General features: G+C 40.5%; 2 protein-coding genes and 2 long non-coding RNA genes across 4 annotated transcripts in view; 2 read left to right on the top strand and 2 right to left on the bottom strand.

Moving 5' to 3' along the window:
* Nucleotides 1-72,805, top strand: part of LOC136838743 (uncharacterized) — a 95,903-nt gene extending 23,098 nt beyond the window's left edge. The window contains exons 2-4 of the long non-coding RNA XR_010853104.1: nucleotides 29,362-29,439; nucleotides 68,825-69,036; nucleotides 72,581-72,805. This is a non-coding gene — a long non-coding RNA (uncharacterized lncRNA). The remainder of the gene's footprint in view (nucleotides 1-29,361; nucleotides 29,440-68,824; nucleotides 69,037-72,580) is intronic.
* On the bottom strand, nucleotides 61,274-71,070 carry LOC136838724 (aldehyde dehydrogenase, dimeric NADP-preferring-like). Its single transcript, XM_067104159.1, has 9 exons — nucleotides 70,721-71,070; nucleotides 65,273-65,627; nucleotides 64,863-64,963; nucleotides 64,379-64,542; nucleotides 63,741-63,971; nucleotides 63,235-63,432; nucleotides 62,982-63,097; nucleotides 62,276-62,411; nucleotides 61,274-61,757 (listed from the first exon to the last, which is right to left on the bottom strand). Exons 1-9 carry the CDS (start codon nucleotides 70,739-70,741, stop codon nucleotides 61,706-61,708), a joined length of 1,374 nt encoding a protein of 457 aa, XP_066960260.1. The 5' UTR covers nucleotides 70,742-71,070; the 3' UTR covers nucleotides 61,274-61,705.
* Nucleotides 72,806-125,766: 52,961 nt separating the features above from the next.
* On the bottom strand, nucleotides 125,767-267,993 carry LOC136840486 (golgin subfamily A member 2-like). Its single transcript, XM_067107152.1, is given in 16 exon segments — nucleotides 125,767-132,061; nucleotides 147,039-147,144; nucleotides 147,308-147,435; nucleotides 147,572-147,733; nucleotides 150,728-150,888; nucleotides 175,170-175,276; nucleotides 175,535-175,791; nucleotides 176,585-176,588; nucleotides 197,308-197,499; nucleotides 232,916-233,057; nucleotides 238,928-239,093; nucleotides 239,728-239,932; nucleotides 260,414-260,532; nucleotides 261,358-262,357; nucleotides 262,812-262,889; nucleotides 267,903-267,993. Coding segments are annotated over 16 exon segments (3,186 nt in total). The 5' UTR covers nucleotides 267,951-267,993; the 3' UTR covers nucleotides 125,767-131,750.
* LOC136841641 (uncharacterized) lies at nucleotides 233,985-238,640 on the top strand. The gene is made up of 2 exons (XR_010854053.1): nucleotides 233,985-234,051; nucleotides 237,418-238,640. It is a non-coding gene; the product is annotated as an uncharacterized lncRNA (long non-coding RNA).
* Nucleotides 267,994-270,000: the final 2,007 nt, after the last annotated feature.

Raw genomic sequence — 270,000 nt, 5'->3', positions numbered from 1 at the left:
CTTCTGCGAATGACGAACCGCTCCTCAACCGTGGTCCTACAAGTGCTGTGTCTATTCAATTCTCTCTCTCTCTCTCTCTCTCTCTCTCTCTCTCTCTCTCTCTCTCTCTCTCTCTCTCTCTCTCTCTCTCTGACAGCTGATTAATAAAATATGAGTTCTGTCGTCATTTACAAGAATATTGCAGATACTGTGAAACTGCAGGTTGTCAATGAAGCACTATTGCCTTTTGAAACTAATTTTATTAAGTTGCAAGCTTCATCAGCTTCCTAGCCACTCCCTTACATGTTTGACCTTGCTGCTTATTATTTCTATCAAATTGTTAAGATATTTCATGCGAAGTACAAGTATATCTTGGTAATATATATACATACATACATATATCTATATGTATGTATATATATATATATATATATATATATATATATATATATATATATTTATATATAATATAATATATGTATGTATATATATGTGTATATATATATATATATATATATATATATATATATATATATATATATATAAATGTGTGTGTTTGTGTTCACCCTTCATACAATATTATGAATATTAAGTTCCGGAAAACCTCGTAGTATTCTCTATATTCATCAATATTAAAATCACGTAATTTATAACGGCTACAGTTGCTGCCTGTATTCGTTCTAAAATATTTTCATTATCTCGTTTCTTTAAACCTAATGTAAAGAAGAAGGGAAAATAATATGACTTAATCTAATGAAACAAATCAAGTAAATATTGCCAGTGTTTATACCACGTCACAGTTGCAAAAAAGCGTAGAAAATTTGTAAGTACATTAATATTCGTTAAAAGAGATCTTAGATAATTCCTTGCAATAATACCAATATTATTCAATACAAAGTATTCTTAGATTGTTCTTTGTAATATTGCCAGTGCTTTTCTATAGAAAGGGTTTTTAAATAATCCCTTTCAATGTTGCCAGAGTTATTCATTACAAATTGTTATTAGGTAATGCCTTGCAATTTTGCCAATGTTATTTCAAAGTGTTCTTAGAAAATCCCTTGCAATATTGTCAGTTTTATTTATTAGAAAGTGTCCTTAGATAATCCCTTGCAATATTGACGGTTTTATTCATTAGAAAGTGTTCTTAGATAATCCCTTGCAATATTGCCAATGTAAATTAGAAAGCGTTCTTAGATGATCCCTTGCAATATTGTCAGTATTATTCATTAGAAAGTGTTCTTAGATAATCCCTTGCAATATTGTCAATGTAAATTAGAAAGTGTTCTTAGATAATCCCTTGTAATATTGCCAGTGTTATTCATTAGAAAGTGTTCGATTATCCCTTGCAATATTGCCAGTCTTATTCATTACAAATTGTTCTTAGATAATCCCTTGCAATTTTGCCAGTGTTATTACAAAGTGTTTTATAGAATCCTTGCAATATTGATCAAGAGTGTAAATTATAAAGATGATAATGAGATAATCCTCAACTAGTGGCGTTTGCTTCAAAAACAAAAAGTTATTTTTGTTTATGTTGAGTTTACTAAACAAGGAACACAAATAACGTGAAAAAAATTGAGATGAATATAAACTAAATGGTTGGTTCCTCAGAACGTTACAATATTTTCAGAATTATTGATACAAAGTTCTTGAATCACTTGTAATTTTGCCAATGTTATTACAAGTTTCACTTAAATCCTTGGGAATTTGTAATATAACATTGAAAGTGTTCTTTGTAGATATTTTGAAGATCTCAGTTTTAGTAATAGAAAATGTTCTTAGACCATTTGCAATATTGGTACATGAAATTAAGGTTCTTAGACTCATACCTTGCAATATTGTCAATATTCATTAGTGCTGTTCTTGTTTGTCCCTTGAAAACTGCCATTAAACAGAAAGTGTTCTTAGATAATCTCTTGCAATATTGGAAGTTTTATTCATTAGAAGAATTGGGTAGATAAACCTGCAATCTTGGGTGGTGGAATTAGAAAGTTTTCCCCGATAATGCCCGGCTGCATTATGCCAGTGTTATTCATTAGAAAGTGTTCAATAATCCCCCTCTGCAACGTTGAGAGAGAAGTTATTCATTAGACATCAAGTTTTCATACCCTTTAATGTAATCCTACTTTCCTGTTATTCACGAGATTTATTTTAAAAACTAATTTTTCCGCCAATATTATTCATTAATGTTCTTAGACAGTTCTTATAGGAGAATATTTGCCCATCCTTTTCAGAAAACGGTCATGAATTTATTCTAAAAACCCTTCATATGACAATATTGGCAATATTTAAAGAAACGTATCTTTAAAAAAACTGAAAATAATATTGAAACCTACTGCAGGGCTATTGTCAATAACAATTTGTAACTAATAGCAGTGGCAGTATTGCAAGGGATTGTCAACACTTCTAATGAATAACACTCAAATTACTCTTGTAATGTTAATTTAAACAATCAGTTAAAATATTTTTACATTGACAAATGTGTCGTATATTTTTATGAAATAAAACTGATATTATTGGCCCAGTATTATCTAAAAACCCTTAATCAATACTTTTTATAATTATTTATTTTTCAAATTTTTTTAATTAGTGAATGCCATTCCAATTTGCCAATGTTATTACGAAGTGTTCTTAGAAAATCCCCGGAATATTGTCAAATTATTCATTAGAGACCGTGTTCTTGATAAGCCCTGAGTTATTGACAGTTTTATCTCGTTAGACAGTGTTTTAGATAATTAAAAGGAAAATATAAATTAAATAAATGCCTGATGGCCCTCGCACGTTGCCAGTGTTATTCATTAGAAAGTTCCTGATAATCAGCAAGGCAATATTGCCAGTGTTGTCATTACCAGTGTTCTTTGAGTAACCACCGTGAGCTGTTAATGTTGCAGAACACAAATTGTTATTAGAAGACCCTTGCAGTATTAAGGAACCTGTTCATTGACAACATGTTCTTAGATACTAAAAATATTGCCAATGCTATTCTTTAGAAAGGGTTTTTATACAGTCCCTTTCAATGTTGCCAGAGTTATTCATTACAAATTGTTGAAAATTTTTTAAATTTTGCATTTTTGCAAAATATGTTTTTGTATGTATAATTAACCCTTGTGCAAGAGGTAAACTAGGTTTACATGTGTCCCTTCGAGTAAATTTTCGGTTGTAGGCTATAGGTCTGTATTTTTTCGACTCTACTTCAAGTTCCTTCAGCTTTTTGACAGCTTGTGTGGGCTGTTTGTTTGTTTGTTTGTTTGTTTAGTATCATGTAGTAATTCGAATGATTTTATGGGTTATTTGCTCAGCTTTCAATTTTATCCAGTTTGTTAATTAGGAAATGGAATTACTCCCAGGTGGTGGTCTTTGACTAAAAAGTTGTCGAAAATCCCTTGGAGGATCAGCTGCTTATGGCCATAACTCTTATGAGCTTAAACACAGTTTCACGATTGATTTTGGGTAAGATTGGAGAAACACAGAAGCGGATTTTAGGTTTTGATCAGGTTGAGTCCGTCCCAAATTTCCCAAGAAATTAGATCTGCGTTGATGATACAGGATTCAGTTATTGCAAATATTGCTTATTTTTGTATAAAGAATTAGCTTTTTCTGTTTGTGTGGAAATGCTTCATTTTGATACTTAAAAAGGTATTGGGATTAACTCTCCTTCTTTCCACTAAAAGAGTATAACGTCACTGAAGATTCTTTTTCGTTAGAGCTGTCGAAACAGTCATCATCTAAAATTGAACCATGGTAACGGGGACGCTTTTTGCGACCGCTGCGTAGAGAAGGAGTTTTCAGATTTCTTTTTTCTGTTACCTTTATTCTTAATGTTACAAGCATATCCAAAAAGAAGAATTCGACAGTAAGAGCATTACTTGAGAATTCTTTCCAGCGTCCTTCGGCCACTATATATATATATATATATATATATATATATATATATATATATATATATATATATATATATATATATATATATATATATATATATATATATATATATATATATAATATATATATATATATATATATATATATATATATATATAATATATATATAATATATATATATATATATATATATATATATATATATATATATATATATATATATATATATATATATATATATATATATATATATATATATATATATATATATATATATATATATATATATATATTGTTACTGATATCTTGGCTATGTTTTATTGTATTGATTTTATGTAATCTTATACGGCCCTGCATGCCACATATATTATATAACCTGTCACTTGAAGCTACGAATATAACAAAGACAAATGCTATATAACCAAATACCATTATGTAATTAACTACAAAATATTCAATGAATAAAGACTTTATACAACGTCACTCGACGAGCACAGTACCTTTACTCGTTAAGATGTGGTGAAACAAAATCTTCAAACAATGGATTTGAGACAAAGTTAAAGAATTAAAATGACTTATTTACCTAAGTTTAAAGCATTTGAATGTAATAAATTGGATGAAGCTAAACAATATAATAATTTGCTTAATCTTAACGTTCCTCTGCATCTACCGCATGGTGGCTTCATAACAAGGAGAAATGGAATTTTACAGAAAAGGTTGTAAACGCATTTCAAGAATCGGACTTACCTTGGAGGTTGTTTGGCGCATCAATGGACACTGGAGTCTTGATATCAGCAGTCTTCCCAATTCACCAATTAATATAGACGAAGGAGCACAAGGGTAGGGGAACAAACAAACACCGCTCGGCATTTTCCACGGCGTATGATTCACATGATTCGCTCATCTCTCTCTGACCTCTCTCTTCCCATGAAGGTGACTGGCCGCATCTTTACACTCTCACTCAAAATTTCATCTGATAACATCGCCCTTATGCATCAGGTGAAGGAAAGATAAGTATGACCACTGTTACTAGAGATTATTGAGTGAAACCCTCCTGAGGTTAGTCCGTAATGCCACACCGGCATATTTTGCTTTGTAACTACACAGCCTATCCCCTGTTCTTAAAGACGCCCGCGTCAGTGTCTCTGCTGAGTGATCGTTATTTTTAATTGCCTGGCCTTACCTGATAAGAGACGTTCTCTGTCGAGGTCAGTCTGATTATTATTACTATTATTATAATGCATCGAGGGCGAACAGCAGTAATATTTATAAAAGCTCCCCTAAGAGGGCTTCACTTGACGTGAAGATCTGTCCTAAGCAAGCTGTCTGCCTCTATTAGGTTACTCTTCTTCCCTTGAGCAGATTAGTCCTGTGTAGCCTACCTGGCTACAGAACTACCTAACCCTAGATAGGATATTAGCCACAATCATTACTTTACCTAAGTCTTAATAAATAAATAGAAGGTGCTAAGTGGTTTATTATAAATGCACTCCAATAATCATGATATTTTAGACTGCAGACTAGTGGGTACATTCTATGGTGTTCCCTAGCCTAACCCATCCTAACCTGACCAGGCTGTTCAACATAAGAGTGAATATTCTAACTAAATTACAAAGGAGGTTTGTGTTTAATACAATTAATAATTACTGTTAATTCATGAGGGTTGCCTCATATGATAAATGGGGCCTCACTGAAAAGGTCTTAGGCCATGCGTGTCATGAGAATAGTGGCTCGTTTCACAACTAGTTAATTGATTATTGAAGTTAGTTATGGTACAACGTGATTACCGCGCTCGGTGGTAAGTGGAAGGAAACAGGCTATTAATTTGATGTACCGTACTTAAGGTGGTCTAAGGCTATGTACAGAGAAAAGAGAGATCACACTGGCTGCCTCCTCTGGGCGGGGCCAGGATGCTCTAAGATGATGAGACACTGTGAGGGGCACTAGTGCCCAGGATGAGCTTATGGCTCGGCAGCTGGGGCTCTCTTCGCCCTTCTTCTGCTCCTATTCGGGTTCTCAAGGCCTGGCTAGTATCAGGCCTGGGAGGTGAGAGAGGCACCGACTCTGGGGATAAGCCAGAGAAGGCTAGCGGGCGTGAAGTCGGGGCAACTTCTGCGCTTCTAGGAGGACTCCTACTCCGTACTGCGACAACTTGGAGGCGAAGGCGATCTCATTCTGCGATCGAGAGGCCAGTTCCTGACCTTCAGAACGGTGCCAACCTTTTGATCCTCCAGGGCTCATCCTCTGGTCAGATTTAGTAAAGAAGTCTCGGGTGCTGGAGGCTCTCCGGTTGCGATGGTCAAGGCATGGGAATCATGAATCTCCCGGAGGAGGATTCACCTCATGATTGGAGAAAGCCGGCATAGGGGCCTTCTTAATTGATAGCTCGTCCGTGAATTTGGCTGCGGCAGGGATTCCTGCCCAGCAGGAGATCGTAGCCTCCCGAAGTCTTGTTAAGGGGCATCCGCTGCGTTGCTTGCCAGGCAGCCCCTCCCAATTTGAGGGAAGCGGCCGGCAACTGGCTGCGCGTCCTGCAGCGGTACTGCTCCTCTGAATATCTCTTCGGGAGAGGGAGGACCTCTTTGGGCCAGCCCTTCGCGACTGGAGGGTTAGGCCTAGAATGGTTGGTTTGTGCCCCCTTCCGCTGACCACTGCGGTGGCGTAAGGTGGGGTTTGTCTTTATCGGGTTATACCGACAGGGCACTCTGTGGAGGAGAACGTGGCTGCAAAGTGGCGTTGTGTGGCTTCCCAGAAGATCCCGACCCAACAAAGTCCACTCCGGTAATTCACCCACTGCGCCAAGGCGGTGGGTAAGCGCCCCAAGGTGTGTGGCCTGGAGGCTGGACGTGGGAGCGGTAATGGTGTGGCCCCTCTATCGCTTCATTTCCCACCGGTTTTCGTCAACCATGGCACCGGCGGCTGGCACTTGGGCCCCTGGTTATCAGGCTAATGTCTGCTGCAGTGTCTACTGTGACCGGAAGAGTCCCGGGCAGCTAGTGCTCTGAAGAGGGCCACCGAGATGAACTGGGTTTCAATCTCTCGGGGTAAGGCTCCGGTGCGGACCGGCCGCAGAAAATGAGGTGCTAGTGGGTTGACAAATTTTTGTGGTGAGGACATGATGTGGACAGGCGGAGATCCAGCATTGTGGTGGCTGAGTAACACCACAGGATTTTGCATGGGCCTCTTGGATGGGCTCCGGTGGCCTGCAGTAACTGTTGGAGAGGGGCTGAGTGGATGAATCGGAGAGGAGTTCTGGCTGGTAGTGGTAGGCTACTTATTGGGCCTAGTTTATATCGACACTCAGCTTTCAGCGTGCCACCTTCTTACAGTGGGTGCGTGGGCTTTTCGGGCGATCCGTTCTTCAGGCGGTTGAGTTCGAGAAGGTAAGGCGGAGACGATTCGCTTCTGAGAGGTGCTGTGCGACTGATTAAGTTTCCCACCGTCAACCATGCGGCCGGGCTTCCATAAGTGTGGTGGGCTGCTTGTCATTGGGCCTTATACAGCAAGGGGCCGGGCTTACCACATTGGTAAGGTCTTCTAGCATGGTCGATTGAAGAGATCCTCAAGCGTTGTGCCAGGAGTCGAACCAAGCGGGTACCACACTGGGTCTTGTGACAAGCCCATTCGTCCAAGACCAACCCGACTTCCTTGGCAAGACATCAAGGACCCTTTGTCTCCATTTCTCTGGGGTTATTTTGTGGAGCCTTTGTAATGACTCTCGATCTTCGCCATGTTGCCTCTCTGGCTCTTCTCCAGTGAGCACGCTGCCTTAACTTTCCCTCCATATGCTTGGCTGAAGTATTAAGGCTCTCTCCATCTCCCGTGGTGCTGTAGTTATCGAAAGGCCTCGATCTCCTCCCAGCAATGCTTCTGGCTCGTCCTCAGTCCCTGGGGACTAGGGAGATTATGCTCCAAGTGGGCAGCGTTTGGTGCAGCAGGTGTAGGGCTGGAGGCTTGCTCTCTGGCCATAGCTTCGGCATTTCTCCATTTTCGCTCTTTCAGCTCAGCTCCTTCTCCTTGAGGCTAGCTCATGCTGTTGTCTCCCTTTTCTTCTCTGTCTTCTTCTAGCTGCCTCTGCTTTCAAAGCCCTCAGTTCTTCTTCATACTTCCTCTATTCAAGTCTTTCTTCCTTCTCCCCCTTGGCCAAGTCGTCCACTTGCTCCTTGACCCAGGTGGTAAGTTCCGGGTGTGAGACCTGCCGCCGTCCCCAGCCCCAGGAAGATTTTTATAATTCTCGGCTGCCATGGTTCTGGTGGGGAAGAGCGTCTCTAGAGTCGACTGGTGTACTTGGGCTTGTGGTGTCTCTTTCAGTGACGTGGCACCCTTTCAAAAAGGTGGCACTGTGGTTTAGTGTGCCGTGTACAGGTCACACTGGTGGCATTCAGTATCCCTAGGCACTGGTGCAGGTTAGGTTCCAGAAGGGCTTTCTCCTTTTCTCCTTCTGTGTTCCCTTTTGTTTGGTTTTATTTAATTTTTTCTATTTGCTTGATTGGTGGCACTATGGTGCCAATGTGTTCCTAGGAACCCTTTACGTGAGTCCAACTAGGCTATATGGGAGGAAAGGCACTCTACCCCAGCAGAGTGTAACAAATAAATGAGAGAGAAAGGGAAGGTAAAAGAGAGAGAGAGAGAAGTAAGCTATTCAGTTGATGACAGTGCTGCAAATTATTGGCACTGTGGAATAAAGTGAATTTGGTTGTTTTCTTTCTTTAAAGATCCTCGTGAATGGCTGGTCCCAGTACCCAGTGCTAACCGCTCTTCTTTCAGAGGGTGAAAACTACTGTTTGCCTCAGTATGGGTAGCAGGCCTCACTCGTGACCGACAATTTGTTACTGTAAAAAGCTTAACTTGCCCTCATCTACTTGTGGGACAGAGGTGTTGCTTTTATTTAGTTTAATTAAATTAATTGTCTCGGTGTCGGCCCTTCTTTCTTTGAAGAGAGTCCCATTACACTGATTCGATTGGGTTTACTTTGGAGAGATGAGAGAGAGAGAGAGAGAGAGAGAGAGAGAGAGAGAGAGAGTGAGTTTCAATCAGCTAATTTTCTTGCTGCATGAGACCAGTTTAAGAAAAGATTTTATAAGTGCACAATGGCATGGTTCCTAATAAATGCAGATACGTCGTCTGGGGCTTCCCTAAGGGATTGTTGTACAATCGTAACTTTCCCGGGGGCCAACTCAATGGCGCCACAGGAATTTATCATGAAATTCTAATTTTTTCTTTGTGATTTGCTTTACGTCGGGTATTTGTTTAGGAACCTGTGTTGTATATTATTCCTAACTAAGGCCTATCGTTCCCTGACTAAATTATATCTTGTTTTTTTTTTTTTTTCTCCTTACCGAAGCCTGTCTAGCTCAGATATTGCGAGGTATAACTACTACGCAGAAGAAAGTAGTCCCAAAAGTGGCTGAAGACAGAGCTTGGTCACCACAATGTGTGACAATAACAGGGTCTTAAGATGGTGGACAGGGGATGGTCAGCTGACCATTAACGACGCCGATCCTAAGATGCCAGACAAATCCCCGTTAGCCCAAAATCCAAAACAACCTGCCCCGATTTTGCCGCGCTTTTTTTTTTTTTTTTTTCTCAAATTGGTTACACAAAGCACTCGACTTCCTCTCACAACGAACTAAGCAAATGCCAGCATCCAGATTTATTCTAAATATACCAACACTGAAAGGATTTTACATTACAGATGGAAAACGAAAGTACTAGGCGTCTGTTGTTAACGTATTTTCCGCGCGGAAATCACCCGTTTAAGGAGTGGCTCCGAGTAAACAATGAAATGGATCTGTGTGGTTCGGATGGAACCAAATTTACTTTACTGAAAAATATATTTTATGGTAAAATTACTATTTCCGTTCGTTTGCTATTTCAATGACATGGTGTTTTGAATGATTCCTGCTATATGAAAACAATAACGATCAGAATTGCCGAACGCGATTACTACTTTGTGAGAATGAAATGGACTCCGCAAATTCGGTCTTTAGGACAAGTGGAATGCACCCACGATATCTGAACGCGGTAAAAATGCCCTTTCTTAAGACTTTATAAATTATGACTTGCTCTGCCTCCAATGAACACTTTTCCTACCTATGCTAATTGTCAATTATACCTGTTATTCTAACTATTCTTCTTATTTCTATTGTGCCTTGCTCCTTGTTTGGAAGAGTAAAGTGAAATTCAATATCTGACTTTTATCTTTGGAATTAATTGTAATTAATTTCCTTTTCTCCAGATTCTTTCTCTAAAATTTACTTTGATCCTGGCAAGGTCGCCAATGTTACGAGTGCGCCTTGGCTGATCAGTTTATTACTTGATTTACGTAATCTTTATACGGCCCTGCATGCCAAGGACACACGTAACCTGTCACTTGAAGCTACAAATTAACCTCAAAGACAGTCTTTATATTAACCAAAGGTCACCAGTTAAGGTTAATTAACCTTAACAAAGAATATTCAATGAATAAAGACTATAATAAACGTCGCCAACTTCGGAAGCAGGCAATCTCTACTCGTTAAGATGGTGGTGGTGAAACACAACGGCTCTTCCAAACAATGGATTTGAGACACAAAGCATGCATAAAGAATTAAAATTACTTGCTTACCCTAAGTCCTAGTTACTCTTTCTGGAATAAATGGGATGAAGCTAAACAATATAATAATTTGGCTTAATCTAGACTTCGTAAAAGCATCTACCAAGTGGTATTAAAGAAGGAAACAAGGAAAAATTGAAATACAGAAAAAGTTATTAGTCAGTCGACGAAGCTTGAACAAGAATCGGACTTTTGTGGACTTGAGTTGTTTTGCACATACAACGGACACTCAGGAAGTCTTGATACTATGCAGTCTTCCCAATTCACTAATTAATATAGACGAAGAAAAGGAGCACAAAGGGGGTAGGGACAAAGGACACCGCCGGCACAAACATGGGCGACTCTCTCTCGCTCACAGCCTCGTCTCTCTCTGACCTCTCTCTGGTTCCCGCACAGGTGACTGGCCGCATCTTTACACGATGCCCCAACAATCCGACCTTGACAAAGACATCATGAATGCATGTGGGTAAAGAGAAAAGACAGCAAGGCCACTGTTACTAGAGATTATTGGTGAAACCCTCTCTGAGTTTGGGTCCGTAATGCCACACCGGTATATTTTTTGTTTTGAACTACACAGCCTATCCCCTGCCTATTCGAGCTAAGACGCCGCCTGTTCTGCTATGATCGTTATTTTTTTAACTGCCTGGCCTACCTGTGGACAGAGACGTTCTCTGTCGAGGTCAATCTGATTAATATTACTACACATAAATACATCGAGGCGGAACAGCAGTAATATTTATAAATATATATATATATATATATATATATATATATATATATATATATATATATATATATATATATATATATATATATATATATATAGGTGTTCTATACATATATATATATATTGTGATGAAGTGTCCAGTGTCTGTTCTTCAAATCAAACCTGATATCTAAGTGCTTGTCCTGAGTCTAGTGCACCATTTTATATATGGAGACTTGGAGTGTCCAGTGTCTGTTCTTTAAATCAAACCTGGTATCTAAGTGCTTGATATTTGATTACCAAACTTACCATTTATTCAATAATTATAGTTACCTCACAAAAAGCCAGACACCTGAACCCTCATCACACATACAAGACGACTGATTTCTCTAAAGGCAACAGTGATCCCTTATAAACTTATCAATCATGAAAGAAAGCAGATTAAGTTAATTAAACAGGTGTGGTAAAATCTAAGGGCATCACTCCATGAACATTATAAAAGTTCAAGTATTTCTATTTATTTCATTCCTGGTTCGAGCTCACTTCAATTACTTGAAGGAAAAGATCTCACTTACTAATCTATCTCTAATTCAAATCAAAATTACTGTGGGTCAATGAATGAAAACTCTGATATAATATTTTAAATACAAAAATTTATTTCTAAATTCAAAGATTATACATGACATGAACAGTCTCAGAAATCTATTATTACTTGAAAAACAAACAGAATTGGATTAAATCTGAATTAATCATCAGTCAAAAATTAAATCAGAAATTAATTTTATTAATTAATCAAAATTTATTCAAGAAGAATTTAAATTGTTAAGTAACAAAAAATTTCAATTCCCAGGTGTTAAACAAAATAAGGCAAATAAATCAATCATATAAAAATGTGATATAAAAGACACAGAAATATACTCTGCAAAAGATTAAATATCAAAAATGTAAAGCAAAAAATTATGGCAATAGCAAACACATCATATATGTATAAAGAAAAATTCTTCAAAAGATAAAACATAAAACATATAACACGAAAAATATTAAAAAAAAAAAAAGTGATAAGGTATCTTTACATATAACCACTCTAAATATTTTTCTTAGTACTAGAAACCCAATAATTATATTACAATACCTTGGTACCAAATTGCTTCATGTTTTAATCAGGCGCAAGTTACACACACACTTAATAAAATACACTGTCTCAGATAACTCAGACACATTTACTAAGGAACTAAAACAGTTAAAGGATGTGAGTGACCATCGTCTATCTAAATATCAATTACGTTTAAAACAGGACATTAAATCCCTGAGAAATCCGAGAGAGAGAGAGGGAGAGCGCATCTCCTTCAGCAATGCTTTTGGTTCTTGAAATGTGGGCCCTTGTAAGGCATCTTAGATGCAGCAGGGCACACCCTATGGAGTGTGGACGGGTCCCAGACGATGTTTTATTTTGAAACTCTTTAAAATGATAATTAGAGACAAAGTGGAATTACAGTTAACACTAATATTTATGTTACATAGTTTCAGAACAAGAGAATCTCTAGTTATTATAATAAGAATGGAAAACATCGCTTCATATAACATTCTCAACGACATTAGGCAACTTTGTAATGGAATCTTCCACCCCACAGTGTTTTTGATTGCGGCCCATAACGCCTTTATACGCTAATGGAGTCATCCGAAGGTGATAGGAATGCATTACTCCAGCAGTTTTGGATACACTTTAACAACGACTGCCCTGTCCCTTCTCTCTCTACACACCACGCAAACGTCGTCCTCTCAAACTACACAGAGTGCAATAATTTTACCTATGCTAACTCTTTTACGGTATACGCATATCTGAATACAAAATCATACAGTTATACAACAATTCACACATACACAAGGGGAGATTACTGCATTATGAAAACCACAGCATAAGACCTCCCCAAGAAGATTGGTTATCCGAGGTTGAATCAGCGATTCACAACAGGATAAGTAATCAGCAACCACGTTGTTCTTACCTGAGATGTGCTGTACCTTATACTAGGGGGTTGCAAGCACAGAGACCACCGAGTGAGTTTCTGGTTGTGATTCTTGATCCAACAGAAACGTGAGCTGGATTGTGATCAGACAACACTAAAATCTCTTCATTCCTAGGTCTGTTCACATACACACTTCAAACTTTTTCAATGCTGTGATTAAGGCTAGAGTTTCTTTTTCTATTGTGGAATACACTTTCTGATGCTTTTTCAATTTCGAAGACATGAAACATACAGGATGCAAAAGTTCACTTTCATCTTCTTGAAGTAGTACAGCTCAATTCACAGTCAGAGGCATCAACTTGTATCACAAATTTCTATTGAAGTCTGGAGTCTGGTACTGGTCTTGAAGTTAAAAATGGCTTTTACCTTCTCAAAGGATTCTTTACATTCTGTAGTCCAAACAAACTTAGCTTTGGGACTAGTTGTCTGTTAAGGGGCTACTACAGCTGAGAAATTCGGGCAGAAATGTCGATAGAATCCTGCCATGCCCAAAAATCTCTGTAGCTGTTTTCTAGTAGTAGGTGGGGTAGCCCACGGATACCTCTACATTAGCATTTACTTCTGGAGCCAGAAGGCCTTTCCCAACTTCAAACCCAAGATACTGCACAGTTGCCTTCCTAACTCACTCTTCTCCAGGTTGACTGTTAGTCCTGCTTCCTTAGTTTCTTGAAAACTTCTCCCTCAGGATCTTCAGATGTTCTTCCCAGGTTGTAGAGTAAAATGACTATGTCATCCAGATATACACCTACTCCTTCTATGGACCCTAGCAGTTGATCCATCACTCGTTGAAACGTTGCAGTGCATTCATCAGACCAAATGGCAGAACAGTATACTGATAAAGTCCAAAAGGAGTAATAAAGCTGACAGCAACTTAGCATTCTCATCTAAGGGAATTTGATAGTATCCCTTCAACAAAGTCTATCTTGGAGACAAACCGGCTTGCCCAACATTATCAAGCAACTGAGTCTATAAGAGGCAAAGGATAATTGTCAGCCACACTGATGGAATTCAGCTTCGTATAATCAGCACACATCCTAAATGAGCCATCAGGTTTCTTCACTAACACATGGAGAACTGTAGTGACTTGAACTGGGTTCTGCTAACCATGTTGTAACAAATATTCAATTTCTTTCTTCAAACATCTCGATGATAAGGTGATAGGCGATAAGCTCTCTGCTTGAATGGTCTGTCATCTTCTTGAATCTTGATCTCATGCTTGATCCGAATCAGTACACCTAGTACATCTGCAAATAGTTGCAATGAAGCTTCTAATCACTTCAAGACAACTCACCACCTTGCTCAACACTCAGATTTTCAGTTTATCCTCCAAATTTTCCAAAATTGAAGAATTATTCATCTTGCTTTCAGCTCTGAATTCATATCCATCGTCATCTTCTGTAGTTGAAGTTGTCTGGGTTATTGACACAGTTTCCATTTGGTTTCTGAGAAGTAAGGTTTTAAGAGGTTTACATGTATCTTCCTTTTTCGTCTTCGTCTTTCTGGTGTTTAATTACATAAGTTCTATCACTTAACCTCTCAATTATCTTGTAGGACCTTGAAACTTGTTGGAAAGGGGAAATCTCTTGACAGGTAAAAACATAACACTTGTTGACCAACACTAAAATTTCTTAGCTTAGTCTTCTTATCATACCTCCTTTTCATTTCTCTGGACTCAGTTTCAGATTTTCTAAAGAGAATTTCTAATCTCTTCCAATCTTTTCCCTCAAGTTCTTTATATACTCTCCTTGGACTTCCCATTTGATTTTCTTCCCAATTTCTGCAAGAATTTTCAACGGTCCTCTCGCTTCTCTACCAAAAATCATCTCGTTAGGTGAACAACCCATGCTTTCTTGATAAGCATTTCTAATTTCAAATAACATCAATTGTACACCAACATCCCAGTCTCTGCTGAATCAGAACAATACTTAGTCAGCATACTTTTCAATGTCTGGTGAAACCTTTCCAAGGCTCCTTGAGTCTCTGGGTGATATACAGTGGACAACTGTTGTTTCCTCTAACAAGTTCATCGCATCCTGAAGCAGTTTAAATGGGAATTAGTTTCCTCTATCACTTTGTACTGTTCAATTATCCCAAACTTTGAGAAAAAACTCCACTAGTTTCTCAGCAACTATCTTGGCAGATATGTTTCTAACAGGGATTGCCTCAGGATATCTTGTCACAGGACACATCAATGTTAACAGATACTCATGACCCTTCTTCGTCTTCGGCAGTGGTCCAACCATATCTATAATCATCTTGCTAAAGGGTTCTCCTCTAACTTCTATAGGTTGTAGGGGGCTTTCTGAATGGTTTCATTTGGCTTTCAGCTATCTGGCAGGTATGACACTCCCGACAGAACTTGCTAACATCTTTGTGAAGTCCAGGCCAGAAAAAATATTTCATGGTCTTCCACAGTTTTCCTGATTCCCAAAATGTCCAGACTCATGAGCTACTGCTACTACTTGCTTCCTCAATGGACGGGGATCAAAATTTGATGATATTCGCCCCATTCAGCATCTCTGGTATATCTGCAGGTCTATGCTTTCTCATCAGCATACCTTCCTTCAGATAATAACAGGTAGGAGCTTGTTGCATCTCTTCTTGATCAACAACCTTGAAAACAACTCAGCTAATGATGTATCCTTTTTCTGCAGTTCCATTAGCTTCTCCCTGGTCACCTGACCAACTTCAAGGGTTGGGCTCTCAATATCTGCTAACTCAGCTACTGGAGTTTCACTGTTACCTTCAGGAACATCTTGACTACTCAGAGTCTCTTCAGGGACGACAGCTTCTTCTTGGGAAACCTCTTCTTGATCAGCACTAGGGAAGTATCATTTCTCTGGAACAACTCTTCTAAGCTCAATGATCCTTCTTGAGTGGGTAAATCAGTCTCTTCACTTGCAGGCATAGTCCTCTTCATACTCCTAGTAGTCACACAGCTAGGAAATAGGTGGGGGTTATTCTTCTCCAAATCTACTGTAGGACTAATCCTCAATGGTTTATCTGTCACTATAGGACAAGGAACAAAATGGCACACTACCAACTTCATTCCTAACAGAACATGTACACCTTCAACAGCCAGTGAGTCCTTTACAGCAAAGTCAACATCTGTCACTAATTCACATGACAGGTGTAAGCGTGCATATAGGAGTTACCTCTTCTCCTCCTATACCCTTCAAAATAACAGAATCTCCTGTAAGATTCTCCTCCAACTGGGGGTGAGCACCACGGACTACCACACTATGGTTGCTCCTGTATCACGTAACACCTTGACTGGTACCTGCACACTTCCTCCTGGAGTTGTCAGCGTACCCTCATAGATATATGGCTTTACAAGCCCAAACTGCTCAGCCACTCACTGCTTGAAGTTACATTTCCACTGGTTGCTAAACATTCAGCTTGTTTAGTCTCAGTCTTCACTGAGCTTGACTCCTCCCCACATTGTTCTTTGTAGTCTGTTTCACCTGGTCATTTCTTACTACTTGACCAACTGGTTTGGGCTGCCAATGTGTCTGATGACACTCCTGACTGAAGTGTCCTGCTCTTCCACACTGGTAGCAGACAACATTAGGCTTCTGTAATTGCCTTGCAACATTATTATATGAGGATTTTACATTAGCTTGCTGAGGGATATTACCGTGCATTGACTTGGTATTACCACTTGTTGGATTCCCATTAAATCTGCTCCTGAAATTTGGATGAGACCTAAAACCTGTGAGTTGATTCGGGTACTTGACATTATAGTTCCTTCTGCTGCTTATAATGTTGTAGTCCTCACTGAGTGTAGCAGCTTTGTCAAGTTTATTCACCTCTCTCTCTCTCAGATAGGCTCTTATGTGTTCAGGAATTCCCCTAAGATATTGTTCAAGAACAACTAATTCTTCAAGATCTTCAAATGTTTTAACTTTAGCAGCCTCCAACCATCGTTTTAAAAACATCTTCTCACTTTATACGCATAATCCAAGAAAGTTATCTGGTCATCCTTTCTCAAAGATCTGAATCTTTCATTATAATATTCAGTGGTCATCTGGTAAACTTGTAGCACATTGTGTTTAAGTACCTTGTACTCTTTACACTGGATCAGCTGATAAGGCTAAATAGGCACTTCTTCCTTTACCAATGAGAACACTCTGTAACAAGACTGACCATTTATCCTCTGGCCATCCCATTCCTGCAGCCACTTTTTCAAAGTGATCAAAAAACTCATCTGGAGCTTCTTCTGTAAACTTTGGAATTAACTTCTGCACTCTTACTACATCAAATACAGGGTCTGAATCACCTTGAGTAGGGTTAGATGGTGTTACAGGCAATTCAGCTGTAGCTTTCAACCTTTCCATCTCTCTCTTGTGTCTAGCTATTTCTCTTAATTCTTCAGCATCTTTCTCTTCTTCTCTTTCTTTTCTTTCTCATTTTTCTCTGTCTTGTCTTTCTCTTTCTGCCTGCATTTTTTCTCTTTCAGCCTGCATCTTCAGCTTAATCAAATTTCCTTCTGCTTCTAGACGTCTAAGCTCTGCTTCTGCATCACTTTTCTCTTTCTTTTGCCCATGTTTATCTATAAGTTCTGCCTCAGCTGCGTTCAACAATTCTTGAGCTTCTCCGAGCTCTTCATCTATTTTACCAGAGTCCATCAATGCTTGGATTGCAATGAATTTTATTTGTTGCCTTTACCATGTTGGCAGACACCTGACCACCATATGCGACAGCTATCTCACTCCACTGTGCTTTAGTCAGAGTGATTTCAGATAACTCTTGGATGGAGGGATTTGCTAAAAACTCTTGAACATCGAAGGGAGCCATCTCTCAGTTAATCAACTAACAATTCAATATGACAACAATTCAACACAATAAAATGCAAAAAAACAGTTATATGGTCACTCTCAAAAATGCAAAGAACAATTATATGGTCACTCTCCTCACAAAATAAAAGAAACTATATGGTCACTCTCCTAATAAAATATGTCCCTAACACCACCAGTATACACCAGAGTGATGTTTGTGATCTGTTTTCCCAGGGTCTTGGGCACCACTTAAATATGTGACGAAGTGTCCAGTGTCTGTTCTTCAAATCAAACCTGATATCTAAGTGCTTGTCCCGGAGTCTAGTGCACCATTTATATATGGTGACCCTGGAGTGTCCAGTGTCTGTTCTTTAAATCAGACCTGGTATCAAAGTGCTTGATATTTGATTACCAAACTTACCATTTATTCAACAATTATAGTTACCCCACAAAAGCCAGACACCTGAACCTCATCACACATACAAGACGACTGATTTCTAAAGGCAACAGTGATCCCTTATAAACTTATCAATCATGAAAGAAAGCAGATTAAGTTCGTTAAACAGGTGTGAGGTAAAATCTATAACGCCACTCCATGAACATTATAAAAGTTCAAGTATTTCTATTTATTTCATTTCCCTGGTTCGAGCTCACTTCAATTACTTGAAGGAAAACATCTCACTTTACCACTCTATCTCTAATTCAAATCAAAATTACTGGTGGGTCAATGAATGAAACTCTGATATATTTTAAATACAAAAATTTATTTCTAAATTCAAAGATTATACATGACATTAACAGTCTCAGGGAAATCTATTATTACTTGAAAACAAACAGAATTGGATTAAATCTGAATTAATCATCAGTCAAAATTAAATCAGAAATTAATTTTATTAATTAATCAAAAATTTATTCAAGAAGAATTTAAATTGTTAAGTAACAAAATTTCAATTCCCAGTTGTTAAACAAAATAAGGCAAATAAATCAATCATATAAAAATGTGGATATAAAAGACAGAAATATACTCTGCAAAAGATTAAATATCAAAAAATGTAAAGCAAAAATTATGGCAATAGCAAACACATCACATATATGTATAAAAGAAAAATTCTTCAAAAGATAAAACATAAAACATATAACACGAAAAAATATTAAAAAAAAGTGATAAGGTATCTTTACATATAACCACTCTAAATATTTTTCTTAGTGCACTAGAAACCCAATAATTATATTACAATACCTTGGTACCAAATTGCTTCGTGTTTTTAATCAGGCGCCGTTACACACACACTTAATAAAATACACTGTTCAGATAACTCAGACACATTTACTAAGGAACTAAACAGTTAAAGGATATGAGTGACCATCGTCTATCTAAATATCAATTACGTTAAAACAGGACATTCGTAAAATCCCGAGAGAGAGAGAGAGAGAGAGGGAGAGCGCATCTCCCTTCAGCAATGCTTTTTGGTCTCTGAATGTGGGCCCCTTGTAAGGCATCTTAGATGCAGCAGGGCACAGCCTATGGGTGCGGGGACAGGTCCCAGACGGTGTTTTTATTTTGAAACTCTTTAAAATGATAATTAGAGACAAAGTGGAATTACAGTTAACACTAATATTTATCATTACATAGTTTCAGAACAAGAGAATCTCTAGTTATTATAATAAGAATGGAAAACATCGCTTCATATAACATTCCTCAACGACATTAGGCAACTTTTGTAATGGAATCTTCCACCCCACAGTGTTTTTGATTGCGGCCCATAACGCCTTGTACGCTAATGGAGTCATCCGAGAAGGTGATAGGAATGCATTACTCCAGCAGTTTTGGATACACGAACAACGACTGCCCTGTCCCTTCTCTCTCTACACACCACGCAAACGTCGTCCTCTCAAACTACACAGAGTGCAATCATTTTACCTACGCTAACTCTTTTACGGTATACGTGTATCTGAATACAAAATCATACAGTTATACAACAATTCACACATACACACGGGGAGATTACTGCATTATGAAAACCACAGCATAAGAATATATATATATATATATATATATATATATATATATATATATATATATATATATATATATATATATATATATATATATGTATATATATATATATTTATTTATTTAGGTTTTTACTCTGACCTCCTTACTGTATTCCTGGCTCAGGGATCCGCTTCTAGGGTCTAGCTGATGGACAGGGGACTTACCATAACAGTTATAGGTTCTGACTGCAATAGCCAGGTCAGGTAGAAACTCGTAAAGAAAATAGTTGGGCCCAAGGCCTTACTTCAACAAGGAACTGTTGCAGATAAGTACTTGGGTTTACTTTAATTGGAATATATTTACATTAAAACACTTAAATCAGAAGAATGGGGAAGCAGGTAAAAAAAAGTTCTGCCGTGTGATCAAATTTTACAACAATTGTTCAGACACTGAAGATATATGGGTTAATCCTCTTGAAAGGGACACTGTAGATTTGCTTGCAGAGGCAAGGCCATGGCAAGGAGCACAAGACAAGCAGTTGTCTCCACAGCTGACAACACCGTCTGCAATTGAGAACGCAAGCGGTTACGTAGGGAAATATAGTGATTTCGGGTAAATCGAGTGTTGCACACACGGTGCCAAGATAACTTGATTCTCGGGTGAGATGCTTACATTAAATTTACACACTGTACTAACTTGGTTAGGCCTTGTGAGAAATCACACATAAGAAAAGAAAATAAAATTCAGTCAAAGATCGAAAGATACGTGACTGTTGAAAGAACCTCGAATCAGCACTTTACCTTAGACGGAGTGATGGAGGGCCTCGTCAAATTTCACCAGGAAATGGAGGGATGATTTTACAGGGACTGCACTGGTAAGCGACGGGGAGGGGCTGAGGGGCAGGCTGAAGGGTGGCCACGAGGGATAAGCTCAAGAAAGAGCAAGCAAGGGGCAAGTGTGTTGGGTCAGCTAACAAGAGGGTTTCTGAGGGCAAGGCTGCTGGCGGCCCCCTTTTTATGAGCTTGGCGGATTACTTTTCCTCTCCTCTCAGATGGCACTCTGAGTGCTGGCGTCTGCCCTTGAAGGTCAAGATGGCGGCCCAGTCACTTGTGTCATGAACTCCGTTTTCTGTGCCTTGTGTGGGCCATCCAATCCAGGTGACCTCTGGCAACCACATATTCGCTGATTGCTAAGGGGGACTCAACCTTTCTCCTGGGCCTCATCCCAAAACTGGTTCGTCTGTGAGGCAGGGTTTTTGTCTCCATTCGCCTTCACCTGAAAGGAGGTTTTTCAAAGCGTTCACCAGGTCTAAGAATGATTAAGAGATTTACCAAAGGGGAAGCATGGAGAGAATTAAGAAGGGGCTGGTTTTCTTGTGCTCTTCCTCAGTTAGTTATCAGCATGGACAGTACTATATTTTACATTATATGAACGCTTGGAGGTTGAGTTGGCTTACTAAGTGGTGTTCTTCATTACAACTCCACCACTAAGTTGACAATTACACCTTGAATTGGGTGGAAATGTCAACAACTAAGTTAACTCGACTGAACAAGCTAATATCTCTCTTTACTTTCCTTTTCTGGTAGTACTAATTCAAAAGAGTCATTAATTCTGCAAGTCAGTCAATTGCAAAATACATCTTACTGAATTTTAAGCTTTATGTTAACGCAGATATGTTGCGCTCCAAGTTAATTTCTTACATCTCTCATGTTATTACTTTAATCCAGCATTACAGTAAATTCAAAATTAAAGGTGTCTATGAACTAATATTTCACAAACCTAGGTAACAACTTGGAAGATAATGATGGAATTAGTATGGCATTAAATCCTAAGGTTAGTCAAGCACTTAATTAATAAGGTTACTTTGATGGTTCAAAGTCATGCTGTTAGGGTGCCTTGAGGAAGCATTATAACAAAGTATTCATGGGTTTATGTCAGGTGTTGCCACAATACTTGTACATGGCGGCACTGTGCCAGACATACTACTAACAACTAGGTGCCTTGTGGCATAAATCTAAGTACATAATATACAACTAAGAGCATAATTGTCGCACGGGTTTTGTGACTTGGGGACTCGGGATTTATATTACAAGGAAAATAAATGACAGATGCTAGAGTAAGTAATGACTTTTAAGGAAAAATTATGATCAGTATACCAGAATTATATTCCTTAGCCTATGAAAAATGGCTAGGTTCATTATTCAGCCCAAGGGGCATCAAAAGGTAGTCAGAGGGCGTAACTCCTCTGACAGGAGCATATGCCAATATCTATGGTAATGGCACTGTGCCACGTGTGGCAGTCATGCAGTAAAGGCCAAATGGCTCTGTTATATTCAATTTAAAATGTACCATTCCTTTGCAGGCATGCAAAAGGGAGTCAAAGGACTCCTAATACAAAGAGGGTCTGGTAATTTACACTCTGCCTTGGCAGAGTGGGAAGCAAAGTAAAAATGAGGAGCCATTATAAGGCTTTACAAAGGGATTCATGAATGGGCAAGGTTGCCAAGAAAATATTAAATTAAGAGATTGGAAAGAAAAAGAAAAACGATCAAAGCGATAAAAGGAAATATTACAAGAAGTTAAATCACAAAGTTATAAGAAGAATAAACAGGGGAAGAAACCTGGCACCCTCCTCTGGATAGAGGTGCCAAAGTTCTTCGTAAGATAAAGGTGAGGCACTGTGCCAGAATGCACTAGTGCGAGGAGAGCTCAGCAGCTCACTTAAGGCTGCCTGGAGTCTTCTATACCCGTGACCCTTCTTCCGTGGGCCTCTTTTAGCTCGATGGTTTGACTTGGTAGGGGGACTCGGTGATACCGAGTCCGAGGAAGACTTCGAAGTGCCACTTGTTCCGGCTTCTTTGACAGCTGAAGCAGGGGCATTCATTACCAGCTCTACTACTCGTCATCGCAGTTCCTTGAGTTCATTGATCAGTTGAGATATGGCAGGATCCTTACTCATACTTGTGCCTGCAGAGGACTGGGGAAGAGAGGAAGAGGTCGTGGTGGGCGTGATTGGCTCGCAGGTCACAATAACCAGCTCAGGCATGGGTTGCGAGGCCACACCATTGAGTGAGCTTCCGCTGTGGTCAGGGGAATCTGGAGGGGACCCGAGTATACAGTGGACTGGCTCTCGTACCAGCACCGGTAGTGGTGCCAAGCTGAAGGAAGAGAGGCAATCTGGACTGGGATCCCACGCAGGAAGACCTATAGAGTACTCTGGCACTGGGTCTAAGGCAGATCCAGACACAGGAATTAATTCGAGAATTTTGTCGACGCCCACGAGGGACAGAATATGGCACTGCCCAGGACACTCAAGTGGCACTGGCAAAGATTTGGAGTCAAGTTTGGGATCTCCAGAAGGGAGATTCAGGGTGCACCTTAGCACTGGCACTGGGGCAGGGCCTGGCACTGGAATGAAATTTGGAAGTGGCTCGACATTCGGAACGAATGGAGTGTGGCCTGCTCGGCACGCAAATGGCACTGGCAGTGGGTGCAAGGCAAAATTGGAACCTCTGGAAGGGAGATTTGTGGTGTGCCAGGGCATTTGGCAATAGGGCAGGGCCTGGCACAGGAATTGGATTTGTCAGGGGCTCGACGTTCGAGATGGTCAGAGCCTGGCACTGCACAGGGCATGCAAGCGGCACTGGCAGTGGGTTTAAGGCAAGTCTTTGAGGACTGTTGTTGCTTGATTGAGTTTTGGAGGGGTGAAGACCCCTGGATTTGTGTAACATAGTAGGGGGCCGGAAATCCTGTCCCAGGAGGATGTCATAGCCTTCAGGAACATATGTGGCTACTGCAAGTGTGCAGTTCTTGGATCTATGAGGCCTTGTGACCCTCAGTTGGATGGTGGGGAGAATCATCTTCATCTGATTGATACCCTCAGTTATAATAATTTGATGCCTGTCAATGGTGGCCCATAGGGGACCTTATCCTCCCTTATGAGGGAGACTTGCGCACCACTGTCATCGAATGCTGTGAACTGGCGTGCGCGGTACTACCTCGAGGAGGTGCCACAGATATGGGACCTTTGGCTGGAGGGCCTAAGGTTTTAGGATTTGTAACTGCCAAAGTAATGGTGGGTGATTTTGCTTTATTGGGGCATTTTGCCTATAGGGCAGCCAGAGCCAGACATGGCTTGGTTTGGCGTGGTCACATCTAGGTACTTAGAGGGAGTGTCTGGCTGATTCTCAGCCTTTGAGTGGCACTGTTTGGTGGAGTGCCCTAATCTTTTCCAATGGCTGCACACAGGTTTCTTGTGTGTCCGATCTTGGGCGGATGCTGACCGGAGGTAGGAGAGAAGGGCCAAATCTTATGCCCCCAGGAACTAGGTGTAGGATGGTGAGTGTCCCAGTGATCTGCCCAATGTCAGCACTCATCAAGCGTCGGAGGGTTCTTATCGCAGAGATAGGTGGCGAGGACCGGGGGGTGTAATGTAGGAAGTCCTCGAGCTGGGAACTTTCTATTATCTCCTCCGCAGAGGTGGTGCTGTGGTAATCCAGCCACCGCCTGATAGCTCAGAACTTATGGCATGCCCAGTCGGCCCATGTTTGACCAGCCTCCTTTGGCTGTCCCCTCCAACATTGTCTCCATATTTGGGGGCAAGCTCATAGGCCTTAATTATGGCCCTTTGGACCTCCCCAAGGCTTCCACAGTCCTCTAATGGAACGGAGCAGAAGGCAAGGCCCTTTCCCTCCAGGTGTTTTACAAAGAGCAAAGAGATTTTTGCAGGTAGGAGCTTGAAGTTCTTGAAGACCTCTACTACTTGGTCAAGCCAGGTCTTGGGCTTCGAGTCATTTCATTTTGGTACCGTGGAACTGGCGGCAGTGAGAGAGGACTGGGGAGACGTACTTGCAGGGCTACAGCCCCCTTGGGCGGTCATGGTGAGCTCATGGGCTCGATCCCATTCCTCTTTAGCTAATCTTTCCGCTCGGTCTTGTGCCTCCTTAGCTAGACTCTCTTGCCTGTCTCGCTCTTCCCTGGCTTCTCTTTCCTTTCTCTCTCTTTCCTCCTTGGCTTCTCTTTCCTGTCTCTCTCTTCCTTTGTCCTTTCTCTCTCTTTCCTCCTTGACTTCTCTTTCCTGTCTCTCTCTTTCTTGCCCTGCTGTGACCCAATCTACCAACTCTTGTTCCTTGAGCCCCAGTCATTTCCCAGCAGCAACAAGGGTTTTGATTTCGCTGGCAAAAGAAGCTATGTTGCTGAAGTGCCGTGGGAAGTTTTATTACAGGGAGAAGGGTATATTACCCTGAGGAATGGCATATCCCATAGGACTCAGGCTTTGGCTCGGAATGAACGTTCGTGGGTTGTTCAAAGAATGTGTCCTCAAGGAACATACCTAGGTTGCTCGAAGAACATGAGGGGGGTCCTCAAACGAATGTAATTCAGGTATTTGAAGGATGGGTTCTAAAAAGAACGTATCTAAGTTGTTCGGAGAATGTATGGGGTCCTTGAATGAATGTAATTCGATTGTTTGACTGCGTGTTGCCAAAAGAGGTAAGGACTCAATCTGTGACGTTGCAGATTGCGAGATCTTAGGCAATAAGGTCGCCAGTGTTGTAATTTTAAAGCTGGGGTCTTGCTAGATAAACGGGGTATACTAGGATGATACACAACTTATCTTAGTTACCACAAAAATCTGCCATCTGGCCTTGGGGACAGCTAAAATTACAAACAACAAAACACACCTGAAAGGCTGCTTCAAAAGCTGGGTGCCTAGACAAACTCTGGGGTTAACTTAATTCATTATATTTACAAAAGAAAACACATCAGGAGAATGGTAGCGTAATTCTGGGGTAATGAGGCGAGAGCAAATGACGGGGACTTTCCTGGAGGGAGTATATTGGGTTTCCCGCTTCAAAGCTTGTTAATAACGAAGCAGCGAGACCACTACACACAAAAAGTGACATGCAGATCCACAGCTGGGTATCCCTATCCTGCAATCGAAACGCTCACGATTACTTAACTGAAACTAGCACTGTAATGAGGGAATTGAGGAATTGCACTGAAGATGCTCAGACTGAACTGGATTCCAGTGACTCGAATATCATATGCTTACATTACACTTCTCGTAAATGCTTTGCAAATTAAACGGCACAAAATATAAAGCAATACAGGTCTCACTGTAAGTATATCACACTATGAAAAGAAAGGAACACAGTTAGAGGAGAATAGGGAACATGGCTGACAAAAAACCTTAAATCCTGGTACATTACCTTTCATTAGGAGCTGAAGTTCTCTTCTTATGAGGGCCAGCGAGGGGGAGGACAAGCAAATTAATTCATAAATAAAGTTACTTTGAATACTGCCAGCCACGTGTCGAAAATAGGCAGTTTGATAGAGCAAAGTACGGAGCTCTGGAGTCCATGGTGCCGCTGACAATTCTGAGAGCAAGCTCCTCTCCCCAAGACCCTTTATAGCTTCAGAAGTTACAGCTTTCTCTTTTCTAGATGGCGTTGTGATCATTCTGCCCACATGGAACTGCAGGCAGCATGGTTCCGATTTCAAAATGGTGGAACGCACGTGGTCAGCCCTCCAGCTGACCTGCCTTGGGCGACAATTAGCTCTGGTCGGGTCTGCACCTGGAATTAAGGGATTTCCAACAGCACTTTGGACAAAAAAGTGGTTAAAGGGGTTTTTCCCCCAAAAAGGCAGTGGTGAGAGGGTGTAGGGGCGAATCTTTTTTATAGTGAATCATACTAAATTTACCTTATTGAATTACTTAGTCCTTTTTACTTTGAATTATTGCCTGAAAGATGGCGTAGGAGGAATATTCTTAACAATATATATATATATATATATATATATATATATATATATATATATATATATATATATATATATATATATATATATATATATATATTTTACGTATTTCCCTGAGTTATTGGTATTTTACAGGCCAGCAACAGAACTTTATTTAATTTGCCTTGGAGTTCTAACTTGTGTAAAGGGAAATCATAATAAAAAATAAGAAAAAGGGGAGAATTTAGGAGCTGAAGGCTCTATTTCATAAGGAAATGTTACGTAAACACTTGGGATAAATTAAAGACTTATATTTACAAAAGAAAGCATTTGAAGGGAAAATGGATAAGTAAATTGATGAAGGGCTTGCAACACCTAAAGATCCTTCTACTGGAGTCTTGACTAAAGGCAAAGCACAGTCCAAGATGAGTCCACTGCGAATAGGTCCCTCTGCAAGAGAGATTTACACATTACACGCCAGTAAAGGAACAATATAACACCAAATATGACTCGAGTTTGCACTGAGGGTGCCAAAGACTCGAGGAATGAATGACTACTTTACACTCAAACACAGGACATTGGAAATGGCACTGGATAAACTGGCACAAGGACAGAAGTGAAATGCTGGTACTCCAAACTTTCTAAAGGGCAAACTGTCATGACTGAAAAGTCCTCACTCGCACTTTACCTTAGGGGAAGTGGGTCTCTGGCGAAGAATGACGAGGGGCGATCACCAACGATGCACACTGTCCCTCGAGGATGACTGGAGTCAGGCAGGGGGAGAACGAAGGTCTCAGCAAATGTACTGCTCGCCCGCGTGTATGGCTGTCCGTCGAGAACTGTTACTGCATGCCTCCTCCTCACACTACTAACTAACTGCTTACATCCTACTGCTGTCTCTTCCTTTTAAGGCACACGGCCAGGGGTAGGAGCCGTATGCAAACGACGTGTCACTTGCCAGGTGGTCAGCAATTCCGTTGCCTCTTCCCTGGTCCTGCCAAGGTAAGACAATTCAGCAGCTTAATCTGCCTTTAGAAAGGCCGTTTTAAGAAGCTTAGTTGGGCTAAGCTTCTTAAGGGAGTGGCATTTAGTGTCCTCTCCTTGCCACTTTTTATCCATGTCATCTCAACATCTGTTCCAGGTAAAAAGAAGGACAGATCGAAATGTTGATAACCGTGCTCTGATTTCTAGGTCAAATACAATCGGCCATGCAGTTCTCAATAAACAAAGGGTAAATTAGGTTGGGGGGGGGAGGCGCGCTGTGCAGCGACTTCTTGTAAATTATAATAATATATATATGAGAGAGATTAAAGGGTATTTTTCTGTGTGAATGAGAGAGAATGGAATGGAGATGATGGGACTATTGTCCTGTGGATGGAAGAGGAAAGTAAGGTTACATGGAAATGGGATGAAAAGCTGGTGGACAGAGGATATTCTATTAAAAACCGTGAGACATTACCTACATTATACTGAAGGTACATTATTCTCTTATTTATAATCATGTTTTCATGATGATACATATATTTGTTTACCAACAACTGTATGCCGTCGACATTTTTCAGGTAGACGTGTGGACATGAAATAATTGATATTCTCCTTCGTAAGTTAATAGTGTATTACTGTAAAGTATCATTATATTTTCTGTTGGTTGATATACATCTTTTTAATTGTTACTTGTAAATCTGCTCTCTCTCTACCTCTCTCTCTCACACACACACACAAAGTACTCTATAGTGCAAAGGTTTGTTTTCTAAGTTTATGGCTCTTTAGGTTCGGTCCCCAGAGTGAGTCAGGTCCAGGGAATATGGACTTTGCGTGAAAAAGGGTAAGTTTGAGGTGACGATCAAAAAACTCTTTTCAAGATCAGTTCAGGCCAGCTTCTGTGGCCCCTCATGAGGACGGCCTTCCTGTACATGAGCGTCTCAAAGGAGAAGCCCCTTGGTAAGTTACCATTCCATTGTTGCCGAGGCCTCCGAAGGACAGGTTGTTGTCTTGAGGACGAAACGAGGAGAAAAGGTTGAGCAGCAGCAGAAGTAACCAATATAATTTGTCTAGTCGCCTTTAGGAGAAGCAACAGTGCAGTGATAAACAGCATTAGAAGCGACTCATAAAGTGACATAAGCAGGTAAGCCGCGTGGCTTCTCATGTATCCAGATTCTGATGCTAAGCTTGTAAAATACATAAGAGCGGCCTGTTGGTGTGACACGGCGTTCAGAGGCTGGAAAATGAGATAGCTTTAATATGTGGTGAGAAGTGGGGGAGGAACTGTTAGTTAGAAAGTTAGTGGACATGGAAATAGCAGGACGAACGCCTGGAGGAAGGCCCAGAATTACATGAAGGGAGAGCGTAGATGAAGGCCTGGACCTGACATGACTCGAAACAGAAAGAGCGCTATACAGGCGACAGAGGAGGGGCGTCATTTAACGCCCAACCCCATAAATGGAAAATCTGACGTACGAGCGTTAATGATGGTGATGATTCATCCTTAAGCTGCGTCGAGTTTTGCTGCTTATCAGGTCATGTACAAGAGGCGTTTCATAAATTCATTTGTATTATTCATGCTACGAACCTTAAAAATGATTATTCATTCGTAATTTGGTGATTGATTTGCATTTGGAAAGTTAATTTTAACAATATGTTCAACCTTCTGTTGTTCCTTTCAGATCACCAATAAGAGGTGTTTATCTTGATGGGGACAAGAGGATCTTCAGAACGACCATTCATACATGATTAACCCTCAGGTATGTACTGCGTGTATTGAAAAATTATTTCTTATTTATTATTTAACTTTGATTTATCCTAACTTGACCATAAGCAAAAGTTGCTTACATTATTATTAGGGAATTATTAGAATTTTTCTCATTCGGCCGTAAGTTGCCACTTTCTGTAAGTAGTTCGAATCTCCGACCGGCCAACGAAGAATAAGAGGAATTTACTTCTGGTGATAGAAATTCATTTCTCGTCATAATGTGGTTCGGATTCCACAATAAGCTGTAGGTCCCGTTGCTAGGTAACCAATTGGTTCTTAGCCACGTAAAATAAATCTAATCCTTCGGGCCAGCCCTCCCTGGGAGAGCTGTTAATCAGCTCAGTGGTCTGGTTAAACTAAGGTATACATAACATAACTATGGAAGAAATTTTTCAAGTGTTCTTAGAAACAGTCGGAGATGTAGTAAAGCTGCCAGGAGCAAATATCATAAAAAAATTGTACTTTATGATCATTTAGTTTTAAGACTTCTCAAACTGAAAATGATATGTTCACACCAATTCGCATACTTCAAATTATTCTAAAATAATGTCTAAATTGATACTTATGTATATTCTTAAAAATACATTAATTTTTTTAACTTGAAAGTATTCTTCAGTATTCTTCACTTCTCTGATTTATAATTTGTGGAAAAGTAAGTTAAATTTGATCTCGCTCAAGTCCCGGATGCTTACTTTGCGCATGCGTAAGGACACCATTGACTGTCATTCCTCCGCAAGATACTTGGCGCAAAATATCATTTACGTCGTTTTTCCGCATAGAGAGCATTTATATGTCAAGAGGCTTTTTCCTGAAATGGAGCAAATATTCCGTATTTTCTTTCTTTCTATCAGTTATCTGTGGAAGCGCACGTGGAACTAAAACACCAAGCCATTTTGGAGTTCCAGTAATGACAAATTTACTCTCAAAACTACTGAATTTAAAGCTTCCCTATTGATTATTTGTAAAGAACGTATTTTGCACACTTGTACATCGACTTATATGTATATGGTTTTTCTCCTAAAGGCCCTTTGTTTCTTTTATGGGCCTTGCAGGAAGTAGTAATATACAGTATACATATATATATGTATGTATGTATGTATATATATATATATATATATATATATATATATATATATATATATATATATATATATATAGTATATTATATATATATATATATATATATATATATATGTATATATATATATATATATATATATATATATATATATATATGTATATATATATATATATATATATATATATATGTATATATATATATATATATATATATATATATATATATATATATATATATATATATATATATTTGCACAAAGTGAATGCACAGTGAAAAAAGGGAAAAGATCTTTAATTCGATTTTAAATACTAGCATTTTATTTTACGTGTCTGTTACTTATTACATGGTTCACTGACAACTTCAGTGATTCAGACATGAATTTTTGTTCATAATCTTATCATTCACCAAGAAAGTTGATGACTCTTAAGATATCTCCCATATCAACTCTCACTGACGAGACTTTTCCCAAAATCATCTTTTCATCATCTTACATATTGACGCCCTGATTATTCCAAAGCTTCTTTTCATGTGTTTTACCTACTCCTCACATAGTCGACGATTCCAGAGGCCTAGTGATGGCCCTTTAAGTCAAATCCTTCGTTTTACCTGTAGCTGACGAAAGGAATCGAATACTTGTTTAATAGGTATTTCTCAGAACTCGTATTTTACTTAGTCTGATTATGCGTCATTTTTAAATAGTCAGGTAAGAAAACAAAAGGAGGAGTGAACACTGAAAAGCTGGAGAGGGCAAGAAAGGTTCTGGTAATGGGATGCTGAAGGGGAGTAGAAGATCATAACATTTATGTCAAAGTGTTTCGGTGGATCTGCAGATCTGCAAATACACTAATTCACATTCAGATTGAGGAAACGTTACCTCCAGATGCTTACAGATCCCACGAGTTCCGTTTGCTATGCAGTGCACAGGACATTGACGATGATGGAGCATTACTGAATGTTTTGAAATATACAGGACCAGAAATGAAGCACCTTTCAGACGAGATACTCAACAAGTAATTTACCATGACTGACGATCCTTTGAAATTTAGTAATCTCGTGAGACGCTTAAAAATGCTCTTAAAAGGCTGCGTACCCTGGCTAAGCCGTTTTCATTTCATTCACAACCGTGCCCGTATTTAGTTAGTTGATTTAATACTGGCGGAATTCGGAGTGTCCAATACGACTCCTCTTAAGGCTTTTCTGGCACTGGCGTCGTTGGGGGTGGAGCCGTCAGTGCACCCCACACGGTGCACTGTAGACATTACTTTAGGTTCTTTGCAGTGTCCCTTCGTCCCCTAGCTGTAACCCTTTCCATTCCTTTTGCTATGCCGCCGTTCATATTCCCTTCCTTCCATCTTTTCGCCCTCTCCTAAAAATTGTTTCAAAATTATTTTTAGTGCTTGGTCTTTTACTTATATTTTATATTCCAGTTCCAATTTCTGTCACTGGTAATGACTAAAAATGGGAAAAGAATAAAAACAATTATTTAGTTTGCCTTACAAGCGCCTAACCATACATAGATATGTGAGGGACAATAATTGAATTATTTGAAACACATCTCAGGCAGTCCGACACGGCAAAGATACGTAGATTCTTCGCATTTACTTCGTTCTCAAGACACGACTTTCAATTTGAGGCATCGTAGGATATTCAGTTGAGTACGTTGACAGAAATGATTTCAAGATAATGTCATGTGAGAGAATGCCCCTCTTCTCCTGTTCTCTTATGAGCTGCTATTGCTAAATGATTATAGCATTCATATTGAATTATGATCTCAGTATATGAAGATTGTATATATATGTAAGTATACAGTATATGTATATATATATATATATATATATATATATATATATATATATATATATATATATACATACACACACAAACACACACACACACACACACACACATATATATATATATATATATATATATATATATATATAGGCTATATATATATATATATATATATATATATATATATATATATAAAAGAGTGAAATTCTCACACGCCATCTTATATGTCAACGATGTAATATAAAGAATATTCAATTGCTTTATTTGTTTTATCTCAAAGAACATTGTAGGCGAAATTTGCCCCTACAGACCTCTCTATCACCACTGGCTTTTGGGGGAGAATACTTTAATCTCCTTTCCTTGTTCGAGTGACTGCTGGGGACCTTAAATTCCAGGTGCTGATTCAGTAGGAATCCTTACCTGAGACAAGTCAGCTGGTAAAGGATTGACCATGTGCTCGACGCCTTCTTGGAACTTGACCCACATGGCCCTCCAAGCCCGCGGTGACACACGGTCTTACCAACACCAACGCCATCTACGAAGAGCAGGATCGTAATCCCCGAAAGCTATAAAAGACCTTGGATGAACACACTCGGTCTTGGAATTGGTTGGATGCTCATCCAGGACTCCTGTCCTTTCCCTTGCTCTATTGAACAGCTCCTTCGGGACCCACGTGGCTATCGGGAGCCAGAGTAAACTTTTGCTGTGACCTTATTCACTTGCCCTCCCTATTGCTGGCCCCCCTGAGGATGAGGAACATCATCTCCTACTGAAGGCAAAGTGCCGAATTTATGGTTCTTTTAGTCAGTCACGTCCCTGTCAGCCTGTAATTATTTTTTCTGTTTTCCGTTTTCATAGTGCAGTAGTCCTACAGTGAGACCTGTATTGCTTTTTGTTGCCAAGCTGTTTAATTTGCAAAGCATTGAAGCGAAGTGTAATGTAATCGTTAAAATTCGAGTTATTGGAATCGAGTTCAGTCTAGGCACCTTCTGTGCAGTTCCTTGATTCCTTAGTTAAAGTGCTATTTTCGGTTGAGTAACCATAGGTTACAGATTAGGAGTTAGTCAGCTGTAGATCTGTGCATCATCTTGTGTGTGTAGTGACCCCACTACACCATTCACGACGCCCTTTGAAGCAGGCTCCCATTGTGTCTCTTTGAGCAATTCCCATTTATTTACTCTTTTCATCTTGAATTACAGGACCTTGTTTGCCTGTCCCAGTTGCACTACCATTCTTCTGATATATGTTTTCTTTTGTAAATATAATTAACTAAGTTAAACCCAAGAGTTCACCCAATCACTCCCCTTTTGAAGTAGGCCCCTAGCCGTGTTTTGATGTGGATGTTATTACCTGACCTCAAGGCCATAGTTCAGATATGTGTCATCCAAGGTAAGTTGTGCAAAACCCCAGTGTAACCCATTGGTTAAACTAGATCTCCCAGCTTAATATATATATATATATATATATATATATATATATATATATATATATATATATATATATATATATTATATATATATAGATATAGTTATTATTATATGAGTGCCAACTTGGCACAGTGCCATTATCGCAGATGTTGGCAAATGATCTTGCCGGAGGAGTCACGCCCTCTGGCTACCTTTGTGGCCTCCTTGGGCTAAAGAATGAACCTAGCCATTTTTCATAGGCTAAGGAATGTAATTTTGGCATATTTAATCATCATCTTTTATTAACAATCATTGATTACTCTGAGTCGCAACCTTGTGTTTATAATGCCCAAATGGCACTGAGCTGTTGCTCAAGTATCGAGGAAACACCTAACTAAGCCCACATTGACTTTGTTGTAATGCCTCTTCAAGGCAGACTAACTGCATGTGTGCAGAATTCGTAACTGATTATTATTAAGAGTGCATGAAGTATCTCTAGAGTTAACCTAGTATTAATTCATTGTTTTAACTATACCATTACATTGTGAAAAATATTCTGGGTAATGCTGCCTTAACGTAATAGGAATTATATGATAAGAATATGTCATTTCTAGCAGCAAGTATTTATTCTGCGTTAATGTAAATGTCAATGCTGTTTTGCCTCTTGAAATTAATTGCTACGCAGAAGTTTAAGTTAAATTATAAGGCACCAAAGGGAAATGAGAGAGAAGTAAAGTAAAGTATTTCGGTTAGTTTACTTGCTGGTAATCATTGTCACCCAATCTAGGGTGTGGATGCTAACTTGGTTGGGGAGGTGCAATGAATGGAACCTCTCTCTAAACCACCTGTGTCCGGTTTTACATAAGTAACATAGCTGAAAAAGAAATAAAATTAATTTCAATTGCTTTAATTACTAAAACTGTGGGTTTCCACTCGCCCCTTCATAAACTCTCCTTCATTCCCCAAAATGGTTAAGCCTAACCCCTCTCTCTGTTCAAAATGACTGCCTGAGGTCTTGTTCCAGAAGACCTTCGAAGATGCCTTCCTCGACGGTGCCAGACAACTGGCAAGGGAGGGGCCAAAAAAGAGAAAGTTGGCACCCCACCCTATCCTAAAACCCTCCACGAGGGTTAACTGATGCCATGCGGCCTATATAAAAAACATGGCAAAGATTGACCTTTGCGCCACCTATGTTGAATGCGATGTGTAATCTCTGAAGGTTATTTATAGACGATGCAACAAAAATCGAGAGAGAAGAGAGCTCAGAACACCACCGAGGACAGATGTCCTTAACCTTACCTGACCCTGAACCTTCCACGTGTTCGACCCCGAGGCTTGAACCAGTATACTTTTGTAGTGGCATTTTAATTCCCTCCTCCATCGCCAGTGCCGTATCGAATGAGGACACCGTCATTTTGACAAATTTAATGTACTGGAATAAGGTTTCTTAGTCAGTCACAATTCCTGTTATTTCTCTGTCTGATTTTTCATTTATTTTCCATTGTGTGATCACCTTCAGTAATTTGTGTTGCCTCGACTGTGGAATCCCTCGGCTCTATCCATGTGCAGTCCCCCATCTACCCCACTGCGATGTTTCCTGTTATGAAGACATCATTGGCGTAGAATATTTATTCTTGGTAGGATTCATTCATTTAGCAGGCCCTTATTATTACCTGCCCAGTAATTCGTCATTCTTCTGATCTCTGTTTGTTCTGTAAATATAAGTAGTTAAGAAAATACCACTGCTCCCCTGTGCATATCTCACACAATTTTTATGCTGTTCTATTCTCGTTTCCAGTGCTTTAACCGTTTGGCCAATATAAAAGTTGTCACAAGACTTACATGGAATTTTATATAAACACTTTTTTGCCAAGTTAAATCAATTAGCACCATCAATTAAATTCACTGTGGAAATGGAAAATGATGGGTGCTTACCCTTTTTGGATGTCCTCATACGAAGAAATAGTAATGGTTTAAATATAGTGTATATATAAAACGTACTAATATTTCTTCATATGTGTCTTTCTATTCCGGACAAAGCAATAAGGTTAAGAAATCAGTGTTTTCATCTATGTTTTTAAGAGCATTACGTGTATGTAGCCCTGAATGTATTGATGATGAAATAGATAAGATTAGGAATACAGGCAAGAAATTGAAATATCCTGACAGTGTATTAAACAATGCATTAGAAGCGGCAAAAAGACTTATGTATCAAAACCAAAAGGAACCTTACAACGCAAAAAATTTGCTTGTACTGCCTTATAACAATGATATGAAAGATATCCCTCATCTTCTTAAGAATTTTGAAGTTCATGTCGCATTTAAGAACAAGAAAACAATGAAACATGTACTTATCAAGATCTCTCCCGACAATACTAGAGGGTGCGTATATAAAATTCCATGTGAGTCTTGTGACAACTTTTATATTGGCCAAACGGGTAAAGCACTGGAAAAGAGAAAAGAACAACATAAAAAATGTGTGAGATATGCACAGGGGAACAGTGGTATTTTTGTATATGTTAGTGAGAACAATCATGCTATCAAACAGGGAAGGGGCAGAATGGATTGTATATTCTAATAACACACTGAAAAGGAATATCATTGAATCTAGCTTTATGAAAGAAAGTTACTGCCATAATATGAACATCAAGTCAAGGGATGTATAAACTTGATCCTTTAATAATGAAAGAAGTTTGTAAATTGTTTAAATTTTAAGGCAGGCAGTAGAAGTGTATGGAAATAAGATTATCATATTTGTAAACACAGTACATGGGTAGCAGTGGTAATGAGTTTTCCAACCCCGCCTCCCTGACACCTGTCAGGTGTGGATCTGATGTCGCCTATGGTCGGTTTGTTTATCAGCATTGTCCCCTGAGAGTATATTATGATTTTTAGCCAAATGAGTTTTGAAGGCCACTCCTACCTTGACACCGGCCTGTGGGTGGATATGTAGTCTCAAACGGTTGTGTATGTTCATTAGTACTGTTCCTGTAGTATATATATTTGTGGTTTCTAATACTCTGTATCAGTGCTTCGTCAATGGCTTGGAAATAAAGTCAAAACCATTCAGGACCTACACCCCGTGTCTTATTTTTCACCTAATGAGTAATGTGTGATATATATATATATATATATATATATATATATATATATATATATATATATATATATATATATATATATATATAATAAAGGAATGATGACACTGGCAAGAGCCTTCCCCTTTTATGGAAAAAAAAACTTATATATACACATATATATTTATGTATATATATACATATATATGTATAGATTACATACATGTATATACTGTATATACATGTATGTAATGTATATATGCATATTTATATATAATTTATATAATATATATATATATATATATATATATATATATATATATATATATATATATATATATATATATATATATATATATATATATATATATATTATCATTGTATTGATACTTGATAATGTGGACTGTTTGTCCAAGAAAGCTTGTAACTTTTGAATAAAACTCATTAGATACCATCCAGTTTGAATGAGAGTCCTTTTTAGTAATTCTACCAATGCACAGAACAATTGTGTATGTGATAAAGTTAATATATATATATATATATATATATATATATATATATATATATATATATATATATATATATATATATATATATATATATATATATATATATATATATATATATCTATATATATATTAGAAATAATCAACACTCAATCACGTGTGGAACAGAAATAAATTTCTGACTCACATCAGGATCGAACCCAGGTCTTTCAGTTGAAAGACGAGACTGCTGCCAACCAAACCACACAAGTCATAAAAAAGTTGGAACCTGAGTACCACTGTACCTGAGGCTTTCCCTGGGCAAGCTAACTGTTTGCATACCAGCATGTTTACCCCAACTTCCTGACTCAGTAGTGACCCAGTTGACAGCATTTCATTCGAATTATCCTCTCTGAGTGAGTATGATAAAAATAATCAACACAATCACATGTGGAACAGAAAAAAATTTCTGACTTACATCAGGATTGAACCCAGGCCTTTCAGTTGAAAGACGAGACTGGGTCCTTTGTCTTAAGGACTTCTCTTCGGGTGTTTCATTCACCTTATACAAATCAATGTTGCAATACCTATGGTCATAATTGCCATTAATAAATAATGTGGCTTCAAGTGAATAAAAAACCTAAAATTTCCAGGAAATTGATAAAATGGTAAAATAAATTAACAATACGCTATAAATTTTCAAGAAAACCAATTCTGGTGATATTACTAAACCACTTTTCAATCAGGGAAATAGAATAATGTTTATTCCTAGCTAAACAAGCATATTACAGAACAAGCACCAAAAAGGAATATGATATGAGTAATACTTTGGTTCTCCCTTTCCACCCTTCATTCAGTGATATTGTTTACCTTTTAAGAATATTAAACCTTAAAGCAGTCTTTTCTTACCCTAACACAATTGGAAAGACAGCAGTCACTTGCAACAGCCCCAAACGGTAAGAAGGTGTGGTTTACAAAATACCTTGTGAATGTGGCAAATTCTGCCTGGGACAAACCGGAAAAGATATTAATAAGAGAATTTCCCAACATCAATATTGTAAGAACAAATTCTTCAAACAGTGCTGTTAATTTACATGTGCAAAACTGTGGCTGTCCTTTCTTTGGAGCAAAACAGAAATATTATTCACAGAAAAAGATTGGATGACAAGAAATTTGTTAGAAACGCTTTCATAAGTTTTAGCAGACAAAAACACTTTAACATTAGGCAAGGATATATAAATTAGACTCTTTACTCGTTCACATTGTTTCACAACAGCACAAATTCAGAGAAAGGTTTTAAATGACCTATCACCAAATCGTTGAATAGTTCTCTCTTTTAACTTTTCTTAATTGTTAATTCTTGACCATCTGTTTATTATCTAAACAACCTAATTTTAACTTTGACAACTGTTCTTTTATTTTTTTTTGGTGAGAAACAATGTTTGTGATTTTTATATAGTCTATGTACTTATTCTGTTTAGTTGTAATAAAGCTCTTGAAGAGGCCTGGTGGAAGGCGAAATTATCGAGCTGTTAGAGTGTTTTATTCTCTTTTCTCTGTGGACTATATTAACATATCTCATCTTCGTGGTATAAAGATTATATATATACATACATATATATACAGTATGTATATATATTATATATATATATATATATATATATATATATATATATATATATATATATATATATATATATGTGAGTTCTTCATTGGAGGGTGGGTAGAGTTCTCGGCTAGCACGCTGTTGGCCCAGCGTTCGATTCTCCGACCGGCTAATGAAGAATTAGAGAATTCTATTTCCTGGTGAAAGAAATTCATTTTCGTCATAATGTGGTTCGGATTCACAATAAGCTGCAGGTCCCGTTGCTAGGTAACCAGTTGGTTCTTAGCCACGAAAATAAATCTAATCCTTCGCCCAGCCCTCTCTGGGAGAGCTGTTGATCAGCTCAGTGGTCTTAGATTAAACTAAGATATACTTAACTTATATATATAGATATATATATATATATATATATATATATATATATATATATATATATATATATATATATATATATATATATATATATATATATATATATATAGAGAGAGAGAGGAGAGAGAGAGAGAGAGAGAGAGAGGTTTTCTTACGACGGAAAAAAAGGGATACGACGATGATGATTTTTCAATTTTAGCATCTTCTTTTTTAAATATAGATATTTTCATGGCAATAAACTTTCAAGGAAATTTCTCACCCTGGGAGGACAAGGTCCACTTGAAATTATTATTATAGATATATATATATATATATATATATATATATATATATATATATATATATATATATATATATAATATATATATATATATGTACTCTATATATATATATATATATATATATATATATATATATATATATATATGTATATATATATATATATATATATATATATATATATATATATATATATTTGGTCTGCAGTATATATGTATATATAAAATGTGTTGTGTTTGTTTGTGAATGCGTGCATCATTTTGCTTTAGGAAAATATCGTGCATGTTACGGTGTTTGTAATCAGTAGTTCAATAGACCTCGTTAAGAGCGTTGCTTGGGGCAGCATATGTGCGTGTGTGTGTGTGCGCGCGCGCGGGCGTAGGTATGTGTCTGTGTGCTTGCATCCTAAGCACTGACATGGCAACTGTCCCGTGTTGCCAGTTTAGTGTGTTAGATTATTGCAGTAAACAGTTTACAATAGAATAATTTTTTGTGGACAGTTTCTTTATTATTACTGACTCACTAATAGCATGTACGCCTCGCCTGGTTGTTTAAGTAACATCATTTAGGTATATTTAAATTTCTATCTGTAGGACGATACACGCCCAGACGATGGCAATTGTTCGTGAAGCGACTGGCAATACTCATCTGTCGACAGTGTTGGCGGGAAAGGCCACCTAGCAAACGATTGGTTAAAATTAGAAACAAACAAAAAATAAAGTTAGCTGAGAAAGAAGGCCAAAAAGTCAGTCTTAACTGCTTGATGTTACTGTGCCTTCTAAATTAACACATGAGGAAGGCCTGATGTAACAGGAGGCTTATTACATAAAAAAAAAAGTTATGCGTGTGAATAGGAGATGAAAGGTTCATTTGTTTTTGCTTATTACATAAAGAAAAAGTTATGCGTGTGAATAGGAGATGAAAGGTTCATTTGTTTTTAACAGACCGACCAACGGTACAGACCTATTTACTGGTCATTGCATAGTGTACACTTTATTGACGTCGAGTTTTCAGCGTTTGATGATCTTATTTCTTATTTATCTACTTGACAGTTCGCTGAATTAATCAGTATTTTCCTTTTTTCTTTACGTAGGAACTTGCGGAACAGAAAAAAAAGCTTAGTTTAAAACGAAAATTCAAGACAAAATTGTTTTAACAGATAAATGTATTGTTTCTTCGTAAATTGGCTTGTGCAGTGCAAATGATTTATACGATGCAGATGGTATTGCAATACTGTAATATTACAAAAGGTATTAGAACAACATACTAAGAGGAAATAATCACGCTGGATAGAAAAAGAGTTTTTTTTTTACCAGTATGCAACTGTATACTGGTAAAAAGAAATTGCTCTGTTATGGGTTATTAAGCCAGGAATTTGCTTCCCGTTATCATTACTCTACCAAGAATACCGCGTGTAATACATATAGACCATGTTAAAATGTTCCTTGCAGCGTCCCTTCGGCCCCTAGCTGCAACCCCTTTCGTTTCTTTTACCGTACCTCCATTCATATTATCTTTCTTCAATGTTGCTATCCACTTTCTCTCCTAACAATTATTTCAAAGTGGAACCACGAGGTTTTCATCCTGTTGCACCTTTCAAACCTCCTACCTACTCTCAATTTCCTTTCCAGCGCTGAATGACCTCATAGAAAAAAAGTATACCTTAGTTTAACCAGACCACTGAGCTGATTAAAGCTTCTCTAGAGAGGCTGGCCCTGAAGGATTAGACTTATTTTACGTGGCTAAGAACCAGCGGTTACTTAGCAACGGGACTCACGGCTTATTGTGGAATCCGAACCACATTATAGCGAGAAATGAATTTCTATCACCAGAAATAAATTCCTCTAATAAATTCCTCTAATTCTTCATTAGTCGGCCGGAGATTCGAACTCGGGCCTAGCGAGTGCTAGCCCACAACTCTACCGAGTCGCCCAACGAGGAACTTATGACCTCATAGAGTTTAGGCCAACAGTCAGTTGGCCTAAACCCTGTATTCCATTCCATTCCATTCCATTCCATTCGAGTTCGTTCTAGTGTTTTCCCACTTACCTAACTGTTCAGCTCTCCTGACTTTTTCCTTTGCGAGTTTTTATCCTTAGATTGAGAAGGGACAATAATAATAATAATACCACGTAGGGGGAGGGGGATAGTGTTGTCAGTGCACCTCACGCAGTGCACTGTAGGCACTACCTAAGCTTACTTAAAGTTCTTAGCAGCGCCCCTTCGGCCCATAACTGCAACCCCTTTTATTCCTCTTACAGCACCTCCTTTCATATTCTCTTTCTTCCATCTTACTTTTCACCCTCTCCTAACAGTTGTTTCATGGTGCAACTGCAAGGTTTCCCCTCTGTTGCACCTTTCAGACCTTTCACTCTCAACCTAACCTTTCGGCTCAGAAGGACTTCAAAGGTCCCAGCGCTTGGCCATTGGCCTAAATTTTATATTCCATTCCATTGTTCCAATAATAATAATAATAATAATAATAATAATAATATGATGATGATGATGATGAATGCGATCATGAATGTAAATGATTCCAGGACTCATAACACTACTTTAGTAATGTTTCTACTCCTCATTGGGTTCATTCACAAACTGTTAAGAAGAAAAAGCTTCCAGAACCAGGTACGGAAACTTAAAATGAAATTGACATTGCCTAAAACAATTTTAACGGAAGAGTTCACAAAAACAGTTAAAAAACGGAATAAAAATAACCAGCGGTTTAATTGACTTCCATTTAACAATTTTTTAACATTTTTGTTTGTTTTGTAACTGTCAAGTAACCTTTTGAACTTTTGCTTGCTTTTTTTTTAATGACATTTAGTTTCCTGCATTAAAATACTGTCTCCAGAAATAACATGATATGATTTTTAGGTTAGTGGTCTCGCAACTTTTTGAGAATGACTCGATATGTGATGAATCCCACTTACGTTTAAATGGCACAGCCTAGTAAGATCTCCTCATGAGACTTCAGTGTCAATAATAATAATAATAATAATAATAATAATAATAATAATAATAATAATAATAATAATGTCAGAATACTCGTCATCACTCTGTCTTACATGAGGATGCTGTCATCGGTTTTTGATGCTTGACAAGTAATTCAAAGAATGCGGACAACAGAAGCAAAAAATAAGAAAAAATAAAATTAAATAAAAAAATTACCTGAAAGATTAAATTGAAGGAGGCGCGCACAAGAAAATATCTGAATAAAATGAATTCATTTAAAAGAAAACTATATAACAGAATTATGTTGATAACATTTCCCTTCAGTATCTGAATTTCCGATCTACCTCCTGGGTAGCTGGTGTTTTTCAACTGACCCCTACTTCCAGTTATGCTGAGCTTGACTGATGAGTTAAATACGGTCCCAGTTGTAGCCATTCAACCAGTGATCTGAAGTATTGGGCTATGCCTTAGTGTCTTGGATAACATCGGTTGGAATTCTCTTCTTCTTCTTTTTCTTCTTCTTCTTCTTCGTTTAACGGCTCTTTCCCATTTTTTATATGGAGTAAGCACGATGCCTTCTTTTAGTGCAGCAGATAATTGCATATTTCATAAGAATCGTTCAGATAGTGAAACAAGCATGAAATTTTGCACAAGTGCTCTTTAAAGTTCCCTCTATCAGAAAAGGGCGCTGGCCGCAAAAATTTAATATAATACGGGCCAAATTCCAAGATGGCGGCCAGTATCGACAGATTTTGGCTAATTTTTCACTAGAATGGCATGTATTTGTTTTCTAGCAATACAGTAAAAGCTCTTCCATACTATTTCTTGTGAATATTATGTTTGTAGCTTCCTAGCACAGTTTACCTTTAAATATGGGGGCTATATGGCTGCCAAGAAAAGGTAGAAACAATAATTATAATGAGAAATAATGCCCGGTCAGCAATTATCGTTTTAAGCATGGATCTTTGGTTTCTGTGGTTTTAGATCCTAATGAGGCCATCTCTTTCGAATAACTCATAAATTTTGAAGGAAAATTAATAAATGTAAAAGAGTGTATGTCTGCACACAGCAGGGCACACTGGTGACATCACTGCTGTAACTCAGCATGGGGTTCAGTGCCAGCTAATCCAGCTTTACTAATCCTGTAGTCTTAGACTAGTAGCTGTAGTATAGTTTAGTTTAGTGTCCCAAATGCTTTCTAACAGCCCCAGACCAGCTATAGTTAGATAGCCGCACCTGAATAGACAGGTGATGTGCCAGCGCCGGAGAGCCGAGCCAAGGGTATGGGGGGGTTGCATGATGGTTCCATGTACTTTTACCGGATGGTGTACAGATCGCTTTTTTTCACGGGACTTAAATGGCACTGGATGAATGATCGGGCTAGGTGTAGGGAGACCAACCTAGTTGAATCCATACAGGAATGTGTGCTTGTTTAAGGTGGTAAAAGGATAACCCTCGGCCTTAATCAAAAGTGAAATCATGGCAGAATGTGATGCCAATCCAATATTGAGCAGTAGAAAAACAAACTGGAGTTTGTATTTGTCTTTGTCAGAAGGACAAAAGAGGTGAGCACTTGACATCACCTCAAGTCATCATGTCCTAGACCATGATGGGTACACAATGCTGGCAAGGAACATTCCATGTTCAGTGAAATTAATGAAATGCCACTGATAATGGATCAGCAAGGCTGGATGAAGGTGATGCATAGAGCCACTCTCAGGAAAAAAAATGCAGCAAAATAACATGTGAACTGTCGCTTGTTGTTTAACAACACTAAACTGGACTGCAGTAAGAAAGCGACAATCCAATGACAGACCAGCAACACTGAGACTAGTCGCAGAAACTGCGCCGAACCAGTCATGACAATGAAGTTTGCATTTTCTGTGAGAAAATGGCACCTGCATCTGATCTCAGACAGGCTAGTACTAAGGGCCTTGACTTGAAATTGCGTGAATGTGCAGAGATACTTGGGGTGATGGCAAGCTCCTTTGCTAAGTGACTGGTGGGGATGTCATTGCACAGGAGTTTTAAGTATCACCATGCCTGTCTTTGTGCCCTCTACAACAGAAAAGGTCCTACCTGAGGAGCCTTGAGAAAGACCAAGGTAGCACTGAGTCAGAATCAGATGTGTATCCACTAGTTCTGTCAGAACTGATGACATACATTGTTGAAAAAACAGCCTTTGTTCAGATGATCCAGTCACATTTCGCTGGCAGATATTTGTCACCTCTACCAACAACGTCTGGAACAATTAGGTAGAGTCACCAGAGTGTAAATTCATTTGAGACTCAGACAAACTTCTGGCAGAAATTCCAGAACTTGAGGCTCATAAATCTGGCAGAGATGTATTACTTGCATTTTCAAAAGGATGTGGGAAAGACTCTGCTCAATCATCTGATCTTTCAGAGGCAGTTATCATTGCTAAAAGCAGCTTAAATATTCTCAGAAAGTCTATACTTGATCATCAGTCACGGTTTGTGGCACATTTTCTGAGGTTGTGTACGAAATTCTGTGCCTCCTCCTGCTCCAGTTTGTAGGGATGGTTGAGCATGGGGCTGACATCAAGTCACAGTTACGATTTGGAGCATCAAAGCTCAGACTAGCCATTGCACAGCTCATGCAGTTCAACTGCTACCTCCCGACAAGAGGAGGCAATAACTCATAGACACTCTCAAAGACAGAGAGAAACACCATTCCCAGTCTACATGGGACTCTCAGTCTCATGCCAAAACCAGGAAGAGAAACCTGGTTGAAATGCTACATCAGTATGGCCTCAGTATCTCTTATGACAGAGTACTGGGGTCTCTGCACAGTTAGGGAGATGCCAGTTAGCAAATATGTGGAGGAGGGTGTGGTCTGTCCCCAGTACTGTGAAAAGGGTTGTTCACCACTGCAGTGATGGACAACATCGACCACAACCCATCTGCAACTTCTGCCACTGCCTCCTTCCATGGAACTAGTATCTCCATATTTCAGCACCCCACCAAGGAGAACACTGACAGGAAAGACAGCAGCTAAAAAGTTTGCACCTGAGAAAGTGAGAATGTGCCTGAATTGCTTGACACATTCACAAACATCTCACCAGCTTCTTTCAAAACACAAAGAACCCTGTGCCACCAAACACTGCAATACCAAAAGCCACCCACAGATATCTTGGGCTACAGCTTTGTGCTGGAGTATCAGTGGCTGACAAGGTCATAGTCACTCCAGGAAATAGATGATGCAGTGAATCTGACGTGGTCAGCTCATCACGCTTCAATGAAGAGAAGCCCAGAATTTGAAGTAACCATAACTTCATTGCTTCCTCTCCTCGTGATCAGGCTCATTCTGTTGCTACGATCAAACACGTGATGCAGAAAGTGCAGGATGTCACTGATTTTCTGAACCCCTGGCCAGATACCCACAATCCAGCTGATCAGCCAATCTATGCCGTGAGCAGCAGTGCAGTGGCAGTGGCTGATCAGCATGGCGAAGACAAGCATCTAAATGTTTGCGGTCTCTGCACATTGAGAGGGCAAGAAGACATCAGACATGGTACTCTTTCATGGCACTGGTTGGACAAACTGAGTCACTACCTCTGGTGAGAGCAGGACATCTGGAAGGTCCTGCAGAATCCTTCCTTATGCTGCAAGTGTAACCAGCACTGCTGGCAGATGGATGAGGTTAGACCTCTAGTTTGCCAGTACAAACTCCTGAGGCCATCTCACCAACCACTGTGCTCTCCTCCAAACAGCAATGAGCAGGCATTAGGTTGGCTGTGTGTGGGGGCACCTTCAGTGTCAGCCACAGCCAGAGAACCTTCTGCAGTGGGATGTCAAAAGTCTGGTGAAGTACTGTCAAGTCCTTCTGGACCACTTCAATTTTGTCCTCTTAGCTGAAGAGCTGCCAACAGCTACCCTACTTCTTTTCCAAGCAGGCTGTTTGAAAAACTATGCTCGTTGGTCTGCCCTATTCACCTCAGGGACATGCTTACAAATGTGAAGTCTAGATAACATTGCCCTCAAGGAGTTCAAGGTAGATAATCTAGTTGTGCATCCAAGACCATGTCGCCTACCTTCTTATCCCCGAATTGACAAAGGTGTAGGTTGAGACCAATGCCATTTATAAAGGCTGATGGCGGGAGCCATTGGGTTGACTTTTTATCCGTCAGCACTCAGAAGATGTTGATGTGACCATATCATTACTATTGGTGTCTGAAAGCATATTAGTTCAAACTAAGAGTCTAATCAGCAGACATATACCATTAAATGAACAAACACCTGGTCGCTTTGGAAGACATTCTTGGATAGAAAAAAACTTTTATGGCAACCATTTTGTACAACATCTTGGGAAGTCATTTCAGTAAGGGTTTTCAATAAAATGTGTAGGTGTGAACATTAACAAAGACATTAAAAAGTCGAGAACTTTAAAAAAAAATGGCATATTCCATAAATTTCAGAGTTTTCCTAAACTCTTTGAATTGTAATGCAGATCTCCTTCTTTATCGGAAAATAGCCGCCATCTGATTTTCAGGACAGAAGCTGCTCCTTTCTAAGAGAGCGAAAGTCTTAGGAGGATTGCCAGCTTTTTTTTCATGCTTGTTTCATCTCTCCAGAGCCGTGAATTTCTACAGCAATTCTTCTGCACTATTTTGAACGACTTTGCTTCCTTGGCGTTGGGGTAGGCTGTAGCATGATCAGAAGTCTCAGCTGACATCGGTCCTGGAAGTCATGTTGGTTAAGAGAAATGATCAAACACTTGATGTCTTTTATTGTTTAGATGGATCAGCTTTGGCTTGTGTTCTGTAATTATTTATATTATTTTCTGCGACTTCTTGCCTGTGATATCATTTCTATTTAGCAAGTTCATCACATCTTGTATTTGATGTATGCGGTGGCAACCTCATGCTGAGACTAGGTTCTGTAGTAAGGTGGTCAAGGAGGGTGGTGCGAACAGAACCTTCATTCCATCCACTGGCGCAATTTCCTGCTGCGATGCAACAAGACAGAGTTGTTCCCTAGCTGCAACAAAGTTACCCAGATGTCTGCACAAATGTTTGTCATTCTTCCAGGTCTGCTGTCCTCAGCACTCATAACATTTATCTTCAGGGACTGGAAAAGTTTTCTCATGTTATACCCTTAGAATCTTTCTCCATCTCAAATTTTCCACGGCGCTGAATAAGCCAAGGACCATCAGCGTTAAAGCCTTTTGGCCAAGATTTTATTCCATGTAGTCAGCTCAATAGCTTTCTCCACTCCCATTTATATGCTTGAAGCTATGGGTGAAATTTGGCCAAGGCCAGAACTGCGCTTTTGGATCCTGCCGGATTTATGGGCCCTTGCCAACTACTGGGCCAGGAGAGATAATGGCAACCGTCTTCTTCCATGCGTTCAGTATGAACAGTGTCAGCCTTAATAATAATAATAATAATAATAATGATAACATGGAACATCTTTCCAGATTGTCCTCCACTGGAAGTTCTCAAACTGAGTCACTACCCTCTCCAGCATGACGACAAAGTGGCCTCTGTGAAATTTGCCACCATGTCTTGAAAGATGCTTTGTCTTCACGAATATGCAGTCTAGACTCCATATGTTTGCAAACAAAACAATAGGCATAAAACCATTCCATAACCATGGCTCTCGTACAACACACCAACATACAGCAAAACAGGCTGGTTACTATTGTGCAAATGCGTAAGACAGTGTCTCAAAATGAGACAGAACCCTTTATAGTGGGGATGGCAATTTTCTGATTAATTTATTCATGTCCTCTGGACATCCAACTGGCCATGGCTATCGACACCGGAAGCATGTTTCACCAAATGTGGATCAAAGCAGGCTGTCAGATACATCACAAAGAAATTGCTACAAATTGGGTCTTCCCTGCAGAAAGCTCTGTAATGCAAATGAATGACTCTAGATAAATGATTGCCATTCCAACTTCAGTAGATAATCTAGATTAGCATCCAACAGTTTCATGTTAGTTGACCTTCTTAACGGAGATTTTTCAAGGGTACTGCGAGTATACATAGATTAGACGCGTTTAGTCCATTTATCTTCTTTTCTTGAAAGATGGCAGTCTTAGACCTTATCAATGTTGTATGTGACCTACCGTTACTAATGATTGAAATAGCATATCATTAAAACTGTCTGATCACGATGAATAAGATACTTAAATAAGAATGGGATGGTCTTTCATGTGCTCAGTTTTGGATGAAAAAAAACTATACCATTTTTGAGTGGAAGCCATCTTTTTACAATGCTCAAGATGTAAGGGTTTCAATAAAGATGGGTGGTATGGTTTTACATAACACTAAAAGTCTTGTAAAAAAAAAAAAATGGCATATTCCTCCAACTCCCAAAGGGGAATCTCAACATACTCTGGCCATTTTGAAAAATTGCCGCCATCTTGATCCTTAGCTGCCAGCCCCTTTTCCCTAAGCTGTACGTAGTCTTAGAATGTTCTTCCAAATTTCATGCTTGTTTCACTATCAAACTTTTTACAGCAATCTGCTTCACTATAAAAAGTCTGGGAGGACCCCATAGGTCACAGGGCATCGAATCCACTTTGTTGTTTGGTTTGGAGCCAGGAAATCGGCAATCTGAAAACAGTTACAGCCAGAAGGGCGTAGGGAAATTCCGATTTTATAGTTTCCTTTGTGCTTTCAGGTCATATAGTTCCAGCCTTCTTCAGGCAGTTAGGAGTGATAGCCCTCCTAGCCTAGATTCTACCTGGGCCCTCCAACGGCTATCTAACTCCCAAAACATCTGATCTGGGGCTATGAGACACTATTCTTCCTGGTATGGTGCGAGGTGACAGTTCATTCATCTCCATCGCCCCTGAATATCCAGCCAGGTTATCTCCAACTCTGCTTATGCCATTTACAGACAGAGAGACAATTTTATAAATGGCATCAGTTCCCTCTGTTTGTCGTCATTACTCCTACTAGCTTTGTAAAGGTATTCGCAAATAAACTAAAATTTTTCGTCTCAACTGTCATTATCGTCCTAAATGAGTTGTCCGTTTATCATGCAAATAGTCTTACTAGAATTATATAATCTGACATTTGCGTACAGTTTTAATCCATCTGATTAAATCTCAGTAGCTAACCGTATATCGTCATATCATACCTGGGGTTTACTGGATGTCCTCATGATTTCTGTTTAGATTTCTGTGAAAAGAAAACTAGTGAGATGGTAAATGTCTTGTGACATAGCCTGCTCTTTCTGTCCGCCTCACATCTTAAATGCTACTGAGGCTAGATGTGCTGCATTTAACTGTGCAATGTCGATGATTCTCCTTGGCATCAAACATACTGAATCTGGACCCTAGCCTCAGTAGAGTTCATTATTTAAGGTTACAGTTATTCATGCTCAGTATCTGGCATAGTTTTATCATGAGGTTAGTATCAGGTTAGTACTACAAGCTGCATGAGTGTCATACAGTTAGTCTACTTGGGCAAAGAAACCAGCGCTACTTGCTTTTTTTAGGTATTTTTTTTTTTCTGATATTTCTGGAAGCCTCATCACTGAGCCAATGGGACACAAGTGCCAACAAGCTTTGGCTCTTCAGTTAGTTGAATATCTGTCAGAAATTCTTCTTCTTCTTCTTCTTCAGGTTCCTCAAGCTTTCTGGCTATGCCAGTCTAGGAAGTGATTTCAACACCGTTCACTTTTTCTGGTAAAACCCACAGCAAGACAGTGGCACCTCAAAAATGAGCCCTGAAGGAGCAGGTAAACTTAAATTGATGTTGCTGAGAACAGCACGTCTCAAGGGTATAATTTTAGTGTCTAAAATCGGCCGTGACAGTTCCTGGTTGATTTTTATTTGGGTAATGTTAAAAGGCCTGCAAAGCAGACGTTCATTCTCAGATGAAAGTGATTGAGAAGTTGGACTGAGTATCAGGGTCAGATACGCTCACAATTTGCAATGATCAGTATAAAGTGAGGGTTGTGACGCATCTCCAGTTATGGTGGAGGATCCGTGAATGGAATTCAGGATCCTGACTCATTAACTCGGGGCCAGGCACATTTTTCAGTTGGAGTTCAATTGGTGCTATGTCTGGGAAGCCTACTTGGTACTTTTATGGCTTTTTAGTGGCTTACTGGCAAATGTTTGTTCAGGCGTGGATGAAGAATAATGATAATTTACAAAGCCCATTGTTTTTTTATTAAGATTGAGACAGAGATTCCTGTTTTTAGGTAAGACCCTCTTGAAATGGTTCTGGGTGAGAATCACTGCAGATTTACAAATTCTAGGACACCTCAGCACTCCTGGTGCCCTGTTAGCAATTACAGGATGATTTACACAGGAGTACAGTAAGATAAAAATCCACCGAAAACGAAGCTTTTGGAGAGGAAGAAGAAAGGAAGAAACTTGGCCGGATTTTACTGACATTGCCCCTTCCCGAACACCTTGGGGATGAGGTATTGGCTGAGTAGCACACACCTGTCACTATGACAACTCAGGTCAGGTAACTTCGAAGTTAGCGTCACTCCTGGTGGAAGGCAACAGTGGCATTGGGGAAGACCCCAGAGTCAGGTCTTGTCCCAACAGGAACTCCACTCAGTGTCTGAAATTTATTTACTCAAGCACAAACGCTGCCAGGTTCTGTGCCTCCACAGCACTGGTTACCTGATTTTTCAACTGTGGGAATGCGATTTTTATGTGGTCTTTCCTCTATCAGAAGTCATGCACCTGGTCTTTTTCAACAGTAAAACTGGCTGGCACAGGCCGATCAATCAGGCGTGAAAGGTCCCTCTCCCGAAAAAATCCAGTGATGCTGATAAACATTTTCTTATCATTTATTATTAATGTGAATCCGATAGAAAACGTTATTTTGGAGTTAGTTCTGAATATCAATGAGTAAAAATGCAAAGAGGAAAGCACCTGTCAAAAGAAGGGATGAGTCAATAATAACATCTGAAGAAGATGAAAGACAACGCTGGGTGTAACATTTTTGAGGTAACGAATAAGAGTTATAAGGGTAATGATTTGACTGATATGCAGTGCTAGAAGCTGAATAAGAAGTGAATTTACTAATAAATAAATTCAAATTTTTTCGAAGTGGAACCAGTAATAAGGGCACGTAGGAGACAGAAAGCACCTTGACATCACTAATTCCTCATTCGTAACACGATCTTCCCACTGTACTCAGGCCATGAATATTGACATAATTGCAATTATGGTATTGACTGGAAATAAAAGACACCTGGCATATTAGCAAGACTGTAATGCAAAATATGGAAAGAGAAAACAGAGCTTGATGATTGGGAATTGGAAATCATAGCAGTACCAAAGAAAGGTGATCTTGCTAAAATTGGCAACTTTATAGTCATTGCAGTTACGTCGGTTTTTATGAAAATTTTCAGGATACTTATGCTCGATAGACTGGAGAAGGAAACTGATAAAATGCCACTGATCAGGTATGTGTGTTAAGATAGACTTTGTGGCGGTGCATGGAATTTAGAGGTCCTCTTCTGATGGCTTTTGTTGATTACGAGAAGGCATTTGACTGCATCCACAGGCCGAAATTAAGGAAGGTCTCGGGTCACTATTGAATGCCAGTTAAATGTGTAAAATTAATTGAAACTGTACATGAACGAAGTGGATAACAATAATAATTAAAATCACGTTGGCCCTGTACAGAGTGTTTTTCCATTGGCTGTCCAAGTCATCAAAACTATATTGATCCTGTAGCAAACTATTGGTGGGGCTTCAAAAAGGTGATTTCATAAGTTAATAAGAGACCATGGCAGTATTTAGTACCTTGTTCTTTGCTAGGAAAAATTTTCATAAATTAATCTGACATCCACATTCAATAAAACTATGGAAATTGAAAAGTTAGGTGTTTAGTAAATGCAATTTGATAAATGAGTAAGACTGTCAGGATTGATGAAAATGCTCAAATGTGTACTTCCTTTCGTTTGCATAATATACTTATCTGTTGAGACAGTGCACAAGTTCATGACTGCAAAACCTTGCCGAAGTGAAGTGAGTGGGTACTGTTAGCAACCTTTCATTTTTTACTGGCCTCTTTTAATGTTGAGGCCCTGGCTGCGTAAACCGGTAAAATTCGAGTGTGTGAGCACCTTTATCCTTTAAAATCTAGGGACACTGTTTTAAGGAATTAGTCGGTTAGGTGACCTGAAAGACTTGATAAGCGCTATTGACACACTTTTTTTTTTAATGGTGACGTTATCTATGGATAAGTCCTTCATACAACAAATGAAGGTCAAGTGGAATTGGTCTCAGAAGGGCAAATGACTTATAGGCAGACTTTTCCCATGTGGTGGCACTTTGGATCTAGTTTTGCACTGGTTAAGTGGCTTTAACTGTCAGTAATATGTCAGCCAGCACTGGGGTAGGAGAGGTTGAGGGAGCAACATTAGAGGCAGTGCAACAGAGGTAAAAAAGGAAATGGCACTATTGCCTGAGGCAAACACTTGAAGTAAGGAGGAAAAGGAAGGCTTAAAAATGGTTTCCAGTCAACCACTTGCGGTGCCTAGATTAGTGGCACTGTGGGCCCAGGAAAAGACATGGGTTGCGAGATATGAAAGAGGTTCCTAGTTCAAAAAGGGGTGAATATATCCCTGATAAAGATGGAATATAAGCATTCTTCCTGTCCCTTTAGTTATTCAGGTTTGAGTTTTTTTTATTTGCAATTTGGTGCTTTTATCTATTTCACAAGTCTTGGATAGTGGACACAGATGTCGATACACAACAGGTGATAACTGTTAAATAAAAGTAAAAATTCAACACTGGTAAAATATCAGTTGTTCACTCTGCAGGCTGAAGCATTTAATGTGAAAATAGATATGTCAAGGAGACAATTCAGGGGACACATATGTATATGTAAATTATATATATATATATATATATAGTTAAAGGATAATATATGATGGGGATCATAAATATCAATGTTTTGTGTGTGTGTGTGTGTAATTATTGCACTTATATTTTTATAATTATATTTATATCCAATACTCATGTATATATAATTTTACACACATTAGTTATGATGGATATATATATATCTCTCTCTCTCTCTCTCTCTCTCTCTCTCTATATATCTATCTCTCTCTATCTCTATATATCGTGAACTTTATGTTATAATGATAATATATATTGTTGAGTATATTAATTTACTATAATTTCTTATGATAAATTACATTATACAATATACACTAAGTTACTTTTTTTAAAGATTTTGGTATTTACAGAATTTATTATAGCTAGCTATTTCAAACTGACAAGTTATATATATATATGGTTTTCAAATTATTGTATATTATCAAAGATATTTATTAGGTGCGTGTTAGGGGGCAAAATATAAATATATATATATTATATCCATATAAAGATGGGAAGTGGAATATATATGGGAGAACAGCTGATGGCTGCTGTATTTGTCGTTGATGCCAAGTGATATAACAATGGTTTAAAATTTAAGAAAAGATACACTCAACTTTTCTGACTGATATTATGGGTGCTGAAATGCAAAAATATATATATAGCAAACATGTGTATATGCCTTTACTTTACTTAAAACATGAAAAGTAGAAGATTTGAACTGGATATCCAGGTTTCAGCAAATATTTGGGATGAGGACAAGGAAGGCATCAAACTCTCTGGGCTGGTACAGTATATAATTTATATATATAACTGCAGAGGTCATGTATATATATTTTAACAATATATATTTTATAACTACACTTCACTGACACATATATATATACATTTCCTATATATATACTGTTGTTGAACAACACTCTTAGCTAATGTGTTGTGTGTGTGAAGCAAGCAATAAATCCCTGGCAAGCCATCCTAATTAAAACAACCAGTCTTTGGTATCAGGTAACACAACTATCAAGCTCCTCTTTTCTTTGAAACCAGCAGGGCAGTTATTCCGTGCATATTTACTGTGGTGGACTGGTGCACTCTAGACGGGAGAGAGCTTATATGATATTCTGATTAGAACTGCATCTGTTAATCACCTCTTTTTGTAATACACTTTATATATATCCTATATATATCCTTAATTTATATACAACAATATATAATAATAACCCACTACCTTGTTATCTTTATGCAGTTCGGTCACCCTTATATATATATTTGTGAACATTATATTATAAATTAGGTATATGCATTATATATCATTATCAGTTCGTTTCCTTCTATATAGTGATAGCGATATATATATTCTCGTTACTGATTGATAGGATCTGTAGTCGCCACTGTTACATTCTGAGGTCTGTTGAAGAATGGAAAGGTTTTATTTTTAATTAACTGCCTTGATAGGGCCAACAGTAAACAATCAGAACTGTAATAAAATGGAAAAAAACCAGTTGTGACTTAAACCCTAATCTTTCAAATGCAAACAATCAGGAATTAATATGAATGGGAAATGAGCAACTAGTAAGCACTTACAATGAATTTATTTACAAATGAAGTATCAAGAAATTTATCTGAATGCTTTTCTGAAACAGTTTAACAAGCAAATGAGCGTGAAATAAACTGCTATAGTTAAATGATTTTTTTGGTTAATACAAATTGATTCATTAAAGTTAACTCAGACTCTTGGCCCAGGACTGCGTGATCAGAAGATTCTTGTTTATCAGGATGGCAGTTAAACGTCTATGTTATTTTTGGTTCGCAAGACAGGGATCGACTGCTCGAAGGGCAGAGTAGTAGGATTTCGGAAGAGAATTTCCAGGTTAGTATTCAACACAAGGTTTCTCTGTATGAATTAACTAGGCACCATGAGTGAATTTATCAATTAAATTTAATCATTCCTAGGTAACACTATGGTGGGAGTGATCTAATTGGCTTATCACTGAACCAATTTAATTTGAGCTGGACAAGTCATAAAGGAATCATGGCTGCTTTCAGCAGAAAGTTTGATTTAACAAAGGGGCTTGTTTAAGAGAAATGAAAAGGTTGGAAATTCGGAAAATGGAGAGAAATTCACAGGAAGAAACAGATACTGGCTTGGGACCAAATGCCTTCAGACATACCTTATTCCTTTTGCATAGAGCTCATAGCATGGGATAGCTCTTTGTTGGGTGAGTCGGTAGAGCTGCGGAGTGGAACTCGCTGGGCCGGAGTTCATTTCCCCGGCCGGCTGATGAAGAGTTAGAGGAATTTATTTCTGGTGATAGAAATTCATTTCTCGTTATAATGGTTCAGATTCACAATAAGCTGCAGGTCCCGTTGCTAAGTAACCAATTGGCTCTGAGCCACGTAAATAAGTCTAATCCTTTGGGCCAGCCCTAGGAGAGCTGTTAATCAGCTCAGTGGTCTGGTAAAACTAAGGTATACTTTCTTAACATAGCATGGGATAAAATGGTTGCCCGTCTTGCATTTTGTTCCATCCAGAGAGACGGGAAGAGTCTCAACAGGATGCAGTGGTGGTTAGTGGAAGAGTGCGTGCGCCCACTCACAGGGCATGGCGTCTGCCTTGTTGTTTTGCTTCAAATCCAGGATATCGGCCATCTAAAAGCAGTCACGCAGCCAGCAAAAGGTTGTAGGGAAAATAGGTCTTATAATTAAGGACTAAGTGTTAGGATCATAGCCTCCCTACAACCCGGATTCTTCCCTATTCACTAACAGCTACCTGAGACCCCAAAACATCCGAAGGGGGGCTTAAGGAGCGGTATTGTTTACCCCCAGATTAGGCGATCTGGGGGTTTTAAACCTACCTAAGTTCAACCCCTTCATGGCGTCTCTTTCCCGCTGCTAATTTCTTACTCATAGCTGACGACTGAGAAACGAATTTTTGTAAATACGATAGGAGATACAAAGATTTTTGACTGCTAAGTAAAGGACAGTAAGTCGAGAGGCCTAGCACCAACTTGGTTGTTTCACTGTCCTTCGTGGCATTGCTCTTTATTTATTTACACACACACACACACACACACACACACACACACACACACACACACACACACACATATATATATATATATATATATATATATATATATATATATGTGTGTGTGTGTGTGTGTGTGTGTGTGTTTGTTATGTTACATAATGGGTGCCATTGCTAACTGGTGCAGTTCTTGGATATAAATTGACATATGTCAACTAATCCTCAGCATGCATCAGTCAGCATATACAGTGTATAAACCAGTATATGTATATAATATTATATGCATATATATATATATATATATATATATATATATATAAATACATATATATTTATGTGTACAATATAACTATATATACATATATGTATATATTCATACACACAACACAAACACACACACATACATATATATATATATATATATATATATATATATATATATATATATATATATATATATATATATATATATATATATATATGTATGTATGTTACATAATACAGAAGACATCATTGTAATCAGTGACAGTCTCGCACGTCTCAAGGTCGACTTTAAGGAGGCTGGGTGAGAGTGTTACATTAGGAATCTTTTGTGCCTCTGTTGACTGACCCAGACAGTGAGTCATGTACGTGTTGAAAAGGGCATGAGTGGCAGTCTCAACCCATAAGACTTGAGAACCGGAGGGTACGCTTCTGTGCCAACACCTTTATGGGTAATATATATAATATATATATATATATATATATATATATATATATATATATATATATATATATATATATATATATATATATATATATATACAGTAGGGAAACCAAGATTTCTCCTGTTTTACCACAGAAATACATTATACCAAAAGTAGAGTATTTTGAACCCACAGTATATAATTTATATATATGTGTGTGTGTGTGTTTGTGTGTACACATTATATATATATATATATATATATATATATATATATATATATATATATATATATATATATATATATATATATATAACTTCATTTTTTACCTTAGAAAGGGGTGGGAGTAGAGGAGTTCAGCCTTTCCAGTTCCTCAGCAAATACTGTACTTTTGATTTTCATGTGAGATATTTATACTTTACTACACACACACACGCACACACACATTACACACACACACACACACACACACATATATTAGTATATATATATATATATATATATATATATATATATATATTATTATATATATATATATATATATATATATATATCACCATGTATGTATGTATTTTGTGCTTGTCTGGAGTGAGAAAGAGCAGGTTTGAGTCATTGACTTCAGGTCGGTTCTAGGACAAATGCCCCCGGATGGTTGCCTCCAGACAAATGCCCCCATAGGGCAACTGGCCCTTGGACAATTGCCCCACTTTACACGTTTCAAAAACACTTATATTTGTTCCCAGTCATTTAGAAAATAGTTACAGCCAGTTTCATCCATAAATAAACAATTCTTGAAGTGTTACCTTGCAATTACATAATCACCAACTGTCTGGTTATAAAAAAAAGTAAAGATAGTAAATACAAGCCAGCAACTAGTCTAAATTCAGTCGCTTAGGAAATAGTTACAGGTACTTTTCTCCATTAATAAACAATTCTTGAAGAAATTATTACTAATTGCACAATTACTGTCTAGTTAAACACATGTTTATATAAAAAAGGTTAAGATAGTAAGTGGCAACAAGCCTATGTCTAGTTAGAATTGTCTTGAACTGATTATTGTATCTACATCTATACCTCTCTCATATAACTAGACTAAGTTCAATCACCCTTCATGGAGTTCGTCCAAAGTGAACGTGGTAAAATAAAGCTTATTTATGATGGTTATGCCTATGTGGAGCAGAAAGAATTGGCAAAAAATGTTATACCTTATGAATGTAAGAAACATCGGCACAGCAACTGTAAAGCTAAAGTTAAAAGTTTGTGGAAATGAAGTAGTTGGCCATGTCGATGATCACACCCATGTTGGAGACATATGCCGCCTAGAAGTCTTGTTTGTACGGCAGGAAATAAAGAGGAAAGCTATTAGCACCCGAGAGACCGCACAGCAAATCATTACCCAAACAACTCGGTCAGTATCAAATGGTGTCTCAACTCAACTACTACCTGTAAGACATATTCGACGTGCAATAAGGCGCTACAAACAAGCTGTCTGTGCTCTCCCCTCACCCCATTCTGTCAAACCTAACTGACATGGTCATTCCATCCGAGAAGATGACAGCTGATGAAGATTTTCTGCGTTATGATAGCGGATTGAGTGAGCAGCGTATCCTTGTGTTTTCCACATCTACAAACATCACTCTACTGAAGAATTCAAATAATTAGTATGGTGGTGGGACATTTAAAGTTGTACCCGAGCTGTTTTACCAGTGGTACACTATTCATTGTTTTACTTTGGACAGAGTTATTCCTTGTGTTTATTCTCTGCTACCAAACAAACAACGGGCAACTTATCAAGACATTCTCCAACAACTCCTCACTATCAGTCCTTTGCTCAATCCAAAGACCTTCCTTATAGACTACTAACAAGTTTAGGGAGTTCTAGTTTCATTGACGGGTCGATATCGTTCTCGGCTAGCACTGTGCTGGGCCCGCGTTCGATCTTCTATGGTCGGGACAATGAAGAATTAGAGGAATTTATTTCTAGATAGAAATTATTTCTCGCTATAATGTGGTTCGGATTCCACAATAAGTTGCAGGTCCCGTTGTTAGGGTAACCAGTTGGTTTAGCCACGTAAAAATAAGTCTAATCCTTCGGACCAGCCCTAGCAGAGCTGTTAATCAGCTCAGTGGTTTGGTTAAACTAAGGTATACTTTTGAAGTCTAGGAGTGCTATTGAAGAGGTCTTCCCAACGTAACAATCAAGGGATGTTTCTACCACTTACCACAAAGTATATACCGCAAGGTGCAAGATGAGGGTCTCCAAAGTAAATACCAAACTGACGCTAATTTTGCCCTGCAAATTCCTATGATTCCCGCTTTGGCATTTGTTCCGCCAGGTAAATTGGTTGAAGCATTTGAGACACTGCACGAGACTTTGACACCTGAAGCTGATCCTGTCATAGACTACTTCGAAGACACATATTGGCCGAAAACGTCGACATACCGTACCAGGCGAGCTCCATGTTTCCCTGGTAGCATGTGGAATGTGTATGATCGTGTAGTTGAAGATTTACCTCGCACTAACATCTCAATGGAAGGATGGCATAACAATATGTAAGCTAGCATTAATTCTTTCCACCCAAATATATGGCAATTTCTTGAGGTGTTGAAGAGGGAGCAGGCACTAACCAGCGTCACCATCAATCAAATGCTTATGCTTGCAGGCAGGACATCCAACACCACCTATACGGAAACGTTATCTAGATTCTAGTGTCAGAACAGCAAACATCGTACAAGAATTCCAGAACCGCCATGTGTTGGACTTTTTGAGATATATAGCCCACAATTTAAAATTTTAGTACATTAAAAAATTACTTTCCAATATTTTTACAACTTACAAATTTACAGTGTTTATGTATATATTTTTTAATATTCGTGTATTATTGAATAATTCTTCTTAAAGGATAACAAATAAAACATTAGTTTTATTAGTATTACCCTTCCATAGTCGTTTTTTCTGATTTTTCTCTAAAGGGGGCCGACTATCCAGGGGGCAGTTGTTGGGGCGGGGTGGGGGGCAATTATTCGGGGCAGTTCTCCTGATACCTTTAAGCCTGCCTCCTAAACTCTTGCACGATGGCACTGGACAAGTACCTGAGATATTTCCATGAGAATCTAATCGGGTTATCTGGCTTGTGCATAATAATGACTAGTAATATCAAGCTTTGGAAATTTCCTCCCTCTTACGTTATCCTTGAATGATACAACCATCCTCCTTTCTATAGTGTATTTTGGGTCTGAGCTACTTTCGAGCATTGGAGTTATACTGTCTCATTGCCTTTTGCGAGATAATGATTTTTTTTTCTCTTATTCAAGGTTATCCTTTTGAGATCATTCAACGAGTTGAATTTGTGTGAATGCAAGGAGACTAGAGTATTACCTGACAAGTGGGTAGACCCACCCTGCCGGCTACTACCATGACCAATTGATTCTTGATTTCTTTAATCCTTTCCATTTTCATTGTTTTTATGCGTTTCTGGAAGCCTTTATCTCAGGTTTAATTTTAACAAATTTACTTTAGTTTTTTATTCCTAATGTGTTCTGAATCTATTCCTGGATGGAAGTCTCGTACCCTGTTGTCTCTTAAGACTATGCTTCGATAAAAGACACTTTTCTTAAAGAATATCCTGCATTACTTCAAGAAAACTTGCTTTTGCTCCTTTCCTGTAACTAAGGTTTCTTTTGACCTCGTCCTGTGCGCCCCCTGCTCATTTCATATTTTATCTTTCTTTTCCCTTCTTCATTTTCAAACTGCCTTTTTGTTTGTAGAGGCGTCATATCAGTTTTTTTTCCAAAAATTTTCCTTGATTTATTTTGCCAGATAACTCAAAATCATTCATTCGTTCATTCTCTCATTTAACCACAAATTTTGGTATTCTATATTGTAGTGATTTCTTTTAGGTACTCTGCTTGAAGTATCTTATCTATTATCAAGATAAAATTGTTTGCTTTGCCTAATGTCAATAGCCTAGGGACTTCGTCACCTTCTGGACATTATTAACTGACCGGATTAACTGGTTAGATTTAAAGGTACGATGAAATCACGCACTGATTGATTGGTTCTGAAGGTAAACTGCGATATTCCTGCTTGATTGATTCTGAGGATTCGCTGCTATTTCATGTTTGTCTGATTGGTTTTAAGTGTTAGCAGTAATATCTTGGATTGATTGACTTAAGTCATTCTTTAAAGTCACCTAAGTAAAAAAGGATGAAAAGAATAAATACACCAACTTTTATTTCATTTCGTTACTTTATTCAAAATAATTTATCAATAGAGACTACAACTCTACTCGTTCTCATTGGTTCAACAAACAAATAGACGTATACAGTATGCAATATAATTAAGTCATCTTTGGGAAAATGTTTGTGGATTTGTCCTGTGCACAATGAACATTTAAAATGAAGGAATGACTTTTTTTTCAGAATGCTAAGCCATATTACACAACGACTACTACACGTCCAAAAAATGGCTTTGATAGTGATAACGTCTGATAAAAAGTTTGCTCTTTCCTGACGTTTCGTAAACCTGTGTTTTATCAGAGAGAGCATATCAGTTACGTAGTAGCAGTGACGTCATAGCATCAGCACTGTTATAGATAGGAAAGAGAGAGGAAGAGGGAATGAGAGGACTGGCCTATAAGACTGTGGACTCGTGTGAATCATTTAGCTGGTGAGGACCTTCAGCTTGTCCTGGCTGTAGGGTGGATAGCGGTTCCTGTGGAAAAAGGGAAAACAGCGTTTAGCTTTTTTTTTTTTTTATAAATTTTTTCAATAATCTACTTCCTTTTATTTTACTGAATGCAGTTAAATGTAAATTTTCCCTTTTCGCTCAGATTAATTGGCATCGTGTTTCTGACATAACGGACCAAAAATTCAAATATTTAGATAAGTTTTAATGTTTTATAGGATATTATCGTATGCTGGACATTTTGCAGTAAATACATAAAGAGGGAGAGAGAGAGAGAGAGAGAGAGAGAGAGAGAGAGAGAGAGAGAGAGAGAGAGAGAGAGAGAGAGAGAGAGATTGTAAATGTAAACAGAGAGAATGTGTGAGAGGTGGTGAGAATGAGAAACTAGCAGGAGAAATTGTATGAAAATGAGAGAGAGAGAGAGAGAGAGAGAGAGAGAGAGAGAGAGAGAGAGAGAGAGAGAGAGAGAGAGATGGGGAGGAAGCGACACTTCGAAAAATCAAAGTCACAAAAGAGGTCCATAAAAGATCGTTTTTAATACTCACTTCAGGATCTGGTCAGGAGCAGTGCCATAGCCTCTCTTCAAGACGGACTTCTTGTGGGTGAAGGTCTCGAAGGTGTAATCGCCGTGGTAGGCCCCCATGCCGCTGTGGCCGACGCCTCCGAAGGGAAGATTGTGATCTGAGGAAGAAAAATGGTCTTGAGTGATGGATGCACGCTTCGGGGGTAAATGTGTACTTTTGAGATTGCTGAACATTTCGGAGTTTGCCACGTACTTTAAAGGCACATCTATAGTAATCGTAACTTGAGACCCTAGCTCCTTGATTAGACTACAAGGAATTTAGCAGGTACTTAGAACAGTTGAAGCAGAATATGTATTACTCTGGGTTGTATCTTACTAGTCTACTGAGAAAGAGGAGTCAAGCGGGAATAGGTTCGTTTATCTTAAGCTCACGACAAATATCATGGGACTCTTGTTCAGTGTTATGTGACTGGGAAACAGGCTGCAATTTGAACAATTTGCCGGAATACAGAGGCCACTACTACTACTACTGCGAGACACCGAAACAAGATGTTAAATCCTAATTGAGAATTACTGTTTCTTAAACAGAAATTTGGAGTCCACAATAGTTACTCCAAAGAAGATTTTGTACAATTGTCAGTTTTACTGAATCCTGCGACGTAACCATTTTGGAAATAATTCCATTAAAGAAACAAAGGAAGTGAGTGTGTGTAAAGCAGAAAACTTACTTGCAGCATGGTGAAGGGTATCATTTACCGTGACGCCACCAGCTGACACGTTACGTAGGATATCCTCGACGTCCTTATCTTTGTTGCTGAAGATGTACATGGACAGAGGCTTTTCTCTGCGGAAGAGATAAAGGAGTAAACAATGTGATTCAATTCTCGGCAGATAATGCAGGTCAATAGCTTGCAAACAACTGAGTCTGTATCTATAAATCCAAAGGGATATGGTTGAACTCCTAGTATATGAGAACCTCACCTGTCATTAACAAAGTCGATGACATCATTGTGGCCATTGACGTTGAGGATGGGAAGGATTGGCCCAAAGATTTCCTCCTGCATGACCTTGCTGTCGGGGGCCACGTCAGTAAGGATGGTTGGCTCGATCCACTTGTCTGCCTTGTCAACTTTGCCACCCACGACAACAGTTCCGTCCTTCAGGTAACCAGCGAGACGACTGTGAAGAAAACCACGTCATTAGGTTTTCGTAGAGGGAATCTTTTCTATTTCAAACGGTCAGGAAAATCATGGTTATATGAACCAGAAAGAAATAAAAAGAAACTGTGGGCAATTAGTATCTTCTTTATGAAAAAGCAACGCAGTATATTTAATTTCAGTAAATGTTTATTTTTCAATCGTTCCCTTGGTTCGTTATTCCAGGTTAATTTAAGCCAATCAAACAATCAATCTACTGTTCACCATAAAAGATATCTACAGTTACTGTTCAGTAAAGAAGAAGAAGAAGATGGTGGCCGGAACACTTACTCGACGTGTCTTTCAGCAACAATTCGGCAGAGATCAGGGGACTGTGAAGGGTTGTCGCCATACCATTCCTTGAGGACTTCCTTGGCCTTCTGGACGAAGTTGTCCTGAACGCTCTTGTCGCAGAGAATGTAATCGGGGGCAATGCAGGTCTGGCCCAAGTTGAACATCTTGCCCCACAGGATGCGACGGACGGCGATGTCCAAGTCGGCTGTGCTGTCTACGTAGCAGGGGCTGCGAGGAATTATATGCACTTATTAGTGTTTTTTGTTTTGTACGCGCACGCATACATATGTATAAATATATTGTATATATACTGTATATATACAAAATATATATAAGCGAATCCGTGTGCTTGTTTATGTGTAAGTCTATATATAATATATAAGTTTATATATAATATATATGTATATATTGTGAAACTTTAGTTTACTTTCAAGATATTGAGAGAGAGAGAGAGAGAGAGAGAGAGAGAGAGAGAGAGAGAGAGAGAGAGAATCTGGAAAACTGATATCGAAAACCCTTGATGTAGGTCACTATAAGGATTATAATGAGAGAGAAAGAAAGAATCTCCCACTAGAGAATGCTGTTTATTAAACAAAAATAATATAGAGCCAAGAACACATATTCCTCCCCCCTACCTCTTTCCTCCGAGTTCGAGGGTGGTTGGTGTAAGGTACTTGTTGGCAGCGTCTCTGACGATTCTACCCACTCCGGTAGAGCCTGTGTAGAAGATGTAGTCGAACCTTTCCTTCAGGAGTTCGGTGGTCTCTGGGATGCCTCCGCACACGACTGGGAAGCAATCCTGCAAGACAGTCAGTTACAGTTAGTCGTAGGGCTTTTCGAGTACCTGACGAGCTCAGCATTGCGCAGAATTCACGACATTGTTTAGAATCGAAGTTTTTGGGTTGATTACTACAAATAATAATAATAATTACTAAGTCATTCCTAGACTGTAAAAGTGTTAAGAATCAATGCCTCTTTAACGGTAAAAGTAATAATTGAGTCAAGTTCACCAGAGAGAGATAGTAAAATGCATCTTTTAAATTTTCAAAACTGAAAGCAACAGTTACCTATAGAGAATAAAGTTTAAACTTTTTGGTTGCCGTATTCATCATTACTTACATTGTCAAGGTATTTTGGGACGAGAGTCTCGATGACCTTAGCTGTGGCAGGGGAGACTTCTGAAGGCTTCATTACAACAGCGTTACCACATGCAATGGCACCTGTGAAGAATTATTTTATCCATTACTTCTTACACTTTTTTACCCTGGAAATAAATTTATTGGAAATATTTGCAACAGATTAAATCATGGTATAATTTTTGTTGCCTCATATAGGCATTCTGCTTCTTGAATAGGCCTAATACTAATAATCATGAGAGCGGTGTTTAGCATGGCTTGCTACTGAAGAAGTCTACTCATCTATTGAGATAAACAATTGCCAGTTAGATATGTCGCACTTTAAAGTATAACTCCTGAAGGAACTCTTTGAGGATCCTTAACATCAAAGCCGCCCATGACTTGAAGTCTTACCTGCCGCTGGAATGAGGGTGAGCTGAGCAGGGTAGTTCCAGGCGCCCATAACGAGAACCACTCCGTAAGGGTCGGAGTAGATGTAACTTTTGTCCTCAGGGACGATTGATGGTACTTCCTTCGTCTTGACCCAGTCGTCCAGGCGGCTGAGGATGTAGTCGAGGTCCTTCAGCATGAAGTCGGTCTCGAAGATGACCGCCTCGAGGTGGGGCTTCCTGAGGTCGGACTTGAGGGCTTCGAGGAACATCTGCTCGTTCTCGACGTACATCTTCCTGAGCTGGTTGAGCTGCTGGCGGCGGAACTCGACATCCCGAGTGCGGCCTTCTTTGAAGGCTTGTCTGGCCTTGTCAACAATCTGGGGAGAAGAGAGAAGTCACTTGTAAGTGAATGGCGGCTTCCGGCAAACACTAACGGTTTGCACTTTGCATGCTGTGTGCATTTCTTTATTTTTTGGCAGCTGGCACGTCATTTGTAATGCCAAGCACACCAGTCAGTCAGTTAGTATCATTCATGGAATTATCGTCACCTGATTATGGAAGGGGAGGATAACTTCTAAGCGAGGTTACAGAATGACCTTTTTGGGAATATGCACTTGATAAACAAACCAAAACACCCGTAAGCAATGCATATTTTTCTCATTCATCTACTAAACTCTTTTCATTTCATCCCCTTTTCTGGAACAAACCAGGATTTGTAGTCTACTTTCTTCTTTTAATGATATATAACAAGGAATTTATCGAATATTTCGGTGAAATAGTGACAAAGTACACTAAATATATATATATATATATATATATATATATATATATATATAGCATATATATATATATATATATATATATACATACATATACATATTATTATTACATATATATATATATTATATATAGCATATATACATATGTATATATATACATACACACACTGGTATGTATAATATATATATATATATATATATATATATATATATATATATATGGTATATATTATATATATATATTTACTCAAATATACAGAGAGAGAGAGAGAGAGAGAGAGAGAGAGAGAATAAACTCGGCATCATGAACTTGAGATACAGCGCGTCCTTGATCTTGGCCATGAAGTGTTTTTTTTTTTATGGCAACGAGGCAGTAGCTGGGCCATCCTCCATCTCATGGACTTCAATATCCCCAGGGCTAGATGCGGAGACCTCCCCCAACCCCGTAGGAAAGGGGTGGCACCCCTTGTCCCCGACGCAAATCTGAGCGCGAAAAGTCTGTCCTATCGATTGTGAGAAGAGTAATGCTACCAAAAAAAAAAAAAGATAGACTGATAGATAAGTAAACATGGATAGTTGGTAAATACGTTTAGAATTACGGTGCATGCGCCCTAGTGTGAAGTCGACGCCCACATCCTTCCTCTCTTATGGTGAGAGAATTTTGACATGATTTCACCATACTTCAAAAATATCGTCTTTCTCGTCTGGTGTTTTATTTAGAATTCTTATCTGAATCATTGTTATTGGGTGTTAAATATACGCAGTTATATATCGATATATTAACTATAGTTTTTAATACTAAAAGCTTTCTAAGCTGAACATTTTAAAATCCACGAACTGTAGACACATTATGGTGCTTTCTTCGATGTGTTATAATTATTATTAAAGAAACCTTTAAATTATAACTTCAATAATATTTGCAAGTAAGACAATCTTGTCACGACTAAAGAATCATGCCATTTTCAAAAGAACGGGAATGAACTAACTCCTGGGTTTTGAAACTAAACACCTAAACATCAAGAGAGAATTAGTGATGGAAAGAGAATGAATTTTATGGTAACGCGCGACACCCGCCACTAGTGTTGCATCATCCCCCCCACCACACACACATGGAGGGAGAGAGAGCCTCAGTGCCAGGATGGATTCCTAGAAATCCTGTAAACACGGCCGGCGTCGCCCTGGGTTTTCCCATAGTCGATACCACAAGGGTGTGTCTGAATGCTCTCTGAATGTGAGTGTTGAGAAAGAGGCCCTCTTCTGTTACTAACAATTTATGCGTAACGTTTTATTAATATGTGATTTTTATCATGTTTTATTTATATTTATATCGCACTAACTGCCCATATATATATATATATATATATATATATATATATATTATATATATATATATATATATATTATATATATAGTATATTATTATGTCACTTTCTTTTAAAGATTCATTTATCAAACATTCTTAAAGGTTTCGACTTTATTTCAATATTGACGAACGATCGATACAGAGTAATAGAAGTCACAAATATGCACAATTACAGAACAGTACTGACGAACATACACAACCGTAAGAGATACATGTCCACCCCACAGGCCGGTGTCAAGGTAGGAGTGGCTCAAAACTCATTTGGCTAAAAATCACATATACTCCTCAGGGGGACAATACTGATAAACATACCGGGACCATAGACCTCAGATCCACACCTGACAGGTATCAGGGAGGCGGGAGTTTGGAAGCCTATTAGCACTAATGCCCTCATTAACAAGTTTAGAATATGATATCCTATGAGTTATCTTTCTCACGCCTGGCCTAAAATTTAAACACTTACAAATCTCTTTGATATTAAAAGATCGTTTATACATCCCCTGACTGATATTTATATTATGGCTGGAAATGTATATCATTGAATCTAGTTTTATAAAAGAAAGTTACAGCCATAATATGAATATCGATCTAGGGATGTACAAACTTGATCCTTTAATATCAAAAGAAATTTGTAAATTGTTTAAATTTTAAGGTAGGCAGTAGAGATGTATGGAAATAAGATTATCATATTTGTAAACACTGTTCGTGGGGAGCAGTGCTAATGAGTTTTCCAACCCTACCTCCCTGGCAATGTCAGGTGTGGATCTGTAGTCTCCTATGGTCGGTATGTTTATCAGTATTGCCCCCTGAGAGTATATTGAGATTTTTAGCCAAATGAGTTTTGAAGGCCACTCCTACCTTGACACCGGCCTGTGGGTGGATATGTAATCTCTAAGAGTTGTGTATGTTCGTCGCTACTGTTCCTTTATTATATATATTTCTGACTTAAAACTCTGTATCAGTCATTTGTCAATGGCTTGGAAATAAAGTCGAAACTGGTCTCTTATTTTTCACCTGTGGTAAAAGTGTGATATATATATATATATATATATATATATATATATGTGTGTGTGTGTGTGTGTGTGTTTATATATATATATGTATATATATTTATATATATATATATATATATATATATATAAATGGCAGTGATCCCACCAGAATGGGAAAACACTTTGTCTTTGTTGTAGAGTTACTAGCCCGGGGCCTTCTTTGACCCAAGCTAGTACCACTCACACTTTGGGCCAACTGGTGACCAGCGGGCCGGGATCGAACCAAGGACCTTTGCTAATGTGAGCTTAGTTCGTAACAACTGAGATATGTGTGTGTGTGTGTCTGTGCATGCATATTCAGAAGACAGAAAAAAGAGGCATCATCTTGCTTCAATTGTTACACACCCACCCCACATACTACACACTCTTCTTTCTTTCAGACTCTTCGCCGGTGTGGAAGGGAGGAAGGGAGCATCACCCAATAAGCAAGAAACAAGCAGCTATCTTTATCGTGCAGCAGATGGCCTTGAGACCAAGACAGTCTGACTGAGAACACATTACGAATAAACATGAGTTGCCGGCAGGCCGGCTGTTGTACGCGAGTATCGCCTTCGAAAACCATCCATGAAATACCACATGATCGAACTTTAATGTAAGTGAAACACCACCAGTTAGACAGGAACACTGTAGTGTGGTTAGCAAAGATAATGAAACAATACTTGCATACATAGCGCGTAGAGGATTAACATGCATCCCTTGTCATGATAAACATGCCGGGATATAATTTATTTATACACGCATCTACATACAAGCCGGATACATGAAAAATTAAAGCTCTGTCACGATGAACATGTGATCAAATGAAACATTCATTTATACACGTACATCCCTCATATATGCTCCAATACACTAAATTTATCGCGCATCTAATAGAAAAAAAAAGAATGAATTACGTTATAATAAACATGTCCTCACGCAATCCACTTACATACACACCTGCAAACAACACGTACAGTCACACGCACACACACTTTACTCATTTCCTTTCGTGATGGAATGAATAAGATTTCGGTACATTTCGTTTTTTTTCCCGAGACCTTCGCCTCATCTCTCTTTGGATCGTCGATTTCTCTCACACCCTGTGTGAACCGGCTCCGTACCTCTTGGCTTGTATCCAACTATAACTAGATAAGACACGCCCCTCTGCCCGAACCGACATCTGAATCGGTTATTATAAACTATTTGTACTCAAAATTCAAAATCCCTGGTAGCAACGTCCGGCACATGGGAACGTGGGAATGCTTTTTCTACCGATGTTCGTGTTGCGTTGCTGGAAACGCCGAGGCTGCTGTCTGTCAGCTCTCAGTTTCTTTTTCTTGCGAAACATCTGCAGACGGACGTGCCTTTACGGAACTCACCAGAAATGATTTAACTTCGGTTTTAAATATTAAATATATGCTGTCTGTGTCAGTAACACTATTTTTTCTATTTAATTTTTGTTGTTATAAGACTTTCCGTCAAGTCTCATTATCATCATCATGTAATGACCAATGACTTAATATAGACTTAAATGGATAACCATCCAATTGACGGTTTTCCTAACTTTCCTAGTGCCAACAAGCAAATTTCATAGCGTGAATCTTCATACAAGGCGTAGACTTACGGCAGATTGACAAAATCTCGGAGGTAAATCACTGTGGGCTTCACAAAGCAACGAGGAAATACTACAATACTCTTCATGCAAATTTCAACTATGGACATGTGACAAAACCCAAAACACACACTATATATATATATATATATATATATATATATATATATATATATATATATATACATACATACACACAATATATATATATACATAAGTATACTTGGTGAGTGACTGTTTTAATTGCACCCTTTCATGTACCACTAACTAAAGTGTCTTTGCAACTTAATGTATGACCGGTATTTTTATGAATTTAAATAGAATTAAAGTTTTGTGTGGTCTTTGTAAGTCGTTTGACTTGAGCAATGGCAGAGACAGAACAGCAACTGTCAACAGTCACGCAATCCAACCACTAACATGTGGGGGCATACAGTACCTGCTTCTCTTTGCAAAGCGTCGAAGAATTTGTCAATAACTGTCAAAACTGTTATGAATAGATAAAGCAGTCCTACATCTATAAAGGTTTCTAAAAGGGATGTTAATAGTTTATAGACGACAGTGAATGCTTTAAGAGCTAAGTGGATTATCAGGAAACAAGCAACTTTCCCCAAGATGTCAACAAACGGGGGAGTCGTATGTCGTTGCTTCTCGTCACTGGCTAAATATTGATGGTAAATAGACTTACCGCTTTGTATGAGGGAGCCATGACGATAAATCAGATCACTTTCAGGTAAATTACTAAATTAAGGTGTAGAGTAAATGGTTCAATTGCTGATCCAGGAGTCAGTCCAAACAACTGTCGCAGCTCAACACAACTGCTCGTCGGAGGCGGGCCGTCCACTATTTATACGGAGCCTGCTGCCTGATTGCGCCACGACCAAGCTCTTATTCTTGTTGTTATCCTTGTTCTTCTTCTTCTTTTAGCTTAAACGGTAACTCACTGTTTCTTATCATTCTAGAGATATGGACCCAATGACTTAAAGTTGTTCATGTTCGAAAAGAGGTCTCAGACACGAACAGGGAGATTTTGTAAATGACAATTTAAACAAAGAAACCGCATCAAACTCTTTGCTTTGAATGCACTGGAACTTCATTATTCAGGGAATAAAAACATGTGCATCTTCAAGCTCGTATGTATATAAAATACATTTACAGACATAGCAAGTATAAGTGTGTAAATTAACGTACACATATATATGATGGGAGAAATATAATACTTACAAACTTACTTTATTTCAAAGATTACAGCAGGAGGAAATGACATTATGGATCCATAGCCTCAGAGAATGCTCTCGTGGCGACAGAACTGAAGTAATATGAAAATTGTTGAGAGAAAGGAAAGAAATGATGGATTCAGTATGTGGAGATGTATGCAGATGATGTGAACTATTCAATTTAATGATCTCATAGAGAATAAAAATATCCTTTAAATTTCAGACTAAAGAGGCATTTGAGAGCTGTAAAAGGAAATTTTTTGTCAGCAAAAAATAAAAGGTATTTAGTTTCCATAAAAAAATATTTCCAGCCCCCCCAACAAAATGTATTAGGAGTCACCAACAGGAGTTTATATGGATTTGTCTAAAGATCCTTTAGTAGCAACATAAATGCCTTTAGTGGCTACGACAGATATCTAAGAAACGAAAATAGGTCGTTTAGTCACCAGAAAAACTTGCAGTAGCCACTAGAATGCCTTTATTGACCGAAACAGGCACGAAACTACGACAAAAAGGGATATAGTGGCCCCAAAACGACAACAGATAACTGCAACAATGGCTTTTAGTAGTCATGGAAAAAAAAGTCATTGTATGATCCGTGACATGCCATTTATAGCCATAAAAAATGACTTATGGTACACGTCAGAAGAGTACGCGGATCTGATGTCTTTTTTACACATTGAGTTTTGGGTAATGTGTTTCATTCTATTAGTAAAAAGTGAAAATATTTAAAAATTAACCTACCTCACCCATTTAAAAATAGATATATAACCAACTGCACATTGATGCAAATTCATGCAGGAGACTATACATGTAATTAAGCAACCGAAGACGTCGGAAGCCGCTTTTGAAAGCAAAAGCTTGCAGCTTTCATTTCAGCATTTATGACTAATGAACGTTTTTATTTTTTCCTACATATTCGGTGGTCTTCGAATGAAAGTGAATTTAGTCACCATCTCTCGTAAGAAGATGTGATCATGCCTTTCCTACTGTTGGTTCGTAGTATGTTGACACGCCCACGTAAAGCCGAGTCAGTGACTGATACTGTAAAAGGCGAAATCGAGTTTCTGATATAGGAAACGATACTTTTGAGGCATTAGTTTTGGTCATCTGACATGGTTATACATTTTACCTAATTGTATTGTAAGCAGTTTTTGTTTGGCAACATTTTGGTATTCTGGTCACAAATGAAATCGAAAATATTCCTCATGACAAAAGTGTGAAAAGTAAGTTCTCAAAATCCTATATAACAGGAAATGACCAAAGAGCTAAATAATTCAGATACCTCGCTAAAGCCCGGAAATGATCAACAATTTTTCTTCTTTTCCCAGTTTCAGGTTGTTTCCTCTTCTCCTGAACTAGCCCAACAGTTCATTAATTGTGATTTTGAGGTCATGAATTAGTTTCAATCAGCAATCTTGCAAACCAGGCAATATGGAATATAGCATTAAAGGAAGTGGTATCACGGGGGACCTAAAAAGTCCAAATAGAAGTTCGCTGTTCCTACCGCGTGGTGGCAGCACCTGCGTCCGAGCGCTCTTGCACCACTTAAGCAGGTAAAACATTTTGTCCTCTTTCTTAATACTGCTTTCTCATGCTTACCTTTCCTGGTCGTATATTCTAGAACCTCTGTATGTTTTCAGAGGGTTCCGAGAAGTCTTGCTTCCGCACATTATTTCTCACTTCAGTTGTTTAGCTTACTGCCCGGAAACATGGACGTCGTAAGGTTTGTTTGATTTAATTCAGTAGTCTGTGGTCAGCTTAGCAGCACTCGGAACATAACTTGAATTTAACATTAACATAGCAGAATGTGGACAAAACCAAAGCTAAAACTTTACAGTGATGCCGCTAGTTCCCTTCGGTTTTGGATATTTTCTACGGATCGCTAGATATTTCGAATAAGATGAAAGGCTGAGGAAGTCATCTCATTGGAGAGGTTATTTTCATGTTTTGTACTTTCATGCCCTTTATTTTGCTTGAAAACAAAAAAAGGTTTATAACAAAAATTTATGTCATTGCAATATCTGTACACACACACATAATTATATATATATATATATATATATATATATATATATATATATATATATGCTATATATGCATACATACTTACACATATATATTTTTCCTGCTATATCCAAGCATGTACACATTCATAAACATTACCGTGATATGATTTATTACCAAATGTTAATTACTGCATAGAATCATTAATGAAAAAGAAATGTAACCGATAAAAAAATAAAGCGACTGTGTATATATCACATGAACATTATCGTGGAGGGACGCAACTCTCTCCCGAAACGCCAGACTATAGGAAAGAATGTTCAATGGCTTTTATTATCGCCGTCAGAACGTTTCGGCGTTTCTTAGAACCACTCACCGACTAGGTCCGATGACGTCATTACACTCACCCTCCGCAGTTGCCAACAAGTATTTACTTATTAATTTGATTTTTTCCCCAGCAAGGTAGTTTATTGGGAAAACAAAATCGTTGAGTTCGAAACGAAAGAAAAATTAGTATCATTTTTCGCAACAATACAAAGCATGTAGTAAAGAAACGATGTCCCCATAAAATAATGATCAGTTTCACCGATATGGCAGTTTGTCTTTCCCCGTAGCAGAACTGTGAGTTTTGTAAGTTCGATAAGAGAAAAGTGTTTACTCCTACAGATCGTTCCCTCGCTTAGCATTACATGAAAGTTCACGCATCCTAATTTAAATTAGGCGAAAACCTCATGCACTCGATTCTGAGAGGTATATTATATAACAACAGACACAACTTGGTAAGATGAGAGATGTCTTTTTTACTTTTCAATTTTGTTTTTGTTTCAGTTCATGTTTAAGACAGAATTAAAAGAGCAGTAGAGATGAAAGTGAATACTTTGTCACAAAACATAAAAGTTTAATGAATGTAAACTAACCGATGTAAACGAAGTCAACATCTGCTTGTTTCTTTTCTCTTTTTGTTGTCTTATTTATAGTTCAGTTATTTTCAGCTATATTGAACATAATGTTGTTTTTGTTTTTTTCCCATTTAGACATTATATCGTATTAAAGTTTAACAAGTATAAATAGTATTGCAGTCAGGTTCCATATTAACGTATGCAAATTTGGTTATTATTTTTGTCATTATTTTCATTAAAAATAAAAAAAATTGTTGAATAGATATAAAACAAATATTTTGTGGAAAAAAAATTAAGAAATAAAGGTAGATTGAAAAAAAAAAGTAAAATCTCACATAAACAGCAGTTAAAATACAAAGAACTATTGGTGCTTGATGATACTACTACTACTGCTTCAACTACTACTATTGATAACAGTAACGAAGAAATGCACAAGTCGTTTATGTCTGCCTTCAATAATGAACCAAGAGGCGGCAAAGAGCAGCTGCACTAATCCTTGACGAGGCTTTAGTTATGCACACTCTGGCTCTCGCATCATTTCAGCTGTGCATTCCTTGCCCGAGGGTGATGATGCCCCGACACCCTCTTGGTGACCAGCTTTCATAGGGCCTGCTCAAGAGGGCAACAGCCCCTGCTAACATGGGACTAGCTTGAATGATCAGCATCCAGGATGTGATAACAGGATGAACAGCCCGCTGAAAGGAGCTTATATTGTTTATAAAGACATCCCAGCTTCTGGCTAAGAAGCAAACATTATAAACAAGCAAACAAGACTGGTCTAGATTAAGCCGGCCTTATGCCAACTCTGGCCCTTGCCGTAAGGCACCCGTAAGCGTGTAGCCTAGCAATTTTGGCGAGCTTTGCGTTGCGTGCAATATTTCCTTATTGCAAGCAGATGTCAGTATATTGCAGTTCGGCTTTCATATTGGTGCTCAACGCAACGGCTCAATATAATGCATTAAACACAGTTTGAAGGAAAAATCCATTTGAAGAGAATAAGTTACCTGGTGTGGGTGTCCTGTACGCTCTTGCCTACCAGCAGAGGCGAACAAAATTCAGACTTACGAAGGCATCGCAACATGTGATTAGAAGACAAGCACAGAAGCAGAGAGCCCATTGACTTGAAAAGTAAAAATAGTTTTAGCGTTATTACTTCAAGGAACAGAGGACAGCTGTGATGTCTAGGTATAAACGTCAAGCTTGAGAAAACACAGTTATGTTTGAAGCTGAGTTGATTCTGAAATCCTAAAATTTAAGCACGACTTTTTAATGGAATTTCTTCATTGTTTATCTTAACAGGCGCTGGGTGTTTTTTCAGTCTGAGAGAAGTTGATCTTATTCCTATTTGTTTTAAAGCTTCACTTCTTTTGTAGCTAGACCTGCTTATTATTTGAATTTCATTCTCTTTTCTTAGTGATAGTCTTTTCGAGTGATAACGATTGACTATTATTTGTGGAATGTCTGCAAAGGATGCACCACTAATGGCGTTGGTTAGTACATTGGCCTTAAACCAGCACTTGCCCTTTCCCAATGGAGGCCCGTGAAAGTAGAAAGCAGTTAAAGGAAATAAGAGGCTTGGTGTGAACCTCTGGATTCTTACCAAACAATCAGCCAAGAGAAATTAAGGTTTATTATGTAGTGTGTTGCGTATGTGCAATGTATAATACAAAGTAAACTTCCATTAATTAAAATACTCGAGCATGAAAAAGTAATAAGGAAAGACATTGTACAGAGAAGGAGGTAGAAGGAAAATTGAACAGATGAATTACTAGCTATGAAGAAAGTGACTCTGGCGGCTAGAAACAGATATTTGAAAGCGGGTCATGTGTGCTCGAATACACCAAAGGAAGGGAACTCGCTTCTAAAGCGGTGGAAGTCCATGGCACACATGGTTATATAGTAGGCTCCTGATCTTGCCTGAAATGACCTGCTTGATAGTCTATATTCTCTGAGTCTACCATCAACTGTGCAAAATACTGATAAAAGAAGAAGTGCAGCAGGAATAAAACGAAGGTTGATTAACCTGGCTGGTAAAGTGAAACAGAACACTCAAAAATGTGACGATCTGGAAGACTACAGGTCACATATGACAACAGAAAACTTCTAAAAGGAGAAAGTAAAAAAAGGCAAAATTCTGGAGAGAAAGAAGAGAACTCGAGAAATAAAAGCAAACGCATAACTCACTAAAACACAACGACCAGGAAAGCTAAAAATCCCATAATGCAGTGGAGGGTTCTTGAAAAACAAGTCGAATGAAGAAGTGAAAAATTACATTCGAAACAAAAGAGGGCAAAACCTTTCAAGAAATGAAGACAAAAGCTTGCAGATGAAAGATGAATCCAAACTTTCACTTATCAAATGGGTATTTAATAAGTAAATGCATTATTTTTCTATTTTCCCTTGACAGTTATTGAGAAGCAAAACGAAAAAAAATGATAGTGCGTTACGTTGTGCTTGCCGCGGCGGCTAGCTTTGACATTTTTGTTTACATAGTCATTACCTCTCGTTCTACCCTCTCGTAAGTTCAGCTAAACTTAATAGAAACGTTTTTTCAAACCTGCTTTTTATAAAGTCTGCTTTTTGTCTTAATGACATCATGGACCCGGACTGATTGATTGATGTCTATCACAAAATATGACTAATTATGAGCATTTGATTTGCATCGCAATGCCTCACAAACTCTTTTAGGTTTTCTAACTTCTTTCTGGCATAACATGTGACGCCACGACCCTCACGAAAGATAATATGCATGTTCGTTGACCCGTAGTCCTTGGTTTAGCCAAGGTCCTTTAAATATACCCTGGAGTCTGGGAATATATTTAATTAAAGGACGTTGGGTTTAGCCAGAGTCTCGAGACTTAACCAGGGACCTGACTAAATGTGGGTCTGACTAAACCCTTCCTTGTACGAATGCTGACGGGAATCATGGCAAACAATTGCTCTCGCTCAGACAAAACAAAGAAGAAGAATAAACAGTGTGTTAGGCAGGCTGGAAATTGATGAAGTAAGCGAAAAGGGTCGTGAAGAAAGTTAAGAAGGGGGAATACAGAACTAAACGAAAGTCTGTTAAAACAAGAGAAAGAATTTGAAACGTCACGAGACATAAAGAGGAAGATGAGGAGACGGAGTGAGCTGAGAAGGAGGCGAAGGAATGAAATAGTGAGGTTTAACTCCAAAGAAAGCAACAACCCTGCTTCGCAGATGCTATAAGAGAGAGAGAGAGAGAGAGAGAGAGAGAGGAGAGAGAGAGAGAATTTAAAATGATGTTAAAATATTTTATTTCCTTCCTCTGACTCAGTTTCACGCACACACAAACGCAGACACTCTAGAAAATCGCTTATTGCAAATATTTTACTTTGCTCTCTCTCTCTCTCTCTCTCTCTCTCTCTCTCTCAGAAAAAATGTTGATTATGGGCATTACGCTTTCTTATCTCTGACCCACACGCGCACACGCGCATTAACACCCTCTGTCGTGCGATTAGAGAGAGAAAGAGAGACCGAATTTTTAATTTTTTTTTCGCAGTTGGTTTCATAAATCCTTGACTTGCATCGTCATATCCTGTTCAGCAAGCAAGGCGTCTGCTAATCATCAAGCCACAGACAACGAAATACATCTTACTTCAGCGTCACTGCTTAATTAACCACTCGAATTCATCACGAGAGAGAGAAAAAAATGGTTATAGCACGCATATGAGAGTGGAAGTGAGACTAATTTTATAATATTTTCTGTGGAATCTCGGATTTCCAATCTTTCTCTCTCTCTCTCTCTCTCTCTCTCTCTCTCTCTCTCTTTGTGTAAAAGGGAGAGAGAAGGAGGAGGATGTAAAACATTACTGTAAAACTAGCTTTCTCACCCTAAGCTCTCTCTCCTCTCTCCCTCCCCTCTCTCTTTCAACCTTAAAAATTGTCCTCTAGCAAATGAATGCAGTTTGATACATATGTGATCTTAGTTTACATGGCAGCAGCCACAGATGACATAACCTCTTAGCTTCATATAAAAAAGTATAAGTATGGAAAGATGATCTCTCTCACGCTGGCTGTTTTTGCCTGGTGGAATGTGCATCGTCACCTAGGGACCTTTTTATGACTAGACTGGGAGGAACACGTCATCCATATTGTCCTTCTGTTGCTGATGTCAATGATATTGTTGTTGCTCTGCCTTGGCGTTGTGTCCTGTCAATTGTTTTTGATACATGAAGAGACCTTACGGTCTGCTTCGAGCGGCAGTGTGTAAAATTGGACCCCGAAACCCAGCATGAAATTGAATGACATTAGAGCAGTACATTGTGTCGGTGTTGTTGTTTGTTATGTCTGGCTTATCGTTACCTTTAACGTGTCTAAGAGCGTCCGGAGACCTCAAACCTCCTCCAAGGCTAAGTAATCTACCTCCAAAAATGTTGCATCCCTGTCTTTCCCAAAATATAACCACTTGTAGCCAGTCACAAGATCCGCTTTTGGTGTATTGGTAAAAATCCTTGGATAACTTTTTGCCTGATTCTGATGATTAGCGGATAAGAAACATACACAGTGAATATTTTGGCTAAATTTCTGTTTTAAGCTATTCTCTTGCGCTTATACACAAACACACTCACAAAGGGGCCCTGGTTACAGACAGACATGGATGAAAAACGTCACTGGAAGATGCAACATGAAAATACATGTCAACAAATGCATTTTCATGCACTCAGGATAAATTTGCTCTGTCATTATCTCCAACACGACCCTCTGTGTGCTTGTTGCCAAGGGGCGTAGACGGCAGATGTTTTCCTTCAAAATGTGACCTTCAATCTGACAAAGACTCCGGCTGGTCCAGAGTTATCACGCCGTGCAGCAGTTCGCCCTCTGATGTATCATCGTGATATCACTGTATCCCTTTCATTTCTACCGATGAGATAAGTGATCTAATTTACCTTTTATTTTACTGAAAAGCTTTGATGGAGTTGCACTGTTTCAAACTGCACAAACCTTGCAACCTGAAAACCACTTAAATCCAGCGAAATAAAAGTAAAAAAAAAAATAAGTCCCGAAAATTAGTTTACTGTTGAAAACAGAATGGAGAACTAAATAATACATGCGGCAGTTGCTCCAAGTCGCTTAAAAGGATGTTACTTCTGCAAACATGTAGCAAGCAATAGCAACGAGTGAAGGCACAATCACTGCATCCGGTGCAGTCACATTCATTACTATGATCCATGATAACATGTTCAATAAATTCTTACGTGAAATTTATGACTCTGAACCACTAGACTGTGGAAAACTCAGTTTTTTTTTATCTTAACGTTTTTACCCATTTACTCTCTGTCTGCCAATTTGTCTGTCTGTCTGCCTTTCTGTTTTACTGCTTGTCATTCAGTTCCCTAGTTCTCATGCAAATGCGAATACCGCTACCAAGGTCTAGACCTTGACCGCCACGATACAACCATTCAAATCAGCGACAAAGGGAAGCGACACGGATGCATTCACTGAGAGCTTTAATTGAAGTTGCTGTTATCAGAGCTAAAATTCCATCTTGAAACAATGAGGCACACAGACCGAGAACAACACCAGATGTTCGATGCCAGAAGCTCAACATCGAAACGTCACTGGCTAGATGACTCCGAGTTCGAGGATGTAAGTCTAGTTCACGGACAGTCGAGAACATGGTCTTAGTCTCTTAGACCATGGTCGAGAATATAAGTCTAGTTCACGGACAGTCGAGAACATGGTCTTAGTCTCTTAGACCATGGTCGAGAATATAAGTCTAGTTCACGGACAGTCGAGAACATGGTCTTAGTCTCTTAGACCATGGTCGAGAATATAAGTCTAGTTCACGGACAGTCGAGAACATGGTCTTAGTCTCTTAGACCATGGTCGAGAATATAAGTCTAGTTCACGGACAGTTTCGAGACAACTCGTCTGCTCAACAGCAATATCTCAAAACTGCTTGTGATCTGTATTCTAATTCACGAACCTCGCCCCAAAAGGTTTGTGAATTGAATCCCATTCCTCTACCGTGTGGTTTTATTGGTTTTCTGCAGGGCCCAAGCATTGAGGGGGGGAAGGGCACTACTTTCCCGGGACCCGGCAGTCTTATTTATTTTAACTTTTATTTTTAGAGAATAAACAAAATCAAAGGATGAAGGGTGGTTAAGGGGCCCTTGCTCCCCTAACAATACTATTATTATTATTATTCATTTTTAATAACTGATGATCAACTACATTTTTGGTATTTCCACTTACTCTTGTCATAAATTCATACAGACTAATTGAGTTTGATATATTCCTAATATTTAATTTAAGCCTGCAGTTGGACACTTGAACTGTGTGAGGCCGGGGGTGGAGGTGATGGTGTAAGGCTCCCGGGGGTAGAGGAAGAGTGCGGGAGGGGCCCAGTTTTATGCAAGTACGGGGCCTGAAAGGGTGATGCTTAGGCCCTGGTTTTCTGTAAAAGAAAACCATTGTGTCGGCTTTGTCTAGCCGTCCGCACTTTTTCTCTCCGCTGCAAATTGGTATGTTGGTCATCCACCCTCCAATCATCAAACATACCAAATTGCAACCCTCTAGCCTCAGTAGTCTTTATTTTATTTAAGGTTAAAGGTAGCCATAATCGTGCGTCTGGCAACGATATAGGACATGCCACCACCGGGCAGTGGTTAAAGTTTCATGGGCCGCGAAAGATAGATCTATTTTCGGTGGCCTTGATTCCAAATACGTTGTACAGAAAACTCGATTGCGCCGAAGAAACTTCTGTGCATTTTTTCCTTGTATTAGCTAGCAATTTCCCAAGACTACATCGCGCCAGTTCGTTTCCTGACAACTTTTAGCACTTTGCCACCAAGGTTTGCGCAAAGCAGCCAATTTTCTCTTAGAATTTTGTCGTCAACGCAGTCAATATTGAGAGCAAACGTTAAGTCGTCCGTGATCGTTAGCTTGGTGTCAGTTTTGCCGCCAATACTCTCAACCCGGTGAAAGTTTGACAAAAGATGCCGAAGATTCGTAATGAAGTGCAGTGTGATTAAGTCTGGTCATCATCTTGAATAAGGAAGCCTTCAGCTTGAAATGTCATCCTATTATGGCTTTCAGCAGTTTCCCCTGGACGCCTTTAAACTTCAAAAGGCAGAATGCAGTCTCTCTCTCTCTCTCTCATTTTCTTTACATAAAAGTGGAAAAGGAGCAATGAAAGAGTTTCATAAAGTAACGTTAGATGATTTCTCTCGTGTACACTGTTTTAGGAAGGGGAGAACGCGAGAAATTATCGTGGTGTATTAAACGTTGCATACACACACATATATATATATACATTATATATACATATTAATATATATATATATATATATATATATATATATATATATATGTTATATATATATATATATATATGAGAGAGAGAGAGAGAGAGAGTACATTCATCAGCATTCTCCACTGCAAAGCTTTTTCGTAATTTATCCATTTTGTATTTCCAATGCAATTGAACAAACACCTCCAGACTTGGTAACCCAAACAGCATAGATAAAGCACAGATGAATAATTCATGATCCGAGTCGAATCGCGTTATATGCTTGACTTTTCATATGTTTTTATCAAGGTGGTGTACTGGTGTCTCTCCCTCCCTGTTGTTCAAGGCCAACCCAACAAATTGCCTTCACATAACATTTTTCTGCGGGGGTAAATTTTTGTCTTTTATTTTGGACACTGAAAAACACATATCCATATATGGACATTTTAACTACAATTTATGTTGTTAAAGTGATTTGAGACATAAACGCAAACCAATGTCCCTGAGACGGCTCATTTTGTTATGACAGTGGGTTGGTTGTTTCCTCTGCGGATCTTTTCATGAACCTTGATACCTAAGATAAATAATATTAGATCCTGCCAGTACTTGGATGGGTGGCCGAATGCCAAATGAACATAGCTCTTATAGATGATCCTTTTAGTCTGAGCATGAGGTTACCAGTTTCATTAAACAGTCCTAGCAGGTAAACGGAGTATGATATTCTGATATATATATATATATATATATATTATATATATATATATATATATATATATATATATATATATATATATATATATATAATATATACTTAAAAACCATAGTAGATGCACGTGACTTCAGTATAAGCGAATACCACAGAAAAATGGCAGCTCGAGTTCAGTACCAAGCGCTTTCACGTATTGTATTCACGCATCGCCGGCGCACAAATGAGACAGTTGAAAAGAAGGTTACAAGGTAAACAAAACGAACAAGAATGCCAGATGGTTAATCGTCAAAGGGTAATAAACAGAAAGATAATCCAGGATAATCCGGGATCACGCGGTCACAAACTAAAACCATAGACCTAACCATAAGACATCCGGAAGCTTATCCATACAAAATCCAAAAACATGTATAAGACTGAATACCAGATGGTTAATTGTCAAAGGGTGATACACAAAAAGATAATCCAGGGTTATGTATCAAAGATAGAAAATTTTGTTTTAATGGGGAATTTTTTTGTTCAAAAGTTCAGCATGGCTATCAGTAATCCCTTATCTCCTGCCCTTAGCATTATTTACATGGAATTTTTTTGAGACAAAATTCTTACCAAGAATTTTGCCCCAGAATTTATGTGGTTTAGGTATGTGGATGATATTTTCTGTACTTGGCCAGCTCGCGAAAATCTCCAGGAATTTCTGATTAAGCTAAATAATTTACCGTAGAAGAAGAAAGAAATTGTAATCTGAATTTTCTCCATAGACATGATAGAAATTTCACCTTTTGTCTTTCGAAAATCACCTAACATTGCCTCTTTTGTTAATTATTATTCCAGTCATCGTCAAAATGTTAAATTCTGTTTTTTCTGGAATGTTCTTAAGGGCTTTGTGCGTTTGTAGCCCGCAGTTCATTGACACTGAGATTAAAACTATTTATCATATTGCTTTGAAACTTAAATACCCAAGGATTTACGTAGATGTAGCATGGAAAAGAGCCAGGAAAACATTTTGTTTTTAACTAATAACAAACTTGAATTTAGTCAACAGAATATTCCCAAATTATCGTATGATGAAAGGTTTTCAGAAATTCGTAGAATTGTAAAGCTTTTCAACATAAATGTTGTTTCAGTAATTTTAATGTTAAGACTTTAATAATAAAAAATTCTCCTAAAGATGTTTCTGGCTGCATCTATGAAATTCCTTTTAAAAAGTGCGATAAAATACATCACGGACGAACTGGAAACTCACTTTCACAACGAATCAAACAACACCAGTGTTCATTTTTCACAGAACATTGCATTATTCGTACATATGAGAGATTCAGATCATCCTATTAACTGGAGTGAAGCAAGATCTTTAGTCCCGTGTAACGACACAGTTAAAAGGAATATCACTGAATCTTGTTTTATCAAGTCAAGTAATGGAAGTGTTCTAATTTAATTCTTGGTTTGAAGTTCCTTGTTGGACGAGTCGATAGAGTTCTCGGCTAGCACTCTGGTAGGCTCGAGTTCGAGTCTCCGGCCGGCCAATGAAGAATTAGAGGAATTTATTTCTGGTGATAGAAATTATTTCGGTATAATATGGCACGATTCCACAATACGTTGTAGGTGCCGTTGCTGGTAACTAATTGGTTCTAGCCACGTAAAATAAGTCTAATCCTTTGGGGCCAGCTCCTAGTGGAGAGCTGTTAATCAGATCAGTGGTCTGGTTAAACTAAGGTATACTTACTTACTGTTTAAACTTAATGCCTTCATACTAAAAAAGTCGTTGATAAAACATAAGTAACAAAATTAGTAGTCAATTTTATACATGTTTCTGGTTTTTGAATGGGTAAGATTCCATATCTCCTATGGTTAAGCATATGGTTCTAGTTTGTGACCGCGTGATCCCGGATTATCCTTTTGTTTATTACCGTTTGACAATTAACCATCTGGTATTCTTGTTCTTTTTGTTTACCTTGTAACCTTCTTGCCAACTGTGTCTGTGTTTCATTTGTGCCCCGACGATGAGTGAATAAACAAGTAAAAGCGCCCGGTACTGAACTTTTGCCTGTCCTTTTCCTGTGGTATTCGCTTATATACAGTATATGTATATATTGTATATATAATATTTTTTGCAATGTTTTCCTGTTTACAAAAGAATTTGAGGATGCAAATGTGATAGATAGTCACCTTTGTGTTTTTAAAATGTTCATTTTTTAGCTTGTATGTAAGTACGTAACACTCTTTTGTATGTCATTTTACCATGCAGAAACCTGATCCTCAAGACTTGACAGCCGTTTTTGTTAACCGCTGTGCTACCGAGTCCCAGTTAAGCACGCAACTTCAGCACTGGGCACTGGTACTGCAGTCTAATCCAGTATAGCCGGAATCGAGGTTCACTTAGTCGAGACGGTGCTTGAGAATTATCCTGTTCATTTCGCGACTTTCCTTCCTGAGTTTAAATCTCGACTTGTTTCGTCTGAGATCCGCAAGATTTTGGCGCCATCATTGATCCTGAGGTTTGTCAGTTTTCTAGTTTGATATTGTCCATTTTTACTTTTTACATTGCCCTGTAAGCATTTCACTGTGTAATACTTCTGAATGTTTATGGCCCTATCCCTAAAATATTAAAGTATGGCGTTATTCGAAAACGCCAGTGTATTATAACTGGTTATGACAATGGTTTTGATGATATTTAATCCATCAACTTATCCTCGTGTTATTGTCCAGGTTTATGAATTTGATATACAAATTATTTAATGAGTTTAATTCATTAAAAACATTTAAAAATTAATATATACCATATTCACTTGAAAAAATCGTTTGAACTTCATGTATCATCATAATATTTTATTTATGATACCTCAAAGAACAAAATAGTTTGGTCTCGCGCCCAGTGCAGCTCTGTTTCGTAGCATATAAACCTCTCCAGAAAATACTTCAAAACTTTATTTTCCATTAGATAAAAAAGTGAAATTACTTACCTTGACCTGAACTATATAACGATATATATATTTTTTATTTGTTGTCTGGCAGTCTCCTGCAGTACGAATGATGGGATAATTCGTTAAACGTATTCGGGTAGTCTGTACTATTTGTTTAGATTGAAGTGCATGGGTGATTTACTCATGTAGACTTACGTAGACCAAATTCTGGAGTGGCTAAGATGATGTTTCCAATTTGAGATTTACGGACACATCATATTACGTTCTTTTGGCCGTGGCGTCCGGCTCCATCATATTTGGCGAGTGTTGTATTATTATATTTTTCTGCGTATACCAGTCTTTCATCAAATTTGTTTTTTCAAAAGCTTCCACAGATTTGGATTCAACAGCTAATTCTAGAGTTGACTAAAGTTATCCACCATCCTGTTACAGAAAGCGTACTAACTAAAGTCCAACCTAGTTGTTTTCTGTATATTTTCTACAGTGTGTCCTTCTGTGGTAATGTCCCTCTTTAAATGCTGAAAACCTCACATCCTTGCTCATCATATTTCCCACAAAGTATCTTTTGTGTTTCTGTCATATCGCCACTAGATCTGTTATAAACCGAAGTTGTAATTTTAGTTCTTTTAATTTTCCTCTTATGTCAATCCTTTTAGGATGGCACTAGATGTGGCTATCTGCTGAACGTTTTCAACAGATCCGATGTCATTTTTCAAATCGTAGATTCATACTTGATTTGCATATTCTGAATGTTGACGGACAAGGGCAGCGTATTAATTTCTTTAACACCCTGCCCCAGGTTAACGAAGGTCCTCCCATGATCATGCTACCTCTGATTTTTTCTGTTTAGTGATCCCAAAAATTCAGCTTAACGTCATTATCACACCGATGTCCTTTCTCTGTTTGTTTCCAGCCAATTCTCATCCAGACAGTATAGTTTTCTACTTAGTTCCGATTTCAAATATTTATTTTTAGGCAGGAAGTTGAAGCAGGCATTTTTCCGACTATGGTCATTGCATCCAGGTCTTTTTTATTTTATTTTTTATTTTATTTATTTAGTTTGTAGCGTCAAACAGATGTATTACTGATTTTTACGAAAAATCTTGGTGTCGGAGCATATGAACGATTACTGTTATTTCTTATTACTTACCTGAAGGACGTTAATGAAAATAACGAACAGTAGTGGTCCCAAAACAGAACTCTTGGGGACTCCGCTTATTCCTGTTTTCAACCGACACTTCCCATTTACTGTGACTTCCTGTTTTCAGTTTGTTAGAATGCTGTTATCCCTCAGTAAATTTTTCTTCAGTACATAACTTATGACCTTGTTCGGCACTTGCTGGTGAAGAATCCTGTCGAAAGCTTTCACGAAGTCACAGTAAGTGGCGTTCATTGCGAAGCTATCATCCAAAATTTCTGTCAGTCTGTCAAGCATCTTTATTAAACCATCCAGAAATAAAACCAAATTGCTTTCTATTAAACATAGTATTTCTCTTCATATGCAGCATTATTTTTACTCACACACGGTTTTTCCATCATCTTACATATGAAACGTCAGTCTTACTAGGTCATTATTGCCAGGGTCACTTCTGTCCATTTTTGTAAACATTGCTGTCGTAATGGTAGTCTTTCAATCCTCTGGTAGCTGACGTTCATGAAATGAAAATCTAAATAATATCCACAATGGATATACCAAGTCATTCTTGAGTGACTTGATCATCCGGGAATGTACCTCGTTAGGACCTGGTCATTTGAATCTTTTTTTAGTATACCACTAATTTTCTTAATTTTTAGATCAGTAATATCAAGACTGCATTTCTGGCCCTTGTAAAAACATTGGTGTAGGTTGTAAGTTTTTTGTTATAATGGTAAACTTAACTTTTTAACGTAATTACGTTGCTGAAATTGTTAGAGATTAATTCTTCGTCCTTTTTGGAGACCTGGAATACCATTAACTGCGGAAAAGATTTGCTGATGCAATACGGTCTTGGTAAAAGGGCAGTAAAAATATTTTGAAATTTGCTACTGATGTAGACCAGAATAAGTCAGAAATCGTTTTGACCGTTTTCATACGTGCTATCCTGAATGTACAGTACAATGCCCATTGGTAATCTTCTCTGTGTTTTAACAGAACGTTTAACGTTAACTTGAATAAACAGTACAGTTTGAAGAACCCTGTAATGGATACCGGCATTTGCTTGTTACAAATGAATGCCCAAACACTCATGCTCTCGATAAGTCTAGCTGACATAGCTATAATTTTAACATATTAAATCGAATCCAAGATTACACCGTTCTCACAGTCAGTGTCCTTGAGTTTGGCGTTTAAACGATAATATTATAAAAAACAAAATCGACATATCTTTTGGTACTACGATGTTTCTTTTGGTCATTCATTTAAGGCTTAACTAGCTCAAATTACGACAAGTAATGTCTACAGTAAAAGATGATTACCACTTTCCTTTGAAGTTTGCTATATATATAAACACTTTTTTCGAAACATGAGGGTTAACGACCCTTCCAGCATGATAATGCGGAGTAATCCCATGTTAAAAGTTATCAGAGTGGGATCAGTATTGCTAGCAAATCTTGTAAGCCACTTTGCTAGATCACAATCGGGCAGTGGCGTTCGGGAATCTGTCATAAATTATACAATTATAACCAAATCTTATATTTGGCATTACATTTATTGCTTCTATTTGCATAAGTGCTTTTAATGCGGGGCATTTTCATTTATCGTTTCGTTTTGAGGTTAGGCAAATCTTTTCAATGATCTATGATTCATTTATCAATATTTCTATTATCTTTCCATTAACTAATATTAACGTGGATAAAATTAGTTTAAGTTCTGCTGACGGCTCGAAAATTTTTTAGTAGACCTACATTTACTTGAGTTAGCCTACATATATTTTTATAGGTTTTAAGTAAATGTGTTGGTTTTTTTTGGGGAGACTTGCTTTCTGAGCGTGACATATCGATTCTACCTGTCTAAGACCAAGAAAAGGTTTTATATCTTACGGCTCGCTTTCTGAGCTTAATGAAGAACTCTAATCGCGAAAGTAAGCGGTTGTGTTGTAAAGACCGGAACAGATCGCTCCCTTCTACCAACAAAGGAGACCTTTCTTTCTTTTTAAGGATATATTCACAGGACATGTCAACAAGCAGAGTAGGAGAATGGGGTAAGCAGCTAAATCCACATCTTAAAAAAAAAAAAAAAAAATTACCGCTGCTTAGTGATAAGGAGGACGGGCGTCATTTTCTCCGACAGCAACGGATGTACAGTATGTCAGGGAGTGTCATTTACTTGTATGAATTTAGTATTAATGGTGTTAATTCATAAAATTTCATTGTGTTGGTGTGAACGAAACCATAGGCTATTAGTCTTGAAACGTTTAGCTTCACTGAAAAATAATGAACTCTGTTGGGGCAAGCTCTGGGTGTTTATAACAAGTTTACAATGATGTAACTTAATGACTCATTTTAACAGTTTTTAGAATTAGTGATGATAATTTGGATGCTTTGTCTTTGCGTAATTCTCACTTTCAGTAGTTCGTGGCCCTGTTTATGAATTATAATCAGTCGATCAAAACAATTTTGATGAAATGGAATTAGAAATCTAGCCATACTTATGCTATTATTCACACACTAATAAAAACAAATTTTGTCTGGTTCAGATTTCTTTGCTGACTACTCATACTCAGTCTGATGCGATTATAGTTGAAAAGAAACAAATTATGATTTTTCGAATTAAAGACGTCATGTTTATATCCCACATCCACCGCCTAACGTAATCACACACACACACACACACACACACACACACACACACACACACACACACACACACACACACACACACAGGTTTTGCAGTTTTTGCAGTTTTTGTGATTGAAATGAAAACGAATTTGAATGCCAGATGCAGATCCAGTTAGGATTACAACTTGTATTGGATTAACTAAAATGACCTGTCTAACTTATGCTTAAACACATTTTTATAGGCCGATTCATAATGGTTCAGTTACAGTGAGGTAGACAGTTACTTAGGGTAGAGGCCATAAGAGCAAACAGAGTCTAAAGCGAGAGCAAATGATGTGCGAGCATTGTCGGCTGGGTTACGATAGAGCAGTTTTGGATATACACATCTAGCACCAGTTTTAGGATTGTGGTCGATTTGAAGGGTGAACGTTTTAGGTTTTTATGGGTTTGTTGCAAGTTTTGGAACTGCACCCTCTGATTTTGTTGATGTATAGAATTTTATTACGTTCATGCCTTGATTGCGTGCTACTGACTTTAACCACCTTAGTCAAGTGCAGTAAGAAAGGTTATGCAAGTTATTGTGAAAATTGCGTAGTACGCCCTGTAGTTTGTCTATTTACGCAGTAGACGGATTTGGGCAATATTTCCGTATTTAGGAGAGTTATACCCAATTAGTCTATCCAGCCTATGATGTGTAACTCTGAATTGTTCCTACTGCGCCATACTCCGGCTGCTTAGTTTAGTGCCTTTATTCTATACGGGCAAATCAATTTAAGTCCGCAGAGATGATGACTCGTTGATCTTTTAAGCTTGCTGCCTTATCGTTATGGCATTTCCGTCTAGGTAATAATGGGTTCGAGTTTGTCATTATTATCGTCAGATAATCCGAAGAGCAGGGACGGATATGAATCAAAATTATATAGACTTCTGGATAGCTTATCTGGAAATGGCTCCCCGAAGGTTGATAATTTTCTTGAATTTTTAAAGAGCAGATTGATATCCTAATAGCCACTTTTTAAACTCCAAATCAGACAAAAACTGCACTAGAAACAAATGAAAGACCAGCGAGATTTAATAGCGTCAACAACGATGGTGTTATTAGGATTATTAAAAATGCAAAGAAAATAAACTGTGCAGCTGATTCGATTCCATATCAATTTGTTCGAGCGGAAACATTTTCATGCTTTATCGATATAATGGTGAAAGTTATAAATATCAGTAGTTTTGAGTGCGAGTTCCGTACACTAGAGAAAGTGGCTGTTATTAAGCCATTCTTGAAAGGTCCAATTTATCATCAAAATTTAAGTTCATAAGGCCTGTTTCAGATCTATTCCTGATGTCCAAAATGCTAGAATGTTATTCATGTGCAACTAACTACTCATCTGGAGAGGGTAAATGCTTTTACCCGATAGTCAATCGGCTTACAGACAGTTATATTCTGCCGAGTGTACTTTATGTGCGTCGTAAATCCTTCAATAGAAATGATGGATGAAGGAAAATATGGTGGTTTGGTCTTGCTCGATCTCAGCTCTATTTTTGATACAGTTGTACGTGAACTTCTAAATGATCTACAGTCAGCTGGTATCATTGAAGAGGCTTTGGAGTATTTGAAAGACTACGTGTGTTACAGAAGATAAAGTGTATAAAAGGGGAACTCATGCTCGCCTTCTGAAACAATAAGACGAGGATTGCTACGAGGAAGCGTATTAGGTCCATTCTTATTTTGTATTTATACGACTGGATTTTCAAACGTACCGCAGGAACATGGGGGAAAGTTTAAGCTGATGACACCGTTTTGTTTTCAAATAAATAACGTTAAGATAGAAAAAGTAAATGACATTCTTATCAGTGGTAAGGAATGTATGACATTTAAGCAGTTGAAATAAAAATTAAAATAATTTTCGTAGTTGTACGTGAACTTCTAAATGATTTACAATTAGCTGGTATCATTGAAGACGCTTTGGAGTACAGGTATTTGAAAGACTACCTGTGTCACAGAAGATAAAGTGTATAAAAGGGTAACTCATACTCGCCTTATGAAACAGTAGACGAGGATTGCCACGAGGAAGTATATTATGTCCATTCTTATTTTGTATTAATACGACTGGATTTTCAAACGTACCGTAGGAACATGGGGGAAAGTTTAAGCTGATGACACCGTTTTGTTTTTAAATAAATAACATTAAGATAGAAAAAGTAAATGACATTCTTATCAGTGGTAAGGAATGTATGACATTTAAGCAGTTGAAATAGAAATTAAAACAATTTTCGTAGGCTGGGATGAAAAAAGATTCAAGAATCCTTGATGATTTTCCGATTAATTTTAAAAGCTCATGTAGTTACGATCGCTGACAAAGTACGTGACTTGGGTATACTTTGTGCAGAAGTAAAAAAAATTTAAGGTTACTGGCCATCGCATTAGAAATATTGTTTTTGTTTATATCTTTAGTTTTATGTAGAAAAAAAACTATTAATCTTCATAAGTAGAGTGGACTACAGCAACTTGATCATGTTGGATGTCCTCAATGTTCGAATGGCTTGTCCTGTGTAATACAGCCAACGAATGGAGTCGGCACAAGAATAGCTATAGATGGTTTCAAGTTATTCGAGCCAAGATGCACTTCGAATATTGGCTTTAGAGGCTTGAAATTTGCCGTTCCAAGACACTGCAATAATCTCCCATTGGATATGAGGAGGGCTGAAAGTATCGAGTCATTCAAGAAAAAATTACTTTCATTTTTCTGAACGTTGCGACAGTGTGGTTTTGACATTTGATATGGAGCACGCCGTATTAAAAAGTCTCAGAATGTCTTTGCTTTATGTAGCCTTTATGACTAATTAAGTTTGTGGGTCTCGCAGAGGGCCTTCGGTTGAGTGGGAACCCAGGAAACAAAAAAGGAATAAACAGTAAACAGTTCGTTTGCCCCCAGGAATAGACTTTGCTGCCTACCTCATTTTGACACGTCAGTTTTCACGCTAGTCTGATAAGGTTGAGACAAGGAAATCTTCAGAAAATAGTTATAAATAATGATTGCAAGTTATCTAGATTATCAGTACCACTAATCACTATGATACGGAGAACAGGACCGAAATCAGTTCTTTTGGGACCGCTGATATGGACGTAGGTTGTTTGAGTAATGATGCTTGATGAGTTCGATTTGAGAAGTTATGTAGTTATGTAGCCAGGCTCCTACAGATCCACGTATCCTTTTCTGTGAGCTTTTTTTATAGTATGAAGTGAATAACTTTGTCGAAAGCCTCGGCGAAGTAAGAATAAATCTTGTAAAGTAGGCTGCTCGGTTCTTGGATTCTAATCATTGGCTTTGCCAGTTATCTGTAAAGCCGTGTTGGGCGGTAGGAAATAGATTGTTATCGGTCAGACGTTTGGGACGGCTTTCCTTATGATTTTTTTTTTTAAAGATCTTTATTAAATCTTTTTGTTAGCGATGTGGGTCGGTATGGTTCCATGAGATAGCTTTTACTGTTTGGCTGCCATGAACGATTTTTGCGGCGTCAAGTGTTAGCCGAAGTTAGATATTTAATTATTTTTCATTTAGTATGCCACGGTCAACCAGAGAATTAATTGCTCTTACACTGTCGAACATTACAGGCTAGCTGGGGGTTTATTAAGAAATTTAATAAAATAAAGGACAAATCTCGTACTGTTTTCTGCAAAGTAGCTCGCTTTAAGAGTAACAGCGAGAACATGTAGATTTTCTTGACTCTTTTGAAGTGAACTTTCACACGAGTTTGCAATGAAGCTTATATCCAATATCAAGGAAGCTTGCATCGGTGATAAACAAATGATCCATGAAAGCAGCAATTTTATATCTGCCTTCATACACAGAAAACTATATGATGAATATTTAGACATAGAAGTATCTGCATATTGAAATGATATATTTGTACATAAGTATCTGTATATTGAAATGATTTATTTGATACATTATCAGTAACGTGCAGAGATAAATCAATGGGCAGGTGCTGAGGACTAGAAAGGGCACTTATGATATATAATATAAATTTATATATATATATATATATATATATATATATATATATATATATATATATATATATATATATATATATATATATATATATAATATATATATATATATATATAATATATATATATATATATATATATATATATATATATAATATATATATATATATATATATATATATATATATATATATATATATATATATATATATATATATATATATATATATATATATATATATATATATATGGTCGTCCTGAAAAGTGAGGAGAGTGCCTGTATATTTTCTGAATTTTGAGAGAAGGGCAGGTGCTTACATCACGGCAGCTACCCCCCGGCTGTGCCTGTACATTATTCATCGGTGATTTTTTTTGCAGTAATGCCCGATTATCAAAAGATTACCCCACATCCAGAAGCCGACGGCCATTTCCGACGTCTCGTGAGTGTTCATCGATCCCGAGGTTGCTTGTGGTGACTTGACAGACGGTGATAAGGATTCGCCTTTCCGTCGGAAATTCTGAAGTGTCATGTGTCGAGATACGGGTTAGTTAGCAGAAAAATGATAAAAAGTGACGGACATAACGCTGACAAAGACAACAACACCTTAGCAAAGGATATGGTTATCGCGAAGGTTATACCGTAAGCCCATCCGGTATGTGTGTGCAATAATGAAAGTTTGGATATACTGTTCAGCAGCGTCGTTTAAACTTTAAGATATAATATGGTAGGTCATGCCGTCTCGAATTAAAAAAAAAATTATTTTAATTCTTTAGCATTCTCTTGCCAAGTCATCTTTGGCAGTGAATTACTGGTAAAATAACTTGCGAAAGATAACTGAAGGAACCTCGGAGATTTTCGGCTGAATACAAATAGTCAGCCACTTTTGAAAGCTGACAAAATACATGGCTTGGGTGTACAATAAGAGTGTAATTAGTCTCTGTCCTTAAATCAATAATGCTAGAAATCAGTGTCAGAAATATCTTTATTAAAATTATCCGGAGTGTAATATATAAAAACTTGTGATTAATTGTGCCAATACCCGCGCAATAACTTCTCGCTGCTGGGAAGAAAGGGCGTTGGCTCTGGTATGATACATGAAACATACGTACCGGGGTCTAAGCGATGTCAGGCAGGGCAGCCGATCGAGACCACAGGTCTACCCCAAAGCCAAATCAAAAAGTCCTTCAAAAGAAGGCATCGTGCTTACCCCATACAAAAATGGGAATAAAAGCACGTTAAAAGAAAAAAAGGAAGAAAGAAGAATAGAATGGACTATTGCAACTCTTATCATAATCTGCCTCAGATGCAGTTCAGAAAGCTGCAAAATATGATCAGTAGAGCGGTAAAATCAGTAAAAGATGATGCACCTGTAGGCAGGATTACCCCTGTATTGTTTGAGTTGCTCTGGCTTCCTATCAGAGCTAGAACAGTATCTTGGATGTGTAATGCCTCATCAGGCTATCAAGACAGGGTCCAAAGTATTTGAAAGACTTGCTGCGTAAACAGCCAGCTTATAATCGACACAAGAATAGACTCAGATTGCCTCAAATTATTTCAGTCAGGATGCACTTCGAATGTTGGTTTTGGATTCTTTAAATTCGCAGCTCCAAAACGGTATAATAAGCTCCCACTTGAAATCAAGGGGACTGAAAATCTAGTATTTCACAAAAAAACTCATATTTTCTGAGCGATATGAAAGCATGAATTTAACTATTAATTACGAGTACGCCGTTATGTCTCAAAATGTCTCCATTGCTGTGTACATGGCAAGTAAGTTTGCCGGTCTCGCTGAGAGACTTCGGCGGAGTGGGACCTGAAGGAAGAAGAAAGAAAATAGTCTGGACTCTCTCTCTCTCTCTCTCTCTCTCTCTCTCTCTCTCTCTCTCTCTCTCTCTCTCTCTCTCTCTCTCTCTCAATTTTTCGTTATTACGCATTTTACTGATTAAACTAAAAAGACAAACATTAAATCGTTTTCCTTTCCAGTTCATTGAAATAACGTACGGTATACCAATGGTTTAACCTTTTCCCGTAACTGGATTTTGCTGTATTTTGGATTTTTGTTTAAATCTGCTGAGGATGTTAGATGGGATTGTTATTCTTACTAAAAGGTAGACAGTCGACTTTTATCTGCTAACCTCGTCACCGGCCCCATGCAGTAATGGTTAGCCTTTACATCTCTTTTTAGGTGAGTAGAGTCCATAAATTAACACCAGGCATCCTATTCCCATTTAACACCTAGTACAGTACACTTTGGGCAAGGGACCGTGCTGGCATAAGTCTGACTTAATCTAAACTAACCAACCAACCAGTGAAGGCTAAATAGGACTTATTCTGCATGCTCGACTTTCAGCGTCAGTCTGAATGGGGAAGACATTAAATCTAAAAGAAACTGGGTTTGTGAGGTTGTGGAGATTTATTTCAATATACAGCTTTCGTAATTTGTTGGAGTTGTAATGTGAGATTTACAATGGAAAACTGAAATTAAAATTTAGATGTATATCGTAAACATATCTGTTTACAGCAGTGAAAGAGAAAACCTAATTGCATGTGGAGGGACAATACCTGTTCATAATTCTGGAAGAGCTAAACTTGTCTTCAAGCTGAAAGGACAAAAACCTCTGTGATTCTGGAAGCTCGAAACCCTTATACTGCGCTGAAAGGGCAAAAAGCTGTGTGCAGTACTGGAAGGATACAACCTGTTTACTGTGCTGGAAGGATACAACCTGTTTGCCGTGCTGGAAGGATACAACCTATTTACTGTGCCGGAAGGATACAACTTGTGTTCATTGTGCTGGAAGTAGACAACCCGTTGTGCTGTGCTGGAAGGATACAACCTGTTTACTGTGCTGGAAGGACACAACCTGTTTACTGTGCTGGAAGGATACAACCTGTTTACTGTGCTGGAAGGACACAATCTGTTTACTGTGCTGGAAGGATACAACCTGTTTACTGTGCTGGAAGGATACAACCTGTTTACTGTGCTGGAAGGATACAACCTGTTTGCCGTGCTGGAAGGATACAACCTATTTACTGTGTCGGAAGGATACAACTTGTGTTCATTGTGCTGGAAGTAGACAACCTGTTGTGCTGTGCTGGAAGGATACAACCTGTTTACTGTGCTGGAAGGACACAGCCTGTTTACTGTGCTGGAAGGATACAACCTGTTTACTGTGCTGGAAGGATACAACTTGTTCATTGTGCTGGAAGTAGACAACCTGTTTTACTATGCTGGAAGGACACAACCTGTTTACTGTGCTGGAAGGACACGCTGTATACTGTGATGAAAGAACACAGCCTGTTTACTTTGCTATAAGGATACAACCTGTTCACTGTGGTGGAAGGATGCGACCTGTTTACTGTGCTGGAAGGACACAGCCTGTTTACTGTGTAAGGACACAACCTGTTTACTGTGCTGTAAGCCCACAAGCTGTTTACTGTGCTGAAATAACAGACCCTGTTTACTGTTCTGGACGGACACCACCTGTTTACTATGATGGATGGACACCACCTGTTTACTGTGCTGTAAGGACACAACCTGTTTACTGTACTGCAAGGACACAACCCGTTTACTGTGATGGAAGGATACAAACTGTTTATTTCTGTTTATTTTGCTGGAAGGACACAACCTGTTTACTGTGATGGAAGGACACAACCAATTTATTGTCCTGGAAGCATACACCCCATTTACTGTTCTGGAAGGACACAACCTGTTTACTGTGCTAGAAGGACACAACCTGGTTCCTATGCTGGAAGGATACATCTTGTTTACTGTGCTGGAAGGAAACACCCTGTTTACTTTGATGGAAGGATCCATCCTGTTTACTGTGCTGCAAGGATCCATCTTGTTTACTGTACTGGAAGGATCTGGTTACTTACTGTACTTGGAGGACACAACCTGTTAACTATGCTGGAAGGATACAACCTGTTTTCTGAGCTGGAAGGACACAACCTGTTAACTGTGCTAGAAGGACACAACCTGTTTACTGTGCTGGAAGGACACAACTTGTTTACTCTGCTGGAAGGACAAAACTTGTTTACTCTGCTGGAAGTACACAACCTGTTTACTCTGCTGGAAGTACACAACCTGTTTACTGTGATGGAAGGACACAACCTGTTAACTGTGTTGGAAGAATGCGACCTGTTAACTGTGTTGAAAGGACACATCCTGTTTACTGTGATGGAGGAACACACCCTGTTTACTGTGCTGTAAGGACACAACCTGTTTAGTGTGTTGAAAGGATACACCCTGCTTACTGTGATGGAGGGACAACCTGTTTACTGTGCTGTAAGAACACTACCTGTTTACTGTGCTGTAAGAACACAATCTGTTTACTGTGCTGGAAGGACACACACCCTGTTTACTGTGCTGGAAGGACACACACCCTGTTTACTGTGCTGGAAGGACACACACCCTTTTTACTGTGCTGGAAGGACACACACCCTGTTTACTGTGCTGGAAGGACACACACCCTGTTTACTGTGCTGGAAGGACAAACACCCTGTTTACTGTGCTGGAAGGACAAACACCCTGTTTACTGTGCTGGAAGGACAAACACCCTGTTTACTATGCTGGAAGGATGCAACCTTTTTTTTTAAACATCTGACTTAACTGGTAGTTATATATATAGCTTAAGTCCCTGACGTCCGCGACAGAATTTCAAAACTCGCGGCAATCGCCCGATAGGTATGTCAGGTGGTCCACCTGCACCCTCTATCCAGGTATCTGGAACCACACCAGGTATTCCTCAGATCTTCCCTGCCGCCATTCCGGTGACATCGTATGGAATTTCACTCTTTTCAGCCGTGTTTTTAGCAAATTTTGGTGAAGTACACTTTGGCTTGCTTTCGCTCGTTTTTTTAATTTGTCTTCTTGGATTTTCTTGACTAGTTAGATTTGGATTTGACCTTTGGACTTGTACTTTGATCTCTCTTTGGATTTGCTACCATGTCTGACTCCTCGAGTGTGCGAATGTGTGTTAGGGGGTGTAAGACTCGGCTTGCTAAAGCCTCTTTAGATCCTCTTTCGGTATGTATGAAATGTAGGGGCAAGAGGTGTGAGCTAGGTGATAGATGCGATGAGTGCTTGGGTCTTTCTTGAAAGGGAGTGGATTGAGTATAACTGCTCGTAAGGAAACTTGAAAGGTACCACGGCTCAGAAGAGCCAAGAGTACTTTTCTTGCTCTTCCAAGGGTAGCCAGGATTTTTGATAATTCTTTGCCCCAAACTAATGAACCTTCTGATCATTCCCTGTAGTGGTAGTTCCTGATCCCCTACTGATTCAGGTAAAGACCCATGTCTCAAGGATATGATGGCGGCCATTCAAACCCTTGGCCAACGTGTTGAATCCTCGCTCAAGACAGAGAGAAATTGTGGTCTAACATGAGAGATCTTGAAAGTGCAAGTGTTGGTGATAAAGTTAGTAAGTTCAGTGGAGGGTGCAGCTGCTCGGATCTGTCGTGCTCCTAGCCTAGACCTTCCAAGCTCCCAACCCTGGGAGAAGGAAAGTCGACAGGCGAAGGGAGGCGAGAGATTTTAGCTCCCAGCCCGGTCGTCCCTTGAGTGTTCCTGTAGAGTGTAGACGCTCCCCAGGACGCTCACCCCTCGCCATAGGAAAGGCGAGGTTAATATGTGCTCTTCGTCTTCTGATGGCGCAGTTCCCCCAAACGGGGCTGGCGTCGGGCCTCACACTAGACCGGCCAAGAGGAAGCTCCTATGTTGAAGGACGCCGTTTGGAGTCTTCTAAAGCTCGGGGTGTAGCCATTGAGCAGTCCGAACGCCTTCCCTTTCAGTTCTGAAGGTAGCTCTCCCTCCAAGTGCAGGCGTAAATTGCCAGTCTCAACCAGGACGCCTGGCAGCAAGAAGACGTCAGACGCTTTTCTTTCTTCTGTTCACACTCCCCCTCCTCCTTCGAATTGGGAATCGTCCCCAGAGCACTCTCCTCAACCTGTTCAATTAGTTGAGGGCTCGTTAGATCTTGCGGCTTCTCCAGTCGGTCATCAGCAGAAGGAAGCTCCACAATGGTCTCTGCTGAAAGATATGCACCAGAAACTTTTCTTCCCTTATGCAAGCACAGCCTGCAGAAAAGACAGATAAATTTTCTCCTCTGGCTGTTCGTCGCCCTGAGGAAACTTTTGCCCGATGTCGCACAGGCGCCAGTGCTCAAGTGACTTCAAAAGGCGGCGAGACAGCGAATGTGGGAAGAATGTTTCTCCTACTCAAGGGGCCTCAATCAGTTCTCGCCAACCTGAGGAAGCTTTTGACAGATGTCGCACAGGCGGCCAGCTCTCAAGCGACCTTAGGTTGGGCGGACAACGATCGCTCAGAAGTCTGGGCGCCAAGGACGCCCGAGTTGCGCCCAAGAGGATGGACGCCAGGACGCCCGAGTTGCGCAAGAGGATGGGCGCCAGGACGCCAGGCGTCAAGAGCTTGGGCGCCAGGGGCGCCGGACGTCAAGAATCTGGGCGCCGGACGCCAGGCGTCCGCGGTTGGGACGCCAGGCCGCCAAGCGTCATGATACTGGACGCCAGGATATTCGTGCAGTTGGGCGTCAGGATACCAAGCGTCAAGACCGTTGTCTACAGGACGTTTTGGTCGAGGATTCTCTTGTTTTGGAAGCAGCAACTAGTAAACAGGGCGTCGCTGCCGGTTTCGTGCAGCGTTCGGAGGAAGCGGAAGGCAACGGCGATCTTCCTCCCTCTCCAGATGTTCTCCTCGAAAGTTTCGGCGAAGAGGAACAAGAATCTCAACTTCCTTCCTCAGACTTGAAGAAGTTGATGAAAGTGTTTACGGAGCTTTTTCGGACAACTTCGTGCCAGCCGCCCCCGTTCTCCTCCTCGGAATTTCCCGGGAAAACTCCAAAGAAGACTATTTTCACTAAAATGATCATGTTCGTTCCTCCAAGCGAGCCTTGAGAGTTATGGAAGAATGGATGAACTCCAAAAAGGATCAGGACGAACAGTGTTCTCTTTTCCTCCAGCTAGACTTACGTCGAGGTCTAGCATTTGGTATGAGACCGGAGTACTCTCGGCCTGGGAGTTCCTGCCTCTTCCCAGGGGACTTCTCTTCTCTGGTCAGCTTCTCGCAGAATTGCTATGGGTAAATCCAAGGTCTTCTGTCTCCTTCGGAGATGGATCACATCTCAAAAAAAGGAATTTTCAGAGCTTTTAGAAGTCTTCAATTTCCTGGATTGGACTCTGGGAGCTTTGGGAAAAAAGACTGAGACCTTATTAGATTCAGACACCAAAGATCTTATTCATGTTATGTCCTGCATGGACAAGGCTCTCAGAGATGGAGCCAACGTGAACTGGCAACTCTCTTCTCTGCAGGAGTCTTGAAGAAAAGGGCACATCTCTGCTCTTTTCTTGCCAATGGAGTTACAGCCTATCCAAAAGGCAGAACTTCTTTTATGCCCCTCTTTCGACGCATCTTTTTCCTCAGGAATTAGTGAAGGAGGTATCTTCCTTTAACTCAAAAAACAACACAAAGATCTAATCACCAAAACTGCAAAGAAAAGTTCTACCTTCTAGCTTCGCTTCTCAGAAAAATTATAGGAGAAGCTCCTGTAATTCCAGCCCTTTCAGGCAGAACCTCAGTAGAAGGGATTCAAGATCTACGATCAAAAGATCTACGAGAAGAAACCATAGACAAGGGAGAAGCAGAGTCTGAGAAGACTCTCCTTCAGACAGCGGTTGGAGCCAGACTAACACACTTCTGGCTGGAATGGGAGGGAGAGGAGCGGATCCATGGTCGTTCAATTAATCAGGAGGGGTACAAGATCCCTTTCTCAGGAAGCCGCAACTAGCTACAAGGCCGGTAGACCTTTCGGCCAATTACCGAACAACGAAAATAAGCGGACTCTGCACAGCAGTTTGTTCTGCTGCTGCAAAACACGGCTATAGAAAAAGTTCTGGACCCGGAATCTCCAGGTTTTTTACAATCGATTGTTCCTAGTTCCCAAAAAGTTCGGGGATGGAGCCGGTGCTAGGCGTGAGCGCTCTCAACGTGTTTGTTCAAAAGACAAGATTCAATGATGGAAACAACCAAATCCGTTCTAGCAGTCAGACAACACGACTGGATGGTGTCTATGGATCTTCAAGATGCGTATTTCCATATTCCCATTCACCCGAAAGCTCCAGGAAATACCTGAGGTTTGTGCACAGGAGAAACTTTCCAATTTCGAGCCCTATGTTTGACCTAAGTACCGCTCTCAGATTTTCACGAGACTAATGAAAACGTAGCTGGAATGCTTCACACAAGAGGCATCAGGAGTCTCCCTACATCTGGGCGACTGGCTCCTCAGAGCTCCTTCCTACACACTCGCTGCCTGGAGGATCTTCAGGCGACTCTTCAATTATCGGAGATCTAGGACTTCTTATAAACAAAACAGAAGTCTCAGCTGATCCATCCCAAGAGATTCAGTACCTTGGGATGAGGATTCAGAGTCAAGCTTTCGGGTTTTTCCGTCAATATCAAGGACGGAACAAGCTTTAGAAAACTTCAGAAATTCCTAAAGAGACGAACTTGCTGGGGTGAGGAATGGATGAGTCTGCTGGGACCCTTTCCTCCTAGAGCAGTTTGTCTCATTAGGAAGACTGAACCTTCGTCGTTACAGTTCCATCTGAATCGGAACTGGGACAAAGACAAGGAATTAGAAACAAAGTGTATTCCATTTCACAACAAATAAGACATTACCTACAATGGTGGAACGATCCCTAAAACTTCAAGAGGACTTTCTTGCATCAGAGGAACCCAGACCTAGTGTTGTTCTCCGGCGTGGACTCGGGTCAGGGGAGCAACACTGGGGAAGATGGAAGTCTCGGCTCTGGACCAGAGATCAGATAGAGTGGCACATCAACCAGAAGGAACTGACTGCTATCCTTCTGGCTCTGGTAGAATTCAGATGCCCAGTGGAGAAAAAAAGTAGTTCAGGTCAACTCCTGATAATACTGACAGCGTTGGCCTACATCAGAAATCAGGAGGCACTCACTCCTACTCTCTATACTGAGACCGCCAAAAAACTCCTTCTTTGGGCAAAGGAAAGATGTTACTCTGTTTACCTCGCTTTATTCAAGGCGAAAAGAATGTGAGGGCAGACATGCTGAGCAGAAGGAATCAAATTCTGTCGACAGAGTGGATGCTTCTACCAGGACGTCTGCAAGAGCCTGCGGCGGATTTGGGGCCGACCATGCATAGACCTCTTCGCCACAGCTCAAACGAGGAAGTTGGAAGCTTACTGTTCTCCCATTCCAGATCGAAGCGGTTCACATAGACGCTTTTCTGCTGGATTGGTCCAACTTAGACGTGTATGCATTTCCCCTTTCAAAGTTATTCACAAAGTTTTGCAGTTTGTAGCTCACGAGGGACCAGGATGACCCTAATGGTTCCTTACTGGCCTACAAAGGAATGGTTCACAGAGGTACTGGAATGGATGGTGGACACCCCGAGAAGACTACCTGTCAGAATAGATCTACTCAAACAACCCCACTTGGAAAGATATCACCAAACCTCCAAGTTCTACAAATGACTGCCTTCAGACTAAAAAAAACTTGCAAGAGGTAAAGGCTTTCGAAGGCAGCAGCTGACGCAGTTGCAAGAGCAAGGAGGTCGTCAACAATCAAGGTATATCAATCCAAGTGGGGAAGTATTTAGAGGATGGTGCAGGAAAAATTCTATTTCCTCTTCCAGTACCTCTGTAACTCAAATAGCAGACTTCCTTCTCTTCCTTAGAAGGAACTTAACTTTTCTATTTCCACAATTAAAGGGATATAGGAGTATGTTAATTGCTGTTTTTAGACACAGAAACTTTGACCTTTCCAACAATAAGGATCTCCAGGACCTTATCAGATCCTTCTCGAGACCATTAAAGAGAAAGGCCAGGATTCACCAACTTGGAACTTAGATGTCGTTCTTAAATTTTCTTATGGGAAATAGTTTCAACCCATATAAGGCATCATTTAAGGATCTTACCCTAAAAACTCTGTTTCTGATCAGTTTGGCCGCAGCTAAAAAGAGGTAAGTGAGTTCATGCCTTCAGCAAGACTAATGGGCTTTAGACAAGGCAAAAGCGATTTGTTCTTTGCAACTTGGGTTCCTCGCAAAGAATGAGATTCCATCTCGACCCTGGCCCAAAACGTTTGAGATCCCGAACCTGTCGGATATCACAGGTACAGAAATAGAGAGACTCCTGTGCCCCGTAAGAGCTCTGAAGTCATACCTGGAAAGGACTAAGGAATTACGAGGTAAGTCAGAAGCACTGTGGTGTTCAGTCAAGAAACCCTCGTTACCCATGTCTAAGAATGCGTTATCTTACTTTATCAGGCTATTGATAAGAAAGCCCATTCAGAATTTAATGAAACTGTCTACAGATTCTTAAAGTTAAGACGCACGAGGTTGAGCAGTAAAAACCTCGGTGGCTTTTTAAACAGAATAGATCCTTACAAAGAGTATCTTAGAAATAGCGACTTTTTGGAGAAGCAAGTCAGTGTTTGCCTCGCATTACCTCAAAACAGGTTCAGACCGGTATGAAGACCGCTACACTCTACTGGCCCATTTGTAGCGGCTAATTCAGTAGTGGGTGAAGGATCTACCCCCGCTATACCATAAACCTATACCCTTTTCTCCTTTTCTTGAAATGGAGAAATTTTTATGGTTGTGTGCGAAGGCTGGGCGCAGTCTTCGCAATCATTAGCAAATGTTTTTGCTTTTGTTAGTTTGTTGTGTTATTCGGTCAGGTAGTCGTTTGTGTTCCTTACTAGCGCCGGAACAAGGTATATTTTTAAGAGGTCTAGTCACATAGAGGTTATACACCGGTTGACAGCCCCTAGAGATTTTTCAGCCCCTGGGTGATCGCTGGATCTCTTAAGGAATGCAGACAGAATGAGGCAGGAAAACTTCAAATCTGCCTTAACAGGCAGGAACTCAGAGTTGGTTTTACAATTTTAATTTTGTCAATTCCAACGATACTGGCTGTCTCTGACCCTCCACCAAAGGTGTAATCAGCTATATATATAACTACCAGTTAAGTCAGATGTTTAAAAATTATATTTTCATAATAAAATAAATTTTGAACATACCTGGTAGTTATATATAATTAATTCCCACCCTCCTCCCCTCTAGAGACGAGAGGCATGGAAGATCTGAGGAATACCTGGTGTGGTTCCAGATACCTGGATAGAGGCGCACTTAGGTGGTGACCACCTGACATACCTATCGGCGTTGTCAGCGAGTTTTGAAATTCTGCTGTGACGTCAGGGACTTAAGCTATATATATATAACTACCAGGTAAGTATGTTCAAAAATTTATTTTATTATGAAAATATCATATTATGCTGCGAGGATGCAACCTTATTACTGTGCTGGAAAGACAACGTGTTTATTGTGCTGGAAGAGAACACCATGTTTACTGTACTGGAAGGATGCAACCTGTGTATTGTACTGCAAGGATAGGGCTTGTTTACTGTGCTGGAAGAATACAACTTGTTTACTGTGCTGGAAGGATGCACCGTGTTTAAGGTGCTGGAAGGACACACCCCTTTTGCTGTGGTGGAAGAGTGCAACTTGTTTACTGTGCTCGAAGGAAGCAGCCTGTTTATTGTGCTGGAAGGACACGTCTTGTTTACTGTACTGGAAGGACATGTCTTCTGTTTTCTGTGCTGGAAGGACAGAACCTGTTTACTGTGATGGAAGGGCACAACCTGTTTGCTGTGATGGAAGGACACACCCTGTTTACTTTGATGGAACGATCCATCCTGTTTACTGTGCTGCAAAGATCCATCTTGTTTACTGTACTTGGAGGACACAACCTGTTAACTATGCTGGAAGGATACAACCTGTTTTCTGAGCTGGAAGGACACAACCTGTTTACTGTGCTAGAAGGACACAACCTGTTTACTGTGCTAGAAGGACACAACCTGTTTACTGTGCTGGAAGGACACAACTTGTTTACTGTGCTGGAAGGACACAACCTGTTTACTCTGCTGGAAGTACACAACCTGTTTACTGTGATGGAAGGACACAACCTGTTTACTGTGTTGGAAGAGTGCGACCTGTTAACTGTGTTGAAAGGACACATCCTGTTTACTGTGATGGAGGAACACACCCTGTTTACTGTGCTGTAAGGACACAACCTGTTTAGTGTGTTGAAAGGATACACCCTGCTACTGTGATGGAGGGACACAACCTGTTAACCTGTTTACTGTGCTGTAAGAACACTACCTGTTTACTGTGCTGTAAGAACACAATCTGTTTACTGTGCTGGAAGGACACACACCCTGTTTTACTGTGCTGGAAGGACACACACCTCTGTTTACTGTGCTGGAAGGACACACACCCTGTTTACTGGCTGCCAGGACACACACCCTGTTTACTGTGCTGGAAGGACACCCCCTGTTTACTGTACTGGAAGGACACACACCCTGTTTACTGTGCTTGGAAGGACAAACACCGGTTTACTGTGCTGGAATGACAAACACCCTGTTTACTGTGCTGGAAGGACAAACACCTTGTTTACTATGCTGGAAGGATGCAACTTTTTTTATTATGCTGGGAGGATGCAACCTTATTACTGTGCTGGAAAGACACAACGTGTTTATTGTGCTGGAAGGGAACACCATGTTTACTGTACTGGAAGGATGCAACCTGTGTACTGTACTGCAAGGACAGGGCTTGTTTACTGTGCTGGAAGAATACAACCTATTTACTGTGCTGGAAGGACACACCCTGTTTAAGGTGCTGGAAGGACACACCCCTTTTGCTGTGGTGGAAGAATGCAACCTGTTTACTGTGCTGGAAGGAAGCAGCCAGTTTATTGTGCTGGAAGGACATGTCTTGTGTACTGTGCTGGAAGGACATGTCTTGTTTATTGTGTTGGAAGGAAACATCCGGTTTTCTGTGCTGGAAGGACAGAACCTGTTTACTGTGATGGAAGGGCACAACCTGTTTGCTGTGATGGAAGGACGCACCCTGTGTACTGTGATGGAAGGGCGCACCGTTTACTATGATGGAAGGAAACAATCAATTTATTGTGCTGGAAGGATACACCCCATTTACTGTGCTAGAAGGACACAACCTGTTTACTATGCTGGAAGGGCACAACCTGGTTCCTATGCTGGAATGATACACCTTGTTTATTGAGCGGAAGAAAGCCCCCTGTTTACTGTGATGGAAGGATCCATCCTGTTTACAGTGCTGGCAGGATCCATCCTGTTTATTGTACTGGAAGGATCCAGCTTATTTACTGTACTGAAAGGACACAGCCTGTTTTCTATGCTGGAGGGATACAACCTGTGTTCTAAGCTGGCAGGACACAACCTGTTTACTGTGCTAGAAGGACAAACCCTGTTTACTGTGCTGAAAGGACAGGCCCTGTTTACTGTGTTGGAAGGACACAACCTGTTTACTGTGCTGGAAGGACACAACCTATTAACTGTGTTGGAAGGACGCAACCTGTTTACTGTGTTGAAATGACACACCCTGTTTACTGTGATGGAGGGATGCACCCTGTTTACTGTGATGGAAGGATACAACCAGTTTACCGAGCTTGAAGGACACAACCTGTTTACTGTCCTGTAAGGACACTACCTGTTTACTGTGCTGGAAGGACACTACCTATTTACTGTGCCAGAAGGACACAACCTGGTTCCTATTCTGGAAGGATACACCCTGCTTACTGTGCTGGAAGGAAACACCCTGTTTACTGTACTGGAAGGATCCATCCTCTTTACTGTGCTGGAAGGATCCATCCTGTTTACTGTGCTAGAAGGATCCAACTTGTTTACTGTACTGGAAGGACACAGCCTGTTTACAATACTGGAAGGATACAACCTGTTTTCTGAGCTGGAAGGACACAACCTGTTTACTGTGCTAGAAGGACAGACCCTGTTTATTGTGCTGGAAAAACACAGGCTGTTTACTGTGCTTGAAGGACACAACCTGTTTACTGTGCTGGAATGACACAACTTGTTTAGTGCGTTGGAAGAACACAACCTGTTTACTGTGTTGGAAGGACGTAACATGTTTACTGTGATGGAAGGACACACCCTGTTTACTGTAATGGAAGGACACACCCTGTTTACTGTGATGGAAGGATACAACCAGTTTTCTGTGCTGGAAGTATACAACCTGTTTACTGTCCTGTAAGGACACAACCTTTTTTCAGTGCTGGAGGGACACCACCTGTTTACTATGATGGACAGACACAACCTGTTTACTGTGCTGTAAAGACACAAGCAGCTTACTGTGCTGGAAGGACACTACCTGTTTATTGTGATGGGAGACACCACCTGTTTACTGTGCTGTAAGGACACAACCTGTTTACTGTGCTGTAAGGACACAACCTGTTTACTGTGCTGTAAGGACACAACTTGTTTACTGTGCTGTAAGGACACAACCTGTTTACTGTGCTGTAAGGACACAACCTGTTTACTGTGCTGGAAGGACAACCTTTTTACTGTGCTGGGAGGATACTACCTGTTTACTGTGCTGTAAGAACACAACCTGTTTACTATACTAGAATGACACAACCTGTTTACTGTATAGAAGGACACAACCTGTTTACTGTGATGGAAGGACTCCACTCTGTTTACTGTGATGGAAGGACATACACCCTGTTTACTGTGCTGTAAGGACACACAGCCTGTTTACTATGCTGGAAGGACACAGCCTGTTTACTGTGCTGGAAGGACACAGCCTGTTTACTATGCTGTAGGAACACTACCTATTTACTGTGCTGTAAGAACACAACCTGTTTACTATACTAGAAGGACACAACCTGTTTACTGTGCTAGAAGGACACAACCTGTTCACTGTGCTGGAAGGAGGCAATCTGTTTACTGTGCTGGAAGGATGCAACCTGTTCACTGTGCTGGAAGGAGGCAACCTGTTGACTGTGCTAGAAGGACACAACCTGTTGACTGTGCTGGAAGGAGGCAACCTGTTGACTGTGCTGGAAGGATACAACCTGTTTACTGTGCTGGAAAGACGCCTGTTCATTGTGCTGGAAGGAAACTCCCTGTTTACTTTAATGGAAGGATGCAACCTGTTTACTGTGCTGCAAAGACACGGCCTGCTTACTGTGCTGGAAGAATACAACCTGTTTACTGTGCTGGAACGACACACCATGTTTAATGTGCTGGAAGGATGCACCCTTTTTAATGTGATGGAATGATGCAACCTGTTTACTGTGCTGGAAGGAAGCAGCCTGTTTACTGTTCTTGAAGGACACATCTTGTTTACAGTGGTGGAAGGATGCAACCTGTTTACTGTATTGGAAGGACACATGCTGTTTACTGTGATGGAAGGATAGAAACTGTTTACTGTGCTGGAAGGACACAACTTGTTCACTGTGCTGGAAGGACACAACCTGTTTACTGTGCTGGAAGGACACAACCTGTTTACTGCGCTGGAAGGACACAACCTGTTTACTGTGCTGCAAGGACACAACCTGTTTCCTGCGCTGCAAGGATCCACCCTGTTTACTGTGCTCGAAGGATCCACCCTGTTTACTGTGTTGAAAGGATACCTTGTTTTACTGTGCTGAAAGGACACCTTGTTTACTGTGCTGGAAGGATACCTTGTTTACTGTGCTGGAAAGACACATTGTTTACTGTATTGGAAGTATACAACCTGTTTACTGTACTGGAAGAATATGACCTGTTTACTGTGCTGGAAGAATATGTGTGCTGTACTACTGGAAGTGCCACCCTAACTGTAATCATCATCGCCTCCAAGTATGAATAATACAAAGGGGGTCTGTGTAATTCTGCCTTTTAAATCTATCCTGTTTTATCATCTGCAAATTTCCACTCTTCTCCAGACTCCTTTCTTAGAGCTCTCGTCAAAGTAAATCTTTATGCAGTGCCAAAAGGACAAAACCTGTAAAAAGTGACAGAGGTACAAAATCTGTTCTTTTGTATTAATAATAGTTGGGCATATATTCTTTTTGAAGACAAAATACCCTAACGATGTTCATTAAGTTTTTACAAAACAAAATGTCCAGAATATGGATTGTGAAAATACAACAAAGAAAGACTTAACACCAGTATTTACCAATTAAGACTAGACTAGCAGCTAAAGAATACAAATTAACAAAATTTGGATTATCGGCTGCTTAAGTACATATATTGTATGTAAATTTAGAACTAGATGGTAAATAAACTTGCTAGAGTTTACCTGTAGATGAAGCAGCAACAACGTATGCAAGTTTGCCGTTCAGCGGGTCTTTAGTTATCTCCTTTGGCTCACTTGGCTATCAGCCTTCAAGGACCTAGTGAAGTCATCATGAATTACTGGTAAGGAGAGAGGTACGAAATAATGAGCGGGAAGACAAGTACTGCTGATTTATTGATGAAAACTAGCTGCTTATAAAGCGGGATGTGGACGTTTACGTAGTTCACAGAGACTGCTGGTACAAAGATTTACAGGTGACCTGAGGTCAAACTAGTTCCTTAAAAAACAGGACAGGTTCATACAGAGAACATAGTGATAAACAATGTCTGACATACGAAATAAATAAGTTGTAACTTGTACATAATACAGGATTGTTTAGAAAGACAACATACACAGTTTACAATTATGATGATAAATATATATTCCGATCGACCTTAGGTCGTGGAAAGGCACTGCAGAAAATGGGATGTTCTCCACAGAGAACATGTTGAGCGGGGACTTAACAGTACTCCCCCCCCCCCCAAGATGGAGGTAACGTCTGATTAAACCAGGTATCTGCTGGAGCGAGGAAGGGGGCCTGTCTTTCTTGATGTCAACTGGAGAGGGGGGTCGCCTTCCCTGATGTCTTCTGCAGTGGTTTGTTGGGGTGCCTTTCCGTCAGGTTTCTGGGTTTTCTGGGGACGCCCTCGCCTGCTTCCTGCGATCAGGGTTGTTTGAGGGGCTGCCGTATCCTACAGGAGATCTTGGGGTCCTCCTTCATTGCCCCCCTCCAGGAATGTGGGTTTGAGACGATCTATTGACACTCAGTCTTCCCGCCCATGGATGGATATTCGAATTGCCTTTTTGTTCCTTTCCAGTACAAGGAAAGGTCCCATGTAAGGCCTAGTCAAGGGTGGGTGTACGGCGTCCTCCCTGACGAAGACGTGGGTGTAGGAGGACGGCCCCGGGGGTCATGAAGGGGGATGTCCTGTCGGTGAATGTCTTTTGGCAGGGGCCGAACATTCCAACTCTGTCTTGGAGCCTCTGCATTCCTATGTCATCCCTGTTCTCTGCGACGAGTTCCCCTGGGACTACCAGAGTCTCCCCGTAGACTTTTTCCGCCGAGGAGGGGTCGCTGTTGGCTCTGGGGGTGGTCCTCAACCCGAGGAGGACCCAGGGCAGCTGGTACTTCCAGTTTTCAGAGGAGCAACGAACCATGAGGGACGCCTTCAGAGACCTGTGGAACCTTTCCACCATTCCGTTGGCTGCTGGGTTGTAGGTGGTGGTGCTGTGGTGAGTGGTCCCCATTAGATGTGCCAGGGCGGTCCACATCTCGGACAGGAAAGTGGGTTTCCTGTCTGTTGTTGTGTCGTCTGGGACACCGAACTGGCTGATCCAGCTGGAGAGGAGGGCTTCCGTGCATGCACTGGAGGTGGCTTCTTCCATGGGCGTAGCTTCGGGCCACCTGGTGGAGCTGTTGATGACTGTCAGTAAGTATCTGGCTCCTCCTGATGGGGGAAGAGGTCCTACTACATCAACGTGGATGTGCCCGAAGCGTCTCTTTGGCTGGGGGAATTCGCCCACTCCCAATTCGGTGTGTCGCCCCACTTTACTTGTCTGACACTGCATACATTGTCTTGCCCAGGCCATCGCACCTTTCTATATGCCATGCCAAACGAACTTCTCCATCAGCAGTCTGGCTGTTGTCCTTCTGGAGGGGTGGGATAGGCCGTGGATGATGTTGAAAACCAGCTGAAGTCTGGAGGCGGGTACCAGGGGGCGGGGGCGTCCGGTACTGATATCGCTAAGTAATGTTGATCCTCCTGAGCCAAAGGGCATGTCCTTCCACTTCAGCGACATGACAGCTGTATGTTAGGCTGGGGTCTCAGGGTCAGCAGCTTGTTTGCGGGCAAGGTCCTTGTAATCGATCCCGAGCTGTACGGAATCGATCTCGATCCTCAAGAGGGCGTTGGCTACCAGGTTCTTCCTGCCGGGGAGGTATTTGATGGTGCAGGTGAACTCCTCGATGGCTGCGAGGTGCCGCTGCTGCCTAGAGGACCATGTGTCGCCCAGCTTCGTGAAGGCGTGGACCAGCGGCTGGTGGTCGGTCCAAATTGTGAAGGGCGTCCCCTCCAGGAGGAACATGAAGTGCCGTACCACCTGGTATGCCGTGAGAAGTTCTCAGTCGAAGGTGCTGTAGCGGGACTTGGTGGGGTTTAGCCTCCTACTGAAGAAGGCAGTGGGCTGAGGGGTCCCTCTGATGACCTGTTCCAGAACTACTCCACTGGCAACGTTGCTGGCGTCCGTCGTCAGCTGGAGGGGAGTGCTGGGGTCCTGGTGGGTCAAAGATGTTGCTTTGGCGATGGAGGCCTTCGTCAGGTGGAAAGCCTTCTGCTGGTCGGGGCCCCACACTAAGGTCTTTGGACATCCCTTCAGGACCTCCGTCGGGAGCCATGGTGTGAGCAATCCCCAGGATGAATCTTCTGTAGTAGTTGACCATCCCGAGGAATTCTTGTATGGCCCTGATGGAGGTAGGGGTGGGGAACTTCTCGACGGCTTCAACCTTTGATGACATTGGGCGGACACCCTCCGGGGATATCTCGTGGCCCAGGAACTTCACCTTCTCGACGCCGAAGGTGCATTTGTCAAACCTGACGACGAGGCCACTCTCCTGCAGGCGCTGCAGGACCTTCCGGATGTGTCGCAGGTGTTCCTCCTGGAATCTGGAAAAGATTAAGATATTGTCGACGTAGCAGACGCAGAAGTCCAGGTTCCCCAGGATGCTGTCCATCAACCTCTGGAAGGTCGCACCTGTGTTCCTCAGGCTGAAGGTGAAGGCGAAGACATAGGACCCGAAGGGCGTGATGATGGTGGTTTTGGGGATTTCCTTCGGAGCTACTGGGACCTGAAAATATTTTAGTAGGTCCATTTTGGAGAATATCCTGGCCCCATGGAAAGAGGCCGTCAGGTCCTGCATGTTCGGCAGGAGATAGTGGTCCGGTTCTATTGCCAGGTTCAGCCGCCTGTAGTCGCCACAGGCCCTCCAGGTGCCGTCTGCTTTCTGCGCCATGTGAAGAGGGGAAGCCCAGGGGCTGGGAGCCTTTTTGCATATGCCCATCCTTTCCATCTCTGCAAAGGCCTTTTTGGCCTCCTGAAGGCACTGCAGGGGAAGCCATTGGAACTTCGCGTGCGTCGTGGGGCCCTTCGTCTTGATATGGTGGTATATCCCGTGTTTGGCAGGAGTCCTGGGCATCTGGCGGAGCTCGGGTTTGAAGACCTCCACTCCTTCAGGAGGGAACCATACTGGTGGGGCGTGATGGAACAGATGGCGGGCTCCCTGGGGCCTGGCGACAAGGGCAGGGACTGGCAGGACTTGGTGTCTAGCAGGCATTTGCGGCCGACGTCGACTGCCAGACTGAAGTGGGAGAGGAAATCCGCCTCCAGGAGTGGAGTCCTGACGTCTGCGATGATGAACTCCCAGCTGTACTTCCAGCCAAGGATGGAGATCAACAGGAGCTTGGTGCTGTAGGAGAGGATGGGGGACCCCTTTTGCGGCCGTCAGGCAGGTAGTCGGGTCCGGCGGTCATCTGCTGTCCTCTCCTGAAGGTGGAAACACTGAACGCATGGCTCCAGTGTTGACCAACATCAACCTGCCGGAGATCGCGTTGCGGACGTAGAACCCTACTGGTAAGGGGCTCCTGGGTATTTTTGTTGTTGCTGCCATGGCGGCCTTTGGGGTTGGCTGCCGCCGCGTCCATTTTTTGAAGAAAGGGCAGGGGGCTTTGCACCTCTGGGCAGCTCTCCCAAATCTCTGGTGGAAGTAGCATAGCCCTGGCCCTTCCCTCTTCTGCTGGTGGGACGACCTCTTCTGCTTAATGGAGTTGATGGGCTCCATGGTGGGATCCTCCGGCAGGAGGCAGTTGGCGGAGTGTGCGGGCGTGGTCGCCCACTTGGCCGCCTTCGTGGAGTCCATCAGCTGCTGCGCCAACCTGATTAGGTCCTCAACTGGCAGGGTGTACGCGTCCGTGATCTGCCCACAGACCTCTGGCAGTAGCTGCCGCAGGAAGATCTCCCTCGACAGACTGATTTCCTTGCGCCTGCCGCTGCTGTCAGTCTCAGGGAGGAGGAGGAGGTCCTGGAGGGCATGCCACACTTCCAAGAGGTTTCCCTCCTGCCAGGGGTTGAGGGCGAGGTTGAGGGCGAGGTCGAGGGCACGGGCAGCTCTCTCAGAGACCAGCAGGGAGCAGGTCTCGACGAGATTGGATTTCAGTTCTTGGAAGGTGGCAGGGACTGACATCTTCATCAACCAAGGGGTGATCTTCTTATAAATCTCCTCTGGGAGGGCGTTAATGGCGATGTCTGCCTTCAACACTTCGTCAGTCAGGCCTGCTATTCTGAATTGCCCCTCGACCCTGTAGAACCAAGACGCTGCATTCTCCCTGGTGAATGGCGGCAGCCTTATGTTAAGGGCCATCTTTGGTTGGTCCGTCAGGGGGGCCATCACATAGGGCAGCAGTACGGGTGTGGAGGTGCGCACGGGAGGGGGTTGCGAAAGGGAGGTGTCTGCCTCTGAGAGGTTAGCAGTAATTTGTACGTGGTTGGGAATATCTCCGTCCATGCTCTCTTCGCACTCTCACTTGGAGTGTGTGGGAACACATGCCAATACACATTGGGGGAGCTTGTCGTGTGGGTCCGCTAATAACGTTGGCAACCTGCCGACGAGGTTCAGTTAACGTCCGAATGTTTTGTTAGAACGCCGTAGTTAGTCCATTAGGGGCGTGGATTAGGTCCATTGGGCCAAGACTTGGTCGCCGTTTGGGTCCGTTAATGGCTTCCGGGAACCATTCTGGGGGTCACCGCTGTGAGAGAGGTGCGAAATAATAAGTAGGGAGACAAGTACTGCTGATTTATTGATGAAAACTAGCTGCTTATAAAGCGGGATGTGGATGTCTGCGTAGTTCGCAGAGACCGCTGGTACAAAGATTTACAGGTGACTTGAGGTCAAACTAGTTCCTTAAAAAACAGGACAGGTTCATACAGAGAACATAGTGATAAACAATGTCTGACATACAAAATAAATAACTTGTTACTTGTACATAATACATGATTGCCTAGAAAGACAACATATACACAGTTTACAATTATGATGATAAATATATATTCCGAGCGATCTTAGGTCGTGGAAAGGCACTGCAGAAAATGGGATGTTCTCCACAGAGAGCGTGTTGAGCGGGGACTTTACAAGGTCTTTGCAGGCTGATGTCCATCACGAATTATCTAGGCCCCCCCTTTAGGTGAAACTCATCCTTTGAATGTAGAATAAATCATATAAAATAAACAGGACACTCAAAATGTAGCCTGTGTAGCATCTACTGAGACAAATTAGGTATGTAAGGCCTAAGCTTTGAGACAAGGTCCTATGTCCTAGGTGCTTCATGGGCACTCAATGATTTTCATCTCTAGTTTTTATTCAGTTGATATTCGGATTTCATTGTTACCCAGTTCTGCTAACACCAGACCGCTAAGATTTGTAGGTTTCAATAACTTTTTTCCTGTAAGTCAAGGATGTAACCCTACATTGGCCAAATTTTATTAGATGTTAGGTTCTCCTCATGCTGAAAACTTTTGTGAAACACTATAAAAACGAAATTAGGTGTTGTGAATTTGGATAGCAAATTTCATAAATGCTAATCATTGTATAACCTTCTCTATTTCCTACCAGCCAGGTTTGTGGCATAATCTCTCTTAGTTTTTTTTTTCTTTTCTTGGGGAGAGCTCTTATAATAAAAATTTCCCATTGCAAGGTATTGAGCGTGTATAGCTTTTGATGCCAGACTGTTAACGTTATCATCAGTCTATCTCAATTATATTTCTGATTTTTATCAAGGTTTTCTTTAAAAAGTCTATTGATTCCGAGGTTTTAGCTATTATATGACTAGCATAAAATATATGTATTTGCATGACAATCAGTCCAGACTGGATCAGATCCTTTCAAGTTCTTTTAGTTATCGATATTGTATATTCATGAAAAAGCATCATCTGATTGTTGTAAGAAGGGGAAAAATTTGTTGAATAAACAGCAGAAAAGTGCAATTGATAAGCTTTGAAAAATCATACCAGATTCAGTATGCAGCACTTTTATAACCAGATCTGCAAAAAAGCACTAAGGTTATCTTAGCATTCAGTAGGTAGAAGGAATTTTTTTCAGATGTTTGGAAATGGAAACAAATAGCATATATAATTTAAAGATTTATTTAGCAAAAAGCTTGGCCTACTGGTACAAGCATCTTGATAAAAGATGCACTTTGTATCAGGTGTCTGGACTTGAAGACCAGTTAGGGGAGTTTAGAATCTCTACCTAGATAGTGTGGCTGACAGTGGCACTTTTAGATTTGCACTAGAACCAGGTCTTCTACAATAGCTATAGGAGCACTTTTAGTTTTCTGTAAAAGAAAACTATTGTGCTGGCTTTGTCTGTCCGTCTGCCCTCAGATCTTAAAAACTACTGAGGTTAGAGGGCTGCAAATTGGTATGTTGATCATCCACCCTCCAATCATCAAACATACCAAATTGCAGCCCTCTAGCCTCAGTATTTTTTAATTTATTTAAGGTTAAAGTTAGCCATAATCATGCATATGGCAACGATATAGGACGTGCCACCACCTGGCCGCGGTTAAAGATTCATGGGCCGCGGCTCATACAGCATAATACCGACCACCGAATGATAGATCTTTTTCAGTGGCCATGATTATACTCTGTACAGAAAACTTGATTGCACCGAAGAAACTTGGGCGCATTTTTTACTTGTTTTCTTTTGTAATCATCTTTTCATTGCATCCGTAGGTTTTTTTATATAAATCTTACCATTCTTGATAATGATAAATGATATTAGCGTCAGTGACTTAACTTGTTACGATGCCAGGGAACCTTAGAGCAGTCAGTCGATTAATCCTGTAAATGCTAAAAAATTTCACTCCTAATCCAGTTGTCCTCAGGAAAAATGCCCTTTATCATTGTCTTTCACAGATGACCCCTTTTGTCATTTAGAGATTAAAAGACGTGTGAATGGGAACAAAAGGAAACTGCTGGGTTCTTCATGTTAATTCCTGTTTTGTTAGGGTGGAAAATTTATATTCTCTGAAAGGACGGAATCTCTGCCTCCTTATGTACATAAGATTTCCAATAAGGGCTGGAATACTTCGGCTCTTAACAGTAAGTGTAGGGGAATTCATGAGGCCTGGTCTTGTGAGACCTAACTCAGAAAGAGTACAGTATGTGTCTTGGCAAACATCCAGTTTTCATTGTATCCAATCGAAGTAGCACCAGCTATGTCAAAATCCGTCTTGAGTAATGCTAACTAAGCCGTTGACATGTTGTTGACTTTAGGTGTATGCACCATTGTGAAGAAGCAGCTTAATGTAATCAGTTGTCACATTTGGGGTATCATGTTTGGATAAATCTCTGCTCTTGGTAGTATCATCCTGTATTTCTCAAAGTGTGGCCTTAAACCAACCTCTTGGTTAAAATGGGAAACCACCAATTTCGAAGCTCCTTTCCATCCCAATTCTTTGGTTACTAGCATGGATCCCTCCGATCAAAAGGAAAGCAATGGAATGCTCCTTTCAGCAGCACTTTCTGAGGTTCTCTGTAATTAGGTGACTTGGAAATGAAGAGCTCCTCTGATAGCTCCTTGGTTAACTGCAAAATTTGACGATTTTATTAGAATAGGGCAGGTTTTGATTTGTCTGAGACTTGACTCCATGGGATGGTGATATTTATCGACATTAGGGAGTTTTCGCTGATGAAATAGCTCCAGATAGGTCTGATAAAAGTGTTGTAGTAAATTTATTATAATTTATGTCTCCAACTGTTTCAAAAGTTTATTGAAATCAGATAAATATAACTTTTTGTTTTACTAGCGTGCTTATCCAGTCTGTTGGTAATGCTAACTGCTTTGAATTGTTTTCCTAATAATATGTTAAGGATTTTACAGTTAATATGAATTGTATTTCTTGTTTGAAGTTTGCTCTTGGTGGACTGGGAAAACTTCCATTAATTTTGGGAAATCACTACCATATTTCCCAAAAAGATGTACCTGTAGGACATGTGAGAGAGGTGTGAAATAATGAGCAAGGAGACAAGTACCGCTGATTTATTGATAAAAAAATAGCTGCTTATAAAGCGGGATGCGGACATCTGCTTAGTGCGCAGAGACCGCTGGTACAAAGATATACAGGTGACCTGAGGTCAAACTGGTTCCTTAAAAACAGGACAGGTTTACAAAGAGAATGTAGTGATAAACAATGTCTGACATATGAAATAAATATCTTGTTACTTGTACATAATAAATGATTGCTTTGAAAGACAATATACAGATAGTTTATAATTGTGATGATAAATATATATTCTGCTCGGCCTTAGGTCGTGGAAAGGCACCGCAGAAAATGGGATGTTCTCCACAGAGAACACGTTGAGTGGGGACTTGACAATACTCCCCCCCAAGATGGAGGTAACGTCTGATTAAACCGGGTATCTTCTGGGGCGACGAAGGGGGCCTCTCTTTCTTGATGTCAACTGGAGAGGGTGGTCGCCTTCTCCGATGTTCTCATTAGTGGTTTGTTGTGGTGTATTTTCGTTAGGTTTCTGGGTTTTCTAGGGATGCCCTCGCCTCCTTCCTGAGACCGGGGTTGTTTGAGGGCTGCTGTATCCTGCAGGAGGTCTTGGGGTCCTCCTTCGTTGCCCCCCTCCAGGAATGCGGGTTTGAGACGATCTATTGACACCCAGTCTTCCCGCCCATGGATGGATATTAGGAATGCCTTCTTGTTCCTTTCCAAGACTAGGAAAGGTCCCCTGTAGGGTGTAGTCAAGTGTGGGCGTACGGTGACGTCCCTGACGAAGACGTGGGTGGAGGAGGACATCTCGGGGGAGGGGGGGGAGTCCAGTCAGTGAATGTCCTCTAGCAGGGATCGAATTTTCCAACCCTGTCTCGGAGTCTTTGTAGTCTTATGTTGTACCTGTTCTCTGCGACAAGTTCCCCTGGGGACCACCAGAGTCTCCCTGTAGACGTTTTCTGCTGAGGAGGGGTCGCCGTTGGCCCTGGAGCCAGTCCTCAACCCGAGGAGGACCCAGGGTATCTGGTACTTCCAGTTTTCAGGAGAACAACAAGCCATGAGGGACGCCAGAGATCGTGGAATCTTTCCGCCATTCTGTTGGCTGCAGGGTTGTAGGTGCATTAGTGCTGTGGTGAGTGGTCCCATTAGATGTGCCAGGGGTCCACAGCTTGGACAGGAAAAAGCGGGTCCCCTGTCTGTTGTTATGTCGTCCAGGACACCGAACCAGTTGATCCAGCTGGAGAGGAGGGCTTCCGCGCATGCACTGGAGGTGGCCTCTTCCATGGGCGTGGCTTCGGACCATCTGGTGGAGCGGTCGACGATTGTCAGTAGGTATCTTGCTCCTCCTGATGGGGGAAGTGGTCCTACTACATCAACGTGGATGTGCCCAAAACGTCTCTTTGGCTTGGGGAATTTGCCCACTCCTGATTCAGTATGCCACCCTACTTTACTTGTCTGACACTGCATACATTGTCTTGCCCAGGCCGTTGCGTCTTTTCATATGCCGTGCCAGACAGACTTCTCCATCAGCAGTCTGGCTGTTGCCTTCCAGAGGGGTGGGATAGGCCGTGGATGATGTTGAAAACCAACCGACATCTGGAGGTGGGTACCAGGGGCAGGGCATCCGTACTGATGTCGCTTAGTAATGTTGATCCTTTTGAGCGAAGGGCATGTCCTTCCACTCAGCGGCGTGACAGCTGTATGATAGGCTGGGGTCTCAGGGTCAGCAGCTTGTTCGCGGGTGAGGTCCTCGTAATCAATCCTGGAGCTGTGCGAATCGATCTCGATCCTCGAGAGGGCATCGGGTACCGGGTTCTTCCTGCGGGAGGCACCTGATGGTGCAGGTGAACTTAGCGATGACTGCGGGTGCGCTGCTGCTAGAAGGACCATCGTCGCCAGCTTCGTGAAGGTGTGGAATAAAATGGTGGTGGGTCCATATTGTGAAGGGTGTCCCCTCCAGGAGGAACATGAAGTGCCGTACCGCCTGGTATGCCGTAAGGAGTTCTTGGTCGAAGGTGCTGTAGCGGGACTCAGTGGGGTTTAGCCTCCTACTGAAAAAGGTGATGGGCTGAGGGGTCCCTCTGATGATCTGTTCCAGCACTGCCCCGCAGGTGATGTTGCTGGCGTCCACTGTCAGTTGGAGGGGAGCGCTGGGATCCTGGTGAGCCAAATATGTTGCTTTGGCGAGGGAGGCCTTCATCAGGAGGAAAGCCTTCTGCTGGTCGGTCCCCACACTAAGGTCTTTGGTCATCCCTTCAGGGCCTCCATCAGGGCGGCCATGGTGTGAGCGATCCCAGGATGAATCTTCTGTAGTAGTTGACCATCCTGAGGAATTCTTGTATGGCCCTGATGGAGGTAGGGGTGGGAATTTCTCAGCGGCTTTGACCTTCGGGACGTTGGCGGGCGGCCACTCAGACATCTCATGGCTCAGGAACTCCACCTTCTTGACGCCTTGAGTGCATTTGTCAAACCTGACGACAAGGCCATTCTCCTGTAGGCGCTGCAGGACCTTCTGGATGTGTCGCAGGTGTTCCTCCCGGGACCTGGAAAAGATCAGGATATCGTCGATGTAGCAGACGCAGAAGTCCAGGTCCCTCAGGATGCTGTCCATCAACCTCTGGAGGGTCGTGCCTGCACTCCTCATGCTGAAGGTGGAGAAGGCGAAGACGTAGGGCCTAAAGGGCGTGATGATGGCGGTCTTGGGGATGTCCTCCAGAGCTACTGGGACCTGAAAATAAGATTTTAGTAGGTCCATTTTGGAGAATATCTTGGCTCTGTGGAAAGAGGCCGTCAGGTCCTGCATGTTCGATAGGGGGTAGTGGTCCGGCTCTGTTGCCAGGTTCAGCTGCCTGTAGTTGCCGCAGGGCCTCCAGGTGCTGTCTGCTTTCTGCACCATGTGAAGAGGGGAAGCACAGGGGCTGGGAGCCTTTTTATATGCCCATCAGCTTTCCATTTCTGTGAAGGCCTTTTTGGCCTCCTGAAGGCGCTGCGGGGGAAGTCGTTGGAACTTTGTGTGCGTTGGGGGCCCCTTCGTCTTAATGTGGTGGTATATCCCGTGTTTGGCAGGAATCCTGGGCATCTGGCGGAGCTCGGGTTTGAAGACCTCTGGGAACTCCTTCAGGAGGGAACCATACTGGTGGGGCGCGACGGAACAGATGGCGGGCTCCCTGGGGCCTGGTGACAAGGGCAGGGATTGGCAGGTCTGGGTGTCTAGCAGGCGTTTGTGGCCGATGTCAACTGCCAGACTGAAGTGGGAGAGGAAGTCCGCCCGCAGGAGTGGAGTCCTGACGTCCGCGATGATGAACTCCCAGTTGTACCTCTGGCCAAGGATGGAGATCGACAGGAGCTTGGTGCCGTAGGAGAGGATGGGGGACCGGTTTGCAGCCGTCAGGCAGGTAGTCAGGTCCGGCGGTCGTCTGAGGTCCTCTCCTGAAGGTGGAAACACCGAATGCTTGGCTCCAGTGTTGACCAATATCATCCTGCCGGAGACGCTTTCGAGGCGAGAACCCTACTGCAAGGGCCCCTGGTACTTGTGCTGTTGCTGCCACGGTAGCCTTTTGGTTGGCCATCGCCCTCCTCTGGTTTTTGAAGGAAGAAAAGGGCAGGGGGCTTAGCACTTCTGGGCAGCTCTGCCCGAACCTCCGGTGGAAGTAGTATAGCCCAGGCCCTTCCTTCTTCTGCTGGTGGACGACCTTTATGTTCAATGGAGTTGATGGGCTCCGTGGTGGGGCCACTCCAGCAGGAGGCAGTTGGCGGAGTGTGTGGGCGTGGTCGCCTGCTTGGCGTCTTAGTGGAGTCGCAGCTGCCATGCCCACTGATTAGGTCCTCAACCGGCAGGGTGTATGTGTCCTGATTTGCCCTGACCTCTGGCAGTAGCTGCAGGAAGATCTCCCGACAGACTGATTTCTCTTCTGTGCCTGCCGCTGCTGTCAGCAGGAAGGAGGAGGAGGTCCTGGAGCGCGTGCCATACTTCTAAGAGGTTTCCCCCTGCGGGGGTTGAGGGCGAGGTCGAGGGCACGGCAGCTCTTCAAAGACTGCAGGGAGCAAGTCTCAATGAGAGTAGATTTCAGTTACGGAAGGTGGCGGGGACCGTCGCTGTCATCAAGCATGGGACGATCTTATAAGTTTCCTCTGGAAGGGCGTTAATGGCAATGTCTGCCTTCAACACCTCATCAGTCAGGCCTGCTATTCTGAATTGCCCCTCGACCCTGTAGAACCAAGTTGCTATGTTCTTCCTGGTGAATGGCAGCAGCCTTATGTTAAGGGCCGTCGTTGGTTGGTCGGGAGACGTCACCTGGGGTGGCGGTACCGGTGTGGAGGTGTGCGCGGGAGGGGGTTGCGAGGGGGAGGTGTCTGCCTCCGAGAGGTTCGCGGTAATTTGTACTGGTTGAGAATGTACTCCGTCCATGCTCTCTTCGCGCTCTCACTTGGAGTTCTCTGGGAACACTCACACCAACACACGCTGAGGGAGAATGCGTGGGTCGCTAATGACGTTGAGGACCTACCAACGGTGGTCGGTTAACGCATCAACGCCTGTTAGAGTGCGTAGTTAGTCCGTTAGGTGTGGATTAGGTTCATCGGGCCAAGACTTAGCTGCCATTTAGGATTCGTTAATGACTTCCGAACCACTCCAGTGGTCACCACTGTGAGAGAGGTGCAAAATATTGAGCAGGGAGACAAGTACTGCTGATTTATTGATAAAAAATAGCTGCTTATAAAGCGGGATGCGGACGTCTGCGTAGTGTGCAGAGACTGCTGGTACAAAGATTTACAGGTGACCTGAGGTCAAACTACTCTAGTTCCTTAAAAACAGGACAGGTTTATACAGAGAACATAGTGATAAACAATGTCTGACATATGAAATAAATATCTTGTTACTTGTACATAATACAGTAAATGATTGCTTGGAAAGACAATATATACATGGTTTATGATTGTGATAAATATATATTCCGCTCGACCGTAGGTCGCGGAAAGGCACCGCAGAAAACGGGATGTTCTCCACAGGGAACGCGTTGAGCGGGGACTTTAGAGACATTTATTTTGGATTTATTGCCTTCAAGTATGAGATATGATTGTTTCTTTTATTATTACTTTAATGAGTTTTGTAGTGACCCTATCATATGTAGGTTTAAGTATTTCTATTTATTAGCAGGAGTAGCCTATCCATTTTCGTAAAGCATTGTGCTTGTTTTATTTTGTTATTTTTGTAGTTCATGTACTGTCTTCTATTTAGGCCATCTCCAATCTAAATGCTTTATTTTTATTTATTGTGATAATGTCATATTGCCAGGTGAACTTTAGTGCTAGAGGTGTGGTTACAGAAGAACAAGGGATATACCTGGTTGAAGTATGGCTAATGAATTTGTTTCATTGTGTTCCTGTGTACTGATATGGGGGAATTTCCATTGTAAGCAATTTATAATTTTCAATTAGCTCTGTAGAAGTTATAGTGTAGTAGAGTATATGCAATTGTACTGTTTTGTGCAAACCTGTTTTCAATGTTGGGAAATGATCACATGCATCTAACTATATCAGTTTACGATACAGGAAAAACAAACTTGTTAAATGTCACAAAGGTCCCATGAATTTGAGAGAAATATATATTTCACCATCATTTAGGCAAAAAATCTCATAAGTACCTATAGTTTAGTGTCATAGTTAAGTGTGCAGTCTGGCAATTATTGTCCCTAAGACTGTGGGCATTCAGTTCACTTGTTATTAATGAGGGCTGTTGATAATTACTAATGAATGGTTGTAGAGGACTTGTCCTAATTTTTGTGCATAATTGTAAACGCATTATTGCTTTGAAGGTGTGGTTTTGTAGCTGAGATTTGGAATTCAGGGAATCTTCATGCACTGTAGAAGATGCTAGAATATAATTACCAGTTTCTCAAAGCTGTACACAGGCTATTGGAATATGTCAATGTTCCCTTGAATGAAGGATAATTATTGTAGGCTTGGTGTTTTACAGAGGTGAAGGTATTACTAAGGGGTTTGATATAATCTAAATTACCATTTTTTATGAACACTTTTTCCGTTAAGTTCTGTAGTTGCTAGTTTCCTGTATACTCTTGATGTAAATTTGTAAGATTTTGTCTACAATCCACAATAGGTAATTTTTATAATATACCAAATTGTCAGTGCACACACAGCTGCTTTCATGTTAATTTGTATCCAATCTATTTTTAGTGAAATTCTTTATTGCATTAATTGAATTCTCTTTTTAGTTCTCATTTCCTTTATGATTGTTTATTATTTATGTTTATTAATTTGTTTCCAATCTATTTTTAGTGAAATTCTTTATTGCATTAATTGAATTCTCTTTTTATTTCTCATTTCCTTTATGATTGTTTATTATTTGTGGTTGTATATCTTAGCTCGGTATGCACTTATATTCTGCAATACATTTTTTTTTCCTATTTAGGTGTCAGCAGTATTTTCAGTGTGCTGATATTTAGCTTTCCTTCCTACAGAAGGAAAGAAAATTGATCCCATTTGTGATTTGGTTAGCAAGTTTTTATTACAGTATTGCATTTTTATTGACGGTTTGTTTAGTATTGATATCACTGATGTTTTGCTTTTTCTAAGGGAGAAAAGTATTTTCCATTAGATTTTTAAAAGTTTTTTTGCACCTGGTTTAGAATCTCCAGCACTGGGCATTTCCAAAACTTTAACTTTCAACAGCATTTGTCTCTTCCTCTAATTCCTGTCCCTTGCTATAAGCAGGTTGAATTCAGTATGAACACTCTTTGGCCCTTGCTTATTAATCACTCCACACTTTGAGTATTTAAGGGTAGTGCAGTATGATCTTGCTGACCCACATACAGCATTTCTTAAGGCCAAATTTGGAGCAGTACTTGCATTGCAGTGGTTTTGGTACACATGGGCATACCTCTTCACCCTGCCAAAGATTTTTTATTTTTTGGCATATTGTTCCAGTGAACTTTATAATTGAAATTCTGATTGCTGTATTGCTATCTTTTTGATAAGCTCTGTCTCTTAAGTCATGTATGTTATTGTCTTTTTATCTCAGTGATTCCAGTAACATCTTAATTTGTTAAATCTTCCTCTTTGGTTTGATGTGGAATTGCCATTCCTTGGATATAGTTAATCATTTCATGGCTTGCTACTGTTACTATTAAGCCTAGAATTACTTTGATATTTTGGAAATGAATGGACTGAATTTTATTAATTGCTTAAAATAATTGACGGAACGTCAGTGATTGCTTCAGTCAACCATTAATTTGTTCTTTGTGGTCTAAAGTACATTTTTCCTGCTGGATATAGTTGTGGCTTGTTCTATAGAACTGAGAAAGCAATTCTTTGTTTTTAGAGTGGAAATTCTCAACAAGTTTATTCCAAATAACTGGTTAAAATTAGGTTGTTTTTGAATTGGCTATTGTTTATGAAGCATTTCCTTTCCATTTTTTATCGTTTGCAGGATGTTTGAGAAGAGTTTCTTTGGGAGGAGTAACATTTTCCTATTCAATGCCATTGGCTTTTTCTGGCCTTTTTACAAGATATTATTTTTCCTTGTATACAATAAAGCAACTTTGATTAGACAGCCTCCCATCCCCAAGGGGCTTAAGGGAGGTGAATGTTGACTTGTTGAGGCTGGGAAAAGCCCTTGAAGAACTTTCTAGATAGATACTTTACTTTAGTGACATATGTCATCAGTTCACCAAGATCAGATCAAACACTGACAACTACTATTTCCCCTCGATTGACCATGGCAGGCACTAAAATTCTGTGGGCGGAGAGGCATGGTTCAACTCCACCCCCAATCAAAACCAGCATGCAGTAAAAACCTGGTAGTTTTCTTAATGGTTATTACCAAGATATTAGTTCAAGAAAAAGGAGTCAGAATTTTATAACAACTGAGTGAGCAAAAGCCAGTTGTGGAACAATCTTCATCTGGGTGCTCTAAGTTGGTATTTTTTAACTTACCTTGTAGAATAAAAGACAGTCGTTACTTCACGACCCATTGCTTCCCCTTTTCACACAAGACACTCCATCGAAGGCTGAACCTCTTTTCTTTTTTTTTTTTTAGACATAAGCCTTTTGAGGAAAGAGCATCATGACAAAGGCAGTACAACTGGAGACTGCTGGTCTTTTGTGGCATGGTTTACTACCAATAATGATCTAAATTCAGTTTTAACCAGGCAACAAAGCAGATATGCTTTGCAAGGGAGATCTTTTTTATTTCTCTTAAGTGACCTTGGCACTGGGAGGCATTTTCACCTCTAAATCTTCTTACTCCAGTTATCCTTTGGTTATTGTCAATTTTCTTCAGTTGTAGACACTACTCCCCTTGTACCGAGTTTAACTCAGATTTTCTACTGTACCTTAGTTAAGGGAAAGGCAACAAATCTGCACTAATAAGTCATCCATCTTGAAAATAGACAGACCTGTCAGTATATACAGGTTATAATATATATGTGACTTCTATAGATGTAGCATCATTCACACTAGATTTCCCTAAGCTGTGAACGAATTCTTGTGTGTATGGGATCATTTTATCACTTGCCTATGTGATAATCTTTGAGACTACTAGCTGCAGATGACTGCTTTCTCTTGGAAGACTAAATCATTCCTCACAAAAATCACCTTACTACCTTGGGTTCAGAGTTGAAATTTTCCCTACTTGTATTTAGGAGTACTTACATATGCAAATCAACAATAACAACAAAGAAAACAAGTGGAAACTAGATGCATATTAATTTTTTATTACAAAATATTAAATGCAAATTCACAAATAAATATTACAAAATTGTTACCTAAGCATACACCTTGGTCTATAAAACTGTTAACAGGAGAGCACCTCTTTGGAAAAACTGACATGGCAGCAGGCTACTGCTAAGTTGAAACAGCATTTATAAACTGCTGAATTTTATTAACCTACAGCTGATAATGAATTTTAAAAGGACTTTTAATCATATTAAAAGTTTTGGAACAAGACCCAAAGGTCTTAAAAGTTGTAGTCTTAACTATTGAGCTTTGGCAAATACTACATGGATCATCAAATTTTTAATGAAATTCCAAATTTTACAAAACATGCAACATACAGCACACATCTTACTGCTGTGCTGCAATATCAACAATAAAATATTTGAAAGATGTAACAATTGTGTTTGCACTGCCAAGCTTGTCTGACATCATAAGGAATTACATAATAACCAAGAACTCCTGTCTGTACACCTGCACTAAACACCATTCCCATGGAATAGCTCTTGTTTCTAATTACTGTATTGTGATAAGAGGCCTTAACAGCTTGTATAACATATTAAAATAAAAATTCAGTCTTTGAGGCAAAAAAAATATACAGTTATATAAAACAGAAGCACCTTAAAACCAATATTTACATTTAGATTGTTTTACTTGGCCCAATGTTTTAGTAACTAAAGTTTTCACGAACAGGAAAATACTCTCATGCTAATAAGGACCAACTTGTGAAATTTGAAATATTTAGCAATTTTTAATTAAAATTTAGGATTCACTCATCACAGTGAAAAAGGAAATATTTGTAAAATACAACAAATAAGACACAAATCTTGTAGAAAAGTCTGTCTCAATAGGGTCTTAAACTGAAGTTACCCCTGAGAAAGAATTGAGAATGGAGGAATTGAGGAAATATATGACAATGAGAATGGAAGAACTGAGGAAAAATATAACAACAAAGATTTACCACTTAGACTGGCATACAAATAACATTACATACTGTACTCTGATTTCTGCAGATTGCAGTGACAGTGATTTAAATCAGAAACCACTACTCAAGTGAATAAAGTTGGAGAAAGGAGAAAGAGAAAATACAGTAATCCTTCAACTCAAAGACTTCAAACTATCAGACTTCACTGTTGAACAACTTCATTATTATAGCAGTTTTTGCTAAGCTATCTTTTGCTCAGAATTGCAAAGAGTGGTCAAGTTTAGGCTTCAGCCATATTTGGAATTCCTGTTAGTTGTGATATCTTGAATGTACAAGTGTAGGCTGTACTATATTGTTTTTGTTACTTATCAGATAGACACTTAAAATAGGCAAGTTGAGGGGCAACTGTATTCACCATTTCTACAGACCTTAGTGAATGAAAAGAACCAGCCCGCTATACTGAATATCAAATACATAAAATACAACAAAGGATACATAATATAGATTAGACAATCCACAATATTGCTACCAGTTGCTTTAGGGACATTATTACCAATTGCATCAGAACCCTGTACAGAGTCCAGTAAATACAGCATCGTGCCTTTTACAGATAAGGATTACTGAAGGTTTTTTGCATTGTACCTTTGGTCCCAAGCTGCATTAATAAAAAAAAAAAAAAGTAGCCTCTCAGCCTGTCAGCTCACAATAATTATCAGCAATATTACAATGGGTTTTTAGCTAGGCTACCATTTTAGGTAATTTATTTTGCAGATCTTTTGAAATGAATGTGAAGTGTAAAGAACATGTTGGCTTAGGAATTTCTATTAGCTAAAAAATATACTGAATGTTGACATAACAGGTTTTCTGTATGATCTGTTACTTCTAAGATTTTCAATTGCTGGGCCAGATTACAAAACACATGATAAGCTCGGGGGCTCCTTAAAGCATCCAGAAGTGTGATTTAAGGTATGTTATATAATTATTTTCTTAGGAAATCTTATCACAAAATTTATAATTTATAATTTCAGTGCCATAGAAATTTAACCTAACAATATTTTGAAAACCAAGCACAGTAAGAGGAAGTTTTCTATTTACCAAGATCTCATAAAGCACTGTAAATTATTTTATTTGAATATTTTAACAAGTGCATGTTCACTGTAGTTATTACGTATTCCCCCAAAACAATTGCTCTTTATTTACACTGAAATTCATAATACAGTACAGTTCATTAAATAGTTAAATGTTTTCAGAAATAAAGTAATCTTGCATTCTGCAGGTTTGTGATTCTTTCAAGTTGAATAAAGCCTCTGGATTCAGCATGTAAGACTCAATTCATCTGAAGTAACATCATGGGCATCCTAAATCCAGATTACTTTGATGTAGATACAAATGTAAGCACTGTATCATGGCAGTGGTGCCAATGGGACTTCCTGGCTGAGACAGCCGAGCAAAATCCAAACCAGGCATTCAAGAGAACAACTTATCACATACCTTAATTTCTATGTATGAGACTCAAAATCAGTACACTTTTGGTCTCAAGGCCAGGCCATGGCTTCCAATATCTGTAACCCGGCTTGATGAGAGTTCATCACATACCTTATGAAAATTCAGACCAGTTCCATAAGAAACAAGCCTGAAACTCCACACCATAAATGCAATTTAAATATGATACTGACAACAAATTACAGTATCAGAGGATTTTCTGAAATCAGTAAATTTGCATCCATCAACTGAACATCAGAATACAATGGTTGATTTGCAAAACTTACTTGAACAAGCTCAAACCCTTGAATCTTGGCAGAAGCAGTTCACATTATAAATCTGGTGAAATTGCTTTTAAATACAGCAATTCTAAAGCACATCCAATGCAGCAGAGCATCACTTTAGTTTTAAACTACAAATTTCAGCAAATATAAACAGTATTTCCTCTGTGTTCTTGGTACAGTATATATATCTCTGAAGCAGAGATTCAGGTAGTGATGAAGAATACTATTCATGTGGCAGAGTACTATTCATGTGGCACTCACGATTTGAAAAAGTGTCATCTGATAAATGAGTTTAATCTGCATCCAACATTACTGCCATCTAAGTAACTTTGCTCCAGAACTTTTTCAAAACCACTGTACTTCCTGAGGTGAATGGTAAGATCCTTCTACATAATGCTAGCAGCTGCCTAAGCTTTGTAGACCATTCATTGGTAAAGTATCAAGTGGGTATTACTGTCTTATAGAAGAGCTGTCTATGCTAAATTGCAATTTAGTTCTTTGGCACTTCACTAAAAAGAATGTTTTTGAATCAATGTCTGACTAATCTTACTCACAGTGTGTGGAATTCTTACTTGCCATGACATTGAAGCTGCATTCTGTCATTATTAATTCACCAAAATTATACTGTTTGCTCGTTACTACTTTGATTACTGCTGTTCTTGAACTTAAGCTGTCATCACATCATTCTGAATCTGGTACTTGCATATTTATATTTAAAATGTTGCCTGATGAAGCATCACATTCACAACAACATATTTAACCCACTTGTGGAAGATTCTGAATAGTTAGAAATAGAAAAGAAATAATCCATGTCTGACTTGATTATGGGTGAGATACTACAGTTGGTGGGATACTATAATTGGTGAATCTATCAGATATACTGAAATCTCGTAGGTAAATAGTTTTGCATTTTCAAATACGTCTTCTGATAATAAATCTACTCTTGACAATGTGCAGCTTCAAGTTTTCATTTTCTACTTGCAGAAAAATTACCTTGCTGACTGTCATCATACCATGATGTTCTCTACAAACAGTACCAAATAGTGGTAAAGTTCAGAAATTTATAATCAAAGCCACATGATAACTTTCATGTGGAGAGAGGATTGCCCTAACCACAAGTTGGGATAGCACACTCCCATCTCATCTGAAAACTTCTTGAGCATCATATAAATCTTGCGAGTAGTGCTGCGAGATCTTTAATAGTTAGTTCATACGACCCATATTGCATAATTCATAGCATACTAAAACCGTCGTAAAATTTTGTAAACAAAACCTAGTTAGATCTTTCTACTATCTTGACCTGCTGGGCATTTACCTTACACTTAAACTGCATGCAAATAAAATAATGCTTAGTTTGATAAAAAATAGCACTTACATTCTTCTTGGTTACTCATTTCTCCCTTAAAACTTGAAAATTTAATTTTGAATACACATAGCTTTGACTACATATGGCCTTTAAATAAGGAGTGGCCTTTCCCTATATGAGTTCAGAAAATACATGTATTATGCATATTGCAAATCTGTAACAAACTGATGCCTTTCATAAACAGTCCACTAAGCCAAATTTCTCACATGAATTTAAAGATAAGTATACAGTGCAATACCAGTTTTAATGACTAAATCCATGTTAATCTTACAGAATTGCAACTGTTAGAGATTTAACGTTCTGAGAACAGTAGCCTCCTCATGAAGTATTATCAGCATATAGATGTCAAGTATAAATGCATAATTTCTCTTAACAATATTTACTTCATATATTTTCAAACAAATCCTATATGTAATGATGAAATAATATTACTTAAATGTATAATGGAAATTAATTTAGAGAGCCATATGGCCATATGCAACAAGCCTTTACCAATAATACAAGTTGAGATATTTTAAGCATTACTAAAACACACGGTTCACACCAGAAACTGAAATCTACCTAAAATCTGTTTTCAGCCAATATTCTTAAGTGACAAAACATTGTAAGACTTATCTCATCTTACCTTTTTTCTGTTGCTTATTAAGAATACTGTGTGGTAAACTACCTAATGTTATTTTATATTTATAATAATGCAAAATATCCCCACTGGATTATTGGTAGACGCTTGTCACATACAGCCATATGGCTCTCTTCAAATCAATTTATTTTCATTATGCTGTATCTTTAAGTAAATCCTATCATCACAGAACTTATTTGAAAATATGTTTAATGAATATTGTAATTAAGAGAAAATTACATATTCATAATTATAATCTATATGTTGTCATCCACTTGCCCTCTTATGACAAGTAATAAATTATTAATGGAAAGTCTTAAGTTATTGACATATTTTGCTATATATTATTAACTCAAGACAGTAACAAAATTATACACAATGAAGATAATACCAGCATTTCAGTCTATTGGAGTACAAATAAAACCTATTAAAAAAAATACAAACATAAAAGATGGGTAATTGCCTGAATAACATTTACTGCATACGCTGAACTTGAATACTGTATTACCTGAATAACATTTACTGCATACGCTGAACTTGAATACTGTATTACACGTACTTTTATTTGCCTCTCCATTTTCTAAATACTTAGTTGAAATGCAAGTTCACTGGTTACACCTTGATTTGCCAAGAAAAATATTATTTCTTGAAAACTTGCTTAAATGTAAATGACTTTTTGCTGTTTTTCACAAGTAAGTTATGAATATTTCAGTCACTCAGCAACTCGCTCTTTTGCTGACAATTCATTTGAAGCTACTACCATAGGAGGAACTGGTAATTTGCAATTATTAAGTGTGAAATACAAATGGAAATGTTATGTACACCTCAAAAATGTATGAAACAATGAGGCCATATCAATCCCCAGATGTATTACGATGGTAATGCTTCATGATAATAAAAGACCCTGAGAAGACAAGAGCCTTGTTTCAAGTGTTTCAATAAGAATTATCTTTCTTTGGTAGTAAAATAATGTCAACTGGGGCAGGAGGTATGGGGTTCAGACAGTCAACTGAGGCTGAACCTTAAGTTTCATCATAACATTACTTGGTAGCACATACTAGAAAAAAAAAAACTTAAAATTACACTTGGATATCAAATCAAGAATTTAAGTACATAACCATTACAAACTTCCAAGATGTCCCAGACAGGTGACCAAGAAATGGAAATGTTAAAATTAGTTACTGGCAAAAATCATGCAAGATAAGGCCCTTCATTATACAGTAACAATAACTATGCTATAACAAAATATCTCAGCACATACTTTGATAGAAACATAAATTTATACAAATCTCAAACAGTTATTAACTTCCCTGAACAGAGTGGACATGGGTGGAATTTTTGAAGACCACAGTGTTCCATCTGGCTAGTGGCTTCCATTTCATTTAACAAATCTATTATTCTTTGAACAGTTGGACTCTTTGCTGTTGTATCTTTACCCTTAGCTGGTGATTCTTGTGCTCCATTGATGTGAAAAGTACTTTCAGCATTTGACTCAGATGTTGAAGATTTCCCACTTTCATTCTCCTCTTCTGCTGGCTTTTCAGAAGGCTCCTCTGCTACTTCAACATGATTTTCTTCAGTAGTACCATTCACTACTGGATCTGTAAGAGGACAAAAATGGACATGTGAAAACACTGATGAGATGCTCTGAGACAAAGTTGATGTACCTAAGAATAAACACAATGGTCCCTTTGCTTATAGGTGAATGGAGTTGTTTGAAGCCATAATTTGCCATTGCTAGTCTATAATTTTTGGACTTCTTCCCTCCACTGGGACCCACACAAGAAGGCACATTACTACTATATCTACATATAAGTGTCCTATGTTAATAACATGGATATGCACTTTGAACTTCATATCTGCATTACCTAAGACTGTCAGTCTGCTAAGATCAGGCGCAACAATGAATTCCAAGCCTGACATGAGATTTTAACATTCACCTTGCCATTCACTCGAATTCTACAGGTGAGGCGGCATGTCATAAAATTTCACTATACATCTACAGTAGTCCTAAATATAGCTTACTGTAGATTGTATGACAACAATTTACTGCAAACAATAGTGCTTGTTTGCAATAAATTGTTACCATACACTCTGTCAGCTTTTACCATGGACTTCAATCATGGAATTCAGGCTAAAACGGCAAGCACTGGCGCAACTTCAGCTGTTAGGAACTAAAGAAAGTGAAAAGACGGAGGTGAAGTTGTTGGAGCAAGAAAATAATTGAGATAAAGTACAAAGGGTCTAAAAGTGAAACTGGGGGGGATGGAAACTACCCCGTTGCACTACGAAGTAATAGGTTGTTTAGCAAGGGTGAAGAAAGGAAGTAAAAGGCTACAAAGTGTGTGCAGCTAGGGAACAAAGGGACACTGCAAACACCTTTTAGTAATGCCTACAGTGCACTGTAAAAATTTCACTGATGACACTAACCCCCTACATGGTTGGGCAGCCAGACTGTAAAGTCCTTACATAAGACATAGTGCGGAAAAAGTATTGCCATTAGGATAAAAAAAAAAGCCAGTGCAACGAACCTTTAGTGCAGCCTATATTGTGCCATGTTAGGCAGACAATCACTAGCAAAACCACGAAACAATCTTTACAATATTATGGAAATAAATTAAAAGTAAGAATAAATATTGAATTAATGAAACCGAAGTTTGGTTTATTTAAAAAAAAAATTGTATACATGAGGAGGACCTGTTAGGACTCCATTACTTTATGGTGATCCATAACCTCGCAGCATTTTCATAGAATCATAGGCGCATAATATTTGGACTTTTTACTCAATTTTATTTCAAGTTACAAGTGGAATTACCAACAACTTTTCAAAAGGGTTTTTATGGTTTATAAATGCAAACTATCACCTGCTTTTATTCCTGTGAAATGGTATAAGTAACGTGGTGTATGTGGTCTTTTTCGTCACGAATATCATACCTTTTTTGTTTTACCACAAACACATCACTCATATATAACTTCCATTCATAGTCTTAAAATGGCCCAGAACACAAGTGTCTTATTTAACAGACGCAAGAGCAATGGTAGTCTAGTGCATGTGTCTCCATGTTTCTTAAGTCCACAGTATTCAAATGTCACCCTTATTGGGTGTTTGCAGCACTGTGAACAACTTGGCACTGCAAGACAGCTTAAAAAGTCATTTAAATCTGAATTGTTTTGTTCCTTTTTTTACAACTTTCATCTATTCATCTTCTATTCCATTAGCTGACAAGTAAATTAACAACAACTACCTTTGACAGGTGGAACTTCGCCAGTACGGAGGTCTATCTGCCTGCCTGTTAACAGTATTTTTTGCAAACAATTATCCTTGTCATATTGGAGAACATTGCTATCCTTCCTTCAGTTACTGTACTGCAGATACATTTTACTCTCTATTTTTTGTTCATATTTGCTATTCCTATAGTGATGGCAAGTTAGGGTGTTACTATATAAGTACTGTACTGTAGTCATAAAACAAATGATTTTCTGAAATGAGTCCTTATCTGTATTTTCTTAGTCTTAGTGTATATATTTACAGAGAAGTCTAGTTTAATTGTGCAAGGGGCAAGTCTGGTTTTCCTTACTATTTTGCATTTTTTTTACCGTCTAAATACTACAGAGCAGAAGTCATTAACTCTTGTGCATTGCATTATATATTTGTATTGGTATTGCTTTTTGTTTTCTACTGTAGTTACTCACTTGTATTTGTATTCTGGATTATTTTTTGACTTACAATTTGCTTTTTCTCTTGCCTTAACACAAACTTAGAAGAGAGTGCAGTGTATCCTGCTTTATGTGCCATGACTGGTCTTTGTCACAGTGGAGACTCTACTTTAGCAGGAGATCCTATAGGACGATAAGTGCCGGGGGGGATGCCACTGACAGCCTGTTCTCCTGTTTCTGAGGCTTCAATTCTGACTTCCTGGACTACAGGGAAATCTTATCTGGATTTTAAGAATCATTCCTCTTTGGATGTTGTTGCAGAAGGGCAACAGGTACATACTTGTAATTTTTGTAAACCTTCCTCTGCTGAAGTATCTTCAGCCTAACTGATAGATATTCTTGCCCTTATATGCTACCTTTGCATCAGACAATGGCTAACAAAAGAAGCTTCAGCAATGTCAAGTGTCTCTACATGAATATATGCAACAGTTAATTTATTCAACCCCTGTTGCAATGCCTCCACTTCCCCAGTCTACAGATTACTCTCTTCCAGTCTCCTGTTAAATGTGGTCTTCTTCCTCATACAGTCCAACCATTAAATGATGCATATGGAGGTCTGCAGTGTGGAAACAACCACGGCACACTGTGGTGCCTTTTGAAGGATTGCCTTCTCTCTCCAATGACAACTGAAGGAGTGCTTTCGCTCTCAGCAACTTCATTGTAATTGTACTCTGAGGTCCACAGCTGTCGCTGGGACCCTCAGGCCATCCTCGCTTCAAAACAAAAATCTACTTGACGCACCGGGACTCTCAGGAAACACAGATCCAGCACTCCTGATTCAAAAGATCTTTTTTGCATTTCTCAGAAGATACTTTATATCCTTGTCAGAACTGTAGTTGGTAATGTGTGTAAGACATTGCAAGCTTTCTAACCATATGTATTTGAAACCTCTTCCTGATTTGTATATGCTGTATAAAATTGTTGACCATTCTTCAGGTGTGAGAAAACATAATTTATCAATGTGCAGCACCCCAGACCGGGGAAACTTTGAGGTCGGCAAAATAAAAAAAAAAATCACATCAATGGAAAGAGAATGACACGTACATTCACTGTATAAATAAAAAAAAAATCTAAAAAATTTTCCCTACCTTCCACGAGAAGTTGAAAATGACTATTTACAACCCCTTGTGGGGCCTTATTTACAAGACAATCGTAAATTTTACAACTTATATATGTTTTTTCTAATAAATTTATTGTATTTTGTAAAATTATTATTAATGCTCACACAATATCAAAACAGATAAGAAATAAAAGCAGTAACAAATTTTTTGCATATTATTTGTAAAATATTCACGTAAATTTACGAGAAGGAAGATTCAGTAACTTTTTTTTTTACTTTTACATGCTTTTTCTAATATTTCTTTGCAAATTTCTTTGTAAAATTACATTTACAACCGACATTCTATCGTAAAAGACAAAAACAAAAAACAACAGCAACCCCTTCATATATTTATAAGCAAATTTACAAAAAGACTCATGTGAGAGAGAGAGAGATGCAGTACTTTCCCCCTTGAAGTCACAAGCATTACTGATACTGGCCTAACTCTCACGTCTGTATAAAAGTTGCCATTAGTGAATTTATAGCATATAGAAGTATTGGCACCTTTGTTTCGAATCATTATTACCGTAACAGTGGTGCGTAATTCTGCTTCACACTCAAGCTCAATCCATCCACCTCCCCAAATCTGTTTTACTTCACACTGAGAATCAATCCATCCCTTAAGGGTTAATGTCAAATTCTACTTTTCCACTTGCAAGAGTTCTTGACCTATCGGAGATTTTGTGTCAGATTAGATTACCTTGAACTTGTCTCTTACTCACGCCTCATTATACAGTACTGGTGACCCCAAAAACAAACGCTGCAAACACCGCCACCACCAGCCCATCCAGCGACAATGCAGCAGCAGCAGGCATCTGCCTACTGCCCTTCACAACCCACAACCCAGAGGCCTGGTTCTTCAGAGCGGAGACCATCTTTGGGTCTAAGAAGATCTGCAAAGCCGAAGCTGTCCTTGAGTTCCTCCCAGATGACGTCTTCAAGCAGATCGCAGAATGGCTCACCGTCCAACAGACCACTGTCACCTACGAAGAGCTGAAGGACCAACTAAGGTCATCCTTCAGCATGCCGCCCGCCCTCAGAGCTAGGAAATTCCTAGACAATGTAGGGACAGCAATAGGACCTTGTGAGAGAGGTCCTACTTACAAAATTACCCTGCCAAACAGTTGTGGCCATCCCCAACTCGTCAACCATGGACCTCAACAATTTCCTGAAGACCTAGTCCACAAGTTGATGGAGCCTACACGACCAACCATAGCAGCAGCTGCCCCACAGCCACAACAGCTGACTGTCACGAAGACGGACAACAATCCAGAGGGCCCTGCCGTCCCACTACATCACTACTGGTATAGAGGGATGAATAAATTTGTTTGTATCTAGCATTTCCCAACGTTTTGTGTGAGAGAGAGAGAGAGAGTTGTGAGTGGTTCGGTCGTTAGTTTGTTTACGGTGCTGTCTGTCTGTGCAAATGTCGAGGGAGTTTTTTTTTGGGTTTGAGTGAGTCTTGAGCTGAGTTCTGTGCAAGGCGGACATTGATGGTGGATTACTGTATGTTTCGTGAGTCGTGTGTTTTTCCGTTGGATGTCATTGTTGTCTGTGCATACGTCTCTTTCTTTTGCTCGTTTTTTTGGGTTGAAAGTCTGTTTTTTTAGGTTTTGTTTGTGTAATTTTGTCTACTGTGTTGGCGACCGTGGACACGTTCATCCATCTCCCAGTAACCGAGGATCAGAGTGAGTATTGTATGTGGTTATATGTTCTGTGTATCTGTGTTGTGTATTGTTTTTGTGTTTTTTAAATTCCGCCACATAATATTTGGCGCCCAACGTGGGGCAGCTGGTGTTGCAGCTGCAATTGAGATTAGTGGCTAGTAGTGTGACTGGAGGAAATGGAAGAGGAACTGGTGAGGTTGAGAGAGGAGTTGCAGCTGGCAAGAGAGGAGAATGGGAGGCTGAGGGGTGAGAATGAGGAGTTGAGGGAGTCAGTTGGAGGAGATGGGAATGCTAAGGAGTGCAAAGAAGAAATGAAAGGGAAATAAAAGAGTCAGAAGAGAATGGAAGACAGGATGGTAGAGAGGATGGATAAAAAGTTGGAGGGAATGATGAAAAGTGTGGAAGAAATGGTGAAAGGTATGTTCAAGGGTGTTTTTTTGGAGAAGGGGCTGTTGGAGGCAGGTCCTCTGGAACAGCGTGAAGGGGCAAGAGAGAAAGAAAAGGAGGAAGAAGTGAATGGAGCGTGAGTGATGAAAGTGATGTGGAAATAGGAAGTAGAAACGAAGAATGAGAGGCAGGGTAAGGAAAAGGGAATGAAAAGCAGGGGAAGGAACAGAGGGAAAGTAAGGATAAGTCAGGGGAAGAAAAAGGGAAGAAGGGAAAGGAAGAGGAAACTGGTAAGAAGGGGCAAGGAAGTGGGAAGGTAGGAAAGAAGGGAGAGGGTGAAGATACTAGTGATAGTGAGGTTGATGGAGGTGAATGGATAAAAGTGGATAAAAGAGGAAGAAGAAGAGTGTAATGAGTAAGATGAATGTAAGTCTTGAAGTGGACTCTTTGTATTCAGAAGAGGGTATGAAAGGACAGAGTGAAAGTAGCGAAAGTGAGGTGAAAGTGAGAAAAGAAGTGAGAAAGGCTATGTATGTGAGGAGAGTACCCCGGTGTGAAAGGTATAATGAGTATGGAAGTAGGGATGTGCATGATTTCTTTAGGGAGTATGAAAGGTTTGTCACGATAAGTATGGGAAAGTAAGAGAGTGTGGGCACGAGTTAGGAGAATATTGACTGGGTTTTGCTTGATATGTATAGGGTTATTATGAGTGTGGGAGATGTTGAGTATGACAAGGTGAAAGCTAGACTAGTTGAGCAAGCAGAGGCGTATGAAAGCGAGTGTTAAGTATAAGAGGAAGAATGAATTTGATGAGGCAAGAATGAAAGCTGGGAAACCTTGTCGCTGTATGTTTGTAGGCTGGAGACGTTGGCAAGGAAGAAGTTTGGGGATGATGGGATAGATGAATGTAAGGAGTTAATACGGAAGTTGTTAGGGACAGTGCCAGATGGAGTTAGAGAATTTGTGAACTTGAAGCGGAAGGAGAAGAAAAGATGGACAGTGAAAGGTTGACTTGAGGAGAAATTTTGGAAATTGTAGAAGATTATGAGCTTGACAGGGTTATAAAAGAGAGCAGAAGTGTAAGTGTAAGGGCTGGGGTAGATGAGAGTGCCAGAGTTTGGAAGCTTTAGGGATGCAGTGTTGAGGGCCCAATGAGAATGGCCGATAGTGTAATAGATAGGAGTGTAAGAACAAGTAATGTGGAGGTGCCAGTGAGGATGAATGGTAGGTTTGTAAAGGGAACAACGGGTTGGATGGGTTAGGGATAGTAGTGTACAAAGGGAAGGTTGGTGAGTGGAAATCGGCGAAGTGTTTTAGATGTGGAAAGGAAGGACATACAAAGAATGAGTGTAGGTGGGCTTTAGGAGGCGTGTTTCAGTGTGGGCAATCAGGACATTTGGTAAGTGAGTGTACGAAAGATAGGGGTTAAATGCTACAGGTGCGGACAGGTGGGTCATATTGCTAATGGTTGTAGGGGTACCAGTGAATGTAATATGTGGCAACTGTGGTAGAATGCGCATTATCGAGAATGTGTTCAGAACCGAGGCGAAGTGTGTCAATGTGGAACGGAAGGGCATGTATCAAGTGTATGTAGACGAAGAGGGTGACTGTGACAGCAAATTCGGGAAACTGAGTGTGAAAGGGGTTCAAATGGGTGGATCCTCCAGGATGCAAGCGGTGCGTGATGCATGTGCGTGAGGGTTGTTGCATGAGGATCAGCAATTGGTTTTGATAGAGTATGGTAGGAAACGTAAGAAAGGAAGAACTTAAGTGAGCGGAATGATCGTAAGTTGTGTGATAGGGTGTGGTGCCAAAGTGAAAATGAGTGATAAAGCGTGTAATACATATGAATGGGATGGTATGAATAGAGCGATAGCATATGCGGGTTTGATATAACTGAGTTGACTGAACGTGTAGGGGTGAGTGAGCGGTTGGAGGTGAAGCGAAAGTGTAAGAGTAAGAGGCGTAGCAGTGATAGACAGTGATTGAAAGCATGAATGAATCGTTGCAAGAATTGGAAAGGTCAATGAGCGAATGGGATGGGTTAGTTGAAGAATTGGGGAGGTATTTGGGAACGAGTTAGAGGGTATAGATGAGATTGTGGATGAAATTGAGAGTGGTAATAGTGAAGAAGATAGCGTGAATCTGAGAGAATGGAGGAGAAGATGTGAATTTGAATGTTGCTGGAAGAGAGTGATTCTGAGAGAATGATTGCGTGCCCATGAAACGCGATCTAGAGGACCTGCTAGTGAGCATCCGTGGGTGTTGCGTAAGCGATTTGAATGCAGTGTGAAAGGTGTTGGTTGGGAAATGCTAAAAAGGGGAGAATTATAGAGGATGAATAAATTTGTTTGTATCTAGCATTTCCCAACGTTTTGTGTGTGTGAGAGAGAGAGAGAGAGAGAGAGAGAGAGAGAGAGAGAGAGAGAGAGAGTGTAATTGTCGTTGTGAGTGGTTCGGTCGTTAGTTTGTTTACGGTGCTGTCTGTCTGTGCAAATGTCGAGGGAGTTTTTTTTTGGGTTTGAGTGAGTCTTGAGCTGAGTTCTGTGCAAGGCGGACATTGATGGTGGATTACTGTATGTTTCGTGAGTCGTGTGTTTTCCGTTGGATGTCATTGTTGTCTGTGCATATGTCTCTTTCTTTTTGCTCGTTTTTTTTTGGGTTGAAAGTCTGTTTTTCGGTTTTGTTTGTGTAATTTTGTCTACTGTGTTGGCGACCATGGACACGTTCATCCATCTCCCAGCAACCAAGGATCAGAGTGAGTATTGTATGTTGTTATGTGGTTATATGTTCTGTGTATCTGTGTTGTGTATTGTTTTTGTGTTTTTTTAAATTCTGCCACACTGGAGCTCCAGATGGAAAAACAAACTTAAATACAAGCCCAAAACAGAAGAACGTCCGAAGGGCATTTGTTTCTACCACTGGAGGTTTGGGAGCGAAGCCCAAGAATGTGAAAATGATTGACGCATGTCAAAAAACATGCAAAAGAGTTGCAGCAGTGACCCAACAAAATAAATGTCAGTGGTGAGCAGACCGGTTGCCTTGCAAGAGACACCGCACTTGCTTTCTGCTGTCTTTCTTCCAGGTACAGGAAAAAAGATGTGACATGTTTTTTCATTATACAGTAGACGAAACATCAAATATGGAGTTCCTGGTTGACACCGGAGCATTCAAATCATTCATGCTAGCCAACCCGCACCAATGCCTCCATCCAACCCCCCGCACCCTACAAGCATCCACTGCCAATGGAGTCCTGCTGAAAATATATGGGAAAAGACCATGAAACTGTCGTTCAGGGGGGAAACAGTACAACTCGACATTTGTCACAGCAGACATAACAATTGCACTTTTAGGAGCAGACTTCCTAAAAGCCCACGACATGCTGGTAGACATAGTGAAACAGCAGCTGATCACACCACCCATCCCCGTAGCCCCACTCACGCCGACTCCAGCACCAGAAATAAGTTGCCTCCTACAGGAATTCCTGGAGGCATTTAAGGACAACCTGACCAAACCTGCAAAACACCAAGTCCAACACCATATAGTCACTGAAGGTTCCCCAGTGCACGCCCTATTTAGACGTTTGGCCCCAGAAGAACTCTCCTACACCAAACAAGCCTTCCGGGACATGGAACGGGCAGGAATATGCCAAAAAGCCTCCAGCCCCTGGGCATCTCCCCTACACATGGTATCAAAACCTGACGGCACATGGTGACCCTGCGGTGACTACTAGACTCAACATCAAGACAGTACCTGGCAGGTACCCACTGCCGAACATCGCTGACATAACCAACCAGATGGAGGGTGCCACAATATTTACAAAGATCGACCTGTTGAAGGGATACTTCCAAGTCCTGGTCGCAAAGGAGGACAGGAAAAACGGCCATTATCACCCCCTTTGGCACATACACCTTCAACTACAGCTGCTTTGGCCTTCGAACTCAGGTGTGACCTTCCAACATCTGATGTACGAAATCCTGGACAACCTACCCTTCTGTGTTGTTTCCGTCAACGATATACTGATATTCAGTCCCAACATCAAACAACAAATGAGACATCAGGCAGGTCCTGCAAATACTTAAAGAAAACAGACTTATAGTCTAAAAAGACAAATGCGAATGGGCAAAACCTGTAGTGGAATTCCTGGGCCACCAAATAAGCCCTGACGGTGAAAAGCCCATCCCAGCGAAGATGCAAGCAATCACCGATTTCCCAAAACCAACAACAATCAAAGCAGTCCAAGAATTCACAGGGATTATTAACTATTATAACTGTTTCATACATAACCTTGCTGAAGTAAGGAAAACCTAAATATTATGTTGGTATGAAAAACAAGATAAAGCCTTCACACTAGCTAAAAAAGCAATCACCTCTGCTGCCACACTAATCTTTTCCTTTACCCTAACGACATACGTGAGTAGCACAGTGATGAGCATGGTACTTGAACAAGACACAGATGATGGTCGTCGCCCATTGGCATTCTTCAGCAAGAAGATTGCCAGCCGAACAAAAGTACTCCACGTTCGACCGAGGTACACTGGCAGTCCACAGAGCCATCTGCCACTTCCAACACATCTAGAAGGATGACAATTCATGGTGCAGATGGACCTCCAACTGTTGGTACACGCTTTCACCAAAAGCGAAGTGGGTGGTCAGCAAGACAGCAGCATCACTGAGTGTCAATAGCAGAATATTCTTCTACCATCAGGTACTTAAAGGGTTCTCCCAACAACGTGGCAGATACCCTTTCCTAAAGCTCCATCAACACTGTCCAGGTAAGGATATCATATCTCGAAGTAGCATTGGCCTAGAAGGGTGACGTGGACTTACAGTGACTTTGGCAGGAGAACCACGCCCTTATGTGGAGCGACCTATCCATCAATGATGGAGAGACGACCATCTTCTGCGAGATGGATACTGGAGGCCCTCGCCCATATCTACCGTTAGGGTTGAGAAAGAAAGCCTCCAACCTCGCTCACAACCTGTCCCACCCATCAGGCAGATCCACTGCCTGAACCTTGTCGGAGCAGTACATCTGGTGGAGAATGAAAGCAGGCATCAAAGAGTGGGCAAGAGAATGTCTCCCATGCCAAGTATAAAAAATAACGAGACACAAAGAGACAGGGATAGGAGAATTCCAGACAACACAGCAACGACTGGCTCACATACACATCAACATAGTGGGACCCCTGCCACCCTTCGAGGGGTACAGGTGTGTCTTCATGATCACTGACAGGGGCACCAGATGGCCAGAAGCAATACCAGTAAGGCAGCAGACAGCACAGATTTGTGTGAAAGCACTACTGTAATAGACTAGGTCAGCAAGCTCAGAGTACTGCAGTACATAACAAGCAACAGAGGAGCCAACTTCAATTCCACCTTATGGAGCTCCCTCGCTGCCAGCCTCAGGACAAAACTCACTCACACAACAGCATACAACCCGGAAGCAAACGGCATGGTGGAGCGGCTGCAGCGCTCCCTCAAATCAGCACTTAACGACGGAGAGACGACCATCTCCTGCCAGATGAGTTCTGGACGCCTTTGCCCATACTTACCGTTAGGGTTGAGAAAGAAAGCCTTCAACCTCACTCACAACCTGTCGCCCCCATCAGGCAGATCCACCACCCAAACCTTGTCGGAGCGGCACATCTGGTGGAGAATGAAAGCGATCCACCACCCGAACCTTATCGGAGCGGTACATCTGGTGGAGAATGAAAGCGGACATCAAAAAGTGGGCAAGAGAATGCCTCCCATGCCAAACATAAAAAATAACTAGGCACACAGAGACGGGGATAGGAGAATTCCAGACAACACAGCAACGACTGGCTCACATCCATGTCGGCATCATGGGACCCCTGCCACCCTCCGAGGGGTACGGGTATCTCTTCACGATCATCAACAGGGACACTAGATGGCCAAAAGCAATACCAGTAAGGCAGCAGACAACAGAGAGTTGTGTGAAAGCACTACTGTAATAGATTAGGTCAGCAGGCACGGAGTACCACAGTACTACATAAGTGACAGCTCCTCTAACTTCACTTCCACCTTATGGAGCTCCCTCGCTGCCAGCCTCAGGACAAAACTCATTCACACAACAGCATACAACCCAGAAGCGAACGGCATGGTGGAGCAGCTGCACTGCTCCCTCAAATCACCACTCACCACCAGATGTCAAGGCGAGAGTTGGAGAAGGAACTACTGTGGGTCTTGCTGGGATTAAGAATAGCCCTGCACGCAGCATTCAATGCATTGCCAGCAGAAGCACTCTACGACCAAGCGTTGACAATACCGGTAGACGTTTTTCAAGACATGACAGAGCCCATGACTCTTCCAGACATCCACAGAGCATTGGAAAACATCATGCCGGTGAAGACAACATATGACAGAGCAAGAAAAAAATACAGGTAGTCCTCGGTTATTGGTGGGGTTCTGTTTCTGAGGGTGTGATGATAACTGAAAATTGCTGCTAACAAAAAATTGGCGATTTTGGCAATTTTCGGGAGTTATCGGCGCCAAAAAGCGCCGATTTTTGGTTATCGGTGCCTCTGTTAGGTATGCATCAGCGCCAATACCCAATTATCAGTGCCGATGACCAGAAATCGGCGATTTTCGGCCCGAAAATTGCCGATTTTCGTCGCTAGACAAGCCCCATAAAACCGGATCGCTGTTAACTGAGCCCACCGTTAACCGGGGACTGCCTGTATGTCCCTGAAGATCTTAAAACAGCAAAGTATGCGTTCATAAGAATAACCGCATACAAACCGCCCACCTCTCTCTCCAGCCTACTCGGGACCACACCGCATACTAAAGCATGGGAAAATCACCTGGGTCTCCACCAACAGGTTAAAACCAGCCTATATCCCAGACTACGACCCACTCCCCTAGGCTTACTTTTGGGGAGGGAGTACTGTGAGGTCCAGACCTGTCCCCGGGACCCTCAGGCCATCCTCACTTCAAAACAAAAGTCTACATAACACACCGAGACTCAGGAAACACAGATCCAGCACTCCTAATTCAAGCGATCTTTTTTTGCATTTCTCAGAAGATACTTTATGTCCTTGTCAGAACTGTAATTATTAATATATGTAAGGCATTGCAAATTTTCTAACCCTATGTACGTATTTGAAACCTCTCCCTAATTTATGATAGAATTGTTAACCATTCTTCAGGTGTGAAAAAACACATCTGACTGTTTAAAGATGTCCCTCTGTTTTCCTCTAATTTCAAATTCTACTTTTCTGCTCGCAAGAGTTCTTGACCTGTCAGAGATTTTGTGTAAAAAAATTGGAACACCTTGAACTTGTCTCTTACTCATGCCTCATTATAGCACAATATATTCAGCACAACTTGAGTAAGGATTATTGTTCAAGGCATGGTAAGGACAGGCAACTTGACTGAGAATTCATCAAGACCAGCCTGTGAAACATGAGTGGTGCCAGTCAGCACTCACACCAATGCATATCAAAATGACAGGAGCATCATTGCACAGGTGCCAAGATCTGCAGCAGTTATAGTGCTTGGCTGAGCCACCCTACCACAGGAATGCAGGACCAAGACCATACAAGTGAAAGGGGCTACAACCTGGCCCAAGGACAGTGGAATCAAAAGTGAGCTGTTGCTAGTGACCTTGGCAGACAGCAAGTTATCTTGCAATCTCAGTGGCACAGGAGTCAGAAGCCTTGACTGTGATTTAAAAATGCTTTGTACTGGCACAAACCACATGGGTTAAATCATCAAATCCTTCCTTCCTAGGCAGCCTACTGATAGATAAGACCACGGCCCTTATTCTTTTGATGAATAAAATGAATGAATGAATGTTTTTTGTTCATTACTTCAATGGGTGACAATTAATGAATTCAGAAACTGAGATTTTACAGCACCCTTGGTCTCTGACTCACGACTTCTTAGGGTTGTTCAAGGTGGAACAAGAGATGATGATGTCCTCTGCTAGGAATTAGCATAACTAATGCAATTATAGCAGAATTTGGCAGGAAAATGGACAAGACTCTAATTGTTTTTACTTTCAATGAGGAAACAACAGTGTTTCTACAGACCAGTGAGGTCAAGCCCCTTTTCTGATGATGCTGGACTGGATTTGAGCATTTTTAAAACATAAAGGCAGCAGAAATAAGGAAGGAGGTTTTGGCTGTAGAACCTAGGATGGATCCAACCCTGGATGATGCATTGACCTGCCCATGGCCAACACAATACAGTAGTGTCCATCCTTGCAGATGTAATGGATCTCTCAACAGGCAGTTTCAAACAAGGAATATGAACAGCTTATATCTGAACCACACATTTTCACCCTTCCAGACCAACAGCTGTGAAAATTTTATAGCATGTAATGTTGATAAAACTTGGCATGCCAACCTCCTGTGGGTACTGAGATTTACAGAAGCAGGGATGGGCATTCTGTCATGTCCCCCCCCCCCCCCGCCTGAGTTCATGGCAACTGGGTCTTCGGTGTGTAACCAGTACACTGATCTGTCAAGTGGGACCAAGATGTGAAAGGTGGGCAAAGACATTAAACAATGTCACTAAAGCTAGGAGAATAGTGGTGGCTCTTGGCTGAACTTCAATCCTCCCCTTTAGATGGTACTGAACCAAAGCCATTGCCCTTATTGCCACACCTCAGACTTTTTCCCATCCCTGACTATCTTCTTTGCCATCACTGTTATAACTGCAGGTTGCAGCATCATCAGCAACTTCATCATAAACATCTGCTGCTGCCTCATAACCACCTCCATTTCACCAAGTGCTGCCTAACCATCATTAACATGGCCCTCTTCTGGCTCTTCATCACCTCCTGGTAAAGGCTGTGAAGAGTTTAAGATTTAGCTTTCCTTTTCAGAGGGTAGAACATGTCCCATTTCTAAAGTAAGTTAGCCTAATACTGAACTGTACAATATTTTTAGAATTTGTTATTCTGTGGATTATGAAAATTTTAATTTTTTTCATCAAAATTATAATGCCTTCTTGTAACATTAACACAACTAAATGTACTCTTATCACCAAGTGTGTAGCCTAATGTTGGACTGAATATTCAGCACAGTGGCTGAAAGTAACAACCCAAGTTGTGAATGGTTACTTCTTTATCAAATTATGTTTTTTCTATACCTATTATTACTGCAGCAGGACACAGTCTGTAATATGTTTACAGTATGCAGTGCAGTATTTAATACAGTGCAATGCACAGCACATAAATTTTGTACAGTATTTGAATGTGAACTTTTACAAGTGTGAATTACAGCCACTGAACTAGGCTTTATAGCCAAGGAGTGGTAAAATATGCTTTTCTGCAACAAAAGTATTCTGTGCAGTTCTCTGCTGCTGTCTTAAATGTTGATGTACTATTGCATTAACTGAAATCCTATCAATTATAAATTTTTGAAAAAATATGAGGAGAATTAAGTATAAAAACTTTTGGCTGACCATTCCTTTAAGTATATTATAATGATTAATATAGTACCTATAGAGTGGTTTTCCTACACACAACAGACTGTTCCCAAATATGGTAACCTAGGAACCCAGTTTACCTATGTTAGTGGCAAACAATATTTTTCATGATGATAAAAGTCAAACTGAAGCTTTTCTGAAAGATGTTCTGAAAAGGTTAAACTAGCTTTGAAGATGAGCAAGCATCAACAGTATTCATGATCCACTCCTTGGCTACTATTTAAGAAGGTCCTTTGACCCAAACATACTCACCTATCACATTAGTCAATGGAGTTGGCTGCTGTTTAATGACAGTTTCCATTTTCATTAGCTGTTGTTGATCATGACCTTTTTCTTGGGCTAGTGAGGCCATTAGTTCCTGCAATAATTTCAAGTGATAAGGTGTTAATGATATAAAATGTAATGAAAATATATATATAGTACATCAAACCAAAGTTTCTGTTCTAAATGTACTTAAATATCTAAGAAAATCACCGTTAATATTATTCTACGAATACTGTATATAATATAAACACATTTACCTGTAGAGTAGCTAGCTTTATCTTCATTTCCTCTCTTTCATGTTTGAGGCTGGACAACTCAAGCTCTCGCTCTCTTGCCTGCTGCTTCATTACGCCCCGCTGAAACTGATATATTGTAATGTAGTCACCTGAAACAGAGATAACTTATCAATGAGTAAATATAATAATTTAACTTAACAAAATGGCATGCAAAGGTTATTTTTCACAGGACATGACCAGTGTGTTTCTAAACTATCAATAATTTCAGAAAAAAATTCTACTGACCTATAGAGTCATTTTCAACTTGTAACTGCTGTATAATATGCTCTAGGTTTTGCTTTTCATCACTCAACTCTGCAACCTTGTCCATGCTACGACTGAACCGCTTCTCCAAGGCCTCATGAGCTTCCTTTAAATTCGTGAATGCCTCAGGGTTCAATTCCGCAGCTGTAAAACAAAGTATTTTCTTCAAAGAGCTGATCTTACTTCAGTGAAAACAATAATTTTTTAATAAGAAACCATAAGCTTAAAGCATCAGGCAAGCTTCTCTGTGTTATACCAATATGACAAATCCATCACAATAACTGTAAATTCTTCCAGTTATAAAGGGAGCATTAAGCTATTACTTAGAGTTATAACTAGAAAGGCTTTCCAGTGTAAAGCATTGTGTAAGAACAGTGGAACTAAACTGTTTAGAAATAAGGAAAGTGCTACACAAAAGGAGTTTCATCAAAACATTTCTTATTCAAAACAAGCATGAAAGATGAAAGTCACACACTTGAAACCTCTGGACATAAACTACTAAGAGTATCTATGAAAATCTGTCAAATTCTTTCCTTTCTCTCTTATTATGTATTCTTATTTCAAAGTAAGCTTTAATAAAAATAATACCCCTTGATGAACTTATTAATGCTGTGGAATAGATCATTGAATTTACAGGAAAATGTTCTCAGAATTATATGCAAGCTGTGGCCTCAGTAAGTGATGGTACAAATATCTCTCTCTCTCTCTCTCTCTCTCTCTCTCTCTCTCTCTCTCTCTCTCTCTCTCTCTCTCTCTCTCTCTCTCTCTCTCTCTCTCTCTCTCTCAATTACAGGTTTTGATAAATTTAATATCCCATATAAAATGTGACTGATATTTCCTTAATCAGTAAATACTGTATAGAGAATCACATGCTTACACAAGGTTTCAGTGACTGACATACTAGTGCTCAAGTTAAACAACAGCTTATAATGTGTTTTGGAATGTGTAATGATTTTGCAAACTTTTGCATACCATGCCAAATAATGTCCACTAATATATTGTTAGTAGGCTTAAAATTGCAATACTATGTCAGTGAGAGAGAGAGAGAGAGAAAGAAAGAAGAAGAAGAGAAGAGAAAGAAATGTGTGTGTGTGTGTGTGTGTGTGTGTGTGTGTGTGTGTGTGTGTGTGTGTGTGTGTGTGTGTGTGTGTTTTAGGCATAATAATCTCTGAAAAATAGAAAAGATACCATTCTGAAGTTTTATAATCTGATCAATACTATTGTAATGTCCTATTGTCATTGTCAAACTTTATAAACATTATTTTACCCAATAAGTAAACATTTAATACATAAAGTTTCCACTGAACATTGAAATTGATTTTGTGAAATTCAGGCATTCAAGCCAAGCACTGGGACACTTTTGGCCATTCAGGACCTAAAGCGGTGAAAAGAGGGAATTGGAGCGTTTGGTAAGCAGATTACGAAATACACAAAATGAAAGCGACCAAGTGAAAGGATCTGCAGGTGGGACTGGAAGAAAACCCCAGCTGCACTAGATAGTTCAGTTAGAGAGGCTGGACAACCAGGTTGAAGAAAGGAAGATGGAATTGGTATAATGTAAAATGGTATAAAGTTAGTGCTGTTTAGGGCCAAAGGGATGCTGCAAATACCCTAATGCCTATAGTGCAGCACATGAGGGGCACTGATGGGCCTACCGCCTACGGGGTTGAACACTGAAATGGACAACACAGATTTAAGCATAAAAGTTAGTCAAGAATTGAATGATTGAAAGGTAGCCATTCATTTTTAAACTGTCATTTGTGTATTCATTGTGTAGATGCACTGTTGTATTTAAGAATCCTTTTCTAATAGCATTGTTTGTATTAAGGAATCCTTTTCTAATATTCACATTTACATCATTAATAATTAAAAATTACTGTACTACAGTTGAAAACTAATTGATAAACATGAACATGCCCTATTGTATATATATGAAAATTAACTTCATTTATAAGGCCTGCAAATAAAAGAATTAATCCTCTATAGGCGAGCAAGATATCTGTTATTAAATTAAAACTTACCAAGGTTTGGGTGTTTTACTTTTACATAAATTAATCTAAAGCTAGCATAACATGCATATAAGAACACAGTAACAGGTTGGGAGGGTGTGGGAAAGAGGAGAGGAGGGCATGCTTTGGCCAACTCTGACTTGGAGCTTTCTTGTGTATGGGCAGATTTGGATGGAGTTTGATATACCTTTCTATGACAACAATGGTGTTTATTTTTTACACAAAACAAATTACAGGGTCCCTGGTTAACGGCGGGCTCGGTTAACAGCGATCTGGTTTTATGGCGCATGTCTAGCGACGAAAATCGGCAATTTTCAGCGCCGAAAATCGACAATTTCTGCTTATCGGCGTCAATAATTGGGTATTGGCGCCGATACATACCTAACAGAGGCACCGATACCAGAAATCGGCGCTTTTTGGCGCCGATAATCCGCGAAAAAGCGCCGAAATCGCTGATTTTCGGTTAGCGGCGATTTTCGGTTATCATCACACCCTCAGAAACAGAACCCCGCCAATAACCGGGGACTGCCTGTAAAGTATATATCACAGAGATATGGTCATATGCCTGCTGCCTACTGGGAGTGTGGATTAGTGAGGGTGGGAGAAAGATTAGTGTCTGCATAGACCACACACTGAAATGGATTTTTCAGTTTATGGATGGACTTGAATGGATTTTCATTGGTAATGGTGGTTTATTGTTTGGGAGATTCTCTTATACATCACTTATGAGTAATTCTCTTTTTACAGCAAGTATGATTCCTCATAGATGCTATAATGATGGGACTCTACTTGACAAGAGTAAAAATGGCACTAGGGTCTCATACATATGGAAAGAAATTACCACTTCAAATGGTAGCGGCTACTGGATCATGGGACATTTACTCCATTTACTTGGCCAAAATTCCACACATCAAGTTCACAAAGCTTTTGAATTTGATAGCAATTACATAATGCAGTACAGTCCCAAGGAAGCAATAGATTTCCAAGATGATCATGAGATAACAAAAAACATCATGGATAAGTAAAATCTGAATTTATAATTCCTGTTTGAAATCACTACAGCTGTACAATGGTATGGAAGAAATTAAACTGAAATTATGATTCTGTGCAAAATGACACTGTAATGTACCTGGTGATGCAGGATCAGACATCTCTCCTTCAGCCTTTGGTGTGTTTCTCTTACTTCTCTCCTCTTCTAAGTGTGTTTTCAACTGATTTCTTTCTGCTTCTAACTCATTCACATATGTTGTGAGGTTTGCTACTTTCAAAATCAGTTCTTTGTTGGCTGATTAGGAAAAAGACAAAGAATGATTAAAATCAATGAACAAAGTTCAAATAAAGATCACTGTAACACTAGAACAGGAATATAAATGAATATATCCACATTTAATTAAATGTCAGAAGAATAAATGAACCCAAAACTTTTGACAAAGATTTACGACCTGGATATTGTAACTGTGTTACGATATCAAAGAAATTGTGAAAATCACTTTGGCATCAATAAACATGTGGTGTATTCTCTTTTCTAAATGTAGCTGAAAATTTTATCTTTTATTTGTTATACAAGACTTCTCAATATTCTTTGCAGTACCTCAAAATACTTCCTAAATAGTAATAAAAGAGAGGTTCAGAATAGAGTAGCAGGAAGTGATCTTGCAATGTTGGTTGAGAAATCTGACAGATTTACATTCATAAATAATTTTACACAATAAAAAACCATGTCATGAGGAAATAACTGATTAATCTATGGCCTAGTAGGTGACACTGCAATTAACTCTTTGCAATAATGAATATGAATAAAATAAACAATATACTGAACATACCATGAATGTTGGTACTTTAGATATTCTATATTTCCCAATGTATTTAGAGTGACAAGATATATTCAACAGACAATAATTTTCACATTTTCCAGTATACTATAGTATGCATCTGTCTGAATACCACAAAACTGAATAAGATGAAAGAATCTACCAGTACGTATACAAAAGAAAAATGCAGAGTTGGACAGATCAATACAGGCAGTCCCTGGTTATCGGCGGGGATTCTGTTCTGAGGGTGTGACGATAACCGAAAATCGCTGCCAACAGAAAATCGGTGATTTTTGACACTTTTTCGGCAATTTTGGGGGTTTATTGGTGCCGAAAAGCACCAATTTTCAGTTATTAGCACCTCCATTAGGTATATATTGGCGCCGATAAGCAGAAATCGGTGATTTTTGGCGCCAAAAAATGCAGATTTTCGTCGCTAAGCAAGCCCCGTAAAACTAGATCGCCATTAACCGGGGACTGCCTGTATACAACTTCAGTGGACAGTCTTCTTATGCTCATTTTGGGGAATGCCATTGTAACTACAAGCCTTTTCCAAGGCTTTTGCTATTTCAATACACAGTAAACCACCTGTATTCACAGGGGATGCGTACCACACCCCCTGCAAATGGCTAGAACCCACGAATATTTAGAGCCCTTCTAAAAACACTTAGAACTCCCTATTTTGATAGTTCAAACACACAAAAAAAGGGAAAAATGTTTATACAGGCATTATCCTACTTACGATGGGGTTAGTTTCCAAAAAAAAAAACCATCTTTTGTTGGAAAAAACGTATCTCGAATATAGCTTAGCCTACACTAGGGTATTCGGTACCATGTATACATATATGGTAGCCTAGCCTACACTATAAAGTATACTCTATGCATACACGGTATAGTAATTATTAATAACAGCTAATTCTGGAGGTTCATGGAGAGTGACTTATGATAATTCAATACAAAGGGAAATTGAATAACAAACAAGAATAGCTTAGCCTACACTATGGTATATCGTATACGTATATGGTAGCCTAGCCTACATTATACTGTACTCTATATTCACGTCATATTATACAAACATCAACATAACGAACATGCATCTTTTCCATGGATCTTTTAAAATGTTATGCCTTAATTCACTGTATTCAATAATATTGTACATACAGAATTCTTATATTGCTTTTGTATTATAAACTGCCATCATAGCGATCAATATTTTGGTTTGGAAATCGTTTACGCGGTGTTTATTTTGCCGCATTGAACTCAGTTCAGAGCTCTTTTCTTGCTTCTAATTAGCGTAAATGAATCTCTAGATACTTTATTTATATGGGGCAATGTTATTTTTCGTTATACAGTACAAAAGGTTTTTAAGTCGAAATATAACTTAAATACGCCTCATTGTGAAATTAATTTAGTTGTTTTTTGTTAATAGATGAAGTTGGTCGTTTGGGGGCGTTTGTTTTGTGTAAAAACAATCATGATTCCGTTCGCTATTTTCACTTGATTTCATCATAATACGAGCTTCATGTTTTTATCCTTTATCGTTATAAAAATAGCAGTAAGTGTTATTTCAGCCCAGTGGTTTTGATTAAAATACTTTCTCTCCAATTTTAATTACCGAATTTCATCCATGTTGCCGATGCACGATAATTTATAGTCATTAGCAGCTTGAACATTGTTTTCTCAGCTTCAGGTACAACTTGCAGCAAAAATTCAGCGGTATATTTCCTTGCCGATCTTTTATCCATAACGAATAAGGGTATAATGTAAAAAAGGGATTTTGACAAAGGAAAAATCTATTTCTGAGAAGGTCCCGTGTCACCGGTGAAATTCCATTACAGCCACAATTTCTAGGTATAACCTTGCTAGATATACCAGAAAAAGAGCTTTCAGGAAAGCTGGGGTTACTACCCCCAGTCGAGCGTCTTCTAGAAGGCGTCGGTATAGGAGGGTGAGTGAATACCACTACCACGAAACCTACTCGAAAGATCTCTCTTATCAAAACCCCGAACAGAGCGGTGAGCCGTTACAGCCCCACACAAACACCCGCCAGGAGACGGCGACACCAGCGCCACCTACCTCATTCCATGCTAGCACTAACCCCAGACTTGGCATGTGCAAGAGGGGGGGAGAGTACTAGGTGATTCAGGGAGGTCACCGGGTGACACGGGACCTTCCTCAGAAATAGATTTTCCTTTGTCAAAATCCCTTTTCTGAGTCCAGTCCGTGTCAGCCGGTGAAAATCATGATAGAGAATCATGCCAAGGCTGCAACTACCAGGAAAAAGAAATGGGGGTAATCTGAAGAAAAGGCAAAAAGTTTACAAAATAATTTTAATTAAGCAATCTCTTCCGTGAGCAAGAATATTAAGACTAAGGCATACTAAATCTAAGGCACATCAAAAAACTTAATACTATGAAGCATGGGGAGGTCCCGACACGACGGAGAAAGAGGCCCCAAAACCTTAAAATTACTTAAGCAAGGTGAAACATGAAAAAGCGCACAAAATAACTGCAAATATAACCTTAATACTATACACGTAAACTTATTCTAAACACGTAAGAGACAAAATCAATGAGCATTAACATATACATATATCTGGGGTAAGTGGAGGCCAAATAAAAACTGTCCAGTACCCATAAGAAAAACAATCATGGCATGTCAGATTACACTTTTTTCCATCAACAGGTACAAGAAACATCAATATGAGGAGCCAGGCAGTGAGGTATAATCAACCAGGAGAATAAGCAAAAAAGTAAATGAGGCAGGCGGGCGGGGAAAGGAAAGGACAAGGATATGATTAATTAAGGTGGGGAGATGACACTTCCCACAGCTATGGTAGAAAATTTCAGGGCTTGAGCGATTTTTAAATAGTGGCGTTTAAACACTAGAGGTGATTTCCAACCCGTAAATTTAGATAACTCGAAAAGTCCATATTATGAAAGTAATTAATGGAAGTAGCAACTGCTCGAATATCATGAACCTTGGGAACTGAATCTGGGTTGGCCTGTTTAATGAAATATAGAATTTGTTGTCTTATAGCATTTAGTGAAAGAGTACCACCTTTCTCCTGATAAAAAAGAGGACCCGACTTACTCTGTGGAGTTCTTAAAAGGTAAGATTTAAGTGTATAAACTGGACATAAAGACTGGTCTTGAGGAAGGGCACCACCTTCCAAGGAGACCACCTGTCCTGTGGGTCTTCGTTCTTAGCTAAAAATCTAGGGTCAGGGAAAGGAGGACCTCTCCAGACGGGAGAAGTTCACATAATTATCACCTCTAGTGAGCCGACAGCTCTGAGATTCTAGCACCTGAAGCCAAGCTAATCAAAAATAAGGTCTTCCTTAACAGATCCTGATAAGAGCAATGAAGTTATCCATCTCTGATGCTAACTTGAGGCGTCATTGAGAAACCACGTAACAGACTGTGGGCGTGATACTGGTCTCAGGCAGCGCATGCTCTGGGGATAGATGAAAGTAAGAATCTGTAAGGTCGATTTTAAAGCCGAAAGAAATACTTTCTTTAATGCTGATTTGATTGTGGTAATAGTGGCCCGAGCAAGGCCTTTCTCAAACAATGATCTAAAGAAGGAAACTCCTAAATTAGCTGTCATGATTTTGGCTTCAGATGCTTTTAGGAAGGAGGCTAATTTTTGACTGCTGAGTCATACTGTCTAATAGTAGAATCTCTTTTATCTGATTCTAAAAACAGAGTGTTGACAGGGTCAATGTTACAACTCCTTTTTGGGCTGCGAATTTTATAAAGTCCATAAAACTAGGGCATTCTGAATTCTTGAGGAAGCTGACACAGTCTTGGTTTGTACTGTCTGAGTCAGAATGGGCTTGGGAATCCGAAGACTCCGTAATCCCAGTTCCTGAAGAAGAGGAACCAATTGCTCTTCTGGCCAATAGGGGGCTACTAGGGCTAATTGACCTTTGAATGTCCTGAGTTTGTGTAAAACTTTCAGCAGTAAATTTATTGGGGGAAAAGATAAATCTTCTCCCAATTGTTCCAATCTACTGTCATTCGTCTATGGCATCGCCTGAGGGTCAGGTTGGGGCCACATAACAGGGGAGCTTGAAGTTGCTCTCCGTTGCGAACAGATCCACTTGGAGGCCCGGAACCGGCAAATCCATTTGAAAGATTCCCGTCCAGGGACCACTCCGTCTCAACGGAGTAGTCCTGGACAGGAATCGCCACCACGTTCGTGCCCGCTAGGTGGGTGGCTGACAGGTGCCAGCCGTGCTTGTTCGCCAGGAGAAGATAGCAACCATTACTTGGTTTACTCGGCCTGATTTGGAGCGCCCCTGTTGATGCAATGAACTACCACTGCGCTGTCCAATACCAACCTGATATGAATCCGGTTGGGGCGGATTTTCTTCAGAGTTAGAAAGACCGCCATAGCTTCCAGGGTATTTATATGGAACTGCTGAAACATTGTGGACCACGTTCCTTGTACTTTTGTTTTGGTGAATATCCCCCCAGCCGCTTAGGGAAGCGTCTGTGTGAACAACTAGTGCCGGAGGGGGAAAGTGAAGCGGAACTGTATTGGACAGGCCCTTGACCGAGGCCCAGGGCGCAAATCTTGTCTTTAAGATTTGAGGAATGGAGAGACCTTGTCTCTGAGCTTGACATTGGCTCGACTCCGCCACACTCTGTTTATGTCTTTTAATTTCGCTTTTAATAGCAGGTCTGTCACTGAGGCAAACTGAAGAGATCCAGGACCCTTTCTTGGGACGGCGGGATGCTGATGGATTTTGAGAATCTCTGGTGAGAGATGCTATCTCTTTCCTCTTGGGAGCGGAAGGGACAGCGTGTGAGATGACAGATCCACTGGAGACCCAACCACTGAAACCGGGACTCGGAGTCAGGCGGGACTTCTCTGTTCAGTTGAAAACCTGAAGACTCAGAAATTGATGACTATGGGCGTAGCTTTCTGACACTCGAACTGTTGGTGCCCAAATTATCCAATCGTCTAAATATGCTGCTAGGGATATCCCTTGAGACCGAGTTGTTGTACTACCGTGTCCGCCAGCTTTGTGAATATCCTGGGCGCAATGTTCAGACCGAAGGGCATGACCCTGAAGGAGTAGGCTTGATTCCCGAGTCTGAAACCGAGGAACTGAGAGAAGTTCCGCGCAACCGGGACGTGATAATAAGCGTCTGAAAGATCGATAAAGGTGGTGGCGGCTCCACGCGGAAAAGTAGAGTCCGTACTTGAGCTACCGTAAGCATGCGAAATTTGTCGCATTTTATGTAGAGATTTAGACGCGACAGATCCAGAATCACTCTTTGCTGATCAGGTCTTTTTGGGAACAGTGAATAACCTGCCTTGAAACTTTAGGTGCCTTACTTTCTTTATTGCTCGTTTGTTGAGCAATTCTGTCACGTAATCCTTTAGGATTGATGTGGGTGGCTGGTAAAACCTGGTTAGAGGAGGAGGGTTTTGATCCAGCTCCATCTAGTCCTTTGGACACAATGCTGTGTGCCCAAGGGCTGAAGGTCCATGGTCCCTGAACCAAAACAGGCGACCGCCTACCTGTGTTCTCTCAGTGGGAGGGCGGGTTTATTCCCCTACGTCAGGTCTTCCCCTTGGGGTGGTGTTGGGCTTCCCCACTCTATGAGGGCTTTGCCTCTTCCTCCCCTTGCAACCCTATTAAGGCGTGAAAATAACCCACGGCCTTCATATGTGGGGTGTATGCCGGTGAAGACCCTGTGAGGTGCAGCTGGTTGGACCAGCGCATACTGTTGGGGTGAGCCTTTGGAAGTGGAAACTGTGCCACTGCCGAGACGGGGCAATTGGACTACATTTATTTGTGAGGCCTCTTTATGCCTCCTGGAAGCGTTTGCCTCCTCTCGATTGGGGGCCGGCCGATTCTGGGGTCTTGCGGCATAGGCAGAAATGCCCCAGTGATATTAAGACTTTGTTGGCCCGTGTAGCCTCAGCCATACACTTGTGACCTCCCTCAGGGAAGAGGTTAGGTCCCCCATGATCGAAAACTTTTAAGGCTTGTTAGGCTCGGGCGATAGTGCATCGCAAGATGAACTTCTCCTACATTCCAGTCGGCCATGATAAACTCGAACAAGTCAGACTGGAAACCTGCTGCAAGGACTTAGCCAAAACTTCGAAAGAATGGTTCGTCGGCAGGAGACGGCTGCGAAGCTAGTAAGGCAGACGGAGTTCATGACCGGCTAACTTAATCCGGCATCAAACTCCTCGCCTCCAATAAGCTTCCGGCAGTGGGAGCTGCTCACTGAATGCGTGGAGCGCAGAGGGTCCAGCTTCCCACGACCGTGAAAGTGGCGGGGTCCAGCTTCCTCGGAATACAGGAAGTAGGGTCTCCTTAACTGTGGTAACGGAATGCCATCGGGGTTAACGCTTTCGGGTCGTAGTCAGACGACTTTGTCCAAGCAAGGGGTGGGAAGGTCGACTCCCAGGGTGAACATTGTAAAGTTGCCCTTGAAAGGAGTCAACTTCAGATCTGCCTGCCACTCCCGTCCAGAGTGCGCAGAAGAGCACGACTGAGCTGGTCCCTAGGGGCGATGACAGTCTCCTAGAACCTTGTTCGACCTAATCAGAGGCTTCCTCCTGTAAGCCTCAAAGCCTGGGTAAGGGCAGGAGATCAGAGGGAAGAACCAAATTCCTCCAACCGTCTAGATTACCAAGACCATCAAGTCAGCTTGCCATCATGTTGATGGCGAGTGCTAATTCGCCAAGGGTTTCCGACATCGAACGCGCGGGAAGATCCCCGCAGTGTCGGGGATAACATACTGTGGTTCGGCTGAGGGTGGTGAGCATTCTCGCCAGTATGTTATCATGACTGGCCAACTTCTCAGAGATCTCACTAAATCTTGAATCCCAGGTCCTCCATTAAACCCTCTTATAAAGTTGATTTGCAAAGGCCTCTGCCGAAAAAGCAGGTTGCAGCGAGGGCTTGGTTTTGCAGCCCTCTTACTCGCGCTTGCTGGAGGAACCAGACTTGCTCCCGGGAGGCTACAGGTCCTGAAACCTTAGCCTTCGACGGGGAAGGGCAATGCCTTCTTGGAAGCCGAGACTTGGGTATCGCCTTCCATGAAGTCTTCATCTCAACTTGGGGACCAGATGGAGCTCTATCACCCAAGGAGGAAGACTTCCACAAAACCTGCAAAAGAAGAGACAGATGAAGCAGGGGAGTCAAAAATAAAGGGGCCCGCCCCAACAACCTCACTTTTACCTCACCACTTACCACCTGGTCCTGCTCTACAGCCATTGGTTCTAGGTCCAGATTAATACGGCCCAACATCCTCCCGAGACCTCAGCGTAGAGGATATCCACTGGGGTGCAGGTCTCATCCCCGGATCTGCTGGATGATAGGGGTGGCAAGAGATCTTCAGGCACTGCGGCCGCTGATGCGCCGGGTAGAGCAAGCCTCAACCCAGCGCCGAGGACGTGGGGGCTTCCCCGACGGGAACATTTCTTCAAACCCAGCCACCCAGGCGGGAGATTCCCAAGGCAGACTTCTTGAAGTTTCGTCCCGCCTGTAAGAAAACCAACAATTAGCTAAGAACGAAAACCAGTCCGGGAACCTCATAAACAATATACAATATGAGGAGCAAAAGCCGGAAGAAAAGACTTTACTTACCAACTCATCCTGGACGGTTGTGCAGAGCGCAAGCAAACCTCCAACTGTATCGGGTGCCAAACAACCAGGTCATCCAGTCGGACCGCACAACCAGCGTGGAGTCCGCATACTATGTGACCGTGAGGTTGTTGTTGGAGGAGGCGGTGCATCCGGCCCTCACAGCGAACAGTCTGTGGCAGAAAAGCACATGAACCTCCCACCCTAAGCACCTAAACTGGCAAGGCCGAAATTCAACTACAACCTGAATACTCCGGCGGAGAAGAACTCCCTTATCATAAACTGGGCCAATAAGCTCTAAATTACACAGAGTGGAAGGTAGGATTAGCCCGAGTGCTCCGGGAATGAAGGAAAGAGAAACCAGGAACCAACCATAAGGGCTGCCAGTAAAATAACGGCGGAGCCCCTGGTGTAGGACCGGACTCACGAATTTATATATAATATAAAGGAGAGTACTCCTGTAGATAAACAGACTTTATCTAAATATCAATAACAAAAATAATAACAATAACAAGTGACGGTAAAACTCAGGAGATCAGAGTAGATCCGCCTCCTTATATAATGAAAATCCTTCCCCCTTACTTTCGCTGAGAAACGAGACGGGCAAAATGCTCAGATGTTCATAACATAGGGTGGAGCAATTATATTTATACGGCGTCAACGAATCGCCGGGAGACGAGTGAATGGATAGTGACTCAACACATTCGAGTAAACAAACCACCAACCCCAATACAGCGATGCAGGGGGACAATCTGGGGAGGGAGCGAACTCACCAACAGGCAGAGGAGTCCTGAACTCCGAGAAAACGCCATCTAGCGCCACCGCAAAGAGTAGAGCAAGGCTGAGGAGGAGGAGGGGAGGGGGGGAGGAGAGGCTACCAGGAAGGGAACAGGAGACAGGGAGAAACATATCACCCGGCTCAACTGCATCATACCTCCAAGAAAATGAATCTTGGGAAGGCAGAATATACTGAAGCAACCAACCAAGCCCGACTCCTACCTACTGGCGAAGTTCAATATGGACCTAACAGTATATAGGCTGAAAAAGGGAGGAGTGCAGAAGGAGGGGGAAGCAACTGGGAGAGAAATTTTGTGCCGAGAACCAACTGATCGAGAAGGGCGCAAGGGGCGACCAGCCTAGGAGGAAACACATCCAAAGAACTCGATTCTCAAATGGAGGAAGAGAACCAGGGGCTCATCTCTGCCCACCGAAAAACGCATCCCGAGGAAACAGCAACAAAACTCCCTCAACCTGATCCCCACCCAGGGCAAGGGGAGGAAGCAAACAAGTTTACCCACAAAATAACCATCACTCATAAAGAATCAACCAAATGTGCTCAATAGAGGCGAGCCTACCTGGGGAAGCGGTTAGATCTGAGGCTGCCGCCACCAGGTAAACCACTAAACCACCAAAATAAAATGAAATAAAATAAATAAAAATAAAACTAAAAGAGAGCACCATCTCCAAGCATAAAATAATTAGCCTATTGAGACCAAAACAACAGGAACCCAACCTGGGGTACCTGGACGGCATCACTCCAACAAAGGCCGATAGGCCAATGGAACGAATTCATAAACAAAAAAGGGGGAGCCACCATTTAAGGAACCACCAGGAAGGGAAACCAAGGGGGTCAAAATATCTATAACGGACGCAGGAGACAACCCAACTGAAAAGAACTGAAGGAGTCGTCGCTCGTCATGGCTGGCGGGGACGCCGTAAGGCCATAATAAGATCTCAATATTTATGAAAATACGAGACCGTAACAGCCAAAAATAGAACAAAACCTCACAAGAAGACGGTACTTAACTTAGAGATGGTAAAGTTGCTCGATGCCATCAGAGAGATGCAAGAAAATCCAAATAAAAGGGAGACGAGCACACAAAAAGAAACGTGAAGTCACGGCATAGAAAATGAATGAGGTAGGTGGCGCTGGTGTCGCTGGGCCCCATGGTGTTGGAGTGAAGGTAACGGCTCACCGCCTGTTCCGGGATTTGATAGAGAGATCTTTCAGGTTTCGTGGTAGTGGTATTTCACTCACCCTTTATACCGACGCCTTCCTAGAAGGCGCCGACTGGGGTAGTAACCCCAGCTTTCCTGAAAGCTCTTTTTCTGGTATATCTAGCAATGTTATACCTAGAAATTCGTGTTGTAATGGAATTTCACCGGCTGACACGGGGACTGGACTCAGAAAAATAAGTTTTTACTATTAAACAATACAAAAACAAACAATGTAGTTATCAGAAGACAAACAGTTAAACTAAAAACCATCACCTGAAATAACAAGACGGTGAAAAAATTACAACAAGGATGGTAAATACAAAGACATTGCTGGATTACAGAAGCAACCCAAACTCAGCAACAAGGCAGAAAGGACGGGAATACTTTAAGCAGGTAGGTGAGAGGTATACCAATTGGTAGGGCAAGCAAAATACAAAACAATTACAAGCTAAGTTACCAACAGCCATTTAGGCTGACTCTGGGAAACAATGTTCCAGAGACAGCAGGAAATTTGAAACTTGTAGTGACGTTTAAAGACTCTAGGGGATTTCAGCCCGTATATTTTTTAATTTCATCAAAATTCATATGTTGGAAGTAATTAACTGACCAAATACAGCCCGATATCATGGACCTGGGGGGGATTGAACTGTTGGCTTGTTTAATAAAAATAAAGTACAAACTGTTCAACATTCAAGGAGATGGTTCCACCATTCTCTCTAACAAAAGTGGACCTGAAGATTTAGAAGTCCTTCCAAGGTATTTTTTTTAAGGTAAATCAACCGACATGGGAAGGATTTCCTGAAGAGTGGGGTTCCAGGTTAATCTTCCAGGGAGACCACTTTCCTCACAATTAGAGGGTCTGTTTCTGGCTAAAACATTTGTCCGGAGAAAGTAGAACCTCCTGATGGGAGTGAAATCCACATGATCTCGATTTCCCCAGAAAGGGCTGAAAGTTCAGAGATTCTAGCTCCTGAAGCCAGGCTAATTAAAAACAGGGTTTGAATATAGCTCAAGAAAAGCAATAAAGCAAGACTATCATTTTGTCTTGAGGCTAATTTTAGAACGTCATTTAAAAACCAAGAAAGCATTTTTAGGACTGGGGTAGGTTGGTCTAAGAAGTACCAAAGCTTTAGGAATAGAGAAAAATATGAACTGGTTGGTCATCATAAATCCTTAACTGAAATACCTCTTCAGCGGATTTAGTCAGTAATGGTACTCATGGATTACTTTATCAAAAGGGCCTTAAAAATGAGATTGTGATTCGTAGTCACAATGAACGACTGATTCTTTCAGGGTTAGCAAAGTTTTGCACTGAAAGTAATCATACTGGACGGAGAGTTATTCTTTCGGTAAGTGATTCTAGAAACATTGGTTTCAGAGGATCAACATTAGCATTTTTTCTGAGTCAGAACCTCATGAAATCCATAGTTAGGCATTCAGCATTTGGAGGAAGCTGACACAGTCTGAATTTGTACTTCTTAAGCAATACCTATTGATGAGGAAGGCTGAATGGTTCTGAGTTTCAGCCTAACAGAAGAGTGAAACCATCTGCCTTCGGCCTTACAAGGGGTTAAGGTTATTCGAGTTTGAATGACATGAGTTTGTGTTAGAACTTTCACAGAAAATTTACTTGAGGGAATAGGCAGACTTTGTACATTTGTTCCAGCTCACTGACATAAAGGATGCCTGTGGCGAAGTGGAGGGTCCAGGTTCGGAGCACTGTTTAACATGGAATCTTTTATCCGTCCTTCGGCAAACAGTTCCACCTGGAGCCTGGAATCTGTTGGCAAATCCAGTTGAAGGAGTTCTTGTCCAGAGAGACAATTCTGATTCCAAACGGATATTTTATTGGTGATGAATCTGCACAGCATCTTACTCCTGACAGATGTTCATGACAAGTGCCAATGATTTTTCATTGCTAATGAAAAGCTACTATCATTACATGATTTCTTTTTTAGCCATTTTGGGTGCCGGTCCCAAGCCCGGATAAATAGGGAGGGAAATTGTCAGGAAGGGCATCAAATTTTAAAAAACTGTGCCAAAACCATGGAATGAGCCCAAATATGGAAAGAGGTAATGCTAGGGTTGATGGTGAAAGATATTTGTAAAAATCAGCCCTAACTCTGTGATACACCCATATAAAAATGTTTATCAGAGCGGTGCAGCAAAGAAGCGACTCACATTGGATTTAGAGTATGTCAGCTTAATATTGGGTCCATGACTGGGAGTTCTTTAGAGAGTTGGCTGGACCTGATGAGGAAAAAGGAATTTCAGATCTTTGGTGCAAGTGGAAAGGAAACAAAGCTAAAGAATTGGGGGATGGATATTAGCCGTACCATAGTACAAAATAAACAAGGCAGAAAATGGAGTTGGCATTTACTGTCTGGTGAATTGAAGAATACAGTGATAGAAGTACAAAGAAAGAATGTTCTCGATCATCAGATTGAAGATGTGCTTTGGGGAGAGAGTCTGAATATTAAAAATTCATACGTCACCACAAGTTCTCTCTCACAGAAGAAGAGAAGGGAAAAAACAGGAGAGACATATGGAGTAATGCAAGAAGTGGAAGAACATGAGAAAATAGTGGGGCAGATTGATCTAATCTGAAAAATATGTGAAAATGAATTGGTCGGGTGCATGGGGGCCATGGAATTGGGGAGAGAAACTCCAGAAGGGGGAGAATGTAGTTCTCTCTCTCTGGCTCTCGACATGGCAATAGTAAACACATTCTTTATGAAGAAAAGGGAACACCTAATAACATATAGGAGTGGGGAAGATGCCCAACAGACTAGGTTCATATAAACAGGATGTTGCTGGGGAGGTCAAGAACTGCAAAGTTACTTTCCCAGGCGACCATGTAGCCCTCAACACAGTTTAGTTATGCATGGATTTGAACACATTATAAAGGGAAAGAAAACCACTGCTAAAGGGATAAGGAAAATTAAATTTTACAATTCAAGTGAGGGAGGATAAGAACCAGAGAGTTTAAGAGGAGGGTTTTGAGGACATTGATATAGGAATCTGAAGATGTCTCAAGAATATGGGCACAATGCAGCAGTAATTAGAAGACATGGAAAGGAGCTGCTGGGAGAGACATTAAATCATATGAGGAAAGGGAGAGTTGGTGGTGGAGGAAGACATTGGGAAAGTAGTAAAAGATAAGAAGGAGGCAAAGTCTGAGATGGGAAGAGTCTGAGTTTAGTTGAAGACAGAGATCGTTCAGAGAGAAAAACAAGGTGGTGAAAAAAGATGGTAGCCTCTAAGCATAAAAAATTTAAAATCTGAATTTGTATAATGAGCTGGGGACACAAAACCAAGTCTTAAATAAGATCCTCCCCAGCTATCAAAGGCTAGAAGAGCACCAAAGATACACATATCAAAACAAATAAAAGTTTCAAGATGGGGGTAGTACTTAGAAAGGAAGAAGACATCATGAAAAGATGGAAAGAATAATATCAGCTGTTAAATGAAGAAAATACTTACAAAATATAGGGGATGGGCAGGTGAACATTGGCATGGTGATGAGGTTTTACAAGAGGTGCTGGATGCACTGAAGAAGATGAAGAATGGGAAGGCAACCGGACCAGACATGATACCTGTGGAGGCATGGAAGGCATTAGGGGATGAAGGAGGGATATACTTTATGATCTTTTATGATAAAGATCCTTGAGCAGGAAAAGATACCAAATGAGTGGCATGGGAGTATACTGATCCCAATTTTCAAAGGGAGAGGAGATGTCCAAGAGGTGGTACTATAGGGGTATTAAACTAATGTCCCACACTTGAAGATACTGAAAGGATGATAGATGCCAGACTAAGGGAAGAAGTAGAAATAGGTAAAGAGCAGATGGGATTTATGAAGGGAAGAGGAACAACAGATGGTATATTTTTCTGGAGACAACTAATGGAGAAATTGGGAAAACAAAGGGACCCACATATGGTATTCATTGACCTGAAAAGGCTACTTAATCGAGTCCCCAGACAAGAGGTATGGAGGAGCCTGAGGGAGAGGATGGTGCCAGAGAAGTACGCAGGCGATTGATACAGGAGATGCACCGAATGTGGCTTACCAGAGTGAGGAGCAGTGTTGGGGAGACGGAGGGTTTTCTCAGGTGAGAGTAGGATTACACCAGGGGCTCTAAATGCTATTTTTAAGAGTTTAAATACTAAATATGACCCAAATCATGCTCCCACAGCACAGCATTAAGCTAACATTTAAATGAAATTAAAGTTATTTCATTTAAAAGTTAGCTTAATGCATTACCCTTAAAAAGAAATACGGTAAATAGTTGATGTAAAAATAGAGTACAGTATCATAATGGGTATTCGCCATATTAGTATGTATATTAATGTTACTCCTAATTCATGGAATGCCATTTTCTTTTTCACTAACAGTAAAGTAAAAAAAAACGTTTTCTTTGCATCACAGAAGTCATATAGCAAAGGTACAATTCAATAACAAGAAAACATGTATGTAACGTTTGTAGAGGGTATAGGTACATTCAATCAATTTACAATTATGTAAAGACATACAGAGAAATAATGAGTTGTAAAAATATATGCGCACTAAAAATGAGAAAGAAAATGAAATATTATATATATATATATATATATATATATATATATATATATATATATATATATATATATATATATATATATATATATATATATATATATATATATATATATATATATATATATATATATATATATATATATATATATATATATATATATATATATATATATATATATATATATATATATATATATATATATATATATATATATATATATATATATATATATATATATATATATATATATATATATATATATATATATATATATATATATATATATATATATATATATATATATATATATATATATATATATATATATATATATATATATATATATATACTATATATATATATATATATATATATATATATATATATATATATATATATATATATATATATATATATATATATATATATATATATATATATATATATATATATATATATATATATATATATATATATATATATATATATATATATATATATATATATATATATATAATATATATATATATATATATATATATATATATATATACTATATATATATATATATATATATATATATATATATATATATATATATATATATATATATATATATATATATATATATATATATATATATATATATATATATATATATATATATATATATATATATATATATATATATATATATATATATATATATATATATATATATATATATATATATATATATATATATATATATATATATATATATATATATATATATATATATATATATATATATATATATATATATATATATATATATATATATATATATATATATATATATATATATATATATATATATATATATATATATATATATATATATATATATATATATATATATATATATATATATATATATATATATATATATATATATATATATATATATATATATATATATATATATATATATATATATATATATATATATATATATATATATATATATATATATATATTATATATATATATATATATATATATATATATATATATTATATTATATATATATATATATATATATATATATTATATATATATATATATATATATATATATATATATATATATATATATATATATATATATATATATATATATATATATATATATATATATACTATATATATATATATATATATATATACAAAAAATATTGTAATATCTGTATCATTTATGTACAAAAATAAAAATACAAATTTTTCATACTGGTTTTACACTTAAAAGCAAGAAAACTTATAAATTACTTCAAAAATTAAACAAACACTTCTGCAAGGGTATCACATCATCTAAAAGTATGTAACTTTGTCAATGAGTATCACATCTTGTACAAAAGTAAACTTTACTGTAAACTGCCTTTGTATAATTTATATACAAAAACAAATACAAATTTTTCATATCAATTTTACACTTAACAGCATGAAAACTTACAAATTACTTCAAAATTAAACATGAATACTTCTGCAGGGGTATTGCATCTTCTAAAATTACGTAACTTTGCGAATGGGTATCAAATCTTGTACAAAAGTAAGCTTTACTGTAGATTACCTTTTGTATAATTTATGTACAAAAATATACTGTAAATACAAATTTTTCATACCGATTTTACACCTAAATGCATGAAAACTTATACAGTGAATTACTGTGCTTCAAAAATTAAACAAACACTTTCTGCAGGGGTATCACCTTTGAAAAGTGCAGTAACTTTGCAAATGGGTATCACATCTTGTAAAGTACACTACAGTAATTGTACATGCTGTAATTACCTGTGTATCATATTTATGCATGCACAAAAAAATAATACATTCTTAAAGATTTTACACATAAAAGCATGAAAACTTATGAATCACTTCAAAAAATAAACATATGCAGGATTTCTCGAGGATTTTGCAAATGTCATGTGTCTGTGAAAAAATCGTGTATGCCAATTAGTTAGGTTCCAATGAAAAGTTTGCGTGTCTGTGAATTCGCGCTACTAGAGTCACGTAAGTTCGAGGTATTACTGTACTTGGTGTTTGAACTATTAAAATAGTTTAAGGTATATTTGGTGTCTCAACTATTAAAATAGGCAGTATAGTGTTACCTTAGTGTCATGCCCTAATAAAGAGATACAGAGAAAAGAAACAGGGCACGACAATAGCTGGTGGCAGTGGTGGGATAACAACAGCTGGAGTACGGCTAATGGATAACGAACAGTCAGTGAAACAGCGAAATGAGATAAACAAATGAGTTGAATAAACAAGTGACAGAAGGAAAACACCGAAGACAAGAACATTTGCCTCTCTGCAAAGATTCCCTTTTTCCTCTCGCCACCACCGATGATTTCCAGTGATCGAGCGAGAGCAAGATCCCCAGCTAAAGTGCAGTAACGGAAGGACTCTACAGAATTATGTCAAGAAGATGACAAACGAACAACCCATTTTTTTTCCTCTGAGTTAGAAACAAAATTAAGTTGACTAAGAAAATTTGTATTGATATCCATTTGAAACACAAAACTCATACGTAAATTAAATAGACTTGGCAACGAGTTTTTCTTTTTCTCTTTCTTTAACTAAGCACGTACCAATCATTTTTACTAAACTTCATGCAACAATTTGCATTATTAAACTTTATTCAATGTTTGGCATGACTAAGCCATAATTTCTGTATTTTATTTGTGTCATTCTACGATTATTTTAAGCATTTAATTTCTTATTTAACATTCATGAGCTGAAAGTTATATATATATTTTTTGATCGAGTAATCTCAAAACTTTTTTTTTTTTTTTTTGTTTGCTTAAAGGTGTTCAGAATCATAAGTGTTTTTTTCCTGAAGATCATTTTTTTTCTCTTTATTTCTTTTGAAGCGAGTGATAATTTTATTTGTTATTTGTTCTACCAGCACTGTCAAGGGTAATTAGAAGTTAAGGGATATTTTTGTTTAACACCACTAATCGGTAATTTAGAATTTTGGGGAAATCTTAATGACTGATTAACTTTAAGTAAGATAGAAGAGAATTGTTTATGATCTTTTGTAAATTTTTTTTTTGTGATTTTAAGAACTGGTTGACTTTATTTTTTGGTTAACCGCCATAACTTAAAACACTGTACCATTACACTCGGTGCTTAAGAAAGTGTTTGTCATCAATGAATAAATGGCCAGAAAGAGATCGGCACAAACTAAAAGTGTAAGAACTCCTATTTAGATGAGAAGTCAAACCAATAATTTAACCATGGATAGGGGAATGCAGTCAACTAGCTCAAGCTCAGACTCAGCAGCTGTAGGTACACACATGCAATTAACCATATAGCCAAATTTTGCGGAAGGAAAGAAGGTCAGGGTGCCTGTAACTTAGAAAACTGGACAGAGCAGGTAGGCATACACCTGAGTAATATAACAGGGACAGATAGCAAAAACTCTCTGAAGTGAAGAGCTACCTTGATCTGGAAGCAGGGGGAGACTTAGAATGATATGTCCATTCCGAGACATACCAAACACTTAAGAGTTCGGAAGAACTGAAACAGCTCTTTAGGAAAGTATATTCCCCAGTAGGTGAAACAGATCCTGTTATCGGTCTCGCAAAGATACTTCATGATTGGAAAATAAATAAAGGTAAGAAAAGTAGTTTGCAGTTATATAACGACTTTGAAGAGTGGGGTCAGGCATTTCAAAACAATGGACAAGAACCGGAGGAGGTAAAGAGGTAATGTCACTTGAAAACTGTAAGAAACTGATGGAGTTAGCATTGCTGTTGGGAACTTTACCAACACTTGTCATTGCAAGAATGAACAGTAAATGGGAGACATCATATGACGTAGCTGACATCAAAGAGGAAGTAGTAAGAATCTTAGGTAGGAATCCTGAAAGGAACCCCCATACACAGACCTTTAGTCATCATAGGACAAGAAGAAAGGGGACAAAATAGATCTTGGAATCCAGATAGAATCAGAATTAGGATGTTAGGTAATACCTCTCAAGGGGGATTTTTGACAGTCACATGTTATAACTGTCAGAAGAAGGGACATTATGCCAGTGACTGCTGAGGGATAGCTTACCGCCCTTTCCATAGGAAAGCAGGGCATAGCGCTCGAGATTGCAGAAATAACCTACTTCAGTGCCTAGATATAGATCTCGGTCAAGAGGCAGAGGTAGAGACTGTAGTCAGTCTCCACAAGCTAGAAGGAATAGGGATTCAAACCCAATTAGGTATCAAGATACTAACCAAACTGCAAGTATATCAGATGACACAATGGTAAATTTTCACTCCAGTGGTATAATGGATCCTCCTCCATAATAGAGGGAAAGACCAGATTGCCAAACCTAAGCTAAACTAAACAGGTTAGCAAAGTTATTATAGGGAATGAATATAATTATAGACCAGTATTTCCCGCACACGTTGGTTAGAGAAACCTATTGCCGCATTCTTTGATACAAGAAGTCCTAAGAATATAATGTCAGAAAAGGTGTATCACATGTATTTTTCTCACTTAAGTCTGAACCCAGCAGTAGACTGTGCAATCACAGACGTTCAGGGTAATAATATCAAAATAGTAGGACAAATAGATTTTCCTTTTAAGCTAGGAAGAATTTCACTAAAGGAGAAGGAGAAAGAGATCTCATTGGTATCTCAAAAATGAAAAAAGAATAACAAGGTAAACATTTGGCGAGGAATGGAAATACTGTATAAGGAAAAACAAAAACCAAAATATCACGTGACCTGTGACTAAAAGGGATAGTGTGAACTGAACTGGAAAGGAGGTCACTCAAGTTGACAGAAATTGTTCCATTTGAATAACCTACCCAAGGTTACACAAGTAGTAATTTTCATCAATTCCAAGTCTCAAGAATCTATCCTTTAAAAAATATTTCTACTAATATTTAGTGTCATTTATTCTAATCTGTATTAAAATATATGGAAAATACAAAAAAAAAAAACATTTGAAGAATGGAAATATAAGGAACAACAAAAACCAAAATATCACAGAGACCTGTAATAAAAAGGGTAGTGTGAACTGAGCTGGAAGGGGGGTCACTCAAATTGACAGTAGCTGTTCTATTTAAATAACCTATCCAAGGTTTCACAGTAATTTTCAGCAATTCCAATTTTTACATAGAATCTAGTCTTTATAAAAATATTTCTTCTAATATTTAGTGTGATTTGTTCTATCTTTATTAGTATATATGGAAAATTCATGAAAAGAATTTCCATGAAATAGTGTGTCTCCAAAAACCAATTTCACAACACTTGACTTTGGTGACTGTGCTATTTACTTGTGGACTTACATATTTTTTCCTAGTCTCTGAACTTGGTAGCATTATTATTGGATACAACATATATTTGATGGGAGAATTTTTTTATTCAATAAATTTCCATTTGGATCACCAAGTAATTAATGTATGTGGAACATAACAATGCTATTTGGACATAATACATTCAACCATCATCAGGCTGCTGAATACTGTACTACTAATAGCATTTTTGCCAGATTAGGATAATTTAGTACAATAACTCAGCCTGAGCTAATAAGCTCTAAAGCCCTACTTAGGATAATCCAGAAGAATAACTGAAGTTTTGAGGGTAATTCAGTAAAAGGTTAAAGTGTTGCTTTTTGTTTTGCTCCCTTCACTTACCCAGTCTATACATAGTCTGAGTTTCTGTTGAACTTTGGAAATGGTTTTCATGGAATTCAAACAAATGAAAAGGGTTAAAGTATTGCTTTTAGTTTTTCTCCTTTCACTTACCCAGTCTATGCATGCTCTGAATTTGGGACTGGCTTTGGGCAAAATGGAGCTGTTGTGGGTTTTTTTTAGGTGTGGACATAGTAACTGCTTATGCGAATTTTAATTTCTCTTTGCTGGTCAGGGTCCAGAGGACACACTAGTAATCCTAATCCCTGTCACACCTCCTCAGACTCATGACAAGGGCTTGTGATGGGAAAAGCCTGTAAATCTAAACCAACCACTACTAACTAACCCTCCCCTAAATGGGGGTTATAGCTTACTGAATGCCTGGAGACAAACTGGAGACAGTAATAAAGGTTCCAGCTGCTTTCATTTCTGCATTTTACTTCCCATCCATGATCAAGTCTTGTGAATATATGAGAGAGAGAGAGAGAGAGAGAGAGAGAGAGAGAGAGAGAGAGAGAGAGAAGACAGAGAGTGTGTGTGTGTGTGTGTGTGTGTGTGTGTGTGTGTGTGTGTGTGTGTGTGTGTGTGTGTGTGTGTGTGTGTCAATACAAACACTTTTACATCAGCTTTTCCCTTCAAGGGGTTAGAAGTAAAATGTGTTCTCTCCATTCTTGTGTCTTATGCTCTTTCTGCTTGATCTCCCATCGGTATAGGTGATCTTCTATCCCCTTTCTCTATGATTCTCTTGGCCTTCCTACATGTCTATAGGGGTAGTTGCATTTGCTGACTAATCATTATCATGAAACCACCTTGAATTATGAGACTGGTCTTATACTTTTTATAAATTCGTTTCTTGAGAACTTTTAGTATCATTTACTGTTTGCTTTGCATTTACTCGACATAAGGAGAATAAGAGATGGTCTGCCATACAAAATAGTGCTATTTGCTTTCTTGAAATAATGACTTGTACATTCAGTCCCCATTATCCATTGATCCACTAACCTGTGGTTAGCCTTGGGGAAAAAGAGAATTTTAAGTGACCAACACAAAGTAGAAGGCAATGCTAGTACCCATGCATTACTCTTTATTCCACCCAGCATCTATCCACATGTCATCCTTTGTCTCCCAAAGAACAGGACGCTGCAGAATTGTGCTCCACACTCAGTCCATGCATAGCTTCTGATGTGGTGTATTTCCTGTGCAGTTTGCACTCTCCATTGTTTCTTGTTACAAAAAAGCTCTACTATATCTATGCAATGCTCCAAAGTGGGCAAGAAGTATTTCTTATGACAATGACAGCAAGACCAAGATGGCCTGTGAGTGCCTTTTTAGTAGAAAAAGTGAAAGGTGTTAGTTATGATTAAAACTGAAAAGAAATACAGGCAGTCCCCAGTTATCGGTGATTCAGTTTTTCAGTGCTCGTCTAGCGACGAAAATCGACGATTTTCCACTTATCGGTGCTGATAATTGTGCACTGGCGCCGATACATACCTACCAAAGGTGCCAATAAATCGGTGATTTTCAGTTATCGGCAATTTTTGCTTATTGTCACGCCGTCGGAACGGAACCCCCGCCGATAACTGGGGACGCCTGTATAAGACAAGAGTGCTGATAACTAAACAAGAACAAATCATCGTGAAAGTTAAAAGGTAAAGAAAAGGGCTCTTGTTGATGAAAACATTCTACAGCAGAAGTCCTTATCCCTGTATAAATAATTTACCAATAAGGCTGCTATTAAAGAGGGAACCAAGCCATCTGCATCTGGATAGGGATGGTTAAACCAATTCAAGTATCAATTTAATCTCAAAAACATTAACATTGCAAGAGAAGCGGGATCTGCTGACAAAGGAGCTGCAAGCAAATTTCCTGCAGGGTTTTTAAGAAATTTATTTAAGATGGACGTTACAATCTCAAGCAGGTGGAAGAAAGTGCTCAGCAGGACCTATGTACATCAAAGTGTGATGCAGGCACTAGGTCGTAAAGCATGGAAGAATAAACTGACTGATGATATGTGGCTGGCTTTGCATACCAAGTGAAAAATTCCCATGGTCTGATGAATAAGAACAAGAGGCTTCTTTCTGTTTACTGGCAACATAACATCAAAGCATGAATTAATGAATGTTTTATCCCTGAACACAAAAGTTAGAGAAGGAAGGCAACATAACATCAAAGCAAGAATTAATGAATGTTTTATCCCTGAACACAAAAGTTAGAGAAGGAAGGCCTCCCCTCCAAAGTCTTCTTAATACTCCTGGCCATCCTCAATCCATCACCACTGAAGCCCAATACGTGCAGGTCAGATTTTTGCCAACCAACACAACTGTGCTCCTCCAACCTCTCGACTCTTGACTAAGGTATTCTCTATGTTAAGGCTACCTACACCCTGGACATCTTTGATATATGTGCAACTATCAGTGCTGACCAAGACATCGTGGACTGCAGGAAAGATTCATCACTGTGGATACAGTAACATTTATCTAGGAATCAATAGATAAATTGAAACTTTCAACACTGAATGCTAGTTGGAAGAATCTGCAAAGTGAGGTCATACATAACATCAAGAGCTTCCTGGCTACTGACAGCAAGGTGCAGAGAATTGTCAACATGGCAAGACAAGCTGGTAGTGGTGGACACGATTGATGACAATGTCATCTAGCCTTTTGAAGAGGCTGTTGAACTGATGAATGAGGAGCTGGAAGATCTGATAAAGCTGTTCACATCAGAGGGGAAAGATGAATTGAAAAGTGGAGATGGACCTCTAAAATGGATGCTGGAGAAGATGAGCAAAGTGTTCAGCATAATTCACACAGCTAAAGATAAAACAAAGGATTATGATACTTCCATAGAATGGAATATCAAAGTAACTCAAAAGGCAAATGAAACAGCTGCCAAATATTATGTTTTTCCTAAGAAAGGAGAAGAAAGTGACCACTATAGATGATCCTCAGTCTTCGACTTTGTCAGCTTCTGCATTTTACAGCTGTCACCATCCCCTTCCCTTGGGTCTCCCCCATTCAGAAAAGCTCTAAGGATGACCCTGATGACTTACTGACATTTCATTACAAACCTGTCCAATACAGACACACCTTCCCCCTTTGCTCTATCATTTGTCATTTTTTATTTCTTGGGGTTTTGACATACTTTCACTGCATAAGACTATGAAAAATGATGAAAATAATAACACTAGATAAATTGTTCCAAGTCCAGACTAATGGAAATTTAGTGCTCTTTACTGTACATATGAAATCATAGCGTTCATTTATGCTTAAAAATTTGTTCTTATTTGTAATGTAAAGAAATAATGTTTCCAAAATTTTATCCTTTTTTTTTCTTTGTACTGTATATGAAATACCATATCCTTTTTTTTTTAATTCTTTGTTGTGTATAACCTATAATTTTTATTATATGGAGCATTGGGATTTATATGGGTATGGAAATGCTTACAAATGCACATTTAGCACTACCTACATATGTTATCTTATATTGTTCCTTTACGTTTAGTTTTAATATTACTGTCTAAGAGATACTGTACTACTGTATATACATAAGTCAACGTTATTCTTCTCATGTATCCATTATCCGTCCAAATGGATAATGGGGCCCTACAATATTTTGCCTGAACACACTCTTGAAAGAGAAAAAGGGTAAATATGTATAATTTTACATTTGTAAAATAAAAGGAATAATAAATATCACAGGCCTAAAATAAAAGGATGTGCACATGAAAAATATACAACTCCCAATGAACATTCCTACATCGCCGCAATTACTCTGCTTATGAATTATATAAAAGCTTGTGAAAATATAAGCAGTATTAAGATTTCACAAAGAAATGCACACTGCAGTAACCTGTAAATGATAAAGTCTGAAAAATTATAAAAGAGAAGAGAATAAACTTACCCCAAATTTGCTAATTGTTCATTCAGTGATGCTATCTCTTGATTTAGGTTTTTCTTTACATATAACTCTTTCTCCAATTTCTCGGTGAGTTCCAACTTTTTATTGCTCTGAAATTGTGTTATTACTGTAATTGTTAGAAATTTAATGTTCAGAAAAAACAAAACAATTCCACATAAATCATAAAATTTCAAAATATAATGTACACAAATCATTAAAAACTTTAATAAAAACATATGTAGTTTATTAAGAAAATCATATCAGTGCACTGGTATAACTACATATGGACTTAACCACTTAATATTGCAAAAAAATGTTTACTGTACAGCACCAACAATTATAATGATTACAGAAAAATTTTAGTATACCATTATTATGAAGCCACTTTGTAGCTCCTCTAGCTGCTCTTTAAGTTGTTTATTCTGGGTCAAAGCTCTTGCAGCAGCCACTTTATCACTCTGCATTGCTGCCAAAAGTCTTGATGTATCAACTTCCTCAGTTTTGGTACGCTCCAACTTCATCTCCAATTCTTCTACATTACAAGATAATTGGTCTACAAGTTTAGAGAGTTGGCTATTATCACTAGTCTGAAAATCAGGAAAGGAAGGTTTACTAATCAAAATATCTAAAAATTTCAAAAACTTTTACAATGGTCCCTAAAAACCTATGGGCAATCTATAGAGTTATACCAGCTGCTTAGCTGTTTTTCATGTGTCAGAGGGCTTGGGATTATGGAAAGCTTTCTTTAAGATTTCATGAAAACCATGAATTTACAAGGCCCTAGAACCAGGATTAACAACTCTGATGACAGAAGTGTTCTAATTCATGGAGAATACCCTTTAGTAAAGTATGACCTCCGGATAGGGAAGTTGTATAAATAATTTAATTAGAAAGGTGGAGTTTGTGCTACTTGTATAAGTACCTGGAAGATAAAGTAAACATCCTAATTAATGCTAAATTTTTCACAGATGTAACCCAAAGACAATGATGGGAAAAGATACTGCATCCATCTCAAGTCTTACAAAGTCATAGACAATATCACAATGTGGACTGTCCAGTCACAACTTTTGTTTTCGATCAGTCTTCGCAGCAATATAAGTTACACAAGCATTATGGATAATATTAGCCCCTGGCCTACATATTTCAATAAAAACTCAAAAGTTGAAATTGTTTTAACCCAACTGAGATCCAGCACACCTGCTTCACACAAAAGTATATATTAGATGGAAGTAAGAGAGAGTATGGCCTTCAACTGAAATCTCTTTGCCAAAATTACAGGTGAAGTGGTTTTAAGCTGAGGCCCTTATGGCCTATTTATTTAAAATAAACTGTAATGATATTTAAATAATTTTAAATTAATTTATCTATAAGTGTGGGAATGTGTGACTGATATGCATAATGTGTATGTGTTAATTTACTTATCTGTGAGTATACATTCAGTTTTAAATAAAATTTAAATAGTTAATTTAAGATTTATTTTTTAAATATTTACCTCTCCATTATACAGTATAGCTTTTACCTCCATGTCAGTAATAGTTCGACAGATTGACAAAAAAAAAAAAAAAAGAGAACACATGGTTTTCTATGAATATCTGTCTTCTATCCATCTACTTCCCCCACCCCCCCACCAGGGGACCATTAGGTACAAACACTCGTAACTGGTCAGTCTATTTCTGTCCACTTTGGGTGTGGGGAAGTAGAGAGGACAATTTATATAATGGAGATGTAAGTATTAAAAAAATAAATCTTAAATTAAGTATTTATATTTTTGAAATGAACCTTACTGCTCCATTATATAAGATGATTCCCACATTTGAAAAATGAGGTGAGCAAAGTGGAATCAGCCAACCCTTTGCAGGCTACTTAGTAACAAAATATTTTGTGCAAAACAAGTGTTTGTTTTAACCAGTGAATTCAATTCACAGGCTATTACTGCCACCCTAGGATGATTGTCACTCAGGTATGAGATCCTCATCATGAAGACAACTGAGGTCTCTTTGGAGGATGCTCCCTTCAGCAGGAGGAGGAATATGGTTACTGTGCCAAAACCCTGCAGAGCCAACAATGGATAACTAACAAGTACAGGCAGTCCCTGGGTTATGATGGGCTCGGCTTATGATGTTCCGAGCTTACGATGCTCTTCAAATATATTCATCAAAAATTATTTCCTGGTTTACGACGCATGTTCTGGGGTTATGACGCTCACAACGCCAATCTGACGGAAGAAATGTGGCTCCAAAAATGATATTTTAATGATAAAATAAAGTTTGTTCATACTTACCTGGCAGATATATATATAGCTGTATTCTCTGTTAGTCCGACAGAATTTCAAAACTTGACACGCAGTGGGAGATCAGTGGTTAGTACCCATTCCCGCTGGGAGCGGTATCAGGAACCATTCCCATTTTCTATTCAGTTTTCTAGTGCCACTGTCTCCTGAGGGGAGGTGGGCGGGCACTATGAATATATATATCTGCCAGGTAAGTATGAACAAACTTTTATTTTTATCATTAAAATATCATTTTGTTCATGAGACTTACCTGTCAGATATATATATAGCTGAATACCATTGGAGGTGGGTACAGACAGAATAGGATTTTGAAAAAGCACTACATGTGGAGGTGAAAGATGCTGGTTCCTTACCTGTTAGCATAGCTGACTTGATTACTGTCACCCAAGTAAAAACAGCTGCTTAACTGAGTCTCCAGCAAAGGTGTGACCTGTATAGCTGGTGAGTTCTAGATGATCTGTCAGAGGGCGTGACCACAATGTGACAAGACCATATTGACCATACAATGAGACAAGCAGTAAAAACCAACCACCTGACCAAGCTAACTAAGTTAGGATAGCATAACTAAAGCTATGTGATTGGGAAGTCCATACACAGGCGATCGACCCAACAACCATAAAAACACTATCAACCATTTTCTATAGGATGGGATGATGTCATCCTGCCCCCAGGAAAGTATCTGCGGAAGCGTATGGTCCTAAAAGCGGTTCTCATATGTCGTCTTCATCCCTCCAGGTAGTGTGAGCGAACACACAGGGTGCTCAGCAAAATGTGGCACCCAGAATGTTACTGGGTGACATATTCTTCTGAAAAAACCACTGGAAATGCAACCCCTCACCTGCGTGAGCATTGACTTTCAGAAGTTTAAAATCAGTGTCTTGACAGCATGAATGGGCTTCTTTAATCATTATCCCTCAGAAAGAAAGCCAGAGCATTCTTTGACATAGGTAAGTCCGGTCTCTTTCACGGAACACCATAAACTATCTGAGGGACCTCGACTTTCCTTACGTCTTGTCTAAGTAGACTTTGAGAGCCTAACAGGGCAAAGGACTCTCTGGCTCTTGAATAAGGATTTCAGCCATACCCTTGATTTGACTCTTGGGCCAAGGGTTAGGCGGGCTTTCATTTTTAGCTAAAAGGGAAGGTTAAAGAACAAACGCGTTATGCCTTTAAAGCCTATATGCCTACTAAAGGCTTGCAGTTCATAACCCTCTTTGCAGTTGCTAGGCGGTTAGAAAAATAGTCTTCTAATGTGTTCCTCAATGGCGCCCAGAGCAGAGAAGGTTCAACGAACTGGACATTAGGGAACGTAGCACAACATCCAAATTCAAGAAGGAGTCATTAGCAGGCACCTTGAGTTTGAGGATCTGAAGAGGTCGTGAAGGTCTCTGTTGTTAGACAGATCAAGTCTCTATGCCTAAAAACAGATGATAGCATGCTTCTATGCCCCTTGATGAGTCGAGACTGCAAGTTTCATCACTCCTCAGAAATAAGAGGAAGTCTGCTATCTGGCTCACAGGGTCGTGGTGGAGGAAATGCCCTTCTTTCTACACCATCTCTAAAAGCAGTCCACTTGATTGGTACAAATTGCTGGAAGAAGTCTTCTCGCTCTGGCAATAGCTTTACGCCACTGGTCTAGAAAAACCTCTGCTTCTGGCCAGCTTCTCGATAGTCTGAATGCAGTCAGACACAGAGCGGGGAGGTTTTGTGGTACCTCTCGATGGGGTTGTCTGAGTAGATCGACTCTCATGGGCAGAGATCTCGGAAAGTCTACTAGGAAGGACACTGACCTCTGTGAACCATTCCCTCGAAGGCCAAAATGGGGCGAACAACGTCATCCTCGTCCCTTCCGACGACGCAAACTTTCTGATGATGACTTCTCCGATGATCTTGCATGCGGGGGAAAGGCATGCGTCCATCCCCGACCAATCCCAAAGAAGAGCGTCCACTGAGAGCTCCTGGGTCGAGAACAGGGGAGCAGTGAGAGAAATCTCTTCGTCTTGGAGGTTCGCGAAGATCTACCAAGGGACGTCCCCAAAGCTTCCACAGTCCTGACACACCTCTTGGTGTAGGATCCATTCGGTCGAGAGCAGTTGTCGCTGCCGACTTAGAAGATCACACGGACGTTCTCTACGCCTGCAACAAACCTCGTGAGGATCGTAATATTTCGGGCCTGAGCCCACAGAAGAATGTCCTTTGCTAGAACAGGGACCAAGAGTGAGTTCCTCCCTGTTTCTTGAGGTATGAAAGGCCGTGGTGTTGTCCGAGTTGATCTGGACAACTTCCGGTTCGTGACTACGCCCCTCGAGAAGAAAGAAGGGCCAACTGGAATCGCCCCAATTCTTTTGAGGTTTATGTGCCCAGGACACCTGTTCCCTCTCCAGGTGCCCGACACTTCTTCCCTCCCCAGTGTTGCTCCCCACCTGCCCGAAATGGGCGCGCCTGAAAACAACACTAGGTCGGGGTTCTGAAGTTTTGAGAAAAGGCCTTCTGCCAACTTGATGGATCGAGCCACCACCGAAGGTGATTCTTTACCTTTGGCGAGATACTCAGAGCTTCAGATTCTCCTTGTCGTGCCAGTTCTCTGCAAGGAAAGAATTGAAGCGGTCTGAGGTGCAGTCTCCCCAGGGAAACAAACTTCTCCAGTGATGAAATGGTCCCCAGCAGACTCATCCATTCCCTCACCGAGCATGTTTCTTTCCTCAGGAAGGCTGAAACTTTCTAAACACTGAAGTTGTCTTTCTTGAGACGGAAATGCTCGAAAAGCCACTGAATCCATCTGAATCCCAGATAAACGATGGACTGAGTCGGGTCAGATGGGACTTTTCGAAATTCACCCAAGTCCCAGGGACTTGGTCAAGGTCAAAGTCGTGTGGAGATCCTCCAGACACCTTTGTCATTAACGCAGGCTCGAATGAGCCAATCGTCCAAATAAAGAGAGACTCTTATTCCTCCAAGGTGAAGCCATCTACGCAACATTCCTCATTAAAGATCGTGAAGACCATAGGAGCTGTGCTGAGCCCGACAAAGGGCCTGAACTGGAATACCTGTCCCCTGGACAAATCTCAGGTATTTCCTCGATAGAGGATGTATAGGGCGTGAAAATGGCGTCCTGGAGATCGAGAGAAACCATCCAGTCGCCTGGTCTTAGGGCTCCATGACCCGACTGGGGCGTCTCATTCGAACTTTCCTTCAAACCCGAAATGGTTCAACTTGCTGGCGTCAGAACTGGTCTCCAACCCCCTGACTGCTTGAACCAGAAACAGCCTGTTGTAAAAGCCGAGATTGTAAATCCGAGACTTGCTCACAGCTCTCTTATCGAGCATTTGTTCGAGCAGGTCGAAGAGAATTTGCCCGTTCTCCTGATGATAGGATGGCGACAGATCTATGGAATGCGTACTTAATGGAGCAATGTCTGAGGAATGGGATCTTGTATCCCCTTTGATGACTTGGAGGGACCAGCTGTCGTCCCCTCTCTCTCAGGCTCTTGCAAAAGAAAGGAGCCTGGCTCCTACCGGTGTGTCTGAAGAGGTCTCTGGTCATTTCTTGCCCCTGGTCTTAGAAGGGCTCTACCTCTGAGGGACCTCTGCCTCGAGACTTGATCTAGAGGAGGTCCTCCCACGAAAGGGCTTCTGAATCTTGATCTGCCCAGGGAAAGAAGTCAGAAGGGGCTGCAGGACGTCTAGAAGACTGGGCCAGGAGGTCTGAGGTAGCCTTCTCTTGCAATGTGGAGGCCATATCCTTGAAGGGTTGGGGAAAAGATGGCTAAGCGGAGCGAACAACAATTCTGCCTTCTGAGTAGGAGGGACCGACTTAGCCGTGAAGTTGCAGTAAATGGCTCTCTTCTTTAAAAGCCCAGTGCAGAAATGGGCAGCCAGTTCTTCGGAGCCATCCTAACCGCCTTGTCCATACAGGATAGGACACTAAACAAAATCTCCCAGGCTAATGGAGTCAGGGGCTCACGAGCCTGCAAGTCAGGACTCCCAGGCACCAGTCCAAAAGTTAAACTTAAAGACCTGAATAGGCCTTTCAGATGGTGATCAGTCTCAGATAAAGACCAGGACACCTTCGCTGAAGAAAGGAGAGACCTTCTGGGAGCGTCCACAAGGCTGGCAAAATCCTTGGGAAGAGGAAGGAACTCTCAACCAACCTCCTCTCCTGTCTCGTACCAAATTCCTGCTTTTCCACTCAATCTTGATGGCAGGGCGAGAAAGAAGTCTTGCACTGAGCCTTCCTGGAGTCCATCACTCTTGAACCTTGTTAAAGGCCCTCTTCGTAGAGAGGCGTAGCCATCTTCACAAAACCAGAAGACTTTTGTGACTTAGGCGAGGAGTTAGCTGCGAGGGGAGGGGCGAGGAGCAGAGGTTGAAACTTGTCCCCAAACAAGTCTTTCAGCAGCCTAGTTAAGACTTGGTAGTCTGCAGAAGCTGAAGAAGAAGAGGACTGATCCTCAACTGCAGGATCCGGCGCAAGAAAGCTCTCCTTCTTCCACAGGAGCAACTGAAGGGGCAGGAGAAGAGCCGGGAGGGCGGGTCCTTGCAGACCAACATGCAAAGGGACTTCTGCTTGGAAGAAGTCGAGAGGGGTCGCGAAAGTCCGCGAGCAGAAGAGTCAAAATGAGAGTCTCGACGGCGTCCTGGCGAACCCGGCGAGCTTCTTGACGAGCGATCCGGCGAGTCCTGGTGAGAGCGAGCAGCGAGGGGCGTCATGCCTCGCGGCAAGAAGCGTCGTGCGGAGCAGCAAGGGAGGCGTCTTGACGAACTGCAAGGGAGGCGTCTGTCGAGCAGCCAGGGAGCGTCATGACGAGCAAGGGAGGCGTCATGTCGAGCAGCAAGGGGCGTCCTGCCGAGCAGCATGAGAAGCGTCCGCGGCAGCAGCATGAGCGTCGCGGCGACGAAACAAGAGGTGCGTCGTCAGGCGTCAAGCCTGGCAGCATGGCGCATCAGAAAGCGGGAAGTGCGATCCCTGCCGGACCAGTAAAGCGCTGAGCAACAGGACTTCTGGCGAAGTGGCGAAGCATGAGGCGACGAGAGCGTGGAGAAGGAGAAGGGGAAGGTTTAGACCTCTTGATCGGCGGCGGGAATCCTTCCGGCGACGACACGCATCAGTCTCCTTCTGGGCCATTAAAGCCAATTGCTCCTGCATGCCTAGGAGCAGCTTACAGTAGAGAAGATTCTTCCTCAGGAGAAGGACTGATCCTATGAGGAAGAAGAAGAGAAGCGAGGGCGCCTTCTTCCTTCACAGGAAGCAACAGCCTTCTTTCTGGAGCGGCGGAGGCGCTCAAAAAGCGTCATCGTCTGATGACGTCCTGGTCCTCTTCTGCGGTGGGATGGCGTCAAAATCCTCCGGAGAAGAGCGAAGCGTCACGAGAAAAAGGGGCGTGGCGTCCTTCTTTGGAAGCTTCTCTTCAAGGCGAGAATCCAGATTTCCATTCCCGGCGGGAGGAGGAATCGGGGGAAGAAGCAATCCCAAGGGATCGTGCCCCGAGCACCCGCTTGGCAGCCTGGGAAGCGTCATCAGGACATGCCGAAGGGGCGCCAGATGGTGGGGGTCAGCGTAACCCTCTGCGACTTTCGACTTGCCTCCCTGAGTCCTGGGAGTCCGACAGAGGTCTGACCTAGGCGTTATCGGCGATCTGGCGCCCCTCCACAACACTGGGGGGCGGACACTATCACTGCACTTCACAGCACTTTGAAGAGCATATTAGCTTCCAAGGCATGAATGGAAGACATAATGTCGCCAGGCATCACCATCCGCAGACACAACCCCAGGGTTAGGGGCAACACCACAGGGTTAGGAAGAGCTAAATCTGCAGGAGGGTTAACAGGTGAAAACACACTTACCTGACTCCTACCACTTCTGGAGGAAGACCTCCTGATCCTATCTCATTTAGCTTTCTCACATAAAGAATCATTAAGTCCTCCAACTAGCATCAGACAAAGATTCACACTCCTTTTGCATCGACACCAACAAACAAACATGTCCTCTACAACCCCGAGCAGCCAGTGTGAGGATTCATGGCGCTTTCGGGAGCCTCACTGCAGTCTTGCACACGGCAACTCGATAACTAAAGAACTAGATTCAGACATCTTAATCCCAGGAAAACAAAGCCAAATCCAAAACAAACCACAACAGCGTATGCCTAGCCACAAGTCAAGTCAAAAACCAAAAAATCAAACAAATACTCAAGTGACAACAGAAGTTTCATGAAATCAAGACGGAGGTACTGAAAACAAGTGTTGACAGTACCGCGACAGAGAAAATCTGAATAGAAAATGGGAATGGTTCCTGATACCGCCTCCCAGCGGCGGGAATGAGTACTAACACCTGATCTCCCACTGCGTGTGTCGTAAGTTTTGAAATTCTGTCGGTTCTAACAGAGAATACAGCTATATATATATCTGACAGGTAGTCTCATGAACAAAAAAGAATGGTCAGAGGAGTTTTTTATTTAAAACTCAATATAAATGCAATGGACCCAGGAACAAGCAACTCTCATATTAAAAGTACTCTTTCAGGTAAATTTCAATGATTTCAGCTTCCGCCAAAAGTCGGCTTTCAATGATTTTTAGACTGCGACGCGGCATAAAATGGAACCAGCAAACTGAGGACTGACTTTGAGGATTGGTACAAAAGGTACATTCTTGGTGAGCTCTGCACTATTAAGTCCCTGATAAAGAACGCCAGTTCTGTTCCCAGATAAGGTAACCCGAAAGTTTCCACTAACTGAAAATTGCTGATAATGGCGCGATCATGTTTCTGGTCCTTTGTAGATGTACCTTAGGGCGTAGAACTGCTAATCGATTCTGATAAACTGGTTACTAAATGAACAGCCCTGTATGGAAAAGATTAACGATGTTGATAGCCTAGTGCTGTAACACTGAAATGATGTTAACTGATGCTGACTGGTGCGCTGGTTATCATTGAAGCCGATTATTGACGATCCGGTTTGTAGTTCTGTTCATCTTGGCTGCACCGATATGCGCGATTTTGCTTGCTTAGTGAGATCCTTCCATACCTAATAGAGAGCACCAAACCGATTTTAGGTTGCCATTGGTGATTTTAAACATCGTCCATGCCATCGGGAGAGAGCCCCTGCCGATAACTGGGGACTGCTTTCCAGAAATCACAACCAGGTTTAAAAAGCCGTGGACCAAAAAAAGGCTACCTATCGATTCAGGACATATATTCCCTGCACCAACCACAGGTTAATGCCTGTAACCCTTGATTTTAATACTCTAGGTTTCCATGAAGACCAAACAAAAGAAAATCTGCCAGCTGAGTGAGCTTGAGGTCAAATGAAGAGGAAAGTTCTTTCCAGGATAAAGTTCAGGCTTAACAATACGTCCACTTTGATTGAAATTACCATGAAAGTCCTTGACCAGAGACCTAAGGCTGCTGACATTACTGAAAACCTGGTACATGCCTACTCTTTAGGCTCCAGTTTCGAAAGGCAGTTAACATCAAAGCAGGAAACACAGAACCTCATCAGGTTTAATCCCTTTAGTGCAATTCAACAATCCTTACAGACAGTGCTGACCCAGAAGGGATCACCTCCTCAAGCCTTAGTGACTCCAGGCTGGTAAAGATACTGGGTAGTGAGGGCCTGACCAAACTGTACTAGTCCAAAATAATGTCTTGTCTTTAGCAAAGCCTACCTTCCAACTAAGACTGAAGGCTCACTCACTCTTTAGCTATGGTCTGGGACTGTGACAGTTTCCATGGAAACCTCTTCTTAGGCAAAGAGCTTGACGGTTCTCCACAGATTCCAAAGCCTGTTGCAAATTAATCTGTGAAGAACCGTCCAGATTCAAAGATAACCTGTCTTAACTCTGCTGAGAAGATCCACTTGACACTCTGGAAAAGCTATTCCAGATGGTGATCAGAGTTGCTCAGACAAGCTTCTCTGCTCACAACAGGAGCCCTTGGCTGCCTCAGGCTGAAAACAACGAGTGCCATCACGCTGAGAAACAACAGAAACCAACTATGTGGTGTTGTCTGGTCCTGGAAAACTGTACAATCTTGTTCTGACCTTACTCCTGGAAAGCGGACTGGTGCCAAGAGAATGTGGCCAACAGTTCCTTCTTTATATGCCATTGATAATGGTTTTCCCATAGACCTGAGATCTCGCTTGAGCTGCATGCACTCCCATCCCATGTCCGATGCGACTGAATACAGCTTAGGTCGGGTTCTTTTGTTGAAACCTTTCATCCCACGGGTTTTTTGGGGTCGCACCACTGAACTCAAATGTTTTTTGATTCCCAGGTCACCGGAATCAACGCCCCAGATCTTGACAACTTTCCAAAGCTTGACTTAATGGAACTGATGACGTCCTGGTCTGAAACCCAGCAAGACGAATTGTCTGAAAGGGTCCCAGCAGACTCTATCCACTCTAATCAGGTCCAGCTTGAAAGAGCTTCACCTTTCTAAGCAATCTAGAATGCCCTTGGTGGGGCTGGAAAAGCCCTAAACCACTGACTGAATCCTCATCCCAAATGAGTCCTGTAACAGGGGATTTGGCCAGATTTACACCAGACCTAATTGCTCACAGCCAAATTCATTGTAACTTTCTCCTTCAATGACACTTACTTGCATCTGGCTCTGACTGAGCCAATCATTCACCATCAAAACTGTATCCCTAATGAACCAGTGAGCTACGTAACGCTACCTTCAGAAAACGTTGAGCCGTAATTAGTCCAAAACAAAGTGCTCTGAACTGATAGGTTGAGATGCACAAAACCTCAGATATTTTCAGTTCAAGAATTGGAACATAAAAATCTCCTTGAACATAAATGAAATATCCAGTCTTCCAGTTTGGTGCCTGCTAGAGTACACTTACATGGCAAACTTGACTTTGCTTAGAAGATTTCTGTTCAGTGGACTTATTGCCCAGAACTAGTCTCCAGTCTGAGCTCTTGGGTACCCTGAAAGGGAAAACCTAAAATAGATGTCCTCAACCTTCTATTGCTGAATGAAGACTAGTAACTGTTCTTGAAGAGCATTCCACTTTGCTCAACACTTGCAAGTAGCTTATCATATCACAGGTCCTTGTGGAAAGAGGGGCCTTTAGGAAGGGAATCATGAGGCCTTTTTACAAAAGATGTCCATACAGCTTTTGCTCCACTTCAAATGCCAAAAGTGGGATAACCTGGCCTTACAGTGTGTCTGGCAGGTTGTTGTGATCATTTCTTGACCCTCCTGTGGTTTGGGTTGTAAGCATTGTCCAGTACAATATAGCATAACCTATAACATAGGAAGACAAAGACCTAAAATCTCTAATAGCTAGAACTGACAACATTTAGAGTAACTAGGAAACTAAGAACTTAATGAAGTCCTTGGATCAGATCTTGTGTTGATTGTTGCCCAACTCCAGAAGACAGAAACTAACCAGCCTCTGAAACAAGAGCAGTTTAGATAAGGAGCAAACTTGAGGATAGATCCTCAGTCCACACCAGACAAACCTCATTGAGATAGCCTGAACTTCTTGATCACCCTGCCACGAGGAGAAAGACAGGACTTGCCAAAGACAAGGCAAGAAAAAGCAGGGGTGTTGACCATTCCACCAAGTCGGGAAACAACCTGAACTAATCGAGACCCTCTAGAGGGTAATGCAGAAAAGAAAACACTACAATGATAATAACAGTAATAATATCCTGCAAAACTTATGCCTAGTGAACATAACAATGACTCCATCCTATCAAATCTAATGCCCTGAATTGTTGGGTCGCTATTAGAGTAACAGATCAAAGTATAGCTGTTAAGAGGACCTACTAGTTACTAAATGGGAAGCCAGACAGACATGTATCCCTTTTACTTAAGTTTATATATTATCCTCTTCATAATTGTTTCACAACCTAATAAGCTTTTCTGTTTGCGGTCAATACCTTTGATTTCTTGCTTCCAACTAAGTCTCTATATAAGTTATCCAATCATAAATCCTTCTCAGCAAAAATATAATATAAGGATCAATAAACTGGAATAATGCCTATTATGGCAACTCTTACCTCAAAGGTTCTTACCAACGAATATAAAAAAAAATATTTAAACATGTTAAAATACACTAAAAAGGCAACAATTTTTTGGGACACACCAGATTTTTCAACAATAATAAAAATATTATAATAGTAGAAGCCAATACATGTTAAGAATGGAAAACAGAACAGGAAGATAACATTATTTTTTAACATAGTGTAAGAGATACTTTCCATGTTTGGCAGTCCCACACTTTATTTTTTATGTTAACGAAATTTAAGTAAAAGATGTTGCAAGTTTTTTGTATATGTTTTTTATTAAAAACCACTTTTGTATCCCAAATTAAGCAGTTGATTATGATTAGTTTTTAAGCTTTGACAGAATACAAATGTGATATCATACAGTGGTCACGGTTTGAAGGTTTGAGTTATAAACTTTTTCACCTAGTCAACAGGTTTTTATAGCATCATAACTTGATGTTACAAAGTTGAGCACCGCGAGAGGTAACTGGGCAAGAATAAGTCACTGTTAACGCTTACTGATCATGTAACTTGGCTGCATTGTCAGTTACGGCGGAAACATCAGTTATGGCACAAAAGCACCAATAACTATGTAGAACAGTATAAAATCTTTTTTAAAAGTATTACCCACACAGACAGAAAGAAAATATGGATTAAAAAGCATGGTGCCACTGTCCCCAAAAATGAGTTCACTTGCCTGAAAAGAATTAGTTCTTATCAGTCCCATCAATGAGGGTGGGAGTAGATTTTAGCAAATGAACACACTCTGATTAGCCAATCATAATGCATTGCAAAATAACAAAATTAGATATTACTGTATGTTTCATAAGCAAACAACAGCAAACCGCATGCAAAAATATTCTGATGTTTTAATGGTTCAATTTCAAAACTGAAGATTAATCTATCCCTGTACTGTAAAATAAATCCTGCTTATTTACATTATTTTTATATAGTGTATTTCTTCAGCAACCTTTGAAGAGCTTTTGTACAGACTTTATAAAAATTACTTACTATGATTGTTTTGTTCATATAACTGAATTTTTCCTCTACAGTATACTAATTGTTGTATCTTGAAGGAATAACTCTCACAAAAAGTTTTATTCTTAATATTATAGTAAGACTTTGCTGAGCTTGCCTAGTTTTTCATGTCACCAGGTTTTCTTTTCTCAAAAGTTGGTTGGTCTAGCTGCAAAAAAAATAAAAATTGTGGATAAAAAGTCTAACAAAATGAAATAACATAGAGTTGGACATTGATCTTAACATAACATGAATATAATAAACAGGTTTAAACAATTAATGAAAAATAAAAAATTTTTCATACAAACCCCTTATTTCTCTAACCTAATTGTCTTTCAAATGCCCTAAAATACTTCCATCTATGTACAGTTCATTGCAGAAAAAGAAAAGTGTTTTGGTGCCCTGCGGATATGCCTATCGATTCCAGGGTTCTCAGCAGTAAACCACTCACCTTTTGCAGAGTTTGAACTGATAACTTATTCATGAGTGGTCGAGAGGCAGATTATTTCAGTGATCGGGGTCCAATCACCTGTATTTAGTCCATTCAGCATTCTATTTTTGTGGTAAAACTATTGCTAGATACCAGAGAAAGGTATTTTTAGAGGTTTGAGTTACTTCCCCAGAGTTATCCCACTAGATGGAGTCGCTGTTTGGAAGAGGGTGAACTAGAGATTTTGACGGCCAAAAACACGGAACTCATGTATAGTCTGATGTATTTTAATGTCAAAAGTCCCAACGAGAGGTGCCGATATATATGCATATATATATATATGTATACAAGGCAACATAGTCAAGATATATTTTTAGCACGTTGCTCACACGACTTTCTGAGATCCTTTATTTTGTGCATTTCTGGTAATTTTGATTTTAGGCATCCTCGAGAAAGTTCAAAGCTTCAATTACTTGAGTACCAAGAAATGGTGTTTTGTTGTTTTTAGGCGATTGTCACAATTATTGGACCTTTTAGTTTAATAATTAAAGGAGGTGCTGATAACGCCCGTCTCGATCATCCCTGTCACAAGGCGTCACTAGTGACCATTTTGGTATTGGCCTTTGTTTTGTGTTTTTTATTTTATCCCTTTTTATTTGGGATGTTTTACCATTAATGATCCCTTTCTTATGGGTTTGAGTAATTTTTTGTTTGTTCTGTTGACCCATTTATTTACGAAGTGTTGTTTAATAATTAGTTATTTATAACGCCGCCCATTCTCCTTCTCATCATGGCTTCATGAGAGTTCTTTAGTTGGGAAGTATGTTTGTTTTGGAGCTACCCATTGGCCCATTTTTTATCATGGCTTCATTACGGAGTGATGTTTCGCTAAGGCTAGTGCACTTGCCCATTCGCTATATTGTGGCTTCATTACACGAGAAGTGTTGTTGAGTACTTAGGCTATGAGTTTCCTGCCCACTCTGCCATTTATCATGGCTTCATTATGCTTTATTTTGTCACTCACTTTCTTAGCCTTTGGGGAATCTTATTTTCATTGGTACTGTTACAGTTTTTACTTTTTTTTATAATTTTGTTTTTTTGTGAATTTTGTGTTCTCTTCCCTGGTCATGCTGTCTTGCTGCTTAGGCTACGCGGTTCCCCTCGGGCCTATTCGCTTTATTTTGGCTTTATTTTGTTTTAGACTCACTCTCTAAGTGTATGGGAACATGATTTTCATTGTTACATTTAATTTTTGACCTTGTGCTTGGATGCTTTGAATTTTGTTATTTCGGATACTTTCATTTAACTGAGTGTCATGTCTTCTTCACGCCCATCGGTTGGGCCTGCTTTATCCTCCTACATGTAACTTATAGAAAATTTTTTTGTTTTATTATGATTATTTGAGTTATTGGTTAGCCTTTGCCCCCTCTCCTAGGCTTCCTTCCTTACATCAGTTAGGTTAGCCTAGGGGTTATTGTAACACTTTTCCTTCGGGAAAAATCGTTATGAGGACGATTCATCTGTACATATGAGTTTCATGTCGGTGATCTCGTTTCTGTACATGTGTGTTTTATGTCTGGTGCTTCCTTTGTTTGGTTTTGACTTTGATATATTGCCTACGTCCACCCTCTCCCTGCTTCGGCCACTCTAGGCTAATGTTCCTAATAGGTTTAGCTGGAATAGCGATGGCTTACCTGCGTAGCCTCATCCTAGTTCAACCTTCTTGGGTTGCTTACCACACGTGGTGACCGATGCTCTCCCCACTCCCTGTTCACACTTCTTTACCGACTATATATATTATTTGTGGTTTCTGAGAGCCCCCCCTCTCCCTTTTATCCTTTTGCTCTCTCTCCCTTGGTTTGTTCAAAGTTTGTTAACTTTCCAAGGCTTGAGAGCAATTTATCCTTGTTTTATGCTGTATCCTCAAATCCTCCTCTTATTGATTGGTTGTCCTTCAGTGTGTCTGAGTTGGCACTCCACCTGACCTGGAGGTGACCAGGAGTGCTCTCCCACTCCTCTGTTCACACTCCTTTTATCTTCATTGCTCTCCTGGCCGTAGAGGTTTTTGTCCTTCCTTTTTCTCTCGCTCTTGTCGTGGCAAACACAGCCATAGCGAGGGGATCATGATAATTTCTGGCGCTCGGGAGTGCTGTCCACCCCTGGTCGTGCTACTTTGGGTTACCAACCTCCTGGCCTATCCTTCCCCTTTCCCTTCTTTTTACGCCGACTATTTCTCTTCGTGGTGCTTCCTTTACATGTTCAGCACCACTGTTGGGATCTGATACGAGGCCAGTGCTAGCGCTTCCCACCTAACTGTCTTCGCTTTATTTACTGCCTCTCGCCATTTTGCTACTACCTGTTTGGTGTTTTGTTATCTTGTTGGGCGCCTTGCTTACTGCTACGGCGTTTTAGTGTTTAGTCGGTCACGCTATTCCCCCACCGCTTATCACTGCTCAGGATATCCTCCTCCGGGTTTTCCTCTGGCTCGGAGTGCGCCCACTTCCAACAGTTCATAACCTTCCACATTTGTTCAAAACATGATCGCTAAAACATGTTCCGCGACTCTGTTTTTATGTATGAGATTTGTCCTGTTAGCCTGGCTTTTCCCCGGTTTTCTCGGGGTTTTTCCTGGACTAGATCCAGTCGCTGGCTACATGCAGCCTCTGCCCGCATCCAGCATGCCCATTTCATACTGCTCAGCTGGTTTTGTCATGCAGGAATGCTCCGCTATCCTGCAACAAACCAGCGGTCACGGAGTCCAGCTCCCATTCGCAAGCGCAGTCTGTTGGAATTTATAGTTTGGCACGGAAGATTATGGCACGCTATGCTCTCGAGCAGGCTTTGATGAACCCGTAGGTTTTATATATACTGTCGTGTTTTCGCTTCCGCCAAACCACTTCATGTGGCTTATTTTTGGACTCGAAGGTTGTAAGTACGCCATGTTTCTCCGAGCAGGCTACTTGATGAACCTGAGGTTTTATTTACACCAGTCGGTTTTATCCGCCAACGCCGCCATTTGGCTTATTATTAGTCGTTGGCACCCGCAGGCACCGTAGATTGTATCGCTATGCTCCGAGCAGGTTACCTGATGAACCGTGAGGGTAGGTACACATATATACCTGTCGGTTTTACCTCCGTCAAGCTCCGCCGTCATGTGGCTTATTAATAGTCGTTTTTTCGAACTCCATCGATCTCGGCGCGGATTCCGCTATTCGTAGGTTTCATATAAAATTTACATCCACGGTTCAAACTCCGCCTCTTGTGGCTTATTAATAGTTGCTTCCTCCGGGTGTTTGGGTCCTAATCCGGCGATTCTCGTGATCGGTAGGTTTCATATTGCATCTGACCACTCCGCCAAACTCCGAGGTCAGCAGATTCTCGCAAATTGGTAGAGTTTCATATACACTCATGTCCTTTTTCGGGTGGCCAAACTCCGCCTTATATAACTTATTGATGTTCCTCCGGTGCCCAGACCAATTTTCTTACCTGAGGTCAAGAGTTGTCTCGTCCTCTTAAAATAAATTAACTGTTTACGGAGAGTTTTCTGAAGACGTTATGCCTTCAGTCTCGACTCCAGAACACTGGCCCGGAGCGATAAGTAGGTGCGTGGAATAATTGACACAAACCTTTTCCTTAGCTCGGAATTAGGTGAGGCAAATCTTTTCTTTTAGGGATTCTCATCTTCTCACATCCTTTTCAATGTTCCTGGTCCCACGTCCCAAGGGAAGTCATAAGAAATCTTTTTTAAACCAAGAAGACCCGCCCGGGCCCCTCAGCTGATGCCCCTCTGATTCTAATCCAGTGCTGTCTACGAGGGCTCGCTCTTCTGGAAGGGACGGCCTAAGCAAAGCAAGGCGGTTACCCTCCTTCCTTGTTGAAAATCCCTTTTACGGTCTCCTTATAAGGAGCTCAAAATGAGGGTCATTGTCAACTATCAAACTATTAAACTAACTATCTACCCATGGTCCATGCCTTCCTTTCCCAGGAGCTTAAATCCTGGGCAGATTAATCTTAGGATTGTCAATGGATCACCCAGCAGTCCCGTTCGCTCCGGAATTCTATCGTTTTGACATCTCTCCACCTCTTTTCCCCTCCAGTTGGGGAATCTTTGCTCTTCCCCTTTATGCTTCTTCCAGCGAAGGCACCTCCTGTCGGGGTGTGGGCACACTGAGGTTGACGAATGATTTCTTCCCTTCCTGCCTGGTATCCTTTCATCCGGGTTTTTTACCAGACTGGAAGTGAACGAGCATGGTATCTGGCAGGATCCATGAGTGAGCCTCTCAGCTAGGGCTGGACACATCGCCTCCCTGAGACTCTAACGAGTGGCAGGCTGAGAATTCCAAGTTCACGCCAGCTGTGGTCTCACTGTTTCAGCCATGGGGCATGTTTCTTTGAGAGCCCTGTTTCTACCCTTGTGCTCCGGAATGTAGCCCTCTATCAACAGGCTTGTTTTGAAAATAAGCCGCTGAGGCATTTCCGAGACAGATATCACAGATACATTCACAGTGAATCTTTCTAACCCCGGAATACGCTAATTTATTTAATTTATTCCGGAGTAGCCCGAAGTTGAAACAGGTGTAAAGTCAGGCTTGCCAGGTCCTGAACTTAATTTAACGAAACAAGCTGAAACAGGTGTAAAAGTCAGGTTTTCTGCTGCTCCGCCAGTTTTGGACAGCTGAAAAATCGCCAGCCACGCCCGCCTTGGTGTCTTTATAAACAGTTTCACCTGGAGAATTAATTTTCACCAGGTGGGGCGTTACGTGCCCGCCTGGGGCGCTATTGCTATCAGAGCCTGCTCATGGGTCTACCACGAGCAGAAATGCCTGATCTTGCCGGCCCCATCCCAAGTCCGGCAAAAGTTCATGTAGTTCAAGAGCCCCTGCTCAGGCGGTGGTGCAGGTTTCAGGTTCTGCCCCCAGACAGGCGTCAGCCTCACCCCAGCCTCCACCTCGATGTAAAGGGTTCAGCCAACACATCAGCCCCAGGCCTCTCGTGTCTCTCTGCTCCCCCACGTGTTCGCCGGGAGCAGGTTTCTGCTCATACGAAAACCTAAGGGAAAGAATTCTCCTTTTTACTAGACATTTGGCCAGAGGCTCTGACCTGGGGTTATCAGGAGCAGATGATCCTACTCCTCTCCGAGAATTGGGAAGGTGATCGCCCACGGGAGGCAACTGCTCTCCCTGTAGTATTTCTCATAAGGGTGGAGGCTGTACCATTTTTCGGGGCCACTGAACTTTCAGTTCCTGGGCCCAGAGTATAGCGCTATTTGAAATCGGGTGGAGCTTGGACTAAGGTTCCCCAATCAGGCCCAATCAGCCTCCCGCCAGAGCCCTGGGGTCTTTAAGTAATGGCCCGTCAGGCTTTTTTCAGTCTGCCAAGGAAGTTTCCTTCCACTGAAAATTTTTCCGAGCGGTCCCAGCTTTGTTTTCCTTATTCATGCGGCAAGTCTCGGTTGAGCACAGTCTTGTGTCGATCCTACTGCGCCGTGGAGCCGTGAACTACCTCTCTATAGACCTTTTCCGACGCCCCACATCTCCTGGTTGCAGAAAGGTTCTATCCCTTCTTGGGATTCAGACTGGAGCAGGCATACCTTCAGGTTCATGCCTCCTCAATAGCCCCAGAGATTGCCAGTTTGATCAATACCGCAGTTCAACAGCTCCCGGTATTAGAAGGATTATGCGCTGCATATCTAGTTGCCTGGCTCATTTGGGTACCCAGCGCCGGGAATTGCCTGAGGGCGCCGGTCATAATGTCGTTTCTAGAGTCTTGGGCTTATAAAGTCAGGGAAGAATCCCACCTGATTCGGAGGGTAGCCTTCAGTAGTTGTGAATCCAGTGGAAGTGTTGAGATAGCCGGCATCTATCATTTCATCATCTCAAGATACTTCTCTGAGGCGCCCAACAAAGGCTGGAGTTTATAACGGTTCTCCCGAAGGGTATGACCGGGAGTCAGGGGCGTGTCTCCTGATTCCTCCTGTTTGAATAGTGGCCTCGGCCTTGCACATCCGTCAGTGCTTATCAGTCAGGTCCTCTCCAGCTTTCCCCCAGCCTCATTGTGTCCAATCGTCACCTCTGGGCGTGGTGGGGTGGATATTTTGGCCCAATGAAGTACATGGTACTTAGTCGGTTACGTTCGAGCAGTTCCATATCAACGCTTTGGTGGGCTGTGGCAGTCTTCCTGTCCTTGGAAACTTCTTCCCCAAGAGGTTCATTTAGGCTGGTTCTGAACAAAGCAGCAATGATGCTGCGCCATAAACAAGTGGTTTTGGACTCGAGTTTGCTTCAGCTTCAGGTTATGGATTCATTCTTCTCCATAACCAACAGACACAGGTGCCTCTGTCTGCCACCCTTCTCCAAGGGGTCCAAAAGGTCACTACTTTTTTTCCCTATCCAGGGCCTCCCCCTGGTGTCGAATAGTCCTTAGGCGGGCGTCATTCAGGTAGATCTTGTGATCTTTTCCTGGCCTAGAAGTAGGTCTGTTTGCAACCCAATTCAGCCACAAACTATCAAGCTGTCCACGTCTGGTATAAACTCAGCCTCGTCAGCTCCTCAAAGTTCTGGTGTCCTTGCTTTGTGGTCTTTAGAATCTTACAGTTTAGGAGGAAACTGATATTGGTCCTGTTATTACTGTTTTCCTGAAATCAGTCAAAGGGATCCTACTCTACTGCAGTATGGTTCTGCAGTTAAGTAACTAGCACTCTTCACATAGTTTTGGGCTACAGTAATAATGCAGCACGTGGCCTCGAGGAAAGTGTTTTGTTGGAACTAGACTCATATGGCCTAACTTTCATCCCTAAGATATGTGTTCGTTTAAGAACAGTTCTCCGTCCATTCGGGTTTTTTCCTGGTCTTTGAGTAATGTATCGGACTTAGCTTCGGTAACAACAATCATCTTGTTAATTTTCCTTGTTGGGAAGTCCTTAAAAATTTTTAATCAGCTTAGCTTCTAGTGCTAGTTTCCTGTACTGCTCTGCCCTGTCTGGCGGAACCAATCAGTTTATTTTGTTGGTTTCCCCACTCATCAGGGGTAGTGTTGTGAATTCTCACCCTAACTTTCTATCTACAGTTAAGGTCCTCATTTCGGTGGTCACCTTGAAAGTACTCCCTTTCACAAAGGTCTGTCTCTGTGTCCAGTTTTTCTCATACAGGTTTTAGACAGGACCTGCATAATTTTGTCAGGTCCTCTCTTTAAAAGGGGGTACTGTCATTATTGGGTCTGGGGCTATTAGGCAGAAGTATTTTTAATCACGAGCCTATTCAGGTTCTATTCAAGCGCTCATGCTCTTAGACGGTGGCCACTTACATTATTTTCATTACATGAACTTAGAGGACCTTACTAATGTTCAGGGTAGAATTCTCCTAGTTTTCAACGTTTTGTTTTAAAATCTTTAATAGCATAAGAATGATATTTATTTCTCTGTTATTATTTCACCGGCTGACACGGGTCCCGATCCAGAAAAAGGATTTTGACAAAGGAAAAATCTGTTTCTGAGAGAACCAGTATCCTGACAACTCCCTGTTTTCATTCTCTCCTCCATGGTAAACATCAGTCTAGTGGGGTGGGTGCTAACATGGAATACGACTAGTGTTGCCTTGTGTGCAGTCATGAGTGGTGCATGGGCGCTTGTATGGCAGCTCTCTCCGGGACTGACACTGGGAATCTTTATGAGCGGGGTCCGTGATTGTGACAATCTCACCCTTTACCATGCCGACTCCATTTCTTAGAGCTGCTCAAAAATTAAATAACCCCAGCTTTACATTTAGCTTTTCTCTGGTATCTATTTTACCTTTAAATAAGTGCTGAATGGACTTTTCTGGGTGACAGACTCTCAGAAATAGATTTTTCCTTTGTCAAAATCCTTTTTATATATGTACAGGTCACAATGATTTAATTAAGCTAAGAAACTCAAAATCCTTCTTACTTGAAAACAAATACAAATTTCAGTTAAGCTACTAGAGAATATTGATAGAAAGAAAGGGACTACATAGAGTGCGAGTATGACATTACATCTTTACAGTGGCACTAAAATGGCAAAACTGATTCTGCTTCTATAGCAGTAATAACAGATATTCTTCAAAAACTTTCAACATCTGTTACCTATCAAGAAATAAACTTAGTCGTGGGAAAAACCAGTTTAAAGCCACCTGTGTTGGAACCTTGACAGGCATTATCTAGATCTCAGGCTTCAGGAATGCCAAAATTAACAAAATACTCATAACAGTTTTTTACGGATGTCATTACTTTATCACTAAAACATCATAATTTAAAAAAAAAAAGAAATGCATCATGAAGTCCCTTGGTTATGCAGACCTAGATAATAAGGTTAATTTAATGTAAATGGTAAAACATGAAAAAAACTTGCTTTTAGAAAAGTGTAAAAGGTTCAAACACACTGTACAATAGTAACAATACCTTCTGCTGAAGAGTCTGAGATTCCTCTGCAAGCATATGTGTTTATGATCTGTCAGAAACCACCTGTGCATTCTCGGTTCGTGCCTGAGATAAAGCTGCTTCTGTTGCTGCTAACTGCCTCTGACTTTCTGCATGTGAACCCTGAACTTGCTCAAGCTGAGCCCTAATTTCATCACTTGTCCCATCTCTTAGCTGGAAAAATGACAAAAGAATATGAACCCAATAATGGCCATTTTTAAAAGAAAGTTTTATTCTGCAAAAACTTCACAATAATATTCTTGGAAATATACATTCCCCTAAAGTTAAATTAAAGCTTCGGTAAAGTTAGCACAGGCATCTCACATGAAAATACTGTACTGGAATTCTCAAATGGACTGCTTGAAGGACTGTCTGCAATACCCTATACCGAAAATCATTAGAAACATTGCTCTTATAAAACTCAAAATTTCTTGCATAATTTACCTTTGACACACCAGTTTTTTGGATGCACTGTCCATTTTCTAACCAATACATGACAAGCATACCTTGCTTAACAACCCACCTGTTTAACAAATGCACAGACTTACAATCAGCTCTCCGACCAGCTGGTATTGTACACTGTACGACCCTGGAACTTGCTAATGTGCTTGAGATGTTGAAGTGTAAGATAATGAACTATTATTGGGATATGTTGAGGGAGATCTGACTAACAAAGATTATTGGAAGTGCAGCAGCTCTTGGAAGACAAAAAGGAAAGAACAGAAGTACAAAGAAGTTCACAGTAAAGGGGTTACCTGGTGTGTTCTTGAAAGTGAATGCAGTTATCTTAAACTAGACTGTAAGGTACTGAATGTTGAATGGTTCATGAACTTGGAATGGCAAATGGATGAACTTTTAAGACACTACCACGACCCCTACCACTTTCCCTTTACCCTAAAAATCATCTCTCTTACTCGGGCCCTCATCAGTCCCTGGTAGCCCTGCTAATAACCCCGATGATGACCATGATCCACTACCACATAAGGACGTAGTATTCACTTAAATCTAACAGTCTCTTTTATAAGTTTTTCCTTTTTTTACTATATAATTTTTATAATTTCTGATGATTATAATTTTGTGTTCTGTAATTGTCAAAAAAGTTGTCATGTTGGAGTTTCACTTGGATCTTTTCTTTATTCTGAATAAATAAAAATGATTACAGTCGACTCCTGCCTATTCGCAGTTCTAGATTCGAGGCTTCACCTATTCGTGGATTTTTGTGTGGGACGTATATCCAATTATTCATGGAAAATTCGCCTATTCGCAGAATTTTTCATTGAGAAATATTCAATTATTACTGTATTTTCATATTGTGGTGACTATGTACATTTTTTACGATAAAACTATTAAAATAGGCAGTTATAAGTGTTTTTAGGGTTTTTTTTTGGTGTTTGAACATTAAAATAGGCTAACTTACCAAGGCCTGAGAGCACTTTATCCTTATTTTGGTGCTGTAGCCTCCATCCCCTCCTCTGCATTGATTGGTTTGTCCCTCGGTATTAAGTGTCTGACCTTGCTCGGTTTGGCACCCCACCTAGGGCCTAGAGGTGACCGAGTGCTCTCCCCACTCCTGTTCACACTCCATTTACCTTTCTTTGCTCTCCTGGCCGTAGAGGTTTTTGCCCTTCCTCCCCTTTTCTCTCGCTCTTGTCGTGCAACACAGCTCACATAGCGAGGGGACGTATGAGGATCTCTGGGCGCCCGGGGAGTGCTGTCCCACCCCTGGTCGCTACTTTGGGTTACCAACCTCCTGGCCTATCCCTCCCTCCCCTTCCTTTTACGTCGACTGTTTCCCTTCGTGGTGCTTCCTACCAGTCCGCACCTCGCTCTTGGGATCTCATATGAGGCCAGTTAGTGTTTCCCACCTAACTGTCTTCTGTCTTATTTGCTTTCGGCGTTCCCCCTCCATTTTGCTAACTACCTGTTCGGTGTTTCATTATATTGTTGGGCGCTCTCCTTGCTTACCGCTCCGGCAGTTATAGTGTTTAGCGGTCGGTGTTCATCGCCCCCACCGCTATCACTTTGTTCAGGATATCTTCCTCTCTTGGCTCTGAGTGCGCCCACTTCCGGACAGTTCATAACCTTCCCACTATATTTGTATCCGTCACATAGTTTTAAACATGGTCGCTCCGGAATGTTTCCGGTGGCTCTGTTTTTGTGTCTATGAGATTTGAACTGTTAGTCCGGTTTTCTCTCTGGTTTACTCCGGTGAGTTTTCCTGGTCTGACTAGGCTAAAGTCGCTGCTACGGTACTCTGCTCCGGCATCCGTTCCAGCATGCTCATATCTCATACGCTTACAGCTGGTGTTGTCAAGTGCAGGAATGCTCCGCTATCCTGCAACAAGCCAGCGGCCCACGAGTCTATAGTTCCCATTCCGGTGAGCGGTCTGTGTTGGAGGGATTAATAGTTTGGCACCGGAAGGTTGTGATGTGTGCTACGCTCTCCCGAGCAGGCTACTTGATGAATCCGTGGGTTTCATATACACCTGTCAGTTTTACCTCCGCCAAACTCCGCCTCATTTGGCTTATTAATTTTGTCGCTCCTTGGTGTTTGGGCCTCTCCGGGCAAGATACTTGATGAATCGGTTGAGTTTAGTATACACCTGTCCCGGTTTTACCTCCGCCAAACTCCGTCTCATATGACTTATTAATAGTTGCTCCTCCAGTGTTTTGGGGTCCTAATTTTCCCCCTCCCTGGAGGCGATGCAAGTCTCGTAACTCTTATGCTTCAGACCCTCTAGTCCCGGTCAGCGGCTTTAAGAGGCGCTCTTTCGCGGGGGAAAATCCCTATGTCCTTTTGGTGGACATTTGTAATGTTCCTTTCCCCGGCGCCAGATCTCAGCGTCAGTTGCTGAAGAAGTTGCTGCCCTTTGGCTACCCCCCTCAAGATATGACCGGTCCTCTTAAAATAAATTAGCTTTTTGCGAAGGGTTTACTGAAGACGTTGCGGCCTTCAGCCTCGTTCTCGAACCTGTGAACATCCTCCCGGAGCAATAAGTAGGTGCGGGAATAAGTGAGACAAACTTTTCCGCTTAGCTCTCTTCCTTCTTTTGCTTTTTTTTCCTTTAGGGATTTGTTAGATCCTCATCCCTTTTGGGCGGTTCCTGGTCTACCGTCCTAAGGTGAAAATCAGTCAAAGAAAGACCTTTTTAAAACCCAGAAGACCGGCTCGGGGGCCCTCGAGGACGTCATGGATCTCTAGTCGGTGCGTCTTCACGAGTTAGGCCTGGAAATCTTCTGGAAAGGGACACGCCCAAGCAGAGTAAAGGCGGTTACCCACTCCTTCTTTTTGTTGCAGACTCTTTTTGGTCTCCTTATAAGGAGTCGACATGAGGGTCATTGACAAACTATCAAAACTATCTAACCAGCTATCTGCCTCATGGGTCCGTGCTTTCCCGCTTTCCAGGAGCTTAAATCCCAAAGGATTAATCTCAGGATTCATTAGCGGTGGATCACCACCAAATCCTGTCCCGTTCGGGAATCCTACTCCGTTCCAGACACCTCCACCCCTTTTCCCTTCGGTCTGGGAACCTTGACACCTAACCCTTTATGCTTACCAGCATGGAGGTACCCTTCTATCGAGGTGTGGGCACACGGGAGGTTGAGCGGAACTGCATTTCTTCCCTTCGGTCTGGTATCCCCTTATCCGGGTTTTGCCAGACTGACAGAAGGGGCATGGAATCTATCTGACAAGATCCCTAAGGAAACCCTCATCTTCCCTAGGGACTGGGCTGTCGTCTCTGTTGAGAATTCTAACGGAGTGGCAGGCGGAGAATTTCAAGCTCACGCCAGCTACAGGGGTCTTTACTGTGTTCTCTTTGAGAGACCTGCTTCCTACCCCTTGTGCTCCGAATGTAGCCCCTCTTATCAACAAGCTTGTTTCGGCAGTAAACCACTGACACATCTCCGGGAGACAGATCCACAGATATGTTCACAGTGAATCTTCTAACCCGGACTACGCTTCTAATTTATTCAGCGTACAGCTCCTAAGCTTCCGGAGTCGATTCCGGAAGCTGAAACAAGGTGTAAGGACAGGCTTGCCAGGTCCTTGAACTCTTTGACTTAACGGAAGCAATGTCTGTGGTATATAATGGCAGTTCGTTGTTTCGGGTCCTGGTAAAAATCCCTCTTGTCAGGTTTTCTGCAGGACCTGTTTAATTTCATCACAGTCGGATGGACAGCTGAAAACACATCTTTGGCAGCCACGTTCCGCCTTGAGCCAAATAGGCTTATGAACAGTTTCACCTGGGAATTAATCTTTCCCCAGGTGGGTGCGTTGCGATCTGTCGGGGCTACTAAAGTTAATCAGAGCCTCCGTTCTGGTTGGGGTCTACCCTACAAGCGGAAACAATCTGAACTTGCCGGGCCCTATCCCAAGTCGGCAAGAAGTTCATGTAGTTGAAGCGCCCCTGCTCAGGCAGTGGTGCAGGCTCTTTAGGTTCCTGCCCTGGACAACCGTCAGCCTCTCACTCCCAGCCTCCCACCTCAATGTGTGCTGGTTCAGCCAGCACATCAGCCCCTAGTGGCTCCCCATATGTCTCCGCCTGGTTTTCACTGCTCATGCGAAAACCCAAGGAAAGAATTTTCACTAGGCATTCTACCAGAGGCACTGAGCCTCGGGGTTATCATAGGGGCAGGGAAGCATCCTGCTCCTCTCCGAAATTGGGAAGGCAAAGGCTCCAGGAGACAGGCAAGCCTCCTCCCAGTGGTATTTCTCAGGTGGGTGGGAGGCTATATCGTTTTCGGGGCCAGTGGAACTTCAGTCCCTGGGCCCAGAGTATGGTTATCAAAGGCCTGGGGTGGAGCTGGACTGTTTGTCCCCCTCCCCCAATCAGGTTCTGTCAGTTACTGGCCAGGGTTCTGGAGGACTTTGTGAAAGGTCTGTTAAGGAAACAGGCAATAAAGAAAGCAAGACACTTGTAATCGTAAGGCAGACTTTTTCAGTCTGCCAAAGAAGTTCCCTTTCACTGGAGAATAATTCCAGACTTGTCCCGTTTATATTCCTCATTCAATGCGACAAGTCTCGGATGCTTACAGTCTTTTAGGTTCGGATCCTACTGCACCGTGGAGCCGTAACCACCTCTATAGGCCTTTCCGACGCTTCCTATCACGTCTTAGTTGCAGGAAGGTTCTCTCCCTTCTTGGGATTCAGGCTCGGGGGGCAGATGTACCCCTTCAGGATCATGCCCTCCTCAATGTAGCCCCCAGAATCTTCGCCAGTTTGTACGATACCGTAGTTCAATAGCTCCGGTATTAGAAGATTATGCTAGCCGCATATCTAGTCGCCTGGCTCATTTGGGCATCCAGCGTCGAGGATTGCCGGAGAGTGCCGGCCATTGTAATCGGCTTTCTGGAGTCTCTGGGCTTCCAAGTACACAGGAAGGAATCCCGCCTAATTCCGGAGGGTAGCCTTCAGTAGTTGTGAATCCAGTGGAAGCGGAAAGAGATAGCAAGGGCAACCACGCATTTCATCAAAATAAGCGTACCTCTTGCCGTGCCCAAGAAAAGGTCTTGGGCTCTCTTCAGTTTGCTTCAGTGACGGTTCTCCTTCTGAAGTCAAAGCTGGAGTTTATAAACGGGGTATGGCGGAGTCAGGGACGTGTCTCCCTGATTCCTCCTATTTGAACAAGGGCCTCCGGCCTGGGGCAACAGTCAAGAGCTTATCGAAGTCAGTTCCTCTTCAGCTTCCCCCTCCGGCCTCAGTATTCCACACCGTCACCTCTCTGAGCGGGTGGGGTGGATATTTTTAACTCCATGAAGTACATGGAACTTAGTCGGTCACGTTCCGGCAGTTCCATATCAATGCTTTGGGGGGCTGTGGCAGTCTTCCTGCCCTTGGGAAAACTCCTTCCTCCCAGGAGGATTCATTTGAGGCTGGTTCTGAACAACGCAGCAGTAGTGCGCTACGTAAACAAGGGGGTTCGAAGTCGAATCAAATCAACCAGGTTATGGTTCAATCTTCTCCATAGCAAACAGACACAAGTGGCATCTGTCTGCCACCCTTCTCGTAGGGGTCCAAAAGGTCGCTGCAGTTTCCCTATCCAGGGAGTCCCCCCTGGTGTCGGAATGGTCCTTAGGCGGGCGTCATTCAGGTAGTTTTGCGATCTAATTCCGGACCTGGGAGTAGGTCTGTTTGCAACCCAATTCAGCCACAAACTATCTTGTTGTGTGGGCCCCAACCTGGACCCTCTAGCTCTCTCACGGACACAGTGTCGTTAGGTTGCAACAGGTGGAAGTTGCCCTCTGTTCCCCCTGGTGAACCTGTTATTTAAAGTCCTTCACAAGTTCAGAACATTCAAGGGTTGAGTAGGTCTAGTAACTCCCAACGGGCCGGAAGCCAGTTGGTTTCCACTCCTTCTGGGGTTGAAACCTTGGTGCTCCACATCTGCGACCCAAAACTGCCACGAGTGGTATAAACTCAGCCTGTGTCGGCCTCCTCAAAGTTCTGGTGCCCTAGCTTTGTGGTCTTTGTGAAATTTACAGTTTAGGGGGAAACTGGTATTGGTCCTGTTATTACTGTCTTCCTAGAATCAGACAGGGATTCTACTCTGCTGCAGTAAGGTTCTGCAGTTAAATAACTAGCACTCTTCATATAGTTTCTGAAGCTATAGTAATGATGCAGCTGCATTGGCCCCGAGGAAAGTGTTTTGTGCGGTTTTTGAAATCAGCCTCATTCGGTTTCCTGGTCCTTGAGTAATGTATCGGAGTTAGCTCCGGTAACCAACAATCATCTTGTTCTTACCTTTCCTTGTTGGGGAAGACCCTAATTTTAACCAGCTTAGCTTCTAGTGCTAATATTCCTGTACTGTCTGCCCTGTCTAGCGGAACCAACCATATTGGTTTCCCTACATCAGGGGTAGTGTTGCGGATTCCTCACCCTAACTTTCTAGCTAAAGTTGAAGGTCCTCATTTTCGGTGGTCACCTTGGAAAGTACTCCCCTTTCACAAGATCTGTCTCTGTGCCCAGTTTATTCCTTACAGGCTTATTTTGACAGGACCTCTCAATTTTTGTCAGGCCCTCTCTTTATTAGAAAAGCGGGGGGGGGATTGTCATTGTGTCTGCTATTAGGCAGCAAGTTTTGTATTTTCTTAAACAAGCCTATTCAGGTTCAATTCCAAGCTCATGATATTAGAGCAGTGGCCACTTACACTAATTATTTTCATTACATGAATTTCGGGGACCTTACCAAATGTTCAGGGTGGAATTCTCCCCTAGTTTTCAACGTCACTATTTGAAATCTTTAGCAGCTCTTAAATTCCCTACGGTGGCGGCAGGGAACGTTGTCCCTCTCTCTGGTTCCCTTTCTGATTCTTAGTCACTTTCCCCTTCACTGCCTCAGTTATTCCCTTACAAGCAGTTCATTGTCTTTAATAGCATAAGAATGATATTTATTTCTCTGTTATTATTTCACCGGGTGACACGGGACCCCGATCCAGAAAAAGGATTTTGACAAAGGAAAAATCTATTTCTGGGGAGGGGCCCGTGTCACCCGGTGACCCACCCCTGTTTTTCATTCTCTCCCTCCCATGGTAAACATCATTCTAGTGGGGTGGGTGCTAACATGGAATGCGACTAGTGTTGCCTTGTGTACAGTCCGCGAGTAGTGCATGGGCTTGTATCGGCACCTCTTGGGACTTTGGCACTGGGAATCTTTATAGGGCAGGGTCCCGTGATTGTGACAATCTCACCCTTTACCATACACGACTCCATTTCTTGGAGCTCGCTCTGGGGGTAGTAACCCCAGCTTTACATTTAGCTTTTCTCTGGTATCTAGCAACGGAATTACCTAGAAATAAGTGCTAAATGGACTATTTCACCGGGTGACACGGGCCCCTCCCCAGAAATAGATTTTTCCTTTGTCAAAATCCTTATTTTAGAGTGGTGTCAGTATTTGCAGATTTTAGCAATTCATGGGGGTTATGGTCCTTATCCCCTGTGAATCCCGGGGTCGACTGTACCTGTATTTACAGTATGCAAATCTAAGAAATGTATAGTTGACCTGATTTCTCTGTTCTCTGTTCATTTATTACAGCATACAGTACATTGCTGTACAAACATTAAAGAATATGCTAAAAAAGGGATTTTGACAAAGGAAAAATCTATTTCTGAGCTTCGCCCCGTGTCACCCGGTGAAATTCCATTCTTACACGAATTTCTAGGTATAAATATTGCTAAATATACCAGAAAAAAGCTTACAGAATGCTGGAGTTACTACCCAGATCGAGCACCTTCGATGAAGATGTCGGTATAACCAAGGGTGAGTGAAGGAATCACAACCACAGAGCCACACTCTATAGACATCCCTATGTCAATATCCCGAGAAGAGTGAGGGCCGTACCAGCGCCCACGCTCCCCAGCCCCGCCACGCCGGCGACTCCAGCGCCATCTGAACTCATTCCATTTCTAGCACTTCGTTTTGATCGTAGATTTGTTTGTGGCTGGTGTTTTTGGCGTGATTTGCCTTTATTTCACCATGTTGTCAAAGCACCTTTACTGTTTCCAAGTTAAGTACCATATTCTTGTGGGGTTTTTTATGATAAGTTTGGCTGTTTTACATCGTATTTAGATATTATCGTGAATCTTGTTGGGACGCTGCGGCGTCCCTTTGTCAGCCATGTCAACCGCAAGGTTAAGCTCGTTCAGCTTGTTCTGTTAGGGCTTCTCTTAGTCGGTTACATTATTTATCATTCCCCCATAGGATTCATCCTGGTGGTCTTGCCTGGGTGGTCTTTGGGATATCCTCTAAAGTTAATTTCGTAGAACTTCCCATCATAGGAGTTCTTACATTTAGGGTTCCGTAGTATTTTCCGCTAGGTATCTCCCCAGGATGTTTTCCTATTAATTATGGTCATTATTTCTTTCTATTATGTTTGTGCTTGATGTCATGTTTTATTATGTTTAAATCTTATCATTATTACATGGCGTCAGGTACAGTCCTATCTGTTTACTTCCTGTCGCTTTGTTGGGTAGGCTCGTGCCAAGCACAAGCCGATATCAATGTCTAGTGTATATGTTTAGTAATGGTGGTTATTTATTTATTATTTATTTATTATTTCTGGCTAACATCCCTGTCCTAGCCCTGCCTAGTGCAAGGTTAGGCTTTCCTGGTAGCCCTGTTTGGCCTCCCCCTCTCTCCCTTGTATCCTGGAGTAGGTTAGGTGAGGAGGGGATCAGCAGATGGAGGGAGTTTCTGTTGTTGTTCCGTCCACGACCGTTGTTTGGGTGGTGGAGTGAGACCCCATTGTCCTCCCCCTTCTCTTCGGAGGGTAGAGGTTTTCCCTTGGGTGTGTCTCCTCCACGCTATTTTAGCATTCCCTTACCTTACGGTTCTGGCTGGCCTTCAACACAGGTTTTCTCTCCTGTTGGTTCTACATCCTCCCTTTCATTCTCCCCTTCATATTTTATAGACTGTGTCTATTACAAGGTGTCTGAGTGGGGGTCGTAGGCTACTTCCTTTCCTTCCTGTTAGGGCAGGCCTAGAGCTCTTCCTACTTGGGTATCACTTTTACCTAAATACGGCCTGGGATTTCAGTTGAGATGGGTACACGTCTTCCCTAGTCTCCTGTTTTCCTCTTCTCTGGTCTAAGCCCTTCCTTACTTAGCTAAAAATGTTATACTGTAAATGGTGTACAGTAAAGGCAACATTAAACCAATATCTAAATATGGCTGACACAAACTCACTTTCAGTACAGTACGTAGGGGATGAGCTTGGTTGTTAAGTGAGGAGTGTCTGTATACTAAAATGAATAACGTGAGATGTCACAAGAGATATTAAAAAAAAAAGACAAAAAATAAAAATGAGGCATGTGGGATATTAAATACCAAAATGTAATCCTGTAATATTACAAATTTTAAAAGTAATTTGTATTCTTCCTAGGTATATTAACCAGAGCCTTTTATGTAGGAGCATTCTGTAGCATAAGCTGGAATCAAGTGATGAAACTTGGTAAAAAGGTTTTTAATCGGTGGTGAATAGGAGAACTCCTCATTAACCTGTGGTGAACAAGCACTTTTCCTTTGGCATCAGAAACTACACTGGATGGTTAAGGTGGTTAGGGTAATCTTAAGTTAGGCTAAGTTAGGTATAGGAGGTTATGTTTTGATGTACTGTAGTGATGAGGTTAAGTAAGTTTTTGTACTGTAAAATTAAGGTTAATAAAGTAGGTTCAGGAGTCAGTTTTATTTAGTTACCTTCTAATTTGTTCCCATCATCCTAATCAACTGTGTAGCTTGAAGAAGCCCTACACTATAAAATCTCGTATAGGGATGGAAATTTGATAAGGCCATGAGCTAGAGTGAAATGCATCTGAACTCTCATTCTGGGGAAACTGGAGAGCCAATTGCTATCCTGAACGTAGGGCATGGCAGGTCAGAAGGCAGCTAGTATCTGGGTCAATCATAAATTGATGGGTTCGGATAACAGCTTTACCCCACCCCCCACTATCTGCCTGACTAAAAGGGTGAGCAGAGAGAGAGAGAGAGAGAGAGGCATCTTATGAGTCAAAGCTCTCAGACAGGATGCCTAATTCTGAAATCTACCCCCATCGTAACCCATACAACAGATACTTGGCCTGACTGCTGCTCTGAAGAAAAGAGACAACTGAAGAAAGGAGAGAGAGCCAGTCACTCATCCTCCAACCTCCAGCCTTGTGCCATTGAAGTACCTCAGGCAAGATGCTTTTTTTGTCCAAGAGGAGCTCGCAAACTACACAATCTGTTGAGCTGCCATCACAGGTCATAAGAAGGGTCCAAGGACTTGTGGGTGATGCCCCTGGGGTAAAAAGAGGTCAAGGTATTCTGGTGCTACCAGACATCTAGATTCATAACCCATGAACCAAAATGTTCTCCAAATAGCTGCAACGAGCTAATGTCCCTGGCTTCATAAGCTCTTGCCAGGAATGGACTGACCATCCTCCTTACAGATGAACTGCATGTCCATTTGACCACTTCATGAAATTAAGAACAAAGGATATTTGCTACACAACCTTCTTGTGCTGGTACTATAAAGACAGCCTCACACTCTTACCTAAGAGGTTGGGTTCTCATTAAATAGACAAGGCTTGCATCTCATCCTGCTAACAAATTCTCAGAGAAGGGGGACCAAGAGATTCTCAAGTCTCTTGTCAGAAGCTGGCAGTTTCTGAGTTTGTCACTAACTTATGAACATCAACAACAAGAAAAATCCCCAACCCTCCGAGAGCCAGATAAGATACAAATGGCTGTGCAGCCTGTCAACACACTGCAATGAGGCTAAAGCTAGCAGAACAAGTCTTGAAGGAAATTTCTCTCAAGGGTTCTACAGTGCCTGAGTTAGGCTGTGGAGAGTCCCAACCCACTCCGGATGTTAAAGCTAACGAGGTTGGCAAAAATGTTCAAATGTCAGCTCCAATGAACATGGACAACTATACAAAGGAAGCAAATCTGTGACCTCCAGTTTGAAGACCTGGTTCATGACAAAGCAATAGACTTCATCACACAGACTGAAAGGAACTTGACTTCATGAAGGTTGCTGGGAAGTCTGTGATATGCTGTACTGCAAAGTATCTTTAATGAGAGAGAGACTGCATCTGAGGTACTAATCAATTGAGGCTACCTCAAAATTTGTGCTAACAGAGAAGGGTGGGCCAAAGGGGGAACCTTTGGGTGCCTTGATCAGAAGAGCTAGCAGATCAACACCACTTGGCATCGGGCTAAGGAAAATTTACCAAGGTTATCCGAGACCCTGAGTGACAAACTCTCAGTTATCAATTGGAGGCTCAAACGACAGATGCTGGAAGGCATTTTCCAAGGCAGCCTTAGGTATGGAATTGAACATTAGAACATCAGGAGCTTACTGTATAACCATGTAGCCAATGGTTGATTACTGGAGTTTACCAAAGCTAGAAAAGCAAACCCTGATGCACTAAAAAAATACTGGCCAATCTGTCCTGACTAAATGCCCCTGGCTGTTGAGGTGGTAAGCTAGAACATTCCTTCTTGCTGGAGTGTACCTGGCTGACAGTCCAGGTAATTTACATGATGACAGTCCAGGTAATTTACCTGTTCTTTGTGCATGAGTTCAAACTTCTGCCAATTTATCACAATCCCAAGGTTGTTAAAAAACACAAGGCAGTGGTATCTGTTCCGGAGCAGATGTTTCCCCCCTTGATGACACTAGAATTAACCCATCATCAAAAAAATGCAGCAAGAGTATACCTTGTGAACTCGCCTGGTGGATACCAAGCTGAACACTTGTGTGAACACTTTTGAGGCTGTTGCCAATCCTGAACAAGGGCTTTGAACTGGCAGAGTCTTGTTGCAGAGATAGTGGGCATACTTCCTGGAGGAATGATAGGCAAGCATGTTTCAGATCCAATGAAATCATGAATTGGTCTTGTCTGACAGTCAAACATGGAATGTTAAGTTTCCATCTTGAACTGAGTCTGTAGGACAAATGTGTTCGAAGGAGATAGATTGATGACTGGTCTCCAGGCACCAGTTGCCTTCTCCACCTAGAATAGATGACTAAAAGCAAGGGTAGTCTGTGACTTCCAGCACATTTTTTCCCAACATCCCCTTCACCTCCACCAACAAGGCCAGAACTTTCCCTGATTGGGAAGGGCAGTACAGTACTGGTGAATGAGATTGCAGAGGGTGTTGGTCCTTGCCCAACAGTATGACAGGCATTCCCTTACTTGTGGCAACTAGGGAGGGGGACTGCCAACCTCAGCATCCCCCCTCCTTTCTTTTTCACCTTACCTCTCTTCTACCTAGGAAGTTCTCTTGGTGACGAAATTGGGGCTGATACTTAAGTAGAAGACCAGCTACAGAAATAGGGGTTGGTCTCTTAAGTGCTGCTTCCCAACAATCAGTTTAAAATTCCCTGTTTTCTTGGTCAGTTACATTCTCCCTAACTGCATTTAAAGAGAAGGATTAAGCAGGTGTTTATGCAATGGTTCACAGAAAGCTGCTATATTTTGAAATGGAGTGACTTTGAAAGTTAAAATAAAGAGTATAACTACTCTCTCTTAAGAATGGCATTCATAAATGCATGAGATGTTTCACAGAAATGTTGACAATAACCTGTTGCACAATACCTCCGGTAACAGAAATCAGCTGGGATAGCGAAGACACACAGTAGATAGATGGAGGGAGACTGAGGGGAAGGGGCAAGCTGGTAGAAAGAGACAAGACAGGCTCTACCACAGACAACTGGCCTAGACACATTACAGGAAACAGTTCCCATTTCAGCAATAACTCTAGTAATGAATTCACCTTAGTTCCTAAAGAAGCACCTAGTGAGGAGGAAGCAAGAGCCAGACAAGTCACAACTGAGGTGGTGGAAGAGGAACGGCTGCTAATACTAATGATAGAAATAGTGGTGGCAGGGAGATGAGGATTCTGAGGAGAAAAGGGAAGGAAAAGGAAAGAGACTGAGGTTGCAAGGCAAAAATTGTACTTAAGGGAACATCAGCTTACGAATTAATATCCACAGATGACAAAATATTGGCCTTAAGACCAGGCTTAATTGCTAAAATCACTGTGCCTAATTTTAATAAAAATTTTCTACCACTAAAACTAGAAAAAGATGGTGAAGGCGATAACTTGTGAATACAGGTGATGATCCCAGTCCGCGGTGGGATTCCATTCCCGACTGAGCACCGCTAACCAAAATGGCTACGATATGGTACCGATAAACAGCCCAACTGCCAGCCAGCTGCGATACTGGTAAACGCTTCCCGATGTAATCGGCAAAGCTTGACGCCGTCGCGGCGAAAGCAATGCGCGATAAACGCTTACCGACGCCGATAAACTGCTTACCGACACTGATAAACTGCTTACTGGCACTGAAAATCTGGTTAACGACACCGCTAGCCAAGCGCTGTACCACCGAAATACCGTTAACCAATGCTGCCCGTAAGTGAGGAATGCCTGTGCACTTATGTTTGCCAAACCGATCCTTTGGTGGATGACGAGTATAACCAGTCACAAACTCACAAACAATGTAAGACAGAGGTGGTGGCAGAGGGCAGACCTTTGTCCTTAGACAAGAAACAGAGGTGGCAGAGGGCACAGACTTTCATTCCAAAGAAACGACTTGGTCCCCCAGTAGCAGAGGCTTCTTACTGTTGCAGGGCATCCCAGAACTTGGGCTACACACAGATGAAGGCACTGTCACCTTCTCTCTTGTCATTACCCAGAACAAAACTGGCCTAACCAAAGTTAAAATCAAACTAACATCCTGTTCGAGTTAATCAATTGTCTTTTCCTGAATCAAATGGAGAGCAGGTGAAGCTGGTAAAGAAGGAGTACAGTATCAGGAAGTGAAACTGGTGGATGGGTAGGAAGAGGAGGGCATGAGAGAGATCAGCAAAGAAGGAAGCACAGGTGTCCCAAGCTGAAGCTCCTTTCTTTTCCCTATACTGTACCTAATAAACTATTTCCTCACCTCATCTCACCACTAAGAACACTCCTTACATTATAGGTTGAAATCACATTCACTACCTCTTCAACCAGCACAACCAATATCATGTTCTGCTGAATACAGTACTTTCTTTTAATGCAAATTTCGTTTCTGCAGAGCCTAACACTTTTATTCTTACTGCTCCCAGCACAGGACTTCCTAAAAAAAAAAAAAGAAAATGAGGTCACAATGTGCAAAAATCTGCCACCAACACCCAAAATATTCAATGAATGCACAGATGCACCAGTCTTCAAGACAGCTAGAAGAATTCTGACTAGAACATGACAAATTTTTAATTTACTTGTATTTTTCACAGCCAACAAATATTGGTCTTAACGTGAGGATAAAATCTTCTAGCACCAGCTGGAAACTGGTAAAAAAATATAAAATTGTAGAAAAAGGTATTGGTGGCAACAGGGTTTGGCCAATCGGATGAGAGAGGTGGCGTCAGCTGACCTTGCTTCACCTGAGGGTGCCGTGATGCATCAGTTTCTTCCAGCCCAGGGAATGACTTTTAGGGGTGGCAAGAGGTGGGCAATGTACAATAAGACCGTAGGCTTGTTAGCTATGAAAAATACAAATTAATTGAAAATTTGTCTTTTGTTCATATGCGGAACAAACCTAGGTCTTAAAGCGAGGATACTCACCTTTGGTGGGAGGAGGAAAGGAAAGTCTTGAAAGAATTGGAGTTCAGCACACCTGGTCTCATTTCCTGGTTAGGGTAAAGCAGAGGAAGGAGAAGTATGCCTCTGACTTGTCAGTTAAAAAAGTTTACCAAACAGTCAGACTACAGTACTGGGCTAATTCACAATGTGGAGGAGCATTGTATAAGTGGAAGTTAAAGAGCTATATCTGTTCGGACAACAAACCTACGTTACCAATTTGTTTGCTATCATTCCTCTCTCCCTTGTCAGGGAGAGGAAGGACTAGCTTCTGCAAGGAAAATATTTGTGTACAAATTAACTTTCTCAAACAGAAAGGCCACTCACTCACCTGTATCTAACCAGTTCCAGCTCATGATGGATCACCCTACTGCCCTGGGTAGAGAGGAAGGGGAAAAGGGAAAGGAAAAAAGACCAGTCACCTCATTCACTCTCACTTTCATACCATCATCTTAATAAGATACAAATTGTCCCGCTAGGGGCACCAGATGAGCTACACAACTTGTTGAGCAGCCGCCACCGGACCCCAGGAAAAAGTGTCCATGGACCTTTGGGCAACATCCCGAAGATAGAAGGATATGAAGGTGGTTTGATGAAGCCAAGCACCAACCTTCAAAATCCTATGAACAGATAAGTTCTTCCTAAAAGCTAACGAAGGGCCTAAACCCCTAACATCATGTGCTCTTGCATGCACTGTTTGAATCCGAGGTTATAGAAAAGCTCTAAGCACCTCTAGTAACCTCACAGAGCCAGAAGGAGATGGTATACTTGGAAACTTCTTTCTTGATCCGGCCTGTGCTTACAAAGTGTCTTTGACATCCTTGCCTGAGGTGATGAGTTCTTTTTAGGTAACTACGCAGTGCCCTGACAGGACATAAGAGCAACTCGTCTGGGTTGTTATCAACAAAATCTCCTAAGGAAGAGATGGAAAAATTCTGAGTCTTAGCTATGAATTCTGGGACAAATTTGAAGGCTATGGAACCCCAACTTCTTGTGTGTTTAACCTTTAGAAGAGAGACCATACAGCTCTCCCACTCTCTTTGATGAAGCTAAAACCAGTAAGATCTGTTTTAAGGGTCAAGTCTCTGTCAGTTGATCGTTGTAACAGTTCATTTGGGGCTCAGGTGGGACTACTTGGTACCAGAGTCAGATCCCAACTAGAAGGTTCAAGTTCTCTATGAGAACAAGACTGCTCAAAGCTTTTGAGTAGCATTGAGATTTCCCAAGAAGACAGGTCCACATCTTTTAGGCACAGAACCAAACCCAAAGCAGCCCTGTAGCCTTTGATGACAGACACACAAAGACTTTTCTCCCTTCGGAGAAAAAGTAGGAAATCTGCTATTTGCTGAACCGAAGTTCCGACTGGAGAGAGACCCCTTTGACAACACCAGTCACAGTAGATGGCCCATTTTCCCTGGTGCACGGCTGAGGATGATCTTCTGAAATAGCCAGACTTCGCTGCTCTGCAAGAAAAGCTTCTCGGTTGTAAGAGACACTGGATAGTCTCCAGCCATGAAGAGATAAGGACCCTACTGACAGGTGATATCTCTTGATGTGAGGCTGGTAGGGGAGGTTGTGCCATGGAGGGATCTCTCTGGGAACTGTTGACAGCAGGGCTAGTAGATCAGGGAACCATTCTGCATGAGGCCACCAAGGAGCTACAAGGGCCATCCTGACAGATCAGGCAAAAGGGAGGGAGGGCGTAAACCTCCAGGCTGTCCCAAGGATGTTGTAGGGCATCCTACGCCACAGCGAAGGGATCTAAGACAACCGAACAGAACACCTCTAGCTTTCTGTTGAACCTTGTTGTGAACAGATCTATCATTGGTCTTCCCCAAAGGAGGAAGAGCCTGTCTGCTGTCTCCTGTTGGAAGGACCACTCTGTCCCCAGGACCTGACCTTGACGACTCAGTTTGTTGGCCACACATTCCTACATTCCTCTTGCCTGGGATATACCAGGCTGAGAGGTCTACTGATTAGTCTATTGCTCACTGTGTAGAAGCACCATCAGGGAATGAAGTTGGTGAGACTAGCTCCCCGTTTGTTTACTCAAGCGACCACCGTAGTGTTGTCCGACATCAGAACTCAGAACTACAAAGTGCCCCAACACTCTTTCTTGAAACTCCTGGAGAGCCAGGAAGGCAGCTTTCACCTTCAGGACACTGATGTGCAGTTGCTTGTCCTGAAGATTCCAGACTCCTGATGTCAGAAAACAAAACAAATCACACACAAAAAAGCACTAATGCACAAACACACAGAACAGCACTAATTCATGACACAAAGGGCAAACCAAAGAAGGTAAATGGGCAGGAAAACACTGGCTTTTGGAAGGAAAGGCAACAGCACATCCTTCTAGCAAGGCAGCAAGGAAGAAACTGATGTGTCATGGCACTCTTGGGTGAAGTGAGGTCAGCTGATGCCTCCTCTCTCATCTGATTGGCTGAACCACATTAATACCAATACCTTGTTCTACAATTTTTTTGTTTTTTACCAGTTTCCAGCTGGCACTAGAAGATTTTATCCTTGCGTTAAGACCTAGGTTTGTTCCGCATATGAACAAATATGATATTTTTATGATAAAATAAAGTTTTGTACATACTTACCCGGCAGATATATACTTAGCTATAGTCTCCGACGTTCCCGACAGAATTTCAAATCTCGCGGCACACACGGCAGGTAGGTCAGGTGATCTACCTTACCAGCCGCTGGGTGGCGGGAATAGGAACCATTCCTGTTTTCTAATCAGATTTTCTCTTCCACCTGTCTCCTGAGGGGAGGCTGGGCAGGCCATTCATCGTATATATCTGCTGGGTAAGTATGTACAAAACTTTATTTTATCATAAAATATCATTTTTGTACATGCAACACAAATCAGATATATACTTAGCTGACTGGCACCCTTGGAGGAGGGTAAGAGACAGCTAATATCTAAAAAACAGGAAACAACATATGTAATAGGATATAAAAAAAAACCATGGTTCTTACCTGATTGGGCAGAAGACTTCATGGGTACTGTCTATGAGTCTGCTTGCCTCAAGAGCTTCAGCGAGGTTGTGACCTATGACTGACAGCCCTTCTGGATCGTGTCATGGGGGCCGACCCACTTACATGACAGAGCCTTATATGGATCGTGTCAATGGGGGCTGACCCACTTACATGACAGAGCCTTTACCTGAATCATATCAATGGGGGCTATCCCTCTTACATGACAGAGCTTAGGTATCAAAAAAAAATTAACCAAGAGCACAACAACCAATCCCGACCACCTGACCAAGTCTAACCTTGTTAGTGTTACGAATTGAAAGGGGGGCTATACTCCAACACCCTCTTCCAATCAACCTTAAAAACACACATCACAAAGCATTAAAATCCAATAAACTAACTAAACTATAAAGGATTAGTCTCAGCTCCCTGTCCCAGCACCGAATCCGAGGATACGTACAATCCTAGAGAGAAGCACTTATCATAAGTAACTCTAACATCCCTCAAATAATGAGATGCAAAAGTCAAGTTACATCTCCAGTAAGTCGCCTCTATAAGAGCCTGGAGAGACAAATTCTTGTGAAAAGCCAAAGATGTCGCAATGGCTCTCACCTCATGTGCTTTCACTCTAAGGAGCTTTAGGTGCTCATCCTCACAAGACAGATGCGCTTCTTTGATGACGTCCTTAATGAAAAAAGCTTGTGCATTCTTCGAATGGGTCTACGAGGATCCCTGACGGAGCACCAGAGACTCTCGACGGTACCTCCCAGCTGTTTCTTCTTATCAAGGTAGAATTTGAGGCTCCTAACCGGACACAGAGTCCTCTCCAACTCTTGCCCTGTCACTGACGAAAGACCTTTTACCTCAAAGCTTCTTGGCCATGGTTTAGAAGGGTTTTCATTCTTCGCCAAGAAGAAGGGTTTGAAGGAGCAAATAGCTGAGTCTTTCTTATACCCAACCCTACCTTCCAAAGCTTGTAGTTCACTTATTCTCTCAGCAGAAGCCAGAGCAAAGAGAAACAGTGACTTCCTGGTCAGATCCCTGAAAGAAGCTTTTTGAGGAGGTTCAAATTATTTGGACATTAAGAATTTTAAAACCACATCTAAATTCCAACTGGGAGGCTTGAGTTTTGGTTTTAGATGTTTCAAAAGACCTAATGAGATCGTGTGGGTCTTTGTCTTCAGAGATATTCAGACCTCTGTGTCTGAATACTCAACATACTTCTGTAACCTTTTATCGTGATTACAGCGAGTTGCACTGCTCCCTCAAAAAAAGAAGGAAGTCAGCGATGTCTGTCACAGAGGTACTGGAAGAGGATATCTTCTGGGTCTTGCACCATCTTCTAAAACCTCCCACTTAGACTGGTAGGCGCAAGGTTGAGGTTCTCCTGGCTCTGGCAATAGCCTTTGCAGCCTTGAAAATCCCTTTGCTCTGACCAGTCCTTCGATAGTCTGAAGGGCAGTCAGATTGAGGAGCGGGGAGAGATTCTTGTGGAATCTGTCGAAGTGGGGCTGTCTGAGAAGATCGTTCCTGTGTGGGCGATCTGGGAAAATCCGTCATACATTCCAGTACCTCTGAACCAATCTTGAGCTGGCCAAAACGCAGGCGATCAGGGTCAGTTTACGTGCCTTCTGAAGAAGCGAACTTTCTTACTACTTCCCCCCAAGATCTTGAATGGGGAAAAGCATATCCGTCTATTCGGACCACTCTAAGAAGAAGACCGTCTATGGCAACTGCCCTCGGGTCTGAGATCGGAGAGCAGTAGTTCTCAATCTAGCGTTCCAATGAGTGGCAAAGAGGTTGATATTCGGCCTTCCCCAAAGGCTCCAGCTTTTTGCAAACCTCTGAGTGGAGAGTCCACTCTGTGGGTAGGACTTGATCTTTTCTGTTAGTAGATCAGCCCTCACATTCCTTTCCTTTACGAACCTGGTGAGGAGTCTGATCTTTCTCTCCTCCGCCCACAACAACAACGTCCTTGCTGTTTCGTAAAGGGAGAAGGAATGTGTTCCTCCCTGTTTCCTGATGTAAGCCAGGGCTGTAGTGTTGTCTGAGTTTACCTGAATCACATATCCTGTGACTAGTGGCTCGAACTGGATGAGAGCTAGATGCACCGCTGACAGTTCTTTCTTGTTGATGTGCCAGCTCACCTGTTCCCCCTTCCAGGTGCCTGACACTTCTCTCGAGCTGAGTGTTGCTCCCCATCCCGACTCTGAGGCGTCTGAAAACAACACTAGGTGAGGGCTCGGCAACTGAAGAGGCAATCCTAGGTTTAACTTCTGAGGGTCCAACCACCAACGGAGATCCTCTTTTACCCTGTCCGACATCTGGAACGACGCTGCTAAGTCCTGAGACTTCTGATCCCATCTCTCTTTCAGGTAGAATTGAAGGGGTCTTAGGTGAAGTCTTCCTAAAGAAACGAACTGCTCCAGAGAGGAAAGGGTCCCCAGCAGACTCATCCATTCCCTCGTGGAACAATGTTCTTTCTCTAGGAAGACAGTCAACTTCTCCAGGCAGCGATCTCTTCTTTCCTGGGATGGAAACGCTAGAAAATCCTGAGAATCCATCCGAATCCCCAGGTAGACAATGCTCTGCTGCGGAATCACCTGGGACTTCTCGAGGTTTACTAACAGTCCTAGGGACTGGGTCAAAATTAGAGTGATAGACAAGTACTCCAGACAAAGATCCTTCGATTGCGCTCGAATCAGCTAGTCGTCTAGATACATAGAGATCCTTACTCCCTCTAGATGTAGCCAGCGTGCTACATTCCTCAAAATGCCCGTGAACACTTGGGGGGCCGTCGAAAGTCCGAAGCACAGGGCCCTGAACTGGAAGACTCTTCCCTGAACCACGAACCTTAGGTATTTCCTTGAAGAGGGATGAATGGGTATGTGGAAATAAGCGTCCTGAAGATCCAGGGAGACCATCCAATCCCCTGGACGAAGAGCAGAAAAGAACGAAGAGGTCGTCTCCATGGTGAAGTTAATCTTGATAACGAAGAAGTTCAGGCGCTTACATCCAGAACCGACCTCCACCCCCGAAGATTTGGCACCAGAAACAACCGATTGTAAAAACCTGGGAATGGACCTCTTGAACCGGCTCTATGGCTTCCTTCTCCAGCATTTGTTCTACTGCTTGTAGAAGGCCTGGTTCCTGACAGGATCCTTGTATCTGGCTGATAACTCCTTGGAGTTGTTGTCAAGGGGTCTCTCCTTGAAAGGGATGAGATAACCTTTCCTTAGAATAGAGAGGACCAGTCGTCCGCCCCTCTGTGCCCAGACTTCGGCAAATCTCAGCAGTCTGGCACCTACTGTTGTCTGGAGTACTTGGTCTCATTTGGTCTTTTAGTAGGACGTGAGAAGACCTTCCTCTTCTCTCTGGTCTTGACTCCTGGCGTGGCTCTTGGAAGGAGCCCCCTCGAAAGGAGCTCCTGAAAGGGTACCTTCTCCTTCTTGGCGAACGGAACAGCAGGCCTCATCCTCTTGGAAGACTGAGCCAGAAAGATTCTGGGTGGCCTTCTCCGATAAGGGATGAAATCTCCTTAACAGTTTCTTGGGGAAAAGATGGGCCGACAGCGGAGCAAACAACAGGGGACCTCTGGAGAGGAGACAGATTTAGTGAGGAAGGAGCTGAATACCACGATCTTTTCTTAAGGATTCCGGCTCCAAACAAAAGCAGCGACTTCAGAGATCTGTCCCTCACTGCTTTGTCCAAACAAGACAACACACTGACAATTCATCCATGCTGAGGAATTCGGGGTCCTGCGTCCTCCTGGCCAAAGCCCCAAGAGACCAATCCATAAAATGAAAACCTCCATAACCGAAAAGGCCCTTGAGAGATGGTCCAGCTCACACATTCCCCAAGTCGCCTTCGCTGCCAGGAGAGAGAGCCTTCTGGAGGAGTCCACCAGAGAAGAGAAATCCGCATCTGCCGACGAGGGGAGACCCAACTCCATCGGTTCTTTGGTCTTGTACCAAATCCCAGACTTTCCCGAAAGTCTAGAAGGAGGAAAAGAGAAAACAGTCTTGCCTGCTTCCTTCTTCGACTGCATCCACTCCCCAAAGCCCTTAAAAGCCTTCTTCATGGAAATCGTAGGGCGCATCTTCACGAAAGAGGAGGGTTTCGATGACTTGGTGCTCGCCCATCAGGAACCAGGAGAAGGAGGGGCAGCATGACTAAGAGAGTCTCCAAACTCCTGAACCAGTAAAGCAGCCAGCCTCTTATAGTCTGATATACCAGCGTCTTTAGGGGATTCATCCTCTGAAACTTCCTCCAAAGGAGCAGCCGGAGAAGAAGGCTTGAAGGAAGAGGAGCGCCTATCAGGAGAAGTAAGTCTGGACGGAGAAGCACTCCTGTCCATCGAAGCGCGCCTGCCAGGAGTAGGGCGCCTGCTGCCAGACTGGCGCCTGACAGGAGAGGGGCTCTTGTCCACCGAAGAGCGCCTGCTAGGAGAGGGGCGCCTATTACCAGAATAACGCCTGGCAGGAGAATGATGCTAGCTGGAAGGGGGGAGCTTATCACGCGAGAGGCGCTTGGCAGAAGAAGAGCGCCTGTCAAAAGGAGAAGAGCGTCTGTGAGGAGAAGAGCGCCTGGAAGGAGAGGCGCTTCCCTCCGAAGCGCCTGGTAAACAGCCTGCTGGGGAGAAGGCGCCTCCTACAAGAAAAAAAAAAGTTTGCTGCTGGAAGGCGCTTGGCGAGAGAAGAAGCGTCGGCTTGAAGAAGGGCCGCTTACTAGAGCTCTTGATAGGAAGAAAATCATCCTTCCTCGAGAAGAATCCTTGGCAAGAGAACCCACCAGAGCTGACAACTGCGGCAGGGCCGACCAAATCTGCTTGGTCGACTCCTTGACTCCTACTGGAGAGGGCGAGGGGGATCTTGGGCTCTCTTCTTGATAATAGGAGAATCCTCTGGGAGCGCTCAGGGCTCGATCTAAGGCTTCCCCTCTGGGAGCCTTCCAGGACCTCTTCAGAGGCGCGACTCCTCAGCGAACTCCAACCGCGCCTCGGAGAAGGCGAGTCAGGCGAGAAAAACACTTCCTCAGGATGCCTTTCCTATGGCGATCCAAGGCAGCCTGGGGCCTTAACAACAGGGTCTGCGAAGGGCGCCTGACCGTTGGGGATGCTCATCCTCCTTGCGGCTTTCGACATTCCTCCTCCACTGGTCCTGGGGTTTGGAAGAGGTCTGAGCCTGGGAGCAATGCGGAGCCGATCAGGCGCCCCTCCACTGCACTGGGGACACTGCACACATCACTGTCACTCTTACCTTCTTTCATCGCACGCAGTTGCGATTTCATTGCAGCCATTTCAGAAGACGAATCCGCAGGTTCGGTGAAGGGAGAAGGGGATGAAACCAGAGTATTAGGAGAGTCTACAGTGTTATTATTTACTACTTCAAGCTCATTAGAGCGAGACCTACTAGAGCTTCTAGAGGAAGCCTTCCTAGCTCTATCCTTCTCCAGTTTCTTAACATAAGAAGTCAAAGCCTTCCATTCCTTCTCAGACAGATTCTCGCATTCCTTACACCTATTGTCAAAGAGCAATCATTCCCCTGCACCTCATGCAAACCGTGTGAGGTCTACCCAGCTTTCGGCAACCTCACCTTACACTCTTGCCTAACACACACGAAACACAGGTGCAACATTCATATCAGACATCTTGATAGAAAAATCCAAAAGCAAATCAAAAAACAGTCCACAATAGCGTATGCCAAGCCAAAGATCAATACGTCACCAAAATCCGTCCAAAAGATCCTCAGCAAGTGAGAAAAAAATCAAAGCAGGAGGAACCAACAACAGATGTTGCGGAACCATCGACAGAAAAATCTGATTAGAAAACGGGAATGGTTCCTATTCCACCACCCAGCGGGTAAGGTAGATCACCTGACCTACCTGCAGCGTGTGCGCGAGATTTGAAATTCTGTCGGAAGCGTCGGAGACTATAGCTAAGTATATATCTGACGGTAAGTTGCATGTACAAAAATATATTCTACACACACACACACACACGTGGTCGAGATTAGGTGAACTAGACAATCCATCCAGGTCAGCAAAGCATTCTTCTTTTTTTTTTTTCATGAAATGCTGATGGCACCTACAGCGCAACGATCTAAGCTAACTTTAACAGTAGGTAAGATTCATCCAAAATAATTAGGAACTACAAAGGGGCACATGTTGGTAGTGATCACCAATTTATCACTGGCACCCAAAAACTGATATAAAAACCACCTAACAAAAAGCTGACAAAAGTAACACCTCAACTTATTGGACCTCAACTTAGCAGACTTCTGTACTTATCAACAGTTACAATTATTTCTGATAGCGTAGTCACTTGTTTTGTCCTCAAGGAATTACCTTCCATAGCCTACCAGAGCTCCATGGTGACCAAACTAATATCAAAGAATTCTCTTCTAGTTGGTCTTGTTGGCCAGGTATTGTGTCGTAATGATTAACATTATAACACGTGATAGAGTATATAATGGGCTCAGAGACAAGAGGGCACTTTCCCTTATCTTCAGTGACTGAACGGTTTTCAACATCAAAAGAACCTGCAAGAAAGAGAAGTGACTACTGAGCATGCATATCTACCCTCTTGTTTACAACTGGGCCATTAAAGACCAAGGAGCCATTAACTCTCTTTGGTCTATAGTGAACGGTTCATGTTGTTACCAGTGCTCTGAAAAAATTCAACTTTTTTCCCCAATTTCATTATCAAGGATCATGGAAACATCAAAAATAGCAAGATAAGTGCTTAAATATTAAGTTCCAGTTAAAAGTTTTAGTCCTAAACTTTCGGAATTGATAACTTCTTTGTAAAGGCCAGAACCCGGCTCGTTGACTACTACCGTACCTAGTTTCGTAAAGCGAAAATTGTTAACTACAGCAAATGTTTTAACTAAAAGAAGTGTTCCACAACTTATCATTAATATAGAAAACCCTTTTAGATTATACAATGTCTACAATAATCTGGGCAGTAAGTGAGAATAATTTAGACTAGATTAATAGTGGATGTTGTCTGTAGCCTATGTCCTAGGATTACTTATCGTAAAGTGGCCTAGCCTAGACTGAGGACCATAGGATCAGATAATAACAATATCTGGGCAAAATAAATTGATAGTCTAACAATAAGGCTAGATATTAGTATAATTTTTTCCTTTTATATAAGCCTGCACACTTAAGCATGAGCTAAATAATCCAGGACTATCCTAGGCCATGTAACCCAGGTCTAGATGAAATAGTGATGGGCTGGATGAGATGGTAACCTAGCCTTAAGGCTACATACTAAGGTAATTATGTTTTATGTAACCCATGCCCTTAAGTGTGAATTAAGTAATCTGGATTAGGCAGTAGCCTAGATTAGAGTAAGTTTTAGCCTGGTTTTATGGTTACACATTAGTGAGTTACTGTTTTATATAGTAGACCAAATAGCCTAGGATTTTGGATATAAACAACCTGGGTTAGACAAAAAATAGTAGACTAACTATAAGGTTACATACAGTCGGCGCAAAAAAAAAGCGAACGACTCCCTATATATTACTGTAATAAGCGTTCGGACTTTTCTTGCGATTTCCGCCCGAGAAGTATATATTTTCCCCAATTTATCGTTCGTCTGGCAGCCTGTATTGTCTCGCTGTTCGGTACCATGAGTTTCTAATGCACTTCAGTGATACTCAAGCTATCACAAAGGTCGGCTGTCATTGTATGCGCTCGTGCCCCATTCACGCTTTCGTCACCGCTACATTTACGCTCTTGCGGCGCTAGCTAATGAATTATGGCTAAAACTTCCTTATCCTTGGTTAAGAAAGCAGAAATTGTGACCCTATGGAAAACTGGCAAGTCAATGTCAGCTATTGCAAGAGAGCTGGGAATCTCTAAAAGCACCGTCTCATTGTGGTGCAACCGCTCCAAGACAGGAGACCTTGATTCATCACTGAAGCGGAAGAAAGGCTCAGGAGGCCACGAAAAACTACAAAAAGAACGGATAACATTTCAAAAGGGTTGTTATGGAACATCCATCAATGCCAGCCAAAATTTTGAAGTCTCAAAACCCTGATCTGCTTAGGAACGTGTCTGAACGGACCGTGCAACATCGATTACAGAAAGACCTTGGTCTCCCATGTGCGTGTTGCAGCAAAGAAGCCCTCCTCACTAAGCCTATGAAAAAAAAAGGGATGGCTTTTTGCAGAAAATATTTGAAGTGGACTGAAAAGGATTGGGAAAGGGTAGTTTTTAGCGATGAATCTAACTTCCACATTATTCATAGCGCTGGCAAGCCCCTGGATCTAACCGCTATGCATCAAAATACACAGTCAAGACTGTGAAACATCCAGCTTATGTGATGGTATGGGGATGTTTCAGCGGATATGGGGTGAGTGGGGATTATATTTTCTCCCAGAGAGCACGACAATGAATGGAGAGATTTATGAAAATGTCTTGGAAAATGAATTAGTCCCTTACAAGGAACTTTTGGGCATGCGTGTATTTATGCGATGGAGCACCTTGCCACCGATTTCACAAGGTCACAAACCTTCTTAAGGAATTTAATATTCAAGAAATTGGACTGGCCAGGCAATTCACCAGATTTAAACCCAATTGAAAATTGCTGGGCATACATGAAACGGAAACTGAAGGCACTAGCAGATGAAAAACGTCCCTCCCCAAATTGAAGGATGCCATCCGTAAGTTTTGGTTTGAAGACATGGATGCACAATATTTCAAAGATTTAGCACATTCAATGCCAAGAAGGTTAAAGCTGTACTTAAGAAGTAATGGAGAAATGTCTAAGTATTGAAAAAATATAAAGTGAATTTCAAATTTTCCCTTTTATTTTCCTTTTTTATATCATTGCTATGATTTGTTTACAAATGTAGTGGCGATTGGGTTCATGTAGACTGTATTGTAGGATTTTCATATTGTTATATAGCCTATACATTTAGAGTGATATGTAATAATCTGGATTAGGCAATATCCTATACTAGGTTAAGAAGAACAAATAAGCCTAGGATTATGTGTTAAGTAACAGTACCTAGGCTCAATAAAATAACCTAGTTTTTCACGACTCGGTAGCATCTGTGAAGGCTACAGTATGCACCACAGTAAAGATGTATGTAGCCCTATATCCTTAAGGGTGATGTAAACCTCAGACAGGCAGTAGCCTAACCAGATTAGGTAGGAACCCCTTTTAAAGGAATATCCTACTATTGGCCTAAAACAGCAATGGCTGAATATCCAGATAAAAGAGGGTAGTCTCGGCCACGTAAAACCAGAAAACCAGATTAAAAGAGGTTATATCCCAAGTTTTAAATAAGCCTAGAATGAAACAGTGTGGCTCGAATAGGTTAAGCAAGAACCTTCTAAGGAATCCTCTATTCTTAGCTTAACGTAGATTATACTAGAAGCATTAACCTAAGCTGTATACAACAGTACCTTGGGTTAGTTAAACAAACCAATTCATAACAGTTAGTCTGAATGGCATGACAATTAGAATTAAAAATTTCACTTAGCCATTGCTAAAGGACTAACAGTGTAGTATAAGTAATACAGCCATATACAGGTATGAAAACTAACCTAAACCTTAGAGGGTTTAAGTTAACATAGATATTTAATTAAATGTATTACAACTGCACACTTTGTAATCAAGTTAACCTGTAATCTGAAACTAAACTGAGGAACTGCACAAGTGTCCCTCCTTAAAACAATTAATACTAACTGGCTTCTAATAACACCTTGTTTTATATCACTACAGGGCGCCATTGGCAGGATCCTCAGTTCAAGTGTTCATTGGCAAATTGGCTTAGTTTACTTTTTGCCAGTGGTATGGCCCATACCACCTGACATGAGATAGTCCTATATAAAACAATTTAAAATTTGGCAGTAAGCCAGATGTAGGTGAGATTTGTAGTATGCTCACCAGCGTAAGTTTTAAGAGTCAGTTCCTTTAAGCTGTCTCATGATGGGTCTAGGGTTCAGTAGGGAGTGAGGAAGGGGAAATTATATCTCTGTAGCACTCCGGCCTTGATATTTAACTCTTTCTCAGAACAACATCAATGTTTGGGCCAAAACCCAGTAATATCAGTCCCCAGTACCTCCCAGGTTAACCCTGCAGAGAAAGTAGAGGAATCTTTACATGGGGCTGACATTCTTACTAAAGAATATGAAATGGACATTGCCAATGAAATAGCCCTACTGAACCCAGATGGCTCAGGGACACAAATTTTAGCTAACCATGGGAGAAACCTTCCAGAAGGAATTCTATTCCCCATGCAGCTACCGTTGCTGAATGGGATCTTTCCCCCAAAAGGGATACTAGGATCTACTTAATTCTGACTGAAATGACTACATTTTTGGAGGGGTATAGTAACTTACCCAGGACTTCTGTCCCTTGATTAATAGGCAGTTATAGTTCAGTTGCTGAAGCTAAGTTAGATTGCCCAAACTCCCCCAAAAGGGATACAGTTTGCTGCATTTGATCAATTCTGTAAGGGAATTGGGCACCATCAAGATAACCCTTGCCACAGAGCGGCAATATATAAGACATAAAGCATGTTCGGAAAATAAGTCAGTTATGTACCTTTAAAACACAAATGCTGCCCAAACAAGTTTTAGTTAAATTCCGACTGGACAACAAAGGTCAGTTTGGAATATGGAACTTGATCAAACATAATAGGGCTCCAATACTCACCCCTGATGATGCTGATAACGATGATCTTGGCGAGGATGCCTCAATAATGTTTCTCTCGATGGCAGTATGTAATTAATGAGGAGAAAAACTATGATCGAAGTTGTACAAGTAGGAATTTACAAATGGCAGCATTCCTGATGCAGGGAATGGCACCTGGTACCATCTTCACAAGACATGGAGAAACCACTAACAGAAACAGTTTTCTTACCTGTCTCTATAGCATTAAAAGCTATAGAAATCACCCTTTACCAGGTCAACGAAAAATGGATCTCTACTTCAATTCTGAGTAAGACCTAAGTTGCTCACGAAGTAGCTCCAGCCTTCTGTCCCTTCACTTTCAAAAGTATTAATCATGTGAAGACAGATTTTCACAATTTATAGCGACTAAAAACAAGAGACAATGGCAGAATTAAAACCATCTGCCACGGTCATCCCAGTTTCGGGAAAGTCCAACAAGGAATGGGCAAATCACCCTTTTCCAGGTCAACAAAAAATGGATCTCTACCTCCAGCTTGAGTAAGACCCAAGTTGCTCACCAAGTAGCCCCAGCCTTCTGTCCCTTCACTTTCAAAATTATTAATCATGTGAGACAGATTTTCAGAATTGTGGTGCCTTAAAATACAGAGACAATGCGGAATCAAAACCATCTGCCACAGTCATCCCAGTTTCAGGAAATTCCACCAAGGAATGGGCAATACTACAGCTCCTTTTGAAAGGAAAAGCTCCCTTTAGATATAGCTACGCAGCTTGGTTTGGGACCACTAGAAGACTCTCCAGAGGGGACAGCCTCATAAAATTTTATGCTGGCTCAGACTCCTTGATATTATAACCTCTACCACCTTGTGAAGATTTGCCACCAAAGGTTTCCATAAGATTAAGGATAATTTTTGCTGTTGAGGCCAAAGTCTTATGAGAAACCCAGGTGGGAGCACTCTGTGACTTCCTAGAATGGTGCGTAAGCGCGAGTGGGGCTGGAGGAGCTCCATCAAATCCTCCTCAATGTCACTGCATTGTACATTTCTAATCCCTTCTGTAGAACCTGTTTTTGAGGTTGCTGTGGCTCAACCTTAAGCATGCCACCAACAGAGATTGGCCAGTGTACGCTCTTCTGGGGAAGGACTCAGAAACAAAAGAACCCAAAATTTCCCTATACCTAATCCCAAGAGAAGCTCCACTTTGATAAAATCATATCATGCACTTCAATCACTAAAAGTTTTCCCCCAAAATAAAAAAAAAAAAACATGTAGGTGGTCAGAAGGGACAATTCCCTAAAAAGGGACAACAATAACAACAACAGCAGCAGCAAGGACATCCTTTTCATAAGGTCCAAAAACCATCTTATTGGGGGTAAAAAGGACAAGCAACACCTGGAATGTCCATCAAAGGCGAAGGAAGAGAAGAAGGCAGATACCAAGAGGAATTGTATGGTTGGGGGTCAGCTTCAATGACATCACAGACAATTGCTACGTGCTCGAACAAATTCGACTACACTGTGTATCAGTAGGTGGCATCGTTAGTCTTAACCCCTAAGTGCTACGGCAGAAAACCAGGGATCTTATTGACAGTGAGTATGGTAACTATTGCTGGGAGAGGGGCGACTGTACTGCAACCAAACCCAGCATGGTTAGGTACGCCACTGTAGAACTACATCCCAAAACATAAGTTCGTGTATAGTTTCTTATTCCTTGGTACCAAAACCTGATGAGTATTTGGAATAAAGAATAGGACTTGAAATCTGTGGCTTGACCTCAGACCAGAAATGTTTTTCCCTTTAGGGTGTTGGGATTAAGACTGAGAGCAGCCTTCTTCATCACCTGTCAATTTCTTTGTAAAGCTTCTTGAGGACAGAGCAGCAACTCACGTATCAAAAAAGCAGGTTTTGGCGTGGGAAAAACCTATTTTTAACAGTCGTTGTTAGTCCCTCAAAACCCTCCCTTCCTTGACAAAAGGCGTGGGATTTGGGCAAGGATCATCCTGCATTGACAAACAGAGACTAAGGCGCCTTGGTCTGTAACAGCCCGAGTTTGTAGCAAACAAGAGGCAGATGTGCATCTTAAGGTCACTTCTCTTTCTTGCAGGTTCTTTTGACATGTTACAATGTTAATCATTATGACACAATACCTGGCCAAAAAGTCCAACTTGAGGAGAATTCTTTGATATTAGTTTGGTCACTATGGAGTCCAACTTGAGGAGAATTCTTTGATATTAGTTTGGTCACTATGGAGCTCTGGTAGACCATGGAAGGTAACTCTTTGAAGACTCAACAATGACTACCAAAAATACGTTTTACCTATGTCAAAACCTTTTTTTGCTAAGCTACCAATTTAGATGATATATTTTTAAGTAAATCTCTCAAACTGAATGATAAGTGTGAAGCACAGTTGAGGTTAGGTTAGGAACTATAAGGAATTGCTGGTAGCTACAAGCCATTGAGAAAATATTCAAGTGCAGGTTATAACATGGGATCTTTATTGCTTATCAAAAAGCCATACCCCACAAAGCATCTGTTAATTTGAAGTGTTACTGTATCTTGGCTTGATAAAGTAAAGTTTCTTGAAGATGAACATTTAGGGGCTTTTGCAACTGAAAATAGATATGCAGTTATAGAAACCGTATCTGTGGAGATGACAACGAATGAGAACTGGTTTAACTTTAAGAATATATATCAATCTGCTGGAAAAGAACTACAGTAGTGTAAAAAGAAGTGCTGGGATATGGGGTAACAAGACAGAAACCTTGGATACTGGATGAGACCTAGGATATAATAAACAATCAACAAATGCAAAACTAACTTGCAAACAAATTTCAGGGAGATGAAGAACACAAAGTAAAATGTGCTGAGTACTCAAGTGTAGACAGTGAAGTTAAGCGAAAATCAAGGAGCAATAAAGAAACTGATAACGAGATTAGCAATTAACAAGCTGGTTTTAGAAAAGGCAAGAGTTGCAAAAATATTTGCATTAAGACATCCTACACAGCAGTATACAGTACTGAATTTCAAAATCCCATTCTAATGACTTTTGTTGATTACAAGAAGGCATCTGACAGCATTCACAGACTGATGTTACAGAAGGTCTTGCATCACTATGGCATTCCCACTGAATATGTAAAGCTATTTGAAATAATCCATGAATGGCATACTTGCAAAGTTAATGTTGATGGGATCTTGTCAAGTGAATTTGCAGTCAGTAGTAAGGTGTTTCAGGGGAATATTATTTAACCTTTGCTGTTTGTCCTTCTCACAGATTTCATAATGAAAAAAAGTGGTTGGCAATGGAAGAGAAGGTTTATATTATAGTAATGATAATCAAAGTTGAAAGACTTAGAATATGCACATGATGCCATTTTAATCATCAAAACACCACAAGATTTACAAACCTTGCTTAAAAGAGTGCAATTCATACCTAGAGATATGCGATTAAAAATAAATTCAAGAAAAACAGAAATAGTGACAGTGCGTGCACAAAGAGATAAAATAACATTGGATGGAGAAAGGATTTAGTGAGGTTGAATCTTTCATAAATTTAGGATCAACAATATCCACTACTGTATAGGCTCTCCTGAGTTGGAATTTAGTGAAGCTTAAAACTGACAACTCAAACAATGGACACGTTGAATAAGATCTAGTATATTCTGGATTACTATATGGACATGAGTCTTGGTATATGATAATGAAACTGTATCTACAGGACTTTAATGATTTGAGAATAAAGCCTTACGAAGAATATTATGAGCCAAACAGCAGGATAGTTAGCAATGACACATTAACGAAAATTACTCAAGTTTCACATGTACATGAGATAACGATGTAAGTGAGATGGAGGCGGCTGGGAAATGTCTTCCCAAAGCCCCTGGGAAATAGTACGTGATAGTGCCAGCTTATCTTTTAAGGGCACCAGAAGAGTGGGAAGACCTAGACCTACTTGGACGAGAACTATGAGACAGGAGGCTGGAGACAAGTGGAGATTTTAGGAACAAAGCACACGAAAGACGCCAGTGGCAGAATTTCACCAAGGCCCTTTACATCACATGGAATTGGAGGTGAAGATGAGGATCAGTATTTTATTATTTGTGTGTTGGATATTTTACTTTTCATAAATGTATATTCTTGTAAACATTTCTCAATTATTTTTGAGGTTTCAATCTGAGATTCTTCATATTTTTATTTTTGGTATATGTACATGAGCAACCGGAGTTATCTTTCACTTGTGTTGTTCTACTATTAACAAAGTTTGTTATTACAAAATATGTAGATTGTTCATGGATACTGTGAAGTACATAATTTATGGAATCCACACAGATATGATTTTACCTCCCTTTAATACTATCTGAAAACATTTATTAACTGATGAGTTGCAGAATTCGTTTGATTCCAATTTGCACTTGTTTCTAACATGTCTATTTAATTTTCTTCACTGGCTGATGCACTCGAGGTTAAAGCAGCCTGTTCCTCATTCTTGGATTCAAGATTAAAGTTATCAGAATCCATTAAAATCAAGGTATGGTTTTTTCTTATCACCTATTGATATTCTGTTTACTGCTCTTTCCCAAAATGTTGTTGGTTACAATGAAGATAGTATAATTTTATCTTCAGCTGGTTTTTGTTTTCATATATTTTTGGTTTGTCAATTTTAGTTTTTTGTTATTGGTGGTGAAGCAATATCAGTCTTATTTTGCTTCCTTAACAGTCATTCCTCTCTTCCCTTGCGATGAGTTTGAGTTTTGTATTCTACAAACAGTATGAAAATACTTAAGATTGTTCACAATGGTTTTAACATAAATAATATATTTTGGTGTTCCATAATTTCACTTGGTTGTGTGATCACAGTATCAACATTTAAGGTGGTTTTAGTATTTTTTCGCGTCCATACTCCTACCCGTTTTCACATGGGAGGATCTTAGTAAGATTAAAATGCCTTAAAGGCTATTCACTGAGTTCTGTTCTGAAACACATTTATATTTTTGGCTTTCATTATGGACAAGTAGCTTTCCAACTGCTAAACTGTACTTGTTTATATTAATCAATCATTTACTTTTGTCCATCTGAAGGACACTTCTTTTTATGCACTCACTTTCTTTTGTATGTCTAAAGGACTTTTCTTTTTATAACTATGTCATAAAAAGAAAATTGTTTGTTAATGAAAATTTACTGAAGGTCATTTCTTGTGATGGCCAACTTGTTAATAAGAGATTCACAAGTTTTAGAGGTGACACTTGTTTCTGTTACGGTTCCCAAAAAAGAGAGTCAAAATGAATCAAGGTTGTGTCAGGCATACAATTATCTTTTTATATTCTCATTTTTACATGTACTGTACTGTATACGGTTCTACAGTCTTATACCGTATATGAGCAAGTTATTGGGGGAAAGGGAATTTTGAAAGAGTTTGGTATTCATGCAAGGGTTATCAAATTTGGATTAAATTTTTATTATGGGATGTGACTAATAAAATTTTGTCATGGGACGTCTCTTCATATGATTCGTAAGGGTATTTTCTTGTGCCTATTATGAACTACACTAAAAGGATGGATGAACCTTTACTAACAAAATGCCTCAGGGCTTATACCTGTACTTAGATAATTAAATGATTCTAGTGCCTTGAGGGTTATCAGTCTGTCCAAACTGGACCTAGCTCTACAAGCAAAACTTAACATCATACTTGCAGCTCTCTCGACCAAGTTGGCAACTCAAACTGTACAGGTGAGAAGGAATATCGATCAATTTTACCCTCCTTGATGTTCTCTCAAGTCAGAAATTTGTTAAGCTAGACAACACAAAAACAACACAAAAGTGGGTAAAGAAGCCTAGCTAATTTTGTTTAGGGCTACTAATTAGGACAAATTATGAGTCAGTTCCAAGTACAGTACTGTAATTGCTCTCTAAAGCCCCCACCCAATGGCAGGGAGAGAGAGAGAGAGAGAGAGAGAGAGAGAGAGAGAGAGAGAGAGAGAGAGAGAGAGAGAAGCATCATGTTTTATTGGAGGACATACACATTTCTGTTACCTCGGTGACACACTGTACCATAAAGCAAATACTGAAAGGGCAGTACAAAAATAAAGTAGCAACAGTATGGATTACGTTGGAAGAAATTGCTAGATTCCTAATCAGAAAAACATTCCCATTATGAAACAATGCACAGAAGAGGTGTGCACACTTACAAAGGAAATTCTGTAGAGGCCTGTCTATATAATGCTAAGGATCATTACAAATGTGGATAGTACAAAAAATGGGATATCCTAAGTTTGGAAATTGACTGAGACATGTTGGACGATAAAAGGGGGTGAGAAACAGTTAATAGAAACAGTAGTAGCTACAGATGAAGTAAGATGAAGATCTGCAAGAAGACTAAGATCACTGCAGAGAAGGGGTACAAATAAAGACCTACTGTAGGTCAGATAAGTGCACATGGTGGGCATCTGATGATAGAACTCATTTTACATCAAACCCCAGAATGGGAAAATCTGACATAAAAACATTAATACTGAAGTTACAACCTTCAATTTCACACAGGGTAATTGGTATATTGATAATGATGATGATTACAACACTATAAATAATGTACTGTGTAAAGTATTTCATGAGACAACCAAGTCACTCAGCCAACTTTATTTTGTTAAGGATTTGTTCTTAAATGAGATATGAAAATGGAACAAGTGAAGCTGATATTGGATGGCCAAGTAAGAGGAGAAAAAAGGGAACTGATGACAGTAAATACAAAGCAATGTAGCTGGTGTGAAAGGGCCACTGAAAAGCACCTTTAGTACCATCTACAGTGCGTCATCTAGGCACAATGCAAAACCCCTATGGCGATGACGATGATGATGGTAATTACCTGCTGTACATGAAGCTGTGCCATGGCGAGCTGACTTTTAGTATCTGCCAGCTGAACCCCAAGTTGTTCATAGTCTTTCGTCTTAACACTCAACCGCTCTGTAAGCTCAGCAACTGATGCTCTTAATTCTTCACACAGCTTACTGAGGATATAACAACATAGGCATTAACTTCATTGTGTGCATGTATGTACTGTAAGCGTTTTACAGAAATTATGAGAAGTTAAAAATACTGTAGACTGTTGAATTATCTAACTCAAATCCAATTTAGGAAGTCTTTATCTCTCACACACTGCACCATCTTCTAGATCAATTTCTTTACATGTCCTTCGAATTTTAAAATTCTTGAATTCACTTTTTAAGCGAAAGAACACCCGTTCTTTTGTCCGACTAGTGCAAGACTAAAGACTCCTTGTATGGGACCAAAACCCGTCAACAACTCCGTTTTCTTTCACTTTGTCCAAAAACTCTCGAACAACGTTGAAAAATAAAGGCGGAAAAACAAAAACTGTTTTCCTTATAAGAATACATTTAACATTAAAATTAATTAATTCAATTAGAATATAAAAATGGGAAAGTTAAGCATTTACATTTTAATATTAACAAGCGGCAATCATTCAGTTTACTTTCCGTCCATAGCGAACACCAAAAATGGGGACAAAAGTAAGAACCAAGCGAACTAGTCAATTGACTATTCTCCACGGGCCAGTACCATTCTCAATCAACTATTTCTACAAGACAAAAACTATAAATATAGATAATAATGGACACATCTGTACAAGGGCACATGTACTTATATATGTCCTACACCATCCATCACTGCGTCCACTTCCATCAATAATGGAAGGAGATGCAGGCAGTTTGTGTATCATCGAAAATGTATGTACCGATATGTTTAAATATACGTAATATCCCATGCAAACAATTCATTGTTGTTGTTGTTGTTATTATTATTATTATTATTATTATTATTATTATTATTATTATTATTATTATTATTATTATTATTATTATTAAGACTAACTGATTAAATAGTTTTACCAGGTCACTGATACAATATTATTTACTTACAGGGAATGTCAGATGTAATCAAAATAAACCTCACCGTAATATAGACAAAGTGAAAAATATAAACTCTGTAAGTATGGTAACATATTAATTGTTTATGCACTGGATTTGATACACCTCAAATAGAAGTATAGTGTGTACATTTTATCCTTTGCTAGTGATATTATTATTAAAGTAGTTTAGCAGACCACTGGAAAGCTGATTCAGCTCTCATAGAGACAGCCCAAGGGTTGATTAGAAATACCAGGTCTAGGCCAGAGGCCAAACACAGGACCCAATGAATCATTCAATTATGATGATGAATGAATTAAAATGAAATTAAAAACTGCACATAGGCACATGCTCTCATACTGGAACATATACATACAATAAATACATTTACTCATGCTTCCTTACATACACACTAAAAAGATATATTAAAATTTAGAACATAAGTAATAATTTAAAATTTTGCTTTTTTTTCAATTTAACAAATGCTGTTTTTGTGCTTTTATTATTTACTTATTTTTATATTTTATTAATTAAATTACAGTTCCTTATGAACATCAAAATCAGAACGCCTGAAAATGTAAAAGATTCTGACAAAATCTCCTCCACTGATTTATTTCCAAAAGTTGACAGTTGCTGTTGGTCATACTTTGGACAATAACATAACACATGTCTGACTGTTATTATCACCCTGCACTCTGAACACTTGGGAGCCGGGCCATGTGGGCTGCTCATTAAGTGCCCGTGTGTCAGATGAGTATGGCCTATTCTGAGACATGTTAGAATTACTTGTGGGTGTCTCTCTCCCTGATATGATGAACTCCATTTTTTAAAATTAGGTTTTATTTGTTTCAATTTATTACTTTCAGGTTCTTCATTCCATATATATTGCCATTGATTTATGTCACCCATTTTTGTGTGTGTTACATAATCAGTAACAGGGATATTCACATTTGATCTTGTCATGAAGGCTGCTTCTTTGGCTGCTTTGTCTGCATCTTCATTTCCTTTGATACATTTTTTCCATTATTATATAAGTTATGGAGAAATAATTTAATTTGTTGTACTATATTATTTTTTGATTTGTAACTCTGAATAGCTTCTATAGCGCTTCTCGAGTCACTAAAAATCACAAAATTATTGGATGATGTTTCTTTAATTATTTTAATAGCTGATATAATTCCACACAACTCTGCTGTGAATACTGATGCATTATTAGGAAGAGACAACTGATAAGTCCTGTCCCAGGACACTGCAGCATATCCCACTTTGTGTTCTGATTTAGATCGATCTGTATATATTGCATAATGTGGACCTTTTCAGCTTATATGCTCTACTGTATGTTGTCTGTGGTGTTCTGGTGTATATGAGTAACTTTATGATAAAATACTTGAGGTGTGTACAAATTCTCATTTTATTCATTGCCCAGGGAGGAGGTGATTTTACTATTAAAGGCACTTGTGTACAGTATCTATATTCAGCGACTAAAACAGTCTTCTAGCTCTAATTGGGAAAGGTGGTGGATGGTTATTTATAAATACATCTCTTAATTCAAACAATTTTTTTGTTGGAGAATCACTTGTCTGAATTCTCAGAGCACTTTTCATTGTTACTAGCTCTCTAAGGAGAGAAAGAGGCAATTCACCAAATTCAACTTGTAAAGATGATTTTGGTGATGATCTAAAGGCTCCTGAGCATATTCTAAGGCCTTCATTGTGAATAAGGTCTAACATTTTCAGCGGTGCATCCGATGCTGAGCCATGTACTTCACTTCCGTAATCAATGATGGACAAAACCGTTGCTTTATACAGTACAGTAAGGGTGTGTCTATCAGCTCCCCAAGTAGTGTTCGATACTTTTCTAATTAGATTTAACGCTCTCTTACATTTAGATTTTACGTATGTTATGTGGGCTTTCCAGTTCAAGTGAGCATAGAACACTAACCCCATAAATTTTGCTGTTTGGCCAACTGGTATACAGTACTATGGTTTCTGATTTTTAAGTCTATTTCTCCCCCTTTTTTCCACTTTTTATTTTTATAAAACATGATTGCTTGAGTTTTATCTATGGAAAATTTAAAGCCTACCGATGAGGCCCATTCATCTATTTTTACTATGCTTTTATTAATGTTTCGTTCTGCATGTTTTATTCGAGATGCTGAATAATATATGGCAAAATCATCCATATACAGGTTACTTTTAATACCAATAGGTAGATTATTACTGATATCATTAACTGCTAAAGTAAACAGTGTGCCACTAAGGACGCTTCCCTGTGGAACACCATTTTCAAGAGGAAATGTTCTAGACAGAGCATCATCAATTCTCACCTGAAAACTGCAATTTGCCAAAAAGTTTTGTATAAACCTAGGTAAATGTCCACAGATGTTGTTGTTCTGTAAAGTTTTTAATATAGCATACCTCCATGTAGTATCGTATGCTTTTTCAATGTCAAAAAAGACAGTTACAGTAATTTGTTTTTGCTCAAAACCTCTACGTATATGGTCTTCTAAGTTACAGACAGAATCTAATGTGGATCTGTTACACTGTGACCCGAACTGAGTGGGAGTTAAAATTTTATTTTCTTGAATGTGCCATGTTAGTCGAGCATTTGCTATTTTCTCTAACAATCTGCATAAGCAGCTTGTTAAAGAAACTGGTCTGTAATTATATTACTGGGATCCTTCCCAGGTTTGGGATAGGAATTATTATAGCTTTTTGCCATTCATCTGGAAATAAATTTCGAAGCCATAAATGATTATAAAACTCTAATAAGTATGTTATTATTATTATCAAAGTAGTTTAACCATACCACTGAGCTGACTTTCTAATAAGTATGACTCTGCCAAAGGTGCTAAGTGGCATATCATCTCAAAACAAATACTGTCACCTTCAGGAACAGATTTATTGCTGTTCGAGAGAGCATATTCCAACTCTGACATTAAATTTTCTATTATAATATATATCTTCTATTGTTTCAAAATTTACTGCTATTAATTCTATTTTATTTTTCTTTGTGCAGAAGTGTTCATATAAATTTTTATAACTATTCACATCTGCTAAGTTTTCTCCCATTATATTACTTATTTCTTTTTGATGAAGTGTTCTTTTCCCATCTTTAAATATGGCAGGTCTAGCTGGTTTAACCCTTGGCGGACGGATTGAGCTTCAGTGTGAAGTAAAACAGGTCTACTGGCTATGTTGTATATTTCTCAATCTTGTACACTGTTGTACCTTTTTTTTAAGGGAATCCAGCAATATATTTTTTTCTAATTTCAATGCCGATATTTTCTTCTTTGTTTCTAAGGTCAGGAATCGTGACCAACTTCCACTTCCAAAGAGGGAGTCGAAGTGAGTCAAGCAAGATATTTGGTTTCTTTTGGTTTGCTTTTTATTGGAGCATAGGGCTCCGGTTTAATTACATTAGTATTTTTTTCCGATCTTTCCAGAAAGAGGTTGTCAGACGAGGTTCCAGCGGTTGTTAACTTTGCTGAGTCGCTACCATCAAAGGACCCAGGGGTACTTAACTCTTTAACACTAATGAGCATAAAGATTGAGGTAAAGAAAAAAAATAAATAAACCTGAAAACCTTAAAAAGATATCATCAGCCTTTCATGTGGTTTATTCTTCCACCAATGGCACAAGTGAGAACTGACTCCAAAATGTCCACTCGCTACCCTACCCCACAGGGGATGGCACATCATGATTGGAGTGGCCCAAGTGTAAGCCAAACCCACTTGCTAGGACTGACAATATTACTGGAATACAATCATCCACACCCTATTCAATTCATGGGCAAACCAAATAGAATGCCGAGAATCCTATCCCCAGAACCAGAGCCCCCCTGGAATCTGTGGTCCAGCCCTAAAGAACAGTTCCGCCTGATATCTCTCAGGTCTGAACATTATCAGGCAGTTGAAGGTCCTACCACAGTTCCCACTATTTAGCTTCAGATATAAACCCAATCCCAGTTATGATATCTTTTCCTGTTTATCAGGTCCAATAAATTTTGGCAAAAGCAGAAAATTCCGCAAAAATTTATTCAAAGGAATGCATAATGGTATATGGGACTCTTGGACTCAAACCCGGAAACAGATTCCTGGGGTTCAAGAGCCCCCTCACCACATCAAGGTGGTCCCAAATCGAGGGGGACATTGTATCATAAAAATCCTATTTCATACTGAAAGTCGATGATTAATTAACTGAATGTTTAATATTCAAGTGTCCATTTCATCCACATGCTAAACTGCTAATTATTTTCTTTCAGAGAAAGGGTGGAGTATTGCAGGGCCACTTAGCATCTTTGGGGTTATTTCTGAGGAATACCTTACAAAAACAGGTCCCAAATTTCAAATTTGAATGAGACAAAAAACCTGGTAATTTAAACTATGATTATACTATCACCAAACTGGGAAATTAGGATTTATTTGTAACTTAGTGCCTACTAACTCAAAATATCACACAGCTTCTGTTAAGTATAATAAAAAAAAAATATGATCCATACATTTGTAAATGTGAGCACTGCTTTGTTCACATATCACTATGTTTTTGGTTAATCTATTTGATTTACTGATACAATATGTTTTACCAAGAAAGCATGAACTGTTTGCTTTCAATGAAGCTATAATACGAAATGCAGTATTGTAATCTAATTTACAAAGCTGGAAGTCTATCAGTGTATCATTATCATCATTGTAGTTAAAAACATTCAACTTAAACAGACTATACAGTTACAACTTGTCTCCCAGAGAACTAATTGATGTTAATCAGTGCTACAACACTAATACTGTACTGTATTGGGATATTTGCTGACCGAAGGGCCCATTTAAGGCCATTTTGGGTTTGTTTGCCAATCCTCAATATCTTCTCAAACAGTTCACATCAGTCCTTTAATAGATCTATAAAAACTAAAACACAACTTACAGTATAACTCTGTAACATTAAACAAACAATACATACCTAAGCTTGAAATTGGACATTTTATTGGCATCCAAGTCTTTGGAAACATTAGTTTGCTGGTCTTTCAGAGCCTCATACTGTGATGTCAAGTCTTTCAAGCTAGCTTCTAGCTCACTCACCCTTTGACGAGAAGCACTAAGCCTTCCATCCAGCTCTGAGACTTCACCTGAAATGTAAATACAGTTTGATAATGTATTCAGAATTTTTCAATTCTCATATATGTGTGAGCAATAAATAGCTGAAAAAATTTTAATTCCCTAGTCATTTAATAAAAGGATTTTATTTCAAAGTTTTTACTGGAAACAAAATCAAACCATAAGCATTTTATAACAATCCCATTGGGACATATTATAAACAGGAAGTCAAGGGTGACAGTATAATATATGAAATAATCCTTAATCTGAAACATTATACAGTACAAAGTTTAGAATTACTATTTTATGATGCCATTATTACTAATATTATAAAGTAGTTGAACACAACCTCAGATTTGAACAATTGCGTGAAGTAAAAATTGGAGCAAGATATAGTTAAAGGAGTTGTAAAGCATGGTGGGAAGAGAGAAAGAGAGAGAGAAAAAAAAAGAGTACTGATGAAATGTAAAAGATGGAAACATTGAAGCTGTGGACCAAAAGGAGAGACAGTAGTTAGTAACTCCTACAGGAATAAGACCTATACAATTTAATAAGGATGTTTTGAATTCTGCTATGTGAGAGGAGTGATCGAAACAAAACAAAACAATGCCAACAAAGGCAATTTCATAAATATCACAAATTGAATATTGCCAACAAAATCCTTACCTGCTTTCTGTTTGAGGGCATGGTTGGCATGAGTAAGTGAAGACTGGAGTTCTGATTTTTCTGATACTAAAATTCCAATGGTCTGAATGTGAACTTGGAGTTGCTCCCTCATGCTTTCGATTTCTCTTACACCACCTCCCGCACTGGAATTTAGAACCCCTTGCGCAGCACTTAACTCTGCTTCAACCCTCTCTAATTGTGCTTTCTAGAAAGAACATAAAAATATAAACACTTTCAGTAATCACTCAAAAAAAATATCTTTAAATTTGTAGAGAAGGTTTCTGGAACATATTATCTACAGTGATAGAGCAAGATCTAGCTCTCTGCAGCAATCTAACCAGATTGATAAAAGATAATCAAGGGACAGATCACATTTTAAAGCTCTCTTACAGCTCATTCAAAGGCTTGAGCTCTTATTCTGACTGCCCCAACTTCAATTCTTTAACATAAAGTTACAACACTGAAGAGCTGGATGGCACGGTGGATTACACAAAGAGGATAACAGAATCAATGTAAAAGGCTCACAGCAGTGCAAATGGGGGCCAAAGAGATGCTGCAAAGAACCTTTAATGCTCTCTACAGTGTACAGTAAGGGATGTATTTCAATTTGATACAATGCAATGTATATATGCATAATATTTTTCCTGCTTGTATCTCTGAATGTTTGTAACATGAATGTTCGTAAGTAGGGTGGTGACTGTACCCTGTTCCAAATTTCAGGACAGTTCAGACCTGCTATCTCAACCCCATCTTATATTACCATCATTTGTGCTGGTATTAATATACAGTATTTGTGTAGTAATAACACGGTACTGTACTATTTTAACTGTATGTCAAGGCATAGCACAACACCAACACATAAGGCTTAAAATAAATCTAAAACAATTTGTATTTTTCCCCAAGTAGTATACAAACCAGAGCCTTTTATGTATGTACAGTAAGAGTATTCTTCATCACCAGTTGGCACTGGTTGTTGAAACTTGATAATAAGGTACTGTAGTTAACTGGTGGTTAGGAGGGTGAATGGGGGGAAACTACCACTCAATTGTTGTCACAAAGTATTTTTTCCTTTAGCAAGGTGGTTGAGGTGGGATTATGATAAAAGGCTCTGATTTGTATACCCTGGATATACACGAATTAGGTATTTTTAAAAATATGTTATTTGTTCTAATGAAAATACGAATAATTGCCTTTTATGTAGACTCACTCCTTATGTGGGCACTCTCTCAACTGCCTGGCAAGTTGAATCTCCACCTTGAGTTATGTTCCTGGTCACAATAGTGAGCAGGGGAGTGCATATTCCAGTAACCTCCAATATGATCTGGCATTGGAATGAAGTGGTAGGGGCCTTGGGCCTGAGTGAAATGCCTGAGATCTTGCTTGTTGAAGCTCGGACAGGGTGTCCACTGTGTAGCCTACTTGCACCTGAACCTGATCCAGCACGTACTCAGTCTGAGCTGCAGCCTTGCAAGGGGAGGACTGTGGCTATTAAAACTTGCGTCACAGGAAAGAAGGATGAAGGACAAGAAGCTAGTCACTTTACCATTCAAACCCAGTCTTATGCCCTCCAAGTACCTTAGGCAAGATTCTTTGCTGTCCAAGTGAAGCTTAGGTGACTACACAACTTGTTGAGCAGCCATCACAAGTCTCAAGAAGAAGGAATTCAGGGATGTGCGGGCAGGGTCTCTCAAGTAGCTTGAGGTAAGGGTAGTCTGAAGTTTCCAGGCACCTGACCTCCACATCTATGCTACTTAAAGTTACTCCGAAATGCAAGGAATAGTCCCATGTCTCTGATTTTCCAAGCTCCCACCTGAACTGTTCGACTGGCTACGTTTGCAGAGTTGTAAGCTTGTTTAATTACAGCTTGAAGCAGAAAGACAGGGTATTCCTGGCCACCTCTGTCTTGTGCTTTCATGTACTAATTAAGAGGTGAAAACACTCGGGCTTAAGAGGTTGGGCCCCTTTTAATGGCACCTTGCTATTCACAATGGGCACAGAAGCAGCTTTCCAGATACCAACAACAAAGTCCCAGAGATGAAATAAAAAAGCTCTTTCATCTCTTGTCAAAAAAATACAAGTTATGGGATATCTCAACAAACTCAGGAACAAACATGAGTAAGAGAGATTCCCAACTCTCTGCATGCTTGACAAGATAAAAAGACATCTAACTCACCAATAAAATTTGTCAATACTAAGGCTAGTGGGAAGACAGTCTTGAATTTAAGGTCTCAGTCCAAAGCCTCCCACAAGGTCTCATACAGTGCCTGAGTTAGGCTGTGGAGGAATGAGAGTCCTGTCCCACTCCAGAGGCTGTGCTCACTGGGAGGACAAGACTACTCAAAGCCCTTCATGAGCATGGATAACTCCACCAAAGCAGAAAGAGCAATGTCCTTAGGTCTGAAGACTTGGTTTAAAGCAGAGCAATACCCTTTCACGGCAAAGACCAAGTGGAAATTGTCTTGAAAGTGGAAATTGTCTTGAAAGAGGCTGATGAGGAAGTCTGCGATACGCTGAAGAGGCTCTGACTGGATGAGATCCCTCTTTGACACCAATCACAGAAGATGGCCCACTCCTCTGGTACACATTAGATGACGATCTTAGGTCAGGGGTGGGCAAACTTTTTGGCTCAAGGGCCACATTGGGTTTTGAAAATTGACAGACAGGCCAAGCTACAAGCACAAGACAAAATTAGGCCTACATTACCCTGCATAACAGCATTAACTGTTTTTGCATGTAACCAATTATTTAAGAATTAAAAAAAAACTAAACTCACCATTAGCTGTCACTCAATTTTAATGAGAACAGTGCAGCCCAGTTGGTCACCCCTTTTTGCGATTGCATTAAAGTTTGGTGTCATTTTACTTCTGGCATTTTGCAGGACAGCTCCCAAGTGTTCATCAGTGAGCTGGGCTCTGTGACGTCCTTTGTTGAGGTTCATCATGCTGAAAGTCTGCTCACACATATAGGTCGATCTAAATATCACCGGTATCCTCTGTGCTACCTGTTGGGTTTTTAGAAATTTGGCTTCATTCAGCGAGGAATAAAACTCCTCTACTTTAACAGAGTTGAACTTCTCCTTTGAGGCAGAGTCACGCTGCAAGTTATCAGTTCCAAATGAAGGTCGTCTGGTACTGTTTCAGAGTCGAGAGACAGGGGACATGCCACAAGCTGAAGCAACTTTCCAATCTTCTCAAAATCAGAAAAACTTTAGCAGAACTCTGCATGAAGGTCATCGAGTGACATGGCATATTTACTTGCATGCTGTGAGGCTTTTGTGAGTTTCACCAGTGCAGGGAAATCAGTGAAAGATTTTTACATGATCTGTCATGAGAACAGTTAGTCTGGCTTTGAAAGCTTTCACATTTGAGTATGTCAGGCACAAATTGATCCTTTCCTTGTAGCTTCATGTTTAGTTTATTCCTGTGAACCAACACATCTACAAGAAATATAAAATCACACAGCCGATCGTCATTGCACAGCTCAGAGAATCATCAACTTTCTCCATTAACTCCAAAAATTACTTGATGGCCTCTCTGAGCCTCCATGCATGCTGACATACTTTCCCCAAACCTTAGCCAACAAACACTGAAGTCCTGGTGGTCAGCATCAGTGTCTTCAATTAATTTAATTAACTATCAAGAGGTAAGCCCTCTCACTCAAATGAAGTTCATGAGTTTTAAAACCATTTCCAATACATGATAAAAATGCAAAACACACTTGCACAGGGACTTCTGGAGGATTATGTAGTATAGGAAAACTATCTCTAACTCGGGCCTTTCTTCTTTCACCCATCCTGAATACTTTTCAGCAATCCAACATTTTTCCTGCTAAATTTGGCAATCCATCTGTGATGATATTGATGAGTTTACTTCATGGTAGCTTCACACCTCTTGATGACCCCCCAACACCTCGTACAGGTCCACTTCGTGTTGTGCCCTTGATGGACTCCATGGATAGAATTCCTCAGTGATTTCAAAACATTTGCTAACCCCTCTGATAAAGACTGAGAGCTGAGCAGTGTCCTTTACATCATTGCTCTCGTCCAGAGCTAACGAAAAAACACAAAAGACTGTTTTCTTGTTAAATCCACTGGCCAAGTCGTCATCAATTATCACTATACCATACATTGAGTCATTGTTCTTTGAGATAGACTGAGGTTCTTGGATTTGCTTGCAATGTCTGGACATAGAACTGCAGCAGTCTCAATCATGCATTCTTTCAAAAATTCTCCTTCAGAGAATGGCTTACTTGCCTTTGCCAACTTGTATGCCAGTACATAGCTTGCCTTTGCACACAACTCCTGAATTGTGGACTGACTGGTAAAAATGTTCTGCTGAGCCTGTAAACTAGCTGCTAACTTTGTAGCAGTTACAGCCCTCTCATCACTGGAAAGGTGACTACTAAGGGATTCAGAGCCAATGAAATGGTTTTTCAGCAACAACTTTTTATCAAAGCATCAGATGAAGGTGAAAGTTGGCAAGTGTATATTCTATAACCCTACCTAATTTTTGCAAGTAATATTTAGTATCCAAGTTCAATAGTTCTGGTACTTATCTCAATAAAAGTCTGTTTCCTTTACCAGAAAAAAAAAGTTAAGTATACCTTAGTTTAACCAGACCACTGAGCTGATTAACAGCTCTCCTAGGGCTGCCCCGAAGGATTAGACTTATTTTACGTGGCTAAGAACCAATTGGTTACCTAGCAACAGGACCTACAGCTTATTGTGAATCCGAACCACATTATACTGAGAAATGGATTTCTAACACCAGAAATAAATTCCCCTAACTCTTCACTGGCCGGCGAGTACAATATCGACCCATCCAGGGAAGAACTCCTTTGCCAGAGCCATCAAAATCGCAGGTAAGGGTTCTGAACACAATAGTGACGTTAACCTATGACGTCATGAGGCTACACCCACAGGGAAGAGAAGTTTACATATGGCGAAAAAGTCTCTTCACTGTGGTGAGAAAGGATTTGTCATCGTCCCCTTGACTGCATTATCATTCTCAATAATTTCATTTTATTATTATCATTATTATTATTATTACAGTATTATTATTTTGTGGAGGTTTCATTGCAACTTCCACAGCAGTTGTTGGGACTACGTTGTTAGTCTGAAATCCTTCCATTTTCTTCATATTTGTATTCTTCTACTTTGCAAATAATTCAATGTATGTAATTCATCCACATAATGAACCAATCTATAGCTCATTTGTTAGATTTACATCTATTCAGGGTGGGAATATAAAAAAGCAATCCGTTTTGTTTTACCTAAGGCTTCGACACAATAGCCTTCTATTTGCAGCAAGTCAGGAGCAGTCACTAGAAGTAGAATGATACCTCATTGTTTTATTTCACTTAATGTAAAATATTGTTTTATTTCACTTAATGTAAGCCATTGCTATTTTTCTTTGTATTTTATTTATATCATACAGCACCCTAAACAGCTCTCGTATACTCACTGGAAATAAACGGTAATGGTAGGAGTCAAGATTGTGAGGGCAAGCTATTATTCACTTACTTAATATCAATCAAAAGCAACACACTTTACAGGCAGTCTTCAGTTATCGGCGGGTTCGGTTACTGGTGATTTTCGGTGCTGATTTCCACTTATCGGTGCCGACAGTCATGTATTGGCTCAGATACATACCTAAAAGAGGCACTGATAACCAAAAATTGGGGATTTTCAGCACTTATCAGCGCCGATAAGCTCCATATCGCAAAAAAAGCCCCGAAAATCGGCGATTTGTTGTTACAGTGATTTTTGCTTATCATCATGCCATCAGAACGGAACCCCGCCTATAACCAGGGACTGCCTGTATATTGATATGCATGGAAAGGAAACTATATTGAAATCAGTTTTGAATGAGAAACATATTGTTATAATCATTGAGTTTTAATAAGTATTTTTTAGATGTACAAATAAAATGTCTAACACTATACATAACTTATTTACAAAATGTCTTCATCCTCACTCTCGAGGAAGTGGTCATCATCCCGGTCCTCATCGTCAATAGCAATGATGTCAATGATGCCTGGTTCCATGCTCTCATGGATATTGTCAGACTTCCAGTACTCCTCCTCAAAATGACAGGATTGTCTCAAGGCCAAGAGAAAGAGAAGGTTTGCTCACTTCCACCCAAATCCTCCCTAATTGCATCAGCAAGTGAATTGCTGTAAAGAAAACGAAAAAAGGGACCCTGAGCAGGTACCTCTAAGATACGTCATCGCCTACATAGTTACCCGAGGTGGGAGGTGACTCCACCCTAATGGGTAGATCTTGTCTCTCTTGGGCTTGGATTGTCTAACAGCTCCTGCCCACACTATAAAAATGATTACCTATTCATGCTATAGTAAATCTTGCCACGGGTCTCGCTTGTACAGTATACAAAGTGGCAAGCTGTAGAACAAATGCAGTCTTGCAACCACAGGAACAATTCCATATCCTGCTGGCCATTATCGAATTTGCTGAAGCCTACACTGTGTAAGCGTTAGTGACTTACTGCCTACCTGGTGGATGGGCGGAGCCTCATGACGTCATATTATGCTTACATCACAAATGTTTTTAGGATCCCAGTCTGTGATTTTCTCGGCTGTGGCATCCGCGACTTCATTTTACTCTATAAATATCAAAATATCGAACTTGGGTACTAAACAATACTTGCAAAAATTAGGTAGGGTTATCAAATGTACACTTCCCAACTTTTACCTTTATCCAAGGCTTTGATAAAAAGGTATTGCTGAAAAACTGTTTCATTGGCTCTGAATCTCTTAGTAGCATAGAGTACCTGTTGGAAAAGTGGTGGTTGGTATTATACTCCTTGTCATGGATAGATGCAATAATGTGGAATAAATATGTATTTTTATAATAAAATGAGGTTTTGTACATACTTACCTGGTAATTATATATATAGCTGTAGTCTCTGGCGTCCGCGGCAGAAAATTGAAAATCGCTGCAGCGCTAATGAATGGTCACGTGATACCCCTTCCCACCGCCCTCTACAGGTGAGTGAGAGGAACCATAACCCAAACTCTTCATATGTTTATGCCATACCTGCCCATGAGAGGGGAGGAGGGTGGGCTTTGATTATATAATTACCAGGTAAGTATGTACAAAACCTCATTTTATTATAAAAATACATTTTTGTACATATAACACCTGGTAATTATATATATAGCTGATTGGCACCTTGATGGAGGTGGGCCATGGCAGCTAATATGAAAAAGTCTAGACAATTGTGAAAATAAAAAACACAATGATGGTTCCTTACCTGTTGAGGTAGCTGATTTGATGGATACTGCCTCTTAATCTGCTATCCTCAACTTGCACCTAACTAGGTATATAGACCTGAGGGTTAAGTGCTAGAGGGCTACATGCCAGTCGAGGGCTCACCGTGGACTATGCATGATAACCAACCAAATAAATGCCCCTGCCCAGGCGCAGTACCTACAAACACATAGAACAAGGGGTGTCACCAATAACCTGTACCTTAAAAATATTACCCAAAATGTAAGACTGTTGGGTACTCCTAGCCACAATGTACCCCAGGCATCCCAGAAAACAACAACGCTAACCTTAAGCAAGAGAAAGCATCACAAGGAAGGATCGACTTCCTTTATTCCCTTACCCAACACCGTGCCAGTCACCACAAACTGGTCCCCAACGCACTGCATCCATCATATATTGTCTCAATCTCTCTCAAATAATGAGACGCGAATACTGACCTACATTTCCAAAATGTAGCTTGAATAATTGAATCTAAGGAAAGATTCCTCCTATATGCCAACGAGGTTGAGACTGCTCTCACCTCATGTGCTTTAACTTTAGAAATTTGAAGCTGCACATCTTCTACCTGGTTGTGAGCTTCTACAATCAGGTCTCTCAAAAAGAAGGAAAGAGCATTCTTCGAAAGAGGCCTACTCGGATCCCTCACAGAACACCAAAGATTAGGAGAAGGACCTCTCACTGCTTGAGTCCTTTCGAAATATACTTTTAATGCTCTTACTGGGCATAAAGTCTTTCTTCTTCATCTGGTCCCACCAAATCCGAGAGACCAGGGATCGAAAAAGGATCTCGGCCAAGGCTTAGGCTGAGTCTCATTCTTTGCCAAAAAACTCAACAATGAAGAACAGACTGCCTTACCCCTAGAAAACCCAATTCTCTTATCTAGGGCGTGCAACTCACTGACTCTCCTTGCTGTAGCCAAAGCTACCAAGAAGATTGTCTTCCTCGTAAGGTCTCTGAAAGAGCAAGACGATAATGGCTCAAACTTACTGCCCACAAGCCATTTCAAGACCACATCTAAATTCAGGAAACCAATCTCTCTCTGGAATTCTTGGATGTTTCAAACTATCTGATAAGATCTGACAAGTCCTTATCATTTGAAATATCCAGGCCCTTATGCTAAAGACTGTCAAAGCATTGCTCTATAGCCCTTGATCGACGACGAAGACAGCTTCCTATCCACACTCAGATACAGGAGGAAGTCTGCGATCTCTTCTAAAGTGGTCTTAGAAGATGATGTACCAGTCTTCCTACACCACTCTCTGAAGACTGACCACTTAGCTTGATAAACTGCTGTGGAGGACTGTCTGCGAGCTCTAGCAATGGCTCTAGAGACCTTCCTCGAAAAACCTCTAGCTCTGAGGCAACGTTCGACAGTCTGAACGCAGTTAGCTGAAGAGCGGATAGACCTCCGTGAAATCTTGAGTGAGGCTGTCTGGTAGATCTACTCACGGTGGTAAAAGCGCAAAGTCTACGAGAAGACTTATCAACTCCGAAACCATTCCCTTGCTGGCCAAAACGGAGCAACCAGCGTCATCGCGCACGTCCTTGTGGGACAACATTTTTGTTAGAACTGCTCTCAACATCTTGAATGGAGGAAAGGCGTAAAGGTCCAGACCTGACCAGTCCATCAGCATTGCATCCACGAAGACTGCCCCTCGTCGGCACTGGAGAGCAATAAAGAGGCAGTTGAGTTGTCTTCTTGGTGGCAAACAGATCTATGAGAGGACGACCCCATAGATTCCACAGTTGGAGGCAAACTTCTTGATTTAAGATCCACTCTGTTGAGAGTACTTGAAAACTCCTGCTTAGCTCGTCTGCCCTCACATTGAGCTTTCCTGGAATGAACCTTGTCATCAACGTCGTTTGGTTCGTTTTCGTCAGGTATAGCGAGAACGAGTGGGTCCCTCCTTGCTTTTTATGTATCACGAGCTGTTGTATTGTCTGATTGGACAATCACTGCCTGGTTCCTTACCACCTTCGAAAATTCTAAAAAGGGCTAAATGAATGGCCTTTAATTCCTTCAGATTGATGTGCCACCGAAGTTGTTCTCCCTTCCATCGGCCTGCTGTTTCCAACTTGCCTAACGTGGCTCCCCATCCTAGATCTGAAGCGTCTGCACACAAGATGAGGTTGGGGTTCTTTTGGAACAGTGAAATTCCTTCCTGAAGTTTCTCTGGAGAGTTCCACCAACTGAGGTCTGCCTTTATCTCCTCTGAGATTTGAAAAACAAACGAGTCCGGGCTCTTCTTCCTGTCCCAGACTTCTCTTAAAAGAACTGAAGGGGCCTTAGATGTAGTCTCCCAAACTCACAAACAGTTCTCTGGAAGACAACTTCCCAGAAGGCTCATCCACTCGTTGGCGAGCACTGGGTCTTCTTCAGAAAATCTCGCACTTTCAACAGGCACAACTCTACCCTCTCCACCGACAGAGAAGCCTGAAAAACTACTGAGTTCATCTGAACTCCCAAAATAGACTAATTCTTGAGATGGCACCAGATGTGACTTCTGCCAATTTACCAGAAGTCCCAGTTCTTCGGTTAGATGAAGAGTCTTTTCCAAATCCTTCACACACCTTTCCTTCGTCTTCGCACGCAGGAGCCAATCGTCTAAATAAAAAACTGTTCTGATCCCCAACAGATGTAGCCACTTCGCCACTGATGACAAAACTCTGGTGAAAACCTGGGGGGCCGTCGAGAGGCCGAAGCACATTGCTCTGAACTGAAACACTTCGCCCTTGAACACAAAAGCGAAGAACTTCCTCGAAAGCAGGATGGATCGGGATGTGGAAATACGTGATCCTGGAGGTCGATGGATACCATCCAATCTCCTGGAAGAAGGGATGACAGCATTGATTGAGTGGTTTCCATCACAAACTTTGTCTTCTTGACAAACAGGTTCAAAGCACTCACATCTAGAACTGGCCTCCAGCCTCCTGACGCCTTTGGTACTCAAAGAGACGATTGTAAAATCCTGGGGAGAAAAGGGGAGAACTTTCTCTATTGCTTCTTTCTCTAGCAAAGCTGACACTTCTTTCTCTAGAGCACAACATTTCTCTGAGTCTAGAGAATAAGCCATTAAGACCGCTGGTTCCCTGGACAAAGGAGGGTCCTTCAAGAATGGAATTGAATAGCCTTCCTTTAAAACCGAGACTGTCCAAGGTTCTGCTTCCCTTTCTTCCCAGACTGTCCAGAAAGCTGACAGTCTGGCTCCTACTGGTGAGTGAAAGGAGCGCTCTCACTTCTTGTCGGAGGGTTTGATCGCTTTTAGGTACAAAACGACCTCTCCCTCTCGATCTGGGAAACGATTTAGCAGGGCTCTTCCACGAAAGGGCCGACCTTTGAGATTTCTCCGTCGGCGTTGTTGGGCGAGCAACTGTTGAAGGCAATGGTTTAGGCTTCTTGGTGGACTGTGCCAGCAAGTCTTGAGTTGCCCTCTGTTGAAGAGTTGAAGCGATCTCAGATACTATTTCCCTCAGAAAAGATGTTTCCTATCTAAAAGGAGCGAACAACAAAGCTGACTTCTGGGACCGAGAGACACCTTTAGTGGTGAAAGAACACCATAGTTCACGTTTCTTGAGAATACCTCGTAATCACGGAAGAAGAGAGTTCCATAGCCGCATCTCTAATGCTCCTGTCGATGCAAGCTAACACGTCCGGACAGGAAGCGAACTGATCGTCCTGAAGGGCGCAAGCTTTTAGTTTCCTTCCAAGAGCACCAACCGACCAATCGAGGAAACTTATAACTTCCAAAATCTTAAAAGCATTCTTGCAGAGGTGATCAAATTCCGATGTAGAAAAGAATACTTTTGGCTGAATTAAGAGCCGACCTCCTGGCCGAATCTACCAAACTAGAGAAATCTCCTTGGGAGGAGGCAGCTACTCCCAACGAAAAGATTCTCCAGTCTCGTACCAACCACCACGACAGACGACAATTTCGAAGGGAAAAACAAAACACAGTCTTCCCTTGTTCCCTCTTCTCTGCAAACCACTCCTCCATTTTCTTCAATCCTTTCTTGGCCGAAATAGAAAGAACTAATTTGGTAGCCAGCGAAGTGTCTGTCCTATTATCACGGCGTATTGAGATTCCGGAGAAGCTGGGGATACTGGTGAAAAGGAATCCGGAAAATTCTCCAGAAAATACTGAAGCAGTTGCTTATAGCTCGATAAAGGGTTCTCTTTCTCTGGTTGTACCTCCGCCTCCGATTCGAAGCAACATCACCACCAGAAATCGGAGAAAGAGCCAAGGATCTAGATGGAGGAAGATTCGTCTTCTGAGGAGAATGCAGCACAGGATCGCCGTGAAGCCGCACATTCGATGAAGGAGCATCCTTAGAAATCGAGCAACTTGCAGTTCGTTCAATGGAAGGATCACTTTTTTCCACAAAGCCGAGAATACTATCAAGCTTCCTATTCATTTCCGCCAAAAACAAATCTTGAGGCAAGGCGGAAGAAGGAGAATGCGGAACTGAACGAGGCACGGAGACCGCAGGTGTTGGAGCTTGACGAGAGTCACCAGGAGAAACAATTTTTGGCGCATGGCGCCAGGAGGATCGTAGGGTGGCGTATGGCGTGATGAGCCAGGCGAAACGAAGGATGGCGCATGGCGCGTGGCGCTAGATGCAGCAATCACGCCAGAAGCAGCAACAACAGGCGAAGACGACACCACTCTTTCTTACGTGGCGTCTCGGCGCTTCCAACACATGCCTCTCGTCTCCGAATCAACGGAATGCTGAAAAATATTCTGGCTCCTCCCAAAAACTACACGAAGGAGGTTGATCTTGAAGCGCCACTCTTTTCTTGGGAACTGCCAAAGGAGATGCCAACCTAGACCTCTTGAATGGTCTCGAGACATCTTTACGGCACCAACCTCTCTTAGGCAAATCCTCACTCGACATACTCGAAGACATACACGTCCTTGATGTGCCTTTTCTATGGCTAACATCTGCATCCTGGGAAGCGGCAACAGGACTGCTTGAGGGGCCAACTGCTCGGGGGCAGGTCCCACTCACCTCCCTTGGGCTTTCGACTTGCCTCCTCCTGGTGCTGGGGAGTTTGACAGAGGTCCAGGCCTAGGAGAATGAGTGGGCCGAACAGCCAGCTCCTCCACTGCACTATCACAAGACACTGCACTTCTTACTACCAAGACTTACTCATCCGCTCCATGGCAGCAAGCATGCATAACACTAAAACGCGCATCCATCTGCGTCTTAAGACTGGCCACGGTATCGGGTTCGGGAATAACGGGGTCTGGGATAGGAGATTTGTTAGAGAAGGAATATCAGGGTTAATAACCGAAAAGATACATCCTGACTATCACGGGAGGATAAAGAGGAAGTCCTAGCTGAAGCTTTTCTAGCTCTCTCTTTTTGAAGCCTTCTCAGATAAGCATTTAAAATCTTCCATTCTTCCCCTGACAAATTCTTACATTCTTCACAGGTTAACGATACCGAACAAACCTGTCCTCTACACCCCGAACACACAGAATGAGGGTCAATGGTAATTTTCCCTAATCTAGTTTTGCAGCCCTTGCTACAAAACCTATACACCGAGGGACCAGTGTCCGACATAATGCTAAATAAGGAAGCGGGGATGAAAAAAGCTAAGTACAAACAATGTCTGCCAAAGATTCAAATCAAACAATTGTACATCACCAACAATGTCCAACGAAAGAATCAGCGATAATTCTCTGCTAAGCTGCACCGGCTTACCGGTACCACACGGCAGAAACATATGAAGCGTTTGGGTTATGGTTCTCTCACTCACCTGTAGAGGCGGTGGGAAGTGGTATCACGTGACCATTCATTAGCGCTGCGCGATTTTCAATTTTCTGCCGTGACGTCCAGAGACTACAGCTATATATATAATTACCAGGTAAGTTATATGTACAAAAATATCATTTCCAAGATGTGACTGCTTCCTGTGTTTGTGAGAAGGTTTCAGTGCCTGTCAGTTCCTGCTCTCAGCACCTCATGGCAAATTAGTGACTCGATGAGAAAACTTTTTTAACTTGTGGAAAATACCACGTGGTCTCTCATACCACGGTTTGTGAGATGTATTGCACTGAGTCCACACTGCATCAGAAAATTTGTTCTAGAAGCTTCCATGACATGACCAAAATGGGCATTTTTTGAGGAGCCAATCAGTATGCAGAAAATAAAAAAAACTCCTTATATGGGAATGACGATTGCCTGTTGTAATTAGCTCCGCCCATACAGTGGTATATAAGCTTCCAGAAGAGACTGCTAGGACAGATAGAGAGAGGGCCGTCAATAGAATCAGAGGTCGGACAAAGCAAAGTTTCGACGGGAGTCTCCCCTTCAGATGACAAACACCTATCTCCATAAAATCTTGTCCTGCCTGAGATGAGGAGAAGCAGCCAGCCCTTCCTGCTTGTGATGAGAAGTCTCTGAGCCCTTTATGCCCAAGACAAGGTAAAGTAGTGAGCCCTACATACCAGTGATGAAGAGAAGTAGTCAGCCCTTCCTGCAAGTCAAGCAGTCACATCTTGGAAATGATATATTTATTCCACATTATTGCATCTATCCATGACAAGGAGTATAATACCAACCGCCACTTTTCCAACAGGTACTCTATGCTACTAAGAGATTCAGAGCCAATGAAACACAGTTTTTCAGCAACACCTTTTTACCAAAGCCTTGGATAAAGGTAAAAGTTGGGAAGTGTATATTTGATAACCCTACCTAATTTTTGCAAGTATTATTTAGTACCCAAGTTCGATATTTTGATATTTATAGAGTAAAATGAAGTCGCGGCTGCCAGAACCGAGAAAATCACAGACTGGGATCCTAAAAACATTTGTGATGTAAACATAATATGACGTCATGAGGCTCTGCCCATCCACCAGGTAGGCAGTAAGTCACTAACGCTTACACAGTGTAGGCTTCAGCAAATTCGATAATGGCCAGCAGGATATGGAATTGTCCCTGTGGTTGCAAGACTGCATTTGTTCTACGGCTTGCCACTTTGTATACTGTACAAGCGAGACCCGTGGCAAGATTTACTATAGCGTGAATAGGTAATCATTTTTATAGTGTGGGCAGGAGCTGTTAGACAATCCAAGGCCAAGAGAGACAAGACCTACCCATTAGGGTGGAGTCACCTCCCACCTCGGGTAACTATGTAGGCGATGACGTATCTTAAGAGGTACCTGCACAGGGTCCCTTTTTTCATTTTCTTTACAGCAATTCACTTGCTGATGCAATTTGGGAGGATTTGGGTGGAAGTGAGCAAACCTTCTCTTTCTCTTGGCCTTGAGACAATCCTGTCATTTTGAGGAGGAGTACTGGAAGTCTGACAATATCCATGAGAGCATGGAACCAGGCATCATTGACATCATTGCTATCGACGATGAGGAGGTCAATGACATGGATATGTCATGTGGACAGAAAGAAGAGGTCAATGACATGGTTATGAAAGAAGATATGCACTTGTGTTTCTTCACCTTATTCTGTCCATGAGTCTTACTTTGCATGGCAACAGTATAAGACGTGCTAAGGCAGGAAGCAAAATTGGACTCCTCTCTGTGTACCTAACCAGAAGTACAAATAGGATAAAAGTCTGGGACAGTTCTCATGTCTCAGAAGTAAATGGGGAGACACTGGTTCAAAAGCAAACGCAGGGGACTGTGCCAACCACACCTACGGAAAGTATCTTCTGCAGGTGAGGGAACGCTGTTGCCAACCCCTGAAAAAGGGAGGTGTTCAACTAAGTCCTATGAAAGAGAGGCTTCTGGGACCTCCTTTTCTTCTTTCCATGGAAGGAAGAAGCAGCAGTAGAAGATGAGGAAGAAGAGTTCAATAACGAAGAGGAGGGGACCTTGCAGACGTTACAGTTCGTTCGGGTTGCCCCAGGTCCCTCAGTGTGAGGCACCTCTGATGTCTACCAGAGAATTGCTAATGTATCTTCAAGTATATTTTGCATCTTCCAATCTTGGCTGGTCTGGGATGCAGCTTAGATATTTGTTGAGCTTATTCTTAAACACATCTACGCTCACTCCTGACATGTTCCTCGGATGAGCTGGTAACGCATTGAATAGACACTGCATTATCGATGCTGGTGTGTAGTGGATTAATGTCCTGTGTGCTTTCCTTAGTTTTCCTGGTATAGTTTTGGGCACTATTAATCTACCTCTGCTTGTTCTTTCTGATATTTTTAGCTCCATGACATTTTTGGTAATTCCTTCTATCTGTTTCCACGCCTGTATTATCATGTAGCGCTCTTCTCCTTTCGAGACTATATAATTTTAAGAATAGTAGTCTTTCCCAGTAGTCAAGGTCCTTAACTTCTATTTTAGCTGTAAAGGCTCTTTGTACACTCTCTATTTGTGCAATATCCTTTTGGTAGTGTGAGTACCATATCATATTGCAATATTCAAGTGGACTACATACTGCACATATGTTTTATAAAGCATAATCATGTGTTCGGCTTTTCTTGTTTTGAAGTGCCGGAACAACATTCCCATTTTTGCTTTGCATTTTGCCAATAGTATTGCTATTTGATCATTGCATAACATATTCCTATTCAACATCACACCAAGGTCTTTAATTGCTTCCTTATTTGTGATTGTCTCTTATTAGGTCCCCTATATGCATATAGCATTCCTTCTTTATCACCATAATTTATTGATTCAAATTTACCAGAGTTAAATACCATCCTATTTACCTCTGCCCATTCATATATTTTGTTTAGGTATCTCTGTAGCAAGTTCCTATCTTCATCACAAGCAATTTCTATACTTATTCTTGTGTCATCGGTGAAATTTCTCACTATTGAGTCCTTAACATTACTGTCTATGTCTGCAATCATAATAACAAACAGCAATGCAGCTAACACCGTACCTTGTGGCACACCGGATATTACCTTAGCCTCATCTGATTTCTCATCGTTTGCAATCACTATCTGTTTTCTGTTTTGTAAAAATTCTTTTATCCATCTTCCTACTTTGTCCACAATACTGTATTAAGTTTTCTAATTGTTTTCGCTAATATATTATGGTCTACCTTGTCAAAAGCTTTTGCAAAGTCTAGGTAAGCCACATCTGTATTATTTTCGTTTACCATATTTTTATATGTATTTTCATGGTGAACTAGCAGTTGGGTTTGTGTACTTTTTCCCGGTACAAAACCATGTTGTCCTATATCAAACAAACTATTTTTCATTAAATGTTTCATTATATTTTTCTTCATTACCCTTTCATACACTTTCATGATGTGTGATGTTAGACTCACAGGCCTATAATTACTTGCCTCTAGTCTTGATCCACTTTTGAAAATAGGGGTAATATATGCTAATTTATGTTCATTGTAAATCTTGCCTGTATCTACACTTTGTCTTAATAATACTGCGTGCGGCTTTGTGATAGAATGAGCTACTTTTTTTAACAAAATGGCAGGGATGCCGTCTGGTCCGGCTGCTGATCCATTTTTAATTTCATTAATAGCCTGCACAATATCAGCTTCATTAATATCTGTGTCTGTTAAATATTCACTATTTTCATCTCTTATTTCTGTATCATTATCTTCATTATCAATTCTGGGTGTAAATTCTCTCTTATATCTTTCTGCTAATATGTTGCATATTTCCTTTTTTTCATTCGTTAATCGCCCTTCAATTCTTAGAGGGCCTATTTCTACTCTTCTTTTATTCATCTTTTTTGCATATGAATAAAATATTTTGGGGTTTTGCTTGATATTTTGTAGGGTCTTTTCTTCTAAGTCCTGTTTTTCACTTTCTTTTGATTGTATAATCTTTTGTTCTGCATTTTCTATCTTACTTTTTAGTTCCATCACTTTTTATGCATTCTTTTCTTTTGCAAGACCTTTTTTCCACTTTCTAATTTTCTGTAACAAGATCCTTCTGTCTCTTGGTATGCATGACTCATGTTTACTTTTCTTCTTCGGTATATATTTATCCACTATTTTCTCTAATATTTTATATAATATATCCGTATTTACTTGTATATTATCACTTACGAATATGTTTTCCCAGTCTTTGTTTAATTCTTCATTTATTTCTGACCATTTTATATTCTTACTATAGAAATTGTATTTTCCATATCCTTCCCACTTTTTCGTCTCTTGCTTATCTCTGTTTTCACTTGCTTTGGAATGGACTGTTAACTCTATGACATTATGGTCTGAAATACTTGTACTGTACACTACTATTTCTTTAACATGGTTCACCTCATTCAGAGAAATACTAGGTCTAAAATATTATCCTTCTTGTTGGCAGGTGATTTATTTGCTGAATGTTATGTTCTAGTAGCATATCTACTATCTTTTCAAATCGCCTCTTGTCCTCTGTGCTATTATTACTCTCTTTTTTATATGTATAAATACAACCACAATCTCCTATTTGTTCTTTCCAATCTACGAAAGGAAAGTTAAGTCTACGGATAAGAGTACAGTATAGTCCAGTCTTCGTGACTTCTACATATATCATCCAATTTGTCTATTATTATGTCAAACTCTTTAGTATTAGGGGGTCTGTTTATTATGATGTTCACCAATTTCTCAGATTCAAATTCTACCACTATTAATTCACATTCCGTGTTGCTATATTTCTCACAGATTTTTCTTTGGTTAACGTCTCTCCCATATATCGCGGTTCGCCCTTGATTCCTATTTTTTCTATCAGATCTATAAGTTTGGAAACCCTTTATCTGATCATCATTACCAGTCTCTTGGGAATACCAGCTTTCACTTATATTCATTACGTATATCTATTTTTTCAGTTTGGGTTAATTCTTCTAAGAACTCTATTTTTCTTTTTGAGTTACTCGAAACTAAACCCTGTGCATTCATCACTATGATGGTTTGCGTGTTATCCCCGTTATCTAATGTGGGTAATAATAAGGATTTTCCCATGTCTCTTTCCTGTTCTGATATGTTGTTCTTCATTTCCAGAAATTCGGACATTAAAAAATCCAACTTTTCCAAAATAATTGATCTTCCATCTTCATATTTATTCATTTTGTGTATGTATCTGCACCATCCCCTGGTATCATAGTTACATTGCTTGTTCCTTGCACTGTACCTAGGTGCTGATGCCTCATATCGCGATGCTGACATTTCATAACGTGGTGTTGGCTTGCCTTTTTCCTTCATCTCATGTTCTTTGTTCCTTTCTTTATTTGCTTCATTTTTACTTTGATTTTTAATATGTATTCGATTTTGATTTTTTGTTCTTCATGGCTACAGGATGCATATATCCACATTTTTTTATTGAACTTACATCCTTTTCCTTCTCTCAAGTTTTTGCATATTTTTTGATGTAGATCACTGCATTCATCCTCATAGCCATCTAGATATGCACATTTGCCGTAAATCTCATAATTGTGATATATCTTGGGATGCTTGTAGTAACATCTTTCACCGAATCTGCAATTCCCTCTTTTCAAAAGGGTCCAGACTGTGTCTTTCTTTTCTTTTTTTTCTTGCTCTTTCCCATCAGTATGTAGGTCCGGGTACAATCTCTTTGGGATTTTATTTTGGGTTATCATGTCATAATTTATTTCATCGTATGTACGCTGCTGTATTGCCTCATATGTAGAATCTATGAGTTTCTCTGCATCCATACTCTTATCCTGTTCTTTGTTTTCATTATTTTTTCTATCTCTTCAATCTCATTTTCTTCTTCTTTTCCTGCATTGCTTCACCTTACTCCATTCACAAGTTCGATTCTCCTCGAGGAGTAGCGGAGGAGGTGTACTGCACATATACCTGGGTTGGCATTACCAGAGAATGTGGGCTGGCTGCCTACCATATGATGGTTAAAGTAACAACAAGGATATAAAGCAGCTAAACACCTGCTTGTATCCTTTACATCTTTCATTGCTCACTTATTTTGTAGACATCTATTCTGAAGAAAATATAATATACCATACATGTTGAAGAAAACATAAAATACCATAAATGTTGAAGAAACATAAAACACCATAAATGTTGAAGAAAACATTACAACATACTGAAGAAAACATATAACACCATAAATACAATGGAAAAGATAAAAGGGTGTCAATCTGGCAATCATTAGGAGCAAAGTAAGACATTCATAATCAATGGCTGTTAAAGAAAAAGTGCTTGGTGACAGCAGGTAAGTGGAGGTTTTCCCACTTATCATCCTTCCACCAATTAAAACTACCTTGTTACCAAGTTTTAACAACTGATTCTAGCTCATGCTGAAGATATTATTGCACAGAAGGCAATGTTTTGTATTTCCATTGGAAAAAATAATCTTAAGAGTAAACTGCAGTAGACTTGTCTTATCAAACCTCCAAAACTCAGTCGTTCTGCAATCAAAGAAGTTAGGCAATCACCACACAACAGATGAAGCTGAAGAACTTCAAGCAGCAATGTGTCATACAACAATCAATCCTGAGCTAATAAACACCTACTGTACCTCCAGTTACCTGGGCAAGAACACAGCTAAAAAAATAAAAACTTCTGAAAACAATATAAAAGCAAGTGACTTTAGAGTCATTACACCATATTAGTCTAACAAAAAGAAGAGTGGCATGAATGACAGAAGAATTCTCCTTTATAAAGAAATATTGATCAATATTAAATAGCTACTAACTGTTCCACTAGCTACAAACATAAGGAAGACTGCATAGTCTGACAGTATCACAAACCAAAACATTAATGACTACAAAAAGCTTAGTTTTGGCTAGATAAATTTGCTGTCAGCAGTACAATATCTAGAAAATATTTAGGTGCAAGCTACACTATATAGTCTTTGTTACTTGGTAGACTTTGTTACTTATCAGATATCCACGCCCCAAAAGCATTTAAAAAGTTCAGGTATTACTGTATTAATGAACAAGCCTAAATTAAAGTTGTACTATATACTGTATGATTGAATAAACCCAAATCAAAGGTGCAAAATTCAACAAAAAGATGATGAGTAATACCCAATAACCCCTAGTGAACCTTGATCAAATGTAGCCACAGTATATCCTCCACGTATAAAAAGTGCATTTAGCCACATCATAACTTTCAAAGGAATATGAGCACTCAACAAATGATTCTCACACATATACAGTACTCCCACAATATGGGTTTGTATAAACCCAAGTTTTCTTTTTTGCAGATCAAACCAGACAACTTTGTTTAAACTTGGCTTACTTTTCATAATTAACTCTAAAGACTTCTGTAATTTGGGGTTACTTTACTTTACCAGGTTACTGAACCACAGCATATTCATGAAAGAAATATGGTAAATCTCAATAATCATCCTGTAATGCTTGATTGACATGAAAAGCAAACTGTACTGTACTTGTTAACATTCACTAACTATATGCTGTACATGCACATAATTCACAAATGATTATATAGTTTAAATTTCATGTGAAATAACTAACAATTAATAAGGAAGTTTACCATTTGGTCAATGTGCTGTGCTTGCTGCTGTGAAGTCTGGCGTTCTTGCTGCAGCAATGCTGCAAGTTCACTATTACGTCGCTCCAGTTCTGTTATGGTCATATTTGCCGAGTCTGAAACTAACGTGATACTCAGTATGAGGATAGGTAAAAAAAAACTCTAATTCACAAGAATAGTATTTAAACTCCTCAACTGTCATGCCTTCCCTGTTATTTGTAACATTACATTATGCTATCATAATACGCAGTTTTTTAAACCACCTGTAAAATCTATAACTATAATTATACTATTACTGATGACAAATTACAAAGTTAACATAATCTTTAATATGGGTTACACTGGGTAAAGTTCTGTGCCTTTGTTTTAATTTCCTCAAATATTTCTATAGTGCCTCTTATTTCTTTGTAAACTACAGTAGTTACTGATGCTGGCATTGTAATCTCTTTAAATAAACACTGTATGGTATCTCTCTGTCTGTTCCTTATAATCCAGTCAAACATTACTTAGCAAAATGGACACTATTATGCAAAAAAATAATGTAAACATTTTCTACTGCCACTACTTAAGGATAATTTTTTTTAACTATCATCAACAGGTATGGCTTTAACTAATACTTACAATATGTTACTTCAGGCATATAATGGCCCCAACACAATCTTTCCAAGTACAGTAACCAAACTGCTTTAATACACCTTCATATCTCTACAAGTATTTCTTACACATCTTTGATTGAGTGACTGTTAAATACTATATACTGAAATAGTGTTTGCTCACTTACAATAAATCCTCATCTCAAAAGCCTTTCAAAATCATGGAAGAGAACTGGGGGAACAATTAAAGTGAAATTATGAACAATCACCATAGGTTGTACCTAAATTTTTGCACAATTTTAGCAAAATTGAAAATTCTTAATTGTGCAAATACTACCATTAGCCAGCACTTACTTGCTCCTTCTGTTTCACTCATGAGACCGCTCAGTTGCAGGGATATCTGTCGAAGACTTTCTGAGGAAGACTTTAAAATAGGATGATTCGTTTGGTCCCCTGCAGTGAGATGTATTGCTGTGGTAACGCTCGCAGTAGTTTCTGAACTGACAGAGCCATCTCTGTCAATAAAGTCAACAGCACTTTGTCGATCGGAGTAATCTGTCGTTTTGGTGGGAGCTGTGGCCTCAGGGGCATCCTCTTTTGGTTGTTCTGGGATGTCTGCAGATGGTGAGGTGAGTTCCTGATGTGATGTGGTATTTTCTGATTCAATGCAGTCTTGGCTATCAATATCATCTGGTTCTATGACAGTGGGACTTGCAACAACAGGCATATGTTCTTCTGGACTTACAAAATTATTGTAAGATGTATCAACTTGTGAGACTACATCACCACTTGATGTCTCAGATATGAATGCAAATGGATCACTTTGCAAAGCATTGGTTTGGAAATATGATGCTAATGAACTCTGCTGTTTTTCTGCTGTTACTGTTGGCTGATGCATTACACCAGCTGTTCCATTGACAGTGTTTTCATAAGTTCTGTCAGGGACTCCACCAAACACTTGACCCAAGTTTGAGTGAGTAATATTTGTTGGACCAGGAACTATTTCTATTGGGGTTGTAAAAGCTGGTGCCATTCCAGCAACTGCTGCGTCAGGATGAACCTGGGTTAAATTTACGACATTACTTTCATCAATGGAAGGTTTTTGCAAAGCTTCCGGTTGTGTGTGATCAGGTGGCTCATGCTCAGCTACTGGGGTGCATGATGAATTATTTGTTTCGCCGTTGATGTAATTATCAGCTACTACAGCTGTGGAACCTTGTAAGATAGGATTATCTTTTATCTTTACATCCTGGGGTGGGTCAGGGAATTCCTCTGATGCCAAGTCAACTGATGATGCCCTTGAGGACAGTGTGCCAGATTCTGACAATAGACTTGATTCTTCTGTTGCATTGCCCTAGAAAGGAATGAGACCTCTTCATTACTCATTAAATATGGTAACATGCTAAAAAGAGATGTACTTATGCAATTAATTTTCTAAAACAACATTCTATTGCATACATCTTACAGGTTAGAAAACCTTAATTATGTAAGACCTCACTGATCACAGGGTATTTTCAACAGCTTAATAAAAAAATGCACGAGTCCAAGGAGTTATTTAGGAGGTTTCTAAATTACTGATAACAGTGGAATTAAAACTATATCAAACTTAACTGCATAACTAAATGTGGCACACAAAGGCTGATACATAAGAAGTAACAAACTACAAAACTTGTTTAGCATTTTCATACAATGCATTAAAAACAGTTTCCAGTGTGAAAAGATATCAACAGTTCAGAAGAGAATGCACTATAATAGCTTCACATCACACTGCTACACACTAACACAACCTAAACAACTAAAATACACACCTCTACATCTGGGGTACTTTCCTTGCTGATGCTTTCTGCAACACGTCTTGTGCCCTTTTTTTTCTGGAATTGCCGCAGCTGCAAAAAATAGACATACTGTTAATTAACTTGTATTTTTAAATTGAATATAATAAAGCAGCAGCATTCATAAAAAGGAAACAAACCTATTATTGTATACAGCTAAAATTTCTCTACAAAGCTGGTTTGTTCCCTTTCTATGAAAGCTGTTCATATCATACTACAGTTGTATTGTTGCTAGCCATTTTTATCTCAAGCTACATAGGCATCCTTGACTTTTCAAAATTAGTTCAGTCAATTCACACTTGAAGCACATGGACGGGGTAGGAAGAATCTTGACAAGAATGTAAACATTCCAACACCACCTGGTGGGAAACAAGTGATTACACAGAGTTCATCCTTGTCAGCCAAGCATTATTCTTTTGTTTATTTTGAGTGCCAAGCACACTTAAAGGTGCAAAGATGTACGCTAACTTTAAAAGTAAATAAAATACATACCAATTAATAAACACAAAATGTTCCTACAACCTATTTTTGTTCCTACTGTCAGTCAAAGACATCCTCAGAAAACAAGAGAGATAAACATTCAAGACACGCCTGGTGGATAACAAGTGAACTATACAGTCAAGCTGTTAGCCAAGCAATTTTTCAATCTGAATGCCTACAGGCATGAAGATATAGCTATCTGGAATAGTAGGTAAGATTCACCCAAATAAAAAGCTTTAGGAAAATCACTGGCACAGTTTTAAAAGTTCTGTCTGCCAGCCACTGGCAACTATTGCAAATCAATTTAACTGCCAAAAATGATCAGTTGATAATGTCTCCTCTCCATTGTCGTACAGTACAAAATCTGCTTCAGTAAAAGTAAGGCCAAGTGATTCTGGGATGATAATGTCCACAACTGTCTGAGGAGGTGGATGGTAGTAGCCTTTTGCCTCTTGTCTTCTAGATATGGTATGCTTCAATTTTGTACTGATTCAAGTATTTCTGTAAGTTCATCATATACTGTACACCAACAACTGTATCTTGAAGTAAGTGTTAGGGTGGGTCATGTGGAGGTTCAGGGATCTTACAGCCTAGTGGTATCTCAGCAGATGATGCTGATAAAGAAGAGTGGGCCATAGGGAAATCTATATGGGTGCCTCAACCAGGGGAGCTAGGAGATTGGGATACCATTAAACATAGGCCAGCAAGGAGCCACCAGGGTTATTCATAGTCCTGGAATAATAAAAATTTTCATAATAAATTTTATTATTTGGATACTTACCTGCTGTCAAAGATTGCTTATATCTCCTCGCCTATCAGCACAGAGCCATTAGCTCTCTTAAACAGTAGGTAAGATTCATCCAAAATAATCAATATTTAGTTAATCAAAGACACTGCTTGAAAGGTGTAGTAGACATCTAGATTGTCTTATGGGTGTTGGGAGGCATCTTCTAAGGTGATCTAAGGGTATGGAATGGGAGATCAGAACACATGGAGCTTCCTGTCTAGCCATGCATCAAACAGGTCAGTTACTGCTGTTCCTAAACCTTTCTGCCACATGAGGATGAATGGACCACTCTGTCCCCATTACCTAGCCTGGCAGCTGAGCTGGTAGGCCAGAACATTCTTTCTGCCCAATCTTTACCAGGCTGACAGCTCAGCAGCATAGCAAACTGCCCACGCATGTACCTGCCTTGCCAAGTGACAGTGTGAGTAAACCTTCATCCCCCTACTTGTTGGCGTATGCCATTACAGCCAGGCTGTGGCTCATCAGCACTATGGAATGGCCCATCACAAGGCCTCAAAATGCTTTCAGGGCTATGGGCCCAGAATGCTTTCAGGGCAATCAGCAATCCATAAATTTTCAGGCATTGATGTACAGATTTTCTGTCCTCACACCTAAAGAGATTAGATCCCCAAGTGTAAGCCCCACTACTCCTATGATGTGTTTGGGAACTCTGTCCCCACTTACTGGCCCTGGTAGCTGAACTAGTCATCCTAAACATTCCTGCCCTGAATTTACCAGGCTAATAGCTCATTGGCATGGCAAGCCACCCACTCGTGAATCTGCCTTACCAACTGACTGGATCAGGTCAACCACCACCCCTTACTAGTTAGCGTATGCCATTAAGGACATGCTGTTGCTCAGCACCATAGAATGGCCCACCACAAGACCTTAGAATGCTTTAAGGGCTATCAGTGCTGCACACACATCCAACACACTGTTGGCATATTAAGGTTATTTTCTGTTCACACACTAGAGATCAGATCCCCTTGGTGTGTGCCATAGCCCTCCTTTGATGTCTAAGAACAGGGGCATAACAAATGTGGAACTCCTCTAGGAGGTCTCCATTGTTCAACCACCAAACAAGATCTTCTCTCACCTCTTGGGTAGAGGCCACAAGAAGAGAGGTGGAGTTGTTTGAGGATGACTAATGCTACTTCAGTTGCCACTTGAGTGAGTGCTGGTGGAGGCACCAATGAGACGCACACAAACTTTTCCATTTCCATGGATGAGAGGTGACTGAGGATGAATTGCCAAAGCTGAGCTGTTTTTATATATTGTCACTTCCACTACCCAAGAACATGTCTTTGCATGACTACTGTATGGCTGCAGAAAAACAGCTGGCCACTTCCACTGCCTACCAGCAATTAACAATATATAACCAAGCTTCAACAACAGTTTACAGTTCTCACTGATGAACATTCATATAAATGGCAGTGGTTTATATTCCTGTATGAGTAAGTCCCCTTTCCAAATGAAGCATCATCAATACAGTTACCTTGCCAATCAGCACAGAGCTGCTCAATGACCTCATTCAGCAAACTGTGGAACAAGGTTTTCATTGCGTGTTCAGCATTTCTTATTTTCATTCAGATCAGTATTGAACAATGTTCTTGTGATCATGGAAGCTTGATCTGCTTCTATCTAACAAATGAAAAATTTTCAAGTGATTCTTTTTTGACTTCCTTGAATTATGTTGAAGCAAAAAATCTAGTCAGGCCTTTTTATACACCAAACATCAAATGCTCTGACAGGCTGCTAAAAGCTGGATCAAAAGGCTAGGAACCTCTACAAATTATTTACATAATTATGTGACCACACCTTTCATTCTCATGTCTCTGTAAGGAGCAACTGCATATAATGACAAAGATCCAGATCTTCAGCCTGGTAATTCAACGGAAAAAGGTTTAATCATTATGTATCCTTGTAGGTATGGTTTTCTTGGTATTTTCTATAGGCAGTGGTTAACAGATTTTGATAAGTTTTGATAAACCGCTAACAGATTTTGATGTTTTGATATATAGTTAAGTAAAAACCCCAACCATGTACGACAAAGTATCCTAAGTAGTCCGCATTTCTGATGGAATATGATTTTCTTGGTGTAGCTTTCAGTGATGGGCTATGCACAATTTTTATTACTATTTTAGTTTTTACAGGAAATCCATTGCTTTTGCAGTTGGATTTCCTCTAGCTTTCTGATAATTTCAATATTCCCATTGTTATCATAAAGCCACTGAAGGTTAATACCGCACCCCTCTGGTTTGGTAAAATACCAGTTTGCATGCAAAATGGGTGCTGCGTTTAGTTTCAGTACCTTGGGGATGAACGTAAAAACATAAACAAAAGGTAGTAAATATCATAAATATGGTATTTCTAAGTAAGAGCTCTGCATAGACTCATCATCATCCAGGTGCCATATCCCCAAGGACGTTGGCAATCATGGCTTCCCATTCCTCTCTATTTCTGGCTCTCTGCAGCAACTGAGCTGCAGACATTCTTCCTCCAGTCATTCTCACCAATCCATCCATATATTTTTTGTCTAAGTCTTCCTCTCGGCCTCCTTCCACAGGCTATTACCTTGGAAATTGAATTTTCCTATACTTTTTGTGTTGCTGATGAAGGACTTGGTGTTCTTGATTTTTGGTCAATTATTATTAACCTCATATCTACCCAACATAGCTGGGGACCATTTGGGAACTCGGGGTTTTGGAAGCGTTGGGAGGTATACCAGACCGCCATGTTGTTGTTATGGAACAGTTCCGCGCATTCGCAAGTTGTCAGGGAGCCATATGTTTAAGATGGGATTGGCTACGGAAACCTATTATAAAAGGAACTATACTAACTTAACGTACCCTAACCTAACCTAACCTAGCAGGCCGTGTTAGCTCCACCCCCCTAGATCCCCCAGTGAAGTATACCACTTTTTACCAAAAGCTCCCCTATAACACTGCGCAACAGCATTCCAGGATGGCCAGCGGACAACTTCTGAGTTTAATTGCAGTCGCCTGACAAAACATAACAATAAATTCTTGATAAGCAACTACAATACTATGGGAAAAATCAATTTCCAGAGTATTACCCCATGCACAGCCACTGCTTAGTTCTACCATAAATATAAACAAAATACAAACATAAAGACATAAACAAATGGCAGTAAATATTCTTGTAGACTGGCAGGAAGTAGGCAGCAGTAGTAGTCTTCAGTTTTACCATTATAAACATTCACCATAAAACAATATGGCCAACCTAGCTTACAACTCCTGGTTTCTGATTAAGTTTTTTAACAATCAATAATGATTAAAATAGACGCCTTGCAATACATTTATCACTTGTTAAATACTATTCACCAGGCAGACTTTGGCCACGAGCTACGACAACAGTTTAAGCAACTGGGAGGCTGCTGATCTTACTGATGTGTAGGCTAAACTTAGTCTGTAGCCTACAGGCTAAACTGCCCGCCATTCAGCCTAGCCTAATACTAACATAAAAAGACTAGGCCCCTTAAAACAGACTCTTTTAGACAATCTTTCGTCTTCAATACGAGAGATGGACATCAATTCAGCAGCATATGTACAATCTGCAACAAAGGCAGTCTGCCTATTTCGTAATTTGACAGAATCAGCTGATCGGTTGATGCGATTTGTTTACATCTGAAAGTGACAGCGAATGTCGTTTCGCGGAAGTTTTCATGGCAACTACAACATGATGGCATATCATGACGCTTCAAATTAACTCAACTGATATTTGCCGCTCCTTATTTGCACTACTGAAGCAAAACCTAAAATGAATATTATTTGCTGTACCTTCTTTCTTGCAGCAGCCAATTTCTGGTCCCTGACGGAATCTGCCATGTTGGAACTTTGCGATTTTTCTTGTTGTGATTGGTTGGAGGATTCGTTGTCTTTGACGTCACCAGCTATGGTGGCTTTTCTATGACGTCATTCTTTTGTACTTTGCCGTTTTCCATTGCACTGTCGCCCTTTAACTGTCTTGGTGTAACTGCAAGTCTTGGGTTAAAATACGTAATATCCGCGTGGCTATTTACTATTCATATGGAGTGAGTCATCAGGGAAGTTAGAGAGAGAACAGGGGTCTTGTGTCAATTTTCTGGGATAGAAAAAAAAGGTTCAATGGAATGATTTAAGAATGAAATTAATGCATTAGGAGGTGAACTGTATGCACGATGACAAATGATTAGTGACTTATAGAATAGATAGATGAAACAAGATGCAAGAACAGACATGGCAACACTTATATAATAAAAGAAGTATTTAAGCAAATAATTAAGATGAACTGAATAATTGTTGAACCATTTCTTCTTTACTGATGCAAGACGCAGATGTTAAACGTGGGTTACAAAAAAAGTGGGTGGTGAGATGAAGTGGAATATGGGGGCCTAGAAAGGCGAGAAGCGCATTTATATGACGAAGTATGACAATACGGGTAACCATATGTAAAAAACTCAAAACATGTGTGGAGCTAGTCTGGTCCCCAGAAAAGACATACCATGACAGATTAATAAATATTGTATACAATTCTGAAACATTCGGATTAGGGGACAAAAAGCTCTGAGGTGATGGTTTGGCAAAAGTGTTACAGTGAAAGCTCCTCAATATCCAGAATGTGTGAGAGCGTATGCAATAAAACGATGAAATGCACAGTGCAAGAAGGGCAATTAGTGTGTTGATGAAGAAGCTTCTGATATTAAACCTTAGTCTCATTGCTTATCAAAGAACATAAGAACATTATATAGTATATTATGCATCCACACACACACACACACACACATATATATATATATATATATATATATATATATATATATATATATATATATATATATATGAGAGAGAGATGGGGGAGAGAGAGAGAGACACGCAAACACACCATATAAGCACAAATAACTGAGAGTTTAGAGATAAACAGTGGCAGGAAATGTACAACAGCTGTCTCCGTTTCACCGAGGGTGCCGTATCCGATAGCATAATCTAATGAATTATCAGATAGACACCACTCCTGGTGTTTTTATTTTTCTGATAAAACTTGTTACATAGGAATATGTAAGTGGCCAGGGTAGTGCCATAATAGAGGTTCAAAGTTACACAGGAGTCACATAGAAAATCTTAATCCTTTACTTAAGAACACAGCAAGGTGGCTGAGGTTAGCAGTGTGGCCTATGAGCACCATATTCGTGTCTTTAATTGGTTTCATGTGTTCATTATTATATGAAAGCTACTTGTTTGTAATTTTCGAAAACTATTCTTAATTCCTTCGTGACTGAGGCTTTAGAATGCATTTTTGAAACCTCATAATTTATTTATAAAATAATCCAAAGTGTTTGGGCGATTTACCTGGTGGCTACATTTTTTGTTCAGAATAACTATCCAGTTTATAGTCTTAAAACATCTCATTTTTTTTTCGACAAAGGTGGTGGTTAGGAATACTACCTTACTGCACTCCTTCGTCCATTTACAGGACCATATCTCTCCGTAATAAGTTAATAGATTTTTGCCTAATCATTAAAAAACTTCTCATTTCTTCCCTCTTACATGTTTCCTGCTTCCCTTTTGCTTTTTACATTATTGGATTCTGTCTCCTACCAATTTACATTTCAAACGACTCTAACTTCGTGATTTGGAAGTCTCGGCTCTATGAAGTATCGCACACCTATTCAGAGACTACTAGTTATTACTTCTCTAAATCTTTATTCAAGCTGTGTTAAAAGGGTAGGTTTGTTTTACTATTAATGACTTATTTGTTGTTTTTTCTTTGCCAAACTGATCTCTATGTGCTTTTTCGTTCTTAAAGTAAATGACTAATACAGATTCTCTTTTCCAATTCTGGCAACTGAAAATATGGAAACTTGGGTTTCCTAAAATAAATAATGCCCAAGGAATTGTT

The sequence above is a fragment of the Macrobrachium rosenbergii genome, chromosome 1 (assembly GCF_040412425.1).
Source record: "Macrobrachium rosenbergii isolate ZJJX-2024 chromosome 1, ASM4041242v1, whole genome shotgun sequence".
Classification (NCBI taxonomy): domain Eukaryota; kingdom Metazoa; phylum Arthropoda; class Malacostraca; order Decapoda; family Palaemonidae; genus Macrobrachium; species Macrobrachium rosenbergii.
This window is presented reverse-complemented; position numbering and strand designations above follow the sequence as displayed.

Coding starts and splice junctions, on each gene's coding strand:
- LOC136838724 (XM_067104159.1), bottom strand. CDS start 70,741: ATGGCTCCCTCATACAAAGCG. Junction 63,433..63,740: donor GTTGCTGAAAGACACGTCGA/GTAAGTGTTCCG, acceptor TTTTCTTCACAG/TCGTCTCGCTGGTTACCTGA. Junction 62,412..62,981: donor TACCCTTCACCATGCTGCAA/GTAAGTTTTCTG, acceptor TTTCTTCCTCAG/ATCACAATCTTCCCTTCGGA.